The sequence below is a fragment of the Platalea leucorodia genome (assembly GCF_965183815.1).
Source record: "Platalea leucorodia genome assembly, chromosome: 8".
Classification (NCBI taxonomy): Eukaryota; Metazoa; Chordata; class Aves; order Pelecaniformes; family Threskiornithidae; genus Platalea; species Platalea leucorodia.
In genome coordinates, this window is record NC_138830.1 from 45,886,352 (window position 1) to 46,174,709 (window position 288,358).

Sequence of the window (288,358 nt, forward strand, 5' to 3'; positions counted from 1 at the left end):
AAAATGATCAGAGGGCTGGAACACCTCTCCTATGAGGAAAGGCCAAGAGAGTTGGGGTTGTTCAGCCTGGGGAAGAGAAGGCTCCAGGGAGACCTTATTGCAGCCTTTCAGTACTTAAAGGGGGCTTATAAGAAAGATGGGGACAGACTTTTTAGTAGGGCCTGTAGCGATAGGACAAGGAGTAATCGTTCTGAACTAAAAGAGGATAGATTCAGACTAGATATAAGGAAGAAATTTTTTACAATGAAGGTGGTGAAACACTGGAACAGGTTGCCCAGAGAGGTGGTAGATGCCCCATCCCTGGAAACATTCAAGGTCAGGTTGGACAGGGCTCTGAGCAACCTGATCGAGTTGAAGATGTCCCTGCTTATTGCAAGGGGGTTGAACTAGATGACCTTTAAAGGTCCCTTCCAACCCAAACTATTCTATGATTCTATGATTTCAAAATTTTAATGGACAAAGCCCTGAGCAACCTAAGCTAATGTTGAAGTAGAGCCCTGGTTTGAGGAGGTTGGAGTGCAGCCCTCCAGGTGTCCCTTCCAACTGATGATACTATTTTTGTGGATTGTTCTGTTGTCGGGTCTTTTTTTTTTTTTTAAATACCTGTTGATCGGGGAGACCTGGCTGGAGTTAATGATTCCTCAAAAAGAATGGAAGCTGTTATCTCTATAGCATCACCTGCCAATTATTTATTTATAATATGAATGAATTCTGAGTATGCATCACAAGTCCAGACAGTCAAGAGACTTCACTTCAGAGATTTTATGTTTAAGGATCAAAGAACTGAACTTTCTCTCTCAGGTCTTCAAATTGAGCAGAAAAGAGGTCCTGCTGTTAACACACGGGAGTCAAATTTGCAAAGACTCCTGAGTTCAGAGCTAGCATGAGAAAGACTATTTCTCGGCTTTGTTTTGTATATATGCAGCTCTCACACATTCTTGTGGTGGCAACTTAACATCTTGAGAGGCTTTCTGATGAAACCATTGTTTTGGCCCGAAATGTTGTGAAAGCAATGCCTGAGATCCAGCCTCCAAACCCAGCCCCTGCCTCAGTATTTACCTCCCACCATGACCTGTTCGGGTCGGATAGAAGAACACGGCCCATCTCTAGTCCTGGATCGACCCTGGCACAGAGGTATGAAGCAGCCTGTGTACTCGGGTATGCAGGGGACAACCTCCCAGGATGTGACACAATGCTGTGGGGGATCCTATAGACCAGGACAGATAAACAGTGTGTATATGCGCAGTGCAACCCTACGCACACGTGGATTGCTACAGTGCACGTGGCTGAGTTCCATCCAACACACTGTGCTGTGTACTGTGTGCAGCCATTTGCCCAGCAGTCTGCGCTGCCAAAAGTTCAGAAACATAGCTAGCTGCCATGAAAAAAAAAAAAAAAAAAATTGAAGTTGGTTGCTGAATCTCAGCAGAACCGTACGGCAAATGTGGGGCATGGGTCCATGAGACCATGCCTCCAAACAGCACCGGCTGCAACACCAGGTGTGTCAGCACAGCGGGAGGAGCAAAGGACACAGCACTCCCTGAGACAGGCCAGGATGCTTTCACCTGCCAGCCTCTGGAGAGACACAGGTCACTCCTGTGAGTCACAGCCCCAAATGCCCCCCACCCCCAAAGCCCCAGATGACCCAGCCCTTCTGCAAGCTTCTTGTTGTCAGAACAACAACGAATGCTCAGAAAGGGCACCAGATCTGTCCCCTATCTCTGCATCAGTTAAGTTCTGTGACACCAACACAAAACCTGGACCAAGGAGGAAAGAATAAATAAATAAAAGTAAAAACCCAAGCATATTTCAAAGTATGTTCAGAAACAAACAAGAAAAACCTCTTATCCAAACAAATCATAGTTAGATCTTGGGTGAGACCATGTTTATGAAGGTTTAGCCAAGAAGCTTGCTTGGAGATACTTCTCCAGCCTTAACATAACACTACCAGCCTGGACAAGTGCTACTAGAAAATATCTCATTAAAATGGTGTTGTGGTATTTATTTATAGATAGCAATTTATATCACACCCATCATACCCACTGATCTGGCAGCTATGATCGGCAAATTGGACAGCTTCTCCCACAGCACTCCCTGCCCCAAATCGACTCCCCGATGCCCCCCACTCCCTTAGCACCACATCTGCTACCCGCTTGGTACCTGGCATGTATTCAGTGTGACAGCAGTGTCGCTCTGAATAAACCTCTCTTTGTCCCCATTTATCCAGGCCTGCAGCACTCTCCAAACATGCAGGTGGGGTACCAAGGATGCAACAGCCCCATCAAGAGCCAGACAGCATCTGTGGTGCTTTGTAGCTACGTATTCTTGGGTAAAATCATCAGCCACTACAGAGCTCATCCCTGGAGTGGACAGGCAGCTGAAGTCTGCATTTGCTGGAGGGTCCAGGTGGCTTTGGAATGCACCAAGGATAATACCAGAGAAGCTCCTCTGCAGGTCGCAGACACCAGTGCAACAGCCAGCATGATAAAACACCTTGTAAGAAAGCATAGGGTGTGTCTTCAGTGGGGAAAGGAAAAAAAAAAAAAAAGGAAAAGGAAAAAAAGAAAAAAAGACTGGCAAAAAAAAGAGGTTAGATGAGGTAGCTGGGACTGCCGGGGGCAATCTGAAATCAGTTTACATTAGAGCAGGTTGCTCTTGATTTTGCTACAGCAGTTGTCACGCTTGGTAAGAATAACAAGCTATTCATACAGCAGCCACCATTGTGCAGCTCAGCACATGCAGCCTCGTGGAAACAAATCCAAGCAAATGCAGCGGCTGGGATGGGACTTCTTATTTTAAAAAGCACATAAAATGGTTATGTAAATAAGTTTCCACTCCAGGAATCTGTGAGAACAATTGTTTCCCTGTAAGAGGACTTTGTTACTGAAGCACCTGATGTTTTACCCTAAATCTGCACTTTAGATTGAAATGTACATCCCACGGCAGCTCCTAGGTCCTTCCCACTATCTGGCCCCTTCAATCTCCAGCTTTTTTTAATACTTTCAAGCTCATCAGCTATCTCGAGTTCCACCTTTGTGCATGCCCAGAACTGCCCCAGTCCTGACAGGGCCAAGCAGCTCAGCCCAATTCACACCTAAGTCTGATCAGGATCCAGAAACTGGGCGTTGCTTTGCCTAAATCCCCTGAGGGCTTTCATCAGGGATTATATGTTACCTGGTGACTGTTTCATGTAAAATGCATAAACAGTCCTGGGAGCAGAGTCCAGAATCTCAAACTCCCATGCGAATGCTCGAACCAGTAGGTAAGACAGCCATGCTCCCCCACGTGCACTTGCTTTCCAGCCCAATGATTCAACAGCACGTTGCTGTAGAGCAGCAGATCCTCAGCAGAGAGTGGGCTAGGAGTGTCCAGCTCCCTGCCTTGTGGTTTGGGTGCTCTGCTACATGTGGCAGATGGGAACAAACAGCCTGAGGAGAACAGTGACTCTGTCACTTCCTGGCTGCTGGTAATCTGTGCTTCAGATTAGGCATCTTTGCTGTGACAGAAAGGCTGGCTGTACTCACCTGCCAGAGGAGCTGCTGGGCTGGGTCACTGCCGCAGTAGCATTTAAGACTTGAAATTTCCCTACGAGTCTCTCTGGCCACCATGCTGAATGTTTTGGACCTTGTGTGGAACTGCCAGGCTTGCCTCGGGCACGCTGCAGGGACTGCTGGCTCTGAAGTCAGAGGCTGGGCACTAGAAATCAAGAAACACAGAGCTTAATACTGAGACATCAAAGTACTTTTGGGTATAACTTAAAAAATTTGTAATTGCATCTGCAAATGGCTACACCAGATAGTTACTCAGCCTGGGCACTCGGGTCGTGGTGCATAACATGAGGAGTTTCATGAATTAGCATGGGCTAAGGGAGAAAGCCATTGGGAAAATCCGTACTGCTGCTATCGCTGCAGAGAAACAAAGTCTTCCCCTACTCCAGCAGCACACCAAGGCCCTCCCTGCTAAGGCTCTCTCCCTAACATGCGTTGGTGCATTTGTCTCATCCAGGACCATTTGGGGGAGGAGGGAAACAGCTTCGTTTCTCCTAAAAAAGGGGAAAAGTTGTATGTAGATAATCATTAAATAGCAAAATGCTTTCTGTATCTGTTTGCATTGCTCATAGATACTAGAAACATTGTTTTCATGGGCAGAAGAATTATTTTACCATAAAAATGCACAAATGATGATATCTCTCTGAGGAAACATCCAAATGGACAAGCTTCTATCCGGACCGAATTCATGGCGGTTTGCAACTTGGTCCAGTCGTTTTCCATTTTTACTACACAAATTATATTTGCAGTGGTAGCAATTTATAATTCTGCCCTGGACCAAATACACAAAAATGCTTTGGAAAATGCCATATTTTGCTCACAAATGCAAAGCAAAAGTTGTTTCTAAGTTTCACTTACTGCAGCAACAGTTCCACAGTGAATTTCCCCATTTGCTGCAGTGCTCAGAAAGTTCCTTTGGAAACCACTTGGCACACTCAGTACACACAGAGAAAACACCAGGAGAGAGCCACAGGCCAAGTCGCTTCTAATAAACACTCTAAGGTTTCCTTCTGTCTGAGGTGCCAGGATAAAGAGCAAAGCTGTTCACATTGCCCCCATGCCACGATTTGGGGGCAATACCTCCTTCTGATACCTCAGAGGAGTGAAGAAAAGAATGAGAAAGCTGGGAAAATGCTTCTGAATTGTGTCCTTCAGCCAAAATGAGCCCCATCAGGTTTTTACCACTAATGCCACAGCTCATCTTTGGATCTCCATTGCGTTCGCCATCGTGGGCAACATTAGGGACACTCCAGCTAAAACGCAGGGGCAGCTACCAACCCAGCTGTAAGGCATTACAGCTGCTGCTCTGAGGGACTCCTCGCCTCCACAGCTCAGCACAAAGCAGAAACACAGCCACTGGAGGGGCCAGCCCCAAGAGCACCATTAGCTACGCAGGGCTATGGATACCGCAGGGCACTGACAAAAGGCTGACACTCGTTGCCATGAAGGCTGGTCAGTATTTTTATTGTGCTGCACGTGTAAGCATTGGTCAAATTGTAAGGGCCAAAGGGGACAGCAGACAAAGAACAGTCTTAGCACTTGACCCTTAAAATAGCATTGCCTTTGTGTGGTGATCTTGGGCCACTCCTGAAGCATAGCTAGATACCTGAGTATCTCTAAATGTATGCAAATATGGCAGTTTATGAGCAAGACCTCTCTTTATTAGAAGGGCTATGGGCTATACAAACTATACAGAAGGCCAGTGGGTAAACAAGAGAGGCTCACCTCTGCCACAGGCTGCACAGTGTTTATGGGAAAACAGAAGAACTTTCTCCAAGGCTGATGATTGCCAGGTGCATGAAGCTCCGAGGTACAAGCTGAGGAAGCATGTCACCATGCTGTTTCCCATCAGTGAAGCTTGCCTGGTCCAGCACAGCAGTGCAGAGCTCTGATTCACAGCGCTGTTTGCAGGGCATTAGTATGCCACCCCGTGCAAATCAATAATGGCTTCAGAGGAAAATTAACAGATGGTATGGGGGAAATCTCCTGAGGGTTTTTTTCCCCCCCTCCTCTGTGATAATAGGCTACTTATGATTTTCTGAAACCACCTGCATATTTTCCCAGGCATCCTGGCTACCGGTTAGAACAGAGTGTACGTCTCTACAGTGGTGTTTGCAGCACTGGGCTTGCTTTTCATTAAATGCCTCTCATTTGTGTGCAAAAGACTGTACAGTCCAGAAGTTCACTGTCATGATGCCCCAAGGGGTGACATGGCGGTGATGACTAATGCTCAGGACTGGGTTCAGGGAATACTTAACATTTTCTAGCTAATCTCATTGCTTCAGGAGAGTCACCTGACATCCTGGTACCTCACTTTTCTCATTGCTGTAAGGGGAAGAAGTAAATCCTCCCTGGTCTTTAGAGGAAGAGTGCAGTGTATCATCAGTGTTGTTAAAGACTCCTGCAACTCACTAGGCAACTCAGAAACAACAGATGTTACCCAGAACAAAGCGCAAGAAGAGGAAATAGCACAACATCCAGGGACAGGACCAGAAAGCTCCACCACCCTGGGTGTATACTACTGTAGAAAGGCGGGGATGGGCAGTAAATGTGTATCTCATGAGTAACAAACACGTGCATTTTCATGTGGCATCACCATTCTGCAAAGGCTGCCAGCTAGTAACACTTACTGCTCTCCCTGCCACAACGTGTGATGTACGGCATGGCCACGTGCTCCTTCAGAGCAGCGTGGAGGCACGGGATCTAGGACTTTATGCTACCATCTTCTTAACCTTGCTTAAGCTACAAGATTTTTGCCCAGATCCCCAGTTCAGCCAGATTTCATAAAAGTGAGCACCAGTTCCACTGTACTCCCTGCTGCCCACACCAGGTGTTCTGGGATGAACATCCTGCACACACCAGATCAGTTTAAGGATCTCTGTGAACTGTACTGCTTGCCAACCACCCAGCCGCAGCCCGTCACGCAGGTACAGACACACAGCGCAGCACCAGCCATGCCTGCTTCCCCAGGACACCATGTGTCCTCCGCTCCCCTCCTCCCCACCCCTCCTCCTCTTCTCTTGTGTCAGTAACACAGAACAGTAAGGCAAACATGAGGGCTCTGGGACATCCAAAATACCACCTTCCTGGCAGCTAGGAGCCACTGGTGCTGCCTTCTGATGTGTGTGAGTACTCAGTTGCATGAAGCCTCTTTCCATCCCACTACAAAGACCCTACAACGTGTTCTTCCCTGTACGCTCTAGTTTCCTCACATCAGCATCTGCTGCTCAGCCTCACTGTCTTTGGCTTGGTGCCAGAGGGGCAGCTCTGTAGAAAACCATTCCTCCCCTTCCCGGCTCGTGCGGCCCTGCCTTGGATGGAGCGAGGCCCTGGTGCCCTCTAAGAATACAGAGCTCATGATGGCTCTTTATTACGGCTCTGGCACTGGAAAGATGCTCTGAGCTAAAAGCCACACATGACCTACTCTGCAGGTAAAAATCTTTCCTCACCAACCTCTTTCCCTCCCCCTGCGTTAACAGAGGGGACAGGCAGCTGGGACTGCTGGAGCAGGGGTTGTTGATTTGTTAAAGGATCATTGCCTCTCAAAATTGCGTTTCAGGAAGCTAGGAATTGTAGTTTGCAATCCGTATGGTTTCTGTTTCCAAAGGTGACCTCATGCATATGTGTGTGTGCGCCTCTGCTACCTTTCTTCAAGAAATAACTACGGATAAGGCAAAACACTGTCACAAACCAGCCTTGTGGGTGCATGCCAAGAGTGCCATGCTGTCTGCGCTTTGGCTATGCCCGGTCTAGCACCACGTACATTACATTCCCTATTTTGAGGACTAGATGTGTGACATCTAAAGTGTCTCAGGCCAGTGCAGCTGCAGGACATGAACACCAAGGGTTACAAATGAGAAGCTGTGGTTAGCTGGCAGCTGGCACAAGTATTGCTTTTTTGATAAGCACTTTAAGTGGCTCATTAATGGCAAAACCTTTTCTAATGAATCCTACCTGCAGCCAGTTGAGGAACCACAAAGAACAGACTCCAGCCGTTTTCCAGAATGCTGCTCGGTGGCTAAAGACAAGTGTTGCTTGGAAAATTAGCTTTTTTTTTTTTTGGCAAAAGACAATGACAGGGCAGGGGTTGCAATGCATAAAGTGCACATATGCTCAGTCACTTGGAAGAAGGATGTTCTCCAGCACTCATGTTTGAATTTTAACTGTTGACTGTGAGCCAGGTTCAGAGATGATGTAGGTGGTTTTGTAAGTTACATCAGTAACTTAGTGGGGTGGCTGTAAGCGGGCCAGCTACACCACAGCTCTTGACTGGCACACTTCCATAGGGAAGATGCACAGGTCTGAGCCTAAAGGAGAATTTCCCGGGAGATAAATGATGCCCTATCTGATATTTCAACCTTGGTTACCTACAGTGTCCTGAGACAAACACTGGCAAAAATATGGGAAGAGGGGTTTTTTGTTGTTGTTGCTGTTGTTCCCCAGTTACAAATTCTCTCCATAGATTTGGAGACGTTGAAAATAATCTATGATAACATGGATTATTTTTGAATTGGCATTTTAGTCCAGAACTGGATTGGAAATAATGGTGATGGAAGAAAAGCTAAGCCAGCCTGATTTGTTACAGTAAAGCTGTGTTGTACTTTAGATTACTTATTAACAAACAGCAAATGGGCCTCTGCCTTGACCTTTTTTCATTTGAGCAAATATACTCTCCCGGCCCCTTGTAAACAGCAGTTACTGGTAACTGAGTCACGTACCCCCTCACATCACTGGAGTTAGTTTTTTTCATCCGTGGCAAGAATTTTAGTCAAATTGAATTTTGCCAGGCTCACTAAGGTTATTAGCAGTATTATTAGCCTTAATAATACCAGCAGTAATAATAATACTCTGGATCACCATAAACGTGAAAACATCTAAGTATTATTTCACAAATATTAATTAACAAAACTCAATAGGAGGTCTGAGAAACCAGCAAAAATTGTCAGCCTCGCTTCAGAGCTGAAGAGCTGAAAACAGAGCCACAGCAAGCAGAAGTGGCTGTTTGCTTGGTGAGTTTCAATTAATGGCTGTTCCTTTGGTGTCACAAAATGCCAGGTGCCCAGTGCCTCTGGCAACACTGCCAGGTTAAAAGCAGCAGCCCACAGCACATATATGGAGCAGCAGAAGTCAGTAGTAGGTTTGGAAACTGGAGTCAAAAGGATAGGTTCTTCCACTGAAAGCTGGGCTTTCAATAGCTGTGCCGCTTAGAATGGGACTATATCGGATGCAGGCCCCAGGTGTCTCGTGCCATGACCAATGGTCCCTTGGGCACTTTGGAAAATCCCACTCCTGCTGATCTTCAATGAAGCTGAAGACCAAGAACATGCCTAGAACCTGTACATGTTCTTGTCCCAACAAACTACAGATACCCACTCCTTTGTCAGCCTTTATATTAAACCTTTTTGAGTGGAGGAGGCAAACTCTGACAACCACAAGGAATCCCTCTGCAATAGTTGATGACTACTTTTCCTACCTAATTATTTCCCTCACTTCTCTCTACTGGTATTAAAGCTCCAGTGGTGGCCAAATCATGACAATGGCACCAGGGAGTTTGCAGAATTCATCTTGATTGTAAGTTAATTTATCCTGCAGATATCACCTAAATCCATTCTGAATCCCACAACACTGGGCACTCAGTAAACAAGGTGAAAGTTTCATCTAGATTCTTAACCAGTGATGTCTAAGAGTCTTTGCAGCAAGGGGTAATTACTTGTATTAATTACAGACTCCTCCAAGGTACATTATGCCACAGCGTACAGAGAATTGGACATACAAATTGGAGGAGTGACTTTTTTGTTTCTTTGATTTGTTCAAAAACCTTACCATTCGTAGGCATAGAAAGGACACAGGCAAAGTCAATTTGGATGTGTTGTTTGCAGTCAGGAGGACACAGTGCCAAGAGCAACAGCCTCATAACCGAGAGATCCAGGTGCAGTTTCTCACTCTGACACAGGCTGCTCATGTGATCTTGAGCATGTCACGTAACCTGTCTGTCCCCATCTGTAAAATTAGGATAATAGTAGTTAGTTCATGTTAAAGCCTGAAAGATGTCAAAACAGTAAGAAAAAGGGAGTCTGTCTTCACTGAGTCTTCATCCATCAGTGCCTTCTAAGAGTCACAGAAAGCACTGTGATCAGACTGACTCAATTTCCCTGTCTATGATACACTCACTGGTCTTCGCCTGGTGGGCAACTTTTCACTCTGTGACTGTGCTCACTTCCTATGCTCTATGCTTTTTGAAGACACGCTCTGAGAACCTTTTCTCTTCCCTGGAAAGGTGGATGGCAACCAGATGCTCTAACTTCCCAGTCATATTCATCCAGTTTACTCCACTTAACTCCCTCAAGTTCTTTACAGAGTTAGGTTAGATGTTCTACAACTTTGCAATGAATTTGAAGCATCTCATTTGCTGACAGTAAATCCCAATGATGTCTCACATGTTCCTTTACATCTCCTGTGATACCCACTATAATTGCTCCTTATAAAAAAAAAAAGATGCAAGCCCTATGGATGAAATTTTGTGAGGTGTTGCTTTTGAGAGCATGACAAGAGTTCATTTTCCTCCACTTCCCTTTGTCTCAGCAGCCCCAGCACCAGCTATTCCTCTGCAGAAACACACTGGTGTCACAGAAGTTTTTGGTCATGTGATGCCTAGTACATTAATGGGCGTCCCATAGCTGCCATCCCACACAGTGCTTTGAAGATCCGGGCTCTGTGTTTCATCCCAGATAGACAGTCTATAAAAGTCTTACAAACAATTCCGGCACAGTCTCTGGCTTGGCCAGCTCTCACCACTGACACGTTATCCTTCAGCAGAAGCAGCCCCCGGGCTTACATTCGGGCAGGAATGGAAGTGACGCCGCGTCTCTTTGGGAGCCCTCCTAGCCAGCAGATCCTAGAATACACAACACAAGTGAAACAAAGTGGGGGTCCTCTGCACAGCCCTCTGGTGTTGCACTCTCTGGGCATAACATTTGGCAAACATCAAAGAGGGGCAGGAAGAATCCCCCCACACCAGCTCGGCAGGAGCTTTGGGGGTTTCTGTGGGGTGAGGCACGCTCTGTCCAGGCACACACCCTTGGCCTGCAGTCATTCATGGAGCCATGGAATTATACAGTGCTTTCTGAAGAGCTTTTGTGACTGTGATAGAAAAAACAAATCAAGGGCCAGATGAAGGGAAGGCTGCTTGAGTCTGCTGAGAGCCTGAGAGGACACCCTTGCACGGGAGAAGTGCCTGTCCACAGGCTGGGGACAGCTGTGTGTAACCTCCACTTGCCACAGGCACAGCCACTCTGGATTTGCACAGATCCCCCCTTTCTCCTAGCTCTGTCTGACCCAGCTGTGAGCTCTGTGCTCTAGAGATACTGCGGTCTCCGCTGCCTGTCCTATCTCCCTTGCACAACAGAGAAGGACAGACAATCCTACAAACAGGGGACAGGACCACGGTGGGGGACTACAGTAAAGAAATCAGTACCCTGATGCATTGCTGAGGTCCCAGACTCATGGACACATGGATCCAACGAAGGTATCAAAGAGCAGGATCATGTCACCATGGCTTGCTGCATCCGTCTTCCTCACCTCCACGCATCCATCAGCTGCAGAGAGCGGCTGCCCGGTGGGGCAGGCCACTCCACACAACCCAAATGTACAGGAGCTGTTCTGCACCTGCAGCAGTGCAATGGTGTAACAGCTCGTGTCCTCACCTAACCCTTCCTTCCTTACCTTTATCTCAGACACCAGGCTTGTCGGTAGCTGTCTGCTTTACTGAAGAGCACACCCAGGGGTGCTGCCAGGTGAACAGGGACACAGGGAACAGTGTCTCACCATCACCGGGTTCTCTGGCTCTTGCACAGCTGCAGCAGAGGGTGTAGGATGACCATCCCTGGGACTAGCTCGGTGCCCAGCACCTCAGCCCTCTCCTTCTCTGTGGCTCCTCTGTGGAGGTCCCCCTCAGCAGTGCGAAGGGAACAGGAAGGATCTGGAAAGCTCTGTGGCTCTGTGCTGTTTTCATGTCTGTTTGCACACATTACTCTCTGAATGGGCAGAGGTCTGTGAAACTGCTGATTCATGAACATCTTTGCCATCTGTGGCCTCTTCAAATGAGAGTTCACTCTGACCCAAGGATGATTTACTTTTCTTGGCTGTTCATCTCAAACTGATGCTGTCTCCAGTCGCTCAGACTTCGAGGGATTTGGGTAAAAATAAATATTATTGAATCTCTTGTGAAGCTGTTGAGTTAACTCTGAGCAGTGAAGCATTCAAGTCTCTGACAGAGAAGGGAAAGATGGCACGAGTTAGTGCCAGGGATGACTTCTCACCAACTTCATACCCAGCCATCTTCTTCAAACCTACCGGTCTCAGCATATTTGCAAAGTCACAGTTTGGAGACCACTGAAGAATGAGCAAGACCCTCTGACATGCAAGGGCCCTGAGCTGGGTCTGAGTGTGGACTGGAAACAGAGGTTAAGCTGCCAAATATCGCACACGTCCATTTCAGCTTTAGCCCTACTCCCTTTGCCTCCTTTCTTTTCTCACTGTGCTCTAACAATCTGTTGTTGCTGATCTACTTTCCCATGAATGGTCACAGTCTCACCAAGCAGGGCAAAGCTGTGGTCAGTAAGATCTCCTGCCAGGGCATGTTATATGACACTATTGTGGCCAAGCAGCTGCCCCCTTCCTCCCCCCCCAGCTATATCTTCCTACTTGTGAAACCATCCCCTCAGAACCAGAAGAACCCGCTCTCGGGTAAGGTGCCTGAATAGGGCTAGTAGGAATTGGCCCTGAAATCTTGTTATTAGAGCTGACACCAGAGTCCAAAGAGGTGCTGCTTAGCTGCACCTCCCACTAACGTCACCAGCGTGGAAGGTGCTTTGCATGCCTCAGTATTAGCCCCAGCGTTATCAGAGGAAAAATCATAACCATCATAATAAAATTTTGCAACAACCTCAGTTTAATTAATAGTGAGGAGAAAAAAGTCTTGCCAGGCCAGATGGCAAACTCTGAGTTTCTCACGTGATGACTGTCAAATTACTGTCTCCACAAAAGAACGTCACAGAGCACATTTCATAAACCTTGGAAATGTTTATCAAAGTGGCAGTAAAGATCCTCACTCCAGGATCTGTCCACATGAAGGAGCCAAATGCAGAGTTGGGTTTTAAGGAGTTACTGCCAATGGAGGACTTAAGTGCATAAAACTAGACTTTAACTGAACTCAGGCACTGAAGTCCAGAGTCACAGAGGTCACTGTCTCTCAGCCACCTGTACTCCATGGTTTCTCCTTGGTTCATGTTCAAGTTTTCTGCTTCTGCACCTGCCCAGAACAGAATCTCCCAAGGAGATGCACTTTATGCTATCCTCCTCAGGAACCCAGAGACAAGGCACCCCTTCTCTGAACACCCTAACGCGTGGGGTCTTGCAAACCGGCTCTGAGAACACCAAATGCAGACTGAGGCTCGTTACACTATGAAGCTCTGATCACTTCACTCTAAAACAGAAGCTGCCCACCAACAGTGGGACGGGGAGGGCAAACATCCCACTAGTTGAAGGCATGGTTTCACTCTGAAGAGCTTCACCCGGAATAGCTGATCGGCCGGCAGTTAGACAGTCTCATGGGAAGTGAGAGACGAACACTCTCAGATTGAGGAACGCATTGAACCCAGGTCTCCCACTTCCTCAGTGAATGCTCTAAAATAAAAGACAGTGACTTAGAAGACAGATACTAGCCAGAAGGAAGGAGCACTACTCTCTTACTTCCAAGGTATTGCTGGCACTATCCTTAGGGAGAAGACTCTCAGAGTCCTTACAGGACTCAAGCATGAAGTCCTGAGTGAGGTTTCTGTGCTCTGATAGGATGGCAGGGATGTGAGAGTGGAAGGAGATTTCAGAAACACCTGTATTTTCAGTCTGCCCTCTAGACATCAAACATGCTCTCTGGGAGAGAGATGTCTCAAATGTCTAGGTCAGGTCTGGATGTAGCCCTGATGTGAACAGGGAGAATGAGGGGAAGGAAGGGCTATGCCATCGTACAGCATTTCTGCTCTGGTCCCTGGGAACACAAGCTCATCCGGGCTACAATCTCCTCAGCCCGCCCCAGCAGCCTGGCCTGCTGACTCCTCCCCATCCACGGGCTAGGAAGCCCTGGCACAACAGCACTGCTTTTGGCTCCAGGGTCTGGCTCTTGAGGCTAGAGATGGCTGCACCTCCTGTTCGGATACCTGTGCCCTGTACTAAGCCTCGTGCACCCAGACCTGCAGTCAGTTAGCACTTCTCCTGCGGCTCAGGGGACTGGGATGCCTGGGGGGCACTACTAACGCAAGGGTCTTTCGTTTCATCTGCACTTTTTGGATGAAAGGATGTGGTTCACTGAACCTTTAGAGGTCCTTTAGCTAGTGAATGGACATGTTCTACAGGAATTTGTTTTGGCTTTTCTATGTTTTTGTCTTCTGGTTGGACAGAACACTTTGAAAATTGCTTTTCCCCCCTTTGTAGAAAATAGGAGAAAAAATTACTTGGCACTTTCACACTGCAATAAAACACTCTTTAAAATGTACCAATTAAGTTCTGCCTCATCTGGGTGAAAGTGTGTTGTACTTTCATGGCCTTATGTGTTATCTTGCAATAATAATAAGAAGAAAACAAACCTTCCATATAAAACAAAGCAATAAAAGTGCATCAGTTTCATGTGTTGGCTGGTAATTACACATAGAAATTCCATGTAGTCATGAAAAAAGGCAACAACATAACACAATTTTTGTAAGCTGTTTCTCTTGGCAGATGGCATTTCCATTTTCAGTGTAACTCAAAAGGCTGAAGTGACTGACACCACTCTTAACTTTAGTTAAACCCTACCATAGCTGCTGCAGCCACTGCAGAGTTCTGCTTTCATGTCGCTGCTAGCACAGCGAGTTTCAGAAGAATTTTGGATTGGCTTGGATACAAGTCTAGCAGGGTGCTACAAATAGAAATAGCAGAAGAAGGTAGAAGAGTAAAAATATGCAGTGTTAGATCACGGGTAGAGAAGTAGCACAGACAGGAAGTCAACGAAAGGGATAGGCATGCTGCTGTGCTCTGCCACTTGCTACGATTTTGAATGCACTCCATTTCCAAATCCCCAACAAAATTCCCACTTGCATTAACCTCGCCTTCCTTCTTCATGTCGACATTTGTAGCCACTCTGGATAAAAAGGCAGCCACACTAGGAAGGAGAATGGCTGCTTTTAAACCTGCCCTTTCAAAGGTGCCCTGTGCATTGCGTAATAGTTCACACGGTCACCACACTATAAAGTTGCATCTCACAACAGGTACAGTGGGACTGAACAAAGAACCCTGCACTTGAACCTGTCTGACCTTTGGGGATACAGGTTTGTAGTCTGGGCACAATCCATTCATAGGGTGGCCCACATCTGAAAATCTGGGTGCCTGCAGCCGGGCTTTGGTGATGCACCTAATGGCCTGGCTTTTTTTCCAAGGGGCAGACCACGTCCAGTTCCTACTGACTCCTGCGGGATTTGTCAGTCACATTAAGGAATCTGAATATGGATTTAGGAGCCTAACTTTTGGCACTTGGGGTGGAAAACTTTAGCCAATAAGACTGCACAATCCTATTACCATGACAGCTCGGGAATGTGAGAACTCAGCAGTTTGGAATAAGGCGCCACATTAAAAATAGATTAAACTGAAAACAGCCCTTACGGCCTACGGCACCTAGGACAAGCATCTGCCAGCTGAAATGCCTCGTAGGTAACTGTTCGCTAGTGAATCAGGTGCTGGCTGAAGGTGCCCACAGTTGCCTCAAGACACAGACAGATTTTTTTTCCAGAGACACTGTATTATTTTTTTTTTTTTTTAGCACCACATGAAACTCGGCAGCTCCAACCCTAAGGGGATCCATGCAAACCTCCTGCTTGCTCTGGTTCCCATGGCACTCACATCCACTGAGTTTCACTGTGAATTTCAGCTTCACAAATCTCCAAACTCAGCCTAGAGTGATAAACTGTGCCAAGCCTGGGCTCCAGCTATGGAGCAGGACTGTTCCCCTTTCTTTTAACACTACTGTATGAAACAATGGAGGAACCAAGTTGCCCTAGTGTGACACAGGAAAAATATGATCAGCATCCAGTGCAAGGTGTTGGGAGGACTTATTTCCTGGTCCGTTTGCAGCCTGATGGTGAAACTAAGGGTGAGCTGTTTCCCTGGCTGGCGTCTTCCTGCTAGCCAGGGACAAAAGTCACTTGTCCCTTTGGTTCTCTTAGATCTGCCCAGCAATGACCACAGAGATTTGCTGACCTGCACGTGGGCACTTCTGACAGTGGACGGAGTTGCATTTCAGTGGCTCTGTGTTTTCTTCTCCGACAACTCCCAGAGGACAGTGATGCTTTTATGCTTAATATATGCTGTCATTTTGTATTATATCTTTTCTTTGGAAATAACTTCATAAATGACCAAAAGAAAACAAAATCCCAAACCCCAAAATCCAAACACCAAAGAAAGCTGAGGAGTGCTGCAGACATCACAAATGAATTACTGCTCCTTCAGTTGACACGGAGTCAAAAGAAGCCATAGCCCTGCCTGCTTTACAAGAGTGATCTGCCATAGACTGGTGGTTACTGGTCACTAACATTACTTCCCTGGATTTCTGCTTTTTTTCTTCTCCAGTCCCATGATGTGGTGAGGCCCTTTATAGAGGCTTTTGCTGCTGTATCAGCATTTGTGGCATAAAAAAAAATTGTGACAATAGAGCAAACCTTTGGATTCCACAGCTGGGTTGCTTAAAGACATAAATGACCAAGCACAGCCCCAGCGCCTAACTGTCCTCCTCGTCCTCAATCCGTCCTCCCATGCCTGATTCATGCAGCAGTCACAAAGTGACAGCAAGGGTTACAGTCTTGCATAAAGAACTGACAAATGACTTGCTCGAAGCAGACTGGATGTATTCACATGTAATGGCTCAATGTGCTGGAATAATATTACAGCATGCTCCGTCCAACTTCATCTTCAGCTGAGTATAGTAACTCACTGAATATTGCAATACACTTGACAGATTAAGAAACCTTTTTATTTTATTAGATTTAATTCCCTGCATATCTCTCTCTATTTTCCCTGCAGGATTGTTTGGGAATGCCTTACAGTAACAGGATCAAGAAAAGAATAGTACATACCAGGTATGTGAATGACTAACTCTGCCCCATGACAAAAACAATGCCAAAACTTTGGGGGGATTTCAGAGTAATTCTACCTCTGTAGATACTGGTTGTCTGAAAACATCATTGACTAGGTTCTGCTGGAATAAATAAAAAAAGGTAATTGATAGATGGGGATATATCTCCCCCAAGCCCCGGGTTTTTCAATGTCCCCTACTCCCTACATTCCACACACAATCTATATATGTTAAGATCCAGAAGGCACCTTTTTTCATACGTAACTTTAAAAATTTACACTAGGCTTTATAATCCTAAAATACCTCTGTGGCACAAAGCCACATATGCAATACGTGGGTGGAAAAGCTGTCAGCATAGCGGAAAAAATATTCTGCTGAAACTCAAAACTTAGCAGAAACAGCTGAGTCACTCTTTCGCAGTTAAGGTAGTCTGGGCTTGTTACCCTCTTCTGTGCCTCTGGATGGTGTCTGGCACGCACACCCATCCTCTGACTGCCAGTGACTCCAGTACACTTCTAAACAAGAACTGCCTTCGAAGTATTGGGCCGACTTTCCTCACACAGGTGTATCTTGTCATCCACGCACATGAACTGAACGAATGCCGACCGTCCTAGAGACTCAAAGCCCTTGGGTACATACAGCAATGCGCTGGCCAATTCATATAGACATCAGCTCTACTCTGGTATGCAAGACGATACACAGCAACATTGCCCACTTACGATTTGATCACAGTTCTCAAGGCAAACCATGTTTTCCTGACCTCCTGAGAATTAATGTTTTTTTATTAAAAAGCATGAACACAGTGAAAGTTTGAAAACCTAGCTCAAGTGCACTAAGCTAAAGGAGTGAGACAAAAAATTGAAAAAAGATCTCCTTGTTTATTGTTGTCTTTTTTCCTTTTCTTTTCCTCCTTTTTTTTTTTTTTTTCCTTTTCTTTTTAAGTCTCCTGATTCTTCAGTTGGCATTATTGTTCTGGCTGGGAAGAAGGAGCTGCCTATGAGCCATTTATTAGCACATAAAATTACTGAAATTGCAAAGGTCCAGAAGTCATAACTGCCAACAGATTATAGACTCTACTAATGCAGTCACATATGAAACCTATAAAGCTCATTTTAAAAGGAACTCTAGTACAGCCTATACATTTTGATCCCCAGAAAATATAATCTGGCTTGAAAATCTTTTGATCCTTTGACCTGCATTTTAATCAGAATGCAAGATTTTCCTGAAAACTTGTATTTGTGTGTCCAAATCAGAAAAGTCTACATACATGTAAACAACAGCTTAATTTGGATGTGCAACAATGTGCCACATTTTCAGCATGTAAGAATAATTTTCATATGAACTGCAGCAACAATGTATACTAATTAGCTGCACTGCACACACACAGCCATGCAAATGCTATCACTGTGGTTCGCAGTTGCTTATGGGGCAAGCTTGCCACTGTAAAATGGCAATATCAGAAGGTAACTTCTGCATTTTAAGCCCTATGATGACAAGCACACTCTAACTGACAAATCTTCCATAAAAGCTTTTTTCCGGTTTTGTGTTACGTGCTAATATGATAGCTGCTAGCCAATTTAACTTGCATCAGTGTGTTTCCTCCTCCAGTGGGAAGATATATTCCATATTGTACATCACAAAAGGGTGCCCAGGATGTACACATACCCCAAACTTGAATTGTTCCCTTACCCTGCTCTCCCATCACACTGGAATTATGGATGGGACACTTGCAATGGAAGAAATGCAGGGAAGGATTCCCCTATGTTTCAAAATTTTCTGAAACTTTTCTCATTGTTCTCATGTTTCACAAAACCCAGCAGTCCTCCAGCAAGATCACTTTGCTTTTCATGGGAAATGACTCTGACTGGGGCAAAAATATGCTTTTTCTAAATAAACAGATTATGTTATACAGCATGAAAGCTAAAAAAATAAAGTAGCCTCAGCACACCTACACCCTGCCTGCCGTCACCAAGCATGCACACATGCCCAGGCTTTGGCTGGATACCATTTCAAGCGCTAGGCCCTGCAAGAGCAGATGTCGGACAGCTTGTTCTCTCCTGGGCCCTCTCTCTCCTTTTCCTGGATTCCTCTCCTTGAACATTTGCTCCCACTCCAGTTAAACTCAATGCAAATTTTGCCACTGGCAGAATGAAATATCTAAATATCCTCACTTCTACATCCTAACTGCAGCCTTTTTTCTTCTCTCTTCTCTAACTTTCCCTCAGTATCACACTTTCTTCCAAATACATCCCTCCTTGTCTCCAATGGCCGCCTTTATGCTTCTGCTCACTGGTGGCTGCCCGTAGCTGGCCTGCAATGACCTGTGCTGTAGCACCACGCTGATGAAGGGAAACTTGCTCTCTCGTTCACATATGTTTTACACACACGGCAGCACTGGAGACAGCATTGCTAGACTCATCTTAGAGTCTTGCTGTGCTCGTTTGCTCAGCCCTCTTTCCTCAGTCCAGAGCACAGTGCCTGCTGCAGCATGAACAAGCAGAGCTAGGACACCAGCTGAGCTTCTATCACCATCAACTGCACGATTTGCAAAGGGAAGAGCAGCCACATCAATATGTAAACTTTCTCTCTGTTAGCAGCATACTCAAGAAAGAAAAGGTAGACACAGCTCGGTGTCCTTCCAGGAAGCTCCCTCTGCATCAATCAGTAATGCCCAGCGAAACCAATGAAAAGACACCTGTAATCCATACCAGGCATGGAGCAGGCATCTTGCACAGAAGTACGTAAGCCATTGCTCAGTTATAAGCACGAAATACAAATGCTGAAATATATACTGCTCAGCTGAGCTCTAAAATGTTTTCATTACTTGAAATCTTCTCCTATTGGCTATGGAAAGGGGAAGAGCAAATTTCGCTCGATTAAATGAATACATGAAAACTCTCTCTCTCATCCAGTTGCTCATGAGCTCTTGGAGGGATAATCCAGGTCACTGACGTAACACTGAGGAATACATCCAGCTACTGAACAAAAGTCATGATGAACACCAGTCATGTCAAGAAACATCTGTTACTGTTTAAAATTCTAAGGAAATAATCCATATACAAATTACCTAATAAAAGTTACAGTTATGTTACCGATAGCTAAGAAATCAGATTTCCTACACCACTTGGTAATCAAATTACAAAATAAACTACATGAGCTAAATTAAAAATGTGAATGACATTCTTCACATATTATATAATGACCTATATATTGTTACGGGTCTTGTGAAATATCCACTTGGAGTTTGCCTTAGCAAATGCTGCCTTTAAAGTGGTTTTATCAACTCAGAATTCTTGATGTGATATTTGCAAATGTTGCTGCTCACAATGCAAACATCAAGCAGTATACCTAGAGCTTTATTTATTTACATTACCTACATGTTCACTTAAAATCAGAACCTGATGCTTTCATGTGGTAATCATGTATTGACTTTTTCAAATAAATGTTGCCAATAGAGTTATTGTATACATTCCTCACTTAGCAAGCCAAATAATACAGTGCTATTCTTAAAACTGCAGTCTAGGGAATCAAATCCTAGTTTTATTGCAGTCAATAGCAACCCCCCTTGCCTCCAGAAACAACTGGAATAAGCCAATTCTGTAACCAATAATAAGATAGGTCAAGAAATTTTTGGTATGAAAACTCTGGCAATCCCATTCTTTTGATATTTAACATGAGTTCCAGTAAACACAGGAGGGTTGCTGACTGGAATGAAGCAAGCAGCACTGGCACATAGCCTTCCAAATTTTATATTATTTTATGAGAAGTCTAAATGCTAATTTGCACAATTATGAATCAACAACAGACACTCATTTCAGCCTGACTCTGTCATCAGGGTTTTAACTGAACTGGCATGTCAATAAAAATGTGAAAATAACTTTAGAAAAGTTAGTGAACATACATTCCCAGTCCACCAAACTGAAGTTGGTTCCACCAAAGCAAATTAAACCCTAATGTATAAATGACAACAAAACAAAAGTAAAATGTATATGTGACAGAGATGACTGTAAGCTTGTATATAAAAGCTAGAATACGTGACAGTGACCAACAGCAGGTTTGGCATTCAGCCCTGATCTCACAGTTGCTGGTTCGGGTGTACTTACTGGTATTTGTTCGCATCGTCTCCTCTCCCTGAGGGCCTTCACTACAAATCACATGGTGGATCTAATACGTATCAGCAGCCCAAGATTTATTTGGTTCTTGAGGCCACGCTACAGCCAGATGCATTAGAAGCTGTGGAGGGAATACCCAGAGTGAGAAAACTGAGGTACAAAAGTTCCTCAGTATTCAAGAAAGTTCTGAAACATTTTGAGGCATTTATTCAGCCAAGACTTTCCCTGACTCTAATGGGACTTTGCCAGAGAATGGTTTGAATGCCTAAAGTGGGGTTAATTCCTAAATGTGGTTCTTTATTTTAGATGTAAATAATTAGAAATCACAAAACTCTGCTCAGAAAAGGTGCTGTGCTAGTCCCTCTCTACAGTCATTTGCTACTGACTTTCAGTGAAGCTGCACTCAGAAAAGCATCCATTGCTGCCTACTACTGAGCATCCTCATATTTTGAAGGAGAAGTCAAGTCATCAAACTAATAAAGGAAGAAGTAATGCCTAAAACTAGGGGAGGTCTTGAATCTCTCTGTTGACTAGGAACTGTTGTTAAAATATAAGTTGCCCTGCTGCACAGAAAACACAGGTAACCAGAGCCAGCTTCCACCGCATGGGCCCAATCCTGTTCCCACTGAAGTCAGTGGCAGAACTCCAACCTGTTTAATGGGAACGGCAACAAGCTTTCTATCTACTTAATATAAATGAAGATACACATCTCCTCTCTGACATATTTTGGGCTCAAAGCCATTGGCTGACACTTGTTTGGTTCTCTGCATGTATGTGACTCATGGGATAATATAATGCCTGATTTCCATTCTGCCAGACCTGTCTTTCTCCGTGGTTAACTATTAATTTCAGAGGCAAGATGCAATACTGCAGTAAAATAGGATGGTGTTAAACTAAGAAAATTGCACTTAAATATTTAGAGTAAATGAATCAGATTCCCTTTTGTGAGGATTCCCTTCCAGTTGAAGAGGTATACCCACGTAGTCCTTAGGACATCAGCCCATTGCTCCTGCATAGAGAGGGAGTTTGTGGAAGTCTCTAGCAAAGTACTTGGCAGGCAAGGTAGTGTAAACACACTGCCTTTACCCTGCCAGGATGGCCTGAGGAGAAACCTGATAATGGAAATGACAAAAAAAAATCTGTATTCCAAATAGTTGATTCTTGTTTCAGGCTACCTACACAGAACTGGGTTACTCTGGATATACAGGTGCTCGATAAACTATGAGCACATGCTGATTTTCCACCAAAGTTGTAAACTCTTTGGGGTAAGGGCTTACTTTCTCTCTTTGGATCTATAGCCTAAGTTTGAGATACGAAGTAGTACCATAATATATATATATAAATAATATAATATGGGCTGGAAGGAATGATCTGAACAGACTTTCTGATTCTTCTGAAGTTTCTTGTGACATGCTTATTATTACTAAGTGTTGTCTGGGCTTTAAAATGCAGTAACCTCAGATATGATACAGCAAATCACACTGAAACACAGATATTTCTGTGCAAGGTGTGTGTTTGTACACAATTTCACTTGTATAAACATGGATTTCATTACAGGGGAAGAAAGAGACGCCCAGAACCAGAGATGCCAATGTACAAAACACTATTTTTTACTTAATCTGTTATACCAAGAGAGGGCAGTAGGCCTGTTTCTCCACCCTTTACTCAGGTAGACATTTGCCATTCTTTCCACCACTGAATTGTGTCAAACCCAATTCAACCAGTAAATTCAAACCAGTAAGTGCAAAGCACTGAGAAGCACCTGCTTTCTCCTAACAGTAAAGCATCTTCCACTGCCCCCCTTCAGTGTGGAAATTCATGTGGAACACTCCAAAAACTGTTCCTATCCTCCAGCCCCCTGAAGCAGGTGGATGAGGCAAGCTCCTCAGGGGCAATTCACCCGTCACAGCAGAAAAAAAATAAATCACTGAGAAATCTTGACATTCCTCTGCCACCCCCAACCTGCTGCAGGACTTTGCTATGGTCATGAGCAATCTCTCAACTCTGTACACAATGCTAGCAGACAACTACTCCCTTCCTCCCCAACATGTGATTACTTGCTCGGCCTCTCAGTCACTGCCCACCCCCATGTCTCACCCCCTCCATGTCCCCAGCCCAGTGTCTGGGACTGGGGAGGGTGAGGGCTGGAGAAGGAAGGACTGCACAGCCACACTTGTGTGGCAGAATGGGCAGAGGCTGGCAGCATCACAGCAGTGCTGCGTATAAAAGGAGGAGGCTTGGTGGGAAACTTTCTAAAAGCCACCCCACGGCTGTGAAGACAAATGCCACTGAGTATATACACACCCACAGCACCCTACCCAGCACTGGAGCTGCTCAAGCCCTTCCCCAAGCCAGGATAAATAGTCTTGGTGCAAGGTGCGTGTGTGCGGGGAGTTGAGTGCTACATGCGAGGCCAGCCCCTGCCCGCGGTCCTGCCACGCTTACCTGCTGCATCCACAGGGCAGCCACGGCACAGCAGCGCAGCCTGCGCCTACCGTCCTCTTCTGCAGCAGCATGGACTGGCAGCTGTTTTCACATGAGCGTGCTGGACTAGATGATCCCCAGAGGTCCCTTCCAGCTCCAACTGTCCTGTGATATCTGGAGTAGACAGTGCATAAAAATCCTTTCCACCACCCAGCATTTATAATGCATGTCTAAATACAGCTGAAACAGGCAATGCATGGGGTCATACATAAGATCCGAGTGTTTCAGTACTGCTCGCTTTGATCCTGGTCTTAAGGCAAACATCCCTGAACATGCTGCTGTGAGAATTTTCTCATCTGGGCAATGACTTAGGGACTTGCCGAAGGCTCAGCTGTGTGCCGGGGTAAGGGTTCAGGTTGAGAGGAAGAGAGAATGCAGAGCTGCAGCTGGGGAGGGCTGGGAGGGGGCTGCCAAAGTAAAACGCAGGCTGCAAAGAACACAAAGAGGCTGCAAAGAGCACTTGTGCTGTGAGAACTTTTTTGTCTAGGCCACGGCTGGGGGCCTTGTCGAAGGCTCAGCCTACAGTTAGGGTTAGGATTAGGGAACGCTGCTTGCTTTGGCACTATGTTTAAGGCAAGTGTCTCTAAACACTTTTCTGCTATCAATAATTTACCCTTCGTAATATTCCAGGGCATGCTGTGTTTATATAACTATTGAAACACCTATGTGGTAGACAGGTGATCATAATTTTGAATCATAAAATGGTTGATTCTTCAGCCACTGAAGACCTGTTTAATCTACAGTTCATTTAAATTAATGGAAAAATCTGCTTTGTCTGAGGCCATAAATGATTTGGTGTAACTACACACAAACACACATGGTGAGTCACAGTTCAGAACATAACTCAAACGACCAGGACTGTATTCCCATGCTCTAACCACTAGATTACAGTCCCTCCCACATATACCCTGCAATAATCTTTGCTCAAATGATAACAGCATTTCCCCACTTTACACGTTGGACGGCATTACTCAGTAACGCACATCATACCCGACGGGAGTACAGCTCTGCAGGGCTGGGGGAGGAAGGAAGCACAAGTAAAAGTCATTCTTTTCGCCCGACACCACTAGAACTTAACTCTTCCCTTGGAAAATTACCAGCTCTGAATCTCCTGATTTACACCTAACTGAAAAATAAAATCGTTAATCCTGATCTGCACTCATCTTTCACCCATCCCGAGCAGCGAGTGCTTGTGGACTGATGGTCACAGCGGATTTCGGAGGAGCAGCCTTACCTTTCCTGCACCCCGCAGACCGGCATGAGCCCTGCCGGGAGGGGGCAAAGCCCCCGGCACCCTCAGAGCTGGCCCCATCCCGTGTGGCAGGGCCCACGGGGCCGAGCGGGACTCGCACGGCTGCACCTGCCCCGGGCCGAGGTGCGCTGGGAGCCCTTGCGAGGACGCGGCCTGCCTCCTGGCCTGCGCATCGCTGGGTCAGGCACCGGCGGGTCCAAATCTCTCTTTGTGGTGTTTAATTTCTGCTGTTGATGAGCCACGCGTGGCACATGGTGGACACGCCATGGGGGCAGTGAGCGACGGGGAGCTCAGCTCTCCCGAGAGGATCACCCTCCCCGGGAAAAGGCGGACACAAGTGCTGCTGAAGGGGACGGGACCCGGGGCAGCTTTTCCTCACACGCCTGAGGCGCAGCCCCAGCCCTGCCGCGGCCCGGCCGCCGACCCGCCGGGCAGGCGGCGCCCAGGCCCGAAGCCCCGGCGGAGGGGAGGACGGGCGGCGACCGGGGGGCCCCCCGACCTCCCCGCAGGACGCCCGGGCACGGCGCCACGGGCCGGGCCGCGTTACTCCACCTCAGGGCCGGCCGCCGCCGCGGGGCAGCTCCCCGCTGGCGGCCGCCCCTTCCCGCCTCACGGCGCGCGGCCCTATCGCCGCCGGCCTCGCGCCACCTCCCCTCCGCGCGCCGCCGGCCCCGGCCGCGGGCGGGGCGGGGCGGGGCGGGGCGGGACCGGACCCCCGGCGGGGCCGTCGCCCGCGCGCGGCGGGGGCGGCTCCTCGGGCGCCGCGGCCGGAGCCGCCGCTGTCCCCGGCCGGAGCCGCGGCCGGTCCCCCCCGGAGCCCGCGCTGTGCCCCACGTCCCGCCGACACCGGAGAGTCCCGGGGCGGCCGCTCCGGGCCCGACCCGGCCGGGGCGAAACTCCCCCGGGGCGGGGAGGGGCGCGGGCCGCGTCTCGGAGGGACGGGACGGGCAGCGGCAGCGCTGGCGGGCGAGCGGAGCCTGGCCCGGCCCACGGCCCCTTTCGCAACCCCCGGTGGCAGCTTGTCCCCTGCGCCCCGCCGGACACCCGCGGCGTCCCCGGGACGGGGCGGCGGGCAGCCAGGCCGCACCGGGCCCGCGGCTGCGCGCCCCCGCCGCCCGGCCGCCGTCCTCGTCCCCCCCGGCCGCCTCTCGCCGCGTCCTAGAGCCCGCCGGGGAGCGGCGGCAGGCCGGCGGCGGGCGGGACGAGCCCCCGGCCCGGCCGCGGCGCGGGTGGAAGGGTTAAGCGCAGGGTGACTCACAGGCACACGTCTGACACCACAAGTATTTAGGAAATTGCCGTTCTCTTAAAGGCAACCGTGTATTTATTTCTCTGGGGCGAAAACGAGGGAGCTGCGCTCCACGAAGGCGTTTTGGTCAGCAGTCCCGGCAGGGGCAGCGGGTGCCGGCGGGGAGCGGGGTGCGGGGGAAGAGGGGGGCTTTCGTACTCCTGCTGCAGACAAAGAACTGGAAACACACAGAGAGGCGAATGGTTATGGTAGAATATATGCTGTTTATTTATGAACGTAACCAGGACTTCCGACAAACTTTATATGGAGTCCCCCCCCCCGAATTCAAAAAAAATCCCACCAATGTGTGTGCATATACATACACGTATACATACCCATACACACACACGGCACACTCATACACACCGCCCCAGCACTGCGCTCCCACTGTCACGCTTTCAAACAGCTTCACGTCTCCACCTTGTTCTCCTCTCCCATCATGACCATTTCAACTGGACGAATTCTTGTGCAGCTACGACATGAGGAAGAAATGCTCTGCGTGGTGACCAGCGCTCCCTGGAAGGGGGCCTGTTTGTTTGTTTATTTTTCCCTCACCCTGGGAGAAGCTCCAGAGTCCAAAGGTGCTGCAGCACCGGGGACAAGCCTCCTCACCCCACTGCAGGCGTCCTGCAGCCCCGCGGCCTGCGCTGCCTCCCAGGCACCCCTGCCTTGGGGTTGGGAGGCAGCGGCCAGCCCAGGACAACGTGAAGAAGGCAACACGCACTCACGCTCACCCATCCACACAAATAATAAAATAACGTTGCAGCACAAGGGCATAGTCTCTGTCACCAGATAAGAAAGTTGTGTGATGGCAAAGATCTAAGAAACGCAATAAAAATAAAGTGTAGCTAGTATACACAGAAAGGCTTTCACATTACATGAGGCACAGCTTGGACAGACAGAGACGTGAAGAGGAGCTAAATGTCCTGGAATAAAGCAAAATACACTGAAAGTTCGTAGTAAATACCCGCATCGTTAGGTATTTATTCATTTGTGCTTCGCCACGCCGTGACATACAGTACAAGACACTGCTGCTCTTCCTTTTGACGGAGGGAGCTCACCACGCTCCCTCGCCAGCTGCTGCTCCATCAGTCCCAGGCTGTCCATCGGTCCCGCAGCGGCGGTGGCCCCTGCCCTGCTCCCAGTCAAGGCAGGGGACAGGGCTCGGCAGAGGCAGCCCAGCCAGGCTGGGACAGTCCTGGCAGCAGTCCAGCAGCTGCCCCACACCTCAGTGCTCCAAAGGGGCGTCCAGCGCTGCGTGTCTCTCAGCCTCAGCCCTCTCCTTGCCGGCCTCCCTGCAGCTGCCCTCGCCTGCTGCACCACAGGCCAGCTGGGGAGGGCCTGGCCGGCACCCCCAGACACCCTGTCCCTCAAGCCCGCACGTCCATCATCCTTTTTCCTCGCGCCCTGCCAGGCTGGGGGGAACAGAAAGCCCCCGAGCTCCTGCAGCCAGCTTTTAAGGCACATCTGGATTGCTGTGTGTGCTTTATTACTATTATTATTATTATTGTTATTTACCCTGTGTAGACACGTGGGCTTTTGAATTTCTTCCCTCCCCTCACCTTTCTCCTTATAAAACCCACCATGTTTTCAGCTTATTCGTGTGTCATCCCTAAGGCACAAACCTTGTAATACTACAGCTGCCTGGCTTCTTGTATTGGTCGTTAATTGTTAAAAAACAAACAAACAAAACAGAAACAAAACAAGAAAACCAACCCCCTCCCCCCCTCGAAACAATCTGAGATCGCTGCGCTCCGGTATGTATAGTATCTATAGGCGAGCGAGGGCGGCCCGGCAGCGGGCGCGGCCGCCCCGCCAGTCCCGGGGCGGCTCGGCCCTAGGCGCAGCTGCCCATGGCCTTCACCAGCGAGCTCTCGGGCAGCTGCCTGAAGATGCCCCGCAGAGTCTCCAGCTCCCGGGTGAGCTGCTCCACCCGCTTGCGCAGCCGCTCGTTGTCGGTGGTGAGCTCCAGCACCTTCTGCTGCGTCTCCACGTTGCGCTGCTTGGCCTTGTCCCGGCTCTTGCGCACCGCGATGTTGTTGCGCTCCCGGCGCACCCGGTACTCGTTGCTGTTCTTGTCGACTGTCTTTTTCGATTTGCTCCGGTGGTCCGCGGGCATCATCTTGAGGGCGCCGGCGGCGGGCAGGCCGCCGGGGGGGTGCGGGTGGTGCGGGTGGTGCGGGCTGGGCACGGGCGTGGGGGGCGGCGTGGGGTGCCCGGGCTGGAGGTGCATGGTGGTCTGGGCGCAGTGGGCGATCTGGTACTGCAGGTGGGACGGGTGCTGCTGCGGAGCGTGGTGGGGGTAGAGGGCCGACAGGGCCGCCGACTTGACCTCCTCCTCCTCGCGGGGCTCCTGCTTAATCACCAGCGGCCGCAAGCCGGGCGCGGCGATGCGCTCGTAGAGGGGGTCGAGCTTGCCGTCCATGTAGCCGGCCACGCAGCCGAAGAGCGGCTGCTGGTGGTGCTGCTGCTGGTGCCCCGGCGCCGAGGCGGCGGCGCCGGCCCCATGCATGCTGTGGAAGTCGAAATCCCCGGCCAGGATGGCCTTGGCTTTCTCCTGCTGCTTGCTGTGCTGGAACAGGTCGGCCAGGAACTCGTCGTTGAAGGCGGCGGGGTCGATGTAGGCGCTGATGTCGATGGAGTTCTCGTTCTCGCAGATGTCGCCGAGCTCCGCGCCGCCCGGAGCAGGTGCCGCCGCCGAGGGAGCCTCTCTGTAGCTGTAGGCGCTGCCGGGCAGGGGAGTCTGGAGCTGGTGGTGCTGGCCGCTGCTCATCGGGGGCCGGGAATCGACCTCGTAGAAGTTGGCTTGCTCCATGAAGCACCTACAGTCTGCCGGGCATGGTGAAGGGCTCCTGCAATCCAGGTTTCGGACGGGGCGGCGGCAGCGGCGGCAGCGGCAGCGGCGGCTCTACCAAGTCCGCGGCACCCCGGCCCTCGGCGGCGAACGGCACCGCGGCGCGGCACGGCACGGCACGGCACGGCACGGCGCGGCGCGGCACGGCACGGCACGGCACGGCGCGGCGCGGCACGGCGCGCCCGGAGCCCGTCCCCCGCCCCAGCCCGCCCGAGCCCCGCTCGCTGCCTGCCTGCCCTGTTGCTAGTGGGTTGCCTCGGTCCTGCGTGCCGTATATATACACCCCCGCAGCAGGGCCGGGGATCGCCCTCTAGTGTCCAACCTCCTGCTGGGAACCTTTGACCACCGCGCAGCCGGGTCTTAGCGCCCCGGCCGGGCAGAGCCGCCCGCCCGCCCTCCCCCGGGAGCCGTCGCGGCGGGGAGAGTGGCCCGCACGCCCCGGACCCCCGCCGCCGCCGCCGCCCCCAGCTCGGCGGGCGCAGGGCGCTGGGCTACGCCCGCCGAGGAGGCTCCGCGCTGATAAGCGGCCCGGGGAAGCGGCGCGGGGACTTTGCGCCCTCCCTGCCCGGGGCCGCTCGGCGGGGCAGAGCGGCCAAGGGCGGCTGGTACAACTCCACCGCCCGCTCCCACCCCTGCGCCGAGCGCTCCGACCCAGCGGCTCCCCGGCCGCGCTACGGAGAAAGTCTCAAAGTTCACCATCATCCGCGCGTACTTGCAAATATTTGGCCAGTCGGGAATATTCGCCCCGCCGTCTTTGCCTGCGGGACCCGGGCGCTGCTTCACCGGCGGTGGTGACCTGCTGGCAGCGCCCTGTCGCCGGGCGGGCTCGGAGCAGGCGAGCGGGGCTGCCCCGCATCCCGCTGCGGTCCGGCTTCACCGGCGGCACCCGCGGGGCTCGCCCGCTCACAGCGGGGCCCGCGGAGCCCGGCCCCGGGCGGCGCTAGGACCCGTGCGGGGATGGCGCCCGGCGGGCCGGGGCGGAGACCTCGGGGGGCGGCGGGGGCTCCCCCGCTCCGCTCTGCTGGGGGGTGATCGGCCGGGGGCCGCCCTGCCCTCCTTGGCGCCTACCGGCGGTCCGTCAGGCCCGGAGGGGCTGCCCTCCCGGGACGGAACAGCCCGAGCCGGGCCACCTGCGGGCCAGCGGCGCCGGCGGCGGCAGCCCGGTGCGGTGCGCTCCCGGCGCCGGCAGCCCCGCGGCTCTCGCCGTGCCCCGAAGGGTGGGGTAAACGCCCGGGTATCCCCCCGCACGGATCAAGCAGGTAAATTTAATTACGGATTTCCCCAAATGCACACACAGCAATCTCGGCCAGTGTCGGGCGCGGACCGACTCCCGGCGTTTCCCCGCGATAAAGCCGGGCGCAGCCGGGCCCCGCTCCCCGCGGCGCGGCAGCAGCCGGGTAACCCGGGGGTGCGCTCGGCCCCGCGGCGGCAGCCTCCGCGGCATCGCTGTCTGCCTTCCCAGCCTCCGCGGAATCGCTGTCTGCCTTCCCAGCCTCCGCGGAGGCGCCCTTTGCTTTCCCAGCCTCCGTCTCCTGGCGGCTTCGGAGAAGGCGATGCATGCTCCCGCAGCGCGGGTCTGGAGAGAGGAGCTGCATGTCTCGGCCACCGCCGCTCCTCTCCCAGGGCAGCAGGGACGGTTCCTGCAGCAGGGACTGTTCCTGCAGCAGGGACTGTCCCTACAGCAGCTCCTGTGCAAAGCCACAGCCTTCCCAGGAGCCCCCGTTTCCAGCTTCAGCTCTGGAGGGTGACGATGCACACGATTCCGTCCTGCTGCGATCCCTGGCAGCCTGCAGAGCAGATGTATCTGTCCTCTCTTGCACACCTCCACCTCAGGAAGCCCACGGGCCTTTAGCTCTGCTGGTCCAGAACGTCCCTTTGAAACTGGCATAGAGAAAGGACAAGTCAAGGCCGCTGGAGCAGGTGCAGGCTTAAAATTGCTACAGGAAGATTTGCAGAGAAAATGATTCAAACATAGTGATGACTGGAGAAAAAAAAAACCTGCTGCAATTCTTAGTTCTGGATGTTCTAGTAAAACAGAAACTTGTGACAGTAAATTCCTTGCTCAGAAAGGGTTTGACAGATTCCTTGCAATTAAAAATAATCAACAAAGTCTAAAACAGGAAAAAAATTACCGTTTACCAGGAACCCTTGTTTTTGTTTCACATGATGCACCTGTGAACCTCTGTTTCACCAGCAAAAGCAAGGCCAGCGGAGTCAGTTGGCTTTTGCACTCTAGTATGCTCTCAGGAGAATGGATTCGGTAATTACAGCAGGGAAACATATTAATTTCCAGACTACAGAATATACTTTTCACCTTTCACTATCAAAAAAAAAAAAAAAAAAAATCAATCCTAAATTCTTTTTATATACAGTCAGTATTTTCTCTAAGTATTCGTGTTGGCTTCAAGGCAGGAGCCGCCTCTCGGGGTGCTTCAGTGGTCCACAGGGAGCTGTAGCACTGTCTAAACAACCAAAACGCTAGTAAGGAACTCTGAACAAAGTCACAATCCAGAGGAAAAGCCTCAAGTCTGTGGCAGGAGCGAGTTTTGGATACTTCAGAGTGGAGAGTAACATGTCCCTGACTGCACCGGGCTCTCCAAATTCTGCTTGTTCTGTTCAAGTGAACCCGTTCCCAGAAAAGAGACAAACCCAGAGCTGGACTTTTTGCCTGCTGGGAAAAATATTGTCGGGAATAGCAGCTGGTGAGCAGTTTATACTCGGAGTTTTCGAAGGGCCTTATCCGACTCTGAAGTCGGCAGAAACAGGCATAGGCCATGGACATTTAAAATAAAAGGTCAGTGCTGCATGAAACAGCAGAAGCGTATAACTAAGTTTGTCATTTAATAATGATACCTACGCCTCTGTAGTCTTAAAATGCTCTCACATTTTATAATCATTCTGAAATTAAGGCCTAACCACATATTAAAAGAAATTCAAAATAAATCAGAAAGTTTAGGATCAGATTCCATTCCTAATTACTGTAATTAACAAACAAGTCCCCACAATTTAAGGACTGGTTTGCTCAGTATTTTTTTTTTACATAGCCCCCTTTTATCTAAGTTAAGAACTTCTAAATAATCTCTTTTTACACAAAAACATAAATTCCTGTTCAAATTGTTTTAATATGGTATAAATTGAGGTTCCCAGACTTAGACAAATAAGACAATTCTTCATCTTTTTATTGTCCCTCCTTCTTTAAAGGCAAGTAAAATGTTTAGAAATTGATCGGCCCTCAGACAGGCACAAATGCATATTTCCACATTCATATCAACAGTGACTGATACCAAATATTTGAAATCTAATGTCAAGAGAAAACTTTCGTTCTCATTGCTTCAGTTACATGTGTCAGGGAGTTAATTTAACTAAAAGAGGAAGGATGTCTGTTGCATACTACGGATCCCTGAAGCAGCGTGGCTGTCAACTCTTGAGGGTGCTATTCTTCCATCTCAAAGCAGATCTCGCCGTCTAGAAGCTAGGGGAGGACGGGAGAAGTGCTCCACAATTCAAAACAGCACCAAAAGTCATTTATACAAAGTCAGCTGTGTTGGTCTCTGCTAGTAGGGAAGGAAACTGAACAGAAAAGCATAATCATAGAGGAATGTAAATATCTGCCCTATGTAAGCGAATTTTGTGACTGTTAAAGAGTTTTTAATTGCACTGGAACACTGAAGTCTCTTCATTTCACCTGAACTCGGCTCCTGCGCTGTTCTCAGGCCTCTGACTCCCATGGGCTGCAAAATGGGTTACCTGGCTACAGGATCCCGTCTGGCTTTAAAGGCTCTTAAAACGCTCTGCTTCCTGATCCAGCAGCTTGGAAGGACGTACAGAACACGGCATGTGGCAGCCCCATTAAGAATCAGACTGCTATTACACATTTATTTTACTATCTTGTTAAACTAGAATATTTCATTGCTACTGACAATGCTCCAGAATGTCCTGTCTGCATGCAAAACTTCTTGGGGTAAATGCCAGCACGGCCCAACCTCTCCTCTCTCCCACCTGGAGAAGGGGTGGGGGGGACAGGAGACAGATTTGGCTAGGGCAGGGATGGGCACTGTGGAGCAGAAAGGGCAGTACAGCTGGCCTGGAAGTGACAAGGGGACATTATCCTCAGCTGGGCGTAGTGCTGTGCCACAAGTGCACCAAGGGAGTAGGCAGACATGGAGCAGCAATAGTTTCCTATTCGAATAAAGAGCTGGCAATCTACCATCTTACTTCTTCCGGTGCAATGAAACACAAACTTCTCCCCTCTCCTGTGTTTTCTGCCCCAGGGAGGGGAAACATGATACTGCACATAAAAGCTGTCACACATGACAATTTTCAAAGGAAAAGGCTTTATGTGCCAAAGCCTTGGAGGCCGGTAGATCAGTACACAGCATGGTATGACAAGTCAACCAGGACCTTCCCTTCAGCTGGGCAAGGCAGCTGGTGACTGATTACCATTTCTGATGTGCAGTTTGGTCCAATGACAGATGATTTAATTACTTATCATTACAGTTTTTCTCCTTTTGAGAAACACTGTATACAACTGCAAGGTGAACCAACTCAAATCCATGCTATCTTCCTCTTCCCTTTTTGTATCATTCCCTTGCCTTCAGGGTCTCTATGACCGTGTCCTCAACCCTTGCTGTCCTTGTGCTCTACTGAGTTCTGGCTCCTCTCCTGAGAGCTGAATCCTTTGCAATCACCAAGCTAGCTGACTGGGAGCATCTTTTCACTTCCACTTGCCTGATCACTGCTCACCTCCATTCAAATGGCGCTCATAACCCAGTCTGTTCCAACTTGTCACCTGTAATCATGTACAATCAGTCTGTGAAGTTAAGTGGTTTATCTGTCCACAATTTTTGCATGGTTAATGAGCCATTACATACATAGTTCCTCTTTTATAGTTAGGACCATATTTCACTGACCATATTCATGGTGCCCAGAATATTCCAAATGCTTTTCAGACACAGAATTAAGTTCTGTTCCAAAGAACACACAGTTGAAATACCACAAAAAAAAAGGATGTGATAGTATGCTCCTCACCTCTCGCCCTACTGTTTTCTTCTGCAGTATTAGGCCATCACCTTTGCCTCAAGACTTCCCTGAATCATGTTTACAGTTCTCCTGCTGGTATGCATCAATTATCCCTTTTCTCAATATTTGGCCTATCCACAAATCATCCATTCCCTCTCTAGTCTTTTACCTCAGATTAAACAACCACCTCCCTTCTTTCACACCTGAATTTACTTTCCAATCTTCTGTCTACCTTACAAACTTCAGTGGTTTCTCTCATCATGAATAGCTCACAATCTTTAATTCATTCATGCTTACATCTCCCTGGGAGGTGGAGCAGTGTTGTTACTCTCTATTTCACAGCTAGAGAGCTGGGAGACAGAGTGATTTGCGAAGGCCACACAAGAAATAAGTAGCAAAGCTGAGAATTTAATCTCTCCTATGTCCTGAGCTAATATCACAACCAATGAGCATGCACAAGTTTGACTACTGCTTCCCAACAAATAAAAGACTTTATTTTTCATATACTTCCTTGCTATTTTTAATTTTTTTTTAATGGAAAAGTTAAATTAACTTTTATCTTGAAATATATTTATTTCTGATGTGAACTGCCAAGAAAATGTCATTCTTTTATTTTTTATTTTTGCCATTGTATCCTTAAGGGAGCATATAGGAAATACAGCCTTTTTTTTTTTTTTCCTAGACCCTACCCCTAGTCTACTGAATTGAAGACTCTCATTGATCTGAGTAGAAACTGGTGCAGCCCCTTAGCTGGCATACAAGTTATGCAGCAGAATAGTAATAGGGGAGTTAGTTAGTTAGTTACGATATTCCAAACTCAGTTCCCAACTCTGCTTTTAAGGGCAGAGTGTTCTCAAAGTACTCTCTCAAGATTATAACTATTAGAATATGGCTGGCTACTTCTCATGGCATCATCCAAGATGTAATCCAAAAATGGAGATTTAACCTCCTTGTAAATCCAGAAAACTGGAACATACCTTGTACCTGTGTTTGCACAGGTGACACCAACTTCAGGCATTTAATTTAGATGTTCTCAAAGTGCCTACATGAGCTATGCAGGGAACTTAGGCTCACAAATCTCAGTGTCCTGAACTGCACCTAAAACTCCATACCGAAAAAACTCCATAGTCTTGTCATGCGTAAAGTCATCTGGACTGGACACCTGGGTTAGCATCACTATTTAACAAAATCCTGCTACTTAGAGCAATAGCATCTCCTCACTTGTATGAGTAATTCACTCTGATACCCAAACTGTACTATGATTATCAGCTCCTCCTAAAAATACTCACTTGCAATACTAACTAAAGTAGCAGCTAAGGCTAAGCACATCCATTGCTAACTGTTCCAGAGCACACCTATGTGAACACTGCAATGTAACACCGAATCACACAAGAAGAAAATAACCTTGTTTGTCTATTACACATGTATTCTGACTTTGCATTAATTCTTTGAAAATATTCATGTAGTCACCCCGTAACATTATTCACACCTGTTCTTTTAATGCAAAAGGTAGCTTATTGGGGTAAGCATAACTTTGGCAATATGTGTAAGGAGACCATGTATAGTCAATTCCAAATCATCCAGTTTTCAGAAGGTACATTTACAAAGATGGGCTAATACATTTTGAGAAAGCTACTTAAGTAATGAGGAACCTTGCCACTGACTTAGATGTTAACTTTTTGCTGACCTCAAAGACTTTCAAAAAGAAGATGTTACAGCACGGCTCAGGCTTCATCACTCTTTCTAAGTAGTTCTTGTTTGCACTGTGGACATTATTCTGGGAGTATCTGCAAAAATAAAATAAAAAGATTTATATTATGGCAATAACAAAATATGTCAGGCACTTTACAGCAGTATAGAAAAAGACCCTTTGCTACACAAGGAATTTACAATCAGAAGAAGAAGATAAGAAAAGTGAGAGCTATGGGACTGGAAAGGAAGACCAGTGTATAAAAATAGAGTCATATTTAAAATGTCAGGTTTTATAAATATTGACTCTATACTATTAGAAAGCACTTTTACTGCTCAGTGTTGATGCTGTCTTGTATCTGAAAATTTGACCTCCCTGTTGAGCTAAACTCAGCTTTCTTTAATTATCTTGCTGCCAGCCCAGGGATTACTGGCATGAGTAATCTAAGCAGGAGTTGGCCTACTAAATGAAAAATGTCAAAGGCAGCAAGAGGGAAGGGAGTCACAAGGAAGCTCTGCGAAGTTCTAGAGTCACTCGGTGACATCACCAATGAATTCAAACCGTGATCAAAACAACCGCCAGCACTGGGGAACACAGAGGAAGGAAGCAAGTCAGAGGCAATCTCAGCTTGAAAATGATCGTGGTTTGTTATCAGTTTCAAGCTAATAATAGCGATACTTCTGGCATCAGAATTTCCCTAACTCTCCTAAGAATAACCACTGCACAAAGATGAGACTTAAGAGGCAGCCTGCACTTAGGAGCAGGCATATGGTGCTGAAGTTCCCATCTGCGGCACGTTGACCCTGCCACAGAGTGATTTCACCTCAAGACTGACCATGCAGCAGGCTGACGGGGCGGCACCGACTCTCCTGCAACCACTGTCGGGTGACGTGAGAAATGGCCCTTCATTCCCTGCAGGAATTCCAAAGGTCACTGGAAAACATCCTGCGAAAGGACCTGGCACTCCTGCCTGCTGAGGTAACACCTATTCTGCCTTCTAACCCTTCATAGAAAGAGAGGTTGCACACAGTAACGTTCAGCATGCCAGTTCTGTTCATAAAAATAAGGAGGCATTACTCACCGTTGCATGAGTTCCACAAGACCTTCGCACTTACATTTTTCTGTTCAAACTGCAATCTTATGCTTTAGGTAAAACGAGTCTTTATCTTTAGTGCAATAAGAGTTAATCACAAACCAGGTGAGTCTAACGATCAGTAGGTTTCTCCTGAAAGGATCACAGTCCCATAAAAATCTAGAAACTAAAGTTGGGAGGTTACAAGGACATTTCACAGTTTTAGAGCAAACAGGACTGGCTACCTCAAGTTATGATGCTTGGAACAAACCATTGCTTCTGCTTAGTTTTTAAAGGCAGCTGACAGCTGAGCTACAGAGTGCTTTAAATAAATATTATCAGAATTCGTATGAATAAAATCAGAAAACTTCTTTTGAAGGAAGCCATCATCTTTTTAATTCATTTTATGGAAGCATAAAAATGGTATTTTGTTTGCAATAATATTTCAGAAAGTAAAAAGCCAGTGACAGCGCAAGGCTGGCTGAAACCCTCATAAAGCAATGCTGAAAAGGCACTGCCCCTCAGCTAGGAGGGAGCGACAACGTCTTGTGACTTACACGGCTAGATAGTTAATAGCGGAACTAAGTATAATCAAAGCTGATCATTCAGCAAGAGCCCAGGGCTGAGAGGATTCTAATTCCAAACAAAAAGTCCTTGCAAACTACTTCTGTTTCTAAGTAAAAAATGAACCAGCTATGAATTGGGTTCCCATACTGCAAAAATGTCTATTTTTTTCCTTCTACTGCTGTAATTAAAGATAGGAAATGGGAATAAATTTTTGGAGTCTAAGTTATTCACGCTGAATAATTCTTTCAGGCTTAAACAATTAAACTAGATGCTAATTTTATGCAAATTACATGTAATATATTAATATGAGCATAAATCCTACATTCCTTAATAAACCTCAACATTCTATTAATGGGGAATACAAGCAGTACAAACCGTTCCCATTTATGACATAAACGTGGTAAATATAACACAAAGTGAAATTTCACATGGCAAAGTAAAATTTAATTTTAGAACAATAACTCCTATATTCTTTAAAAGCAGGCAAAACCTCCAGATTTTTAATTACGTGAGTTGCATGGTTCTAAAAAGAGTTCATGCAACATGTTTTAGTGTTGGGTGCTACAGTGCTGGATTTTATTTTACTAAAATGTATGATTTTAAAAGGAAGATGATGATTTAAAAACCTGCATGGCACAGAACCCATAGCATGGTGAGGATGAACCCATGCTGGTTGTCTGCAATTCGACACTCAAGCTACCAAAGGAGAAGGACAGAAAAGTGTAACTCAGCACAGAACCCTGTTGCTCCCTGTCCGAGAAACAACTGCTGGCAGTTACCACAGCCAACACAGCTGGTATTTAGGCTGGATAAGACAGTACAGCTGATAGTGGGTCAGTATTTTCCATTTAAAAAGGGGTTATTCCACACCAGCATGAATCTTCTGGAGCCTTTTAGAAAGGCTTAGTAGATGGAAGTATTTATATAACTAAGTGCAGGGCTTATGGATCATTTACATTTAACTTCAGTCAAGAGATCATTTGCATCTATGGTAGGGTCTAGACCACATGGGAATTACGTTTCTCCTTTATTAATAAACTGAAATAAACATCCCTTACCCAGCTCAGCATGTCATTGGTAACAGTTTGAGGCTCCCGTTTCCTTCTTTTTTTATGGAAGGGCAAGACACTGTGGGTCTCCTAACTATAGTTGCCCCTTGTACATAGCTGTGCAAGCTCAGCTGCTGATTCCACTGGATATGCAAAAATTGGTGCCTGTATTTTATGGAAGACAATCCAACCCTAAATATCTGTGTCCCTATTATGAGAAAAGGCTAAATGTTCAAACTGTGGGAAATGCTGCAGGTAGAGCTCAGATCTTCTGACACACCAATTGCAAACTCAGTCTTCGGGAAGCCAGACTTTGCCCCAGTGGCCCTTGCCTGTGTTTCCGTGGGCTCAGAGCTATTCAGTCAAAGCTCCTTTGCAGCACTGAAATACTTCTAAGTCCTTGGATCTACATATTTTCGCCAGGGCTGAAAAAAATCCACCTGATGGTAGAGTATCAGAACATGTGACATGTATCAAATTTTAAGCCTATGGAAAATCTTCCCAGAAATCTATTTAAAAACACTCAGAAAGAAAGTAAAAGCATGTACACTCTTCAGTTTTCCCATAGCTCAGCTACCAATGCTGCTATAGCATGAAGGATCTGAGAGCTGTCTGTGAAGTCTCACTAAACTTGCGGTCACAGGTGGTGTGCCTTCACATGATGAAAGCCAAAGACAGGCTGTTTCAGAACATGCTGCAGTATTCTCTCCTGATGCCATACACTAGTGTTGAATAAACACCCCTACGTTAAGACAGTGTTCACACAAATGAAATATTTTGTTATAAACTTTTTGTGCTTAAGGCATTGGCATTTGTGCCCAAGGCTTTCCAGTTATTTATAGCACCAGAGTAGCACAATATCCCATGTTATATACTAGTATATACATAATATCTTGTTAGCACTAAAGTAGTCTCTCATAGCTGAGGTTCTCTGGGACTGGCTGCCTATGTGCGTATTCCTGCTAGGAGCACACATACACCTGTGTGCACTCATCCTGACTTCATTTCGTTCATAGGAAGGAAAAGACCAGCACGTGTGCTACACTCCTCAGTTTTGTCCCACCTGCTGAGTTCCTTAATGTCAAAGGGCTTTACACAAGAGGAAAAAGAGGATGGATGTGAGGTGAAGGTACACATAAACAACGTACCTCAAAGAATTTCATTTCCTGGTTAGCAAAGTCCTTTTCTCCAACTGCCAAACCACGTTTCCACGGGGACTGTGGGTGACTTCAAAGCAATGCCTGTCCTCCCTGGAGGAGGGCCCCCAAAACCTGGACAAAGATCGTGACTTTTACCACATGCATTGTGCGCTTTGAAGGTTTCTACGATTGTGTACACCTTGGTAAAGTCCTCTTTGGAATGTGTATGTTCAGCAAATATTTGGTATGCAGAGGAACAGTCTTCAAGGAAACCACCTCACTTTGGTAGAGAAAGTCTCGGTCTCTGCCAAGTGGCTGCTGGCATTATATTGATTGACAGTGCACATGCAGCATTGGGAGTCTACAAGAGCAGGTTCAATATGTTTTAAAGTGTTCTGTGTTCCCATCAACTTTTCCTTTGCATGTTACTCTTTTTTGTCCCATATTTTCGCAGACAGGCTGTTCCCTGTAAGTCACCGACATCAACTTTGTTGTAATATTGCTGATCCTGAATTCTTTCCTCAGGCAAAATTCCTGATAATTTCAGCTGGTGTCTTAATTGTGTAAGAACTTCTGACCAAATAAATCATGCCTGATGCAGGAAAACCCCACGCGATGGCTAAACAACTCAGAATGAGGAGGGTTTCCTCTGTACAGAGATTTGCTGAGTTGGTTTTTAAGGCCAGTGAGGTGCAGAAACATGACCTCAAAGGACACGCTAGCGATGGAGGGAGCATAAAGCTTCTCCTGACTATCAGGGGGAAGTCTGATCTAGTTACTGCTGAAAGGAGAGAAAATCAGATGCGCCCTTCTCCACTGACATTGTTGTCCCTGGGACATGCTACCAAAGTGGCTTATTCTACAAATTTGGCTGCAGCGTTTATATTCAATAGAAGCCTAATGCTAGATTGTGTCTGGTAAATTCACTATGACAGAGATATTCAGGTGCCTGCAAGTGTAAGTGTAATTGCTTCGTTCTTCTGGGAGTCTATAGCATGTTAGAAGGTATGCAGAACCAAAGAGCAGAGCACTGGGCCCCACTGTTTCTTTGGAATTTGCTTCCATTTCAGAAGGCAGATAAAGAAAAAACAGTTAACTCGCCAAATGCAGAGAATCAACTTTCTGGAAGAAGGATGGCACCGTTGAGGTAAGTAATTCTTTTCTGTTGGGGACAAGAGATAGACTCTACTTGCCTGATGAAAGTATCACTGTCACAAGTATCTAGCACAAAATTCTCCTAGAGGTTAGTAGCAGGAGGTCAATGACAGACATGCTGTAATTGCCAATACACTTTCTCCAATTGTCCTTCCACATATTTCGTATGATCCACGCATAAATAACTCATTTTCTAATCACTTCTATGTACAGAACTGAGGAAGAGTAAACAAGCAGGTGGACTATCCCCTGCCAGGTGACAACCTCTCAGTTTCTTTTTTCTTTCCAAGTGGCTGTTCATTGAGCTTTTTATGGTATTTCAGAGGTCATATAGGTTGCAGGGAATAATAAAGCCATTGATAAGAAAGAAGTCTGTGTCTTCATTCTCCCAACACCACGAGACTGAAGAAGAAACAGAGCTATGCCTCTCCAATTTCATTGCTTTTCTGGAAGAGTATTTATTTTAGGCTTCTGTTCTGAAGAACCATTTTGAAGTCTGGATAAAATTCTTCCCTAAAACTATTTACTCTTCTTGATATCATATGAATAAGGTAAAGTTCTTCACTAGAGTATACCCCATGACAAATAATGCCCTAGTAATTATGGGTGGGGATTTTCATGTGGTGACTGATGATGCCTTGGAAAAGAGCCATGGCACTGTGCATTCAGAAGCTAAGCTATCTAAATCCTTGCAGGCCTCGTTTATGCTTTTGGGAATATAGGACAGGTGTGGCAGTTACTAAACCTGGATACCTGAGAATTCACCTCTTATTCCCAGGTGTGGGCCATTAATTCTCGCTCAGACTTGTTCAGTTCTAACATGTCTCTTTTGAACCAGATTTTATATGTGCACATATACACACACGATACATAGCATTTTCCTTTCAATCCATTTATCTACTTTGTTTTTACTCATCTTTAGCTATGCAGCCTCACCTTACCTAACATTTTACATACACATAGCAGCAAACCCCAATATTGATCAGTGGCGATCTACAAATCCCTGTCGCGTTCTGTAGATACCAGAAGACTCGCCGTTTGCCTCGTTAGTACAATTACTGAAGAAGTTCAAGCCCCAGTGAAATTCACAACGATGGCTATACCAATTTCAATTGGATCACTAGACATCTGAGCAAAGGCAGAGAACACTCAAACACAAACATAGGTTGATAAAAACTGTAAAAGCCTGTAAAAAACTGTAAAGGAACATGACGCTCCTTCTTTTTGTTAGATGTTCTTCCAGAAATCTGAACACTTTGGGGTAATGTGACACACCTAGAACCTCCTCCCAGATCAGGCATTCTTCAGGGACACAACTGATATTTTCAAACTCAAATACCTACAAGAAAGCTTCTACTTCCGTATTCTGATATTTCTACAGAAGGTCACAGATAGTAACCCCAGCTACTTCGCTCACTTCAAAGGGACTTGTGGCTACTGAACACTAATGAATAATCTCATTTTTTTTTATCATCTTTATTTACTTAAAATACGTTGGTCACCTTCTAAGCAGTCCTCTGGAATACCGTGAAGAGAGGGGAGATACAGTTATATGTTAAATTTTGAAAAAGCACACCTTTTTGTGACAGTATTTTTATGTGCAGAGAATTCTCACAAGATGACAAAGGATTACTTGGGGTAATGAGATGGCCTTCTACCTCCAAATCCCTCAAGAGGCCACTGATGTAGTGGTACACTTCTCAGATCAAAGTACCATCTTGTGAAACGAAACATCTGTATTGGAGAACCTGAGCTGGTTTGGCTTGAAGCACTAATTCCTGACAGCATGAGGGATAGGCATAGGCTGGGTAAGAGTTTCACTAAAAAATAAATTTATCATCAACAAGTATTTTGTAGCTATGAAAGAGAAGCCTCTGATATGTGACTGTTAAAGAACCCAGGCTACTAACCAGAATAACATAAAAAAAAGTGAAACTTGCAAAAATGGACACACCTTTACCTATGCAGCTGGCTCATTCTAAAAGTGCTAGCTAAAAGTTTCTGATTAATGATTCCTGATAATGGCATGAAACGAAAATACAGCAATTAAGGAATTAAATCACAGGGCAAAACTAATGCAGATTCTACCTAGATGAAACCAGTCCATCAGGCATGAAGCACCAATTCCCCACTTAAAACTGTAGAGGAAATGGGAGCAGCTGTAGCTGGAGAGAAGTGTGGCATGTAACACCTATAAAAGTGACAGCTTGGGTTTCTAGTAAAAGTGATCACCAATATATTAGTTTTCTCAGCCAGTCTAAGATTTCTGTGTGAGCCTGATTAATTTTGCTATCACCCAATAGCCTGCTGAAGATGTGGGGGAGGGAACCGCTGTCTGTTTTGGGTTTTTTTTTTTTGTCCTCCTCGATTTGAGAAACATTCTCTTTATTTTGCCCATGTAATTGAGTTAATGTCTTTTCAGAAATCAGTGTGAGTAACTCCAGGTATCTGGATAACTTTAATATTTTGATAACTGCAAATAAGGGAAGTAGTACTGGAAGATGCAGAACTAGAAACTGGAAATACTTAGTTGCAAGACTTATTAGCTGCATAGAGAGAAAGAACAAAGGCATTGGATTTTTCCTGTAAATGAACTCCAGGCAGTGCTACAATAAAATGGATGTTTGCTATTAGAACAGAATGGCTCCTTTCTTTACTTAGTATTTTCTAGAACAAAAGCGCTGTAACTTTCCAAGGCTATAGTGAGTCAGTGCTAGAATTAGAAGTACAATCCTGAAATAGCGCTCACCACTGAGCAATGTTTCCTCTCCTTTCTCTTCACCTATCCAAAAAAGCTACCTCTGACAAATCATCTATTAATAGACAAGTTTCTATCATTTAAATTATTAAATTGGATTGAAAGAACACTCAGAAATTCTGTGTTTAACAAGCGTAAGCTTTTTCAAACAAATAGACAGAGGTCTTCATAATGTTTTTTCTTTCTGAATTTTATTTTTTTGAAATATAGCCGGATTCCTGATAAACGAAACTTGGCAATCCTTCTGCTTTCTGAAGCTTTTGTAACCTCAGCTCTGCAAAATTTACATTCCTAACAACAGGATTTTGGTCTTGGTGCAGGTCAGTCCTGAATGCAGAAAGTCATTTTTGTAATGACAAAATGCAAGGGCTATTAAGAGAAAGGAAGTTTGCAATAATAAGATTAGGGAAAACTTCTATTACAGACTTTGTATTTCTGGGATATTCCTGAATGAATGTCATCTGCTTGGTGATCACAAGGAATGCAATCATATTCAGAGAGTCTTTTCTATCCAGTTTTGAACAAATCTAGGTTGAGAGAACAGGGGCAGCAGTTACCAAGAAAAGCTTTTATTTTGTTATAATTCAGTGCATTTGCCCTCAAATACATTAACACATCATACACCACAGCCTGGAATGGTGTGTTTTTACCTAGGGGGCCTATTTATTTCCACCTGTAAAATATACAAATACATTTATTTTTCTCTCTTCTCTGTCACTGGAAATGAAATGACTGATGTCTCATCTAGAAGAATTCACAGGCATGGATGTTAGACCAGAGGGAAAACACTACACAGTAGCATCATGTGTGAAAAGTAAACCTTTGACAGAAATGTGCAAGTCTGAAGTAAAAAAAAAATCCAGTGAAGGCTTATCCATGAGGGAAATAGAGGCAACAAACTGAATGCTTACAGAAAAACGTATTTTTTGAAGTGTAGGTCGTAGTCCAGGGTGTTTGTATGTTGTTTATTGTAGAACAAAGACATAATTGCCCATGAAGACAGAGGTAACACGCATAAACACTGGAATCAGACACAACAGAAACGATTCAAACAGTGACAAAGTAGTTTTCACACTGCAAGTGGAAGGCCACAGAGAATTTCTGAAATGTTTTTGTAAGTGTTAACAAAACATACTGAGTGGGTAATAAACAGGGACATTTACCCCAACAGGCTCCTCTCCCCTTTACACCTTCTGCCTCCAATTCCCACAGTTTCTATTTCCTCAATAGTCTTTCTGCCTCTAACTGTGATTTGCTGTAGATTACTTGAAGACGCTGAATACCTGTGTAATTTTTTTCAAGGACTAAAGTCTTTCAAGAATCATGAGACTGGATTATGCATGTGAAAATAAGATACTATTACAATATTATCTATAGTCATATAGGTAGATTGTTGCTATAGGAACACATCCAGAATCAGAGTGTGAAGGACTCCAGCCCAGCAGGGACCAGCCTGCTTGCGACACCGGACTCCAGAGCTACTGCACAGCTCACTTAGCTTGTAAATAAGCAGGTAAAGTGTGTATTGCAATGCCACATCTCAAGAGCAGTTGCCCATATATTTCTGTGATTACTTTTTAGATCTCTTCCATCATGTTCTATTTTTACGGTAACACTGTGGGGGGAAAAAAAAAAATATCCTGCAAACACTGAAGTACACTGTGTGATGGTTTTCCTGTAACAGGATACAATGCCAAGCAAGTGCTGCAGTGCCTTACGTGCATGCAATTATGTGTGAGCTTTAATGTTTAAAATAATCAGACTCTACGACAGTAAGTTTGCCTACATTTTATTTTCTTCAGCTTTCTTTGATGAGGATTAATGAATGAATGGTCTAAAATCCTAAGAAAGCACTCTAAGAGCACACACTTAACTATTGTGAGCAAAGGATAATGTTTAATGCTTACCTGGAATTTCACTCTAGCTATAGACGGATGAGTCATTGTTGCAGAAAATGTAACAGTTTCAACTGAGAAACAGAAAAACATTAGAGATATTAAAGCAAACACTTGATGACTGACAAGGAAAAGTATCTTCATGGTAATGAGCTGAGTAAAACTGTTTGCCCAGACTAATCCTCAGAATTCTTCTGCAAATGTGGTTTATTTTCCACAGGGCTTTACAAAAACAACAACAACCCCCCTCCCCCAACATCAGACAGCCATAAAAATGGCAAATACAAATAATTATATCTACATTATTGAGCTCTGCAACTGTGTTTACAAATATGATCCTTCTCACTTCTTTTGCAGACATAAAACGCTTTCCAAGTAGGTGTATATGCTAAACTGGAGTAGCATACAGATTGGCACTTTTCCTCTCTGCATTTAAACAAAAACTACTTTTCCTACTGTCTGCATGCCTAAACTTGTTCAAAACTTTCTTACCTTATAAACCAATGATTTTCAGAACTGCCCATTGCAAATACGCACACCTATATATTGAAGCGTGTATTTCCGATTCAAAGAGCTATAAACACATCCTGCACACATACAACTTAAGAGATGCAAGCATATGTATTTTTATATTGCGCCTGTTACGCAGAACTAAGGTGATGTGAACCAAAGTGGCTGGAAAATATTAAGGGCCAAAAAAAATTCTTCTCTACAAAGTGAAGTATTTTATAATAACAAACATATACCAGTGAATCGGTGCATAATCTTCCTATGACATTTAACTCTATGATCTAGATGTTTCCTAATCTGCCAGCATTTAGGATTTTTTTAGTATGTTTGAAAAGGAAAATTAACTAATAATCTATGAAATTTAGGAATTTGCCATAATTTCTGCTGTGAAGAGAACAGTTAAAATTTTTATTTGGTATGTTTGGTATTCCTCCCACCGTGTATCACAACATCCTACAGAGGCAAACCGCACAGCAGCTAGGTTGAGATGGAAATACACTGCCAGGTGTTAATTAACAGCCCGGGAACAATTAACAGATGCCACTCAGTACAGAAACACGACACGATCTACTTTGATGCCCGTGGGGCACTGGCCAATTTCGTGCTAGCTCCCCCAAGAAACCACCCCGCCTGTCCCCGGCCGGCGTGCAGGCGGCAGCGGCCTCGGCGCGGCCCGAGGCTGCCTCCTCCCTCACGCCTGGCCCGGGGATGAGCTCCCCGCGCTGCCTGTGAGGGGAAGGCAGGGGTGAAACACGGGTTCGGCTGCTTCCCCTCAGGCTGGGGCAGAGGGGAGGCGCGGGGCCCGCCTGGAGGTGCCGCCAGGCTCCTCGGCCCGGAGGGCAGGGGGCGGCCGCCCGGCTCCCCACAGGCCGCGGGGGACACGGCCGCCGCGCTCCCCTTCCCGCCAACCCCCGAGGCGCGAGGGGAGGCCCCTCCACGCCTCCTCCAGCCCTCCGTCCCTCGGAGAGGGGAAGATGGCGCCCGCGGGCTGGGCCGGGGCGCAGCCAGCCGCCCCGCGGACACGCGTGGCCGTGCAGCGGGCTTCCCTCCGCCCCGGCTGCAGCGGCACGGGAGCACACACCCAGGGGGAGGCCGTGACACCCCTCGGGCCCTCTGGGCTCCGGACGCGGCGGGCGGAGCCAGCGCCGCCGCCCCACGGGACACGCGCCGTCCCCACGGAAAAAAAAAACAAAACGAAAACACGACGCAGCGCGGCCTCGCCCTTTAAGAGCGCCGGCGGCCTGATTGGCCGCGCCGGCTGCCAATCCGGGCGGGTATTGCATCATCCCGGCGGCCGGCTGGCTGGCGATTGGCGAGGGGGCGGGCGGAGCGGCAGGGTGTCGCAATCGCCGCTCGCCCGCACGCCACACGTTAAAGAAAGAGGCTCGGGCCCGGCCCGGCCCCTCCCGCCGCCGCCGCCGCCGCCCGCTCGCCCCGCCACAGGTAAGCGCGGCCGCGCGGGGGGCGGCGGGCCGGGGCGGGGGGGGCGCGGGGGCCGCGGCGGGACGGCCCTCGCCGGCCTTCGCCCGCCTCCCTCCCGCCGTGTCGCAGCGGGCGCCGCGGCGGGCGCCGCGCATGGGAGCGCATGATGCAATCGGCGGGCGGCCCTGGCTCCCCTCCCCTCCCCTTCCCTCCCCCGGTGAAGTCACGGCTTGGCAGCGCCGGGCACCCCCGCGCCCCGCACGGGCGGGGGAGGAGGAGCAGGAGCAGGGCGGCCGCGGACGGGCGATCCCCGGGGCCGCGGCCCGCCGGGGAGGGCGGCGGCGTCGCCGCCACAGGCCCGCGGCGGAGGGGCGGGGCGGGGCGGGCCCGGTCCCCGCGGTGGCTCCGGCCCCGCCGGGCCTCCCCGCCCCGCGGCCGGGGGAGCGGGCCCGGGCCCAGGCGCCTCCCGGGGCTTTTGACAGCGGTGGTTAGGGCTCGTCCTCCGGCGCCGCCCGCCGCGGCCCTAACGAGCGTGCCCGGCCTAGGGAGCGGCCTGCGAGCGGGGCCGGTAACCCCGCCGGCGGCGCGCACCGCGCTCCCGGGGGCGCGCAGGGCCGCGGGGATCCCGGGGGCTGCCCTCAGCCACGATAAAATGCCGTGCTTTAACGACTGGTGTTCTTCTTTTCTAGCTTCTCAGTGGAGTTTTGAATGTCTTGACAAATCTTTCTGGTTCCCAACAAAATTTTTATAGCTCCAGATGCAACTTTCAGAACAGATCTATCACAGACAGCTTGACGTTGGTTTTAGCTCTGACATCTGGTGGGAAATAGCAGTCATTAAGACAACTCAATACTCCTCTCAGCAACAGTGCCATGCTTGTTATAACGCCTCTTCAGAAACTGTAAAAATTCATAATTTGAAAAACTTTCAGATTTAAGGAGTTAGTTCATCTTTAGAAAAAGCTGCCTTCTTTGTAACTCAAAAGACAGTTCAATTGAGACCCCCTTGCCTCCTGGCATCTGGGATTGTTTGCGATTCTGTCATCAACACTGCTAGCCTGTAATTAAAATACATACTTTAGATGTTCTGAGCACATTTTTTAAAGGATTTTAGAGTGCATTTTTCTTCTAAGGTGTATGGAAAAAATGGAGATTCTGAGAAAAATATGGGAAAGTGATGTTGTCAGCTATGGCAACAGATGATAGCTTTGAGCTACCTAGTCTCAGAAAAGTTGTTGTCTAGCCTTCAGTATGTGAGAGTTACCGTCAACTCTTAAGTTTGCCTGTGAGAGTGTGCAGAAAACCATGCAGGAGTGGGCCCTCCCAGTAGTCAGCAAACGCATGCCTGGAGTTTTATGGTGTAGTTCTTTGTACAGGGTCATCTGGATTTAGAGACAGATCCTACAGGGGTATTCCTACTGAAGTCAAAGAGAAGGGAGACCACCTATTGCTGTTCAGATTGGGACTGAGTTTGCATTAGACAAGACAGCTGAGTGAATTTGTGCAATAAAGTCATCCTGACTAATGATCAGAATCAACACAGTCACATCTCAGGAAAGGAGCAGAGAGAAGCACTTTCTATTTTTTGCTGCTAAGTAAAAAAAATACTGATTTAATTAACAAATTAAAATACATCTTTTTTTTTGCCAAAACAAACATGTGGAAGTTTAAGTTTAATTTTTTGAAAAAAATTTTTTTTTGTGAAATCAAAGATAATAAAGGCCTTGATTTGCTTGGGAGTCTCTGTGGTCCCTGAGGAGCGCTGTCAGACAGTAAGAAACATCTCTCTGTCTGAGAAGACACCTCTGAGTTACTAGCTATTATGCTGTAGTGGGTGGCCCAAGGAGAGAACAAGGCAGTTCTAACTGGCCACTGGAAACACTACCATGTGCTGGGTGGAACCAGCCTAGGGCTGTCGCTGAGCTCAAGCTAATGAGCAGCTTTATGGGAACAAGATGCTTGGAAACTCGGCTGGCTCTCCAAGGAGCTGCCTCCTGCTGTGCCGGGGCTATCACCCATTCACAGCAAAGCAACCTGTTTGCAGAGAGGAGCGGAGCAGTTGCGTTTGTGTGGCACGGTGTCTGAGAAATGAACTCTGAGACCCATTTGCCTCCCCACTCTCGTGGCCTCTCCCAATTACCATGTCCTTTACGTCATCCTTCTTGAGAGCCCCTTCTGTATGTCTCGTACCTGCTGCCTTTAAACCTCCTTGCAGTATTCCCTGAAGGATGCCCCATAGCACCTGTTGCTATCCCGGATATCCTTCCCTCTTGTTCTGTTGAAGAACTGACAACAGGTAATGGGGATCCAGCCTCCAAATAACCAGGGGGAAAAATTAGTTTCAAGCCTTGACTGTTACTACTCCTGGGTTATCTGTGATGCAGTACAGTTAGTGCTACTTGTTCTGCATAAATATTAGTTGGAGCAGGACAGGAATCCAGGTGTCATCTCTCCCAGGTAGGAGTTCTGATCATCAGGCCAAATAAAAGCATCTCTCACTCAAGAAATAGTTATTTGATACAAAATGGATCAGTTCCAGGGGGAAGGAATTGAGGGAGATCTGTTCTAGCAGGGCTAGAATGCTTGCTTGAGAGGTGTGACACTGGTTCACCGCCTCTGCTCTGTGTACTGCCCAGCTAAAATATCCCATTAAAATTCAGTTTAATGGAACAAATAATTTTTCCTTTGAATTACAGGGGAATTTGATAGAGATCTGAAGGGAAAGTTAAAGCAGTATTAAATAGTTTCGATAGCATAGGGAGACATAGCACATGGAACCTGGTGATGTGAAGAAACTTGTTACACGTCGGGTGGGGTGCCTTCAGGGGCAGGAGCTGCCCCTTCCTCTGTAGTGTCTGACGAAGTACAAAAAGCAGATCGTGAAAATGGTATGGGTTACTTAACTGGGCTGCCCAGGTGAAATTAGCAAGATCTGTAATGTGTTGAAATAGAGGGGACAGTAGAGCATGCTGTCTGACCTTGAAAAGATGCCAAAAATTAGTGGAAAAATTCAGTTGTCAGAGGCAATCTAACAGAGCTATATACTCTTTGGTGGCTACAGAAATCCTGTATTTAAAAATAAAGCTGAGACAAGCCAGTATATGCTCCAAGAGGAGCATACACTTGCATCTTGACTAAAAATGTCTGTGCAATCACACATGCACGGCTACTACAACTGGCTGTGCCAGTCTGGTGTTTGTGCACAGTGACATCTTGTTAGCTCTGTGTTCAGTTTAACTGCTGAACCAAATTGCTTATTCAGTCAGAATCTAAGGCTTCAATGTAGTTTGCAAAAGTTGCTTTAAGAGTGGAAATCAGGAAAATACTAAATACAAAGGTTAGGCATATATATATATATATATTTAGCTATACAGATGTTAAAAAGAGTTGACGGTCTCTTTCTGCCCTGAAATATGGAAATGAAAATATTTCTGTATAGGAGGGGTGTGGGTGTACTCGCACATCGTCTTCACTTGTTTTAAGTGAGAAGACTTCTCGGTGACAGAGAATGTTAATTGTGAATAACATTCAATCCAAACTTAATAGGCTTTTCAGTGAATTTTACTGAACCACACTCTGCAACTGCATCTTGTTCTGGCTCCCTCATTATGGAAGAAAACTTGCAATTGATCTAGACAGTAGAATTTTAACCGTTTTAGTGATACCCTAGCAGAAGGTAAAACAGCAACTCAGACTACTGAGAAAAACAAACAAATAAGAACAGTAAACAGCTGATGAACCCATGAGTAACACACAGCAGCTCGTTTACAAACATCTCACCACATCCATTCATCAGCTAGACACAGGAGTACAGTCATCCCTCTCTTATGCCCTTACTGATGCGAGCCATAATCCCTGGGCTGGACACTGCCGATACCGGGCAGTTAGCATTGCCCACCGCTAACTTCAACTGCTTGCTTTCCCAGTGGGTCCTCCCGAGGATAGGCAAGGAGGATGTTGAACGCTGGTGGTGTGACACCGCACGTATGTGTGTGACAGAGCATACGGCTGCACTGTAGCAATGCAATCTGATCTTGAGTAGGATCATTTTATGCCAGTTAGATACTCTGCTTTAACATGACAAGAAATCAACACCCATTTGACTGATCACTGAGTACTTTTCATTGGAGCCATAGTTAGGCATTTCAGGAACTTAGAACAACCCTGTTGCGCTTCCCCTCTTCTCTCCCAAACTTCCCTCCCAGACATGGTTCAGTGGCGGACTTGGCAGTGCCAGGCTAATGGTTGGACTCGATGATCTTAAATGTCTTTTCTGACCTAAACAATTCTGTGATTCAGGAGGTCCTCCCGTGAGATGGGAAGAGAAGGGAACAGCTGTTAGCCTTGCCAGGGCCATGTCCCTGCAGCAGCTGTGGTGGAGTTCTCCTTGTGCCACCAGTAGGGTCAGGAGCAGGCTGACCTCAGTAGCAGGAGAACATGACTCAGGTGAGAGGGTGTGCTGCTCGTCAGGCCTGTTTTTCTGCTGGAAAGAAGAGCGTACAATGACCAGTGCAGGAGTTGCAGCAGGGGAACATATTTTGTGGATGAGTCAGCTGTGGCTGCTGTCTTCCTATGGGTGGCAACAGTCCCATCTTTGCTGTGTAGTGATTCTCATGTTGCCATCACCCTGTGTTCCTGTCCTACCTGCTCGTTACAGTACTGTTACAGGCTTAGCTTGTCTTACCTTGCTTGTGGTTGAAGGGGTCTTGCAATGTCACTGTCATAGCCTTCGCAGCACACTACCTTTTTCCATGGATTATTTTTTTTCCACTCAGTACTAGTGAGACCTTAAAACAGTCATCAGTTTGGACATCATCTTCAAAAGCAAGTGCTGTAAGATGATTGAGGAAAGGCGGACAGTCTGAGCACCCTCACTCCAGAGAAAAGAGACCAGGGAGGAATTTGTGTGTACACCCAGAGGGATGGTCTGAAGAGGACAAGGATCAAGTACTCCTGTTGGTCAAGAGTCAGGCTGTTAATAGGTTTAAGCTGCAGAAGGAAAACTCCAGTCTGAAAATTAAGAAAATTATATAACTGGAGGAAAAGTTAGACGGTGGAACCTGTTGCCAAGACAGAGGTTGTGAAACTGGAGATATTCGAGGCTAGGCTAGACACCCATCCATCAGGGATGGCTTTGGAATAACTGAGTAAAGCCAGTGAACAATGCAAACAGCTTGACTAGATGACCCAGTAACAGTCCCTTCCAATCCAAATACGTTCGAGAGGCTTCTGAAATGTAGTTGGCAGCTTGTCCACTTCCAGCACAGTTGTGATGTGTTACTGCCAGATATACCATCAGTACCTTATGCTAAAGCCAGTGATGTATAAGATTGTAGCTGAAGCCAGCACGTTTAATGGTGTTTTTTTTCTTACTAGGTTCACTTTGCCCTTAATCCATGTGTAGACCTGTTGGAAACACCTTCTAGAAACGTAAGAGTTTTCAGTCTCCTAATAAATTCTGTTGTGTCCAAGAAGAGCCTGTCCAAATGAGCAAGACATCCCAACAGAACACCGCTACAGATGCAAACGGAGTAAGCGTGATTCACACCCAAGCACACACCAGTGGTTTGCAGCAGGTTCCCCAGCTGGTGCCCGTTAGTCCTAGTGGCGGAGGCAAAGCTGTGCCTCCGAGCAAACAGGGAAAGAAAAATTCCTTTGTGGATAGAAACAGTGATGAGTATCGTCAGCGCAGAGAACGAAACAACATGGCAGTGAAAAAGAGCCGGTTAAAAAGCAAGCAGAAAGCACAAGACACGCTGCAAAGGGTTAACCAGCTCAAAGAAGAAAACGAACGTTTAGAGGCAAAAATTAAGCTCCTGACCAAGGAGCTGAGCGTACTGAAAGACTTGTTCCTCGAGCACGCGCACAATCTTGCAGACAATGTGCAACCTGTTGGCACTGAAACCACCACAACAAATCCGGAAAACAATGGACAGTAGACACTGTTGCAACCTTATGAAATGAACTCGCGAGGTGCAGCTTGTCTGCAGTGCCCATGCAGTAACCAAGCAAAAACTCTGTTCTTTTAACCATCATTTTGTGGAGATTTTCTTCTTTTAACCATCATTTTGTGGAGATTTTCTTCGTTTAACCATCATTTTGTGGAGATTTTCTTCTTTTTAGGTTTAACACTGAAGATTTGATACAATTAAACCAGAAACTGCTTAGGGTATTTGTTTTAAATATTTTTCTCCTCTAAAAGATTTATCTAACAAATGCAAATCTAAATTCACAGTCAACAAGGAGCTTAGTATTAGGGAAATAGCATTTTCACAGAAATGTTCACTTACCTTCTTATAGTTTGCATAATGGGAGGAATCCAGCACTGTAGTATCAGAAACTCATAATTGGATAAATTTTAAATACCTTTTAGTGTATTTAAGCCCTACATATTACAAAACTGCAAAGGCCATGGAGGGCGTTTGCTTTCCGTTCGGTGGACTACTTTAAATCTGTAGAGCAAGTCCAATAAAGCACCACTTAGGTCTTCCCTGTCCAGTTATAGTTAATGGGGAGGGTGTAGTAATAGTGAGCTGGGATGCTTACTGATGTTTTCTAGAAAAATAGCAATGTATTATGACGATACATACAGGCAGTTGGCTTCCAAATGGCAAATGAGTCTGAAGCATCATGTACAAGAGGTAAATCACCACATTGACAAAGCCTTTTAAGCCTGTGTTCACATTGCTCACCTAGTGACTGGGGCCTTATGAAACAAGATTGTGGTTTTCAGAAAATGTCAAGATGCTACCAAAAAACTGTGCTCTGCAAAACTGCGTTCTTGCTGGGGTGCAGGTATTGGGGAGACCAAAATGTGCAGCTTGGCTAAGCAATGAAAGGGGTAAGACAGCAATTGTTCAGCCAGAATATATAGATCACTGCTCGTTGACGGTCATCTCCATTTTCATGGCTGTTCAGATTTGCAACCAAGATCTTACAGAAATTCACAGTGATTTTAAAAATAAATGGCCCTAGTTTGAATAACTGATTCAGTGGAATTTCTGTAGCCATCATACAGTTGTGTGAAGGAGTATCTTGTTTTATTTTCATAAAAGTTTCTATAGCAACTTTTTAAATGCTAGTGCTAAGTCTTCGCCATGATCCATAATGCAGTGGTATGTACTATATTGAGGATTTAAACAATAAAGGTAAAGCAGGAACTTTGATGTAACCTTAATTTATTTTCATTTTTAAATATTTCATTGATGGTATGGTTGTGTTACATTTAACTTGTGTGTCTGACTAGTGGATTACTACACTGTCTTAATTTCCCTCCTACACTACCTTTTTCCATAGATTATTTTGTAGGATGCTTGTTTGCCTTGTATCTGTATTTAGGAAGAGAACTTGGATATTATCTCTATGAAGATGCTGTTAGAAAATGAAACCTTGAAAAGTTCTTTTTGAATTTAAACTTTTAATACATGCGGAAAACTTTTATGGATTGTTTTGGATTATGGTAGTCTTTTTACAAAGATGTTTTTTTGGTTCTAACTGCAGCTTAAGTAGGTAGGGTTGAAATATCAGAAGCTAATAAAAACCTTTTGCTTCTAGTGCTGGCCTCATTTTTCCTGTCCCTTTACTATTTCCATCAAATGCAGAGGTGCCCACCTCAAGAAGCTATCTTTGAGAAATCAGTGCAACAGTCTCCATACCTGTCTTCCACTAGGGTTTTTACTCAATCAAAAGAATCAGAAACTCATTACAGTTTTGGCTGAATTCCTGATTTAACCAAAAGAAAAAAAAAAAGACATTTAAGACTGAAAATATACTGCAATTAAAGGGAGGGGGGAAGAGCAGAACACCAAAAACTACAAGGAAAAAGATGACCTGAAAGCATCTCATTTGTTAACTATGCACCTACTTTGGTGCGAAAGGCAGGAGCCAGTCTCTTCCCTAGCTGTCTGCTCTGCGAATTGGGACTGTGTGGCCCTGTTGTCCTGCAGCTGGTTTGACAGGCTGATGTGGGGCCCTCCCCTAATAACCAGAACAGAGGCTCCTTATCTCTGGTATTTGTTTCTGATTTTGGTGAAAATGATTTCTTAAATCTCTCTCTCTGAGTGGGAGTAATACTCCTTCTGATGCTCTGTAGGGTGACTTCTCCACCTGTTACTCCTGACAGCTCCAATTCCACTTCCTTCTTGTTTAAAACAAAACCACTGAGTTATGAAAAGTCATTTGCACAATGACATTTCTGGCTTAGCAGTCTCCGCACTTGCTTTGTTTGCCTAGGGAAGCATGCAGGCTCTGTGCAGCACATCACTTTAACATGTGAAGCCATGGACCCAAGGTTGTAACAAATTATTATTTTAAATCTAACCTCAGTGAGAGTTTGGTTGCAAGAAAGGCATTAGTCTATTATTCTAACCTCCCTCCTGCCAAAATAGCTGTCTCAGACCCCCAAGGAGCAAAGGGAGAGGCAAGGCTTTCCCTCCCTTTGCCCCAAGGAGGAGCAGCCCAGGCTGTGTGACAGCAAAATGCCTCAATCTTACCTTCCACTGCAGGGCACTGGAGAACACCCATACCTAGGTGACTTGGATGATTCTCTCTTCCTAAAGAAGGCTTGAATAAATACACATCTACAGAAGAAAATTTCAGTGTAGGCCTATACAAGTTAAGGTTTTCCTTTTGACACATTTTTCTTAACTATAGTCTGTGGCAGAATACAGTGCCTGTCACTACAAGAAGGAGCATTACAGCACTATGCATTTCACCAGGAAACCTTAATCCCCTTTTGTCACTGTACCACTAAGAGAACAGGTCTACTCCAGCCTCCAGGAGCACTAGGAGGCTCCACCACTTTAACTATGCCCTGTAGCTGCAGCAGCGTAATTGGTGTGGCAGACAAATCCAGAGTGCATCCAACCCCAGGGAGCTGAAGCAATTTCAATGTATCAGTTCAGAAGTGCCCGGACCTTTCTAAACACAAGCTTGCTCAACACAACACGCTCTCTGTTATTTTGCTGCCACTCTATTCGAGTCTGTTTGCACCAAGGGGAAAAGGCATTTGGGAAAACATGATAGCTAACAGCCTAAAATATCCTAATGTAGTCAAAAAGAAAGTTTGCCTTAACCTGTATTTCACCCCCACTAATACATTTTAAGTGTATTAAATATCACTTTGCCTTTTTTTAAAGGCTTGCTTCCCTGCCCCCCGCCCCATGCTAATTCAGAAAAAAGTTCTAATTCACTTTTTGCTTAAGTGGATGAAAAATTATCATAATTACAGAACAGACTTCTGGAAGGAAGGATGAAATTTATATTCACCAAGTTCATGGGCCTGATTATGAAGGAAAATGGGAGGCAGTGCACCATCCCAGACTGAAATGCATCCACATCTTGGGCAAGCAAAACAACAGCGAAGCCGGTTACGTGAGCGAGTGCTTTCCCCCAGAACTCGTGGTAGGGTTTGTTCGCTGGTACATGTCGAAGCAGAACCAGTTCTGCCTCCTGCAGCATGCCAGATTGCTCGACCTGTTCTGCAGCAGCAGAGCCCAATATTTGCCAAGATTAATCACAGGCAGGGAAAGGCCTATTAACTAAACTGGGGTTATGGCTTGCTTGAAACAATTCCAAAACTCTCTTTTTTTTAAAATCTGTGAAGTGTTACTTTAAAATAGTAACTGCTATTGAACCTAAGCAACAGCAGGTTTCAGAGTGCCCAAAGCAGTGAGCGATCCCATGGGTGTGTTCAGAGCATGCCACAGGAAAGCACTTGGATGCAGAGGGAACAAGGCTGAGGCCACGAGCACCGTCTTGCACTGAAAAAACCTCCCGAGTTTTAGGGGGAGACGAGTACAGAGCAGCGCCAGTGTAGTTTCTGCGTTCTCGTATCTGCAAAGCTACCGAGGCAAAGCCTGATGTTCTCTGCACAAGTACTACGTTTCAGAGGTACGAGACTCGCAGTCACCACAGAGGAAACGCGAGCGCAGTTGCACATACAAGCTGCTGATCTCACACCCTCCCCTCCTCACCCCTTTCCCTTTGCAGTCGAGACCTCCTACACTTGCCTTTTACAAGCCAACACCGAGCAACCTTTAAAAAAATGTAAGTAGTCTCATTTGCTAATAAAGTGACATTAAACATGAGGAGTGAAATTCCCTGGATTATTTCACAATGTGTTTCTTTAGTCTCCAACATGCAGTTTCCTATTTAGCAGTGGGTCACCAAGCTGTTATGAATAAAGAGCAGGTTCTCGTCACACAGATCAACCCAATTAGTTAAAAAAGCTCTCTGTAGAGCAACACATTTGACAATTTTTAAGGAAATTATTTCAGAGCTAAATCCAGTCCCAGGTGGGGGGCACAAAGACAGCAACACCGTAGTTTTTGACACCGTCCAAGCCCATGTTGTGTTGTACGCCCCATGTAGGACAGGTGCTTGCAGGCACCCAGAAGCTCACAGTTGGTCCTACTGCCTTTGTGCCAGCTCCAGGATGCGAGCAACAGAACCGAGATGCTAAGATGATCAAGTCAGCCGATCCCTGCACAGTGGGAAAATCCTCATCTGGCAAGCAGTAAGACGCAGAAAGGCGCTGACATCCTGCTGTGACTTCAGTTCCCCCTGACACGGCAGAGGGATGTTCTGAAGTGGCTCTGCAGTCAAACTGTGCATTGAGGCCTGAAGACCAAACAGGAGTTTTGATGTGTTCATAAAGTGAGCAAGACTATTTTTATGTAGTTACAGCAACTAGTGCTATTTTATGATGCAAGAAATGTATTCTCCTGCAGGTTGATGAACACCTACAGTAAAGAAAGGCTTCTCTGGGTAATTTAAATCTTGCATGAATGGCAAATCTTTTTATGATCATTATTAATATATCTGTGGTGTATCCAAATAAAATTTACATGATTTCATTCTGAACTGGCTAACACTGGACAGTTAAAAAGAACTCTCATTCTGCACAGCATATGCTGCTGAATGACCCTGAGCCCTGCAGCAAAGATCCTCCCTTCTTGCAGTTTCTAAGGCTCGTGAACACCACAGCAATCTACGTTTTTAAGGAACAAATAGATGGACAAATCTAATAAGCATCGGGCTGTGTGTGAAGGATCAGTACACCCACTACGCAGAGCAGAAAAATCTGGTTAATGAAGGGTCAAAGTTTCCAGAGCACAAATTGGTAGAAAGGTCAGATAAAGGAGCAGGAACGGGAGCAGAAGAGCATAATGATCACAAAGTTGTGAGCATAAATGATGCCAAGGATGAATTTTAATAAAAATTTGATACTGCTTACTCCATTGACACTGAAATAAGATCCATAAGAAAAATATAAGTGTCATTATGTCCACCGAGAACAGCTGATCTTTCTTCTATGTTTTTCGCAGTACTTGTGAGGAAGTTTAAAAAAGGACTTAGATTGTTACAGTTGCTGACAGCGTTCAGACAATCCAGAGTCCCAATCATCAAAATTCAGATTTAATTGCAAGACGTGTCTGAGCTGAGATTCAACAGAAGTATAAGCCCCACTGATAATGCAGCAGGGTTATTCAGGTGGCACTTGGTAATGTAAACTGCTGATTGCAAGCAGCAGCATTTGAGTTACCTGGATATCAAGCGCTGAAGCCTTCTACCTTCATTTTTAATGAATGAATCATTCCAGCTAATAGCCTGCCTGCCTCTCTTGCTATTAAGAATTGGATACGTTTTATTTTATATGCTGCAGCATTAAATCAGAATGATGATTGATTAGTGTGAGACAGTAGGTATCATCCTGAAGTTTACTGCTTTTGGCTGGAGAGGCAGTCAAATGACTTGGCACTGCTTTGGCCTTCTGCCATGAAAGCCTCTATTTCTTCAACAGTACGTGGGACGCACGTTAGCAGCTCCATTCCGCTGGCTGTCACTGCAATGTCATCCTCGATCCGGACCTGTTACAGAGAACACGTGGTTACCAAGGTATTCCAGCTGGGGATGAGAAGCACATCAGGCAGTGACAGCAGTGAGAGCACAAGGCGCATTTCAGTCTGCGGCGTTGTTGCAACACCAGGCAGAGCAACATACTGCAAGCAGCAGAATTGCCCATCACCATCAGCACCGCGTAGGGTCCAATCCCCCTTGGGCCACCGACCCCTGCCACCCTGCTGTGATCACACAAGCTCCATGGGGACCCCCAGCAGAGCAGCCCCGCGGGAGGTGGTGGCCCCGCAGGTGACTGAGGTGGTGCCTCTGCTATGTCGGGTGCACCAGGGACAGGCTGAGCGAGATGCTGCATCAGTGAGCTCATGCTGCGTAATTACATGGGGCCAGTAAACCTCAACCCCCTGACATCAGGAGCAGCAAAAGGAACATTCTCCCCTGAATTTGCCTCCAGCCTTGCTAGCGCATGGCTTGCTAGGGACAGGTTCAACAGCAGTGCCTCCTGCCGCCCAAAGTGCCTGTTCTCGAAGCGGTCCTGTTGCTGAGCTGCAGTTAGCTACTCTTTGCACTTCAACATCACATTCTCTTTTCTCTAAACACAATAAACTTTCAAAGGAGGAACTGCAACATGAAATAGCTTGTAGCTGATATTCAAACTGTTTAATTTTGAGCTGATGAGAAAGTCCTAAGCAGGTCAGACATTCCTTTTAAAATACAATCACTACATTTCAAATCATGCAAGGAAGAAGCAGATCCTCTCAGTCTTCCAGCTCTTGTTCTGTTAAAGTGAAAAGTATGCTCCATTTCTGTTTGACTCTAATCTCTTCTTACCAGTAAATATGCCCACACAGTCATTTCCCATTATCTTATCAGAAAAATGTTAGTAAGTCGCTAAGCTGCAATAAAAGCAATTTTAGTAAGGTGTAAATCCAAGAGAACACAAACTCTGGGGACTCCCACCTTACAGTTGCTTTAATTGTTTCTGACCTCTTGACATTTTCAACTAAAAATAAAGCTGGTTAACATTTGTACTTCTGATTGCAAAATAATCCATTTGTTCAAACAAAATGAGTCATCCAGTCCTTATTAAACTGTTTAATGATGTCTTTGCCAGATTATTTCTTTTACTTGGTATCAAGTTAAGTGTATTATAAAGCAGAATTAAATAAACAAACTCCATTGAGTTCACACATTTGATTTGGACAGCTGTAAATTTGAAAGCCGCGAGGCTCTTTACACTCAGTGTGCCTGACAGGCTGGTGCCTTGCTGCAGAAGAGGAAATAAGCAACACACTGAGCGACTCTATGCACCTGAACAGATTTTACCAGGGTGGGTTTTTTGATTCATTGCTTCGAATTTGGCCAGCTGAGCAAAAAAATAACCCAAGGATTCAGCAAGACGGTCGCATTGCATCTAAAGGTGAATTGTGCCCTCTGCCTCACAGCAGCCCCCAGCATCTGTCCTGCTGGGTCCTGGGCCTGGGAACAGCCTGCCTGGGTGGACCAGCCCCTGACAAAACCTGCTGGTACCAGGCGAGCCCTGCAAAAGTGCCAGAATCCAGGGTGACATGGTAAAAGCCAAAGCATCACATTGGCAAGCACACCAGTGTAAATGGAGCTGGGCACAGCGTTGATGTGGAAAGTAAAAATGTTAGTGCAAAAGTAAGTCTGAGAGCAGAGGCGAGGCCAGACAGCTAGAGCTGACTGCCTACAGAGAGAGCCTCTTCCCGAGCACCACTGGCTTCACAAACCTTCACCTGCTTGAGATGAAATTCCCCAGTGTATCTGCTACAGAGAAACATCATCCGCAATTCATCTGCTTAACCAGTAATATTAGCAAAAAAAAAAGAAAAAAAATTGTTGGTGTTTTCCAGTTCAGTGTTTCATGCCTTCACTGATACCTCAGCACTCTTTGAGAGGACGGACTGACTTTAAAGCAGAGCAGATGAAAGCTAGACTAAGAGGGAAGGGGAGGAACAAGAGGGACAAGGTGTCTGCCAATGCTGTGCCCTTCCTAGGCCACAAGAGAAAATCAGGATGGGGAAGGAGCTGGAAAATGGAGCTAGAGTGATGAAAGGAGTCAGGGGAAGGAAGATACAGTGAGGCGAGACAGGAGTGACAAGTAATGGACAAAGAGAGATGGGGCTGGCTAAGGAGTCCAGGAAGGGTGATCCTGGTGGTGGTGAGAAGCAAGACGCCCTGAATGAGGAGAGTACAGGAGGGTGCTGGAGCCACCTAAGCCAGGGAACTGAGAGTTACCAAACAGGGGAGGATGGGGAAACCCATCAGTGTGGAGTGCCGTGCACAGCAACTCATCGTGTAGGAGAAACATTGTTAGGAAATCATATAATCAATCCACAGCTGTGGATTGCTGTGAAAAGCAGGAGAGCCAGCACTGTCGCACGAGCCTGCTCACCATCAGCAGCTCCAAATGGTCTATGGGATGTAGCTGGAGGTGCACAGACCCACCGCACCCATGGGGCCTCACACATCACTCCTAGGAAAGCTCCAGCTCTTTCTCCAGGATCTAACCATTTCTCTGCCTGGACGAATCTCATCTGAAATGGGTGCTTGCTGTAACAGAGAAGACGGAGTTCTCACTCTCAGTGCACATTTTTCCTTTGCCTAAAAGCAATACAAGTGCAGAAGAACACAGGTTCTCAAGGGGGAGGAATTTTTTGCATTTGCTCTTTTCCTTCACACCCTCCACGCTTCACCCTGAGTTTAAACTCAGCAACAGCAAGAAGCAGCTTCGGAGGACCTGCAAAACCTTCCCTACAGGAGAGCCCGGCACTTGGTCTTGTCTTCTGTCCAAATGGACAAAAGATGCTGGATCTGCCTGGCAAGGCTCACTGGCTTGGGACTGCCTTTCCCAGTGGGGGACAGTGGTTATGAAACTTGCTCTCAGAGCTGTCCCTGTTTGCAGGCTCTTTGTTCAACAGTGCTGCTTGTTTCAGGGCTACAGAGTGGTTTGGAATTGGACACGGCTTAAAGGAACAGCAAACTGAGGTTTGAGGTTTGCTGCACCGGCAGCTTTCAGGGCGCTCTGCAAACATCCCAGGGGAGGCTTTGCTTTTTCGGTGTGAAATGGCATGCTTCAAAAAGCACTCCTGCAAAGGTGAAGTGGCCAGGAATGCCAGGACTGTCCCTAAAAAGCCTTTTTCTTATCAAGGGTAGTGGCATGATCTGTCTAGATAGACCTGATTGCACAACTGCCTAATGCCAGCAACAAACCATCATGTGGCTCGACTCAGTGGACCCAGCTCTGTCCCAAAGCAGGGCTGTGCGGGCATAGCCAAGGACAGCACAGGAGTTAAATACCAGGGCTGCTGTCAGCTATATATACAGCCTCGCACTTTGTCCTGACTTACTAATACAGTCATGCTCCCCAGAGCCTCCTGTGTTATCTTCCAAGGGAAGGGGGTTGTAGCACTCATTCATTTCTTTTGGATGATGATATATATAAAAGGCTTATGAGAATCAAGAAACAATTTTGGCCAATTAAATAGTCCAGATTTGCACGATGACAGATCCCAGATGTGATTAAAAAAGACCACTGGTGACATGTCTCCTTTTTTTTTTTTTTTTTTTTAATCTATTGAGCATTTGTTTGACTATGGCTGTGGAAAGCAGCAATACTATCGCTGCAAGATCTTAGAGCGGGAGACTCGCCTGGGAAATGATGACAGGACGTGGGCCACACATGCTACCCCACGAAGTAAATTAGCACATGTGCTTCTGTCCGGCTGAAGGATCCACGTGTCTTTTTATAGCTGGCATCCTACAGAGGCAGATGCATGTAGCCAAGGGGACTTATTTCGACTCGGCCATCGACTCACCAATAATTCTTAACAGAGCAAACTTACCACAACAAGCGTTGGACTTCTGTATTTCAGGGGGACTGGTTAGGAAATAGAGCTGCCCTTACGTCAAACCCAGGGACAGGCGGGTACCTTGCAGGGTTGGGGAAGGCACTTTCCTGTTACCACGTCACACAAAGTGGCAACGCCAGGATGTTTTCTATAGAGGGTAATAGGCTCTGTGCTACACAATGACTCTTTCTCATCCCATGCTGCCAGTCTTTCCTCCTCTTATTCACAAGGAAGTCCTCATGTCAGGCACGCTTTATTTTAAAGGTCTACATATAAACATTTTATAAAAGATGATCAAGATTAGCAGGGTGAGGCCATGTATTTTATTAGATCAACTGATACGGCTGGAAAAAGAAGCTTTAGGCACACAGTCCCTTCATCCAGGCTCGAAAGGAAGCAATAAACTATAAGCTAAATACAGGTTAGAAACAACTGCTCTTACTTTAACCTAATTATATTAATTAGACAACTTAAGAGAAAAGGGTTAAAGAAGGTTTATAAGCAACTAGTCGCTGTTTTTGGGTTGCCTACAACTATCACTTCTCTCACAAGAACTTTAAAGAAAGCTATGTATTTCATTATGACAACTGCTTTTCTATGAAAACTTTTTAAAAATGCTGTGTAGCATTATTACTGCTGCATAATATGAAATGTTAAAAAGCACAGAGGCATAATGTTTATTGCCTAGTAAACTATTTCATTCCACAACACACATTCACCAGAAACAGATCTCAACCTTCTGAAAAATAAAAATCAGGACAGAGACAACGGCATGGCTCTCTGAACCAAAGGCAGAAGCATTTAAATATCCTGCTTTTTATTTGGTTTAACATTTGTTCCTGAGTAAGAGAAGTACTATTGTTTTGAAAAATATTGTAATATTAGTGGATCTTCAAGGTCCTGGGCTTTATAAATCTATTTAACTTTTAAATGAGAAAAATCTGCAAATGAAAGAATGTATTTAACATTTAGCTGTCTTTCAGCATTTTCTCTAAGTTGCATAGAGTTTTCACATATTAAGTCTAGTGCTAGTTCTACAAATCCTAAGGAAAAATAAAGCCTGAATAGAGACTGAATATTTAAGGCCAAAAAAAGATTGAACGGTTTTACTGGGTCTTTGAGAAAACATCATATGAACTGCATGAATCAGTAATCAGCTTATGAAGAATGGAAATGTCAAACCCTAAAGGGCAGCATTCGGAGTTGGTATTTCCCCTTCCCTGAGGAATCGTCTGCTTTTCCTGAGCAATATATACAACCATATACACATACCTCTATTTGCACAACTATGCTTATTTATGAGAGCAGCGCAGGCAGAGTCCAGGCAGAGCAGAGGTGCCCTGGGATGGGCACTGCGCCAGCGCCCGACAGCAGCCTTTGCCCCACAGAATTTATGATCTCGGTAAATTGGACCTTAGTTTTGCAGATGGAGAACTGAAGTACATGTGACTGAGCGACTTCCCGAAATTGGCTGAGGAAGCTTGTGAAGGACTGAACTCAACGGCTGTCAAGTAAGGAGTTTAGGGCTTCAGACAGGGCAACCTGTGCTCTCAGAAGCAGATCCCTAGCAAAACTTTTTGCCTCCGTCCAGAGGGATCTGTATTTGACCCAGAACAGCTCTTGTTTGGTAAAAGCCCAAATTATGAGGTCCCTGAGCAGCAGTTACAGCCACAAAGCCTGGGTGTCTGTGTTGCAGGGACGCGGGAAGGCTGGGCTGCCGACAGACCTGTTCTGAGGGTGCGCAGGAGCTGCGCTGGTGCCGCCAGCACATGCCCCGCACGCCGGCAGCAATGCAGAATGGGCGAAGGAAAACCTCTGAGTGTTGTCTCTCATTCTTTCCTGCTCTTGCAGCTTTTACAATCTCGTTATGGCTAATACCAGGCAGCATGAATTACAATAAACGGCTACAGTCTTGCCCTTTTTGGCATGGCAAAAGAGCGTCTCTTCTCAATGCAGAGACTTGTCACAGTCAAGAAAATTATCCAAAGCCCAAAAAAGACATGAATTCAAGGTGAATTCATTAAAATCCACAAATCCCCTGTGCGGACAGTCTTACTCAGAATTACAGTGGTGTTACTTTGGTTAATATAAGTTCATTTTTGAAGTGAATTAAACTAAACCAAATTAAGAACATTTTAATTAGTGATGAGTTCTGCAGAGGGAAACAGACTACTTATTTCCTTTTGTACAATCTATTTTTCTTTTAAACTTAAAGGAAGATTGGACTGGCTATAGTGAGCTCTTTAGCTAGAACTGACACCTATACTAACCCCTGTACTATTAATATTTGTCAGTAAAAACACTGGACTTCACAAGATTTTTTAATCACGTAGAGAGGACATGCTTTTCAGAGAAATACTTATTCTGGATAAACTAGAATGAACCAGCATGCAGATAACTAAGCACACTACACAGCACAAATTGCATCTTCTATTTATGCAGAATCAAGTCAGAATTGTAAAGACGGAAAAACTCATTTTGATTGCATTATAATTCAGCTTTTGTGTAGAATTCAGAAATATTCAGATGTACTTCAGTCTCAGATTTTATTTCCATTCTTCTCCTGGACAAAATCAAGTGACAACATCTGGCTCAGGGTATGTGTGTATTATTATTTTTTTCTCTCTAAGTAAAATGTATTGTTCACAGGGGGATCGGAGATTTAGATTTTTGCTCAATCGTTTTTGGGCAGCTCCCCCTTTTCGCGAAGTTTGTTGGCTAGCTCTCTCTACAAGTCATCATTACAGGAAGCTAAGCAAAAAAGGGGAGAAAGTTAGACTTTACTTGAAATCTCTGGAATAAAAGTGCCTGATCCAGCAACTTATTACCAAGGAAGAGATCCTGTGCTGTCACTCTTATTCCATGCAAACACAGGCAGCAGGTGAGCCACGTGCATGCCTCAAGCTGCAGAGCTGGAGTGGGCATTCACAGCAAGCCATGGAAAAACGTGGGCTTTGCTGAGCATTTCCAGAGAAAGCTCACCAGGAATCAATTCAACTGCCGAAAAACTCCCACAGAGTGTTTACAAGGAAAGCAAAGATAGTTAAACCTGTTTTTGTTGTGGTGTCAAGCTACATGAGTGCATTACAGCGTTCCTTTAAAATATGCTTGAGCATGCGGTGCCATATATAATGTGCTCACAGTTAGAAAATGCATAGTTAGCTGCCTTTCATTCACCAGTTATCTCAGTTGGCTGGCTGGCAAGTCTTGATAAAGAAACAACACTGACAGATAACATCCCAAACCTCAGCAGTGAATTAAATACCAGCGAGGGCAAAGTCCCGCGTCTCTTGATAAGGCTGCACACACATCGTATGGGGAGCCTCCACAGGTGGCTGCCCAGGAGCCCGGCTGGCTCACACGACTGGTGATGGCACACACAACTTTTCTGTCAGGGTTGGTGGTTCAAAGCTAGCTCAGACCAAAAGCGTTGCAGTAATTACCCTCTCATGGCTGGCGTACAGTGATAAATTAGTCGATGGCAGCAGCAGACAATTCCTAATGAGTGACTTTTCATACCAGAAAATCACCACCGCTGCCAGTGATTGTTAGCTTTGTTGAGACTTAGCAGAAAAGCCACAAGGAGGACGGGGCATTGCAGCTGCCTGCTCTATCTTCTCTGTGCATGAATACGGAAGCTCGGAGAACAATGGGGCACCCTTCAAATGCTTGCCCTGCTAAAATGAAAACCCACTGGAAGCCACTGCAACTGCTAAATGCTCTGTGAGGGCGGTGGCTTTGAATGGGAAATGTGCCCTGGAGAGCATGGAGAAACAAGGCCCCTCTGCTTGCACAGCAGCTGCCTGCATGGGAACGATGGCCCAGATCACAGCTACCTCCCGAGTCAGCCAACCTTCCTGCGCGCACACAGCTGCCCGAGCCTGCAATGCGATACCTCGAGCACGGGTGCTTGCAAAGACCATCAGCCATTCCCTTGGAAAACTGGGAAGGCTTCATGCCGTTCTGGCAATAGTCCAGTAAGAGCAATTATTGCTGTTTTTCTCTGCTGCCTCCCTGACTTAAACAGCATCAGGCTCTTCTGCCCTGGGAGGGAGCACCAGACTGTGCTGCTGTCAAGGAAGGTAACTCTGGAATATGGATCTCGGTCTTGTATTTCATAACATATATGTTTCACACATTAGACAAAACACCTACCTGGCGAGTCACTGTACAGTGCTGACAGAAGGTATATGGAAAAATACGGGCCTATTGTTAACCAGATATCACAAGTATAAAACCGCGTTTAAAAATAACAAAAGCCCCCAGTTTGCCTGCAGGGTCAAATGGCCCAAGGTGCTGCTTCAGTAACAGCCCTATGTGCAATACATTACAACTTCCAAAAGATTTCTTCTCAAGTACATAGTAAAGGCAAACAAACAGAAACCCGATTTTAGAAAATCATCCAGTTAAGAATTACTCACCCCACCAAATCCTCTAAAGCGCTGCAGGACGTCATTGTTGATGAAACAGGACTGCGCAGGATCACGGAGGGCTTGGTCCAAGAGGTGGTCGATGAAGTAGATGCCCGGCTCGATGGTCAGCACCATGCCCTGCTCCAGGCTGCGGGTGGTGCGCAGGCTCCTGAGCCCCGGCAGGTCAATGCGCTCCACTCCCTGCGGAAGAAACACTGGTTCTGACAGACAGAAGGGCGATCCATGGTGACCTTTTCTTAAGACCCTCCTACGCTGACTGCTCCATAAGAGACCCAAAATACAACAAATAACTGGGAAGTAGAGGACTGAAACAAGTAACTGGGAAGAAGAGGACTGAAACCATGCTGTACAGTTACCTCTCTCTCATCAGTCCCTCATTTAGCTTTCATATACAGCGATGACCAGCTTTCAACTCAACACCCGAACTGTTTTTTGCACCACAGAAATCCTGGCTTTGGATATGCTTGGTACTGTCACTCTCTACCCTGGGAGAAGCACTGCACTACAGAGAAAAAATAATTACTTGCACTATTTCTTTCTATACCCTCCCTTGCAAAGTATAGTATTTTAAGTGACATGCAAATCTTGAAATGCCCCTCCACGTCATGGCTGAAATAGCCGAACTATGCAGCAGAGAACAATTTCTCCAAGGATATGCAAATGCTTATTCTCACTGAATGTTATTAAAATTACACATTTATGATCTTGATTCAGGAGCAATGAGTCTACACATGACCTCATAAAAGCAGCCCATTTAAAACTAAACTTTTGTCAGATTCAGACTTTCAGGCAACATGGTGCTGACTGATATTATTAAAAACTAAGTCAAAACAAGTCCTGACTAGCAAAACATTCTCTTCTTCCCAAATGCTGGTAAAGTAAAATGATATATGAGGACGTGCTTAGTCAAGGAATTAGAAACACTGCAAAGACTAGTTCAGGATATTAATTTTCTTCCCCCAAATGTGCCAGGTATTGCAACATCGGAATAAATATATCTAAATCCCATTAGCTTTTTGAAAATTCTTTGCAACTGTAGCAAATTTCATCAACAAAATATTGTGATGACCAGTAAACAGCTCACAGGCCCACTAGATTGCAAACATGCACACACACTTTGCTCAAGAAAACTTTTCTGCTTCAGCCAGTAAGTCAGAACTTAACAGGTCTGCAAGACCAAGGCATTATTTATCTCGTCTCCAGGTAGCATTCCCGAATCTTGCTTCTGGCCAAAGTCACGGTAATTTTCCTTGCCAGCAGAAGGGACGACTCCTTTCAGAATCACTAGCAGTGCGACTGGTATCACGAGGACGAAACATCCCCTTTCTCCAACACAAAGCACGCTGCCCTGCACTACCCTCGGTGCCTGGCAGCCAAGGTAGCACCTCTCGGCACCGCTGTGCTCCCGTGTTTCTGCCACACCAATGCAGGGGAGCAGAGGGAGGCAGGAGCTTACCCTGCACATTAGCCACATTTCCATCTCACTGAATCATTTGCTCTTCAAAGTGTATATAGCCCCACAGTACTGTTTGCTCCTGAGCTCCACTTTCGGTTCAGAGAAAGCGTATTTCACAGAAATCCTGCTTGCAACAGCCACTCAGCAGTGTTTGTTTTATTCTCACTGGTCACCTAAGCAATACTGGGGTTGCTTTTTTCTCTTTGCAGGGCTTCTGTTCCAATGCACGGCATCTTACAGCAGCCAAGATTCTCAGAGCTCACCAGACTGGATATCTGCAGGTAGGTTTGCCCATTCTTCAGAGACACAGAGCGTTTGCTTGCCCTTGCAAACCAGCAAGTGTACTCTGACCATTATTTGATACATTTTATTTCATATGTTTGATCTGAATTTTGCAGAGCATTATATTACACTAAAATAAGAAAGCACGATTTTGTTTTACTGAGGCTAGGAAACAAGAATACTCTGATATTAAGCAAGGCACTTTGCATTTATATTCTTATCAAAACTCAAAGAGAATCAATATATTTCTAAACTTGAAACAATTACTGCACTGAAATGGAGCCATTTTTCTTTCTGCTGCTGCCCCATGGGGTTTGGCATCTCACACATTCATTGTAATGCGTAAAGGAAATGAGGGCATCCAATCTTGTGGATTAATCTCTCCATGAGCTGTAAACAATTAGATTAGTGTCTGGACCTTTTGGTGTCTTGCCAACTATCTATCGGCTGCTTTTCAACAAACAACCCATATTTGGCTTTTAAGTACACTTCTCTTCAATTCTACTTGTAAATGCCTTTTCTGAGGCAGTCAATCCAAGACAGATGCTAGAAAGATGAATGTGCAGCAAGGAAAACAATGGCAAACATCCTCTGAAGGCAGCCCTGGCACGGCGTCCGCATTTTTTGGCCTTTTCCTAAAACAAATGAGGTTTAACACCAGGTGTGACGATCAAGCCTCGATGCCCGCTTCATTTCCCTCTGTACAGCCATCAAAGCAACGTGTAGGCATTTTGTCTGGACTGCTTGCAGTCTGATTCTGCTTCTAGTACTTCCTCCAAGAAGCTAACCGCATGTTTACAATTCAGGAGCAAGACTCGGGGATTCATGTTTGGAAACCTCCTTCAGCAGCACAGCCTCCCTGGGCCATCAGCAATGCAGGGAGGGCCCCTGAGGCACCTGAATAGTACTGCTCATCCAAAAGTAAAATTTTAACTTCTCTAGAAGGAATTCACAAACTCTCTTTGACATTCCCCCCATCCTATCTCAGCTCTAGATTGTGTCAGCTCTTGGTTTCATCTCCAGGTCTTTGGATTTTGCAGGCACTTAAGTCATTGTGTAAATAGCAGCAGCTACACCTCTTCCATGAAAGCATCTCTAACAGGCCTTTGGAGAAAGGGTAACACTGCTCAGCTTTTCAAAGACAGCAAGCAGGACATCAGGGTGGGCTTGTGGTGAGGAAGACCTGTGGTCCCTTTTAACAGAGGCTAGCAAGGCGTTCACCAAGAGAGGCGTGAAATGGATGAAGAGACAGGTAGGTTCTGGCTATCGCATGTACACGGCCATGTATACCTTGAGCAGCGGATAGCCCCAGTCCAACTTGCTGCGAGGCTGAAGGACTACATGAGTTGGGACAAGGAATGAGCTGAGTGGGGAAGGTGACCAAGCTAGGGAGATGACAAAATTCCTTCTTTTGAGAACAGCGCTGGATTAAAACGTACATCAGACTATGGCTCCAGCATCCCAAGTGAAATCTGATCTCTGGGCACTCGTGACCATCTTGGTAGCCACCATGGCCACCGGGTCCAGGGGCTGACAGTTCTCAGCTCTCAGTCTGCTTCGGTTGTTTACGAAGACTAGGACAAAGTGCAGATTTTTTTTAATGACTGAAACACCACCACCCCCAAACAGAAGATGACAGGTCTGAAACAAGGACACCACTATTTTCCATCAAGTCAAACCCTGTTGAGAGCAAAGCCTGATGGGGAAACCTTGCACTGTCACCCGTCAGTATGAATTTTCTGCCATTAATGGATTTTCTTCTTTGTGAGGAGGAAACTTCCCTACATTTTGCAACTAAACAACGAAAGCCTTGTTTTCAACAATAACCACGATGTTTTGTAGTCAGATGAAATGAAGAGTAAAAATGTGAATGCTGGCACAGCAGCTGTGTGGATATCTGTTTCTATTACAGCTATATCCTGGAGGCCTGGCGACAGCGTAGGACCCTGTCACACTCAGTGCTCTACAACTGTAAAGCATAAGCTGGTAATTTCCCTCAAAAAAGTGTAGAGAATAATCTAGAAAATATTAACACCTAGGCATGTAAAGAGAGACTTACAGTGATGTTCTGGAAAAATTACTTTTTGAGGAACGGTTTATTTTCCTGTATATTGCAACAACAGATTATATCCAAAATTGTTTTCTAAGACTGATTTTATTTGGAGGTTCTGCTCACATTTTAAAATTGAGACACTCCCCCCACAGTAAGCACAGATGTATGACACTGTCATTTGCGACTGTACTCCTGCCAAGAACATCAGATTCCAATTAATGGTTCATGTAAGGTAACAAAAACCAGCATGTCTAGGCAATAAGGACTGTCAAGGGAACAAGAGAATTATTATGTAAACTGATTTCATTACTATGTAAGCAAAATAAAAGTTCAAATTAAGTGTGCAGTAATATAAAATATAGATCTATTTTTGGAATAAGCAGGGAATTAGGAAGTATGCAAATATGCCTATCCCCCAGAAAAGTGGCTGTGGAAGACTAGAAGTTGCAATATGCCCAGAATACCTCAGTATAAGGATGAATTACTGCCTGGTCCTAAGCAACTCAATGGTTAATGGGGGGTATATGTTGCTTTTTTCATGGAAGAACTGCAATGTGTATCATGCTGGATCTTGTCCCACAGACACCAGCTACCAAGCAAAGTGATCAGAAGCAGAAATAGCTCCAGGCCCACTCAGGTAAGCCTCATCTTGGGTCCGTCTTTGGATCAGGACAGAAGAAAACCACAGGTGATGTCTCTGTGCTGGCTGGTCATCCCCCACAGGGCTGTGACACTAGGTAGGGATGCACAAACGCAGAGATGCAAGGACACCCTCCCCCCTGAAACCAGGGGCTGCAACGCTTAGTTGGTGTCACCCAGAAGTTCCTCAAGCCAGCAGTGGCAGCAAAACACAGCCACAGCAGAGATCACCAAAGCTACTCATAACCGCAAATACTGACCCACAGTAAGAGACTCACGTAGTGACACAAACTAGTTTCTGGTACTTTTTTCCAGCTAAATCATCCCAGAACTTTTTTGAGCCTGACAAACAGACTGTCCCAGTTGGACCACATCCAATACAGTGAAGTCCTAACCAGTTTATCAAGCTAAGTGCAATCAAGTATTTAAATTAGTCCGAATACTACCATTATATTTAGATTATACGAAATCAATACCAAAGTGAAATCTCAGCTCTTTCACTCTTCCCTATTCTCCCACTGTGTATACCCAACTTCTAATTAGCTCATTTATTATAAAAAGAACGGAATGTAGCTAATAAAATAAAAGACTTGAATTCCATTTCACTTGTCTCCTGGTCCCTTCTCTCTAAGCTCTTGTTTCTCATGCTGAGTGTTACTAATGAAGATTAGTTTATTCCATCTATCCTGCGTTCTCCCAGCAGCCTGAGCTGCCTATAGTCACCTGAAGGAACTGCTGTCAGTCCTGCCTTTGAAATCAGCAGCAGGTTACAGGAGAACATGCCCCAAGCATCACATACCACTTGTGGCATTTGCAAGTTAAAGCTTCCACTTCTGCAGGAGAATCTAATTACTAGCTGGAGCTTTTGGGACACAGCTCAAAGTTAATATTGGGGGAATGGAGGGCACACAGTGTTTAACTGGCTATTTTATTTGAAACATTTTTGTCTCTTCCTAGGTATTAACTGTGGTATCAGGTTTAAGCTGCTGAATAAGTTTCCTGTTATTGCAGGGAATGAGGACAAATCACCTGCCACTTACTCAAGGCACCGCTGCCTGCTGAGTCAGATAAAGCTGAATTTCAAACCATCCCTACAGCGTAGTTCTGAGCATAACTTCCCATGTCATTTTTGCTTCCTGATCCTCAGATGTCACCAAGCTCCACTGCTATCATAATAGAAATAATAAAACATACAGATTATATATTTTTTTTTCTTAAAACCTAAGCATGAGAAAAAACAGACAGAGCAAATAGTAAAAATCACCAAGTTGACAACTAAAACATAAACCTGGAAGATGAGGAGAATATTTAGATAGAGAATTCATAAGAAATGAGATAAAGATTTGCAAAAGCTACCAGCAACACTGTTTTAAAATTAGACCAATTACAAGCACCATTTAACATCTAATGGACAGGTTTTCTTGTGACACACAGAAAGTATACATAGGCAATGGCCTAAATGAAAGGGCTTTTTCTTTTATGATCTTTAGATACTAATATTAGTGGAAACCGCATAGCAAAAAACTAAAGTATACCTATGATACCTTTGATACCTTACTTTTACATGTAATTGAAAGCAGAACTGTACTGTCTTTGTTTTTCTAATGTGGCCAGAATGAATTGTTCAAAAACACGCAAGCTCTGTTAGTCTCTTAGTAAAATTTCAGAAAGATTTGGACAATACTCAGATAAAAACTCTCTTAGCACACAAAGTCTTTTGCAACAAACTTCAACAAGTAAAAGAAACATAAGCAACTATATCCATCAAAAAAAATTAACCAGAACTAATGAAACCCAAACCAAGCAACAAAAAAGCCCAAGTCCACAACACTTTCTTTCTCAGAGGAGGAGGGAAACCCTGTGGTACGACAGGGCATGATGCACACCATGGCACTGCACTGACACAGCACCTGAGCCCTCCCTCCTCTTCTGCCCCTGCTCGAGTCCTAAGCTCTCGTAAACACCCAAACTCCAGCATCTGTCCTCACAGGGAAAAGTTGCTAGGAACTGATCACAACTTTTCTGAGCACATGTAAGATGCCACAGCAGCGTAAGATCTATTAACCTAACTCTGGGAGGGGTTTAAATCCCACAGAAGAATCTTAGGCTGCAGGAAACTCTCCTGGTTGGTGCTTGACCCAACAGCTAACAGTAAGCACTATGGATTTCAGTGCTGCTCTGCATGGAAATGCTGTAGAATTGAAAGTCTTCGCCAATTTGTTTCTTGCCTCTGCTTGCTCAGTGGCCCGCTCAACCATATGGCTTCGCTATGCAGGAATTCAAAGAACCAAAAAGAAAGTGATTCAAGGGGACCCCATGAAGCAGAAGCAGCAGGTTTATTCTCCTAATCTTTTCTCAAAGTGTACGATCACTTACAAAAACAAAACCTAGCGTTAAAACTGGTGAAAGGCCCTTTTACTCTTTGCTCATATAAGCGCCTACCATACAGGTTGTTTCACGTTTGCAGGTCCTGGGTACGCACAGTTAGAGCAAGGCTGTGCAAGGTTATGACCAAGTGAAGCAATTTGCATCACTGAGGCTCTACATAACAGCTTTAGGCTCCTTGGTAAATTCACCTCATCCTCTGCTTCTTAAAGGAAAAAACATTAATGCATCATTTGCAATGCTAACCACAAAAAAAAATGAAATCTTCTGCTTCAGCATAAAGTAGGATACATAAGGAAAATAATTTTTGCCAGAACAAGAAAGGGAACAAGATTATTCCTGTATTCTCTAGTAGGTTTGGTGACCTAAATCCCCAGTCAGTCATCTGGGATTTTGGAGCAAGCTTTCTGTTAGAGCCAGACGCAGCTTGTACACCTCTCTGAGCAGCAGAGATGTTCCCCAAGCATGCACAGTAATGGAAGGACATGGATAACTCCAGGATCAAAACAAACCTCTAACCTTAATTTGCCGATGCAGAATAGCAATGAAAGGATCAGCTTTTCATGAGAACAGAGAACTGAATTAAAACTTTAAACTAAGGTAAATCTTATAATTTTAAAAGACAAAACAAAATGAAACTCTTAATTCACAAGATGTTAAAATCACAGTAGTTATTAACCTAACTTAAATTAACTGGCTTATTATTATAGAAAGTCATCAAATGTACTTAGCATTCTTTAGAGCCTTACAGTCAATTAATATAACATGAAATTGAATCAACTCAAGCATCTAGAGACGCAGAACCTAGATTTAAATGAAAATTTCAGCCCCATCTACCTCAGGGTCTGAAAATTTGGGATCACCTACCACATTTTCTCCATTGCAACAGGCACAAACCCTCATTTATATCCCATATCGAATTTACCCAGAAACAAATGAAAGAGTGTGGGAAAACCATCTCCATGATTAAATTTTACAGCTGAAGCTAAGCCCAGTGGAGTTTTCACCCTTTGAAGCTAGCTCTGTCTGACTAAGGGCCAGATTTTCTGAAGTGATTAGTACCACTGGGGCTGGATTTTCAGAACTGCTCAAGTTGTAGTCAGACCCTTAAAAGAAGCAGACAGATTTTTCAAAGAAGTGTTCAACACTTGGTCCCTATGGTATACTGCAGGAGACCCAATTCCCGAAGGAGCTCTTGACTGCCGGGTACTTCTGAAAATCAGGACATTTACCTATGTGCTTCAATGGGAAATACTGGTGGTTACAGTCTTAAAAGTCTTGCCCTAAACATAGTTGCTAAGCCACATTTATTGCTGGCCAAAACCAATTATTCTTTATCATGGCAAAAAAAAGGAAGGAAAATGTTATATTTTTCTAATATCCCAGAGCATCCTTTGCAGAAAATGTGCAAGCTTTTTACAGTGTTTGTCAAAGAGGAAGAAAGTGCTTGTTCAATGCTGCATGTGAAAGCAGCTTACTGGAAAAGATGAAAATTTATTATTGCCAATTTTGAAAAAAGAAATCTTTGGCTACTAATGAATAACTAATCTAAGCTAACAATGTCTGGAAATAGTTTTTTTGGAACACACAAAACTTTGTGACGGATAAAAATTAGGAAATTAAAGCTTATTGTATTATTCCAAATGTAACTGTTTACACTTGAGGAAAAAATAATGGAATGATATCCACTTGGAAAGTTTTTATTTTGAAAAAATCCTTTGTAATACTCCCAGAAATTCCCTCGGCCAAAAGCAAATAAGTTGCTTCTTAACCAGCTAGAAAAAAGAGCATGATACTACAGGCATGGGCTCAGTGTACAATAAACACACAAATGGCTTTCTGAAATTCCTTGTGAAAATCCCGCTAGCTGGTAAACATTTAAACGCACCAAAAATCACTCCACAGACTACTAGATGTCTTCAAAATGTATTTTCTCATGAAACAATGAGACACAGACAAAAAACCCTCTCCCATTTAATACAGGCACGTATCACACTCAGGTGAGAGGTGCCCAATTGCTCACATGTAGATTTACTTGGGGAAAACCACGTCCCCTGAAGCCTTCCAGTACTGCCCGGGTACCATAGCCCTCCAGCTCCCTCCTGCTGTGGGCAGGGACCTCATTAGGGCTTCAAGCCTAAGGAAATTCACCCCATCGACAGCCTTTGATGTGGGTTTTCCACCATCAGGTGCTCTGACGCTAAAGTACCTCACCTTAGTCAAATGACCCAATATAAGGAACCTCATGTGTTGGGTGAGAGAGAAGTGAGGGGTCTAACAGAGGAGGAACTAATGCTGCAGAGAGAGTTTAAAGGGGCTGCCCTTCTGCAGAACCCCAAATTAATTATTTTTCAAACTAAGCTGATGCCCCATCTTTATCTACATACACATTTATATGGAAATACAGGACTTTAGCTGTTTGTTTGTGAGCTTACATGTGTGCTTCCCCCATATTCAGGAAATTTGTTATTTAGCATTGGATTCTGAAAGTAAACTAGCCATGCAAACATTCTTAATGTAAGAATGCAGTTCACAAACTAATAATTTTAATATTTAGAATCATAGCACAGAATCATAGAACCATTTAGGTTGGAAAAGACCTTTAAGATCATCAAGTCCAACCATTAACCTAACACTGCCAAGTCCACCACTAAACCATGTTCCTAAGCACCACATCTCCCTGTCTTTTAAATACCTCCAGGGATGGGGACTCGACCACTTCCCTGGGCAGCCTCTTCCAGTGCATGACTACCCTTTCGGGGAAGAAATTTTTCCTAATATCCAATCTAGACCTCCCCTGGCGCAGCTTGAGGCTGTTTCCTCTTGTCCTATCACCTGTTACTAGGGAGAAGAGACTGACCCCCACCTCGGTACAACCTCCTTTCAGGTAGTTGTAGAGAGCGATAAGGTCTCCCCTCAGCCTTCTCTTCTCCAGATTAAACAACCCCAGCTCCCTCAGCCCCTCCTCATAAGACTTGTGCTCCCGACCTCACCAGCTTCGTTGCCCTTCTCTGGACACACTCCAGCACCTCCATGTCCTTCTTGTGGTGAGGGGCCCAAAACTGAACACAGTACTCGAGGTGCGGCCTCACCAGTGCCAAGTACAGGGGCACTATCACCTCCCTGGTCCTGCTGGCCACACTATTCCTGATACAAGCCAGGATGCCATTGGCCTTCTCAGCCATTTGCAGATACATAATTCTCTATCTGCATAGAGGTCTGGTATTTTTACAGATGTTAAGTATGAAAGTGGAGAGCCTAACTCATTTGACAATATAATCCCTAAACCCATTTTTATCTATAATAGCTCGCTCTTTCAAAACTGTGGATAGATTGGTCTGCTTTCAGAAAAAGGACCCTTAAATTATATAATACAACAGATAATTAACAGTTATAAATTTGATCATTGGTAAATAAAAATTAGTTTTAAAAACTGATTCTGTAGGTCATATGCCACACTACTGAAACCTACTGAGAGATGGGAGGTGTATAGGGTCCGTTGCTCTACACTCCTCAAAAATCAGTTCTAGAAATCTCCCTTGAAATTAAGGTACTTGCTCTAACCTTCAAAGCATACAGTTTCTAAATGAAAACCAAGCCTGGTACTTTTCATTCTCACAAGTCTTCTCACTTGTTCCTAAAATTTAGTTATCTCTTTATCCTACCAAGTCTTTAATATGTGCTCCAGTTTACGTAAGCGCATCAAATTCAGAAAGGTTGTTCATAACACAAGCGAAAACAATCTAAGCAAAGGCATGCAACATCAGGGTCCTGGATTTTGAAGTCCATGAACTCTCTCTCCGAGTAATCACATCCCTTGTGCTTTGCTGAATGCCTCTATTTGTACACAGAGAGAATGCACATGGGAGAGACGGGGGGAAACATCCATCCTTTCTATATTAGCTAGTGAAGAAACCTTGAAATCAGAATAGGGTTGCTTTTGATTTTTGTTTCATTTTTATTACATACAAGTTTATTAGCTGACACCAATACATTGTTATCACAGTATTGTCTCTCAACAATAATTATATTGTGAACGTAACAAGTACTCTCAAATATTATACAGTTTCCTCCCTGCACACAAAAGTGAACCCAGCAATAGCAGCTGTTATGTAGCCTGTCCATCCAACATGAACAAGCTCCAAAACATGACTAAACCATGCCTAAACCTTACCTAAAACGTTCTTAGTTTCTTTTTCAGGTTCTTGTAAAAGAGCATCTTACGTAAGAGAGAAGGCAAATGATCCATTTTCATACTGTATTATTGAAAACCCTTGAATAGTCAGCCTCAAATAACCAAAACATAACACACAGAAAATGCTTCTGAAGTCTTTCTGAAGCTGCTGTAAACTTTCTTTCTTTATTCAAACCTTAAGTTCAATTCCCCTTAGAGATTTTTTTTTTTTTTAGTATCATTACAAACATCTTACCATTCATTGGTGACAGAATTTTACCAATTCTGCTTTCAGACCACAGTTATGAACCATCATGTTAATTCAAGGAAAAAGGCAGTAATTCTGTGTTTTCTGCAGAAACTCAGAATACAAGAGGTTATGCTTTCACATTTGAAAGATTTGATGGATTTTTTCTTTCTATTCTCATTCCAGGACAACGCATCTACATTGGTGCCCATGTTAACACTGGAGATCAAAGTTCAAGACAGGAATATGAGCCAGCTTGTTTCCATATGACACAGCCATTGGGATTTACTAGCCCAGGTGCAGCAGTGGGCTCCCACAGCTGTCTCACACCCGGAATGGAGCAAGTGCGTCTTCTCACTAGAAGTCTCAGGTAGACCAAGATGCTGTCACAGTATAGGGTATGCTTGAGTAATATATTTTACAGCGGTGACTCATGGAGGGACAACACAATGTATGTAGAAACCGAACAGATTAAGAATGCCCAAAGGACAGCATCAGTTGACTTCTCCCCATAAGCAATTTATGTTTTAATGAACTAATAGATTCTCTTAAAGTAAACCACATAAAATACCACATCCAGAAAAAGACACACTTAAATGCACATCTGCTCCACCTCTGAGACCATGCAACTGGCTAATCAGGCATAAACAAAGAGAAATGCTGATCGAATTGAGAGGGGTTAATCTGCAAGACAGTTGAGAATGGACTAACACTAACCTCTGGGTAGCCTCCAACGTCATGCACATCGATTCCAAGTAGATGTCCAAGTCCGTGTGGCATAAATATTGCACCCAGATGAACCTTCACCATGTCATCTACATTGCCTTTCAGAATGCCAATTTTAGTCAACTCCTCCAGATGGACTCTGTCAGCCAGACGGTGCATATCAGGCCAGGCGACCCCTTAGAGAGCAGAAACAAACAGCTGAGTTAACTATTGCTAAAAGTTTTTAAAGACGACTTTCAAAAAGCAGATGTAACACATGTGCCTTTTGTTTATATAAAAAACAAAGGTGGAAAGAGCAACTACATTAGCACAAAAATACTTTAAACAAGACAAAATTATCTTAACATGCATGCGAAGCACAGAAAACTACAAACAAAAGAGCAGCACCTTATAATCCAGATCCACGTGAAAAAATGTTAAGACACGGTAAGCATATCTATGCAGATACAAATATATCAGTAAGTTTTCTAAAAGAATGTCAATTGTAAAATGCAGTTATTTAAAATGCAGAGCATAAAATATTACTATCCTATTATTTTCAATAATGATCATACCCATTTAGAACATTTGAGATGGACAGTACTTTTCTATGTACGTAGAAGATTTAAAGCCCACATCTTTCTGGCAAAGACATTCTCCAGAAATTAATGATTCCCTTGTGTTAATGGGCTGTGTAAAACACAAGTCCTCTAACACACGTACTAAAACAGCATTACAAAATACCGTTGGTTGACTAGAGACAGGGTGCCAGGATACATTAGATTTCTATTATTTTGGTATAGGATACAATTTTGTTTGACAAACTGCTGGGGGGAGGAGGGAGGAAGAAAGCAGCTCTTTTGTTAGTAACACAGTACTGTCTTAATTAGTTCACCATGGCTTTGAGTCATCATCAACAGAGCGGTTGCAGAGTCAAGACAACTAGGGCTAAGGTACAGTAGAAGAATATTTTCCTTGTTCAATTTTGGCATGATTAAATAAATAAAAAATGAGCAATTTTTAAGGCCAAAACCCCATCAAGATCCATTTGCTTTAATCCAGTTAAACATGCAGCTCTAGGGTCTTATGAACGTGAATGCTGTATCATAATTACATTAGCACTTTTTGCTGAAAGTACTGAGGCTTCAAAGGCTGAAATAAAATCATCTTATGGGAGTCCTTAAATAAAATTCAGCTGTCTTATATGGCTCTGATATAAAGGTCAGAAACAAACTGCAGAGCAAGTGGCTGCTCTGTCTTGCACATTGTCCACACAGAAACTGATGCACCTTTATGCTCCCATTAGCACTGAGTGGGAATCCGCTCAGCATATGTTAACAGTCAGCCTCCTTTTCCCCACCAGACTACTCAGAGATCAAACTTTTTAGCCTGTTGCATGCATGCAGCTGAAGCAGCACCTTCCTTGCCCATGCAAGACCACAAAACAGAGGTGTGCGGCACAATACGCTGGAGAAACGCTTGGTTGCTGTTTCCTCACAAAAGCCAACGGTGTCCAAGTGTGTGATGCTCACCCACAAAACATGTGCAGTCTTCCTGTTCAAAATGTGCTATTTTTGTGTTTTGCCTCCTTTAAAAAGGAATTTAGATTTTTCCTTCAGTAAGAATTAATACTTAATAACCACTAGTTGTCCTTTGACAACTATGTTCAACATAATTATACTTTACAAGAATTTCTTTTAATCTTTTTAAACATTGATTCTATTGCAATTTTCACTTCTCTAGATTTATCTATGTTTCACAGCTATCTCACAATAGGCTCCAATCTGTTGCTTGATAAATTGAAATCACTGCAATCTATTGCGCTGATACTACTGATATCAAACTGGAAGTATTAATAAATCACAGTTGGTTTCCTCTTTCTTTTGTAGCTGTGGGAATACAGAATTTCTGTGTGTAACTCCCAGTTCAGCTCCTGCACTTTGCAGTCAACTCTAACTGCTCTAAAAGTTTTTAATATTCTTTCTGGGGACACTAGATGTTCTTTTGAGATCTCTCCCATGTTTTCTTAGCTGAGTATTACTCCAAGTCTTCTGTTTTCATCCCCATGACTGCAAAGCTACATGCAACGTCTGACCCTGGTCAACTATTTGAAGCCTCATCCTCTTTTGATATAAATGACGGTCAGAACTCTGTTGCTGTGAGACAAAACACTATCATATCCCGGATGCTCTGAATCAACTTAAGATGAGGTGCCTGCAAGAAGAACTGAAGGTGAGGTGCCTGCTGTTTGCAATACAGCCTACCTCTACAGCTGTGCTAGTACTACTCGTCTCAATCCAAACCCACAGACTCCACTCACAGAAATACAGCAACCTTTATCAAACTAAGGAAGAGATACAAGGATTATACTGATCAGAAACGAAAACACCAAAAATAAATATCCATTTGTCTGCAGAAGTTTAATATAGCAAATGAATGACTCTACTGCCCTAACTGAAAAGATTGCTGTGGTTGTAAATCCTGAGTATTTCTGGGCACTGAGCAAATCCATTAGAGCCCCTTCTTCCCACCCCTCTACTTTTTTCTTTTTCTCTCATTGAGAAAAAACATGACTATTTTCCCTCTCCTCCTCCCACCCAGAGCTCTGCATTCTCTATCTGTTTTGGTTTTTATTCATCTTATCTATTTCATTAGAGACTGAGAACAACAAAAAGCTCCACTGCGAAATAAATAATGAGGCTGGACGGAAAATCTGCAGCTTTGGGCTCTGTCTTGGAACAAGGGCAGCGCTTTGGACAGAGCCCAGCAAAACAACTCTGGACCACTCTTTTATCTCCTAGGCGGTGCCATCAGTTCTACTAGAGATGGGAAGTACTTCAGCTCCAGCTCTCTCATGCATGCTGCAGGAGCTGCAGATAGCACTGGGACACCTCTGGCTGGAGGAAAATTAAACTACTGCTGGAGGTGCACTGCTAAATAATAGAAATCTTGTTTTACAAGTAATTAGGTGTTCAAATAGTCTTAATTAAAAAAAGTGTTTATAGATAGATTGCATTTTCTATTCTATTGTCTGGCTTCACATTTTATTCTACTATGACTACAGTGTGGTGGTATTTTGCACCCCCCTCCAAACCACTTAACTTCCAAGCATTGTATAATACAGTCATACATACACAGACTATTACTAGTCTGCTAAGACAAAATATGAGGATATTTTTGAGCTGACTAGAGACAGTGAACTAAGTGGAGTGACCTTACTGGTCTTCACTTAAAAAAATGGCGATATCCTTGTCTTGTTTGATATGAGCCGATTCCCATCATGCTAGGAACAAACTTTAATAATAGGGTACAAATAGGTTTGTCCCCCATTTTAAACAGGCAATTTGACAAATAAAGGGAATCTAAATGCAAATCTTCAAACATTTCCTAGTACCCTTATAATCTCAAAAACATTGACTTTAAGAGAAACTACTTTACAGTAATAAGGCAATTACTTAAAAGTACAGAACACAATCTATTGAAGACGGGAAGCCATCCTAATTCAAGAAAGATCTCTTAGTATATTTTATTCATAAAGTATATTCACATTGTACACATCTAACATACAGCAAATAGAGATATACAACTCCTCAAATTTATTTTAAACCTAAAATTGTACTAAGTTCATCTGGCAATTGGAATCTTTATAATACAATGGCCTATACAAACCTAGCTGTCCCTTGGACTGGCTGGCATGTCTGCACCCAATTGTCATTTAAGTTAACTAGTAAGTATCCTCTAAGAGCAAAAGTCCTCAAACTCTGCTAATCTATTTTTCCTATGTACATACTGAACTTCCAATAATTGTGAGAAGCAGAGAAGGAAGGACAAATTAAATATCACAGCTAACTTGACTAGGAAAGCCATGAACAACATTTTTTGGTACTCTCACATGATGGGCAATTCAACAATCTGGACATGCAGTGAGGATGTGTGAATCCCTGTGTTAAAGCACAGAGATGCCTATACTCTGGTTCAGATGTCTGTATGCACATCTATGTGTGGATAGCTTTAGCATGTTAAAACAAAGAAAATTATAATAAAGAAGCCTCTCTGCACACAGCCAGGGAACAATCTGCCCAACAGGACAGCATTTGCAGATGCGAAGAAAAACAACCAACTAAAAACTGAATGAACAACATTTTGTACAAAGAATCCTTAATTCATGGAGGTTACTTGATGTTCAGGCACTTCAGTGGTTTGGATTGACCGTGGGCCAGTGGAGAGCTCTGTTACCTGCCGCAAGCTGACGCAGCAGAAGTCAAACCCCATATTAGCATTCTTGTAGCGAGACAAAGCAGTTAAAAAACAACTAAAAACCACAACAAAACAACTTCCACACAAGTGGCTCTAACATCAGTTATGTGAGTTACTGCAAGGGCTGACTGTTTTGCAACACCAGCCTGCACTAACCTCCCACCACCAATCACCCACTAGGATGTTTCACTGATACATTATTCAGGACTATTATTTTTATGCTTTGGAGAAGTTTATCATAGTTGCAGACATGCTTTTTGTGTAAAAAGGTTAGTTCCATTATTATCTTTAAGCCAATTTATAAACCAATTGTAGTCCACTGACAGATGAGGTTTAGAAAGCTAGATTGGAGGGTCCTTGGACTTTGACAGCTTGTACCAAAATGAGTCTGCACTCAGGAAAATCTGCTGATGATGTGTCTGCTCCATTCTTAATTCTCTGCCAAACGAGATACTGGGTAATACAGGTCACTGAACCAGCAACTGGTTCCCCAGGAAAGCTCAGTTACCAAGGCTCATTAGGTTGTGATTTGTTACCTGCTATGCAGCATGTGCTTGGGCAAGAGGCCAGGACAAAAAGCACCTTTTACACCAACCAAAGCATTTGAGATCCCTTGAGATAGAGAATGAACTACACTGAAATGACCAGACAGTGGATATGTCCAATAATGGACTGTGACAGATCATGGATTAATTAAACAATATATAACTACAGAGGCTATTAGTTTTGAGATATCATGCTAACAGGATAGCAGAGGTTTGCAGACGTGTGAGCTACTGTGTTTAAAAATGGCAAACTTAAGGCATTAAGTTTACTACAAGGGGTTTTTAAAAATTTATTCCCATCAACCTGAATGTTACCTGATATTCTTAGATACTAGTGTGACAGAAAAGAAAAAGATAAAATAGGTATTGTTTTACTGCCTTGAAAATATTTCCTCTCTAATTATCTGATTGCCAAACCCACCAAATTTCAGATAAAATATCATGTTTTAGGGACTCAGAAACATCATATAAAGATCTCTGCAATAATCTGTGATCTCTTTGATCACACTATTGATAGGGAAGATTTTTATTCAAAAACAAAACCAAATGCTTCTAGTGAAACCAGAAATCAAAACCATCCCTATCTTTTAACGAACATACCATAACTTTTTAAACAGTAGAATTGAAAAGATGAGTTGTTATAACACATCACACTATAAACTGTTCCTCAGTTGCTGTTAACTCACTGGTATTTTCATTCCAGTGATTATTTTCTGACGTTTTATTAGAAGCTATTCGAGAACATAAAGTAGAAACAGCATACAAAAGTAATTTAGAATTACTGCATGGTATTTAGCCACTTTGGTCAGAAAGTGCTCTTAAAAGGCCTAACAGGATTTTTTTGGCCGCTACTTAGGGTACTTTGTGGTTGTAATGTGACAATGATTAAACCACAAATGATTTAGCAGGGTTTTTTTTGTTGTTGTAGGGTGGAGGTTTTTTGCCAGCACAGATGTCACAATCTTACTAAAAAAAATGAGTATGGCAACGTTGTAGTAACTTCTCCCCAAATTGTGCTAAGGTTAACTTACATTTAATTTCTGAGTGTCCACAGACAAGGGCAAAAGGCCTGATGTCCCCTGGCAGTGCCACTGAAATGCAGACATAACACGCAATCCCTGTCCTGCCAGCAAGCCACTGGAACAGATAAAAAACTGCCAACACACAGTGACCATATCAAACATAAAACAATAGGTCCTTAAAAATGCCAATCAAACCCAGTTTAAAAAACAAATCAAAACACCAGTTAAATACTAAAAACTATTATTTCTTTCCTCTTCACTTGGGTGCTAAAGAATAATTTGTTCTATTTCTGATATTTGTGCTTTCCTTGTGGCCCACTAGATGAAATATTCAGTAGTTGCTCAGTTTTTGAGCTTGGTTTCTTGTAGCACCAGGTAAGGCAACTCTGCAACAGAGCAAGGAATCAGAGAGTGAGAAACCAAAATGCTGTACTCAAACACTGACAACGTTTGGGCAACAGTGAAGCTGTTCAAAGCTTCATATACTGTGTAGATACCTGCCTGTAAGCTTCACAGAGTCAGCATTAGATGGCTACATGGATGCTTAATTCAGGGATGCAAATTCAGGCTGCATTTTACAGTGGTGGCATGGCTGCAACTGGCTGCCGTATGATGAGAAGAGCCTGTTAACTTTCCCATCCTAAAAAGCTGATGGGAACTATACTGAATTTACTGCAGTGTCAGATACCTGCAGAACGGACTGCAGGGATTACTAGACTTCAGCCTCCTCTGTGCCATGAGCGCCAGTGCCGCAGCTCCAAACCAGGATGGCCTCCTTCAAAAACCATCCCTCAACCCCCCAGTAAGATGCACCTGTCTGACAGGAGTGAGAGTTACCGAAGAGAAACAGAGATGACTCCTCATCGCCTCCGAAATTTGGACCTCTTCTTCAAAAGGCTGAATAGTGTTGTGCTATTCAGCTATATTGCAGTATTTCTTTTGCATCAGTATCACATTAGTTTTAGTGGGAAACCCATTCTCCCCATTATAAACCCTGCATATGATCATCTGTAACATGTCAGAAGCAACATCAAGATAACAGTCTGCCATGCTGAAACCTTAAGAAAAGCAATTTGAATAGATGCAGATGTGGAGCAAGAGGAGGGATCTTTTCCATGTCTGGAAAGATACAGCATTGGGATTGAGCAGCGCTGGCAGACATTATGAATTTTACTGCACATTCCTTCCAAATACGTGTATGCTGAAAAGAAGAGAAGATTGGGGGAAGGAGGGAAGTGCTTGGAGGGAGTGATTGTGGTGTGGAAACTTATCGCTATTTGAAGCTTAGAAAAGACTGTTTAGATAAGATTCAGGGCAAACAGCATAATCTATGTCTAGCAGGTTTGCACTCTGACAGCTACAGCTGATGCAGTGTCAAGATCGAAGGACTCACGAACTTTGTACTTCAACTCAAATTACAATGTGGAACGAGCGCGCTTCCTGAATACTGAACTGGGAGAAAATCCGTGCACATCAGGCCATGTAAAGGCTGGTTATTTCCCCCAAAGTCACTGTTCAAATCAGAATTGTACAATGTTACAACCTGTTACAATTAGGAAAAAAGGATTTTTTTAAAAAATAGCCTTAAACCAAAACCCATTCACCAGAGAAACGCTAAGAAACTGCAGCCACTTTAGGCTCTAAGTCTGTAAAGACTTCTAAATGTTTTACAAGCAGAACCCTTGAAGAACCACTGCAAGTAGTGGAAAAAACCCATGTGTGCAGCCAGGCTGGAAAGCTGCAGGTTTGCCCCCGAACCATGGCAGCTCCTGCAGACACTGCCCCCAGAAGGGCTGCTGAGAGACCTCCACACGAGAGGGACTTCAGGGCAGAAAGGCCCAACTGTTTTAAAGTGCCTGGTTTTATACACTTGGAAATAATTCAGTGTTATTTTAGTCTTCCTAACGTTGCAGTGGTCACTGTATGCATGGGTCAGCTCCTGTGCGTTAGTCACAGGCGAGGAAGGGCAGCTCCCAGAAGGTTTGCAGTGAGACTTGCAGTCTGAAATCTTGCATTTCAACAGACTGCTGCTTGCACAGAGGGACTGGAGAATCTGCTGAATTTGACAGAAAATATTGCCTTTTTCTTTCACCTCTTGCCGTAGGTTACTGCTATTCTGGCAAGGCTAGGTTATGTGTCCAACAATGAGAGCTCCAGTAATCAATAACACGGTTTTTATTTAATAATATTTTGCAAGAATCAAGGATTGCAACTTGATTGTCAGCATTTTCTGTGCATCCTTTAGTTCCTTCAGCTTATATTTCCTAAGTGGTGGCTGATGTTTTAACCATTTATACTGACAAAAATGGAATTAACTTACCACAGAAAGCTATACTACCTTTTCTGGGTCAATCTCACAGAGCTAGTGTTCAAAGGGAAATTTATTTACGAACGTTAATGCTAGCAAGAAAAATATAGCCAACTCCATTCAATAGAGAGAGAGCAGACTACAAATAGCTTTTCAAAACATATATTGACAAGATTTACTTTCCAGTCTGTCTTTAGCACAATAACACATTCTTAATTGCAAGGGGAGAAAAAATAATACTGCGGTGTCATTCAGCAGATTTGTGAATATCAAGTACTGGTTACAACATGCCCTGAAAGCATTTGTTCTTCAGAGGAATTGGTATAAAATCTTCAACTTCTGTCATTAATGTTTTATTTCTGGGAATAATTGTTTTGCTTCAGATATTACAGCAGATTAATAATGACCAGCAGCACTTTGCCTAAAATATGACAATCTGAACGGGAATAATTCATATGGGCATTTTGAAATTATACAAACTGTAAAATAGATTGTGCTCTCACACCCTTCCCTGTTGTGCTATTGTCAAAAGGTCCAGTTTACAGTCCAATTTCTTGCTAAAAACTCATCAAAATTAGCTACTGTTTTCATACAGCAAAACAGACAAGTGTGCCCGCATGGTGTTCTACTAAGTACAACTCTGGACTACGTAAAATAAAACTCAAATGACTTGCATGCAAAAAATGCCCACTGCATGTGAATGAGAACCTTGTACTTAACTTGGAAGGAACAGATATTGATAACAGTTACAATTATATTCTTTAGGTATAATAAATTTTAATCCTGGTTGAATACAGTGACAATTACTCTAAAGCAGTATTCAAAATAGTAGCAAACAAATAAATCTGAATTCTAAAGAAGCTACAGAACTGTCACGGATAAAAAGAAGTAGTAATCTGTGAAGCTGCAAATTTTGAATTTGCATATATTCCTAAGCACAACTCTGCTCAGCTTAATAACAGAAACAACTGCCAGTAATATGATCTGCTATGTCAAATACCCTAGCTATTAGTTTCTAATTAAGCAGTTCTTTAATTATTTGGGTTATTCTAATCCCTGGTCTTAGCACTATCCTACCTGAGCTAAATTCTCCACTATTCTTTTTTTGTTGGAGACATGTTATTACAACACAGAACAGGGAATCGTACTGCTACTTTGAATTCAAATGACAGCATTTCATGTTGTATAAAATAGGTTATTTATGAAACTAGTACTTGTTCACTGACCCTACCTCCCCTTGACAGTCTCACTGAAAGAACTATGCCTCAATATTGAGATGCCAAAATGTTTTCAGGAGTACACACCATCCAAAGTTTACATTCTGCCACACAAAAAACAGACCATTCACCCTCTAAAGTCCCTGGGCTTATAGCTACCTCCATGAGCTTTACTACATGAATCTGTTAGCAGCAGGCGAACAGGAAGAAGGCAAAACACTGGGAAATAAAGCGGCTGCTTTGGTTTGTCCTTCTAATTGACAACATTTCTTGGAGGGATGTACATGGGGAAACTAGCTAAGGTGGGCCCCTCCATTGCAAAGTGGTTAGGAAGCTACACCAATGAATGAAAACTGAAGAAATCAGGAGAAAGGCACAAAAAGTGGGCATAGGGCTTTGCACAGCAGCTCAACACTTGTGTAGTTACAGCTGCCCAGAAGACAAAGATCAAGAGCAGGTGGGATTAACTTTGTTTACCATTTTGGACCTACAAATATACAAGGCTTTCTTTGGTCCTCTGCCACCAAGGGGAAACCAGAAAGAGGAGTCGCCAACAACTCAAACTCCAGGCACAACTGCAGCAGCAACCTAAATACTAACATGCTGAGCCAGGTTTTAAGGTTGTGTATGGCAGGTGGCAAACCATGGAGTTGTCACATTTCACCCTAGTGAACTCCCAAGGACCTTTTCTCCTGGTCTTTAAAGGAAGGCCTCGGACTCAGACCTACAGAAGGGTCTAATACCTTTCTCTGAATCGTTATGTACCTCCCACAGTTTGGCCCTAAATATACTGAACACAAGAAAGAAATGACAGAGTGGAAGGGTTACTGCTAACTTGAAAGAAACACCTTCATACACCTATTCTCAACTGCAAAATGCAAGACTTGACCTGGTGAGGCAGCTGGAGCAGGGACAGAGGAGAGACCATCAGCTACAGAGAACTTTCTGTAGTCCAAGCCAGACAGCTGCTGGCCTGTGCTCACTGGCTGCTTGCTCCAACACTCTCCCCTTGGCCTCTTTACCTCAAAAGACCTTAGTATTCTGAGAACTGCTTAATTCTTTGCATTTATTCAGCACGTACAGCAAAAGGGGACCCAATCCTGGTAGGCTCTAAGGATCAGCTGATATCTACATGATTAATAAAAGGACATTTTATTTGCTTGACATGTGGGTTTACTTCTTTGCCTGAAATGTTTTTGACTGTACTTGGTTTTGAAGTGTACTTGACCATACTTTCTTGCTCAAAGATTATATGGCAATCCCAGCATCAATGAAATCTGCAATGGCTGATCTTTGATCCTGGAAGAAAGGATTTAAGAGCTTAAAGATCCCATGTCTTTATGTGAAACTTGAGTTCTGAGAAGGCTATAAACAGGCAAGGAATCTTTCAGCCCTAATATGGAGAAACCTCCATCTTCCATTATCAGAGATGTTAGTCCTGGGATGGAGGTTTCTTTCAAGACATTCCTCAACAGCATTTATCAGAAAGCAAAGCCTGAAAGCCAGAGGCAGCACGACACTCACTCTCATGGATAGTAAAATGCAGGACTTGAGGATATGCATATACCCCTGAGCATTAACTCCAACTTGAAAAAATGCAGAGATACAAATCCTATAGTGAGACCCTATAGTAATATCAGCGTCCTGAGGAGGTAAGCTTTCACACTGCACATAAACTGACTTGGTGAACAACAACTTCTGTGCATATTTGGAACTATTTTTTATTTTTCATTTTATTGAAACAAACAAACATCAATCAGCAAATATTCCCAGCTGCACAGCTAATGTCTGAATGCAATTTCGGTTCAATGGGGACTTTGGATATACAAGCTTTTTAAATCATATAAATGTAGAGATAGGGAATTGAGTGGCTGCCAGCCTGGCCTTACTCAACTGTTCCTTGGGAGCAGTTTGCTAGACAAAGAGATTTTTTTTTTTTTTTTTTTTTTTTTAAACTGAAATTTAGGACAATAGACCTTACTGATTGAGGTATTCTAATTCTTTCTCCCTCTCCCCCCAAATACTAACATGTATAACTCGGAGATTGAAAAAAGTTTTTTCTGTTCGTTTTTTTAAACATACACAAGTTTTGCAGTAGTACCAGGAATGCTAAGTACAACCTCCCTCCCTTCCTTCCCCTTCTTCTGTGACTTTCCATTACTCTACAGAGAAGACAGGGAGGAATGTTCAGAGCTCCCAGTGTGCAATTGCAAAGAGATGAAAATGGAAAGTATGTGATTGCTCCAATATTTAGCTTGCTAATATTAAAGACTCTGTTTATGATCTAGTGCATTAATCCAAAATAGCTTTAATTGCAAAGCTTAAAGATAAGCATACTTCCTTTTTATTTCTTCTCAACACAGTAGCAGATTTAATATACTTGAGAAACTTCAATGTTTCTATAAATAGACACTGTATATAGAAACTTTCTCTATATAGAAACCACACAGTCCTCATCAGCTAGGAATTAAATTTATAGAACTATAATTATTAATATGCTCCAAATGCTCAAGATAATCCAAATAGTAAATAGCAGAAATCACTCGAGAGGCTGGACATGGTATAAATACACAGTCATTTGCTAAAGAATAAAAAAGAAGTTACTCCACAGTAGCTTCCCAAACACTATCGGACTCGTATGTATCACTGACAGTGAAGTATCCATATGACAATAGAGTGATACTCAAAGCTGGGTTAAGTATGAATGTGCTTCATACACAGAAACTGAAGCACACATCACTATCTGTTGGCTTGCAAAGTACTACCTCCCCTGTTAAGAACCAGAGTTGAGTACACGGGCATTGATTCTCATGAACATCTCTTTCTTACATCACTGACGCTTCCATCTGCACGTTTCGTGGAGTGATTTAGGTTAGGAGGGACGCCAGGAGGATATCTGGTCCAAACCCTAGCTTCAAAGCTAGATCATGTTTCTTCAACAAGTTGTTTTCTAGAGGTTTCAGAGAGGGACTTTCAGCAAAACCAATTATTTTACACGTTTCTTCAAACAGATTTATATTAATGACAAAGAGCAAACAATACTGGTCTCCCAGGTGTAACAAATGATGCTTAATAATGCTATTACACTGACACTGAATCTAACTTATGTGATTGGGATAAAGAATGAAGTGAGACAGGATTTGGGAACAATGCACATGTGCCCTTTCAAGTTCTTCAGATCTTGCTTGGCTTCAGTTCAGGCTTTCAACTGCTACCATGACGGTTGTCCATTGGAGGCACTACAGACATTAGAGTTGAGACCTCACACCCTGCCATTAACCGTTACGCTACATAGCCTTATGCCTACTGATGTTGTGCTACAGTGCCGTTTTTCCACAACAGTTTGCTTTTTTAAGCCTGGGCAATTGTGGGGGTGGGGGAGAACTACACTAAAAGCAGTATTTTTATGGTTACAGCATCAAGGACTCCAGAGTTAGGCAATATCAATTGATCCTGTCTGTGCAAGCTTTGCTTGGACCCTTGGTGCTGACGTGTTACGGTCCAGTCCTTTAGATACATGACCATCTACTCCTTTAGATGGGATTTCAATAGTAGCAAGGCCTTTTTGATGATGCTGCCTTTTTCAGTCCTACAATAAAACTTTTAAAACCTTTTGGATATTTTCAATAACACTCACCAGAGGAATAGACCCAGTGCTACGTTTTGTAATGTAGGCAGCTGGCTAAAACACAGAAAACCTGACGCAAGCAAGACTGCAACATCCATTCATGCGTTATTACAGCGAGGAGAATTCACACGGAGGAGATGGAATCAAAAGATTCCTACCAACCACAGGATGCAAATCCACAGGAAGCCCCAAGCTCATTTAGTTCTAGGGCTACCTTATTTCCAAAACACTCTAACTCCAAGGCAAGCACAGCTCCTGCTAGACCACTGAAGATACCTGTTCCTCACATAACTTCTCTGCCATCTGTTGCAAAAGCGGAAAGCGTGCAGGAAAAGAAACAAGACTTCACAAAAAAGCAAGCATGGCAAATGCACCTGAATGTTTCCACTGGGAATTAGCAACCATTCTTGCCTCAGACTCAGACTCCCAGAAGGATGCTAGGCAACTTGCTTCAAACACAATTTTTTATTTATTTATTTATTTTACATTTATTCATTAATAATTTTCTTTCATTTTACCAGTGTCTGGCTTGACAACGTGAAGTCTGATTTGCAGAAAGGCTGGGCACTCACAGCTGTAACAGAGGTCAAAACAGCCAGGGTTTGAGCAAGAGCAATGTTCAGCTCCCTTAAAAAAAGATCTCGAGTCTGATGATTTTCAATCTTGGAATCCCAAACGAGTCAATAGCTTTTACAGTAGCTTCTCCAGCCTGTCTACTACTGCCTGCAGAAGGGAAACTGCTGCACACTTCCACATCGCTAAGAGGAAGTGCAAGCAAACTTACTGCCTGCCAAGCACCTGTGTACTGTTATGATGAGCACTCTGAGAAAAACTGGTGAGGACATTAATAATTCTGAATTCAGAGCAGGTTTTGAACAGTAGACAATAAACAGCTCTGGGCCATGCATGGAAAAAAAGGTTAAAATAAATTACTGAATAGCTGCTCATTAGCTCAGCTTTTTCTGTTATATGCATTGCATGAAGATAGCAGAGGGAGAAATACCGGACGTATCTACAAGAAGATTTTCATTCCAATCATCCTTGGAGGTGAAATCTCTTGGTTGTCCTCACTTACTGTGTTTTGGTTTACACAGCGGAGTTTTGAAGCACATGAGCTGAATTCATTTCAGATGAAAGTAAACTGGGAGATGTGCTCCAGGAGTGCACCTAATGTGCCTCAACCAATTTAGTAAATCTAATGAGATGAAAAAACAATGCAGAAGTGAGACAAATTAGGACACTGACTTCTGAAATACTCTGTCTAGGATACTCGGCTTTACAATTTCACTCTTTTTTAACAACTCTTTTTATGTAGAATATCTATGTAAAGACAAATTATTTCTCAAATCACTGTTCTGAGTAAGAAGTAGATGATGCCTCAGCCACCCAAGTGAATTGAAGTGCCAATATTCTGCACATCTGCCCCTGTATTTTAGTTCTGTGGAAGAGTAAATTTAACCCAGATGGACTTGACGCATTAAGAATATCCCCTAAGTAGAAACGCAACATTCCTCTCTGACATTTTGGATCACGAGCCTGACTTTGTAGGAAAGAGACAATTATCCCACTGCCACACAAGCACGCCTTTTTGACTCTTTCGCCTTAGCGACAAGCATCGCTGTCTTCACACAAGATCCGTGTTCAGTGTTTCAAAATTGCTGCTTATGCAAGACTGAATATGTGTTTCTCCCCGTTTATTTTAAACAGATTTGGTTTGTGGCAGGGGTTGTGACGACTGCACTGAACTTGGGTATAATCCCACAGAGAGCGTTTCTTAACTTCCAGAATATATTATTTGGCTCACAGAAGGAATTCTGTTCTTTCAGTTGGAAGGTAGGGAGATCCATATATGTGATTTCAGCTGTTTGCATGTTTGGACCATGCACAGGATGTAGTCAGACGAATGCTTTTCTACAATGAAATACAATGTTTTGGAGTATTTTTAAAATTATGAGAACTGTTTGTATATGTATTACATTTATTATCAAATGTATGAGGAGGTCTATTATCTCTCAGAAAGTAACTTCACTTGAGAGTCAGTTAGGTTCATATGAGAGCCAAATTGGAAAAAGAAATGCAAATCTCTGAACTACACACATCTATATAAAATGTTTAAGGTCACTAGCAAATGTGTGTCCTTCCATAAACATAGTTATGTAACCCAGTATTTGGTTAGTGACTCTCCCTAAAGTACCCGCTCCCTATCTTGCAATGAGAAAGACTCTGGGAATCATTAACCTTCTGAAGACAACAACTAGATGTCCCCTGTGACCCTTTGCCACAAGGCATAATTAAGGCCCCAATTCTGCAGCTGGAGAGAAATACCATTTTCTACAGTTGCTGACTCTGCTGCGTACACTCTTTCTGCGCAGCCTGCCCCATGAATGGTTACTGCCATGTGAGCCAAGTCACTTGACTGCCTTTGATCTTAGGAACCCTGGGAAATTAAGACAAACAAAAATAATAGCAAAATGAACAAGGGCTCCATAATTCAGAAAATCTAACTAAAACATGATGGGGCTGGGTTTTACATTTAGTGCCTCTAAACCCGCAAGCTTTTCTGCCTCCTTTTTCGGAGACCTAAAGTATTAATTTTCCGTCAGACAGAGAGAAGAGACACTTGAGAGCTGAATTCACATCATCCCTTCCTGCTCCCCTCTGTGACAGTACCCGGCTCCCCCAGGAGCGGATCCCGGTGCTTTAGTCAACGAGCTAACAAATGAGGTTTGTTCAATGAGACGAAGGAGGCTGCAGCCTCTCCCACAGAAACGGCTTTCTCTGGGCAGCAGTAACAATACATTCAGTTTGCACCCACCCCTTCGAGGGGCTCTGGGCTTTCTCAGCAGCCTGAGAAGTATGTGACACTAACCATGCTATGAAGGTCAGTGTTTCTGTTTCTTCTTTTCCTACAGCAGAATATTAGCCTTCCAGGAGATCCAATGCCACTTTCAACTAGCAGTCCAATAGTACATGACATGGCAGTTTTTCTGTCTGTCTCAGTGTTCAATGAAAACAGCTAGCCAAAACATTTTAAAGGAATTTGGTGGAAGGTACAAAGCAGATACGTTTCTTTAAAAGGATTTATGAAAGTCTTTTACAGAAATGTCTTATCTCCTATGTCCCCTTTAGTAAGAAAAGGGGTGTGATTGGAAACAAAATAACTAAGTAACTATTTGAATAATATCTGATTTTAAAAATTTTTTAAAGTTGTATATAGAAGAGGATCTCTCTCTAATCCAACTCATAATTTCAGTTTGAACTGTCTTTAGAACATTGTAAATTTATGTCAGACATTGTAAATACTTTTCTGCCAACTACTTATTTTAAGTGTTTCATACCAATTTCAGTAGTGAAGAGCCTTTGGCCTCTGGTGTGTTTTTGAGAGCCCATCAGAGGAAAATACAATACTACTGTCAGATTTTTTGCATCAGTGGACAGATGGGTTAAAAGCTGCAAAAGAACTAGGGTACGAGCCATACAGAGCTAAAAAAGCAGACTCTTCCAGATGGTGAAGACTTTTGCATGTTGCAGGACTCTACCCACACCTGTAATTCAACGGAGTGCAAAAGGTCCAGGTTGCGCTTCGCTACACAGAGGTACCAAACGAATCCAACCAATGAACCAGTCCACAGAACATGTGTTTAACCTGCTTTCTGTAGCCAGAAAATTCATGATTACTAGTCTCATAAAGAGCATAAATGCATTTGCATTGATCTTCTAAACAGGCAAGATACCTAAAGCACAGTGAGAACAGAAAGTTCAGTCCCATCTTCTGCCAGACTTTAAGAATGATTTCTCTGTCTATGAATCTTAAACTCCCAAGGCTAGTAAAGGATCCTTGCAACTAATTTTCAGAAACACTTAACTTAATATGTCTTTATTTTCTGAAACTGTAAATAAAGTGTTAAGTAAGCTGAGGAATTCTCTACATCATCCTGAGTACAGCATCATATTAGCTCTCAAGTTCTGAAGATAGTCTACAACTTATTAGCATGAAATACTGCCAAAAATGTTACGTGAAATTAAAGGCGGCACTGAAATGCAAAGCAAACTATGAAGAGGAACAGGAACAAGATTCTTCAGGGGAGAAACAGCAGATGATGGAGAATGCACATTGTTATTAAAATGGCAAAATATCTAGTCTCATTTTGCAGATAAGCTTCAAGTGTTATTACTCCCTTCCCAGCTGCTCAAATGAACAGTGCTGCTGCCAGCTTGTATAACAGGAACATTACGTATGTCCTGACTGGCAATCCAGAAAGCCCATGCACTCAGGGCCCAATGATTGAAAGCTAATATGGTAAATTTAAAGGATAAGTGTGCTTTGTTCATTAAGTACATTTTTCTCAAAGCTGTTCTATTAGTAATACTGAGAAATGCTCAAGTACCTTCACCAGTGAAATACTCAAAATAGCAGCAGTTAGCTCTAAAAGCATTTATTGGCTGCCCTGAAAGCAGAACTGAAGAAAAATAAGATTTTCATCAAGCCAGGCAGTTGTTTCAACTATGAAAATGTATACTTGATGAATTAGGTTGCCAGCAGTTTAAAGGCATACAGTGAAGTACCCAATAGCCGGTGCTTTCTAAAGCTTTTTAAGGCTAATTGAGTATCCTTCCCAAAGATGCACATTCCATCCCCTTTTTCAACAGAAAATTTCTATTGAGCTTACATGTAAAATACAGAAAATGCTTGAAACAAACCAAAGCACGACATACATGTTCACTCAAACTCTGACTTCAGTCTTTCGTATAAGCTTCCCGAAAAGGTGGCTGCCAGTGTAAACACACACCAGAGTAACAACTGTCACCACTAGATTAAAGGAATTAAAAAAAAAAAAAAGAGTGGAAGATTAAAATACCTTTTCAATCTTATTAATAATTGTTTATGTGTTACTTCTTTAAAAGTGTTGTATGGAAAATGTTGTGTGTCCTACCTCTGTCCTCTATTAGAAGCTGTTTAAACATGGAAATTAATTTCGTCATCCTGTTCCTTTCCAGCACTTTCTAAAATCCAAACATAATTGTCTTGACAGCCTGAATGCTGCCATGAAGCTCATCAATTCCTGCTGATGTGTACCGATCTTTTACCTGGCTTGACTGCTTTCATTACAGCCCGCGATGACTTCAGCACTGCTTCATAGATAGCCCTCTGGTCAGGAGTGAACTTTCCATTTGCAGGGAAGGTGCAGGTGATGTCGGAGCCATAGCAGTAATACTCTCCTCCCATATCAAACAGGCTAAAAAGGAAACAGAAGGCGAAGAAATGAAAATTTAATTCCAAAGAAACAGTAGAACAGAAGACATTTCTCTTGCTCTGCACTTAAAAATCATCTGCATTTTGGTAGCTGGCCACATAATCACCGCTTGAATGCTGTTGAGAACTAAAGTGAGATGACAGTCCCTTGGAATCTCCTAGCAGAAGGGTATGTGCATTACACATGGCTTAAATGGACACCCTTACGGGCTGTGCTGCTCCTGAATGGAAACACCGAGGGAACGCATGAAGGAAGATAAAAAGTACATGAGGAATCCACTTCAAGCTCTTCAGTTCCAGTTTCTAGGACCTCTTTTCAGAAGAAAAAACATGTCCTTTTTTCTTTCCTGAGAAATGCTAGCACCACATAAAGGGTCTAACCTCAAAACTTACAGAGAAATGTTAATTAAATTATGGCCTTTTGTATCCAAGTGTCAAAACACATCTGATGGTTTAAATAAAATGTCCTCAATAAAGGTTGACTGCCACTGCTCACAATATAAACTTTCCTTTAAGACAGACTTGCCTAACAGGGATTAAAGAAACAAGGATTATGGGAAGATCCAACCAGAAAAGAACATTTAGTACGGTTTTCTGCATCAGAGGTAGAAGAAAAAAAAATATTAAGTGCTTTCTTTTATGGGGACAAAAAAACTGGTTTACCCCTTGAGAAGCATATTTATTTTATACATGAATCAATAATTCACCACTGATTGCTCAGCTGCCAGAAATTAATCTACAAGAATAGCAAGTGGGTCTCTACGCCCTTGTGAGAACTAGGTTAGACATTTGCAATGCTATGCTTCTTGATTCTACCTGATAAGGCACCGCACTGGTTTCAGTAGGCTCAAAAAGTCAGCAAATAACCAAATAACCATTTGGACCAAGCAATACTTGAGCAAATAACCCCCCTAGTTCATCATATATTGATTACAAGAAGGCACATTTTAAATCTAAGACTTTGGTCTTCACACACAGTATTTGTGCGACCTCCTCATTTCTTAGGTAATGAATGAGAATTGAAATCTGATAATTTAAGTCTTCTTCCAAACACCTCAAACAACTGTATGAGACTCTTATCATCATAAGAAACATAATTTTCCTTCACTGTGTTTGAAAACTTTGGAGTTTTCTTCCTCTTGCTACTGCTTCACAGCAAGGTCAGTCAGACAACACAAGCAGAAGGAAGGACACTCCACTGGAGCACCCTCTCTGCCACCGAGTCCTAATTACAACTGTCATTAGCAAAACTGTGCAGCATAGCTCTGTCCCCAGCCAGCATACATGACTAGGTAAAGATAAGTATAAGCTACCACAAAAAGCGCTACAGTACACAGCTGTAAACATTCACCATTTCCAACATAACTGCCACTGAAAGCAATGGACAATAAGTAAACGAAGGCAATCACAATAAAGCTAATTAATATTTCATCAGGGTTGGGACTCTTCTTACTGCATTGCATACTCTGACACATACTCATGAAGATTTAGCCCAAGAAATTTTAAAATCCACCCTACAATTTCCTCCATGAACAAATCTTTGCACTGAGTGCAAGCCCTGCTGAAGTCATCGCCACCCTCCCCAAACTGGGCAAGGTTCACCTGCAGAGAGACTTGCAGGACTGGAACTTCAGGAACAAACCTGATGGTTTACAGATGCAGAACTGCACAAGGCTTAAAGCTGCAGGAGCAAACTCCTTAGGAGAATGCTACAGAGAGAACTGCAAAGTTATGTATGTACACACAGAGCTAATACAAACACTATATACATTCACTTAAATATGAAATACGGTATGTTGAAACAGAAAGTTGCTAACTGAAAAAAGATACACAATAGACAGCAAATGTCAGACCCACAGGGTAAAAAAAACCACGATTTGACAGCAACATAGCAACTGTAAACTAGCCTAGCCAAACCTCAAAATCAGAAACACCATCAACACTGCCTAAGTTTTGATTTTATGATTAGATTTGCTTCTAAAAATAACTAATGATACACAGAAAACCTAGGGATACATAAAACTAGTTGCAGCAACTCAGAATCATGTAAGAAGCTGCTACGTTCTCTAATGTGCCAACAAGATACAGATTTCAGATTAGTTATAAATCTTTCAACCCATCCCAGACTGAACCCTTTCAAAATCACAAATCAAGTTTCATGGTGCTTTGTGGGATGTGCAGCAGTTCTGTGGCCTAACTCTGTAGCATTTACAAGTGTAAGTGTCCATTCAGCATGGCGACAGTAAAGCTGTGACCAACAACTTCCAAACTCCCTGTCCATGTCTACTGGAAGTTACTATGCTTTCTGTATTTTACCTGGAGAATAGTTATTCTGAACTTACCACAGGCAAAATTTTAGCTATGTCTTTAACCTTACAATTATCAGCATTTTCTCAAACCCATTCAACACTCGGTGGTTGTTAAGTAGTTTTTCACATTACTGGAGCACTGAGTAATGGAAAAAAAATATCACAAAGCTGATGGTACACCAAAACAAGGCTCGCAAGCTAGGAAGCACCATTTGTTCAGGTTTCTTGGCTTCCAGACATGAGGAGACATGAGGGAAGACGATCTTTCAAATTCCACCTCAGAGCACAACACATCATCCAGCCTGCATGCTCCAGTGAAAAAGCATCCAAACCAAACTGTACATTTGGGAGATATTTTGGCTCTTATTGGGAATTCTCTTCCATTTAACTTCAGTTGGGAACATATCCATTAGTTAAAATGTTGCCCAAGACATGGAAATAGCCCAAATATTGTAGTTATCCTGAGGAAATAATGGGAGCCTGAGAAGATCCCGGTTTCATATCTTTGCTTGCCAGGCAAAATAAGTGGTGAAGCACATTTAAGTCAAATAAAATGCATGTGAGCTACTATCTTCTCCTGTTGACTAACTGGAAAAAGTTTCTAAAAGCAGGTTGCTTAAATCCTGGTTCCTTAGAAAAAAAATACATTTATTTTACTCTGAAATTAGATGGTAACTGCTAGTAAACTGCTAGTAAAAGAGATATTATTAATGTATTTTAGTATGTTCTTGCACATACAAAATTACCTGGCTGATAACGCAGTCTACGTACAGCGGGGTCATGTACAGAAACAACTACTTAATGTTATTTGGACTGTATCAAATGTAGCAGCAATCTAAACAAATTAAATGCACAAATGAGAATAGGCCTTACAGGCATATTGATCTATGGCTTACCTTTCAAGAACTGTTTAATGTAGAATAACATATGCAATAATATAACAAAGTACCTCCAAACTCAATTTATCTAAAAGGGAAATGTAAGTGCTACATGTCTAGCAGACTGTATATGTTGCCTATTACTAAACCTAACTGTGAATTCAGTTTTCTGTTGAATGAAGAAAAATTTCATTCCAGAACAACCCTTTCCCCACTCCTTTTTCAGCAAGGATGCAGTTGTTAATTGCTGATTTCAATGAATGCAGAGATGGTATGTCTGAGACTGTCACGATTCCGAGGTGTCTCGAGTGGCAAGGCGGCCAGAGAAGGAGTGTGTCACTGATCAGAGAGAAGCGCACGGTTTTATGTCAAAGTGCTCACTGATTTAGCTTGAAGCTGATGAAGTCTTTTATTGCACAGCTCAATCTCTTTCAAAACCTTCCGAGAGAGAAGCTAATCTTGCTTTGCATCACTTTGTTGGGAGCAAGAGCAACGAAAACCTACCTGGCTTAATTTCAGGGTGAGAAGTGCATGGTGTATAAAGCAGATTTAACAGTCAGAAGACCTGAGCACTCTCTAAAAATTCCATGTTACTGTTTCAATTTGTTTTCTAGAATTAATGAGAAGCTATACCACAAGTAAAAGACGCATAGCAAAAATAGTCCAAACTCCTTCTTGGAAGTACAGGCATAGCTCTCCTAAGGGAGGCTTCAGTTCTGCGTATGTGTATGATCTTTCCTCTCAAACTTATTGCAAAATTCTTTAAACATTATTAACTAAAACTGAACAATGCAAAGTATGAGAAAAATCAGATAACCTGTCAGTTGCTCTACTGACAGAATGACTTGCTTACATATCATTAATACAATGTTAGCCAACAGCATCCAAAAAAAAAAAAAAGTTGCCTTCTGCATCTGTTTTAGAAGTCACCTTCAAAAATGACTAAGCATTTCATTCCTTTCACAGGGAAAAGGTGACAACCACAACTTAAAATTATTTTGTACGTAAAACGGTATCAAGTCTAAAAGAATCAGAAACACGTGTCACATGCCACAGCCTTGCAGAAAGATCGGCTGGACGTGCCCCTCCTTACAGGAGCTTCTCAGCCCTTCCCGGGCAGGTCTCCAGTGCCGCCGGCAGCGGCCCTTCCGCATCCAACCAAACTGGTGTCCTGCTCCCCATGCAGGAACCCAGGACGGGAGTCTGGAGAAAATATTTGAAGTCCCGTTGATTTTAAAGTAAACACAGGCTTGTAAGTCAGTACTGTAACTGAAACGCTACACAACATGATGCGCAGAAGCTCTTTTCCCCTTCCGTCCCTCTGTAACAATACAGACGCATAAGACGTGGCCGTGTAACTTTCACAGAATATTGGCACCACAAAATGCAAATGTATAGTTACATTTTTGGCTTTCAAGTCCAGAAAAACAATATGCATTTTGATATCAATTTTAGCTTTCTTAACCTCTGACTATGAAGCATCACAAAACACTTTGCCTAACCCTTTAGATTTGAAAATTGTGGACTATAAACGGTCATGGTTCTTTTCTTCATAAAGTCACTGTATACCATTTTTTTTAAAAATAAAGCATCATCTTCCTCTAAGCATGTGTTTTACTTTTATAGGCTTGCTGACACTTTTATTGCCAAATAATTTGAAACTGCCAGGCAATGAAGCAAATTATGGCCAATATCACAACGGGAAGCAATACTTTATTTGGGATATCTGAGCCATGTGTATGAATTGTTATGATCCAACCACCAACCCAACCCAAAGACAAGCTCTCGCAGGCATTTCTCGGGAAGCCTACAGCTACTCCCACGAGCTAACACGTAAAGCTGTCACCTTCCTGCTCTACAGATCTGCTTGGTGTGTACATTCAGAACTGGATCTCCTCACAATAGTTATAAAAACAAATTATTCTTCTGCAGTTGTTAGCACCGTAGAATGACGACTGTGGTGAAACGCAGCTGGATTTCCTCCTGGTGCAATGCACTCCGGCACGGGGTTGTACTGAGTGTCACTCGCCTGCAACCCATGTCCTCCCCAGCTTCTGCTCTCAGGACAAAACCTTCCCTTCCCCCGAGTGGGTTTGCAAGACTAGCAATTAGAAAACTGATATCGCCATATCTTCCTGTGCCCTCCTCGTACCTCAGGTTAAAGGTAAACAGGTATGAATACTGATGCACTTTACTCAGCGACGTTTACTGAGGTTTTAGGGTTTTGAGCCATAATTAACCAACATACCTATGAGCAGCCACATAGATGAACTGGTGCCAGCCCAGTCCTAGGACAACAGGAATAAAGGTACACACAACCTTTTCCTCCTGTTATTGCAATAAGAGCAAGTCATCCCCAGCTGGAGATTTTATTCTGTGTGATCTTGCCGTACTCTGCTCCGAGTTCACAGAGAGCGCTCTGTGCTTTAGACTTCATGCAGCAATTAAATCTTGAAGTATTCATGCTCTAACAAAATCCAACCATTTGTTTGGTTAAACACTTCTAAGGCAATTTCAAGCTTAAGGGAACTAGGTATCAGCACTTCTGTGAGATACATCTTTGGAAACGTGCCAAGTGATTTGGAAATACAGGGTGGTTTAATAGCAGACCACAAGAATGAATTATAGTAAATTATATCAGAAGTAAGAAAATGGGGAGTTAAGTGACACACACTTTTTCATCCACTTGTATCCTGACTAGCCAAGAGTTATCAATTTCTAAAGCAACACTGAGTAAGACAACATCACAAACCCCAACACAGAACTGGAACAGTATAGGGTGAAGTCCTACCATGCTCAGGAAGGTTTTTCGGAAGAGGTGCCCTGCTGTGACCAGCTTCCATCTGACATGGTACAGAGAGAGCTTGTACTGGCTCTGTCCCTAAGCCAGGCTCGGCTCACTGATTTCAGGCCAGCTTTTTGTTGTGAGCACCCCTGGAGTCTAGAGTAACCTTAGAAAAATGTCAGAGAATATTTTTTGCATAGGAAATGGGGTTCTGGGTATTCACAAGAAAACATCAGGCTTTTTGTTTAAGATTTGTGTTCAAAAGAAGATCCTGTAGCCCACACAGGTAATGCAATTACAGAGATACAAAACAGCTACATCACTATTCTTTATCTAGCTGTGATTTACATAACTATGTAGCCCTATATTTTTTGTTTGTCCTCAATCATGTCTTTTCATCTTGTCTACCTTCTCCATGACTTTCCCATCTTTGCTCCTCTTGTAGCACTGTCTCACTAAAGGCTTTCCCAGACTATTACAGATAATGGGAGGCTCGTCTCAACCTTCTCTCACAGAAGATGATGAGATATGCCACTAAGTTTTGCTCAGATAGGAACAGGGTAGAAAAAAAAAAAACATCCATCTACATTAAATTTTGAAGGAAAGAGGACTGTGTGCCTGTACCTCTACAATGCGAACTACAGAGTCCTTCAGTGGCTACAGCAGGAATGTACAGAAGCTTGGGCTGGCTGTATTACAAAAAAAAAAAAAAAAAAAGAAAGAAAAGAAAGAAAGAAAAAAAACAAAGAAAAAAAGGGAGCAACCAACCAAAAAAAAAAAAAGCCAACTTGTCCAGGTGGTCGTGCCCTGCACTGCCCAGGGTTTCCTCTCACTGCAACAGACGCAGGGACACTGGCTCCCAGAAGCCGGGCAGCAGCACGATGCAGAGATGAGCAGCAGTAGGCGGGTGTGCCCCGCTCTGCCCTGCAGTCCCAGGGAAGGTGTGCCTCTGCTCTGCTGCTCCATCCCTACTGCCCAGAAAAAATGGTTTCATCAACCAACAGTGTCTGGGAGTGTCCTCTCTCAAAACAATCTGAGCCAAGCAGAACTTCAGATCCATTTATCTCACAGGAGATGAAATCTCAATTTCACTGAATTCACTAAATGAGCTGGTCGTAGGAGTTGGTTCAGTAAACACCCACATATTCTAGTGAGATTTTATGTGCTATTTTCACAGACAGGTTAAGGAGTCCCTTGCTTACAGTATTTATCTCTTGGAGAAATCTAAGACAACAACCTTAAGCTTCTGCAATAAACAAACCAATTTCCATGATCAAGTATCACCCCTCTTCCACCCCCACACAGTTCGCATTAATGCCTTATTAAAAATGTTAAGTTTGCCAGAGCAAAGAGCCAAAAAACTTTTGATTAGCTTGTTCACAGCTAAATTTGCCCCGATTGCCATCTCTCAGTGTTTCTGCTAAGCAGACGGACATCTCTAATACAGAAATGCTGCATACAAATAAAGAACTGGGAACACCGAGCTAGTATTGCTGCGTTAGGAGAAGGAGACGGCAGCAATGGAAGCTTCACAAGATGCAGAAGGTAAAGTGTCAGTACTGCCTACTTAACACCTCTGCTAGACCCACGCAGGCAATATGCCAGAGATCAGGGAAAGTCTCAGGTGAAGTTCTGACAAAAGGATTACCTGTTTGACTTGTCTTTTTGCTGAATGGGTGATTTTTTCTGGCCTTATTATTCTAATTATTATCCATTTTTAATTGGCATATTTAATAAGCAACAGTACTCTCTTTAGCAGAGACAATTCTGTGCTGAAAAGTCAACCTAACAGAGATGGCAGCAAACCCAAAGTCTTGGCCAGTTTCCATCCGTTAGGAGCCTTCCCACTGGAAAGGCGGTATCTGGGGCATTCACTGCTCCGGCTGACTTGCTCAAACAAGGAGCAAGGATGTCAGAGCTGCAGGGAAGAGAAGGAAGCATGCAAGGAGAAACCTGTATTGGCAGCTGAGTACTTCCCAATCAAAGCGAGGAGAGCAAACCTCATTAGCTTCTCACCAGAATGTGAGATACCAGCACAGGGTAACAACAACACAGCTACATTTTCAAGTTACTAAAATTCTGCAATTATCTAAAACAGTTCATTTCTAGATGTCTACTGAGAAGTGGAAGGTACCTACTAAAGGTGAATTGGAGAAGTTTGATACTTCTAATGTGGGCCACCATTGTTAGGTGCTAACATTTGGACTTAAGAGCCTTAGTTTTCAGCAGCTGTTTTTGGAGACTCTGGCCTGTGTTCCCCAGCCTGGACAACCAATCACCAGAGATCACAGGAGCTGGTGAAGTGTCAGACCTTTACTTAGTCATTTTTACTGCAAATACTGTCAAGTTTTCTTAGGTGCGTATGTGCGCGCTCACACACACGTGTCCATGTAAGCAAAAGGTGAACGCTTCCAAGATTTTCCATGATGAAAACTGGGCCAGTGTCCAATGGTATGGGTTCGTTTAGTTTTTTAGACATCCTATAGTTGTTCTTGGGGTTGTTCAAGCAACCTCCAAATTATCAGTTCTCAAACGGAATCCACCAGACAGGGTTTCAGAGTACTCTACAGAAGATGACAACTGAATGCAAAAAAAACCAAGATGGTTGCTAGCCTTTCCATGGACAGGTCCAAACGTTCAAGCCAAGTGTGCAGTAATGAAGGCAGCAGCTAGTATTTCAGAAAAGGAGGCTGCCCATGCCCTAGCCAAGAATGCTATTTTGCCAGTAAGAACATTTTTTTCCTATCTGGAAAAAATACCTACTCTTCATGGCAGCACCTTGAGCTGAAAGTACAGTAGTGCAATGTACAACTGAAATCAGAAATATTCTTGCCTTAAAGACCTAAATTGGTTCACCCTAGGTGTGGAGCAGTATTACACTAGGAGGACCCTCCCTGAGGCCCCAGCTCTGCAAGACTGTGCCTCCACCATGGGGTAACAAGTGGTTCTCTGAAGAGACACAAGAGAAGACCCAACGCTGCGCCGAACACAGGGACTGGGAATTTCATCTGGTTCAGGGGGGATACACAAAGGGTGCATTGGAGGCTTAACTGTACCTTCCCTCTGAGCCATACAGTGGTTTAAAATTGTATTTTGACCTATACAGTTGAATTCCCAACACCAAGAGCAAGGAGACTTTGCTACTGAAATCCATCCAAGATAAGCAACATCCGTCAAGAGGAGTGCTAACATACTTTATGTGTATTTGCATTAACAAAGACCACCACAAAAAGTGGATTACACTAAACGACATTTAAAAATGATCAATATTAAATCAACAGCTATTAAAAAAAATACTAGGTTTTACCCTGCTTGTTTTAGTTATACAGATGAACACCCTAGTTGAATCAGTCCAACAGCAGCCAAAGCAACTTCATGCTCTCAGTTTCTTTCAGACTACACTGGGAATGCTAATCTAAAACTATGACAGATAAAACTCATTTACAGGTGACAATTAAAAAGACATTTCATTTCAACTATAATGTATGGAGAGCATAAAATTAAAAGGCAGACCATAACACAGCACTAAAAGGAAAGCTAAAATTTGTTACAGCAAACACACTATTAATACTTAGCGACCTCTGCTTTGGCTAAAAGGCTTATACATTTCTAACAGCAGGCAATCTTATAGCCTGAATTAACCAGTACTAACATAACACATATTCAATTAGAGCAAAATTATTGTTAATTCTAGCAAATATATTTTTCTATTTTTAATCAAATTCAATTTTTCTAGATTAGCATAAAATTAATATAGTCTATATGTACAACAAAAGGAAAAAATAGCTACACTTGATGGAAATAGTAAATATTAATCAAACCAGAGGAATCAAGCCAAAGGAATTATTTCAGAAATGGATAGCCAGTTGATTTTGCAATCAACCAGTAAGTAGTAGCAATGTACTTCATATTATTATTAGAAACAAAACCATAACTAACAACAAGTTGTTTCAAAACTGCAGACTGAAAGGTTAAAGCTAACCATAATTTTTGCATATTATTACAGCACCAAACTTCAAAATGCATAAAAAATGCATGAGGCCAAATGAAAATACTAGTCTCACCCACATAAAATAGTTGAGCATTTACATCTGACACATTAATATCCTGGGATCCTAAAAGCAGTGCTTTCAAGAAGTAATAAATACAATATTTTGTTCCGTAGGATAAATTGTTTTAATAGCAGACAATGAAGTACTTGGGGTGGAAAAGGGAGGACTTCTATTATCTGATGCAAAAAGATTGGTCAACTCCTGCTTTTTAATGCAACATTGCCCCCACCTGGACAAATGAATTTTGGTTTATAGGTTGGCATTAGTATAAAACTTGATAAAACACAGTGTAAATTCCAAAAAAAGAGTTTGGAAAAGAGTCATGGCAAACTTCTATCATCTTTCGTAGCATACTTTTTTCCAAGCTCACCTAAGTCTTTTAGTTTACTTATTGAAAGTCTTCTCAATATGTTCCTGAAATAAATTGATAGCTGCTCAGTATAAAAAGTCCTTCTATATTATACACTTACTCAGTCCTGCAAAAAAGGGAATAGTGCATTTTCTACAAATAATACTGTATAATATTAAGATAAATACGCTGATATAGTTTCAATGCAATATGTATACTGCATAGGCATACTGTGTGTATATACAAAAGATAAATGCACATAGCTTATACAGAAAATGACAAATCTTTTGATTGCAGAAAACCATATATTATGGTTTTAGATCAAAGAACTAAAATTAGCGAAGTAACTTCTATTTTACCTAACAGAAGGTTTAGCCTTCATGAATAACCATGAACAACTGAATCTGACCAGTTCTTGCAAAAGCAACTTTCTTTTGCAATATTCTTCACGCACCTTGGAGTGACCAACAACTCTGGGAAGTCTGAAAACTGTCCTATGTCTCTTTTGAGTAATTAAAAAATAAAAAGCCCTGAAAACTTAGCATCTTCCCTCTCTGCTTCATCTGGAACAACCTTTCACAACTACCTGTACTTGCAGTAAAGAAAAATTCCCTATGATGAGCAAAGCTTCTGAAAGGACAAGAGGAGGATCACTAGAAGTTAAACAGGATCTTTTGACAGCACCAGAAGTTATAACAATACAAAATTTATTAAAAGGTACATACAAGTGCCAAATGGAAGGAAACAAACCCAAGTTTAACACAACTTGAGTGGCATGCACATTATACACATGATGGCAGTGGTCCTGGAAGGACCTGGAAGTGCTGTGCCTTTGCTCTGGCAAGTACAACACATTACCAGTATCAAAACACGTGAAAATCATCATCTCCTTCCAGAGAGCACTTATTTTAGTGCCCCCTGGTGTCAATATTATTCTGATGCCTTAAATTTGTATTAGGATATTAAGGAAAGAAATAGGAACAAAAATATTCCTCAGAGTTAAATTATTCTGTCTTTTTGCAACACTAGATTGCTTTCCATATCCCCAACTCTACTATTTGGCTAAGCAAATAACAATACCTGTTAATATAGCCAAGACATATTTAAAACATTTAACATTATGCTAAGATTGTACTTTTATGACAGGACTAACAAAATTTCCCTAGTGCTTAAATTCTGGTACCTGAATGCAATAAAAGTATTTGCAGGTAAAACTCATTTTAATCCCATCACCAGCAGGTCATGGAAACAGCAGTGAGCTTTTGCAGCAGGTAGCATCCTGCTTCACTAAGGGTACTGTCTCTGTACTCTTCCCAATGCTTTCACTGAAATCAGTAAGCTTAAATCTGAGAGCGTTAGAAGAACAGTCAAATAAAACGAAAGACACCATGTGATGATCCAACCTGCTTCCATTTGAACTTCTAAAGTTAGTTTTCTTTTATAAATAATAGATAGGCCCACTGTGAATACAAGGTTAATGGTCTCTGAGGTCTACTGCACTTCACAAGCAGTTGATGCTGTACTCTCCTTATTCAGGCTTTCACCCAAGCCCTCTTAATAAATTACACTCTGTCCCTCACTCCAGGGAGGACTAGTACTTGCCCGTGTTGCACCGGGCCCCAGACCTGCAGGTGGACATACCAAAGCACCCGTCTTCCTCGGGGTGTGCGGAGCAGACACAGCACAGCCTCGGGCTCCACTGGCGGAGGCACTCAGAGCGGGGATCTGCCCACGTGTGGGGAAAGGAGACCGTGCCACGCATCCAGCAGACCTTCGTTAACATTGTGACTTAGGACGATATTTCAAAATGTTAAAAATGATGAGGGCTTCAGCAGAATAGACAATTATTTTTAGTATTTTGCAAAGCCAGAATGAACCAACTAACCCCCGAAAGTGTCATCAAGTGCTTGAAGGTCAGTAAGCCTACCAATAAAAGTTGCTCACTAAATGCTGAACTTTCACTGAGACACATTTGTCAGATGCCATAAACGACCAAGATCTACAACTTGTGACACCTGCAGAAAGCTATCTCAGGTAATAGCTGTATCTATTTCAGTGACATCTGGGGTCAGGCTTATTTTATCACATTTCTATTATTTAAACGTGAGCCTCATCATGAAGAATCAATCTTTATTTTAAGATCATAGTAGCATTTTCTATTTGTCAAACGTTGCAGGAGCCCTGCTGATCAATTGCAATAAAACAATCAACTCCCGACGTGCCTTTGGCACGCGGCAATGCCAGGAATCCACAAAGGCAGGCTGCACAAACTGCTAGGCAGCAAACTGAATGCAATAAACTATCATTTCCCTGAATACCTTCTCAAAATCAAAACGTAAAGTACCTGTTTCAGGTTCAGCACCTGCCATGGTTCGCGTAACAAACCACCGAACCACAAAGGTGAGAAGAGATGTCTGCCTTGCCACAGGCTTCCTCTGCTGCACCCTGTCTATTTTGATGGCCAGTTTTCCCCCTCCCTGACAGCCATGGTGTGGCTCCATGCTGCAGTATTGGTAGGGCAGGGGCAGAGGACAGAAGCAAGGAGCCAAGGCAATTTGCTTTCTTCATTTTTAAGAAAGCAGATGCTTTCATTTTTCAGAAGGCAGATGCTGATTTGTTGAGACCAGCTCTTTTCACAGAAACACACTGGCTTTGACTCAACTTTTCATGGATGCTGTTTCCCAGGGTCAAGTCATAACTTCCAGCCAAAGTCAGAGATGAGTTTGAGGAGAGGTGAAACCAGAGGTTGCCGTCTCCTACAAAGGCTCTCTAACCACTTAACTGATCTCTTTCCCCAGTGCGAACAAAAGCAAAATAGCTGCAAAAGGAGAGATCATGAGACGTTTGCCTAGGAAGAACGAGTAATGCAGGGGATGCCATTTGATGGACAGGAGCCCCAGGTGCTCATTTGCTCCTGATTTATGCATAGCAGGGAGCTGGATCTCTGCTCTTTAAATTTGTTTGTTTTTTGTTTTTTTTTCTTCTTGAGTAGCAACTCCTAATTTCGTTCTACTCCCCACCAAACTTTGAAAGACTTTTGTTTATCCAAACTGGACTGGGAGGGGGCTGGGAGGGTGGCTCAATACCCCCTGGCAAATTTGGTTTGGTTACTTTCTGGCTCTGGCCTTGATGGAGGCCTCCCGTGTACAGGGCAGGAGATTGCAAACTACAACAAGCACTTTTGCTTATGACTCGACTTTCCACATTACAGAACGTAGTTACAGCCTCATTACAGAAACAGCAGGCGTCTTGGTACACAATGAGTAATGCAATACCTTGAGATGATGCAGTAAACCTCAGTCTAGGGCTCAGTTTCAATCCAAGCTGTCACAGGTTTAAGATGACAGAAGAAAATCAGTATTTGTATGTTAGCCTGGCCGTACGTCATCACTGCAGACTGTGATTTGCAACATTCTGAGCAGAAGATTTTATTTAAAGGTAATAACCAAATGAAAAGGTCGAGTGACTAGAATTGTGATTCACAAGGGTGGTCAGCCTACCCATTTATCTGCGGGACCTCTTTGACCATGGAGACAAGAGACACTTGCTTAGGAAAAGTGTTTAGTTTAGACCATATTGATCATACAATTTAAATGTTCACCACATAGATGTTATAGTACATGAATTATTTATATAAAACACTGACTTGCTGTAACTGCAATATTTACTTTTAATATCAATATTAGTTAAGTGCATGTATCAATTTAATACCTATACCTCCCTAAAAATATTGATTTCTTTTTATGTCAATCATAATGCTTTGTGTTAGTTCACTATTTTGTTTTTAATATTTAATAAACTGAAAATGACAGCTCTGCTTAGCAGACAGTCCATATTAACAAGAAGTGTCAGAAATTCTCTTTATAGTCCTTGTCTTGCACTGAGATCTTTTAGCACAGAAGCTGTACCTGTAAAAATGTGGATTATGATGCAATATCAGAGATGTAATTCCATACCAGTTTCTTACAGAGGCAATAAACCCATTTGATGTAGGTTAAGTTTCAAAAATTAACATCATAAACCCAGGCTGTTCTAAACCTGCCACAGGTTTTGAAGGAGAACTCAGAATAAGTCGTAAAAAAAATTAAAAACGCAATGCAACAAGTACTTTTGCCTATGATCTCCTGTTGATACCACCAAATCCTTGTAGCTTATATTTTTAAAAGAGCAAACAATGTATGCACTTGAGTGTTTCAAAAAAGCAAAGCAGTATTCTTTCAAATGTATTTTTTCTAATATTCAGGTGCTTTGTTGACTTATTTACTGACACTTATTGCACTGCACTGCTTTGTACATAAAAAACCTGAGCAGCACATTTCTGCAAAACTCGTGAATGTTATTGATATCCACTAAATAATGTTAAGAAAAAGACATGAAATTCTACTGAATAATTTAATAAAAATCATACCAAGTACCCAGTCTTCTGATTCTATTACATACAAGTATAGGAATCGTTAAATTAGATTTATACCAAAATACTGGCAGATGCAGAAATAACCCTTAAAATACTCCTACCACTTTTTCACCAACATTAAAGCCATTTTTTCTTCTATGTTCAGGGCTTCCTAAGATTATCCAACAGAGGGCTCCCAGTAGCTATTAAAAAGCTTAATTGAAAGCCAAATATACGAACTCTAACACATACAGAGAAATCAGCATACTGTCATTTTAATAACCTGTTCTGTATGCACATACACACGCACCTACACCCACTTTAGAAATTTGTAAAAGCACACAGTAAAACCACCCAGGTAGTGCCTTGTCATAATTTGTATGCTGCTGAAGTATGCTAGCTCAAGATTTTTTCCAAAACACTATTTCTAACTGTGGAAAATGAGTGTATTTTAAAATCATCTTTACACAAATGAAATTACATTTTCTTATAATTTCTTTACCCTCACTTGAGAAAAATACTAAGAAAATCATGTGGAGCAAAGTTTGACTGCTATGTGAGTATCAGCCAGCGGGAGAGGCAAGGGCAGAGACTGAAGCCTGAGCGGGTACTCATGCACATGAAGGACTTATTTGCTAAAGCCAATCTATACCTGACAAACTTAATCTCATCAAGACAAAGATGCAACTGGACCGTTTCACTAAGAGGATATTTCAAACTAGGTTAAACCTTGTTCTCTTTGTTGAGATGGTTACAAAGTGGGGTGGCAGTACAGTAGTTTTGAAATGCTTAAGCGATCAATGTACTTGGTAGATTATGCTTTTCTGACATTCAGATATCTGAGGCTAATAAAACCCAAACATTTTTTAAAGATTTTACCAATACAGCAGGAAATCTGAGTTTGTGAAGAGTCTTGGCTCTCAGGGTTTAGGAAGGACTTCAGCCATCCACTAAACTGACCTCAGAGACTGTAAGTAAAAGGGTCCTATATATACACCCTTCACTCTGAGGTCTCCCAGTAATACTATTCCCCTCACCATTCAAAGGCCTTAATTTTAAATAACAGGATATCATAATGCATTGTGGCATATCTTCTCTCAGTAACACATGCTGAGATTTCCTGTAGGCTGCACATTTTTTTTGAAAATTTAATCAAATGCCACAGCCAATACAGTATTATGTTGGTGTGTCCTCCCTGACCAAAAAAACCTCACAGCATATTATCTACTCAAATACAACGTGATCATAAGTCAAAGCTATTGTCCTGCAATAAATTAACATTAGTATTTGATGGGTTTAGTAAGCTATTCACCACAGATGAAGATAATACATAAACTATTGTACAAGAAGCTTTTAAAAAAGTTTTTACAATATTAAAAAATTACCTATCTGTAATTCACTAAGTTCATTCTGCAACACCTGCAGATGTGCCCAGAACATTAGCCAACAAGGCATATTTTTTTACTTCTGAGATTGAATTTGTTTTCCATAATAGCTTTTGAACTTATCTATGATAATACTAATTTGCTTTCTTCTGCACCTTTACATTCAACTGTGAAAATACATACCTGCACCCTTTTTGCATGTGCTACAAAAGTAATCTAATACATATCCTCCACTGAATGTCAGTGATTAACTCCTCCAAAACTAGTTCTACACTTTTATAAATGCAGGCTTTTTGACCAAAGTCTTAGGAGGTGAAGTAAAAAAGCTGTATTCTGCTATGTTACACACCATGCAATTAGGTTTGTCTTTCAATTTATAGCAATGTATTTGGTGCTTTCATTCACCCTGCTTTTACGTGCAGTGGTACTGCAAAGCATGTGGACATGCAATGCAATTAGAGAAAAATTTATGATATTTGCAACTGTATTATGGCAATGCTAAACTCTAAACAAAATCTTTTTAGAAATTTTTGGCACAATACAGAACTAGAAGCACCCTGGCCTAACCTGAACTGAGTTTGATCTCCTCACACGTTCAAAAGTCTACTTTCAGGCCAGGGTGTCTGGGTGCACATAAGCATTTGGAAGATCTAATCCATACTGTAATTTGATGCAATTCTTTAAAAGTAGCCAACACACTCTCGACCCTCCACCCCACCATCAGAGTTGAGGTTTGGATCTGAGGTTCAAGAGCAAACTCAGATGCCAATTTTTACAACTTAGAATACAGCCATTTCTTCAACTAAATTCTAAGCGCCTTTGGCACACAAGTGTTTGAAAACAATCTCTCTTTTCCCTTTCAACTGGAGATGCAGGTACACAGGACCTTTGGAAGAAACCAGACTAGTCTGCCATGCAAAATCACATGCTATTTTATGCTTTCATCATTATGTAGCCAGCATTTTACTAATTAAGTCCAAGAGTACATACAATGCATGTATGGAAACAGCAGTAGTGCAACAAAAATATCAAACAAACTCTAACCCTTTACTTACCACAAGTCTCCGTCTTCAATAGTCTTATCATTTGGGGCTCCAGCATGGCCATAGTGCAAAACAGATGAGTTCTCCCCACTGATAGGCAAAAAGAAAATTCAGCACAATTAACGGAAGAAGAGACATTAACACACACAACATGAAAAGGAACATTGTAAACACGTGACATTGTAAACATCAGTGTATTCAGCATGAAATTTTGCAGTCTGTGAGAACTGCCACAGGCCCTGCCCCAGCGTGGGCTGTAAGAGCATACCCTGCAGCTTGCTCAGCAGAAATGGGTATGGAACAGGCATTTTGCTATTCTGGCTGCAAGATACGACCTTTCTGCAGAAAGAGCGTGGCACAGTTCATATAAATAATTCCCACGTCCATGACAGTGTTAAGGAAGGAATTATGCAAGAGTGATTTTTCAACCTATACCCATTTATGACCTTCTGGATTTTTTCTTAATTACTAAGCGATATATTTCCCTATTTGAGGTTAAACATTCTGAGGCATAAAAACCTAACTTCCACTAGAGTAAAATCCGACATGTTTGAAACACTCTAGGAGTCACTGGGACTGGAAAAATTCAGCTGTCCAAGTAAACAGCTCCAGTTCACCCCTGGCATGGCTACGTGTGATCTCTGCTGGAGTGGATACACTCCACGCTGCTCGGGGAGCATTTGCAGCATACAATGGCAGCAGCAACAACAAGCACGAGAACTGTCACTCTATTCTTACCTCTTATTAAAAATCATATTACAGAGAAAAGATTTTTATTCCTGGAAACCTTTCAGACTAAACTGCAGTTTCACAAGAATAATTCACACTTCTCCAGAGAAGGATGGACCCTTGTTCTGTGCTTCTGAAGCTCCATGATCCATTCCGTGACCTGTATTTGGACCTGGCATCCTCTCTTGTCTACTGATATTCCCCCAGGTCTATCAAACATGAGTTAAAAGACTCGTAAAGATCTTGAGCTCTACCTATTTTTCTTTTACTGTTCTCCTCAGATAGATGCTCTCTCTCTTTTTCTCTTCAAAAAGCTAGAAGAATCGTATCATATCCAAAAACACAAGTGTTGGGACAGGGTTACTGAGGCATCTCTCTGACCCCTCCAGCTGACTTGCCAGTCTGTATCTCACCTTTCATTGAAACTGTATTGGTCATCCTGCTCAAATTTGATTCTTTCAAGTTGTGATGGTGGAACAGCCTCATATCTCAGGTGAAAGGAATCTGAGGCTCAATTTCAATTAATCTGTTGTTGTATCTGGAGTAAATGTGCCATCTGACATCCTTTTCATATTAGACTTCTGATATATGCAATTACAAAAACAGTAAACATACACTGTATCCAAAAAGAGATTACCTTCAAGATATATTAAGCACTTGTGATCAATTAGATATTTAATAGATCATTGGTCATTCAGATATAACAACTCCATAAGCAATGATAACGGAGGAGAAAGATGCTGCCTTAAGTTTCTGAAGGCTCTCAATCTAAAGGGCTGGATCATGTTAATATTTTGAAAGCAGTAAGTTTTTATTGTTAAGCATTTTTTAGCATATAAGAATCACTATGTAATAAGACAGTGAAGAACCATGTTTCAGAATCATGGGAATGATTTTCTGATACAAAGTGTATTTCTTAAAATTATACACACTCCAAAGGGAAAAATTAAAGTTGTTAAATCAAGAGTTTAAAAACCCCACAGAATTAAGGCTGCAACAGATTTGTTTTGTGATGCTGGTCTGATGGCTTAAGCACAGTTTTACAACCAACTACTAGCTGGCTGCTTTTTACTTCCTGGACGCCTGACTTGGGAACCTACGCTGTTGAGCAGATAACTAAAAACAGCCCTATAAAGCCTGCACACAAGATCAAGACAGACGTGAGCTTCCTTTTGAGATGTCCTGTCTCCTGGGCACTGGCAGAATAGTTCCTTCTGGCCACAATTCCCATTTTCCACACCAGGACACTTTCATACTTAGTTTGCTCTGTCTGAAAAATAGATCTGTAATAGGGCAATGGACTGCAATCAAAAGAAAAGGGCCTCCTCTGCCAGGCGACATGTATGGCAGGAGTCGTGTTTCCAGCCTCAGCTGTCTCCTTCCATGCGCAGGTGACAGCAGCAGAGACAGCTCCTACCTCTGTGTTGGACTATCAGCCTGACGAGAGGAGGCAGCATCATTTCCAGCCTGAAGAACTGTTTCCCAGGTGGAGGGCTACGATTTGGGAGGGGGGTGGGAACAGCACTTGGAAGCAACTGCAACGACCTTGGTGCTATGCACGACACTGTTTCTGAACTCACATGCTTGCTATTTAAGGAAAAACACAAAAATAATAAAAAATCCCCAACACCTGGCATGCGTACACAGGCTCTCACACACACACACGCTCCACAGCAGTTTGTCAGGATTTTAGCTGCAGATACTATTCCTTATCTCCCTCTAAAAATAGGGATAAAGCAGGAGAAGCAAATAGCACATGCATATATTTATGATCAACTTTTAAAAAATTATCATGAAGCCTAAGGGCATGACTCCATGCTAATGTATTTGCAGATAGCTTGTTTACTTATCATATGCTGGCAGCCTCGGTGTCATATACCATACCAGCTGCATAAACAAGTCATATATTCAAATACGAGCACTGCGCAAATGCTTTCAACAATAGACATTGCAAATACAAAGATGGGGGATTTCTTTTGCACATTTTAATGTAAAGGTTTTAGTTTACAAAATATTTCTGTAAGGTTCGGCACCAACTGTTACGGAAGATGCATGAAAAATCTGTTTTTCAGCACCGTTAGTGAAGCGTTAAGCAGCACACAATCTTTCTTGGCATTTGAGACTCCTTATCTGTCACGCACATCTTGGCTCTGTCGCATAAATGGGATCGTACCACAGAGAGCACAGTTGGTGCTGAAGACCAGATATGCACACCATATGCATTTCAGGTTTTTTTGTCTGTTTGAAGTGATTGGGGCAAGGAGGTCTGCTCACTTGGGACTGGCTCTGGGCAGGTCCCCCGGGGCTGAACACCCATGAGCAACCTAGGCACAGCAGACCTGCTCCTGAAAGCTCTCCCAGCTGTTTTTCACCCAAAAGAAATACAGCACATGCACTCCAGGACTGGTCCCTGGCTCTGAACAAAGCGCTGCAGCTGGGGACGAGTGGGAGATCTTGCTTCAGAAATGCACTACTGACCCAAATTAAAACACTGATGTGGAGACACCTCCAGCCCATTCCTGCCAAGAGGTGCAACTCCAATCTTCCTCACAGGAAGCATCTTTACCACCGTCTCAAGATGAAGTCAGGAAAGATACTTTAGGAGCAACGCTACAGAAGGGATGTGTACCCACAAGGTAAATCATAGAATCATAGAATCGTTAAGGTTGGAAAAGACCCTTAAGATTATCGAGTCCAACCGTTAACCTAGCACTGCCAAGTCCACCACTAAACCATGTCCCTAAGTGACAAATCTACATGTCTTTTAAATACCTCCAGGGATGGAGACTCAACCACTTCCCTGGGCAGCCTGTTCCAGTGACTGACTACCCTTTCGGGGAAGAAATTTTTCCTAATATCCAACCTAAACTTTCCCTGGTGCAGCTTGAGGCTGTTTCCTCTCATCCTATCACTTGTTACTTGGGAGAAGAGACCGACCCCCACCTCGCTACAAGCCCCTTTCAGGTAGTTGTAGAGAGCAATAAGGTCTCCCCTCAGCCTCCTCTTCTCCAGACTAAACAACCCCAGCTCCCTCAGCTGCTCCTCCTAAGACTTGTGCTCCAGACCCTTCACCAGCTTCGTTGCCCTTCTCTGGACACGCTCCAGCACCTCCATGTCCTTCTTGTAGTGAGGGGCCCAAAACTGAACACAGTACTTGAGGTGCGGCCTCACCAGTGAGGTCACCAATGCTACACAGCTAGCCAGAAATTGTTCATAATCAGTTAGACTTTCAAGGTGGTTTCAAAACAATTTAAACAAAACCCCCAGCCACTGGCAAAGCAAATGAGCCTTCCTGTAGAAGCTATTTCTTTTCTTCCCAAGGAGCAACAGTTGAAAGGTCTGGCATTAGAGCGCCAAAGTCGGGGTTTAAAATGAAGCGCTGTGGGGAGATGCGGATCACTGGCAGCTCCGCTCCCTTCCTGGAGGTCAGCACCTCTGAAAACCACCACATGTGGGGATGTCGATGTCTGCCTTCAGGCAGTCAACCTGAAAAATTCTCCAAGAGATTTCTGTGTATCTATTTTTATTCCTTTAATAATTTGCCTCTAACTGGTGCCAAAGACATGTTTGTTACAGAAACAATTGCATGAAGTGGTGGAAAAGCTGCAAATTAACACCACTGAGAATGTAAGCAGTAGGAAGAGATTCAGATTACTAGGAAAGGAAAAATGTCCCCAAAATACATTTTAGATCAGAAAACACCCTGCAAACAAATGATTAGAAGAAAGAGAAGGAATGTCAGCAATGTGTTAAGAACAGGACTAAGCTGAGCATCAAGCATTACAAAAAGTGCAGCTATTAGCTCTACATTAAGAACATCTAAAGAAAAACGAACAGACCATTAACTAAAACAGCAAACTATTTTCATCATGATTTAAATAAAAAAATCAATCCAGAAGGAAGCACTAACATCCTTCTCTCCACTTTTTCATCTAAGAAATGAAATCTTAAAAAGTTGTATTGAAAAGAAAGAAAACAGATTCAATAAATATCCTAATCTTATCCAAAAAGCTTTACTTATGGTGAACCTCAGATAGAGGAAGGCATTGTACTGCACTATGTTATTCTTAATCACTGGTATCATCTGTTGAGAGTTGTCATCTGCCTAGAGACAAGAAGATCTGAACCTAAGTCTAAGATGTCACAGTATCAAGTGGCAGCTGACCATGGCTTCCACGGTGGTGGCAGAGATACTGATGCCTCCACCTCTACCTACCTCCAGTTGGAAACTCTGCGCCTGGTTACCAGTGGATGCCATCCATTGTAGGGTCACCAGGACACACTGTGCACGTAACTTAACCTTTGTTTTCCCCTTTGTAAAAATGGTTACTTGGTACACTAAGATGCTTCAATGAATAATTCATTAGCATTTGAACACTACTCGGAAGTCAACACTTTGTAGATTAGTGCTAAATATATCCAAGTACATTTATCAAATACTACCATTCTCATTTAATTGCACCTACGTGACATCTGTTTGCGCTTCAAACCACTTACAAGCTGACAGTGTTTGAAAGCATCGCTAACTACAGGGCTAACCTCTCTATGTGATGACCTGTAATACTAATATACGTGTGTTGTTATTCTCAACTGATTGGACAGTGAATACCTAAAGCATATTTGGTCACACAAAATACTAATTTACCATCTCCTGAAGAGTGTAACACTGGACAGGGACACCAACAAATGCATGCACTCAATGTGTGCCAAGTGACTTATTTCTGTACTGAAATATAGTATTGATTACTCTTGATTTCCAGCTTAGGGAGCATCTTTTCTAAAATCTGAATAATAAACTTGGTTTTTATTTAAAAGCATGATTCCCTTCTACGGAAATTACTATCAGGCCTGTAATCTGAAAAGGAAAGATCCTGTCAAAATATCACAGTTTTAAGTGTCAGGAAAACAACACCACTCAGCATGAATAGAATAAAACAAAACTATCCAAAAATCCTAACTGCAAAAGCTATTTTTCATCATAAATGTAGTTAAGTGTAATATTTACAATGCATGACATTTTCATGGTAATAAAAAATGCCTATTATTTTTGCCATTATTATGTTAATTGAATTCATCAAATAGATCTACTTACATTCATTTTACTAGGACCTAGCTTAAAATGTTAATATTATTCACTCTTACTTCATCACTCAGTCAGAATACAGAAATCTATGGACAAAGGCCTTTGTATTCTCTTATGTAATTTTTTTTTTTTAAATCAAGTTTGTCTGCACTTTTAATTGTAGTGGTAGGATACAATGCCAGCTCCCAACTACAACAGTGAGTCACAATATTGGTAGGACCTTGCATTTCAAGGGCAGCCCTTCTCCATGTATTAAATCCTCCAGCGGTTCAGAGGCAGCTCAAACACCATTCCCATGCCCTGCTAAGACCCTCCAGTGTGATGAGACAGGACACCCAGGAAGCTCCTGTCATCACCCACTTCTGAACTACTGTTGGGGCCTTCCTCCTCCTGGGTTCCCTGAGTCACAGAACGCCAAGTCCTGGGTTTTTCAGTCCTGTGGAGAGTTTAGTCTGTCCCCACGGCGTCACAAGGACCCACTACACAAGCATACTGTAGAGGTTTCTATAGGTTTAGCAAAGCCATTGATGTTCTCTAGTACTCAAACCAGATCCTGCAACATGGGTTCTGATTCACTCTAAGTGAATGTGAAGTCTGTATGGCTGTGAAAAACCATACACAGGGACAACTCGATTTTACCATCACAGCCTGTGACAATACCATAGAGAGGGAGTCTCATTTCAATGGGATGTTAATTCTCAAGTTATACGATGGTACTTAAAACAGGAAACTTAAGACAATTTAGATGCACAATTTGCCATAAAACTGCTCATGCTCCTACTGCAATTTTGCATATAAATTGGAAAATTGCATTTACAAATAAGCGATTGAGTAAACAGCAGAAAGAAGCAAAGATGCTAATTGTCCTTATTACCTCCAAAGCAATATAATATTATTGTCATTAACGTAAAAATTATTTTTTTATAAGTGTGTGTGACTTCAGTGTAGGGCAAATGTTCGTGAGTAGCAGCAGATCTACCAGTAGAACATATATACCAACATATATGCCTTATCTGTCATATATCTGTGATTAGATTAATTCCACTGACTAAATAAGATTAATCTCTGCACAAAGCCCACAGCTGTCCTTCAACATGTGTCCTACACTACTCTCTTGAAATTCTGTAAATTAAAAATGTCCATTTCTACAACTATAGGGATAACTTTTATAATACTTCCCCAAATATAATACCTTCAACACTAGCTGTTCAGCAAGAAAAAGAGAGAGCAAAAAATTTCCAAATTCCAAAAAGATTAGTTTAATTGCATCCTAACCTTTGAGGCAAAGAATTTTGAGAATGATATGAAATATTTAAGCTGTATTTCAAAGATAGTATTTTTGAGCAACAGAGAATATCTCTAAAGCCCTTCTCCATAACACTATTTAATAAAAAAAGCCAATTGCAGCACAGATGTGAGCATAAACATGATCTTGGCAGTAGCAGCAGTCGTTGGGGAATCTCTTGAGTGCAGCAGAATCTGTAACCAAGTTATTGCTTTAAGACACAGTGCTAGCCACCTTCCTTTGGCTTTTCCAGAAGAAACAGTTCAAAACTTACTCTGGTGGCACTTGCAAACACATCATTTGCCTAAGAGGAACAATTCTACAAATATCCAGTGGGAAACTGATCATAAAGACAGCAACAGTTCAGTATAAACCACTGACTTACCTGCCACAGATGCAAGTGTAGGAAGTGTGGCGCATGCCACCTCGAGTATAGCAGTAGTGCTGGAACAGGCTGCAAAAAAAGAAAGGTGGTAATTAATAATATATTCAAAACCACCACAAGACAGGGAGGAAAGCAAGCCTTGCTTGAGTACAGTGGTGCTTGGTGCAAATCCCTGGCTCCCCTACGAGGCTCTCTGCCCATTTCTGCTCAGCTGAGCACTCAAATTCACCCACATCCACAGCTCAGCAGCCCTGTGGAGCGTCACGCGATTTCCACAAAGCCCATTAAGCAACTCTGCAGCGGAGAAGAGGGGCTCGAGTACAGCTCAGTAACTTCAAGTAGCAAATTGCTTTCCTTAACAACTCAACATAGAAGGGCAAATTATTGTTGGCAGAAGGTAGCTCATCTGACCATAGAATGAACGGGATGGTAATAGTTAAATGCTGGCCAAACTCTCTGAAGTGGAGTTGAGAAAACCACTTCTTGCTGCATTTCAAGTACACAATCACATCCATGATCCTTATTTTCAACCCTGCTGCCTTAGGTCTATGGCATGTAGATTCAGCAAGTCCAACCAACCCTTCACAGGGAAGGAGCCCACCAGACAAGGCAAAGCTGCTCTTCAAAATAATTTCAGCAGAAGCTCTCATTTTTACCACCTCACTGATACTCTGCTGAATGCGAACTAAATATCCCTATGTATGCGTGAAGCCTGAATCACATCTGACCACGTTGTACACCCTCCTCCCCGGACAAGCCAGCAGAGCTTTCCAATTATGTCAAGCCAGGCACTATCTGCTAGCGTCATGGTGCGTGCTGGAATGGACGGTCTCATGTTTTCTTGTCTGTAGTACGACAGACATAGAGAAAACAGAAGACTATTCAATTTCAGACTGTGGTACCTAAACACCTCTATGATCTTCCCCTGCCCAAACATGGGAAAAAATTAACACGGACTCAATCCCAACAGCAAGAAAATAACATGATAACATTAGGCTCAACAACCTATAAAGAACATTACAACACAACGTTGTTTGCTTTTGTGCGTGTGAGGGACAGGGAAGGGAAGGGAAGTGATAGCAGCCTTCTGCTCTCCAACAGTACTCCTCTTACAATGCCGTCCTGCTGGAGGAGCTGTTTGGCCTTAAAAGTATTAAAACATTTTCATCTTCACTGTCAAAGTCCTCTTCACATGAGGGCAGATGTGCCCAAAGCACAATTAATATAGGATTAGGTGCTTTAAGAGCTAAGCACATATCGTGGATCCTTTTATTCTTTTTGAAATATGCTCTAATTACAATCCAATTCCCTTTAATACTGAATGAATTTCAAAAACTCATTTGTTGTAATACTGAAATCATTTCATTAACACAGAGTGATAATGGTGCTATTCAAAGAATAGAGATGATGCGATTTTGTCCTTGTGCAGCAGCAACCCACAGAACACAATTAAAGTTCTTTGAAGGCTATTAAAGACATTACACACTTGTAAATCCAAAACAGATTTTAAAATTACACAAAATGACAGTATTTAAAGAGAAACAAAACAAAACATATAAATTAATCACACAAGGAAAAAGAAAAGCCTACATTTAGACTTAGTAGGAAGACCCAGTTTACAAGATCTCTTTTCTGCTCAAAATGCTGGAGTTTTACAAGGTAGAAATACTAATTTTTGTATTGCCCCAGAAACCAGTAATGGCAAAGAGTAGGCCAAATGACAGAGAAGCTAAGGAGAAACTCTGACATGGTGAGAGCACAGCAGAGGTATCAGTAAATTGAGCTAATAAAATTTATCACCTAATCTGTCATTTGCTCTGATGCACACATTTTTTTCACCAAATGGACATTTCATATGGAAACAAAGTTACAGATCTGCTCTTCCCTAGCATGCTTGCAATCAAGGTTTACTCTCTAAGACACAACACTATGCACAAACATTGTGCACAATAACATATTATACTGTTATATATGTATAGTTACATTTTAGGAAGCAACTTTTAGTGTATTTTATAGACCCTTCATCTTAAATGATTGAATAAACTATCTCCTCTAGACAGCAACTTTCAGTAACATTCTAAAGAGCTTTAAAAATGAAATAATGAAGGTTGTAAACATCTTTCCATCATCAGTGATGCAGGAATAGCAGGGTTTATTTTTCCATATGACAACTGATCACATATTCATGGTTGCAATTTATATGAAACTGTGCAGCCGAGTAATAGTATTCACCTTTTGCTGTACTCCCCGATTAGCAGTAAAAGGTGGTAAATAAATTAAGACATGCTTCGTATAATCCAGCTGTTGCCTGAACTTTGTTTCTGTTTTCTAAAAAAGGAACCTGATAGTTTCATCAAACATTATGGACTTTCTTTTAAGAGTAAGTAAGAAGTGGTTGCTTATGTGACTGAGCTGAAGATAGCACAACTTTGCCAGGTAATAAATTTTCCGCTAGTAAAACTACCCACATCACTTTTTTTGAATTTACTTTTTCAGGCTATGACTCATTAGAAATATGTTCATGCAGTTGGAAAAAAAAAATCCAGCATTTCTATCAGAGACAGCCAACATCCTTGTATAACGTGTCTTAGATAAGTGAAGGATTGCATATCCCTTTAATGGCAAACGCTGGCTTTTCAAAGCTGAAAAATGTATATATAGAATTAGAGAAGCTGCCAGTACTTTGTAGTTAAAATCCTGGTTCCACTGAAGTTAATGCAGATTCTGCCATTAGACTTCTTCACACCAGGATTTCACTGTCTACACACTGCAAGAATCTTTATCCAAAATTGCAATACAAAAGTATAAAGTCTGAAATAGTTGGATGGAATATAATTTAATCTGGCACTCCACATATATTGCACATATCACATCTTGAACTTTGCCTGGTCTTTTTGATTGGAGGGTATGTGTGTTCAGGCAGTTTTATGTTGGTGCTCGATGCTTTGCCGTGAGCTTTTAATGCAATGAACACAGATAGAAAAGTTAAGCACCTCTTTCTCTTCTCCTTCTTTCATGGGTTTCGAAATTTCCTGTCATGTTTTACGCAGTATTTCCCTGGAGGGTGTATGTATTACTTATCATGCACGTACTACCTTGGCGGTGTATACAGAACAGCCATTGGTGTATTTGCATGTTAGATGTTACCTTTTAAATGCATACAGCTTTATTTGAGCTGGCATGGGTTTTGCATTGCTTTTGAAACAACTTTTTTTTTTTTTTTTTAATAAATATAGAGGTACATCCTGGGTGTGGTGCTTTTTCTTTTTGCCAAAAACATCAGTTTCTTTAACAGGTTGACAATATGTGGAGACTGAAGGTAGTTTTAAAAACCTCACTGTTTTTTCCATTAACTTAAAAAAGAGCAAGTATTAGCTGCCATCAACTCAAGTAAATCTGACATGACTGCAGTTGCCCCCACCCTTCCAAGTTTGCTGAGACACAAGGTAGCGTTATCCCCACTGCTCTGCTGATTCTTCACTACCCTATTGACTATACTGATTTGAGAGAGAAGAAAACACCGCTTTCAGAAATAATGGGTTCTTCATCATTAGAAATAACAGAAAAAGTATATAGTTGCTATTTTTGAGATCTTATGGAGTATTGCATACATTCAAACAAAACTGCAGAATCCTTAAAAAGTCTCAACTTCAAAACAGCCTAAAAAGCCATTCAAGTAAAACCTACTATGGTTAGTCTTTCTGACAAATTATAAGAACCACTGTGACAACGATGCTTGTGTCTTACGATCATCTTTGGTCCAGTTTCTACTGCTATCTAATGCACACTGACAATTACAATCAGATCTGTGCTATGAATGTAAATTGAATCAAATAAAGTAGTTTAATGTCAACAGTTTTCCTAACTTAAGTGGATCTACGGAATAAAGGCACTTAAAGCAGGAGGGATAGAAACTATCTGTAACGACTTCCCTCACACTTCTTACTTATTTTCAGATCTTCCTCATCACTAGAATACAACATATCCATATACACTCAGCAGAGTGTGATTTTTATTTCCCAAAAGAAGTAAACAAATAATCTCTAATTTTAATTCTTGTCATCAGCTCTTCTTGACTTATAACAAATATTTATAAGAAAACCACATTTTCTATTTCTCAGCTATTCACTCCCGAAACCAAGACACTTCTAGATCAAAAAGGTTAAATTTCTAAATAAAAATGCAATTGAGTATTTTGGCCTATATCTTACAAAACAGGTAAAAACTGTAATTACAGAAAATGCAGTCAGTATGCAGAAAAGAAAGCTAGAGAGGGAACGAAAAGTGGCAAGAATATATGACAAAAAAACCTATTAAAAACTTAAGCCAAGTTTCTGTAACATTGCCTAATAAATTCCTCAGTGGCATCTTCTGATGGTCCCTCTACCCCAGCCCCACATCCTTAGTAACTACAGTGAAGCGCTGCAGAATGGGACATGCACATCACTTTGGGATGGAGGAATAATTACTCATTCCAAGGCTTCCGACGAAGGACAACCAAAACCACCAAATAACCCTGTTCATTATTCCCAGATACTGGAGCCACGTCAAGAACACCTGCTGGATAGTGGTAGTTCAGGAACCAGATTTTTAGATTGCGTATCAGAGAGATCTGCTGTCAAAAACGCAACTTGCCTTGTGAAGCATACAATGTACAGAAGAGTCAAGGACACTCATGGGTCAGTATCTCATTAAGGTGTTTATATTGAAAATATATTTATATAAAAAATTTTTCACACTGGCTCACTCACTGGTTTGAGGATGTTTCAGATCCACAATAATTTCCTAGTGCACCTTTGAGAAAGTTGCCTCCTAATAAAAAGAAACCTTTACGCACTTCAAAAATAGTATTCTTTGAACACAGCCCTTGAGACTTGCCTTGAAATGCAAGCAGGTGGTTTTGAACTATAAATTGGAAGCCATGGCAGCTTAAGGGAGTTCTGTACAGAACTTGGAGGATTTTCTGTAGTTTCTTTTTTTTTTTTTATGAGTACAGTTGGAAGATGTAGGTGAATATCTATTAGTTATCTGTGCACTGAATTTCTCTTGAATTATAACTAGAACATGCCCTTATGCTTTTGTACTGTGTAAATATCAAGCATAGCCATGAGACAGGCTAAAACCCAAAGCTTTTTTAAAGAATACACAAAAGACAAAATTTTCCAAAGCTGATCTCTCTATTTATACCAGGACTGAAAGCCACTGTTTTGATCATGTAGACACATAAATATCTCCACATGAGAAAGCTATAAAGCCCAAATAACACAAAACTGTTAAGCCACAGTAAATATAATTTGTCCATGATGTCTGAAGTATTTATACTAAGCATCAAACTAAGCTGGAAGAACCGCGCAAACAGGACAGAAGAGGCGGCATCAGTAACAATCCATCAGTGGATATACGAGCAAGGTGAGCAGCGCTTCCTTTAATCCCACGCTAGACACTGTGAGGTTCTTAAATACAGAGCATTTTTCTTTGTTAACCAATTTACTTTGGTAATGTCATTTATTTTCCATGGCCAACTAGATGCTTTAAGGTTTAGTTTATCCAATCCTATTTTCATTTAGTTCACCACACAACATGGCAGTATCGCAAAACATGTCTGAGGTTGTTTTAATACAAAAAAAGTCAGTACTTCATTGCAAAAGGGTAAAGAAGGGGAATGGAGAAGAGCAGGAGAAATAATCCAGTTTACTATTAATGAACAAATGGTGGATTACAAACTTGCACCAGAACAAGAAAATTAGCACTATGAGCAGATGACCAACGGTTTCTTCTACACCTCAGAGACAATATCATTAAAGATTTACTAAAGCAATGTTATTATTTAAGTGGTCTACATGACTGGAAATTGTTTAGAACAGAACTTACTGCTCCATGAACAACAGGAAACGAAACTACTTTTATGCATTGACTTCTTAAATCTGTCTACGCTACTCCTAATGAAAATTTTACAGATTCAAACCATTGGCTGGGTTATTTTGCATGCTCGTGGAGCAGAGCTGCTGAGCTTCCTATCAACCAGAAATACTGAAAGTAGCTATGCTTTGAATCATCTATTTAAAATTGTCCTAATTTGTATCATGAAGAAGCAGAAATAGTGTGGGGCTTTTTTTTAAATTTTAATCTTCTGAATTCCAACTTTTAGATTCTGTTCTCATTTTTGGTGTGCTTTCTTTACCTAAGTTATTTTTATTTATATGCAGCGAACTCCAGATAACAACAGATCCTTATAAGAGAAAACTGTTATTTGAGTTCAGTAGGGATAGAAGAACTGTAAATTTAGCAAGCAGGTATGACACATGAAGCTGGCAGCATATTAATGTAGCTACACTGCAGAACATCTATTATGAAATAAGGAAAAGCTGTGTAGAAGTAGCATAGAAGTGAGTGGTCTCACCTTTGTAATCAAAAATTCATGTTGGTATTTCTAAACGCGCTGCTTCTCTGTACTAAAATGGAAGACGAGCCAGAGCTCAGGGCAGGAACAGAGGGTAAGATTACCCCAAAATGCAAATATATTTTAAGAATACAAAATGACACAGATCAGAATGAATGCCATTCTTTCAGGAAACAAAGCCCACCAAAGCAAAACCCTTTCACCAGCCATTAAAGCTACCTGGAAACCAGACACGTTAAACAGAAAGTCCATAAATAATACAAAACTCGGCACTGTCACATACGTCATATATGATTTGCAATGACTGAAGGTAATTGATAATCTCAGTTCAAGAACAGAGAGTTTAGGTGAGGGGTAATTAGCATTTTAATTGCATAATTGGGAATTACAAATTACCTGTCTCGTGTAAAGAATAACTGAAGAGATTACATGACATTAGCTGGTATTTCATCTTTGGCTAAACTGCATGGGCTAGTGAATTTAGAGAATCTGGAATTGCATTTTCCTCACACACACACATTGTATTTTCTTTTTGTTTTGTAATTTCAGGGCTGTACTTTTATTACCACAGTTAACTATTCCACATGAAGCAAGTTTTCCCCTATCATTTGGAAACCTAAAATTTTTGGGACAGAGAACAAAGAAACAACATGACTCCACAATCCCACAGTAGTTTAAGAATGCCTGTGGAATTATCTCGCCTTCTCCCTCCCAGACAGATTGACATAAGTTTCTTCTAACAGCTCTGTTTCAGTTTAAAACCATTTTTTTTCCAGTATGAGGAAAGGGCAAGAGTTTTAACAGATACAGTTTTAAAGAAGTGCATATGCCCACTCACACTTGATTTGTCTTTCATCTAATTCTACATTGGTGCAACATTCCTCTACCTCACTCTGAAAATTCATCAAATTATGCATTTTCACAGAAGTTCAGCTAACCTATTTCATTACCAATGTTCAAACGCAAACAATGATTATATAAGTCTATAACCTCATACTCAGCTGCTGCTTTTCCAGAAGCTTGGCAAGACAACTGAACAAGTACCCTAGAGATAGGACAGTTGTCAGAGTGCTCTGTAAATACACCTTCTCAATAAGTCAATCTTTAAATTAACACTCGAGAAGCTTTTTAAGAAGGTCTTCAGATATGGTTGTCAAATTATTATTTTCCTGAAACTCTTTTAACTCTACTCGAAAAATTCACCTATCATTTGTCAGAATTGTTTGATTCATCTGCATGAAAACCGGCTGACTTATGGATTCAAATATTATGACTATTGAAGTCCTTACAGTTACTGTTTCATAGCAATTAAGCTGATTAAGATATTCATAGTACAAACCTGCACAAATTTTAATGTTAATTCTGACAAACTTGCAAGTCAAGGTCTACCTCACTTTCTGCTTTTTTGGTATGCAGAAGCTCAGCCTGCAGTAAGCGTGTGCTGTCAGCAGAGGAACATGCCTCTTCCAGAGCTGCTAAGTCTGCCAAGGGGCTGTTACAGAGAAAACAAATAAGGTTTACCCAAAGGATTGCATCAGAGCTCCAGTGAGTCAAAGAACCACCATTAAGTAACTGACAGAAAAAGTATAAATAGCACAAGAGATTGCCATCACTAAGACTCCAGCTATGATTAGACCACTGCAAGTAATGAAACTGAATTGATGTGAATAACCACCCCTGCAGCTGAGCGAGGTAACAGACCCTGTGTGCAGTTCTGGAGTCTACTGCAACAGCAAGTAGAACAGCCTTCAGCTGCCCTCCAGCTGCGTGGCTCAATACCGGCATCAGCAAGAACACAGCCGTAGAGCATGCGTTTTAAGGTGGGAACTTCTCCTCCTCCTACACTGCAATAACATCACCTTCTGTACGTTGCTTCATGCTCCTGCCTGCCTGTAAGTCTGGAACTCCCCATCTGTTGTATTTAGGCAGCTAACACAGCAGCAGGATCTCCTCATGCACTGCTCCTGTGCAGCAATGTGGAAGCTATAAAACCTTGAATCCAGGATTTACTTTCATCCATTTTCTACAGCAGAAGGACTTTTAAATGAGTTTTCAATCTTCACCAAATACATATATGGAAAACTGATCCCACTGCCACACTACAAAGCAACAATCATTAAGAATGGTCTCCGTTTTATTTCTTCACCAATTCTAAAGTCCATTTGGAGTCACGTCTGTTAGTAACAAGGCAGAACTAAGTTCTGCACTGGTCTAAATTTCATACTTAATCTAATATTATGGAAAGAGGTGGCATGAATTTTTCTTAGACTCATTGCTCTATTTCCAGCTCTAATAATTCTAGATCTCAACTGGCATATTTTAAATTAAATTTTTTGTAGTTTAAACCTATTTATCAACAGCTAATTAATGAGGTCTAAATCCTTTGATGACAGAATGATTAAACTGCATTTTAACTAATCCATCTTTAATTAAAATGCTGCCAGCAAACCATTTCTGGATGTGTAAAAAGGACACATTTATAGATGCTCCCTCTTTAACTATGCATTATGTAAAGCCAATAATTAGAAGAACTCATGATTTCAATTATATTTTAATTACTGTTACATATAAAACATGCTTTAATAGATGTAATGCAATACATTTTCTTTCTTTACAACTCACTAATCATTCCTATTGGGGTGACAACCAAATAAAAGGAAGTTTAATATATGCGCTAGTACAGGAATCTTGTTTTAGCTTTGAGCCAATTCTCTCTCCATTTCTTCTTTGCAGCAGAAAGGTACTTAATTATCTCCAAACCTGAAACACAAATGAATCCCTATAAATCCCTGTTAAAACTCTAAAATGAGATTAGTGGTAACTGACCATAATAAAGAGAAATGCTTTATCCTTATTATTACACTTGTATGTCTTCCAACTTCTTCAACTCAAAACACAAGGCTACTACAAATCTGCTAGTTAAGGAAAAAATATAAGACAACAATCTGTAGAGATTTTCCTGTTTCTTTCCTTTAATAGTTTTAAGAAACAACACAAGTCAAGAGATGCTTTAATTATTGCAGGAGCCATCAATTTTCATTTATTTAGGGTACCCCTTGGCCTCCATCTGGGAGGGGAGGGTGGTAGATGAACATAATGTGATGACTGCAGCCAACTCCCCATTATCTGCATTAATGGGAGGCTGAGACTTATAAATATGAAAGTGATAGAAATTTTAACTGTCCTTTACTATGGTTAAGTCAATTTTTAATGCAAATATGGAACACATTATTTCTTTCTGAATCACAGAGAGTATAGATAGCTGGTTGGGAACACTCAATATCCTGTAGGAATTCAACCTTTATAATAGCATGTTATTACAATAGATATTTTTTGCTGAGACAACCTAAAATGTGATAAATTACAGTTATTAAGCATGTTTCTAAACTCCCCATGTTCCAAGTAGTTGTATAAGACAGAAAATTCAGTCTTAGGGTTTTGCTGCTTTCAGTGATCTGAATCTGGCATGAGGAAACTAGTAAGCTTATGGCAGAAGCCTACTTAATTTACCCATTAAATTGTACTTTACAAATATTCAAAAAGGTGTATTATGTTATTTCTACTGATTCAGATATGTTAAATTTAATTTTCATAAGCTGATTTCTACTGTTTGGATAGATTAATGAAATTGCTGATATTTTGGTTTATTTCAAGTTTTCTCTAAAAAATATTTAGCATTTAACGAACTCTGATAGTAAGATGCTTTCACATCACAGGCACCTATGATGAAGTTGCTGAACATACGGATATTGGAATATCCGCACAACAAGACTTAAGCTGCTGCATAGTTTGATTTATATAAATCCTCTCCTCTCATTTCCCTTCTGTCTATTCCTGCTTATAGACCAAACTCTTGGGGGCAGGGAATATATTTTACTACCTTATAAAGTGCACTACCCATTTATATTCTGATTAAATAACAAGAACAACAGCTTCTTATGAAGAGTATATGAACTGTATCTCCTCAAGAGAGAGCATATCTGGAAAGGTCATTTTGAATATTCAAGTATTCATACTTAACAGATGTCAAGAATAAATGCTGATGTGGCAACGTGCTTTATCAAGGTTTATCGAGAACACTCCTTACTTTTTAAAAGACTACAGTAGATCTACCTTGGGGAGAAAAAAAAAACCAACAACCAACTCTTAAATTTATTATCTGTGGCATCCACTTGCTGTTCCACCACGTCAGGAGTCTTGTAGTGCCAACACAAGTGACAAGCAGACAAGTGAGATTGTACCTTCCTCACATCACCTGTCCTCCCAACTCAGTTACTGTTTTTATTCTTATGGTGCCTCCCAGTATGAGGCCGAGGACAAATATGCTTAAGGACTGCATGTACAGTAATATTAAATGAGAAGAAATATTCAAGAAGAAGAAATATTTTAGCTGTTAGGAGCACCGTGGAAGGACAGTAATAAGGCCAACACCAGAAATAACATTATGATAGAAGCTAATCAGATATGAAATCAGGATGAAAGCAACAGCTTGTCTTACTTTCAATTTCATTTCCTGATGCATTTAAATGCTAACTATAGTAACTGCTTTTGTTTTAAGATGGCACTTTGGCCAATAAGTGCTATGATTTCCTTCTCTGTCTACAGGGACTTTCTACTGAAGCAAGGACACAGCATGCAAATGCCAGCTGCCTACTTGCTTTCATGCTGAGCAAGTCTAGTATACCGGAGCCATGCAGGAAGGGAGAGGTAACTAACATTTTCTCAGGGGGATACTTTTTTGGAGGAGCTCATGCCAGACAATTTTACTTCACAGAAGGCACAACTCTGCAACCCCACCTGGATCTCCCAAGTGTTTTCTGGAGTAACACAGTGCATGGCTGCTTCCCTAGCAGAGAACATGCAACTCAATATAAAAAACCTGCTTAAGTATTTCAGAATCATCTAGTTAACCCCAGAACATTATCTAAACTTTTCTTAAAATTGCATTTTCCCTACCCCCAGAAGCCTAGAGTAAGAAGGTGTGTTTGGCTGGGTCTGCTCCCAGATACTGTATTGTCAAAACAAAAGTTTTTCTGGCTTGTGCAGATAAATGACAGATCAGAGATGTCCTTCTCTAATCTTTCTGACCATGTTTCAAGGGTCCTGGTCATATAAAATGAGTGAATAGCTGCCCAGAGGACTACACCATTTACCACAAATTACTTCTTTATGGAAGAATCAATTTTATAGTCTCCTGAATTTCAAACACTTGCCTCTTCAATCCAGTGGAATTACTCTTTTGAGAGCCAAGCCTGAGATAGATGACTCCAAGGATCTACTCTTGGGGCTATGAACTATCTGTTATAAAAATCTAGAGAGGACTTATAAGTCTTTGAAAAAGACTCTGAGTAAAGAAAACATGTATCAACACTTTAACATTATATGGCTAAAAGTGTCCAGATTAATCTGTTGAGTCTCCAACAATCTTCTGTCCCAACAGACCAGAAAGCTGAAGTCAAGTCAATCTAATACAACAGAACCAGAAAGTGTTTTCAAGAGACAGAAAAGGCTACACTCCCCTGCATGCTGTCCTGGAAACTCCAACATGCATGGGTTTCTGCTCATGGGGGTAGAATTTTGCAAAGCCGAACTCATGAGAATGAAGCTTTAGAAATTTATTAATTAATTTCAACTCCTAAGACGACAATATGCAACTTTCAAAACAAATAGCATTACAAGACATGGGGAACAAAATGAAATGTGTTCAGCAGAGATGATTCCAACAGCTCTCAAGCTCTTGCAGTCCCAAGAAGAAATCCGTAACACTGATCGTGGTTCCCTTAGTCCACACTGCAGAGTACAAATCATCATTCAGGTGAAAGCAAAGGGCAAGTACACCCTCAACAGAACTTTCAACAATTCAAGCTGTCACGCAAGGCTTGACAAATCCACTTGCCTGCTCATAAGTGACACACAGAAAACTGCCCAGCTCAGTGCTCATCAGTTTCTGCAGATCTACTGCTTTTATTAGAAAGAATTAAAACTGTAAGGATTAGAAAGATGACATCAACCGACTACAAACGAGCCTAACATTTCACTGCATGCCTAAGACTCTGAGGATGTTTCGGTTACTCCACTCCTGGCATTGCAGGGCCTCCACTAGCAGCAAATAAAACAAGAATTACAGTAGTTGGCCAACAGTATAATTTTTAGATCTGTCAAAAAAAATGAAAGAAAATGTTTTGTCCTGATGCTGCATGTATACTTAGGGCTTGAAACTGCTCATGTCAGGATGTGAAACTGCATAGCAAAGCCATATCTGTCGGGAGGCAGAGTCATGCTCTTGCACCAAAATGGCATCATCTGTTCTCTCTATATAGAAGATTTGTTACCCACCAACCACAGCTCCTTCTCCCTACAGGAAGATGAAGGCACACAGGAAAACCGGGCAACATGCAGAGGCAGTGCTTGCAGGACAACAGCTCCCAGACTAACCCCACTAACCCCTTCTGCGCTTCCTGCTGATGTAGGTGAACAAACAATCACATCCCCAAAGACAGCGGAAAAAGATCTACATAGTCACACTGCCTGAAAGCATGTCCCAGAGTCTAATGCCATGTCCAAGCAGCAGTAGATTGATCTATACAAATTCTCAACACTTATTTCTTGCCTTGCAAATCTCTGCAACAGGGATGTGAGTGGCTCCAACAGACAGTCCAGGAGGCCTACAAGCCATAGGCACTAGTTCTGCCTGGAATACAAAAAGTGTTTTAAATACCTTTTGATTCAGCTGGCAATTATCTTTTCACCTACCCATAGAAGAGGTAAACCTCTTTCACTAGATTCAGTAAACTTACGAGATATAAACAGAAATATGGGCTTTATTTGCCATTCCTCACTGACAAAGTGAGTATCAGATGAGATCAGTGCTGAAACTCCGTAAGTAGGGTATAGGAGCAGCCACTCCTACCATCAGGTTTGACAGGTCTCCACAAACACAAGGCAAAAAGATCTGGCTCATGCCCCAAGTGCCAGACAGAGGACCAAGACCAGGGGAATGTCAGAAGACCAGGACATGTTGTTGAAGACCATGGCAAATCAGGAAGCAGTGAGGGCTGCTGAATTCTCTGAATTCAGGGTAAAGTTTAGGAAACACTGACCACTCGTTTGCTCAGACACATGCGTTTTTACACGTAACTTACCTAAGTCCTTACTTAGAAAAGTCTTTGCCAAAATAAGCTGGTTTTCCATTTAAAAAGTGCTGATTTTGTAAATAGGTAGAATTCACCATTTCCCTTGTTTATGGATTATATCTTCCCTATGTACCTCAGTTTCTATTTGAGTTTGTCTGGCTTCACCATACAGCTACTAAACATGTGGGGGCTTTTTGTTTAAGAAGTGCCCCAGTAACCCCCAACAGTACCTGTAAACTCTTTTAAAGGATTGCCTGTATTTACCAAAATGCCTGTTCTTGGATAATTCAGTGTGTAGGCACTCAAGGAAAAAGCGTTCCTTGCCATGGAGCTGACATCAGAAGACATTAGCTGTGACCTTCTACACAGACATCAGACATGGAAGTACTATAGAGAGAGATGTAAAAAAACATTACCTTGGACTAGATTCATTCCCCCTGAGGTAATTAAGCCTTTGTTCTGATGTATATATAAAAATCTCATTAGCTGTTTCTGAGAGAGTTTCACTACACAGAGGACATGTTCAGTTGTTTGCAAACTCTCATGTCTAAATTATTTCCAGATCACAAGTCCAGCATTCTCTAGCTTTCATTTAAATTCTTTCTTCTAAAACTTATGACCTCTCTCTTGTCTATATTAAAAAAATTTATATTAATAAGCTCAGCTGATCAAATGATCCAGATCTTACTGCTCAACCTTCCCATCATTTTGATGACTTACTAACTCTCAAAGGTCTACATCTATATGATTTATTTTGATCTAGAAATTACTTCTGAGAAGTCAAATACCATCAGATTTAATATCAACTCCTTTGTAACCCCACTTGTGAAAAAAGAACAAGCGTTAGAAGATGACTTGTTCCTGACAACTACTTCTGTCAGTTAGCCAGGTTTCAATCCATTTAATGTGTACCTTATTAATATTGTATACAACTAATCAGAATGTTGTGTGATAATAAGTCAAACGTATTACTGAAGGCTAAGCATATTACAGCCATAGAGTTAACTTTATTAACTAAATGTAATCTAATTTAAAAAATTAAATCCAGGTTTCTTTAATAAGATGTCCTTCATAACACCACATTAACTCAAATTAATCAAATACTTGTCCTCCACTACTGGAACCTTGTATCAGCACTATCATAGCTGCCAAATAAGCTTCCCTCATCAGGAATTCAACCTGGCATCTCCCATAACCCCAGTCTGCACCTACTGGTTGTTTCCTTTCCTCCTGCCCCAAATGTAAATCAGAATCAGATGATCTGCTAAAATTTAAACAACTTTTTAGATCTCCTATATTGCATACATATATCGATATTAAAATAGTTAGGAAGCAGTAACAGCAAACAAAAATGTGCATAGTTTTTCACTTTTAATACTACATCCACTGGAGAAGAAATGGAAGTGTTAAATGAGATCTGTCTACATCATGGATTCATTTAATAAAGTTAATAATGAAATGATTTTTATATTCAAGAACATAAATGTGATATATTAAAGCAATTGATAGCTAAAAAGCGAATTTTAATTCTTCACTTTTCAAGTATATTTTAAACTGTATTTTTTAAAGGACTACTTATTTAACTATAGATGTCAGCTGGCTGGTAATTCCACCAAACGAATGACTTTTTGCCTTCATTTTTGAGTTCAGTTACTTTTATTTGTCCCCAAGTATTCAGCAGAAACCAGTTACATCAATAAAAAATGTCAATTTTGATCTGCCTCATGAGATGCAACAGCTCCAGATAGATTTTCAGTCAGAAGACAGGGTGACTAGAACAGCTATTATTAACAGCCATTAGACAGAGTGGCAGGACCAGAAGACAGCTCCCTAGATTTAGGCCGGATTAAGTGGATACTGTACGCAGACAGACCTTCAAGCACTGTAAATAACTTTAAAACTCTACATTGTGGTTGAACTCTCTCTGCCGTCAGAATTGGTTAGGTCACATCACATGAGATGGTTTACAGCAAAGTGACAAGCACTTTGCTAAACGGCAAACTGTATATGGCTTATCATAATAAATTAAAATTACTTAATACAGGTACTTGAGCAAAGGTCTACAAGAACAAGTGAGGTAAAGGCGATTGTTTGACATAGAACTGATCAGAAAATCACTATAGGAAAGGAGAAAATACAGCAGCTTTGCTAGAGATATCACTGGCTTTTAAATAACATTTTCTGTTTCTCTCCTGTGCTATCAAATCATTCTTTGGTTTTATGTCATCTGCACTTAAAATGGACTAGTCAAATAGAAATAGTTTTTAATTGAGTAGGTGCCTAAGTTTCATGATAAAGCATCATGGGTAAATACCCAGTTTTCATGAGCCAAAGATAGGACATCAGTATTATTCATATTAAGAAAGGAATCAAAGCAAACCTTTGCAACTAAGATGTTACGCAGCAGTTCCTGATTTTCTTTAACAAAATGCATAGTGATCATGATAGCATTTAATTTTCCTTTTCCTTTCATACTTGTTTCATTTTGTTTCCGACACATTTACCACCATCCATCTCAAAAAAACCCAAAACCAAACAAAACCCCATAAAATATAGAGCAATATAAAACTGAAAAGGACTCCAAACCCAAACAAACTTAACCCAAAGCAGCTACTGGAGAAGGGCTCAAGTGATCACAGAAACGCTGCCATTTCTTCTTTATTATTAATATGTTCGAAGTCCCTCTTACTGCTCTCTGAAGCTCCAGGTTTGTATTCTGTAGCACTGCAGCATTTGTAATAGAACAAACAATGGGAAAATTACTTTTACTCAAGCATTTCATGCTTTTATGCTAATTACCTCTATGAACTTCAAGAGAGACCACTTTATGCAGCATTCTCCTAGTGCCAGAATCCTGCTCGGGACAAGAGGCAGGAGCAGTTCTTCCTGGGGACCTGCCTTTGCCTCTGAGCTACCCCATGCTCACTCCACCAAATCGGTGACCCGCGTGGTGAACCTACGCTGCTGCTCACTGGTTTCTTTAACTTGGTACTAGAAGACGGCAAGCAGATTGCACAAACGTCTGCCACTCCTTTTTGACAGCAGCACCTCTTTATGCCCCTCCTGGATTATTAGCAAGGCTTTTAAATCAAGACTAGCTGAGAAGATACAAGGTCATTTCAGAAAGCATCTAAATATCTTGGAAGTTCAAGCCCACATCCCCAAAATACTAAAGCACTGATTCATACTCTGTCCAAAAAGATAGAGTTGCCTTTAAAAATCCAGCCTTTAAAAGCTTAAATTCTACTCAAAAGGCACTATGGAAGTGGGACTACAGCACTTTTCAAAATTGAAACCAAGGTCTTTCCTTACATTAGCAGCAGCTCCTTTGATAATCTAAGCTGAAAGGAATCCAATATATTTTTCGCTCTCTAGCCTTACTTTTAATTCCCTGTTAGCTTGATAACGAAAACAGATGAATCCATTTCACTTGCAGCTTCTCGTGCACCGGGTGAGCTCGCCAGCCCCTAACACAGCCCAAGCCTGCCTTTGGGAAAGCACAGCTCCTCCAGGCTTCTGCAGGCAAGTGAATTATTTCTACCAGTCTTCATTAGAAAAAATGGGAAAGGAGCAGCTTATGGATCACATTTAACAACTGCAGTGACTCTGTGGTAAGAACACAGATTTTTAATTTCTCTTTCTGAATTACTAATAATTGCAACCGAAAATGGACACCTTTGTTAAAATGCACACAATATGGAAATAAACTGCAGTTCTCCAAACTATTTTGTTTATTTTCCTACAAAATAATCAATGCTATAAAAGCTCTTTAAATTGCTACAAGTTATCTTTTCCATGTGTACAATCATTCAGATTTTCATCTTCTTGATCACAGCTAGTCAAAACAAGACCAAGATATACAAAGCTCACCAACAGCTAAACAAAAAAAAGGTATTTTTTCTTTGTACCACTATTTTTATAATACATTTTATCATGTTTCCCTTGAGTGAGTTTTCTACATAGTCTTGCAAAACTCCTTTACAAATACTCCAAGCTTTTGGAGGAGAATAAAAAAGTTTCACCTATTTATTCCAGCTGTTTTCAGTACTTGCAGCAATTACTGCACTAGGGTGAACTGCAATTTAGAGACTACCCAGACTCATGTTCCCACTCCATCATTTACCAGCAGTTTAATTTTGTTCTCCTTATATTCACTGTGTTAAGAATCTTTAAAAACATGTCTACCGCTTCTTTAATTAGTAATTTCCTGAGTTGTATTCTGCTTTTATTTCACCTCTTAATGACTAACAACAACAAAAAAACCTTGTAATAAAAGCAAATCTGATTAGCTTAACACAAAACTGGAATATCACCTTAATACAGCACACAAGCATAACTGTGGAAGCTGTATATTGCATTTGAAAGGGAAGAGGGCTTTACGGGTGGCTTTTGAAGCACATTTGAGTATTATCACAGGGGAGCAAGAGATCCAGCTGAGGTAGGCCATTTGCTGTTACAGGTACTGTACAGAGAATTGGAGCTTCTGCTCTGTCTCCACAGAGAAGAGAAATAACTAAAGGAAAAAAATAAGGTGGTCAAAGAGACTTGTTTAGCATCTCCTGGCAGAGCTCAGTACGGAAACACATTTTTAACTTCTGGTCCAAGCCTTAGCCCCTGGATACGCTGATACTCGTCCCAGCTGGTCGAGCTGGCGGTGTCTCAGCTGGCAGCTTTCTTGTCTTCTGTTATTAGATGAGCATTTCTTATAATTCTAATTTTCTGTTCTTATATGACACCTGGTGTGCAGGGCAAGTTCATCTTACCTCCATTAGTGAATTACTTGTATTAATAGTATTAAAAAAACCAAATATTTTCATGCCACAGGATGTATACAGGGAAAAGTCTTCACAAGGCTATGCATTGTCACACTGACACTTAGTGATCCTTTGATGTACTCGCACCCAAAAAACAGCAATCTTTAGCCTCACAGAAAATCATACATTCAGGCCAGTAACTCATTTACTAAGGATTCTCAAGTGCAATAAATCCTTAAATAAGGAATACCACTAGACTTCACAGAAAATTAATCTGATATAGTTTCCTAGTTAGAAAAAGATAAAGCATACCATATTCTATGAACTACCTATTTTTATTCAGAATAAAGAGAATTATATAAGCCATATACAGCTTTTGAGTTTGCCATCTACAACTACCAAACTATTGCCTCTCCTTGAGTCTTCTTTGAATAAAAAGGAGGAATAAACAAATGAAAAAGCAAACAAATAACATCTTACCAACCTGATGAAATCCTAGTGGCTTCTCACACTCTCAAATGTAAAATGCTATCCTTTTGCTTCCCATTTCCTACTCTCCTTTCCTAAAAACCCCGTGAACATGAGGAACCTGGTTTTGTTTTTACAACTTCTTGATTTACTCTACATTGAACTTCTCCAATAACAGCGAGTTCATGTAAAATTTGTCTCTGTAGATTCTTTGTGGGCTAAAGATCATGTCTTTATCTTCTTGTACTTGCTATTACGTTTAGTAGCCTTATAAGCATTCCTCTTCCCTAATCCCTTTGGACTTCTGTATCTTTCAACAAAATCTCTTCGTAAGCCTGCACTCCAACTTAGAGCAGCATTTGCTTTCTCTAATCATTCTGAATATCAAGACCTTTGAATGCGGTTATAGATACTGTTTTTTATATTGCTTAGACTTCTATGACAAGAGATCAGAACTACACACCAAGTCCCCACTAAATCTTTGTGTGCTGCTGAGGCATTTTCCTGCAATACACCCTTCCACTTGTATCTACTTATACTGAAATCTGGGGTGTGCTGCTTGGTTCTGCTCATTTCAGTAGTCCTCACCACTGTGCTGCAAAAAACACCACAGTGTTCACAGGCTGTATATGGCACACAAACGTTTTTTGCAGACTACAGACATGTATAACAAACCCTTGGGTAGGAGTGAAGTATCGTGGCAAAGGCCAGACCCTCTGGCATTTTCCTTCTCACCTCTGCAGATATGGATGTTTAAGAGTTTGTTCTACAGTCCTCTGCCAGCCTCTTGCATGTAGATCAGGAAGGATAAATGGGGAATAACGGGTCTTGCCAAGAAGAATTTGGCAAAGCTCACGTCTTCTCTCCCTGAAACTGTGACTGTAGGACTGGGACAGCAAGAATCTCCAGAAGCTGCTAATAATCCCACAGGGCACTGCCGCTCCAACGGCCTTTTGAGAGACACACGTTTCATACCTGTAATGACAACTCCTGAAGCTGCTAAAGCCTCTAAGACAATGTGCTCCATCAGGGCTTATTTAAAGCAATTTTAAACATTAGAGAGAGGGGGGCGGGGGTGTGCGTGTGCGCGCGCGCGCGCATGCGCATACACCCCCCATAAACTGAAATACATACAAATAATATTTTAAACATACATAGAACCCAGCTAGAGTACTTGAACTCCATTTTTCTTTCACCCACGCAGCCTGTTTCCTTATACCACACCTTTCAGACTTTCCATGATCACTATTTCTAATAACTTCACCAGCAATGAAAACACATTCTAGAAACTAACTAGTGCTATTTAAAAAATAACAGTATTCCTTTTGGTATCTTTGCACCCAACTGGTATAAACCCTCAGTAACAAAGGTTTTGACAGCCCATGTATCTGCAGAAAGCCCTCCTCAATCTTTCTGCACTTTGCAATATTGAACAGAGCAAGCTCCATGCCAAGTACCCAGATCTTGAAAACACTCCTGATAACTTAATTTCTTTCCGAATTTAACCATTCAAAAATCACTGTTTTTCAGCTCTGCAGAGGTCTTAAATTCTCCCTGGAATAACAGATTGTCATTACTTTACGATTTAGAAAGACAAAATGCTGAATGGGACCAAACAAAAGATCAGGCTGATAACAAGCAAAATTCTGAGCTCAAGTATTTTTAATTTCTACACTAATCTCATTTTTTTTCAGCTTCTCTACTTCATAAATAATTTTTTTACCAAACTCCTTTCACCATGATTTTCTGACCTATCCTCTCGCAAGTTCATTACTGCCTGTTATAATCTGTTCACAACATTTCTAGGAAACATATATCCCATACATCCCAAATAGTAGGACAGATACTGTGAGACACCTTTCTTTGTTTCAGTACATTGCATGTGGCTGAAAAGTGACTAAAAAGACTGAAAAGATACAAGTGAAGAGGGAGGGAAGGAGAAGGAAATAAGGATGCTTGTAGACTTGCTCTCTGGCGCAATTTAAATAGCAAAAAGGGAAAGAAGAATTAAAAAGAATAAATACCAGTTATTAGGCTGGTTCTTCTGAAACAGCATGTCGCCATAGACATTTCAGAAATGGCTGCCAGCCGAGTATTTTTAAGCGATTTCAAAGAAATAAGATATGAAAACAGAGATGTTAAAAATGAAGCTGGGAATTTGAACTTATGTCTAATGCCATTATAAGTCTGGAAAGCAAGAGAAGCTATAGTTTCAGCCACGCTTCTTCACTGATACATGTGTACGAGAGCCTCACCAGAGCTCTGCTCTCTACTTCAAACTCCATGTCAGCAGCTAGAAACACAATCGCAGTTGGTACAGAATTTCCATGTTACCTTTTCTATACATCCTGTTCAGAAAAAAAGCAGCATGTAGTGTGCACGTAAAAAGCCGTATTTTCAATGTTGAGCAACATATATTCACTCCAGTGTGCAATATGATTTAACCTGTATTTTTAGAGGAATATCTTGCAAGACAACAGTTTAAAGTACTTGTTTAAGGAAATGTCATTCCTATCAACAGACCTATTCTTTGGACAGCCACATCAGATCAGTCTTTCACAGCAACAGGTAGCACGAGAGTTTCAAGGTCAACATTTTTTGCTGAGTCTATTGCATAAGATGAGGTCTGTATTGGGAAAAACACAGCTTGCTTTTTTTTTTTTTCTCTCCCAATTCTTAACAGCTTTCTTTTTTTTTATTATCCCTTAAAAATGTTCCTCAGCACAGATTGAAAGCTTATGTTGTTCACACTCAGGCCAGCATTACCATGCAGGGTTTATAAGTATATCTCAGAGAGGCACACTTCTAGGGAGTTTAACAGATACTTTGTTATAACAATACAAATCAGCAAGACTAGTGGCTTTAAAAAAGTATTCTTGTTAGCAGTATGCTGTATGAACATTACTTTTATCAAAACCATGTGCCAACTCGCCCTACAAATAAATTGCAACCTCATAAAATTGTCAAAATTGTATCCCTTAGGAACAACAAAAGTTTGATTCACATGCACTTTCTGCATTGTAAAATATTTCATATTTTGTTTCTCCTATGTAAAGCATAATAGGCTACATAATTTGATTTATACTTTGGGGATCTGGTACATCTATTAACTATGTAAAAGACAGTGCACCAAATATTTCACAGTTTATGCTCCAAGTTTCAAATATTCCTGATACTGAAATAATGAATGGGTGCAGCCAAGAAAGCACTGGAGGAAAAAAAACCAAAAACCCAACAACAGAAAAGAATTGTCTGCTGACTATTGCCAGCCTAAATCATTACAGAGTAAAGCAGGAGCCAGACTGGGGAAACTTTAAGAGCTGAGAGACCAAAAAAAATTAGCTTCCTAATGAAGTAGTAGCTTTCTAGTATTGGGGTGGGGAAACATTTTCATTCATGCCTATACCATAATTTACATTGAAATTAATATTCCTATGTGAACTGAGAAAAATTATTTTATTATGAATAAAACATAATTGATTAATTTGAAATATGAAGAGGAAATAACGCTAGCTAGATTGTTACCATGAATGAAAACCTTACCTCAGTTTGCCAATTACTAATTTTGGAAATGAAGATCATATATGCAATTTAGTAGCCACTTTTCAAAAAAATCCCCCTCAAATCCTCATTAAAAGTCACATCAGAAGAGTCTGTCACATGCACTAAAAACTCCTGACATTATGTGCACATTAATATAGGAACAGTGACATCGACAGCACTCTGTGCACATGACGAGTTAAATCTGTACTTTTGAACAATTCTTTCCATTTTTCAGATGATGAAAACACAAGTTTTCTGGATTTTAATAGTAAGTAAATTGTTCTGAATAGTGTAAACAACTGCTATAATACACATATTAAAACTTTAAGATCAGAAAGATCAGCTCTTCATCATGTCCAAGTTTTACTAATGTACCAAAAAAAAAGCCTGTGTATGTGAACAGTAAATCCCCAGGTCCCCCAACAACAGTATTGCCCCCCAGCTACAAAAATTACAAACTACATCCACAGTAGCAGGACACCCAAACTCTGTAACAGATTAGAATTAAAATTGAGCAATGCACCAAGGCAGCTATTAGTCTTTCAACTCAAGTGTCAACTTCAAACAAATTAACAAACAAGCAAACGGTGTCTTGACAATTACAAACTGCATTTCTAAATCCCAATTCCAGTGCAATACTCCTGAGTAAGTTTTCTGAACTATAGTGATTTACTTGAGTAAAAAAAATACTGCCACATGTGGTTCTGAAATATTCTGCAAGCTATCACATCCACTTCACCATCCAATTCTTTAATGAAAGACACATACTGGAGATGAAAGAAAAGGAGATCAGAGCAAAAATTTGATATATAAGAGCTGCAAGTTACATCACACATGCAACCCTTGTCAAATTCCTCCAACTACACCCGTCTACACATAATCTATAGCTAAGATGAAACTGAATATTCTCCAAGAACCGCATGATGTGAACCATATCTCAGCTTGAATCCACAAAGGAAATGGACAATAGTTGAGATTTTTGCACAGTATCATCCATTTTCAGCACACGCTCTTGAAATTACAGAAGACAAGTAAGCACAGTAACAACTAATTGTACGGCCCTTCCCTTTCCCTTAGAGGTTTATTTTTTTCTCTTCAAAGCTTTATAGATTGATTGTAAAGCCATCCTGTAAATCAAAAGAAAGCCACTACTCATTACCTAGTTAAAATTTTCTGGGGTCTTACTGTGAAGCTATTTCTCTGCTGTTTGATCTCGAGGCCACTGGCAATGTCTACAAGCACACTACCTATCGTGGCAGCTGATACACACTTTTTCCCAGATCCCTTTTCAGCGGCTTGATGAATTTCCACCTGCTTCTAGTTCTAAAGAGAGTCACCAAGATAAACGCTTCATGGATTCAAAATACTTGTTCAGGTTGAAACAAGGAAAAATATATGTAAAACCAGCTAGGAGTGACTCAGAGTTAAAGAAAATGGAGTGCATTGTCTACTGGTGTAGGCCAACATGCCCAGCTGTGATTGCCTACGCTTCATCTGAAAAATAAAGGAAGTAATGTTTGTTTTTTTTTTCCCCAGAAAATGAAGATTTAAAACTACTGTTGCCACTGTAAAAGTTATCTCCCAGCAAGGAAAAATGCATAAAAAGACATGCTTTCTGTTCATCCCTATCAGGTTCTAAGTTTCTCCCTGATATATGAAAGATGGCATGGAAATTTTCATTTTCTGGAGTTTTTTATCTCTGAAATACCAGGAAAGATCAAGCCTCTTCTTTCCAGTGTTGCTGGAGGGCACTGCTCAAACAATCCACTTCTCTTTTGGCAGGCAACAGCACTCAGTCCTTCACTCAGGTTCTTTCTAGATAAAAGCAAATACTTTAAGCCACATTTTCATCACTGCCAGCTTTGAGAAGCCCTGTGCCTCGTGTTTTAGTACAAACAGTGCACATAGCTACGAACGGCAGATCCCCACCAGCACCCACGGCTGCCACTGCACAAGGCCTAGCAGCTGTGGCTAGGGCTGAGCAGCAGCTGCCCTGGTTGGATGCAAGAGAAGGTACCTGTAGGAGGAGTTTGAGCATACCTCTGGGGCCTGGGGATTTGCATGGCAAGGGGCACTGGATGCTAGCAGAGGGCTAATCAGCAGGTGTGGAAGCAGTAAAGGAAGATGAACGGCACTTGGTAATGATCCGGCATTTATTTGGAGTGACGATGGTGACAGATGTGATTTGCCATGATTTGTAGCTGTAAGTTGGAAGCCTGGAGCCCCACACCCTGTTCAGGTGTTGAGGATCAATAAGAGGCCACCAGCAGACCCTCAAGATTAATTTGGTGCAGAGCGCTGGCTGGCATGGAGAAGCAGGATCCCATACTTGAACTGGTCCCACTAGCACCCTACATGCTCCCCACCTACCACAGTCCAGCAACCTGGCCCAGTACAAACCCACAATATGCAACCTTTGTCTCACACATTCAAAAGTAAAACACTTGAACAATTTCCATCTACACATGCTTACACCCATTGATTTTTCCAACCTGTCTTTAAAGAATCAAAGCAGCAGCAAAGGGCACACCCCTACCCTTTCCCTCTGCGTCACCTCAGCAAACAGGAGGGGAAGAGACAGGGAGCAAGATAAAATGTATAGACTGAACATTGAAGGAATGGTTACACCTGGCAAACAGCAAAGTAATTTAGCTAAAAATAACACGCAGGGATCACTCCTGCAGATGTAGGTACAGCCAGGGTGCCTGTACAGAAGAAGTACATTTTGTGTAGAGCAAGCAGGATAACCTACAGGAGGTTATGGAGCTCCATGTAAGAACTGGTCATCTCACCTGAACTCCATAACATGGTACACAATCTCAGGGCAGTGCATTTCCCCGTAATGTTTTGGAATAAACTTTTAGATGTTTGTCAAAATATTTTGGAATACACTTTTGAACTGCTGAAAGGCCTCTTTTAAAATTACTTCTTCATACAATTACACATGCTAAGCATAACTGAACCAAAACCTAACATACCTTTCCTCAAAAAAACAATTTGACAAATATCACTGGAAGTTCTACGCAATAGCTAAAAGATATCACTTGTGTCTGCACACACAAATGAATCTGCATCCTTTAGCATGAGCCCAACAGAAAAAAACTTATCCATTTTTTACTTGTAAAGTCCTCTCTTCATTTCTCAAAAACACAAGCTCTTCACTTAACGTTGCCTGAGACTATTTTGAGTATCATCAATATTTTAAATTTAGAAAAGTACCAAACAATGTAATAAATACAAATCACCAACTGGAAAAAAAAAGCACAAATGAACCTGACCCTTCCTGTCCTAGGGTTGGTATACTTAGGACCAATTTGTCTTTATGCCTCAGTGCAGTATTATGGTGAGTGAAAGGTGCTTCTGGCCATCTCGGACTTGAACTTCAGAGACAGGTAGCCTAACATCCCTCTTCACATCTCATGACTACTTTCACTTTGCAAAAGCCTTTGAACACATGATGCAAATTCTATACATTTCATCACAGTTATATCACAGTTAATGACCAAACCGTGCTCAGCACTAAAGAAGATAGATGAGAAAACAGGGAGGTGGGGGCAGGAAATCTGCTGGGTTTTGATCTGCTATTTTAAGTAATAGACAAATATTATTTTAATTTCTGCTAGGAATAATGCACATGCTTTGATTGATAAGACATAAACAAACAAATGCCAGAATTAAGGAAGGGAAAATCCACACGTTGCATCTCTTCAAAAGGAAGCAGATTCCCCTGAAGGCAAGCATCGGCTCCTGGGATTTTACCCCAGATTCTACCCACTGCCTTCCGCAGACCGATGGCTGGAAGATGAACATATTCTTCTTGTTCACCAAAACATTTCACTCATGCATACTGAATATCAGATGGCAACCCGTGTTCCTAAGCAACCCCACGCTCACTCCACATTCTCCCCCCTCTGCCACCGCTAGACAAGAGGTTTTAATCATCAGTTCACACTGCACCCAACATGCAAGAATCCCATCACGAGAGGCTTGGGCGCAGCACTGCATTAAGCAGCATCACGCAGCTCCAGCCCCTGTTTTGTCTTCACCAAGGCATGTGGAGTATAACTAAAAGACAGCATTGTTACTTTTGAGTTGTTTATAAAGACACATTTTGAAAAAAAAATCCTGGATTAAACATAAAATGCTTGCAAATACAAGCTAAAAATTTATATTCTTGCCAGCAGGTATGGAAACATTCTTTTAGAGGTACTGAGGGTTAAACTTTTTTCTGACACTTGTAATATTCAGTGCTGGAAAAAAACCTCTGCAAAGAATAATTGCTCCCACAGGGACCAATCCACGGGTCACAGTTTTTTGCACTTGACGGCAATAGAGCCTTGAATGAGATTTTCTATAAAACCTAGACTTAAGCTTGCAGCATAATCACAATGTTTTCCCTAGCTCTAGAAGCTGAACTAAAGCACCACTTCTACAGCATAATTATTCCACATATGTTCCAAAAACCCATGGGGAAATTTTATTATTCAGAAGAATAAATAGGGTAAAAATAAATGGTTTTTAATTTTAGCCAATTTTTACACTCCTTATGAATTTTCATTTTTCTTATGCAAGTTTAAGTCCATGGGAGAGAGGATTTGCCTTGAAGAAATAATTAAACTTTCATCTTCAGTTATGCTTCTTAGCAAATACACAGCCACCCACATAGCATAGTTTCAAATTGAATATTTGAAGTTTGAACTTCTGTTCAACAATACAGAGTAAGCAGAAGCACAGTAAGGGCTTAGGTTAGGAGGAGGTTGGGGTCCCAACATAGAGCTTAATTTGCCCTCAATACTTTTTTGAATATATGAACTGTTCTTAGAGAATAATGCAGTAATTTGTCATACGGGATATGTAAACCTATTGCCTTAAGGATAATAAAAGATTATAACACTCAATTTGTGATGACAATGTCTGAACCAGGTTTAGGCAGCTGCAGAAGTCAGAATTTTCTGGGAAGGGAAGCTGATGAAGCAGGACTCTAGCCTGTTCAGGAAGATGCAGGCACATTTTGTGCTTAAGTCTACCCATGATGCCTTCTCCAATTCCTGGGAACATTTCAACACTCCTTTCTTAATGCCAGGGCCGAACAAATGACTACACAGGTGCTCTGTAGACAGGTCACAAAATCTGCACATCCTCAAGCTCATTCGCAAACAAGCTACACCCTGTTCCACAGGGGCCCGCTGATCCGTTGACTGGCCTCATACCATCTCTGCAAGTGCTGCTCCTTTTTCCCCGAGCTCAGGCTGTTTTCCAGCACCTGAGCTGGCTGAAGAGAAAGGCAGAAAGATCAAACACCAACAGTGGAAATCAGAGGTTAATGCAGACTGATGGGCTGAAATGTAAGAACAGATTAATTTTCAATGCTCATTCTAAACTGCAGTAGGGGCCCAGAGAGCAGCAGTTCAGCAATCTTCCTAAGATTCCTAAGATGCCAAATATAACTCCAAGGGCCTATCGTAGGTGGTAAAATCACTACACTGATCACAAGTGTTAGAACCAATATGTAAATGAAGCACAAAGTGATACAGAAAACTACCAGAAAGAAGTTACAACACCCATTCAGGAACTCTTTCAAGTAACAGAAACCTCCTTGCCCCACCGGCCCCAAATAACCAACAAGCTCACCTGAACCAAACAAATTCTAGACCCCCTAGGAAGCTCTTACGGACACAAGCCTCTCTGATCTGCAACAGCAACAGAAACAGTGTTGGCCAAGACATTCCTCAGTTAAATGGTTTCTTGTCATGTGATACTGACTTCCTTCTCACAAAGACAGAATTTCTGATCAAAACCAGATGACTCCTCCCTCAAGACAAACATCTCTGAAATCTCCCCAAATCTTGCACGATTGGGAAGCCAACTCCTGAATGCTGTTGCCATTTCCAACCCAAACAACACATTAGTCACAGATACGTTGTTCTCCTCCTTCAAACACACAATAAAGAAAAAAAAATTATCCTGGAGAGTTGATCCTATCTAACATATTACTCCAAGTGTCAAACCTTCCATTAAAGAGCAAATCTAGAGATTAGACAGGCAAAAGACTATTAATAAATCACATCTAACATCCTAAACTTCACACAATCTTACAACTTATAGGTACACCTTGCACCCAAACAACTTCACACAATTTTTACAAATAATCTGCTAATGAGTTAAGAATGCCTGCCCACCTCGGCCATCCAGTGCTGACCAAGAGGGCATAGCAGATTCATTCTGAAATAAGAAAGCAGCAGAAATCCAGTCCAATACTCTTGAAAGATATGACATTTTACAAGAGGATTTTACCAAGTGAGAAGTGATGGCAACTGCACCTTACACTAACGGATTAACTTGTGGAGCCTTCAAATATCACATATCTCATTGATTCTTTTAAATATACAGGTTTCAGTAGATGAATTGGAAGACACAGAATCAGTTGTCAGCAAAGCTCTTTGTATTCCTCACTTCCCAAGACTGCCTCAAGGCTCAATTTCATCTACTCAGGAAGAGCTGTTGAAAGCAAAATCCACGTAACCCAGAAATAATGTTGGGTTTTGAGGAGTTCTCAACAGAGGCAAATTCGTTTTAGCAGAAACATCACCACTACTGTCTAATATGATTCAGATTCCTCCCCAATCCTAAGTTTAACTTAAGAGTTCATTTTCCATCACTTCTGCCTGGCAATCCAACTCTATTCTGCCCTGCTATACAACTCAACCTCAGTTACACAAGCCACCTTTAGCGCTGCTCAGACAGCAGGAATGCAGCATAGTTAGGCATAGAGACTTCAGTGCTAAGCAGACTCCAGTACTCTTGCATCTCTCACTACAGGCAACCACCTGCAGCTTTGTCCTTTGTTGCCTTCATTGACTTCGCATACATATATTTTTCAATTATTGTTTGTAATCTCAGACTTAAAAAGCATCAAGTGACCTAAGCCTACCATCTCCGAACAACACTTAAAACCCCATGACCAAGATCTAGGTCAGAAAAATTACAACGCTTAAGAGCAAGACAACATTCTGCAAATGAAACCAAGCTCATCTGCATGGCGAACAAAACTAAAAAAGACTATCACATACCATTCTGTAATTATAATCCTGACCTTGTGTTTTTCAATACTGCTGATAATGTGTACACTAAAAAAACTACCACCTGCCAAAACAGTACAGAGTTCTCCACAATTCTTCCCCTAGAGAGATGACGCAACAACGGAAAAACAAACAAAAATCAAACAAACAAAAAAGGAACCATCAGGATAGATGTTAGAAACACCGCTTAATAAGCTAGAAGGCACAGAATCTGCTAATTTTCTTTTCATCTGTATAAAATGGTTTTGATTTTCAGAAGGTCAGTGTGTGACGTCATGTTATTAATGGACAGTCTTGGTATTCTACCCATTTCCTTCAAGTTGGGCTTCTAGTCTCTGAGCATGATCACGCAGCAATTCTAGTTATCAAAAGATAAGGGCCAACAAACACAAAATACTGATCTCTCTGCTTTGACAGTAATTAGCAAAAATTATTGAACTAAAGCTCACAATGCAGATAAAGCCTCACATATGGTAGAATCTTTACTTTTGACTTGTCTGAACAAGCATGAACAAAATCCACAGCAAACAATAATCAGTTCAGCCTGCTGTCTTTTACGAGTTCCATTTCACATATCTCCAGTCTAAGCTTGTCATTAGTAATGCTAATTAGTTCACTATCTCAATGCCATGCTAGATTCAGTAAAAGCTGAGATCATTGCTAATTTGAGAAGAAAGTTTGTTCTTTCCTTAACATAAATAAGAGTAATAATCACTCCACAAAACACCCACAGAAATTAATATTGCTTGTAATTTTCAATCAGATCCAAAATTTAAATAAAAATTGTGACTACCTTTCGGTTTCCAAAAATATAATAAAAGGATAATTACAAATTATCACAGCACTAACTAGATTAACAACCCTGTAAGGACATACAATGACACAGCATTTAATTGGGTTATATCTTGCTATGCAAGCAAGCCCAGTTCTGTACGCACGCACGTTGCACACATCCTTCCACAGTTCTTTTTCTGAAGGGAACCATTTTCTAATACCAGCATGGTAATTGTTCTTTGGTATCTGTGGGCTGATAGAGGGTTTTATTTTGAAGTTCTCACATGGTCCGATTCCACAATTTTTTTGTAGAAGATAAAACCCAATTATGTGGAACTTCAATCACAAGTAACAAGAGACCTGTACAATTAAACAGCACTCTTCTACACAAAGAGCTAATTAAAGCGACATCCAGGAGGTGAACCAAGCTGTCCTCCACTGAAAGAGAGAATATACAAGCTTGCCATGGGACCTCCTGCAAAGGGAAAACGATGAGACATTACTGGGAAGATACTGGAACTGCTCTGCTCCCTCCCAGCAGTTAAGGGAGTCCACCACCAACCACTTTGACAACACAGACCAGCAGTTCAGGCAAATCAGGTCTCAGAGGTTCCAGTGCCCCCATGTTCCCCTCCCCAGGAGGCTTCTGCCCCCCACATTTCTCCTCTCAGCTGGGGAGAGGACGAGAGCAGGGCGACTGGAAATGGGTACGTGTTTGCCAGGGCTGGGGCAGCAGGAACCTCTCAAAGTGGATTTACCACAGAGAAGCACTTCTCCTAAAGCAGATGAGGTACCGAGACAGGAGGTCTCCATGTTCAGGAGGTAATCCGCACCCCCGCTTCTGCTGAGTCGAGTGCATGTACATATGCATTTGTGCCTCTGTGTGTCACAGAAGAGGAACAATGCTCAGGGGCCTTCTAAACCAATTTTTAAATTCAGATTTATTTTAAGACTATTTACCACCTTAATTCAGCTGGATTAGGAAATCAGCAGAGACAGCCTAATTTAAAAAATCAAAGGACCAGCTGTACCTGAGGGAAGGTAGGCAGGAGGGAAAGGCTGCATGAAGTGTCTCGCTGAATCCAGTTGCTCTTCCCAGCAAAGATATTATATCTGACTTCCCTCTGGGCACTGGACATCTGAGATTCAGTGGCTCACTCAACCTAAGCAATTAGCAGCTACCCAACATGTGCTGTCAAAGCTGCACTAAGCTGCCTACCTGGCCGTGGACCACTGTAGGTCATTTTGTACCACCATTTTTAGGAAGTTCTGGGTGACCCCGAGCTGCTGTCTCCCACCAGGCGCTCCTCCAGCGCGGGTGTGAAACCCCCGCTCAGCTAGTCGCTTCCCTGCCAGCCCCAGTACAATCTCGAACAGCTCCTGAGCTGCTGTGCAGTGCGGACATTTTGCCAAAACCAGAAATTGCTTATGATTCATTTCTTCCTTCGACCCTTCTACTAGACTAGATATAATGGCAAATAAATAATATTGGGTACAGGATTGTCTTAGTACCAAAACACCGCCTGTACAGCAGGCAGACACATACACCAGTCCTATCACACAGGCGTGCGGAAACAAAGGAAAAACAAGGGGATTTTTTTTTTTTTTTTAAACGTGGGGAAAGGCCACCTTCTTCCTCTCTTTCAGATGCTTTTCATGTATTTTCAAGTTTTAAATCCAGCCTTTTGATAGCAGTAACCTACATTTAAAAACTCATCACCTCTAACTGTGAGGAGGCTTAGGGAAACAAGGCAGTTGAGCCATTTTCAGGCTACAGAATGCTACCAACTATTTAAAAAAAAAAAAATTAAAGGAAAAGAAAAATCACATTTCAGTAACTGAGTAGACTGACATGCTGCTTGAGATTAATGGACTGGTGGCCTCTTGTTTAATAAAAATAAATCCTATACACAAATACCAGCAAGGGTCACGGCACAATTCAACACCATTCCCATGTCAAAAAGCAACTGTGAAGAATTCACCCATGTACTTTTGTCAGCTGCAGTGGGCATTCTTATTTACTGTCCACACACACTTACGCAAAGGACTTACAAAGGCTATGCTTGAGCTGAAATTCTAAATACAAAAACTGGATCATGAAAAAAACAAATATTTTTGAAGATTATTTGCTGCAGAAGTCAGTGACTTTCTCAAGAACATTCAAAGAGCAAAGTCTATCAAGAGATGGTAAGTGGCAAATCCTGATTAGCCCAAATAATCAGCATTTCACTAAAAGGAAATACCCAAAGGAAAATAAAATTATTCTGGCTATTTTCTCTTTTCTAGTGAAATAACATACATGTTTTATTTTCAGTTTGTTCCACTGGAGCAGAGGAGAGATAAATGAAAGATGAGAGCCATAATCCATGAGAGCACTCTCAGACTGCCACAGATAGTGAAACTTAACATTGACAGATATGACAGCAACTCATCTCAGAATCTAAGCTCTGCTTTGGAATCAGGGACAGCACTGAAAAGAACAAGGATAAAGAACTCCTATCAGCCTCAGCTGGTTAAGAGAGGCAAGGTGTAAAAATAGTCTGTAAGCATTGTAAACCACGAAAAACCCTCTGTAGCCGCCTTCTTGCCATTTTATTCTTTAAATTGTTGCTGTTACAGCAGAGCTGAGTTTGTTTAGTATTAACTCCTACAAAATCACCACAATTATTTGTACGGTTGTACAGACCTAGAAGATCCACTGCATTATATAGAGAGGGCATCTGTACAGTTGGGCCACAACCTCTTGACCGGGCTGGCACATGCTCTCAATAAACTCCAACTCCCCCCTCTACAACCCCATCTGGAGAACCAGTGCCACGCCCAGGAACCTCTCCACCTGACTGGTGGTAACTGGCTGCTGTGAGATCGCATGGAACATATATTGCTCTCCATCACTTGTACCAACCTTAGCACCGAAGCATGTAAAGTCCTAAGAAGGAAACGCAGGCAAGCCTTACAGAGAGGAAAGCAGACGTGCGGAGATGAAGTGGCTTCCCCTAGCAAGCTGATAACAAAACCAACAGTGCCTGAGCAGTGCCCAGGAGCTACAGGATCACGCATCCTCTGAAAAGGTATGGTCAGATTCTTCTTACTTTGCTGCTTTTACTGATGGAAACAAGATGCAAAGTACTGTTACCCACCTCTGACACCGCACATCACACTACCTGCCCTTTACACTAGCTAATTGCTCCTTCGTTTTAAAAGAGCCCACTCTACAGGATCAGGACCCAAGTTTTTGGATCCTAGGTACGGGACTCACTTTGCATGGTAACACTACAGTGCTCCTGTGTTCAGCAGTTGCAGAGGGTCCAGAGATAGTCAAATAATCTAGGGAGATCTTGGACAAGGGAGTGAGCATTTATGCCTGGCTTAGTGCTGCCCAGCATCATCAAGGCAATGATGACTACATTATCATTTAACAAATTCAGGACTGTGCACACACTCCTATCACAGGGCCTTCAATGATATTAAGAACAGGATAAAACCCCACAAAAACGGGCAATGTGTACAATAGCTACGCGTTCAATACTGTGTATGTAGCAAGTTGCTCTTCTGTTGCTACAGCATACACTTTCATCTCATTCCCTGATCAAATCAACAATTCCAAGTACCCATCCCAATCTTAAAATTGTTCTCTTCAATAAAAAAGGGAACATATGTGAAAATGCACAGAAGATTCAAAACTTCATTTGGTAAATACGAAGCAGATGAATAGGCAACACTTTAGAAACCGATAAACACTGATCTAGAGAAGGTATCTCCAGCGCTTTAGAGCCTCCTGAAACAGATGATTGTAGGTCCTAATTAGTACTTTCAGTATGTATGTGTATATATAGATATATACACAAAATATTTTTGTTTATATATACACACTTAGAACAACTTAGCTGAATTTTTTTCACATACTTCTTGAGCTGAAGAGATTTCTTTTATCATTTTGCTGTATTTTAACAATATATTCACTACAGAGCAGTTTCATAATTAAAAGCCTTTAATTAAAGAAGATTAATTAAACATGAGATAAGCACAAATACTAAACAAACTACTTCAGAGAAAATCCAGAATCTGACCTACCAAAATGACTTTATATGCAATTACACATGCTGTGAACTACTGTTTGTAGATAATTGCCTTGGCTGTCTCCTTAAAGTCAACCGACCACACATTGAAGTTAAATAACATCAACCCAAAAGAGAAGCCAGGGCTGATTGGGCTTGCAGTTAAATGCGTTCATTTTTTTATATATCTCAGCATTAACGCATTACTGGTTCAAAATCATTTACCAATGGACCTTAATCATAAAGAATACTTCCAGCATATTTCTGAAGCCAGCGTTCAACCCTCAAAATAAAAGATACAGTCTTATCTAGAGATTTCTCCATAATTTACTTAATTTCCTTCAAATTACTTCTCAGATAATAATCCCAATCCTACAAATATAACTAGCTTTATATATTGTTGACTCTTAGATGTATTTCCTCGAGCATTTTAACATGTTCTTACTGTATGATACAGTAGAAGTAAAATGACGCATTTTTTGTAGGAAGGCTGCTTACCAAATGAACAAAGAAAAGGCAACGCTTAGGTCCCACATGTAGTAATGGAAAATTTTAATTGCTTTTGAGATCTCTGGCATTATTCTTCCTAGCAGACAGAGTCAGACCAGCTTTGTATCCCCAAACACACATGCTATACTCCACAATGTCAAAGAATGAAGTAAAGCAATATGAAGGGGGATTTATTGGCCACGTTTCAAGAGATATCTATATTCATTTCAAAAATTCACAATTTCACAGCCATCAGTGGGAACTGAAATCCACCTGAAGAAGAGGGCCACACAATTCAGAAAGCTTCCACAAAGGGAGTAGAAGCCCTAGAAACATCAGAAGATTAAAATCTTCATTAACTTTTAATTGATCTCTTAAATACAAGTGTCAATACTTTTGATAAACCTATAAGACTAAGAATTTCGGTCCTCTGCAGCCTTAGATTTCAGATGTACCAAAGCTGCCGAATGCAAGCTATCTAGCCTGTTGACACCCCCCCCCCCCCCCGCCCCCAAATTAAAAAACACTATTATTTCACTGAAAATTGTCTGGTTTTGGATGTTACCTATTTTTAGGTCTTTGAAAGTTCCCTTCTTAGACTACATTAATGGATTTATCTGCCTACAGAGTAGAGATTTCCTAGACTGTTTTCTAACTTCATTTATAAACATTTCAACTACACATTTCTTGCCAGAAAGGTGTGGAAATGACAGGTTTACGTTTTTAGGACCCTTTTCCCCTAAGCAATAAGGGAACAGAAACCGGAGCAGGGATGAATTCCACCAGCAACAGAAACTGAAGTTCTAATTATAGTCTCCAAGGCAGACGCTACAGAGGTAGTCTGCCAAGACCTCCTTCATTAGTGAAATAACTTCAAACTCTTTCAAGAAGTGTAATCTATCAAGACATATGGAAGAACAGAAGGCAATTTTAAATAGGTTTAATAGACAGTTGCCTAATTTATTTATTTTTTTTAATTGAAAGACACAAATAATCTTTTCAAAAGGTTGATGTGTATGGAAGAAGCTACCCAGAGAAGAATGGAAGTCCTGGAGTGAAAATGTAATATACCTCATAGACTTATGGAAGAGTGTATATATATGCATTTGTTGCATGACATTTAAACCGAACTGCCAGGATTGTGACATTTAAAAGCCCTTGAGAACAAACGCTGCTCTATGGAAATTTTTGATTACTACTGACTTCCAGAGCCAAAATTTCACTATCAGCATGTATAACATGGGCAGTGAGTAAAATGAACACAAACACAAGGTTCATTAATAAAGTTAATGGGGGAATGTGTACAACATATTTTTTTTTTCCCTTGTTACCTTGGTGGTGTATGTAACTGCAATTTGAAGCACAGTCAAATTCTAGGCATGAGCCTATAGAGTCTGTAGAAATTTAAACTACTTAAATACAACATTAGTTTTTCCATATTGCATATGTTCTAAGGGCATTATTTGTTTTTTGAGCTACCTTGAAATCCTGATGACAAACACTGAGGTCACTTTATTTTCCCCTCACTGGGCGCCAAATTAGCCTGCTTACTAACGTTTGAATAATTACTATCAAGAAACAACAGTAACTGAGATATGATTGCTATTTTCTATTTCTTCATTATGCAAATACTTTGAAAATTGAAAATACTGCATGCGAGCTAAAAATAAAGGGACTTGGTGATGAAAACCATGCTTTATAAGATAGGCTGATGATGATCTAATGTAAATATTGATTTAAAAGAGGAGGCAATGTTTTCATTGTATCTAGACACATCACTACTGTATCAGTTAGGAGCAGCCAATCCTTCCTCTACATGCCTGTACAGCATGTTTTCTTCAACATAATATATGCTGTATTCTTATTGACTTCTTAACAGCTGTACTAACATCCATTACATTTGTGAGATGAGCTCCTTGTACAGGCTAAGTACAGGTAATGCTGACTCATAATTGCAGGCAAAATGTAATTGAACACAGCCTTTTATAAGGTTCTTAAACACTCATACATGCAGTCCTGTAAGCGTAACAAGCATAAGGGCAATGTTTATCCATAAGCACCATTTTATTGGATGGCTTCAAACAATAACAACAGCTATTTTGTAAAGCTTCTGTAAATTACTAGAACTCCAGGATGAGAATTATGCTACACTAAACCATCACCAAAAAATAATCAACCATCATCAAATACATGTTTGAAACTGATTAAGTACCACCTCAAAATAATAAAATAATGCTTACAACAGTCTTCAAACAGCAATGAGCTCTCAGTCTCAACTGAATCAATGCAACTGCTTTGCCTCAGCTATTGCTTCTACCCCTACTACAGAGAGACTTTCTCCTTTTCATTACAATTATTGAAAAAACTCTTACCTCTCCATCTCGTATTCTTTCATACCTGCTTTTACTGCCTTCATTACCTGTAAGATACATATTAACATGGGACATTCATAGCAGGAAGAAATCTCATATTTATAAATTTATGACTTATGACTGAGTATCTCCAGAGGAACCTTTATTACAAAAATATCATCTGTACTTCATTTAAATTTACATCAGTAGATGCATTTTAAAACTACATTAGAAATCAAACTCATTTTAATCTTTATAAATGCCTGCAGTCTCCAGCAATAAAGCAAGTTTAATTGCCAAACTACTATATCCTAATGAAGTGCAGCTCATCAAAATACCAATGCTTAATTCTGAAAGCTCTTGTGAACTTGGCAGCAAGTCCTTTTGTTTTACTTTTATGAACCACCAGCAAAACAAAACTGTGAACTGGAATATACTACAAAGGGAGATTGTCTTTTATACTTTGCAATTTGAATCAACAGAAAACTACTAGAGTTAACACTGTTTTACAACCCACAAGTCTGATTTTTGTTCTCAGATTTGCTGAGAATGTGCACCAGTTTTATTCCTTTGCCTGTTTCTGTATTATAAAAGTTCTAGGCAGCTGCTCTACAGAAGAAATTCTCTCAGATGTAATAAGATTATTCAAGGATGATGAAGGACCAAGGAGAACGAATGCAAATTACTATCTCTAGACTTTGCAATTTTACAATATTCCCTTTAAAATATTTTCACACTTCACAGTTCAGAAATCTGAGGAGCAGCAACAAAGACAATAGTTGAGTCAGTAACCTCATCAGCTACTTTTACCAAAGCTCCCTCTGGTCATCGCTCAGAAATCATAGCATTTCTGCATCACTATATGGAGTACAGGATTGACACACAAGTTAATTTTGTCATCAATACCAGTAGAGCAATGTGACTCCACTGGCACAGTGCTAGGTCCAACCTGAGTAGCCTTGCTGAGATCCTGAATTTGTCTTTGCCACGCTGCTACGTCAACAGAATAGCATCGTGAAGCACTGTACTGGGGGACATACCCATCTCTGAGGAGTAACCTAAGGAATCCTTGCACTATCCTCCACTGTGCAGGGAAACACTCCTTCAGTTTGTAAGCATCTGGAGAGAGTAACTTGCTAGTTAAACTTTTCAGAGCTGCACATGCTGACATGGGCCAGAAGAATAATCTTCTTGATCTCTTCTTTCTCCATCACTATACAGGTATTTGTGCATACAGGACAGATAGATTGCAAGCAGGTCACCTTCTGTTGAGGCTCCAGCTCTTGTCTAAAACCACAATTGGTTTCTCACACATCACAAATGCACCAGTGAGTTCAAGGACAATGCAAGGTGTATTACTGGGCTGTAATAGAAGGGATATTATCCTCTTATTTCTATCCAGACTTTCCATTATTTTATTACTAAGCAATTCAGCGTTGCTGGGAACATTTTCTGAGTACTACTGCTACACTAAGAGCAAAAATTATTAACAGTAAAGGATCCATTACCTCTTTATGGGCTTCACTGGAGATTTTATTGGTGTAGCGCAGAACTTCCAACTCCATGTCTGTCTTAATCACACGACTTAAAGAAAAGTAGAACAAATATCAGGTTAGGTTGCAACTTCACAGCTTAAGAATATGAAATAAAAACAAAACAAAACAAAAATAATTTGCATCACCTATGGTAAAATTAGATCAAGTACACCTCAAGAGAGAAGAGCTATTACAGTATTCATGACAGCAAAATTTAGTTGGCATTGATTCACCATGAGCAAAACAATCTTAAAAAGGGAAGCCACAAGCATTTCAAACATCAGCCTGAATTATTTTAATACTAATAAACAAGTGGTCCAACCAACATTTTTTCAACTCATTCTACAATACATTAGGAACAAAAGCAATGTATTTCTGCATTTGTCATGGCTCAAATGCTACTTCAAACAGAACATTTCTACAAGCATACTTGATTTACTTTTTAAACACCATTTGAAACTAGTTTACATAATGAAATTCCCAGAGCTCCAGAATTTCTATTCAGCACAATCCCAACTCCCACCTATTTGCAATACCTTAAAAGGCAGGGGGGAGGGGGGTGCGAAGAAAGGCTGTTTCTGTTTGGTATTAAAAAACCCAAACCATGAAATTCAGAAACCACAGCAGCAGTAATTACAGCCACGATATCCATTCTCTTTCACATGCTTCTGGAGGAAAAACCCCAAAACAAACAAACCCCCCCAAAACCCCCACCCTGTTCTTTATGCCTTATGAGATACTGAATTTGTGTCTATTTATGAGCCTTGATACTCTGTTCTGAACTCATCTCAAAAATTTACCATTAAATTCTTATCTACTTACGCTGCTTTCTACCATGTATTTCAAATAAAAGCAGCTATTTAGTGTGACATGAACAGGGAAGCAGAGATAGTTCCATACCTTCTATTAAAAATCACCTATTCTCTCCACTGCTACACATACTGATTTCCTAATATTTCTCATGCCCATCTCAAAGGCAGCTGTGAAGTACATACTTACTGTTTACAAAGAACAAAACTACATCTATTGAAGTGCATGAAAATATTTAAATTGTATTTTCCAGCTCCACTCCAGTGCTTGCAGCAGTTACAAAGTACCATAACTGTTATATTTTGAAACTGCCACCAAGACACCCCTTTTTTATTATAACACGCTCCTACTCACACTGCTGTAGAAAACTATTTACTGTATTTCTGCTCCTGTAGTTTGTTTTAATGAGTCCAGAAACAGGTTTCTCAGCCATCAGTGCCTCTGATGTGTGATAAGAGCATTTCCAACAGACAGTGATTGCACTGCAACGCGGCACAGCCACTCCCCTTCAAACACAACTTTTCTGGCAAGAGTAAAGGTACCTCTGTAAAAATTCTGGTTATCAATCAAAATGCTCTTACAAACAGGAACACAGTAGAGGGGAATGGACCGACATTCTTAGTCAATTGGAATATGACACAAAATAATCATTACGCACATTGAGAATGAGAAGTACAAGGCTTTAAAATGCACACCGAGGTGAAAAAAAATTACACTGGGATGGTATAATCTGCTCACCACGGGTGAGGAAACAAACTTCTGCTACTGCCTTTCAGCCAAGATGTAAAGAACAGTAGCTCAAATATATTCATGTTAGAATGAGGTAGCAAAGGCTTATAGATTTTTTTTTTTTTTTTTAAATCCTGTTCTTTGGAAGACTGCATGTGCTAGCAGGATAATTTAATACTTGTTCGATGTGCCTTTATATTACTTTCAATATACAGTACATATCTCTGATCTGCAAGTACCTGAAAAATAGGTTGTTTCATAATTCAGTTGTCTAATCTCTTTATTGGAATCTGCTAGTAACACAAGTTAGTAACTGCTCAACAGCAAGCGCAAACAGTATTAGAGCCTATTTTACTTGACTAGGTCATAAGGCTTCAGGGTCAAGGTATTTATTTTAGCTCATAACTTCTCAGATATCTTTATGCATCTATCAATTCATGCTCAGCCTCAGACATACTTTTTATGCAATGCATGACCTTTATTTACACAAGGTCAAGCACTGAAACGTTTTACAGAACATGTTTTAGTCATTCTGAGACCAACAAAAACCACTACCCAACTGTTAGCAGGGAAGAGAGGGAGGATGTACAATTGTGTAGGGAACACAATCAACTTCACCCTCCACTAGATACCGAAAAGAAAAAGCCACTGGGCTCCTATGCTGCCTACAGTGGTACTGTTGATGGAGTTCCCACCAGCATATTTGGGCAGCAGAAGGGCATGTATTTCACCACCTTCTCACTGCTTTGATGGCATAAAAAGCAACACTCTTGCAAGCCAGGTTTAAAGCATTGCTAGCCAAGCACTGTGGTTAGCACTCTAGGGCAATCTTGCGGGTGATGAGCGGTCCACAGTTCTCATGATGTTTTCCCCCCACTTCCAAGATAAGGCTAGGAAGAAAATCGCACCTTTGTTCACGAATGTGAACTTCGACGTCCTATTAAAAACAGCTCTTGGACCAGTTACACACTCTGCATACATTCATTAATATTTTAATGGGAACAAATCACTTCCAGGCTCCAGCTAATGCAATTGCAAAAATGTACAGATTCAGCATGCAATGCAGTTCTCAGATTATCAGGCAAGCCACTCAATCCAATCAAGTTAAAACAGAAGCACAAGTCTCCTACCGTCAGGATTGACCTGTAACTTTTAACTCTTTCCTCCCCGCCCCTTTTACATACACTTTGTGCTTTTATTTGCACTTGCCATATGAGCAGGTGGTCTTTTCATGCATGCCAGTCATCCAAAAGAAGACAGAAGCTTTAACACAAATAAGTAGCATTTCAGTCCTGAAATTAAGTTTGGGCATTTTGAGTGGCTGGATATCAAATGCACAACCTATTTTCCATTAATCAAGTGGCCAAGAGAGCACAGAATTTGAGGCAATTATGAGGCTGACACTTGCGTAACTCAACTAAATTTTCCTAAACCAGTGCTTTCCTCAAAGATACACAAGTGCATTCGCCATTCCTGACCATGCTGCCAAGAAGTCTTTGTTCCCAGTTATCACCTCAGTGTTTATCACCTGTCTTGTTTTGTTGTTTTTAGTACATGCATGCAACCTTAATGGCTGCTTTCTGTGACACACATCAAAAACATCTGGGTACATCCACTCCTTCTCATCCTTTGGAAACATTACATTTACAGACCACCTAATAAGTATAGATGCTGCCCACGTAGACAGACTCTGCAGTCCTGCCTTGTCTTCACCCTTTTTCACCTCTGCTGTTACCTTTCCACATTTTATTTATAGAAATTTCTCCACCATAGTTGATATATTTATGCTCTTCTGCAAGCTTTTGCATAGAAACTTGCTAACTGAATTAGCATCAAAGCCAGTAAACATAGTAATGCACGTATGCAAAGAAGCATTACAGTACAATTCTGAAAGACAGTTGCATCAACACCGAACATGGAAGTTCATCTTGAAACAGTTCAAAAAGATGTTAGGAGGTTTACAACATAAATAAAAAAACCTCTGGAAACACAAAAAGCTTTAAGACATTAACACACAAATCACTTCCTCCGAAAAAACAGTTATAGCTTTCCATAAAAGTAATGCAAAATACAGACTATATGAAATCTTCCACACACAAATATCAAATCCCATTTTCATTGAGGTTACAGGAAAATACAGTATAACAGGCACAAAACGAGCCATACATTGCTAAATGTTTATCTTCCAGCACCACCACGATTACAGTAGACAGACATTGGTATACTAAAGTAACAAAAGGCCGTTTTGCTAAGTGCCAGTGTAGAAAAATTTCCCTCTGATTACTCGGGAGATAATTTGGGCAAGTTTAGAGTTTGTCTTCTGTTAGATGACATTTTCTTTTCAAAACAATGAAATCAATACTTAGCGTACACATTCAGTATCAAATTTGAAATGAGAGCCCTGAAATTTAAAATGAAAGTCTTTAAATGTGTTTGCAACCATATTCACTCAATTTAAAAAAAGTGAAAACACCAACCCGCAAACTGCTGAAATCCAGTATAAAGTCAAATTCTTTTATGTTTTATCCTTAAGTTTCATAGCAAGGCAGAAAATCTTGAGATCTTGAAAAAGGACGAGTAAGCAAGGGAGGCAACAGATCCTTAATCACAAACGCTTTGCCCCTTGTCAGTATTGAGACATTTTCTCTGCATTTTATTAGAAGACTGTATCATACTAGGGTTGCCTTTTGTAGCTCACAGTTCTCCCCGGCTGGATCAGAAAGCTCAGCCATTTCACCTCTTGCTGGCAGTTTTGACAGCATGGTATAGATCGGAGTTTTTCTGATAAGTATCACGTAAAACAATAGTTCAGAGCTTGTTGAATTTGAAATTATATGCATCCATGTAAGCATCCTACTCAAATTAAGCAATTTCCTACCCTAGAATATAATAGAAAAAAAATTCATCTTCCTAAAAGAAAAATGTTCTTAATTCTAAAAATATTATTGCTTTCCAAAGAAAGTTTCTTGGGCAATAACTTGACATTCCAAGGAAATTTCTACTTTAGGAAGTTTTAATACACGTAGCCTGTCATTCACGTATTGATTTCACTAGACTCTTAAATCCTAACAATGGTCTTTAACGTACTTCTGATCTGACACCACCAAACACGATAAAACCTTTTAAAACACTTTTGAATGCAAATCTGAACTTTGGCTTCACTTAGAATTCCCTTTCCTTGAAAGACAGGTGGAGGGAAGGTGCATACCAAGCATCTCTCCCTCACGAGATCGCGAGGAGACAAAATCAGAATTCTGGGCTGGCACTCACAATTCACAGAAGAGGTTGTCTCTACACCGAAGGGAACAGCTCCAAGTGCTGCCTTTCTACTGCCTCAGTGCTCCATCTGTCTCAGTACAACCTCAGGGCACAGACCTCATGTTTGTCCATCCCTGAGCTTCCTGAAGAAGATTTAACCCCCCATTAACTCAAACCACAGAGGAGAAAAGCTTATCAGGTGACACCTTGGCAAGGTGGATGGAACCAGAATGAAAGCTAACTTGGTAACAAGCTTGTAGCCCTAATCCAAAGCCTTCTGCAGCTAAAATTGTCATCTCTCTCCCTGTAGTGCTGCTGTATCTACAGATCAAAGCTTGGAAGTTAGAGCAGGCCCCTCTTCAGGTCCTCTTTCTTGCCCCTTGTCTTTCTCTGCTAACAAGAGTACAAAAAGGTGGGCAAACCAGAGGAGCACAAAAACGGCACTGTCAGGTTAAAGATGTACCTCCTTCCTGCGCTCTTTAAACGGTTTGTCAGGTCACTTAGAAAATCCTCCTCTGGCTGCTGGGCACATGATAATGAAGTGTCAGAGGCTGAAACTTCCCAATGTCTTAAACAACAAAAAAATCCCATGCCCAACACCAAACTAATCAACTAGAACTCAGCAGCAGCCACCTCTGCAAGAAAATAAGACTTTATAAAGAACATCTAACTTAAATTACCCTTTCTATTATTTTTGTAAGCAATGTAACATGGCATCAGGGGTCTCAGTGCCATGTGTGAACATTTCTAGATCTTCCCTATCAATATCTGTAATGACAGGAGCTTGACTAATAAAACACTAATGATATTTCTAAAAGACAGGCTTTGCTAAGCTGCTTCTTTACCAAGTTTTCCTAATTGTGTTTAATTTGTACATCCCTACACATCAATTTCTGAACTTGTGTTCTGTCTACATTAATCAGGACTCTGCACCTCAAAGGCTGACCAACTCTTAAATTCAGAAACCAATTCTATAGGATAACTTCTTTGTTTTGGAAAAAGAAGAGTCCGAATTCTAGAAGGATAGAATAGGCAAGATTTAAAAATTGGTACCCTGAGCAATTTTCTGTGTTACAAAGCACTCGCATTCCCCCTTGCACTCATCAGCAGGATTTGCAAGCCGTGAGTCCCACTACTGTACATCTCCAGGTCCACCCGTGACTCAATGATGCAAAAACATCTAAGCAAAGTTTCCCCACTTCCCACTTTCCTTTTACAACCTTTTTATGTCCTGACAAGCATTGAAAAAGGGCTATAACAACAGAAATGTGACCTATTAAAATTCTACACATTCTGGAATCGCATTGATGTTCAAAAAACATCTCTCTAGCTTCCAAGCTGGCAACTAGATGTAGATGAAGACAGCAGAAGATTGTTCTCAGTATATGTGCTAATAATAAACATTTAAAATAACAATATGTAGTAGTACGTAATACAATCAGCTACATCAGTGGTAGTCAGAGTGTACGCTCTCCTGTTTGTATTTTAAGATTCTGAGCTTATATGTCTTAATTAAGGATTTGCTTCCTCATTTCTAGATTAATACACTCAAAAAGCTTAGATAAAAACTTAATTCATTAACAAAAATCCACTATGTTGTTTCTTCAGTTAATTTCCTAAATGGAAAACTAGAAAGCCCTAGTCATGGAGCAATTCTGAGGACAAAGTCTGCAATGCTGACCAAAAGAGGAAAACTGGTAAAATGCAGTAGCTTTGCAAGCTGCTAATATACTTAGTCACACTCTCTAATTTTGTCTATTCTAGATAGGCTAAGGCAGAATTCCCCTAGAATTACAAAGTATAGTTACATGAATAATAATTCAACAAAATTAATGCTGTTAAAATAAATCCTAGAGAAGTAATAATGCCTTATTAAATATTACCTGTTCAGACACAGTTTTCATCTACCTTTGATTTTCGTTGCTACAATATGAATTACCCTCAGTACTTTTCCTATTCATACAAATTCACGTTTACACAAACGTGACATAACTCCAAACATGTTCTACAAAAATGCATATCCAGACACAAGGCTCAAGAAATGTTACATCGATTCTTAACTTTTCGATGCTGTTACCTAGCCCTTTGTACATTATTTCCACCCCACAACATGAAATCAGCTTAAAATTAAAACTCATACGGTAAAGTAGGAGGCTTCTGCTGAGCGAATCTCTCTGAAGCAAGGCTACAGAATATAAGCATGTTCAACAACACTCAAAGAGAAAGATTTTAAGCTACTCACCATTCTGCAATTTCAGGATGAAGGATTTTGTTGTTCACATTAAATCTACAAAAAAACACCCAAAATATAAATGTTAAAAAACAGCCAAACACACAACAGCAGAGACTGCATATTTACTTTTTTTTTTTTTTAATGTGGCTTCTCTGAGGATGTGAAAACCTGCAAAGGCAAATATTGTATTGGAATTTTAGTATAGATCCCAGTGAGGAGAATGCACATGCTCATCCTCACTGTGCAGGTATTTCATTTTGAAATACATGAGACTAAATCAGATACGTAATTTTAAGAATGTGCAGAAACCAGAGTAACAGTATGTTCAACACATATTTAAAAATCTTCTTTTGACAAAGATAAAATGTTAAGTTATCAATTCACAGCTGTAAGTGTGGGCTGGACCAGGTCGACCTCCAGAGGTCCCTTCCAACCAAAATTGTTCTGTGATTTTAACTTTGTTCCTCAAATACCCTTCAATGAAATTAAACACAGTGAATTGCTAATTTCATCCTTTGTTTTATACCTTCCGATTTTTGTGTGCGCAGAACATGGCATGTGATAAACAAGCTTGCTCTTCTTGTCTTTTCCAATCTAGACAAGAGGCAAAGCAAAAGCCTCCACCTCACCTTGGCCTCAAACACTTAACTATTTTTCTGTTTACTTTCTACATTAGCAATTCATGTATTTTTGGAACTATTTTGAGGCTCTCTAAACAATAACATTACAGTGGCCAATAGAGTAAGAAGCTGAGTAATTAAGTGTAACATAAATGGATTTTCAAGCATTGTTCAAGGGGTTTTTTGCTTACAATTTAAATGCCTAAGGACTGTTCTGCATCAAAGATATTTTTGTCTGACTCAGTACTGTTGGCTCTTCAGTTAGGACATTTAAGAGAATTAAAATGCTCCAAGGCTCCCAACAGATCTTCAGAAGAATGTTGTAAGGCAACAATTCATTTTCCCACATTTTTGAAGGAAAAATTAAATCCATTCCAGGTTACTAACCATTCTTTATACCTCAGAAGGGACAAACTAAAGCTCAAATCCAATTAAACAAAATTATGTGGAAGTCACTTCTGATTGTACCAGGATCTTCCTGCATCCTCAGATAGCAGGGAAAAAAACCCTTAGGCTTCTCTTTTACAAGAACATATGCTCATAAACTTATAAAATCCTAACAAGGTAGAAGGTTAATAGCTTTGCGTTCCTACTCCAAGACAGAAAACAACAACTTATTACAACATTCAACAAGGACAAGCTGCATGGTATTCAGTATTATGGGTATTAATTAGAAACCCACTGGAAAAGCAACAATACAAAAACCCACAACTCACAGAATATTGCATCATTATAGAATAAAGTTGATACTTGGAAACAAGAAAGCCTTGTAAAATCAGAGAAAAAGGGCACTCTTTCAATTTAATCATCACCATCCCAACAACTATTACCTATGTAGGCCAATGCAGACATAATTCTGGAATGGAAGAGCCAGCTAAACTGAATGATATAGTAAAATCAATCTATAAAAATTCTAAAAAACCAAAAGCCTGAGCTCCCTGTTTGGCTGGGAAGCATACCAACTGACACCACCACAGAAGAATTAAGCTGCAGCTGTAACAACAGATAGGAGGACCTTCAATAATTGTCATCAGTATGCCAGACAGAAAACAGATCAATGAAGGCAAGTGTAAGGAGACACTGCAGCACTGCAGAATGCTCCAACACCAGCTCTATGCAAATAAGACAAGTATAAACTACAGTTATCATGAAGTAACAAAAGAAAATAAAGGGCAAGGAGGGGCACGTACAGAAGGCAGCTGACTTAGACTGAAAATTCACAGCTCTTCTGTCAAGAACCTGACACACACACTTTAACCACAAGCACAGATGAAACCAAAAGCAGATCAAATGAGCCAAACAGTAAAACAATGAACCTCACAACATAAGACTGCATCTCATCTCAGCATTTATCTATTGAAAAAAAAGGGGGGGGAGGGGCAGGAACTGTGCACTGGCATAGGCTTATAATAGTTCAAATAATGCTCTTTTAGAAAAGAAATTTCAGCTGAGAGATGTACCATCTCCGTGGCAGTCCCTGGTTTTTACCTATTCTGGCCCAAAAGGCTCTGCTTGAGCTGTCTTTGTGCTGCCAGAAATGCAAGTTTTACTTACTGGGACCACCTACTATGTGGCAGCTCCTTAAAATTCTAGTTGCTGTCAATTGGGGAAGCTAATTAAACACACAGAAAGGCGGTAGGATTAAAACAAGGGGGTGCTGGGGGGTGGGGAAGAGGCAGGCGGTCAACAGCAGAAAGGCAGTTTTATCTCTCACCTGAAAGACAGACTTTCTGATATAATGTCAAGTATAAAACAAGATCTTAGACCTCCAGGACACAGCATCAATTCAGATTTGGAAGAGAACCCAATCTATTGTACGTAGTTATTTCAAGGAAGCCAACGATTAAGGATTGAACTGTCTCAACTCTGCTTAGCTCATGACAGCTGTGGGTCCTGTGCAAGCAGCCACAAGGCCACCTATTTACGATTGGTAGACTTCTAAAGCTAATGACTCAAATTATGCTTTGCTTTAGTTACCAATAAGGCAGCTAAACAAATCATGTCCTAAAAGTTACTGGTTAAATAATAAGCTCAAGGGGAAGAGCTTGTTATCACTAACAGGAGAACATAAACAGTGTTCAAAACAAATAATTCACATAATTTGTGCACAAAGTCCTACATAACATAACCCTACCTTGTCCATCCAGCAAAGTTTTTATCCTGCTAAACAATAAACAACTTACTCTTAAAAACCATGTACTGCCCTAACGTTAAGAGGATCACACAGCAATCCAATTCTACATTTTCCTGCAATTTGCAAATTGACAATACTTAGATGACGAGATATGTGGTCTTGAGGAAGAAAACAAATTGATATTTTGCTACAGTTGCAATCTGTAACATGTTAATGCTCCCATTTAATCAACACAGAACTAAGAAATACTACACTGAAAGGCATGTCCAACTTGATTTCATACTCAGTTCTCCTTTAACATGCAAGACAATTTCATTAGTTAAAAAAAAAAAAAGCTGGAAATCTACACCTCCTATATAATTACACTGTATAATGAGACTCTCTGTTGTCCGTTTAACAGATACACTTTGTGTGAATATGGTGATAAAAATCTAAAACATATTTATACGCCATGTTAGAATTTTCTACTCTTCTTCAACATGGAGAGTCTTTCCCCTAATGATTGACTTCGCTGTGCAATAGGGAAGAGGCCATTTAGATGGTCTTCACTGCCCTACCCAACAAGTGCAGTTCTGAGTCAAAGGAATTCACTGAAAAACTTTAAAAATTAGGTACAATTGCTTAAACTGTCTATTGTTTAGATAGACAACAGTCAATTCTGAAGATGAAAAAGAGCCCCCACCACAGCCAGCAAAGATTTATTCACCAGTGTTTTAAAGTATGTGGCACATTAGTGTTTATCCATACAGGTTCAACAATTTTCTATATGGTGAATTATATAATCTCAAAGCACTTTTACAAGTGCTACTTAACGGCTACACGATTAGATTTTTAAAAATTGCTGCACATTTTCCAGTCAGAAGAGTGGGTCCATGAATGCGGGGGGGGGGGGGGGGGGGGGGGGGGGGGGGGGCAGGGGGAAGGAAGTAACCTTTATTGGCAAACAGAAATACATGCTTTTACAAAACAATGCATTAGAACTACTTTAGAAATCTGCCTTCCACGCTTAAGCCATCCGAAGCAAGTGAGAGCAAGTAATTTCTGTAGGATTTGTAACAGTTGCAAACAAAGCTGACTTGAGGGGAGTTACCAGGAACAACATTAGTAAATGGTCCAAGTCTCCTAAGTCCCTGTCCCAGACTGCTCCCTCCACTGAACCACGGTACTGCCCACCGCTGAGCAGGGAGACTGCCCAAGTACAGCAGTTCTCCATTTTTACAGATTGCAGCAATATACAAGCTTTTTTTAGTACAACATACTTTTCTATATGAGAACGCTATATGGAAACTATGATATGATACACTATTATGGGCTCTATTATCAGCATAAAATCAAGTTTGATCATTGCTAGCAGGACAAAAATAACTTAGGGGTGATCTTCAGGGTGAACATAGAAATAACCCATAACCACAGTAGTCATTTTGTCTCAAATGACTATTTATTACAGTGGAAAAATTAATCAAATAGTTCAGGTAATTATGTTCCAGAAGAAGTTCAAAAGGTTCAAAAAGTAAGGCAGGGAAGCAACATCATTAGGGCAAGAAAAAGGCAGCTTCTGACAGGAGCAGATGAACAGCCTGCAAAGAGAGCAAGATTCAGCTTTTTCAGGAAATGATACATTATTTCTATTATTATCCATCGCAAAAAAAAAAAAAAAAAAAAAAAAAAAAAACACCAACCAGAACTGCACCAGGGCACAGTCAGGCTAGGAAAAAAGAGACAAATGGGAGCAGAAGGAACACAAAAGGGCCCTAGCAAGCAAATACATCTTGGCCAGGTAGCCAGAAAATGGAAACAAACAAGAACCCAGGAATAAAATACAGCATCATAGCTAGGGCAGTGCCCAGGCAAGCGGAGGACAGAGGAGACAGCCGACAGGCGCAGTCACGGGCAGATGGGAGGGAGGGCAGTTTGAAGGAACACATTGCTTGGTACAAACTCCATGGTTTTAGGCCTTTTGGAAGAAATCAATACATCTGAAATATATGCGTTTCTATAAAGGAAACATTTGATACAGGAGAAGTGGAAAAGCAGGAAAGCAGGAATGCTGAAATCGGTTTGGGTCTGTGTCGAAACCTAGTATAAAATGGGCTGATTTATGCGCAGTTACAAAAATGGAAGGAGAGCAGAGTTTAAGAGGAAGCTCCCCGCCTCCTCCGCACCCTCAACTAGCAGCGTTCACTCCCCGCATGCCTGCCGTCGGCACGCAGACCGAGCACGCTCTCACGGCAGACGTGACAGCCCCGGAGAAGACAGAAGCAGGAGGTCGGGAGATCAAGGCAAGGCTGGAGTGACAAGCGGTTTGAGGGCACGGTATCTGTCAGAAGAGGGGAGTTGATCTTCAGCACATCCAACAACAAAATCAATGCGCGCTCTTTCGTACCGCAAGCACGGGAGGGGAGGACACCAACCAGATCTGTCAAAGGCAGCAAAATGAAAAACTTGGTGCCTAGGGGTGGACAGGGATGAGCATATCCCGGGTCTCAAAAGAGAAGTATCTGCTAAACAGCTGGAAATCTCCCCTAAAAGATGGAGAAGCACTCCTCCTGGAGCACACTGACAGCAGGTTTATCGCAAACTGGGAAGCCAGCGATAAAATATCATTAATCCCTTTAAGTGTTGCAGGAGACATGCTATTAAAATCCTAAATCAAGTGCTAAATGGAGTGGCTTCCTACCTTAATGTTGACTAGTAATAGAATGTGTTACTAATTAAACTCTAATGTTTAGTGAAATTCAGGGGGAAAAAAGGGCTTTTTTGGTACTTCAAACAGACCTTTGTACATCATTCCCGTAACGAATTACTGCTGGAGTTAATAACTGTTTATATTTCACGTGGAGGTGTCTCAGATAAAACTGGAGGTATCGCTCCACACAGATTTTGGAGTCCACCCGTACCTGGAGAGCATAAGATAACTAAGTATCTACTTGGTCAAAGCAACAGAACATCATAGTGCTGTAACAGCAGAGAGGACACCAAATATTCATTAAAAATGGCTTGCTTATATTCTGGACTAGTTTATATTTAACTCACTGGGCAGCAAAAGATGTCTAAATGCCGGCCACCTGAGTCCCCAGTATCCCTGACAGAATCATTAAATTTCTATTTTAGTTGTAGAGGGGAGAACAAAGTAATTTTGGAATCAGATTCCAGATTTCAGTTCACGTGACACAGATAAAAGATGATCCCAGTAGAAAGCATGCTCTCGGACTACACAAATGAGTGCCCAGACTTGCAGCAAATTCTGTGCATTACGATCATCACTGCAAAATTAATTTGCTGTCGACAGAGGTGGATGGAGAAAAATACAGTGGGGTGACTGGGAGTCAAGGATCATTAAAAAAAGGCCATCTACTCAACATCTCAGCATGAGTGCTTATTTTAGCAGGCTTTTTAATGGGAGGCTTTGTTTCTTTTTTGCCATACACTTGAGCTAAAATGGAAAATGATCTCATTTTAGGATATCATAACAGAATAGACAGTTGTATTTCATTCAAAATTGAGGCCATCATCCTCACATCCCAGAGCGGGCTGTGAAGTATTTTTATTTACTGCCTTTTCAAAATACTGCACGTAGGAGGACATTTTCACCCCACTAGCAGCCAAACTTCATAAAAAGACAACATCAAGCGACACTAAAAGATCACATCTAGGCAGAAAGGTGATCTTTTATTTTACACCTGTAATGCAACATCTTTTCAGAAGATAGTGCATACCGGAATCCCTAACATCTACCTTAATGCTGTACAAGGAAGTCACTAAAAGAAAGAAGCTACGCTTAAAGATTTGGTTTTCTGAAATCTGAAAACCAAATATTCCAGTCCCAAAAGTGGAAATGGAGGTAAGGGGATGGGTCTGTTTTGTTTTAGATACTTAAAGCAAACACAGAGAAAGAGAAACATTGGATGACCTTAGATGCAAAACAGATTTCAAAAAAATCACCATTTTATTTCAAGTCATTAGAAACATGTCAAACATTTTATTTCCAAAGAAATACCGATACATTTGATCTGCCATTCAACATCCTGTCATTAGGACAAAATATCATTTAATGTGAAATATAAAATTAATTCAACATAACCATGCAACAATTAATGTATAAAAAAAGCCTTGTCACTTACTGGCTGATTCCCTCAAACGAAGCTTCTTTGGAGACATTTCCGCTATCAGTATTAACACCACGCTGGGAGGGAAAAGATTAAAAGGACCATGATTCTGAGCCAAACACAAATATTTAAAATTTAAATCATGATGAGAACCTTGCAGTAAGTCTTTAGGAAAACTTATACGTAAGTTTACTTGAATCACTATAAATAAAAAAAACCAGACTGTTCAAATGCAGACCAATATAAGAAATTATTTGTTTTGTAAGAGACCAGTGTAGAACTCGGGTTAGGATATGCTGCTTAGGAAAATGGCAAGCTTTGATTTCTAATTCCCTTATGTCTTGAGAGAGAGCTAGGAGACCTGTATAATACTAAAGGGCAAGGGAATAACAAAAGGGCGAGGTTTCTTCTAAAGTAATTTCATTTAAAAATAAATTATTACGTGCTGCCTTGGCAATGCTTACTATTTAAATTTGCATACTGCTCCCCTACAGCTTTCCATTCAAGCAAGTAGCATAAGCAAGAGTATTTTGGCTGCTACACAGCAGATGAACACTTCTGGCATGTGCCTGGGAAACCCTGTGGAGCAGTGTTAGAGTTCTGTATCTGGAATGAGACCACAAGAGAAGAGGACCAAGTTTCCATTCAGCCAGCAGAAAGAGAAGTGCTCTTCCCTTCTCTGTATACGTCTTCATGGCAGCGGGAGGAATGTGAAAGCATCACAGCTCCGTCCTCTCAGCCAGGAATTAGGTGAAAATTCACAATTACAACAGGATGCTCACAGAGTGACAACTAATCAACAACTTGATGTGCAGAAATGAACGGTAAGAAGCACGAGATGGTCAAATATTCCCTTCCCCACTCATTTCTCTTAAAGAACATGAAAAAAGCTACAGGGTCATCTTATATGTGTATGTGTATATAAATATAAGTGGAAGAAAGACTGAAAACTATTTAGGGCCTCTGTTCTTACTGGGTAAAGAAATCAGATCTCATGCTATGTGACTACTTAAGGAGGGATTTTTTGCAAGACTTCTGTCTGGCAACTGTCATGGGAAAACAAGAAATCCAGAAGTTGCCACTGCATTTGCTGTAAGGGAAAGCTCAGAGTCAGCAAATAATTTCTTATATAGATTGGAGTCAAGAAATCAGATACTCTTAATAGTGAGAGGTTTACAAAATATCTGTCAAGGAAAGAAGCTGGGGGAGAGGTGATGGGCAAGAAGAAACTTGCAGGCTTTACATCCATTCATTCATCTTTCTTCCAGAGAAATAAGCAAGCACCATTCAAAATACTTGCCAGGTTTGTGATGTCACTCCCTTCTCCCAGAAGCTGTTGTTACCAACCCACTCAATGCAGAAAAAGTACTCCCTGAATCCTTGTGGGATTCCCACAGAAAGGCCATGTTCATGACATGACCAGAGCAGCAGAAGAGAAAAATGGAGTTTGGAGTCACTGTGCATAGGCTGGGGGATAGCACGGTCGACATTAGATAGGCTTGTCATGTTTTACCAGAAAACAGATAAAGCTTTCGGCAGAGAGAATATAGACTGGAAGGCCAGAGGTTACAAATCTTGAGATCATGGATGAGCCCAAGACTAGATGACTATACACAGGTAGCTTCAAATTTGGCAAAGATGGGGAAGAAAAGATAGGGAATGACAGTGCAAAGAAATACTGAATACACTGATCTCCTTATTGAAGAAAATGGGTAGTTATTCTTCAGAACAATATGACTCACCAAAGTCAGGAGCACAGCAGGTTTCTTCGAAGCCAAGACACTGGATATCTAAAAAGAAGTTTTAGATTGCTATTATTTTTCTTTTTTTCTTCTTTATAACCACATTGATACCAACTTCATCAACATTTTCTGCACACAAATTAAACGAGCTGCAAAGACAAAAAATGCTGCTCTGATATCTTTCAGATATTGTAGTATTACCTGACACTTGCAACAAGAGTCAGTAGATCACAAAATATTTAGACAGAAACACAGTGCTTAAGTTGGTGGTGTCCTTTAAAGACATAAATACCAACTATAACTTAAGATTAAGTCTGTTGACAAGACAGAGGAAATAAGAGCCAAAAAGCTGTAATGTCACACAGAAATAAGGAATAACAGGGTACTCTGTATCCTCAACCCACTACTGCATATAAAACACACATATGCATTAATATTATTATGTTACAATGCACTAAATACTTAGTAATGAATGTTTACTGTTATTCTCACTGGGTCATCTTGTACTGACTAATACTTCTGTTAGGCTCCTTCAGTATCTTTCAAACATTTACAAACTGAGAACAAAATCATTGGGCTTGTAGAGAACTGGGCTTTCAGAGCAGCTGCAGAAAGGTGGACACTGAATTACACATTCCTTGAGGCAACGAACAGATGACGTAATTCCATGGAGCGCAGTTCTACCAACTTTAAACCAGCTTAATAGCACGCTAATAATATTAACAAAAGAAAGCATATGGCAGTGAGATATAAAAATACCAATTCCGCATTTTATTTTTTTTTCTCCCCATGAAACATCAGGATTACACACTCACACAGGTTGGTCATTTGTTGACATAAAGCTGTCCTGTAAATAAGGCCCCCAGTGTCCTGATGGTAGAAAACCAATTCCTTGGCAAACCATGCAAAAGTTATAGACAGAACCTTTGAAAGCTGAACAGTTTCATTGCAAGCTTCAACAGCTTCTACTTCAATCCATATAGTCCAGGTGGAAAACAGCCTTTATGTTGGGACAATTTACTGGTCCACATAAAGAGCTCTTTTTCCCATCAATGAGTTTTTTAAGCAGTAAGGAAGCAGAGAATAGGACTGCAATAAAGGCATTTGTTGATGGAAAGTGACCCAAAACAACTAAGGTGACCTAAAATAATGTGATTTTTAAAAATAAAACATATATTTTCCCCTAGCAATTTTCACTGTCTGACAGATGAGCATTGGAGCGCCTGCACTCTAAACGACTCCAACTCACACACGTCAAAAAGCACCCCCAGCTACTGAAATACAGGATCAAACTTCACTTCATAGCTGGACTCATTATGAAAATGAAATGAAACATCCTCACAGCTGATGAAAGCAAAATTTTTGGTCTAGTGAGTCACAGTTAGCGCTCTGCAGAGACAGAAGTATGTGAGTCTTCCTTTTCAAGCTGCTCTCCATGAAAATCACCCACAGAGCTTGGCAGGAATACTGCCCTCGCCCTGCTGAGCCTTCCTACCAAAGAAAAGGTAACTGGCCAGGTGCACAAGTATACAAACATCTGCTCAGAAATGAAATGAGAACACTAACTAAGCAAGTCACACTTGCATTTAAAAATATGAATGCATTTGCTTATTCAAATATTAGAATGATTCAACATAAACTAAGAGTAAGACAGGCAGCCTTTCCTCACAGCTCTTTGGAGGCATAAAATAAATGAAGGCTCCTAAGTCAGAGGTAGGACATGCAACCTCTCTGACAGCAATCTCCTCAAATCTCCAAGACATTGCAAAAAATGTATTTAGCAACATGCTTCTGTTGGATAAAGACACAGACTGACAGGTCTCATGATGGACAGAACATGCTTATGAGACTGTCTTTGGATTAAGACCTTACTGTTCAGCTCAAAATGGCAGCCTTTAAAAAAAAAAAAAAAAAAAAATTACAAGTGCTTTATAAGCATGAAGGACACTTTCCAGTAACTGGGGGAAGAGAAAAGGTCCCACCAAGTCAGGAGACATCCAGTAAGCAAAGGACTAAAATTAAGCAAAATCATTGCCACATATTGATTTTGTATTCACAGAAAAATATTCAGAGACACAGACAACTCACCTCATTCACATAGTGGACTTCATCCACAGCATATTTTTTCTTGAAGAATTCAGGAGGATGAATCCTTTGGAAAATAACAAAAGAAACATTTGGTTTTAGCTTTACTGTTATATTTAATAAGGCCACAGACAAAGAAATAATGTCCTCCTTATCATAACAATAGAAGCAGATATGAGGAATGTTTTAATAATATTATCCTTGACTCCATTTCTCAAAATAGGAGATTACATTGAAAGTTGCCACAGATACAAAAATCACTGTGCTTTAATCCAGCCCATGCTCAATACTTAGATTTCATGGTGTCCTCCTGAATTAAAGCGTTTTTTTTTTCCCCATTCACTCTACACAAGACAGCTTTGTTAAAGATTTTTGCCATGCCGTTTGTATACAACTTTCCAACTCATCAGACGTTGGAAGGATGTGGAAATAGCAAAAGACTGGTTTGCCCTGTGTTATATTCAAAGAATGAACAAAAAAATCATTTTCCACCCTGGCAACCCCTCTGATGTGAGCATGAAGTGGACTGAGAGCTATGACGACATGGGCTCTGCCGCCTGTATTCCTCGGGACACCAGAGATCTACTCCTCTGCCCCAACAGGATGTGCAACTTTACATGTCCACGTCCAAAATTAAATCACTTCTGCTGTCTTCTCCCCTGATACCCAAATGGAGACTTTTTTCTAAATGCAAGAAGAACGGGGGAGTCCTGTGAAAGATCTACTTGCAGTCAGCTGGGGCAGACGCCAGTGTGGATCAGTGCTCCAGGGCTCCCCCACCAGCCCCGGTACCAGTAGCTGGCTGTACCATTGCTCACTCCTTCACTTTATGGTAGCAGCTAGTTATTCATGAGACTTCAGTCTCTGATTACAATCTCTGTTCTGCCCCCCCTGGCCCCCCCAAATAAATATAATCAGTGTAATTCTAAAAATGTAATCTCAAAAGAAAAAAAGAAAAAAAAAAAGCCATCTAGCTTACATGCTTCCACAGAGTGAAAAAAATAGGAGAAAAAAAACATGGTTGGAGGAGCCGGAGTTTGGAGGATCCTGTGCATTTTGCTTCCTGAGAGACAGCAGGAGAGCAAGAGGTGTGCACAGGACTGTTTAAATGTTAGACTACAAGAGCACAAGACCAACCGGGGAAAGAATAAATTAGGCTGGAGACCAAAGAACATTTCTAACCCTTGCAGTGACGAACAGCAGAAGTGGTGGGGCAAATAGCCCAGCATCTTTAGGAGGTGCTCCATAACAAAGGCATGTGCCACAGCTGCCCACAGTACAAGGTGGCTAGAGCTCCGATTTACGTCATTCTTTCAACCTTGTGCACTCGTTTTTCATTTTACATTCCTTTATGGTCCAAATAATACTGGGCTGAGACATGAACAACAACATGAAAACGTTTATGGTGTTCTCAAGCAGTAAATCACAGGTTTTTAAAAATTTATTTATCTGTGAAAGTACTACTCCAAAAGTAACACAAAAATATCTCATTATATGTTCTCTTTTGCAATGCTCCTTTTGTGGACTCTTCCCATCACTGTTGGAGATTTCAAAGCAATTATCATTTATCTTCTCTCCCTGGCTAATTTCACATATAATTTAAAAAAAATCACTATATCCTCTTATCTTTCTATACCCTGTATTTTATAGTTCCCTTACCTCCAACTTTTGCATGCTCTGTTTCTCCTACAGGCATCTCCTTTTCCCCTCCTTCATTCCTCACACATTCAAGTACTTTAATATTCCAGAAACATCACAAACAGATTTAGCACTTTCCATTTTTGTTCTCTTTTACAGTTTCAACCAATTCATCTGGTATCTGAAGAATCTCAACTGTGAAACCAGCTAATTTATGGCCAACAGTAATTTATGGTAATATATGCTCTTTAGAGCAATACCTTGAAAGCACTATTTACAATTAGCTGCATTGTTTGAATTCAAGAACTCTTTCTTGTAAAGTAAATATTTCTTAAAAGTATGCCCACAAATGTGCTGGATTTTATTCACTTCATTTAATGCAGTTTAAGTAAGAGTAGGTCTCATTTTCCACCATGCCAATAAGAAACTTCTCTCTTTTCACAAACTGTTTTTCAATTTTTTTTTGTTGTTGTTGTTAGTTGCCTCCTATAGTTGTGTGGTCTACAGCACACTGCTGCTAATTTAATTCTTTGGTTATGGTTAATATTAATCCATTATTGATTCCATTCCAGCTGTAATCCCTCCAACATCTCTTGTTATGTACACTATCACTCTTTTGAGGAAGTGATCCTCAAAAGGAAGTGATCCTCAAAAGGATGATCATCATCCTTTCAAGGTTGAGGATTTCTTCTCTACTTTGAGAGAAAGAAAACAGCAGCTTCCCACAATCCTCAATCCTCTCTCTCCGCTATTAAACTAGGTCATCTTCCAGATACTTTCAGATCTATCACACCTAATGACAAGCTGCCACATTTCCCAGATGTGTACCTCCTTGCTGGTCTTGCTCTTGCTACCTTGCTCAGAAGACAGCAAGACTTTTAGTATGAAGCAGAGAGCCAGACCTCTCAGCTCCTCTCTGAAGCACTCAAAGTTCTGCCCCATTTCTTTTCTTCAGCCGTTTAGCACCTCTGACTAGATGGTAAAATAAATTCACACACACTTCCCACAAACTACCATTCCCTACCCATCCCACGGGAGCCACGATGCTTCAGTGACGAAGCCACCTCTCCCACTGGGAAGATTTCTGCAAAGACCTACCCTATTGCAGAACCATACAGGTGGAAGGAAAAAGTGCACATGGAAGTCTACATTAAAGTGGAAAAATTCTGTGCTGTCACATATAGAAAAGCAGTATAGAAGGCAAAACAAAAGCTCAGGGAGAAAGAGGAGCAAAGATGATCCTCACTGAGACCTGTCCATATTCTCTCCAGTCTCTTCATTTTTTTCCCCAGTTTAGCCGGAATCTATCAAAGATTATTATGCACCAACATTGTAGTTACTGTAAAAAAAGTACCAGTGTGGACTTCCTTAGCAGAGACAGGGCTCAGTGTTCATTTTTATCCAATTTAAATGCAAAACAGGATAAAGTCTAGCACTGACCATCACTGTCACAGGGAATGGTACCTTCCACAGAATGCTCACTGGCGTCATGAAAATCAGGAGTTATATTCAGTTATGGTAATTTCAAGTACATCTGATACTTCACAAAGATGAGTACTTCTCTCTACAAATGACTCTCAGGCAGGTAGAATAAGTTAACTGGTTACAATTTTTAGGTTTGGCTTTGTCTTTTGTAATGCTGCTATGGGCTGCCAGTTCCAAAATTCTGATTAATCACTGCAGAGACTACATGCAAAAAAACCCACAGCAAGTCATAAATTAATTAGAAGGATTACCCAAGTGGAAGATATGATCCCAGATACTATTGAATCATGTCTATCCTTACCTATCAAAAAAAAAAAAAACAAAAAAAACCCAAACCTTTTGTAAACAGATGTGAACAGAAGCAATGGCCTATTTTTTACAGGCTTCTGGGAGGTGGGGGGAAATATGGAAAAATTTTTAGATTTCCTAGCAACATAAATTAGCAAAAACCTACAGAGAATAATGCACTTCAGCCCTAAAAAGGCTCAATATCCTTTCCCTACAGTTTTATAACTCCAGCCAAGCAAATACCAGTGTTTGTTAGAAATGTCAGTAGTTAGGAATTGTTAGAATAGCAGGAGTCATCATTTTATCTTATAATGGAAATAAGCAACTCCAAACTCCTGGAACTGCATCATGCCCAAGTATGCAAGCAGCTAGGCAAAAATCCAGCATCTCATAGTTTATGACCATTATAAACAAAACGTAAGAGTCCAGCACTTCTATGTATTTACAACAATACAGTCCTCATTTTTTGCCACCAAATGATCCCTTAAACAAGAGACTGTCTCTAGTTCACCACGTAGAATTCATCACAATTTCCAGCCCAGTGAAAAAGCTTGAATTATTTTGGGTTAAACATCAAAGCTGTTTACATTCTGCTGATGCTTCCTACATAATTCTTCCCTCTTCCATGTTCTTCTACCCAATCTAGTTCACCTACTTGGTTTCTTACTCTCAAGATTGTCATAGCAATTGGGAAATGCTGAAGATGGCGTAAAGATGTGAAGCTACATTTTTAAGAGAAGATTCAAATTCTGATGCACTGTCTCATTTTAACAGCTAAGGTTTTATTAAAGCAGCAAATGTTGAAGATTCACCTTTCAATCATAAAAAGTGACAACTTTATTATAAACAAAATTCTACTGAGGTAGCAATAGGAAAAAGAAGAGGATGAGGAGCAGCAATACTTTCATTATAAAAATACAGTGTGAAATGTTAAGTCAGACAGTAAAGTAATACCCCATGTTAGCTATACCTCATTTCTCTTACACATTGGTCAAACACAAAAACCACCAGCAAAAGAGCAAGGGAGAATAATATTAAAAACTAGTATCCAGGAATCCCAGTCAGTCAATCAGCTTAGTGAAAACCTCCAAGTTTATTCTAAACTTTTCCATTTGGTTTAACTAAATTCACAGCAGTACGTGATGGCGTGTTTAAAAACCAAGATGCTTCACCAAATCACAACCTAATCACGCCAGCGCAGATTCTGCCACCAACGTGGACAGACCACAGTATTACGACTGGCTTCACTTCAACGCGATCCTTCGAACAGGAATGGAATACTGACTCCTTTGTCTATCCATCAATAAGATGAACAGCTCTGACAGCCTATCTATAAATACAACAAAAAATATTTTGAAGCTTTTATATAGTTGGACAAAATTAAAACCTCATTTTTTTGCAATATTTTATTTACCATGTTGTGTTTCCACTTTAAACCCAATAAAAACTTGGTCTCATTGTCTAAAACCATTTTAAAGCTGCTGTTCATTACATTGCACAAGAATTCATAACAGCTAATCTTAAGAGATTTGTACAAATTTGACATTACCGTAAGAATTCCATTAAGCAACATTTCTTTGTATTCTAAAGGACTCTGGAGCAAGAGCCTCATAATATCAACACGATAAAAGAGTGTTCTAGTTTTCAGAACTGCATTCAGAAGAGAGGTACAAATGAGACGGATCTAAATCACAAATGCCACGGATCTAAATCACAAATGCCAAAGAAAAACTGTGAACAGAATTTATAACAGCTGATAGCTATTCCTGAAAGAAACACATCTAAGCCAACTGCTAATATATTTGCAACCGAATTGCTGATATACATTCATATGTATATGTTTTCATTTGCATCTAATCGTTCTTCCAGACAATCTTCAATATACATAACAACTTTTTCCTACTGGTCACTTTGTATTTGAATTTTTAATGCTTCTAGGACAGATTTTCAGTTTTTAGTTTTTACAAGGGATCAGCTCTAAAATGAAATTCATCTTTTCCTGAAGTAGTCCAATTTAGCTTTTCTTCAGCATTTCAGTTGGAGTTCCTAATTCAAGATTATTTATCTTACTGCATAGCCTAGAAAGTAGAACTATTCCTGTTGGAAAAAAATATCCTTAATGATATGTTCATTACAGAAATTTGAGAAATTCTAGTTGGGACTAATTTCAAAACATTATCTAAACGTTCTACCTTTTGTTACTAAACGATTACAGATGCACACTCAAATAGATATGTACGTATACACCTCAGAAATGACTTGAGCACCTTTAGCAGAGCAAGTCAACAGGAGGAGGTCCCAAGCTTCCTGAAGTGTGGCAAGTTGACTGCATCGTCTCCTCTAAAAGTTGCATAGGATTTCTCCCTCCCCACAACACAGATTAATCAAAAAGCCTTAGATTTCTGCACCCTGTTAATACCAAGAAGCCACACCATTCACTGCATCAGCCAGTTCTGCAAGAGTCTGCTAACAGACATTTGGTCTAAGAAAAAGTCCACTGAATTGCAAGGTCCCTCCATAGGGCTGCCCTAATTTCAGCGCTACTTTTACATACCTTACATTTCCTAACATATCTGCAAGCGATTCACAGATTATAAAAGTCAGGAGAGATCAGAATAAGCACATGTATTTCATTTTTAGTTTGACTTCTAGATGCTTTGATTTTCAGACATCTGATATTGTTATATGTCCTGCTGTTAGATTTTGCGAACAGCATGCTCTCTCTCTTCCCTACTCAAATTCTTACAGCAGCCTGCAGAAACCCTTGGTCAGCTCTTTTAAAATATTTGGATAAAAACATGACCTTTAGGAGCTTCTTAACTTTCTCTAGGTTTACTGCTGGAACAGAAACTAGTTTATCGCCATATTTTTTGTATCTCTCAAATACAGAATGAAAATATTTTATTGAATATTTACCTTGATAGCAATGTAGAAATGGCAGTTGCACCATTTCCATCTAACTAGCAGAAGCTGTTTGAATTGTAACTGCTAGTTTTGCTTTCTCTTTCGTGTTGTACTAGTTCTTTGCCTTAAGCTTGTCCTATCATCCACCTGGGATCGTCCAGAGCTCCCCATTAGCTAAGTTCTCTTGTGATCAGCTTGTCAGAATAGGCAGACACGTGAGAACCATCAGCACGCTTATAAGTATTATAGGTTTTATGTCCACTTACTCATTACAAAAAACAGTTCTTCATTTCTGTTGCTTTATACCTACACAATTTATAACAAACCTTTAACATTAAGATTTGAATGGTTTTACAGAATTCCTTAAGTCTTCACGTCTGGCCCTGTTTGTGTTTTGAAGCTATTCTGAAAGAAGCGTGCCTTACTGCACTGTTACATATAAAAGAAAGCAATAGGTGTATCCTAACATAAGCTCCAATGTAAAGTAACCGTTCTCTGGTGAAAAGAAATAGTAAGTTAATACCACATGGCACAGAAAAAGCAATATTCCAGGCTGTCTGACCACACATGCCATCAGTGAGCATGTATTAGGACGAAATGAGAATCACCTGCAATTTCTAAGCACTGAATCTGACTTTAGAAAAAAAAAAAAACCAAACAACAACAAAAACATCAGCATTCAGTTAATGTGTTTTTAGAAAGGATCAGTAGGAATCTCTCAATGAAAGTCAAGAACCATTTTGAGGATCTCTTAGTATGTCAGGGAGGAAGACAGCAAGTACTGACGCAAAGCAAGACATGCCATACTAAAGACTATCTCCTGCAATTAAAATACAGAGCCGCAAGTCTTGTCCACTACAAGATCTGCTTTTCAGATCCACAGTTACCAGAAAGTGATGTTCTTAAAAGCAGTAATTAAAAGTAAGAATTAACATAGTCGGAACAGTAACACAACAGGCAAATATCAAAGACACTATTCATTACAAAGTCTAAAGCAAAAGGGTTTCTACACTATAATGTTCAGGGTACAGTGCTCTCTTAAAAGGTCCTACAAGTATTATTGCCTAAAATGCGTGAAAAATTGTCCAAGCTCATATCACAGAATCAGAAGAGGAAGATTCTTGATGCAGTGAGACAGAAAAGCTAAAACTAGCAAACTTCACAGTAAAGCTTTCTGTTTTACGGGTACAGAACAGTATTGCTTCCTCCATTCCACCCTAACTTTCACATTGAGAATAACAGATATAAACCACCACTTTATGGCAAATTCACTTTGTCTAGAGCAAATAGTCTCTACTAAGCAAAGTAAATGCCTACATCAGCCTGCACATAGAGCCTGTACGTGGCACTGGAGCATGCACACATTTACTGCCAGCAAGGCATTGCACGAGTTACATTGCATTTTTCCTCACTTACGTGAAAGGAAACACACATGCAAGGAGTAAATTGGACAAGCGTAGTCTTCAGCAACTGAAGTTCCACAGAGTCAACAACTCATTTCTCAGGCCTTGCTAAAATGAGCTTAAAGCAGAGTAAAAGTTTCAGTGAGGCTGCATACAAAGAATAAGAACCTTGGCAAAAATTAAACCAGATGAATAGAAATACAACAGCAAAGCATGTAGAGCTGAAGGAGGGAAAGGGATACAAAAGCAGTGTTTTAACGCTGTGAGAGATGCACCAATAAACTCCCTCCTCATTACAATATCATCAAGTTAACAGATGGCAAAGCATTAACCAAACAAGAGGGTATGGAGAACTGCTGGAAAGAACAACACAGGAGGCTCTACAAGATACCAGCAGATGTTCCTGACTTTGTCCAAAAATTGCCATCACCTATATAACCAAAAGGAATTTCACTATCCCAAACAAGAAGATTAAAAGGCATCAAGCTAGATTTAAAACAAAACAGCACTAACAAGCTTACTGGTATCACAGGCAGCCTCCAGCAATGTTTTTAATGTCACTCCCTTTCCACATTTCTCTAGATTTCTGTTGTATCCTTTGAAAGACAGAAATACCTGCATACACATAAACTCAGACTCCTTGCTCCTTTTGGTACAGTCCAGAGCAAGATGGATTTTGAGAAAATCACAGAATTTAGAAGAAACTGAACTAAAGATGAAGACTCAAACTGATTTGAGTGGAAAAGGTAACCAGGGCTGTAACTGAAGCCACGTCTAGCAGAGGGACAGAATAGTAGAATCCATATGCATGACGCTGGGCACCGGATGGTGGGTATATGGCACTGGACTTCCCAGTGCTACACACAGATTATGCACAAGCAGAATAACTGTGAGCAACATACAGACTGTTGGACTTAAGAAATCAGAAATAAAGTATTGAGGAGATGATTGTCACAGTTCTTCCTAATAAAAGCCAAGCTATGAACTACCTATTTCATCTACTTCAAATATACAGGCTGACTTCTCCAGCTCAGCTATTGCCACCACAAGCATTCCCAAAAGATGAAAAGTTCTTTAGGTTTTCTACAATTCTACCTCAAGAGGCAGTGCCTCAATTAGACATTTAAGAGATACTATCAAGAACTACCCAAAAAACCAAAAACACAGAAAACTTGCAATTGGTAATCTTTGCTTTATTTCTTTCTGCAAATGAAATTCTTCCTTGGAGAGAAGGGCTCTATACTAGTAGAGAAAAAACTGTAACAAAGGAAATGTTTATACACTGAAATCCCTGAAAGATTTTTTGTAGCATAACACTGCTGACAAACACTCATTAGAAAGTTCTCCTCCCCCAAAAAGGCACAAAAAGAATTGCAGTGGTTAAGAGGGTAAGTGTAATTTCTGGGTCACCATATAGTAACAGTGTTCCACTCAAACACTGGTCTCAATTCATGCTTCTTAACTGAGAAAGTTACATAGTGAATCTGTCAGTAGCAGATGTTCTGCTTTTACTTTGGAAAAACGCCTATATTGGGGGAAAACAAGCAATATTTTATGTCCCACACATAAAAGCACTACAAGCAGCTCTGGAACGTGTGCAGCGTGTCCCGCAACTCCCATATTATTCAGTAATAGCATGAAAGGAAGCAGTACTGATGTTTACTGCAGCATTAAGATGACCTGAACAGTTTTAAGAAGGGGACGATAGTATTCCCATCTTGTAACTTGTAAAGAAAACTAAACCACAAAGAAATTAAAGGAACTTGCCACAACTCATCGGGCACAAAGAAAAGGCAGAATGTACCCATGCAAACAGTGCCCGATCCACTATGCCACGTTGCCCCTGTAAGACAAAAAAATTAACTGGCATCCCCCAGGAGCAGGGTCAAGGTCAAGCGTTCTGACACCCAGAGCTCCAGCAAGGACACAGGCAAAGGGGTACACAGCAAGTAAAACACAATTCTGTCTGTTTTTCACTCACATTTAGCTCTTAAGAAGCATTAATGTTGATTACACTTTTCCCTATCCTGTTTTAACAAAACAGTTGGGTTTGTTTTTTCTGCTTTGTACGTTTCTCAACACAGACAATGCTCTTTCACAGAGTCCTTCATAAGTGTACAGACAGACACAGCATGGGTTGCAAGGAATAAAAAAAACTAAAGACGACAGTTAATATCAAGAGCTGAGACCGTGGAATTTTAGAAGTGCAAGAACAGAGGCACCACTGTAGGTATTTGACTTGAGAGTTTTTTCACTGAAGCGCCTTCTCAAATCCAGGCCGACAAGAAGCAGAGCGCTCTGCACTCGAACTGGGCAGCTGCACGGCAGAAGGCAGCGTGGATGTGCAGAGCCTTGTTGGAGCACTGCTGGAAAATCCTCACGGGCATTTCTTTTGCTGCAGCTTACCTTCCTACCAGCAGCAGCCGAGTCCTTGGAGGAAAAACACATGGCACGCCTGATCAAAAGAAAACTTGGGTTCTTTGATATTTCAAAATGTTATCAGGAGTTTATATCACTGAGCTTGATACTTCTGCTAGTGCATTAAATAAAGTATAAAATAAGAAATGCCTGGTGGGGGTTATCAACATTCCCTGTCGTACCACAGGAATGAAACATGCGTAGGCAAGACTTAACTTTCTCATGCTGTGGTTTGAAGCCACATCAGGATATTAAAAAATACTGGTGCAGCATTGTCAAGCAGATTTACTTAGTGCAGGTTCTATTTCTCAATACACCCGAGTCAAAAAGAGGAGAGGAAAAAGAAGCACTTTAACACTTACTAAATCACCAACTTGTGCATCCAGTTAAAGGTGTACGCTGGTAGAGACTGCAAATCAATGGACTGATATAAATTACTATTATTGTTTAAAACATTCTCAACAAGAAATATAAGGAAACTTAAGCAGCTAGAAAGCAAAGATTTATAAAAATAATTACTGAAGTAAAAGTCATAGAAACAACACACATTCATTCTGGACCAGCAAGGCTTGCGGACAATTAGAATACCGGGACAATGACTGAACTGATCATCTGAGAAGTGAGAGCATCCGAGCAGCACTGTTTAGAGAAAAACAATCATCAGTAAAGTGGCAAGAGCAATCCAGACACTAATTATTCTGTAAAAGTAATTTTTATCCAGAGAGAAATACCATAATAAATGAATGGGAGACAACAAATGGAAATCGCTGCACTATGAAGAGAACTGGAACCATGGAAAACAAGCAGCATGGGGAATTGCACAAGTAAGTCTCGTCAAGCAAGAGCAACCAGCTTTATTGAACAGTTTTGAAAGGATCGGATGAAGGGTAAAGCAACAGATGTACTATCTGAATAACAGTAAAATATTTGATAAAAATCTCTCTCAAGAATGTTACTCTCCAAAATCAACTCAAATTGGCTTAGACAGGAACACTATAATGTGACCTGAAACCCAATGACTAGTCATAATAAAAAAGCGAAAAGCCTAAAGCAGAAAATAAAAATAAATAAATAAATACATAGAAAGATGAGCTTTTCAAGGGCTGGGAAACCCTCCAACTACCACACTGAAAAGTGCTATATCAATTTAGACTGATGTTCTCAGAAGTTAAAGTGATAAACAGCAATGGACTGCAAGTCTTGATTAGGGGGACACTGCAAAGACTGACATTAGTTCTGATGCTACTTAGAAACAGAAGCAGGACTGAATACGTTCATGAGATCCACAGATGGCATTTGCAGGTGGTAACAAACTTTGCAGATAAATTGCCATTGCCAGTTGGTACAAAAGAGCAATAAAATGACCTAAAGTGATTAAAAATGGAATTTTTTTTTAAAAAACAGCAAAATAAAGGTTCAGTGGGTAGGGGGAAGCGATGAATGGCAGGAAGAGATCAAACTGACAGACTTGGAAAAAGAAAACACTAAACATATTTCATTTTAGAGAAAAAATATCTTTAAAAAAATACCAGGGGATGATACAGCAGAAGGTAAAACCAAAGACCCTTCTAGAGTATGCTATCTGAATACACAGCTCCAGAGCACGCTATGGAGAAGAGGACCTGTATGCACCACATCAATAAAACTCATCTAGAAAATGTCCTTCATTCCTGCAAAAGCTACATCAAGAAGAGCAATTAAGGTGATTTAGAGTTTGTTCCCTACAGCACCCACATGCACTCCACTACCATGCTACTACATGCATAGAATGGGCTTACTACAGACCTTGCCTTTTTGTAGCCAAGCCTAGGGCTAATTAATGCACCAGTCTCAGCCACCATGGCACAGTCAAATAAATAGACCATGCTGTACAATTTAATACCCACAATTATTCAAAATACAAATGCCACAAAATTTCACCAATCCCCATTAAGAAAAAGAGATCAAGAAAGCAATTTCTTAGCTTCTAATTTTCATGGTCACATACAGCCTATATGGAAAAAAAAAAGGTAGAAGCCTAAGTAGCCTAAAAAGCTCTTTTTTTTTTTTACAAAAGTGTTTGGGGGAAAAAAAAGCAAACAAACAAAAAAACCCAACCACGTACTTCTGCACTTTTTTCCAAAGGCAGTAAAACTTCTCAACTTTGCTGAAGTCAGTCAAGTTTAATCACCAAAACCAAAGGTTGATTTTGGTTGTAGCCTACTTAGAAAATGCCGACAATGTTTAAAAAGCTTCCTCATTAAGTCACTGAGAAATTATTAACATTTGCAAAGCATTTCATTGTGCTTTATTACAGCTCCAAAGTGCCACACCAAGGCTCAACTTTGCAAATACAGATAGCTTCCAATCAAATTCACAGAAAAACGTTACTTACAGTGTATGCAACACTAAGTTAATGTTGTTATACTTACCAATCAGCCAGCAAGGCTTCAAAGAAACACAGGCAATTGCACATAAATATTGCTCTGTCCCACTGAATATGTATTTCTAAAGTTAGAGCATGAAAGCGTTAAATATTTTTGTTTTCCATTAAAAACACTCTTTACGTGGCAAGGCAATTAAGTTATTTTGGCATCCACTCCACATAAAGCAGCTGCTGTACAGTATGTTTTACTTTATAAAATATCTTTAATCAGCACACTGACTAGTTCTGTCATTTATAATTAAGGAGGTAAATGGCAGGTGCAGCATTAATTAGTGAAACTGAAGTCTCTGTGCAAGACATGCAGCCATACCAACTTAATGCTTCCTAGGAACAGAAATGATTGCTAACAGCTTTGCACCACAAACTTGACTAGGAAGACCACGCTGAGAAAGAGAGGCGTTTACAACACAGTTACGCTTCTGAAGCCTTTACAGTCTTATATTACCAGATTCATTTCTTAACCTCTTCCTCCAAAAGTAAGAACAGAAAAATACTTCAGGAGAGCAAAAGCCTAACTGTGAGAATCTTTGTTTCTGCCTTACAAACAACAGGAGGGGCAGGGGGCACAGGTACAGATCAAGAGATAGGCAAAGTGGTTCTCTTAGTTGAAAAGATTTTCCTAGCCAACAAGAAATGGGCTAGCCCAAGATTTGGAGAAATGCCCATGCTCATAATTTAAAGAGCAACTGTTGTTGCAGTCCCTTCCCAACATGAAAGTAGGGCCACCAGCCCTACAACTACCCTCCTAAGAATTTTGCGATTGCCACCTTAGGAGGTTGTGGGTTTTTTTGAGAATGTCCATAGTCTGTGAGTTAAATTAAATCTCTCCTCCCTTTTAAAACTGGAGCAGTTATTTTGGCTTGAAGGACTTCTGAAAGGTAGCCTTACAGCTATTTACAAATCTTTAGAGCATACACATTCAGCAAGAAGTTGTACAAGATGAGTAACGCTTCCAAAGAAGTGGTAGTCACCCTCAACACTGGTACTACGTAGTGCTGGGTCCTTGGCAGACCACAGCCCAGGGTGGTGCATTCATCATCTCCATGTTCACCTGTCCTGCAGAGTCCCCAGGCACCATCTCAGCATGCAAAACTCTTCATAAAAACAAGTGCAGTTGGTGAGACTAAAATAATTACAATGTTCGTGGTCTCATTTGTAAACTAATAGTCTGCTCATTTCCAAGCAAATGCTCTCAGACACTTACTGGTTTTGGCCAAACTAAGACTGCAATATGAAAGAAGCCAAGAAGCCCCACTTTTGCATTACTTCAAGGCAAAAACATTAACCCTTCTGACTGCCACATCACCTAAGCTACATTTCAAAAACAACTCAAATATGTGTCCTTCAGAAGTAAAAGCACAACAGTACATCAAACAATACATTTGGTAATACAGTAGTAGTAAAGAGCCTTCTGCACTAATTTTCAGAGAATCTATGCATTTCTGCCTAAACTCTTAAATAGCAAGCAATATAAACACCAGGCAAAGCAACTGCACCCTGTGCTATGAACTAGATGACCAGCTGTAGACCTCTGTAAAATACCAACCTTGCAAATATCGTACAAGGCATTGAATTGATTTGTGCTTCACTGATGTTAAATGAATGGTTCTTCAGTGGGTAGATAGTGCCTTCCACATGCACAGAAACAAGCACTTCCAAGGCAAACTATAGTAGATAAAAACAGCAGCGGATAGAAGGCAAACTTATTTGTGTTTTTCTTTCAGTGCTAATTTTTACTTAAAATTGAGTCTTCTGGGAAGGAACACAATCCCTAGCTGTGTGCAGTACCCCCTGCCAACCAACTTATGAAGCAGAACTGCTACTGACTCACAAGTGAGTTATTCATCCATCCTCCTTCTGACAAGCAGAAGAAGTACATGACCACGGCTGACAGAAGAGAAAACAAAGATTCAAACAGAGGGATTCAGGAAAGGTAAGGAGGAGAATTTAGAAAACAAGGATGCTGTGATAAAGACAATTTGTTATACTCTACGAGAAGACACAACGACAATAAACCACTTTTAACCAGACTTGTAATTCTGTAAATGAACCAACAATGAGTGCTGCACAAACAAATCAAAAGGGCCACCATTTATAAACACCACAATATTTCGTTTGAAAATGCGAAATGAGACTGTGCAATTTCAATAATATTTTTACACCTTTTCAGATTAGGCACTATCAGCGTGGGTATGAAATAGCTGACTTGAACTAACAGAAGAGAACTTAGGGGGAGGAAAAAGGTTTGTCTATAAATGGGAACAAGCACCACTAGGGAACAGACTTTAGAGAGTACACGTGGGGGTTAAACAGAACCTACCCTCCCAGACAGGTGCAACTCTCACAGCTGAAATATTTCAGACAGCAGTATCCACATTTTTATGCTATCACAAACAATTTCAGTTCCCAGGCAGGTCTAGGACAGTGATATTCATATAAACTCTCTGAGAAGACAGCAGCCATGCCCTACCATATGGTCTGGCACAGTTCAGCATATGGGATTGGATGTGATTGTCTTCCTTTTCCCAAAATTAGCATTAAACTATAAGTGATAGCTTCAATTAGAAGCAAAGCAACCTGAGCTCAAAATATTAAATTAGAAGTAATCCAATGTTCTGAGACAACGTAGACAACAAAAAAACTTACAGTTTGTTAGAGGGTATAAATACAATTAAGACTGAGAAAAGAAATGAACACATAAATAAATCAATTCCTACACTACTATGGCACTGAGCAATATTTACTACCCATGTGGATAGAGAGAGAGATGTTTATGGCATACTCACAGGACAGAATTAAAATCGCATTCTCCAGTCTGTCAGTTCATATCAAAAGATGTATCAAAGAGGCTAAACTATCTTCTGCCATTCAAAAAGCTTCATTAGCTAAGGCAGCTGCAAACTGGTAAAGCAACTTGAAAAAGCCTGCTTTACTCTTTAACTTGTTTGGTCTTAACCCAAGACTTCTACTTTTCGTTGCGGTTCAGCGTCCTTTCATGGATACCATGAGATCCATGGGTTCCAATTCTAAAGGTATTCTCTACCAAACAGTGGTGGATCATTTGATATCCTATTATCAATACCAATTGATCACGTCTTGTATCATTGTATGTACATATCACTACAATTCAGACTTAATGATTTGGTGGAATCTGATTAAAATGAGATAGCACTCCAGCTCTACAGACAGTTACATTATATGAAGTACTCAGATACATCGGAACACAGTTAAAAGATACATCTTACTTTCCCATCCAAACCGCATAGCTTTCAGGGAGTTGTGGAACAAAAAGCATGGATCTTCCAGTATCAACATCTACTGCTCCAAAGCAGCCTGCTTCAGTTACTCCAAAAGTCCAGTGAAAGTAAGATTCCTAGGTTAAGACAAAATATATTCTTAAAAGAAAACCCTCACTTTACCAGCTCTAAACACACACTACAGCACATGCTAATTCATACTTCCACGTGTCTGAAAAAGATCTCTCTTGCTTTTAGAGGGGGGAAAGTGGTTTAGGTCTAAAGCTTTTCAGACTTAGTTTTAGGTTACAATAATACAAATCCCTCTGTTGGCAACTGGAAAGGATCAGAGATTAATAAGCTACCATAATAAATAAACAGGTCAACTCAGCACAATAAACATACACCACACAATAAAATACATTCTTCCAATCTAGAATTAGGGAATGTAGTATCAGGAAGAAACAATCATGTCACAGGAGACAAAGCAAAAGCAGAGCGCAGATTCATTGGATTGCGACGGCCAAGTGCTGACATGAAGACCCAACCTCCCCCAGAGAAGAGGAAGCTGCACTAGGAACAGTCTTTAGCCAAGAGTTATTGTAAGAACAAGCAAGCGAACAGCAAAACACCTTAAAATACAGAGATTAATTTTGGTAAGGACAGACATATGCCCTGATACCCTGAAAGGTGCATCTCCTCTAAAAACTGACCAATAACTACATTAAGATATGCGCTATCTAGATTAGAATTTATTGGTTTTGTTTCTTCATAACATACAACAGCTCAATTAGATTTACAAAACAAAGTACTGTAGCAGCCATGCAAAGTATGGGGTATGCGTACTCAGAGTTCTGTTATGCCATCTTCCCCAAAGACTCAGAATGCGTTTGGCATAACATTAACAACTTATTAAGTCCTATTTGTGACAGAAGAACACGTGGGTACTTAAGGAAGAGTCTAATTTGAGAAGACATGTTGTAAATTCTAAGATATATCCTGCTTTGTGGTATATACTATTTATGAAAGCTTGAAATACACTTTCCTATGAATTGTTTCAGTTTAGGTCCACCGTAACATGTTTCCCTACAGAAAAAAAGGTTATTTTTTGGGTCACAGACAAGACCGAAAAAACTAAGAAATATTCCATTGCTGTCTTTAATATTACATTAAACACTGATAGCCAACAGGCCCTTGAACAGGTTTAGGCCCTTTAAACCAGATAATGAGCCTGCATACTAAAGTACTGAGAGAGAGAGTAACTCGAAGCTCAAGAGGCAATGTTATAAAGAAGCCAATTTATTTAAGTGAAGCAATGTGCACACAAGAGGTAAAGGGAAAGTAATTAAAAATCGTTTAAAAATTCATGCAGTTGAAGAGAGTTTCTTAATTTGATTTGAAGTTTTGGTTCAGCTCTTACCTGGCGAAACACAATACCAGTATCAGTACAGTATCTCTGGGTTTCTTCTCCACCCTGCAGCAGAACAACCGAATTCTTCTGGACATCCTTATTCTGTCTCAGGCGATCACACAGTCGTCTTCTATTCAAGGCAAAGAGCGCTACAGGCACTTTCAAGGTCTCATTCCCCAGCCAAAAGGAGGGTCTGGAAAAGATTTTTTTAATTGACAATTAATGGAAGACAAAGACAGTGGTTAGCACGATTCAGATGCACACTGTTTGTTACTTTAGTCTAGAACAGAAAAGGAAGTTTAGTTTAGTTCAGCTCTACAAACAAGATGCTAATCGCTCAAGGGGAAGAGATGCTGTATACAAGCATCGCTCTCGAGTGACGATCAAACATTGCTCATACGAGTACCAAAAGAAAAAGATGGCAACAGGAGACAGGGCTGGCTGCAGCTGTGGCCTTGTCACATGTCACTTGTTACATTCCTTTAGGTAAAGCAACACGAAAAGTAGATGCAGAAAGCGACAACAGCCTAGGTCAGCTAAGTAAAGGCAAAACAGGACAGAAGGAAAGGAGTTCTGAGTTACTGAAAACAGAAGTGGAAGGTTACACTAAGTCTGGCAAACTTCAGCAAGTCCTTCTGGGAAATGTTCAGTAGCTGAAACAGGGACTGGAGAGAAAAGATGACAGCAGATGCAGGACAACAGCATTTCCCATACTCACACAGTATCTGCAAATTTCTTTTCTGTGTATGTATGTTTATTGTTGCATGCATACAAGCGGCATCAGCACGTGACTGAACTCATACATGTGGCCGCGGGAGCATGCTCCGGGTACCACTGACCTCCTGCTATACATCACCACCTGCCCCTAAGGCAGCACAAATGTGCTGAGACAGCCTGGAAAGTTTCTGAAAGACTGTACTCAACACAGGCGCAACTGGGAGAATACAGTTTAAAAGTAGAGAACTCCTTCTTAAAATAAACTGGTTATTAAGTAATTTAAAGTACTACAACAATATACGGCTGATTCATTCACATTTGCTATAGGTCCATACCTGCACTTTTTGGAGCTTTACCAGTAAGAGCACAGTAGCTTGTTGTAGGATTTTTTTTTTTAAATTAGATGAGGAGGGAAGAATCTAAGAGCATTCCCTTTTTTTTTTTTTTATGTTTAATATAGCAAAGGTGTACTTTGGAGCTTCAGTATCACAGATGAATACTGTTTTATCAAAAAAATCCTATGATTTAAGTTCAGTTTGTCCCTCTACCTCAGCTTCTCTCAGCTTACTGAAGACTGACTGGCTAGATGGTCATTTTCTATCAGATATGCTTCTAGAGGAGATGACAGAAAGGTGCAGTTAAATTGTTACTATGTTAAAGTGACAAGAAATTAACCACGAACGGACTTAACCTTAGAGAAGCAGAGCTCCACATCTTAATTATTATATAGTTTTCATAGGCAATCTGAAACGTAACCTTTGATTTATAGCTGCATAAAGTAACCTCCTGAAAGACTTTATCAGCATCAGAAATGTAAACCCTATAATTTCTTACTGCAGACACAGCATAAAAGAGCTAATAAAATATTTTATTTTACTTGTTTATAACTACTTGATATAACAGTGTAATTAATTTTAGAAGGTGAAAGACTGCTCTTGCTAATCGAATTTTCAAACTATCTGCCTAGGAGTTCAGCTGATGGTGCACAAAACCCAAATGTGTTTCTTTTTATTACTTCCCCCACCCACCCGATAACCCAGCACCATGGCAGGTGACCATTACAAGGGCTGCCGACCACCTAATGCAGCCCATCAGCACAGCGTGGAAGCATAGCATAAGCTTTAATTTTGGGGTACCCATGCCTGTAGGAAGAATGAAGCAAGTTCATACAATCCTAGCCAAAGCTCCTGAAAGTTTTACATCAGGTGACAAACCTTAAACTAAATATGGGCAAGGCTTTTTGGATGCAAAGCTGTGGCTCGGCAACTCAGCAATGCACAAGAGGTTGAAAACACTGTTCATAGAATCATGGAATCGTTAAGGTTGGAAAAGACCCTTAAGATCATCGAGTCCAACCGTTAACCTATCACTGCCAAGTCCACCACTAAACCATGTCCACTGTTATCCAAGCAATATCACCCCCTGGAGTAACTCCATGCAGGGGCCCAGAATCATATGCTCACCTTATTACAAGTATAAAAGGGAAGAGAGAACATCATCAGATACCCTGATGCCATAGGTTGCTCTCAGATCTTTGTATCTGCTGATAAAAAAACACAAAACCAAAAAAAAGGCAGAGGTGGTAGCACAACCTGTCTTATGCTTTGCTTCAAAGGAAGGAAAAAAAGTCACCTTCGTTGTAATTTTACCCTCTTCACAAGTTTTTTTTTTACTGTGATTTAAAAAAAAAAAAAAAGAAAAAAAAAGAAAAACAAGGACTCTGACCTCCCTCCTTCTCCAGGCCTGTTCCTACACCCTGGAGTTCATAGGAAGCTGCTACAAAGGCACATTTTCATCTCCATTAAGTTTACTATTAACGCTTTTATTGCACTTAAAATCTTAGACAACCAAAATGAGACTCAAGGAGAAATAATGATGTCAGGCAGCAATTTTGACTGGTAGTCTTAGTAAGCCACTTTAAGAATGTCTTTTACTGGCATCTTAACACTGAAGCTGAAATGCATTCTGATGCAAAATTATGGTTCTTCTGCACATTTTATCTAAGCCCGTGGCCAAACTGTGTTCTTCCTTAGATATAATAGAGCCCGCTTTCCCTGCTTGGATTTGATGCCACAATATTCATCAACAGCAGAATTTGGCCCTGTACAGTTGTTTTAGACTTGCACGGTTTTCTCACAGGCATGGCCTTGGTCTCTATTTTAAGGCTGCTGTAACAGTCCCAGCAGCTGAGCATGCTGGACCCTGCAGCAAGGGCTGCAGATGCAGGAGGGCTGGGCTGAGTGGTGTTGCAAATATTGCTCTGTTCCTCAGGTTCTCTGCTGAGCACTCACATATTAATTCATGCCTCAGACTGTATGAGCTTGCCAGGCAACAGACCTCCCTTCACAACTAAAATTCTGCAGAGAAAACCAGCTAGCTTTCAGAGAGGACTCAACTTCTCTAAGTTTGCTTCCTCCACACCCTTTGTTCTCTCTTCCCTCCTGCAAGCACTCAGATACCGAACTGACAGCACCCTCACAGATGGACTAAGGACTTGGCAAGACACCCACAGGTGCTGCTTTTCCTGCAGAAGCTGGGTCACTCCACACGTGTGAGCCCAGCACGAGCTTTCCACAACTTATGCGGAGAGCTCTTTTCAGAGACCAGCACTGACAGAGGAATTTAAGTCTTACAAAAGAAGAGTACGGCTGTACACCTGGCTTTCTATTGCAAATAATGATTTGGGAAGAGAACTCTCACAGTACTCAAGATCACAAGAAAAGTCTTCACACACAGGACTTGCTGTGTGACCATCGCTCTGTTGTGACTGTTGCTTTGTTAGTAAGAAATACATGGCAGCTAAGTAGGTTATGACTGGCTTGTTTTTTTTTTTCCTTCCAGCCCAACTGTTACAAATCCCTGTGACTACGCAGTACTGCCTATGCCACGACTATGATTTAGCACTTTTTCAGTTTCAAATATAAGAAACCATCGCTATGTCACTTGTAGTAAGTTGAGTGGGTACACATATATAACTGCCTCACATGCGTATCAACCCCATAAATACAGACGCAATTACAGCGTAACCAGCATAAAAACTGTCTGTTATTTGCCCCCTAACAATACTACCATAAAGTTCTTTTTAGAGAGGGAATTACAATTTTGGTCCATGAGCTCTAATCACTCAGTTTATATCACACAAGACACACAAATATCAATATTTAATTAGTACAATACATTAGCTGGTCCTTCAAGGTGTGTTTCTTCTGTTAGTGCACAGACTCTGGCATCTCCAGCCACAGACTCAACTCAAAACTCTCATGTAGAGTTACATGTTTAATAATGAAGCATATCTAATGCAAGCACTGCTTTGTGGTACACGCCTCTTTGAAGCTATGCAAGCTTTTGCAAATAAGCATTAGTCAGTGTCAGAAGCGACTACTTGCAAGACCAGGACAGGACAAGTGAAGCTGAGCTTCCTCATTTTCTCTAGTCTGGTACCAGAATTCAGCTATTGCTTGGTCTGGTAAAGGCCTCCCACAGTAGCTGACAGTTTCTCTGCTGGCTGTCACACACAATTTTTATGATCACTTAGGCCCAAGCCCACACAAGAGTTCTTTTATTTTATTATACTGGAAGTTAAATGTAGCTAGGAACATTAAACTACATCTGTTTCTTTAAAGGATATTTTTCTTTTGCCTGGAACTGTTGATTTTCAATGCTTGTTTCAGAAGTTTTATATTTTTTGAAAGCTTATATTTTGTTACTGTATGATCCATCTAACATTTTGGATTTGCTTTGATGTAACCACCAGAACACACTGGTAACCAAAAATCCCATTTTATTTCTGGTTTTCCCACCATTTTTCCGTTAACCTTTTGTGCGTCTGTTTTTTCAGAAGACAATTCACAGACTGCCATTTCTGTTCTACTGAGGTCACACAGACAGGATCCAGATTTCAATGAAGATGAGAAACCACCGAAACTACTTTTCTAGAAGTTATCATTTGTTTGTTGACCAGGCCTTATTTATTTGTTTGTTTTGACCAACAGAGTCATCAACACCAGCTTGAAGCCTAGCCAATTTTTAACGCTGTTTCCACACCAAATATGTGAAGCGCAAGAGGCCTATGCTAACAGCAGCACGAGCAAATCAGTGACGCAAGGGAAACACTAGAAGCGACTACTGCTGTTTAAGGCGCAAACTGGACGTTTTCTTCACGGCCAACTCAGTGCTCCTGATAGCACAACCTTGCTATCAGCGGGGCCGGCAGCAGCGTCCAGCACAGGGAACGCCGGGTCAGCGCTGGGGGAACGAGGGGCAGGAGAGGACCTCACAGGGGAGCAATCCCCACCCAAAGACGAAGGAGTCAGAGCCAAGCCCCAGCATGACCTCTTTTTGGCGACTATGAAAAGTTCCCCCCTCATTTTGATACATTTTTAACAGCATCTTCCTAAAGCACTGGAAGAAATAGCTGAATTTAGCTATAAAATGCGGGAGAGACCTTGCGCTAAGTAATCCACAGCTGCCTTTAAGGCTGATTTCCCAAATCTAATGCAACTTAAAGGATAACCCATGGCTCGGGGGAGGCACTGCTGAGCCGACCCGACCCGGCGGTAACCTGAGAGGCCGCCGGGGTGCCCGTGGGACCCCCCACAGCTCTCTCGCCGTCCCACCCAAAACCTGCTTCCATTTCAGGGAGCCCCCTCCCCAGCGCAGGCAGCCCGGCCTCCCCTGCAGGCTGCACGGCGACAGCCTACAGCCTGCCACCAGGCCCGGCCCGGCCCGGCCCTCCCCAGCCTGACGGGGCCACCGCCGCCCTCCCGCACCCCGACCCACCCGGGCCCCTCAGCGAGACCCCCGCCAGCCTCGCAGAGCCGGGCCGCCGCGCAGCACCCCGCGGGGGGAGCGGGGCGGGGGAGCCGGGAGGACGCGCAGCCTCGCCGCAGGCCGGGGCGCAGGGCCCGGCGGGCCCGTGAGGCGCGGGGAGCGGCGGCGGTAGCGCGGCCGCGGAGCGATGCTTACCCCGCCGCCGCGGCCATGTTGCCTCGCCGGACTTCGCCTGTCATGTGACGGCGGGGCCGGGCCGCTGCGGAGGGGCGCGGCGGCGCCGCCTCAGCGCGGGGAGCCGGCGGCGGGAACCTCCTCCCGGCCGCCGCTGTGAGGGGAGCGGGGCTCCCCTCGGGCCCCGCGGGCACTGACAGGCCGCTGCTGCCCCCGCAGGCTGCTCCCCTGCTCAGGCACCGATCTGGCAGGGGAAGGGCCCCGGCGCGGGCCGGGAGCTGGGCCCCGTGGCACCTGAGGGGTGGTGCTCACTGGGAACGCTCTGCAGCCGCGTCCGAAACTGGGGAGGGGGTTCGTAACCATCGCCTCAGGGGGCGGCTTCTTGTATAAGAAACCATCAGAGCCCTCGAAGCTGAAAGCTGTATAATGGAAATAAACCCTTTCACAGGGATTGCTGTCTTTTACAACAGAGCTCCCCTAAATAAATAGTTGCTCAAAAAACCCATTTAACGTGCCGTGCTGCTATAATCCCTGCAAGAGACGCTTTCCACTTGCATTTTGAAATGGAGGTGGTGTTTAACAACAGCCTTCAGGCATGGCCTGCTGTAGCCAACGCCAGTCCTTGGACTTGCCCCACTCTGCTGAATGTTGCTCCTATTCACACAGATTTCTTCAGAACTTGAGCTGCCTTTTTCTTGCCTCAAAATTATAAGCTACCCGAAGAAACCAACAATTCATAGGCCAGTTCACGCGGCCAGTAACTGCTATACAGCAGCAAAAGAAAACACCCAGAAGCTTGAAATACCAGCTAAAGAAAGAGAGAGGGGAGCTCTGCTCTGTGACCTGAATGCGTTGTTTCCCTGCTCTGTGCCTCAATAAAACAGCGATAAGTACGGCTCTGAGCTGGCAGCTCGTTGCAGGTGCCTCTGCCCTCCCTTCCTGGAAGGCAGGCATGAGTCCTCGCTCTGCTGCTGCTGAGCAATGCCGCTTCTCTGTTGTTCTGGCACTGTTCTCAAAAGAAAGTACTGTGATACCAAGAAATATTTGGCTAATGCACCTGCAGGGTCTGCTTCCACCACAAGCGCTTGGGAAAGGGAGAGGAATGCAGGGCAGTGAGAAGAGGGGGCATAAAATACGTGGAGCTTGAAATTCATGTTTGTTATAACAAATCAGTGCACTGTTATTCAGAAACATGCATGATTAAAACCTTTTTTTGGTTGGCCAAATTGTCCAGTAGAAGTTGGAAGAAAACTGCAGCTACTCATGCACAGCTGGCTCTGAAGTGGTGTGTGAAAGCTGCAGGGCAATCACAGGGAAAGATTGATTTCAGAAAGTCTGGCGAGGAGTGTGTAAATTAAGAAAATGAGAAAAGTCAAGTAGTCATCATCTAGCTCTTTATGTTTTTATGCCCAAGAGTCACAGACCTTTACTACAAAATATATAATGAAAGAAACAGAAACTTCTTTCACGGACTCCCCACTTGACAAGGAACAATACTTATTTTTGGCTCCAGATTAATGGATAAAGCCCCATTTTAGACATTAGCATCAATAAGCTGCTGAATTTCAAGGAACTTGGTTCAGTTTATGCAGACTGAAAAAGTTTTTTAATGTAAACTGGAGCAAAATATTTTACTGCTTTCAATCCCCTGGTGGTGCTCCCTTCTGCTTAGACTCCAGCAGAATTAGTGGGAGGAGGCAGGGAAGCTCACTCTGCCTCTCCTTCTCCTGTCAGGAGTAGAGAGAAAAGACCAAAGCCTTCAAGGCACTCTTCCAAATACTGTCATTAGTGGCTTCAGGCATTCATCCTTCCCAGCTCCTCTTTGCCTACCCATACATTTGCCTTCCTTAGAGAAAAGGTCTCCTGCATTGTAGTATCTGCTCTCTAAAATGGGTTTTCTGGGTCTCTCTGTCCCGTTTATTTTAATTTCCTCATCTCTTCCCCTTGATCATCTTACCCTCCTTCCAAAAACAATTGCTGATATTTAGAAGAGTTACCTGCATTGTATTAAATCTCAGCAGAAAATAAGACTCTATTCCTGAGGAAAACAAACGAAAACAAACATGTTGTATTTTATGTTGTTTGTTACCTAAAATATCCTGTTCTCCTGTCTCAGGGTTTGAAAGAATGAAACTTCTGCACTATGCACAAATTAAATTCATTTGCAAGGTGGCTACACTGGCAGCCAGTTGAAAGGCCAGCCACAGGAGTGATACTGGCAGCCCGACGGGGAGCAAGACCAGCTTTACTGCGCACACGGATAATTCTGATTCTCTCTGCACTGCATTTGACTCTGCAACTGAGATAATGCAGAGGTAGACCTTGATATCTGAGAGACTAGTTTAGAGCATTTCCCTCTAAAACAAGGTTCGACTGACCATTACTGTCACTTATCTCCCAGTAGGACTTCTCTCCACGGTCAAGAACATCCTCTCTCATGTTGAAGGACTGATTTTGCACTTTTGGTAATCCCCACTGTAGCAGTCTGGGTGTACAAGAGATGCAACACTGCAACATGTGATGGGATCTGCACTGGCCAGATTCTTGGTCAAAAATCTGGTTTAAATCTGCTGTGTGAGCCCACCAGAGGCATGGTAAAGGCTCTCAATCTTTAACTGTTATTCAAACACAGAGTAGAACAATGTGCTGCTTAAATAGGGAAAATTCAAATCTGCAGAATAAGACAAAGCAAAACAAAAAAGCACTTGAACACAAGCATCCCCTGGCCTGTTGTGTCCTTGCATTGGGGAGGGGGGAGTAACTGCAGTCTCACTCTGAATCCAGCCACTGTCTTTCTGCATTACATCCAGCTGTAGACAGTCGCCCAGGGTCCCTAGGAAAATTTCCTTTCCCTCACCCCTGAGACTCAGCTGTGTATCTCCTCCCAGCTCCTACACTCCTGCTCCTCGTAGGACCTTCTGTCTCTCCTCAGGCTATGTACTAGTTAGCCAAAAGTAACTTAATTGCATAAGCAGCTCTTTTTAGTCTTATTATAAAGATTTAAAACTACTCAAACTTTCTGACACAGACATTCACCTGGCAGAAAAGACTTTGGAAATACTAACAGAAAAGTTATTTTAACAATTGGTCACTTGACACTTAAACAAGAAACCAGCATTGATAAATTGGTGCCAGTATTTTTCTATTGCTGTTTGCCCCTCTATTTTAAGTTTTCATACTGCTGTTCAGGCAGGATCTTAGAGTTCAGCACCATCAGTGAGTGCATTTACAGCTTCTGTTATCCTAGCTGAAAAGAAATAATGTTAGGTTAATAAACCTTCCTTTTATTACATGAAAATTGCATAACTGTTGTGAATACAGGTCAAGATATTTTCCCCTGGGTTTACAGTACCATAGATGAAAATCCCAAGTTAGCAGGAGCAAATGCAGTCCGAATATGGGGGAAAAGGAAGGACGCTGCAGCTGTGGTAACAGCACGTGCTAGGGGAGCATCACCCCTCCCTTCTGCCCTCCAGCCTAGGCTGGGTGTCAAAAGAAGAGCTAAATACTCTGACTGCTGCGCAGCGCTTGAGCTTCTCTCCTGCTCTGGGAAACGCAGTTGGCGAGAGACCGGGGCTGCCACGAGGGATCAGAGAGCCACACTGAGAACATGGTACCACAGTAACAAGTCTTGACCTGCCAATGTCATGACACGAAGTGGGGAACAGGGCCTAATGCTGAGTGACTAAGGTCACCATAGGCTCTGCTTAGTAAATCCTTACCTGGATATATGATTACACTACCAGTTTCAGCTGATTTCCTAAATATCTAGAAAGCTTCCATATTATATATGCCATTACAAAAATAGAAATAACAGGAAATGCTGATTTATCAGTGCACAAATTTTTCTAAGTTCAGCTTGATCTGTTTTTCTGCTGAGCATTCCCCCAAATTTTTGGAAGCTAGAGCTTTGTTGGCCAAGATGCTCTGTGACCTTCTTCACTTGGATGGGAGGGCACTGGCTAGGCAAAGAACAACAGGTAGAGTTTGTAGGTATATGGGCAAGAGTATTTTATACATTGTAGAATCAGCTGTTAGTCCAAAGTATTTGTACAATTTCCTATGTGAAAATGTGTTAATACTTGGGTTTTTTAATTTATTTACTATACATAGATCCCTAGCATTTCATCACTGAAAGAGATACATGTGCTGCCTTTGTTTGATACAATGGCCACAAGTCTTTAACTTGGAATTAAGATTACAAGGTCCCTTTAAAGTAACAGATTGAACAAAAGCATCTGCCTTTGGCATTTTCATCATGAAACAATTTTGACTAAATTTTCCCTCAAGCACTAAATGTATACTGCTGTATTGATCTTTTGGATCTTAAAATAAAAGTGTGATTTTCCCAACGCCTGCTTGAACTAAATTATTATAAAAGACAAGAAAGGTAAAGCATTACATTGCCTCATTACTCTCCCCATTGACTTTCACTTCAGAGTAAGAAAATCTAGTACAGTCAAAATGCACCTATCAAGGATCAGACAGTCTAAAGGTAGCTTCTCTGGCTATTGATTGATCTTTACAAAATTTTATAATTTTATTTTTTGGGGTCTTTTTTCTGCAGTTCCTTAGTATAGACTGTCATTGTTTCATTTAAATCAATCTGCCCACCTGTATTTATAAGTTGCTGCCACAGAAACTATTATCTCATAAAAATGTATTAAACCAGCACTATAAAAACTGCTTGGAAGACTTCTTTTTAGTGAGGGTTTTGGTTTGTTAGGTTTTTTTAAGAATTAGTGGCCAATGTGATGATCTCTGTAATGTTTCTCTAATATCTCTAGCAGCTTGAAAGATTCAATTTTTTTATATTGCAACATATTGTTTTGCTTCAATAAAAGGAGACTTCTCAATGATTTTCAGTCCGTTTGCTCATATATTGGGTTTTTTGCTAACCCACAGCCACGAAGGCATGGTTTACACCTGGCTGTGTGTCCTTTGCATAGTGCCCAGCACCGTGACTCCTTTTTTGTTTTTCTAAGAGTTGTGTGCCCTTGTACTACGTAAAAAAAAGTTCTGTGTGATGTGAGTGTGGTTCGGTCATGGCTAATTGCCAGGTATAAGAGATAAGCCACTATCCTGTATTTTCTGTTACTGTTTAGTATCATAGATGGACATTTTTGTTTATTCTAAGTAAGTTTTACAGAAAGTGTAGTAGTGAAATTTTACAACACTGGGTTTAGGACACAAATGTAGTATCACTGCAGCCATTACCCCAACAGCATTACCAATGTTACTGTGGACACATTTGAGAACAAAATTCCTTTGCATTACTCATGATTTATTTCCTCAGCATTTGTCATTTTCAAATGCACAGCCTTTTTCTACAAAGAGGAGTGGCACGCTGACTATATTTTAAAGGGCAAAACCAAAGGTGCTTTGCACCATCTTCTAGAGGAGGAGCATGGGAAGAAGCTGATGAAGTTCCTGTACTGTTTGACAGAAAAGTTTGTCTAGCCCACATGTATGAACATACAACCAACAGTACAACGGGAAAGCATCACTTCTCATGCAAGTTCCCTGTGGTGCCACAAATTTACCTGAACCCTTGCAATATATTGTACAGTTGTAATACAGAACATGTTTACAAATCTTAATTTTTCTTTCATTACTGTCTGCTTAATATACTCTCCACCCAGTGCATAATGAATCCCCAAACAAGCTTATAATATGCATATGTAAATATTTTCTCAAAAGATTAATGCCTTCAGGTTTTTGCAGATTATGATTCATATCTTCACACCCATTTAAAGTCAGATTTCCCACTTTTTTGGTAAGAAAATCCTCTTTAATTATTTACTGTTTATATGGAAAGTATTTTCCACTCTGAGATATTGCATTAAAAGTTTAAGCCACTGCTTTATCACGATCTGCATTTTGTTGATGATGAAGAAATTGCTTTCTCTTACACAGACATATTAGAGTTATCTGAAATGAGTTCTTTCAGGCTTTGCATGGGCAACATTTCCTTTTTCTGCTTGAAACAGTCCTACCCTTCTTGCCAGGAAAGAAAGACCTGCTTCTTCTGATGCTGGCCTCTAATGATAGAAACCATGGATTCCTCAGCTTTTCCTTTCTTACGCTGTTCCGTTGTGTGGCAACGGTCGGTCAAAGAGGGACGAGTGACAGCGAGGTTGCCATGGAGCCATGTCTGCCACTGCCGTGAACTCGGTGGTGCGGCCGTTCCTGGCCAAAAGTCATCAGTGTTCCTGCCCCAAAGTGACTCCCAGGGTTAGCCCTCAGTGCCAACAGCAGAAGATGAGATACATGGCTTCCTATTCATGCAAACCACTCATCTAATCTCCTTTGCCTCTGACTGGAAATTTAACGCAGCTGGCTCCTGGCTTCAATTTAAAACCAAAGTGATAAGCAACTGGCCATCAGATTATCTAATCACAGCTGACGTCCTGTGACTGCCGCACTGTTTTGGTTTGGTCAGACCATTAGGCTACCCAGTGTCCAAAGCCCACTCCCATGAGCAGGCTCTAACCTGGGAGCTTAGGAAGGAACGGAGGGGATTGTGCAATAACGTGCTAGAGGACAGAGACGATAAAAACCAAGAGCTTGAGAATCAGGGAATTCAATTATCTTCTGAACTGTAAAAAATGGCTATTTTACACAACTGCTCTCTCCCCAAAAGACAAAATACAGCCTTTCTCCCAGGCAGTGGAAACTGTGCCAAAAGTACAAAGTGCACTAAGGATGTTATACGCCTCTTTGCCTTCTAATGAATCAACTGACTAACATTTATTTTAAAAATAGGTCATATTTACAGGCGTTTTTCAAAAACTACCAGTTTGATAAGAGTGAGACGGTTCACTGCAGAGACACTCAGCCCTCATTCCAGAGCGTGTACCTGTCCGCTCCGTGCCCAGCTGCCCCGTGCTGGCAGCCTCCCTGCAGAAGTTATGCTGGTCACAGGTATTTACAAAGTGGCTTGGATGCCTGCATGAAAATTAGGCTGAATCAGATTCAACTTGGGCAACAAAAATAATACCCACCATCACCATCCTCTGCTGCCTCGCCTCTAAATTCAAATATCATTGTCTGTTTTTAACTTCATAGTCATGAATGTAGACGTGATTTCTAAGAAATGGTTACTTGCCGTCTCAAAAACTCTGTTTTGCTGAACTACCCTTTAGTTCTTTACAAGTTTAAACTATTCTGAGAACAGCTTCACTTGGTTTCCATCAGCATTAGCAGTGCTAATGTAATTTGTGCTAAGGAGATTCAGAAAGGAAGCTCAAAGAACGTGTGTCGTTTAAGAGCGAGTGAGTGAGAGAGTGTGTCTGTGTGTGTGTGCGCGCGTGCGTGCGTGTGGTATTTCCAAGCATCCTGTCTTTCGGGTGGCATCTGTCTGCAACCTTGAAAATAAAAAGGCTCATACAATTTCACTAATGTGGTGCTACAGCTGTGCCATTTTTTCCCCCTTAAGCCCTGACAGGCATTTGTCTTTGTTTGTATGCAGGGGCTCTGTTTGAACTGTTGCCTGGTGTCCTTGCTTTTTATGCTGGCAGGAGAGGTGATTTTTTTGTTTTGTTTTGTTTTCATTTTCAGAAGATGTGGTAACTTTTTTGCTGCTATTACTGTTGACAGCAACAACTCTTCTAATCCAGGCTGGCATCATATGATGGCCAGAGATAAAGAACTCAGCTTCAGAAAATAACGTAGGTTTCTACTGAGCTCCAGAACTGGGGAGATGCCAAACAGCAGCAAAGTGCAGGCTTCACCCTGGGATGCTGTCACGGTGTAGCAGGCAGCCTGCTCTCCTCCAGCCCCAGCTCCCTTCTCAATGGAAATATTTAGGGATTTATACTGAATATCGGGAGGTATAAAGCAGGTATAAACCAGAACAATTCCAGAGTTAAACATGGCACAGCAGTGCTAATTTAGGACCTGACTTTGTGTGTTGTTTTACTTTAATTTCATGTTTTAACTGTGCAGCATCCCTTTCATGATACCACCCTTCCCCTTTTGCATTCTATGGACTAGGGGCAGAAAAACAATAACATTTGCTGCTTTCTAAAGACTGAAAAGGGGTAATTTTCACATGTTTCCAAAGATATAAACAAAAGAGAAGCAGAAACCTCCCCAGGGTCAGGTTTCTTTCTGAAATCACATCTTAGGGCATTTCGGTACCATCCACTAGCTCATCAGCGGCTCGGGGCTGCGCGCAGCTCCCTCGCTGTGTGAGGTTTTCCCAGTTTCACTTTTCTGCAGAAAGCATGGGAAAGCAAATCTCTGAGTCACACCGCAAAGCGGGCCCGATGACAGGCTGACTAATGGCGCTTTGACAACACCCAATAGATTTTACAGAGATTAAGGTCTCGTCAGAAATTTGTCAGCAGTAGTTTAGGAAATACTTACTGAAGATTTGCAGAGTTAACAACTCTGTGGGTGTTTGCTGTTTGGCTATCTACATAAACAAACAGCTGGCACAGCTGGAATAAAGTCAGCAAAGTTGTTACTAATCTAGACTCTTTGGGCACGTCTCTGCTCCAGGCACAGAAATGACTGCGCTGGAGCGTACTGGCACCCCAGCTAATTTTAAACCACCTAGCTTGGTACCGGAGGAAGCCCGTTACAGCAGCACAGAGCTCATCATGGATTCATTTACCCGGCTTTTTGGCTCGAATATTTGTGCCAACAGGATTAACTAAACCCTTTTAAAATCAGAAAAAGGAGATACAAAGGACTTGATTCAGCAACAGTCTGATTCAAAGAGAAAATTCACAGTTGCTCACACTAGGAGCTGTGACAGGCTACACAGATGAAGACAAGAAGCTTAAATTTGCTGTGGTGGACAGCGAGGAGGCAGAGAGCCAGTAAACGCAGTGGCTGCTGTGGGGAAGGGTCTGGCCTTCACTGTGAATTCCTTTATGTCATTGCAAATGGAAAATGTCACATGGAAAAGAAGGAAACTCCTATTAATAAACAGTCACTGGGGTAATGTGCAGTAGAAGAGGAGGAGGGATTGTGTCTGGACTTGTTTATCTGCAAAGAGCTTTATGTGCTGCGAGAGCTCTGACTTACTGCTTCTGGAAGACTTCTCGAACTTCGGTGTCAAAGTTCAGGGACCTTTCCCACATCCCCAGTGCTAGCTGGCAGAACTACCCCTTTGTTTGCAATAATTTCTTATCAACAGTGACTTGTTTTATGCATGTCACTCTTGCTCATTAGGGGCTGGTCAGACAAGCAGGACAGGCAATTGCCCAAGGCAGTCAAATGCTGACCGCGTGGTAACTTCTGGCTAAGAGGAAGGACACAGGCCCACTAACCTAACCTATTGACCTAACCCTGACCTTGGGGTTTTTCTTCGCACAAGCTTGACAGTCAGCAAGATTTAAAAGTGCAATAAACAAAAATGTAAAATATGAAATTAAAACATCCAGTAAACTTCAAACCCCCACCATGAGCCGCACTGCTTGCTGAGATCGCAATCTGTCAGAACAGGACTTGCTGAGAAAAGCAGTTTCTTGCAAAAGACTGCCTTCTTGTTCAGAGTATTTAGGGCCATGGCTAAGGCATGGATCAGGGTTAGGTCCTCAAATAACTAAAGTGAAGACTAAAGAGCTGTACATTAAGAAGAATCCTAAAGCTATGCCAGCTGAGCCCAAAGGGGACGACAGTAGAAAATGTATCCAACTATTAACTGGAGAGAAGCACAGTCCCTACAGTGCACTGAAGAAAGAGTGAAGAATGCCATTGCTACAGCACAGTGCAAGCTTGCCAGACTCTAATGAGACAGGCTGACTAACGGGAGAAGGATATGGGAGATGTTCAGCAGGAGCAGGCCTCGACCTTGGAACTGAGCCCAAATTCTGTAGCGGAGAGTAATAATGAGAAAGGCAAGATCAAAGGAGACAGCTCTAACAAAGAGGCGAAAGAGATAGGTAAAGACACACGAGCACTTACCAAGTACTTGGCTTCTCAGTCCTTTGCTTTGGGCTTGACCTCGTGTTCTCCCGACTCTCTCCCGTCCTCTTTGTAAGCCTGAGCCTGGTGAGCAGGGACATCCTGTAGCTGAGCTGGTGCGGCACGCTGTATACAGTACGCCTGCTTGATACATTCATAGCCATTATGCATGGGTAATTTTTATTACCCAGGGGCATTTCTCTTTTACATATCCCTAGCTACAATTTTACTGAAATAATTTTCTTTTTTATTGGCCTCTTACATTGTTAGAGTGCCCGTGATTTCCCCAAGGTTAGATGATGAATGACAACACATCATACAAAGACAAAATACAGGCATTTGCCAACTATAAAACGGATTTTTTTCATTTGATATGTTTCCTTTTCTTGTGCAACAATGATAAGCAACCTTGATGGGATGAACAGTACAAATAGAAGTTTAACAAGCTCTCTTTTGAACCCAGGATCACACAAAAAATAGATTCCGTAAAGACACTAGATTCCTACTAACGTGATGGACCTTCGGAAAATGGATTAACCATTTTAAAGACAATTTCAAATATAATCAGCTGGGTTCAATCCTGCAATTACTTGTGCCTGGGCAGCCAGCTGGGTCCTTGAGAGGTTCCAGTGACTTCAGCAAAATCAGTGGGAATGTAGAGAGACATAACCTTTGATCTCTACACTATCAAACGCAGGCTCAACTCCTCAGCAGCTCAGGGGTCTCCTTCCCCCTTCATTTTCCCCAGACCTCTCCCTCAGACCAGGCAGCACAGACACCCTGCCGGTCACCCACGAGCAGGCAGCGTGCCTCTTTCCCTCCCACCCTCCCTTCTCCTTGCGAGCATTTGATAGCAGCAATAGCTCCCGGCCAACCACACGCAGGAGGCAGCTTTTGTACAGACAGTATTTTCTGTTCAAACAGGCATTCCCAGGCACTGCCGGGGAACAGAACATGAATATCATCGCTTTTCTGGCTGAAGCTATGTGATCTTAGCCAAGCTTCAATCTGACCAATAGGTCTTTCCTTAAAAAGCCAGGGAAGAAGTAGCAAGCAATGTGTGGGTGTCCACAGGCAGGTACCTGGTGTGAGAGTGCTGCCGTACCTGTGGATGAAAGGGGCTCAGGGACGCTCCACGGAAAGACAGTATTGATCCAAATGTGTGAACAGATGTTTCCTCTCAAACACATGCAGACTGTATTGGCAGCAGCGATTTGGCCTTAAAAAAAGAAACAAATTCAGATTAGAAAAATAAAATAAAAGAGAGATGATCGACGCTATTTTAATATGTTAAATACTTCCAAAAAATCCAATTATCAAAATCTCTAACTGAACATTGTTAGGCTCACTGGCCTGAAGGTATTTTGGTGGCAGAATGGTAGAATATAGGAATACCAAGTGCCCCAAATACTACAGAAACACTTCAAACAAAATACTATACATCTACCTACCCCCACAACACTGGAGGGAGAGCAGGTAGCCAATTCTATCTTGCTTTCTTCAGTCCTGGCTTGTTGCCCAAACAGGCATGCCGAGGGTGATGAGCTGCCACCTCAGTTACTTCTATCCCCCTTTTTCAAGACCTGATCCAAAACTCAGTGAAGTTCACTGAAAGACTCCAGCTAACTCAGGGCTTTGGTTGACCCTTGTACCATAATTTCTTCTATTACCAGGATGGAAAAAAACAGATTCTATTGTTAAAAAAAAAAATTACCAGAAGAGAAATAACAGCAGAATAAAATTTCAAAGCATCAAATGTAATTAACAGCTTTTTAAAGAGAAGGACTAAGCAGAAAGCATAAATAACATTTAACTGAAAAAAGAGCTTAGAAACAAGTTACATGCCTGAACTTTTGAACTCAGTCTTTCCCCTGTGCTATCATATACAGAAATGACATGAGTGATGAACTTGAAAGCCGCATTTCAAATTTTGCAAATGAGGTTAAATTAGAGAAAATATCCAAACAATTTCTAATACAACGGAGGTGTTAGATTGATTATACTCTTGGATTAGCAGATGGTAATTGCAGATACACAAAGACTTCTAAGTCTTCAAGCAAAGAACCTGCAGAAGAAACAGCTATTATTTGGAAAGGCACTGGAGCAATCTACCTCATAAAAGAGATAAAACTTACAGTGTAATATTGTTAAGGTTTTCAGCCAATGTACATATGAAATGAAAAATAGAGAATCAGATTGCTTAAGGAATAATGGAGAGATAAAAGGACCGACAGTTTTATTGTGTGAGGCACTGGTTAGATGTCACAGAGACTTCAATCACTGAAATGAAAAAATATTTTCACTATACCAGTAGCAAGCAGAGAAAGAGTAATGTAATTAAAGGTGTACTCAGACATGCAGTGTCAAACCCCTGCTATCACTTGGAAGACCCAACACTAAATCAAGCTGTTCCACACAGGGAGTCGCAGCTAAGGCGTACGACTCCCCACGTACAGCCAGCTGGAAGAGCAGGCACAACCAGCCAGCACGATTCACTCACTCACCCCCTCAGGAGTGGTAGCTCAGGCGTTCACGCCCATCTTGCAAATGCAGGATTCACGGCTGTGCTTCTTGCAGTGTTTGTGCTCTTCATGAAGACCATATGTAGTATCAGGTTAGCACAAAATGTATAGCCAAGTATACAAATACCACGTAACTCTTTTGCTAAGGTTTTTTAGGCAAGTTGCAACTGGGAATCCCCAGTGTTTCAGCATTAGGTGGCAAGTGAAAAGAATCCAAATGTAGTAGCTATAAAATCTCATGATTGATCTAATGTTTCTGTGCTTGAAGTAGGCTTTATATCCAAAGTTCTGCCAATCATATTTAAATTGCTGAAAAAACTAGGAAAATGAAAACTAAGGGATTAAAAATACCGAGTTTTTCTTGAATGATCATAATATTGATAAACAGATGGGCTGGGTGACATGAACGCACAAGCCTCCCCATACCAGGTGCAAGATTTCTGTTCTCGCCTACACATACATAACCATGGCTTACTCTCTCACCCGTGTTCCTTTGATTAAAACTATTTATTTGGGGTTTTCTAAAGTCTTCATAAAAGCAGTGTATATGCTGTGGTGAAGTGAAATGATCAAAGTATTTGCAACAGCTACTACCTTGTGTAGTTCTGGAACAATCAATATTGATCATAGTATGATCTGGCATTACTGTGACAGACCTCTGCTGTGAAAGCTTAAAGAAGGGCAATGCTGAATTGGTTCTTAAAGCCAACAAGAAACAGATGACACTCATCAGATTTTTTTTAATCTGCAAAATAGTGTCCTTTTGTTCACATACAGCAATGATTAAGATGTATTTGATCTTAATCTGTTTGTCACAAAAATGCTATGTGATTTCCAAAACCCTCCCTACCCCTGGCATTTGCAAAAAAGGAAAGTTTCCTGCTATTCAACAGCTTCCACTTAAACTGGGAAACCTCCTGACAAACTGGTGGCAGAGCGGTGCAGGAGCCCATACCAAGGGCTTATGTAGAAATAAGAGCAGCTTCTCTCCCACAGGCAAGCTTTGGGAGTTTGAATTTGAGCATGGCACTTATTTGTTAACACGTGGACAAATGTGGAACCTGCTGAGAGAAAGCTAACTGGAAAATACCAGCTTAAAATAAGACCCCAATCTTATGTGTCTCAATGAATCTCTTGAACATGGGAGATATGAGCTCAAACCCTTTTTGGAGTGAAGAAATTCCTTGCCTTTTGGCCAACACCACATCAGAAGAAGAAAATTCAAGTGGATGACATTTTCCTGGGGATAACCTGTGGTAGCAGAGGAGACCCACACAGACCTTGCCTCCTGCTCTGTGCCTTTCCTATCCCTGCAGCAAGAAACCATGACCTATGTTGAGACAAATTGCCTGAAAATCCTGCCTAAATACTCATCGCTCTTGAAATCACTCCCATCTGCTAAAAATACTTCAGCAGTATCTCAGTTGGAAGTGTTTTCTTGTGTAGTTTTCTAAGCACCAAGATGCTACACCTGTGTTAAGGACTCGGGCTGTAGACATTTATCAGGAAAACCTCCTGCTCATGTAAGCATGTCAAGACTGACAGATCACACTCTAACACCATGGATTTCTTTACGCTAGCTAATGGAGGGGTACGCACACATGTACATATGGCATTGCTTTATTTATTTCCAAGGTCCAGTAGCTGTAGCTTGGTGGGGCACTCACCAGAAGAGAGCTCCAGATCATCCCTGCAAGGGTCAGAGTTGTCGGCCACTGGGTACACACAGCCAAAACCACAGCAGCCTTCTGGAGAACTCCTAATCCGCCCAGTGCTGAGCCCACTTGTCACGACAGTTGTCACAACATACTGCTCAGAACTATGAAAAGAGCAATCAAAAGATCTCCTGCATCAAACGAACCATCTCAATTCACTCCAGGGCCTGAAAACACTTTGGGGATAGAGTTGAAAAAGATAGACCTTGTTTTTACGAAACCTGCAAATTTTTAGTCCTAGCAGATTTGCCACCAAGTCTTACAATAAAAAACAGAAAATGCCCAAATCTTAGTTGATTGAAAATGATTCTTATTTTCAGTGCTATCTTCTTGCTGAGTTTCCATTTAAATGTAGGCTTAATGCAATTTTTCCCCGTAAAACAAACTCACAGTCTGGAAAATAGGGAACCTCCTCATCCTGCTTTATTGCTTAAACCAGACCTTCTGGAGACAGTTCTTACTTTGTTAGAAAAACCATGTTAACGGTGACAAATAAGACCAAGATCAATGTTTTATTAAGGACAGACTCCTGTTACAACCAGCACAGATTACTTTAAATCATAGCCTTTGTGTCTAAATTACAATTTTCATTTGAACAGTATTTTTGGATAGCAAAAGGGATTTGTTCTCAGTGTTTGGAATCCCTGTCAGGGTACCAAAAATATAGCAGGAGCTCTTGAGAAAGTATGCATTCTTATATTAAAGCTATTATTCTGACCAGAGCTCACATATGCAGCACAATACATATACTTGTAGCTATCTTTATTTCCATTTAGATATGCTCTGTAGCAAAAGCAGCTTTGTCCTTGTAGGCACTGCAGTAGCATTGAAGAACTTGTAAAACAGGAGCAGACAGAAAGGACATAATTATTCTTACCTAGGCTGCGTGTTCGCATGTTTCTCTCTTGAGAAAACAAAAATTCTGCACATACAGTTGTTTGCAAACTAATGCTTTAGATACATTTCTGAGTAGAAGTTAATTTGCTTGCACATTTACAGCAAATTTATAGCCAAACCTAAGTTTGGATGTCTCTGAACAAAGCAGCCCTTTTGAGATATCTGTATCTGAAACGACAGCAAATATTGGATTACGTGCACTTATGCCATATCAGAGGGCAAGTTATTATGGCAGAGTGCTCACTAGGAAGCCATTTAAGATAACATTGTACTGAAAAGCAGCATAGATTTCAGAGTGTAAAACCAATAGATATTTACATTTGGACTTATTTATAAAATGCATCTAGATCACATCCAAAATATTAGGCGTAGTTCACTGCTCATACAATTGCCAACATCAAGCCTCTGGTCTCCTGATGCAACTACATGACTTGCCTGAATGGGACAGCTGAAGGAGACCTGCCCACAGATCAGCTCACGGTTTATTTTGGGAGACGGACAAAAAACTGGGCTCTGCAAAAAAATACATTGTCCTCAGGGACAGAACGCTTCATTTTGTGTGTTGTACTGCTGCACAGGTACCAAAACAGTGGAAAAGGCACAAATAAGGGAGACAAAAGGACCTGTGGGGTTTGGGGATGACTGCTTTGAAGTGAAACTGGGGCGGTTGCGTTACAGTGCATACGGCCATGAATCCTTCCCTGGCTGTGGCAGGACAGTGTTGGAGCTGACGACCAAGCTGGAGCATCTCCTGGGCTGAACTCCTCCTTTCATCAGCGATACAAGACAACTTCTGTTCAAAACACGTGCAAAATGCTGGGGAGCAAGGCTGTGGGAGGCCATTTGCTCTGTGTGCAGATGTCACGGGCACACCGTCCTGCTAAATAGCTTAGTGCATGCACAAAGCTTGATTTGAACTTGGAAGTGCCAAAACATCACTTCAGATTTTAGGACGATAATTTTAAAAGTGTTTGAGAATTCTATCAGAATATGGAAATTACATGCATAAGCTTAGTTTCTCTGCAGAAGTGACACATGCTCCAAAAGCCTCCTATTGACTTGTTTTCTGTGCCGAATTCTCTCTTGAAGTTGGAAAAATTAGAGCTCCCAACTACAAGTTTCTGACTTCCATTCTGCTATACATACTATATTTGTGCAGATTATCATGAAAGAAAATTAACATTTTCATAAACCAGAAAGATTGTATTAAGGTCATGCAATGAGTATTTATAGTCTTATTACTCCTTAGTCCCTGGTAAATAACTACAGTATAACAACCACCAAAAATAATCGCATAATGTGACATTATCACACTCCTACTAGTTATAGTGTGGAAAGTGAATAATAACATGGTTAAAATTTTCTCCATGGAAGCTCTGAAGAGAGGCCAGAAGAAGGACAATGAAACACAGATCTGAAGGCACAGCACATCCCGCTGTCTCCCTGCGTGAAGATTAGTGGCCCACCATGCCCCAGTGGAATTGCTTCACAGTTTTCCACTGCACTAGGAGGAAGAGAGCAAAGAAAATTAGGAAAGAAAGTGCCATTTGGATTTGTATAGTAGCAAATAATATACCTCAAAAAGTTCATGAATTCAGGCTATAATTCCGCCTTAGATTATGATCGTGTGAATAAATAGTTCCTTCTGGTCTCTCATGGATTCAAGACACCTCCAGCCAGACTCTCAGAGGAATGAGATGCTCGCTGTGGGCAGTGAGGGGGTGTTTCCAGCTCTGCTAGTTATATTCTTCGTGAGCTGCTTCTCCTTCCACAGCACCCCCACCCCCATTTTCTCTCCTTCTTTGCACATACGCATACAAGATGACAAACGTCCTTCATTCTCCCTCCATGATACCACATCGTTTTGCTACTTATGTGGAAAGATGGAGCCAAGAGGCCAAACGTTTAGCTTCATTCCACAGCACAGAGATGGGAGAAAACGATAAATTTATGGCAAATCACAAAGCGTTATCCTGCAAACTGAAGAAGGTGCAAAGCGGAGCCATCTGGCAGTCTCTCCTTCCTCCTTCTGAATCGCTGTCACATTTCAAGATCTGCCTGTGTTTTCCATCAAAAATTGGGAACCCATAGGCCACAGGCTGGGAAATATCTATAGAGTAGGTGGAACAGGGGGGCAGGAAGCTTGAATCCTTACTTGATACTTTATTTTGTGTCGATTTACTTCCAATCTGCTGCTTCCACTTCTCCTAGGAGAGGGAGAGGAGCTGGCAGCCGGTGGGTAGGCAGTCAGTCAGTCCTTTGGCCACAACCACCCATGCTGGAGTAGTCAGGAGGCAGGACCAAGCACCGAAATTTCCTGGAGGTCCTTCATTTCTGCAAGGTCACGAGACCAACACAGTCAGTCTACTGCAGGAGATCTCTCCTCTGGGGAAAAAGCATCCTTCCCTCCCTCCCTCGAAAGCTCCAGCTATGCTGACATTTGGCTCCGTATTACTGCATTTGAGTAAACAAGCTTCTGCAGAGAGACCGAGAGGAGCATGAGCACAAATTCAGCTCTTTTGATGAAAAGAGAGTTTTTCTCTGTGTAGATATGTGATTGTTTAGGATCCATCTGAACAGAGTTCATGGATAAGCATAGGTACCCATGACAACACGGTGCACGCAGGCCTGGGTGTTCTGCATGGGGATAGATGGGTTAGGACATCCACAATGAGGAGGATCTTCCAAATGAGGGATGGCAGCAAATCACTTCCATCTGTGATGTAAAAGAAAACCTTGCCATTTCATTCTACATACTTGATCTCCTCCAAGTACCTTCCCATTTGTCCTATAAATAAATAACAGTTTTACTTTGAGTACGCTGTTCTCGCAAGTAAGTGGAAAAGGCTTATTCCCTTACCAAGCAGGAAAAGCGTATTGGCTATAGGAATGTCAACAAGGCAACATTTGTACAGCCCAGCAAACTCTGGGAAAGAAAAGAAAATAGAAAAATGTTACCGATACTGAGAGTGACTCCAAGTTTACTTTGTTTGCTGTTCTTATTCCGTCTGCTCATTGCTGTTACCAATCCAAAATTCTTGAATCTTTAGGGGTAAAATACTAGCTTAACTAGCAAAGCAAAACTAGACTGTATCACAGTCCTGACCCAATTATTTCATTCTGCTGGGCAATCATTCCCTTCTGTAGGCGAGGACTGCAATGTAGAGCAGTAGTTTGGAGTGAAAAAACTGCATGGGAACAGGATTATGCCCTTTTTTCTTTTTTTCCCTTTTCCTATACATACAACCACCAGAAGAACTGTTGTGATACATCCTTTGGTTAGGTTCTTGTGAGGATACAGTACACGGAGGCATGTACTTCCATGCATTTGCTTATGAGTCACGGAGGACTTCATTTTTATCTTAGTTCCACATCTCTTCCATAGAAGGACCACATGGTTTTTTTGGTGATTTTTTTTTTTTTAACACAAGCCATAAATTCTTGATCCAAGTACTATGCTTAAGTGGGACTTGCTCTCATGTCAGAGACTGCATCACAACATAAAAAGACAGAATGTGGCCTTTAAATGCTATGGAAATATTGACCCTTACAAAGATACAAAAAATGCCACAGAATGCAGAATACACTTATGTCTCTTTTACTCATACTGAGATTTTGAATAGTTCTACTGAGTATTATCATTTATTTGATTGGGGCAGTATTGACTGCAACATATTCATACTAATTTTCAGGCAACTGCCTCAGTCCTATTTATGATGCAAGTTCTTTCTTTTTTTTAAGCCATTCATGCAGGCTTTTCATTAAAGTAGAAGAGAATCTATAATGGATTCAATATGTAATGCAAAGATTAGCTTTGAAAACAGACTTATTTCTGCCTAAGTCATCAAATATTACATGTACATGAGTCTAAGTTCTGAGAAAGCCAAGTGAAATAAGAAGCTGCCTCTGAAGATGATACTGTTGGTGCTGGGTATTAGAGAGATTTTCCATTTGTTCAAAGTCTCCTTTCTACTTCTGTACTCAGATCTTCCTTCCGAAATCCATATATCTTCCCTTTCCATATCCTGCAGCCTTTTTGCCAACTCTGCTCCCTGACTTCTCCTCCTTTTGGCGATGTTGTGTCCTCCATCATGCTTGTCTAAGGCATGGGAGATACAGGATATGGCCTTCCAATATTTTTGCAGCATCAAAACTGGTAAATAGCCAAAACCTTCCATCCTCATTTGGCAAAGCTTCCACTGAAGTTAACAGTTAAAGAGTCAATGAATGATCTTGCCTGATCAGCCTTAAATGCTGTGTATATTAAAATGGAAAGGAAAGCAAGGAGATGCTGTCAGTTAGCATCCCCGTATTTGGGTACAAAATTAAGAATCAAAGTCTTTTCTGAAATTAGAGCAGACATGAACTCTTAAAGATAGGGCAGAACCTACCAGCAAAACACACAAATGAGTTCTGAAAAGCTACTTCTATTAATAATGAGCCATCAATCCACCTGGACAAGATTTTTTTAAGTTCTCAGGGACATTTACAGGCTAATAACTAAATCAAATTGGGTAACAAGCAGATGAAGGAACAGAAATCTTCAAGGCATCAGCTACAGTAAATGGAAGCAAATCAGGAGATATTCACAGAAATTATTTTTCAGCAAACAGTTTGCTATGAAGGACCTGCCAAGGGCATAAGGTAAAATTAAACACTTCAGGAGTAAAATGAACAATGACATACATCTATTTGCTTATCTAGCAATACGTAGCCAAAATGAGCAAACAGATTCATGAAGAATCTGAGCAGCTTAATAATTTGGCCTACAGAATTTCAAGGCCAAGACAACATGCACTGGTGAGCCAAGGTAATGCTAATAGCATGTTCTTTGACATGCTACTACAGAGGACCAAGAAATTGCTTGATCCATATTTGACAAATATCTGACAACTTTTTTGATTTATTTGGAATAAGGCATATAATGACTCACCTTCCTCCTTCCCATCTTTATTTTCAGCTTATAGACCTGCATAAGTGACTAGTGAATATATTCATTGGACATTTTATTGGATCGATTTTTCAAAAATGCTTATAGACATCCAGTGGTTTTTTGTTTTCATTCTCTTGCTCATGTCATGCTACACTGAAAGCTACAGATGGCCCAGGGCACAGGAATCAGAGCCTCAGGGAGCCCTTCTTGGTTACAAACAACAGGAGCAAGCACCTCTTTGCTAGCAGCCAGGAGAGGACTTACAACACACCAGTGGCAACCCTGACTCCATCCATCAGGACCATTCCCCTTTTACCCTAGGAGTACCCAAACCACAGCAATAGTCTTGCAAACAAGAGAAAGTATATTTACATACTGCCAGGACCTGAAGTATTCCAGTGACTGAAATTTTAGGATACTTAACACTTTGCATTTATTTTTAATGTTACTCTGTGTAAAATCAGAACCATTCAAATTCTTTCTGGAAAGATATTTCAGTAAAAGCTTTGCTGCTAAGATGAGGAGATGCCTGTTGTTTAACCCCCTGCATTTTTCTGCCGTTTATTGCTGTATTTTTCCTGCTGTTCTTGTTGTGTTTAGTTCCTTTGCTACTGGCTCAGTAAAGCAGAGCATGCTGCTATTAGTTGCTTACATATATTTGGGGGAAAAAAGCAAACCCCCTACAAAACCCTAACTAACAGGATTGCTGTAAGCCCCGAGGAGCTGCAGCATTGCCTCTGTGTGTAGGTGGCCTGAGCACACAGCAGACACAGCAAAGCACCAGAAACCTAACTACTACCGCAGAGTCGAGGATCAAACTCGGTTCAAGTGTAAGCAATTGTAACTACATCCAAATCAGGAGCTGTGCCTACTTTTCCCAGTATGGTTTTCTGCCAAATGCATGTACCAGCAGCACATCCCCACAGCCAAGGCTGGCCAGCCTTCCAGAAGGCCCTGCTGGCCAACAAGGAGGGACTGCGCTGGGAAGCTTGGTTAGCCAAAAACTGCCCCTTTACAAACGTTGTTTAGCAGTACTGTTATTGCTTCTGTTCATTTTGGGCTTGGAGCTCTGTACTGCTTGGGAAAGGCTCAAAATGATTAATTCCTATGCAAGTGATATGTTTGCATGTCACCTTTCCTCTGCAGGGAGCGAGGTGAGGACGAGATCAGAAGCTGGAACTTCAGTAACGGGCAAGGTCCCCCGAGATTCCCCTCTGAAGCCGTGGCACAGCAGGTACTACAAGTGGAAGCTTGCAGGATGTGGAAAAAATCAAACAGCGGTACAAACCTTATCAAAGCCCAGTGCAAAATTGGTGAAGATTGTGCCATGCTCTTTTTTAAAGCCTTCTGTTCTGCATGGCAGAGATTACAGTGATGATGGGTCAAATCCTGAAGCGGATCAAAGCTCAGAGCGACTGTTCTCATGCATACGCCTTACTTCAAATAGAGAAATCAGAGAAGGGGAACAAGTGATAAAATATACTCCAAATGCCAAAATTCATCCCCCAGCTACTCCTGAGCCAGAGGCGCAGATTAACTTGCCATGACACGCAGGGAGCAACAGCATCACTACAACAAGCAATCCAACTTTAGTGTTTGATATTGCTTAATCATAATGAAAGATGTTCGGCCTGTCTACCATGTGTCCCCCAATCAGAGATTCTTCACACTTTTACAGCAGGCCTACTCATCTTTCTTCCTAAAACAAATAATCTCTCAGTCTCATTGTAAACCACCAGTGACACTTAGTATTCTGATCACTCCATGCAAGTCCACCTGGTATATAGTGTTTTAAATCCAAGTGCTGTTATGGCTATGCATTTTCACTAGCTCTATGGTACAACACAATAGCTCTATTCAGTAAGAAGTAAATCTAAATTCCAATCCTCAACCAATGAGGTTTATATAGTTTTGTTGTTTTTCGGGGTTGTTTTTTTTTTTTTTTTTTTTTTAGACTTTTATGCATCTTGAAACCACATCTGTCAAAACGTGTTAACTAAACAATGGGATACTTAAACACTCGCTGCAATATCAAGCAGCTTTTTCTTCCTCCTATTTCACTGGTTACAAACCTTTTTGATCTTAAATGGTGACAAAGGATCATTGAAAAAGTCCCCACTGTCTGATAATGTCTGGAAAACACTATTTATCCTAGACAGTTTATCAATGTGTCATTTAGCTCAAGAAGATTATAAAAAGGGATGAAACACAGCAGCTCCAGAGGGACTTTCAGAAATCCTGACGACACCCCCACCTGGCTCCTGGCTTGCCTGCCCCCACATCCCTGCAAAAAAGGATCCTACCAAGATTTTTACTCTGCAGCCGTATGGATGGAGCTGTGCAATGCACCCTTTTGCTTGGCAGTAGATGAAATCCCTGACCCTGCTTTCCATGAGCACATTAGGCATGATCCCAGACCAAGAGGGATCAAGAAGCACACAGCACTTAGACAGCAAAGGGAAGTGAAATACAGGGTCTGCTCCAAGGACCACTAACATCACCTGGAGTTTCTGCAGGGACCCCAAGTCCTTTGTGAACATTTTTGCTGTTCTTTAAGCTGAAGTCATTGATAAAAGCAGAAGGACAGACATGAGCCCAGGTCTACCTAAGCTGCCAGGTCTGAATGGCATAGTGATAAAACAATAATAATTTCCTGTAATCCTGGAAGCTCCCCTTACAGTTAACTTCTCTCATTTACCATTGTCATGCTCTCCTGGTTGTAGGTTCTGCCCATATTTCCCCATTAGCCTCTCTAGCAAAGAGCAAACTTTTGTGCCACTTAACTCCTTGGTGTGATTTATAAAGCTATCTAACTTGTTTTCTTCCTAGCGTATCTCATGTAACCTATTTGTCTTTTTATCGCAGCATCTTATCTGCCCCTTATTTGCTGTAGCTATTTATCAAAGAGTTACAATAATATCTATTCCTCTAACATTGTTGACGTGGATGCCTCCACAGTCAAAACCTTGGCTACATCACAGGCTGGCCATACTGCTGAGATTCTGACAGAGCACGGGCTGCGGAGGAGCAGCACCCCTGACCAACAATCCCGCGGGGTAACTTCACGCACCTCCCACCTCCGCCTCATCAGCTGGTATGCACACACCTCGGGTGAAACGTCTCCAGTTTGCTCTGTGTAACACCAAGCACAGGGAGATGCCCCACCATGCCTGTGCACCCGGAGATCAGCAAGGCAACAAGCATACACCCACCACCAGCCGTTTTCCGCAGCTGATGAGAGTTTGCTTTGACTTTTGGAGACTGACTCACACTCCCTACCTTAGCTTTTCTATTGTAAATGAGTTATACTGGTATTTTTCTGCATGACAGAAGATTTACAAGGCTTAGATCATTCAGTACGTAGAGCCCTCTAGAGATGTGCTTAGTTTTATTACTCTATTGCCAATGCTATTGCTGCGATAGTTGCGGTTATTTCCAATCAAATACCATGCTGTTCTGCATCAGTCAGTGACAGCTTTTTGTGGTTGGCTTTGGGTCTAATTTGCTAGTTGACATCATCTTTAAAGAGGTAATGAAAAGCAAAATAGTGACAAATTTTTTATGTTTACTATTCAGACAAGGTAACAGTAGAAAACGCTTCTCAGGCTACACGTATATTTGTATATGTGTGCACACATATGGAAGCGGAGAGATGTTTCAAGGTCTGTGGTCAGTAAAGCATCTTCCAGGTATTAGCTCTCCCAGATGGAAGGGCTTTGTGGTGTGTGCTGGGAACACAAAGCACAAACTCCTTCAGAGCCTTATTCTGTGTATTTAATACTGAAAGCTGTACAAAACTAAAATCCATCTAGCTGCATGTTCTCATTAAGAGATCTCTTGAAGCTTCTCTGAAATAGAGATATGCCAGATTTACCATCCTGGAAAAAGCTAACAGGCACACGCAACCAGGCTGCCTAAAACGCCCTATGCTTTCACCAGCCAGGAGATGCTCCACTGGGTGCCTCTGGTGCTGGGAACTGCTGCAGCAGAGCAGCGGTCCCTCAGGCAGTGCCTGCTACCACACGCTGCCCAGCTATGTATTTTATACCTAAATTCTCTCCTGTCAGTGGCTGCTTCATGGTCTGAAGCCGGGGGGGTATTTCTAAATGCGCACGCACATTTATAAATATACCTTAAGCATACACCTTACAAATGTCTTCTATTTATTAAATCTTCTCTAGTGGTGTAAATTCTCATTAGCCATATAAGTCAATGCCTCACTCCTTTTCCCATGATCATCACTATATGTTGACACCCAAAAGCAGTGACTTCAATGCACTCATGATGTATTGTGTTAAAAAAAATTACTAGTTTTTACATTGCTGTCTTTCAATACAATTTCATGTTTCCATGTCCTTTTATTTTTTTAAAACAGCAAATAGGAAGAAATTTGACTTCAAATTCTGATTTATACATTAACTCCTACTAGTTTTCTTCAGAACTAGCTAGTCTTGACCTTGTAACCCTGTCTTCACACAGAAATGTATCTAATTATTAGCAATCCAATTCTCATTTACCAGATCTATCAGGTACAGAAAAATCTTAAAATGGGCAAGTGACAAGCATAAGAGGAGTAATAAGAAAGAAAATGAAGTGGAGGGGTTATAAGTAAAGAAAGATACAACAGAGGCATAGGGAGAAAAGCACAGGGTGAGAGTAGCAGGACTTTATTAGTTGTAAAGAGTTTATTAGTTTTTTCCAGCTTGGGCACTGAGTAGCAGGAAAGAGACAGTGAAAGTAAAATAAAAATCAAGATTTGGAAATAGATCCTGGTCAAAAGAGCTGGGAAGTCCAGAGGAGGAAGAAAACAATGTTTCCTAAAGAGAGGAGATTATATTGTACCCCAGGGGAGAATCCCGTCCAGCTGCAAGGCAGGCTAAGGTCCTACCAAGGATATAGCCGCTCCAGGCAAGAGCTTCCCGGGGATGCTGCCCTTGACAAGGGCAACATTCAAACCACCTCCTCTCTCTTCAGCTCATACATCAAGAGTCACTTTTGGCCTAACGTTGAGCCCTGGGTTATCCCACAAAGAGAAGGGCTCCTATAGGATGAATATCACTGGACTTCTATGGTGAATGCATATTGACTAAATGGCCTAGTGCAGGCAGCAAATGCAGGCAGAGCGATTCCAGAGCATCTGCCAAGGCCCAGGGACTTTTTGATATGTGTAAGAAAAGCAGTACAAATAAAAATCTGGAAATCCCCCCATTACTTCCCACTCCATGCCTATAACCCCTCAAGGACGAAAGGATCATTGCAATCTTGGGATATAAAAGGACCGACTCCTGTGGGAGTTTGCTGCAATGCTGAGGATGGCTCAAATATCCTCCAAGCTGAACTTCCCTGAGCATCATCAGCCAGCCAGGGAGGCTGAGGACTGGGCAGTCATTAGCACACGTGCCCTCTGGGGAATGCAGTTTCCCCACGCAGAGGGTGAGAGGGCTCTCACGGCAGATTTGCTGGAAGGAAGATGAATCAGACTGAATTGGGACACTGGAGGAAGGACCCTGCTGCAGTTGTGAGAGGCCAAGGGCTGAAACTAGAAGGGGGATGTCAAGACCTGGGAGACTGTCTCCTTTAAATCCTCCACAAAGGCTTCCTCATGCACTGGCTGAGCCCACAAAAAATGAGACGTCAGAGAGACGCGGCTGGCAGGGTAAGAGGAGAGGTCAGGCTGGAACAAGGGGAAACAAAAGGCACTATTTTATCTGCAGCAGAAAAGCAGTGGGATGCTTCAGGTACTGAATGACCCGACCAGAGAATACAATATGCGTTATGAAGTCTGCAGTAAGGAGGGGGAATAATTTCTTCTTTTCAAAATCAAATTCAAGTAGAAGCAGCCTTAGCAAAAGCCACTTTATAAAAATTAACACGATTCTTCCATATATCACAATGAACGGTTAGGCCAGAGGACTTTCATTGTCTGCAATTTCCTCCCAGCTGCGGTCCTTTGGCTCCGCCGTACACAGCCGCGTGCAACAGAAACGCAATAGAGCAGCTCGGCACGAAGACAAGGGTTGTCTGTGATATTTACCAGTTGCCTTCTGCCTCCTAAATGGTAAAATGAGGGCCAGATCATCTAATTAGTCTGCACTGACTTAGCATAGACCTAGAACAAGGGATAGAAGTGACTTTAAGGCACGCTTATTTCTGCGTGATTGCTGAACAACTCCAGACCAGCAGGAGGGAGGTCAGTAGCAAACCCCTGGTGTGCCCCACCACAGGGTCTTCCCTCCACGCTCCCTGCCGGTCTGCGTGACGTGGCTTTACAAAGTGCCTGACCCTACCAGCGATTCTGGTCTGCATTGTGGAAACAACAGCATGCAGCCCTACACCCACATATGCTCAGTGTGGGTCTGCGCCACCCTGCTCTATGTATGAAAGGCCATTTGAAAACAAACTGAGACATCTTGGCATCTGCATTAACAAATTGCAAAGTGGGCTGGAACAAGGTCAGTGAAATCACAAAACATGGTACAACTAAAAAATTCGGTAAGTAACTGAATAATCGGAGGAAAACCAGGAGCATCATACTGCTGCTTAGTAGAGGTGAAGGCTGATGATTTTGAGGCTTTCTTCTGAGCAATAATCTCCATCAAAAGGTCAACACCATGTAGATGGTTAACAGTTAAGCCCTATGATGGAAGTAACTATCACCATCTACATTAAGGGAAAGAAAAAAGAACCAACCCAGACTCAAGGGTACTTCAGTAAGTTAGATCTTTCTGTTTGCCTCAGCCAATTAGTTCCTGAGGTAAATAGCCTGTAGGTCGTTATGCAGAACTAGTCAGGGACATCATTAGGAGTTCACCTTCGAGAAGTCACAGAGGAGGCACAGGACAACTGGAAAATGACAGTGCTCATGCTGAACACGGAGGAAGATGGCTGAGTGAGGAATGAAAGGGCAGTCAAGAATGCTGGAACAAATAAACAAGTGATTTGTAAGGCCATGGAGGACATGAAGGAGATGAACAGCACCGCACATGAATCTGTCACGTAAAAATAATGTCAAAACAATACCATTTAATTTTGCAACAAGGTAGCAAGACCTTGTAGCAAAGGGAGAAGGGTAAACGTCATACTTCACCTAGTAAGCCTCTGACACTGTTTCCCATGATATTTTTATATAAACTATGGATACACAATGTAGATGAAACTACTGTAGATGGATGCAAGAAAGACAGGGTGACTTAAGCCGGGGAGGAGTTATTGATTGTTTACTGTCAGAATGGAAGGATGCACAAAACAAAGATATTCCTTGGGGATTTGTCCTGAGCCAGCTCTGTTCAATGCCATATTATAGTGACCTGGAAGGTAGGATATAGAGTATTCTCAGTACATTTGCAAATGACCTGCAGCCAGAAGGGACTGCAAATGTGTGGGAGGATAGGATCAGAATTGCAAATGGTCCCGACAAGCTGGGGAACTAGCACAAACAATAGGGTGCATTTCAATTAGAACATGCAAAAATACTCCACTGCAGAAATAAAGGATGGAGGAAAATTGATTAGTTGGAAGTTCTTTAGAAAAGGATCTAGCAATTATAGTAAATTACACTGAGTGGGAATCAAGAACACCACAATTTTGAAAGACACAAACATGCATGCATAAATAAGGGGATAGTCTGCAAGTTGTGCAGAGCAACAAGGCTTTTGCTGGGAAAGTTTAGCCAGTGTGGGGCATTGCCCCTCAGGAGAGACCTGGACCACTTGGTAAGAGCCTGAAGGAGAGCAGTGGGAAAGGTCAAAGTCCAGGAATCGGGCCTACATGGAAACCATGAATGAGTATTTTTGTTTAGCCTAATGTTCTGCTGCAAAGACACAAGGAATCAAACACTTTCTTTGTCCCCAGCTGACAGACTAGGAAGCAGTGGGAACTCAGTATCCCCGGCCCCGCACAGAGAGAGAGGCAGCAGAGCTGGTTAATACAGACAGTGCAGAGCAGGTCTTGTCTTAGAAGAAAAAAAAAAAAAAAAAAAAAAAACAAACAAAACAAAACCACTCAGATAATCTGAAACCAGTTTAGCAGGTGCTCACACAACTACTTCAGACTTCAAATAATCAATCCTATGATGAGAAAGGCACAGCCAAGATCAGCATACAACGATCAGGGAGCGTTAACCACCGAGTAGTTGAGTTCAAGGTGTGCCAGTGAATCAAGGGGAAAAATAATGAAAAACATATCCTACTTCAAGGATAAAATAAGCCATGGTTTGTATGTTCAGGTGATTGCAATATTATCAGAGAGGTCATCACACTGAATATTCATAGATTGCCCTAGGCAAGGACTTAAAGTGGTCAGAGAAGTCTCTGACTGCACAGCAATATAATTTTATTTGTTCTTAATCAAATTTTAGGATCAGACAAGCTTGTGTAATTGCACTTAAAATGCTCCCTTGCTGGACATCTGTCCCGTTCAATCTCACCTCTTATTGTCTAGCCTTGTTTCTTGGGGATTGCTTTTGCGTTAGCTGCACAGAGCCTACTCCAAAGCCTAGAGAAGACAGCTTCTTAAAACGCAGGCAGTAGCAAGGAGCCCTTCGTTGCCATCCCAAACCCCTGCAAACCATCAAAAAGGTCAAACACTTTGAGAGCCATGGCTCTTCAGCTGAAGCACACCAGCACACTATCGCAGCCGCACGGCCCCACCTCCAGACCCAGCAAAGTGCAGCGCCCTGGGCCACAGCAGCCTGCTCGGACCCTGCACAGGCATCGCCGGTCTGGAGCTGCATTGAACCATCTAGACACAACCATAATGAGTCAAACTTGTTTCTAGCAACAACCCTGCAAAGCCTGATTCACAACCACCTTGCTTTTTGCTGCTTATAGCCATAATGATAATATTCACCCTGAGAAACTCCCACATCTTATTCTGACAGTAACACACAGTACTGTAACATTAATGAATTAGCAGTAGGAGAAAGCTACTCATTTGGAAGAAGGCTTCTGGAGCAATACAAAGCTGCAGGAAACCTGCCTGATTTGTCTTTTGGCAGGTTCTGCTACTAGCTTTAAATTAACACTTCAAGTGTTATCAACTGATTCTCTATAGGAACTAGTTGAGTAAACCTGAGCACACCTGTAATTGCACATTGAAGTTACGTGGACCACAGTTTTCTGTCTTAGAACAAATTTGTTTTATTTTTAGGTTTTTGTCACCACCTGAATCCAAAGCTCCAGTCACAGCACTGTAACGTTAAACCCACAAAGGTCAAAATCAGAAAAAAAAAATATTGCAGCAGCCATTATGAAGTGAAACATGCATTTTACAGAGCTCTGTTAGTAACATTTTGTTCTGCTTCTTTCACAACTCTCTGTGCAAAGAGACTATTTTGACATTGGCGTTGTATTCTGTGAGCACTGGCTAGGAACAACTCCAACTTACACAAGCTCTTTAAAACTAAGATTTTTTCAGTACGATCTTCATCCCTCCCATGTCAACTCAGCAGTGATTGGGAAAGGCTAATTGGGTTCTTTGGGTTTTCCTTACATCCTGAGTATAATAATGGGGAACTATTTGTTTTGCCAGATTAGAATGGTTTAAGAAATATCATAAAAGCTAAGGAAATTTTAAACTTATTACAGCTTCTATATTCTTAGTTATATATGATGAACAGGAGGAAACTTTAAAATGTGTTAAAAGCTTGTGGAAATCTGAAAGCTTTTAAAACTAAAATTAATAACTCATCCAACATGCTCGTTACCGTTGCCAAGAGCAATCTGGAAGCCAGAGTTAACAAAAACTCTCACCCCAAGTTATCCATGTCTCAGTCACTGTCAAAACCTCTAAAGTATATCAGATCTTCCAGTCAGCTTTAATTAAGAGTATTTTGGAGACACAGACAGAATTTAATTCTTCCTAATCTTGGTAGCACAGAACCTGAATTTTCTCTCAGCTTTTCTTTATGCATCAAACTTTGCTGCTTCACCTACCAGCTTCGCGGTCGCCATTCCCAGGCCCTGATAGCCTTTGTGGTATTCTTCTGGAGGCTGGCATTCACTAGAGACGTTTGGAGCGGCCTTCAGACTGCTTTTACTCCCACCAAGAGACCTACCCAGTCCTAAAGAAGCAGAAAATCAGGCAGCCATGTAGATGGTTTCAACAGTGTCTCCATTAGCAAGTAACTTGTTTCAGCTGGAGTGGGTTCAGGAGAACAAAGCAGCAGGTGCTGAGACCCTTCACATCTCCAGCATGCGTGGATTGTGGGTTTGATTTGAATTAGATTTAGCTTGATAACCTAGAACAAATCTTCCCCTTGCTCAGGGAATCAAAACTTTCTGAAGAGAAAAAGCATTACGTACGCGCTGAAATAATCTTCTGGTCCACGGCGCAGTTCAGATCTCAATGTCCCATTAAACGCTAGAGACCATCAGATGGCTCACCTCAAAGCCCCTACCTAAACCACTGTGTTAAACTCCTATCTTCCTCACTGTGTTAAAGTCCTATCTTCCTCACTTCTCCTCTGTCCCAAATTGTTGGAAAGTTTCTTAAGGTAATTGGGTTCATTTTGGGAGGAATGTTGCAGGTGCCTTGAAAAGGGGGGGATCATGCAAATCTAACAACCACAGTTATGAAGTGCCTTAATTATGCACCACTGCTCTGCATTACATAGGTCTAATTCACATTTGAAATGCATTCAGCTTCCAGCACAAACATTAGATTCAATTACCATATGATTTTTAAGAAACGGTAACATTGCCAACTAGCAGAAGTCTACCTGAGCTATTTCAGCTGGTTTTGATTAAAGCAATAGTGTACGCTTCACTTCTCTATGCATTATGAACTTCGTCTGCTTCCTCTTAGTTAGAAAGTTGAGATCAAAAAAGGCAAAACCCCCAAAGTTTACAAAAGTTTACATAGAAAGCCACCTTGCCTTATAATCTCAATATATGAAGAAGTAAATTTCCAGTGCAGCAAGTCACCCACCCAGCTACAGTTATTATGTGTTAAGACTCCCTGTGTACCAAGCAGAAAATTTGCCCCTAAGCGTTTTTTAAAATTTTTTTCCCCCCATCCTGCAAACTGCCAGAATACTAAACAGATCTTTAGGAAATTGCTCTCAGTGGTAAAAATTCACCATCTGGTCTCCAAACAGAATTATAAGCCTGAAACACAGAGGCCAGTTACAGCCCTCTAATTAGGAGTGGGCAGGGATTTTCTGGCAAAACATGTCTTGTCAGAAAATGTCGATTAGTCAACTTCCCCCCACCTACCCCCAAAAAAGGAGAATTTATCTATTTCATTGAAATGTTCCCTGAGAAGAGCCTGGGTGCCAGCATGGACGAAGCAGGCTCCTTTCCCCACACCCAGACCCCAGCAGGAATTGGAATGGGAGGTGCCTGGGCTGGGGCTCTCCTGACCAGGAGCCCTCGCAGTCTCTCATTTTCCCATGTGTGCTATTTACTGAATAACTAAGCGTTTAGTGGCCCCCAGAGCCCATGGGGGCAGCCCAGCAGTTCTGCCACTTTTGGAGGAGCAGCAAATTAGAAGGTTGTCTCCTCTCCTGCCCTAATTATAAACCATAGGGACTGGGTGCTTAATACTGGTGTACTGGTACGTGGCTCAGTCCCAGTGTTCTCGCTCTAAATGGCTAACTCAGTGAAATTATTGTGAGCTTTGGCTGAGTACAGAGGGTAGCTTTGGACTATGGCAAGTTATGTAAGGATAGTAAATAATACAGATTTGTCATTTCTTCTGCAAAATGTGAGAAAGGCTATCTGCCAATCTCTCCCCTGCTTGCAGCGCTATCAATATCCCACTCTCTTGACTAGACTTTGGCCAATACATCACAAACTGATGCTCGTGGTTGAAATTCATTAAAAGAGATATGTCTGGGTTGCTTCTTCTGCGGGAATGAGATTTTCTTCTGCAAACTGAGAGCTGATAAAAATTCTCTTTGTAAATACCAAGGTTGCTTGAAATTTTTCCTTCTAATTTTCTTTTATTAATGCGTTGGGGAATTTGGGGGGGGGGGATGTCTGAGGGAAGGGTTACAGAATGGGAAATGCCAGAAATTCTTTTTTTCTCCTGAAGAAGTCTGCTTTTTATTGGAAGGCTGAAAACATTTTAATTTTCTCCAGTTCTGAACAAAAAACATTTATTTTTGCACCTTCTTAAGGCTTCTACATGAAATCAAAATTTTTCTTCCAAAAAATAATCATTTTACCAAAGCAGGACAGTGTCTCCCAAAGGAATGAATAACAGCCTGTTACTCACAGCTGCGCCTCTCAGCCCTGCTCAGCACATTCTGCACATCAGAAAGAGAGAAAGATGTGAAGAACTATTGATCACCACTGCTTAAATGCACTGAAATTCTGAATTTAATAAAAGCACAGACCCGACACTGGGAACTTCTGTATGTTCCCAAGACAAGCGCATTATAAGCACAGCTTGTGGAGACTTGCTCGCAGTGTCCCAAGTTTAGTTCTTTTCCCCAGAAACAAACCTGCCTTAGTCCTGTTGCAGGTTATAATCAGGGCTGTCTAAACAGGCTGTCAATTAATATTCAGCTTGGAAGATTTTTATCATGTCTATAAAGAATTAGTTTGTGGCCACCGCACTCGCACGCTGAATCAAATGGGAATTATATGCAGTCAGAGCAAGCCTGAAATAATGCCTTGCTAGTAACCTACCCATACTCTTTAAATTCTCTCTAAATCTCTGTGCTCATGGAAATTCCACAAGAGAAAATCTAAATAAATGAATCATAATTATAAATGTTGTTTATGTAATTGGTAAATGATGCAGAGATAAGTGAGCACTGCTTATTCCTACACAAACACAAATTAAATATGGACACTGCAGCAAAGATGTGCCCTCTAATACTCCCAAATTTAACAAGGTTCAAAGATTAAAATTGCAGCCTGCTCCTATGATTTGCATCTCTTTCTGTCATGTCAACCCTTCCCATCTAAGCACGCCCATATACCAAGGGTCCCAAACTGGAACTGTGGATCAGTTATTTTCAAGAAAACATAAGAAGCTCATTTTTCACATTCCAAGTAAAAAAGGAAAGGGCAAGATAATCCGTCAGCAAACTGACCCCTTATCGGGATCACAGGCAGTCCCATTACTGCTATGACAACTAGCTCAGCTGCGAGCCAAATGTCCGGAAAAGGCCAGCCAAAAATCCATCAGTAAAACCTCATTTATCACTGCTGAAGGAAAAACCAGTGCTGCCATCCGAGGCCAGCATCCGCGGAGCCGGCCAGCCCTTCTCCGCAAAGGCCAGGCTCCAAAGCACGGGTCCGCGCCGCAGAGCGAGCCTTCGGGACTCGTCAAGGAGCTGCTCCTGACTGGAAACAGCCATGTTTCTATTCAAAACAAAATCTATTAAAGCAGAAATAATTAGCGCAGGGCACAGTAATTTGCAAAGCTCAGAGGTTAGCGTGCTGTTGCTGAGTCACTCTGAGCCTGCTACGCAGCAAGGACCCGCAACGCATTGATTTTAATATTTTACCAAACAAACTTCAGAAATTCAGAAGATGGATTATTTGGTGGAGCGAGGAAGCCTATAAATAGTAGCAGGCAGGTTTTTTGAGCACATCCTAGCTTTTTTTCCAACTCTGCACTCCAAGGAAGCACAATGCATCCACACCTTTCTTTAAAAACATCTTTTTTAGGGACTTCGGTGCTGGTGGAGGCACTGGATTGACAGCTCCGGAGATTCATTCTGCTGTTTACCCACTGAACAGGCACAACGCAGGCAGCACAAACTTCACTGAGCCTGCCCTACCAATGTGCCTTTGGCACTTACTAAAAAATTTAACACCGTCAAATACATTGTATGCATTGCAAAGGGAAGCAGGCTAGAGCACCGAGTGCCTCAGCTGGCAGCAGCGACCCACTTTATGGCAGTGCTAACCACACGCAGATTGACATCGTATGGGCCTTCAGTGCCTCACTGTTTTGATGTGACCTCATGGGCAGTGGGAGAGATGCAGAGATACTATTACTCAGTATTACTGGTGTGTTAGTGTTCGTGCACCACCGAGCCCCCAGGAGGGTTTGGGAGCGGTTCTTTGTTTGCATCAGACTAAAAGCACTGCAAGTCCCTCTCCACAGACAAGGCTGGGGCAATATTCCTGTCCTGAGGAGCACCAATAGCATTTCTTCCCCTCTTGCCCAGACACGGAGCGCCAAGGATGCCGAGGGGAAGTGGTGGGATGTGGCCTCCCAGGGCTGGGGGAGCGGGTGCGTGGCCACGTCCCTGCCCCTCGTCCCCTTCAGAAACACACCGAGGCCCAGACCGCTGCCCTCCTCCCACGTCGCTCTGCTCAGGCCGCTTCCAGCACATATCCCAGGGCTGGGTGGTACACAAGGGCACAAAAGCCACACACATTCAGAAGTCTTCATTTTCAGCAAGAAACCGACATCTAGCCTCCTAAAACTGGTGCCAGGCAACTTGCCTGAGGGACTTTGTACATAGCAAATTCTCAAATTCACCGTTTCTTATTTCAGCAGAAGACTGGCAGTCATTACAAAAGCAAGACAGTGATGTAGGAGTCGGCAGACAAGAGCAGGAGATTGAAGTCTGCTATTTAAATATCTTCTGTACACTGTGTAAGCAGATACAGGCTCAGCTTCCTCAAATTGCTTTACTAACCACATTAACCTCTGGGACTCCCCTTCGTTTCCTGGGGTGAGTAAGTAATAACTCAGGGATACAACAGTAATGGCTGAGCTCACTTTCCAGTGAGTATCGTATGAGACGACTGGTACAGCATGCCCTACATCTGAAGCTGTGTTTTTCAGAAATGATGTATTATTAGCGCTGCATCTGAAATAACCCAGTAATTGCTTAATGTTTTATATTTACATGGGCTGTACATTATGTTTGCTCTGAGAGAGGGAAGGAGAACTAAGCAGGAAAGGAGTTTGCAATAAACCTACAGTAAGCAATAAAGAGCTATAAATGGTAATCTGTCAATAGCATCAGCTCCGCTAAGGGCTTGATTCAGAAAAAGAGAAGCATCCTCAGCTCCCAACAGATCTAAACCAGCCCAAATTGGATGTAGTACCTAGCAGGATTGAGCCCTTCCTGAAGGATGAGCTATTAAATTTAAACATACATAAAATCTTATTTGAAAGATCATATTCATTATTAATAAGAGAAAAGATGATCTTTCAGATAAGGCACTGCTGCACTGGGACTCTGCAGTGAGCTCCAGCTCTGCCACAGATTCCTTGCTTCATCTTGAGCGACTTCCTCAAGGTCCCTGTTCCTCACGTCTTTATCCTCGCAATGGAGATAATTCCTCTCCTTCCCTCCCCGGACTGGGCTGTGGTGTCTTTCTGTGGCTGTGTACAGTTCCCAAGTAAAAGTAGGCCCTTCAGTTCAGCTCTGAGGTAAATAACGGTTGGTAGTAATAATTTGTGAGTATTTCTTCTTTCTTTCCATCTCAGTAATTGCTTCCTACAATACCATACATCACAGTAATATTCTGTCACAGTGGATTGGATTTATGCGGTGGGAGAAAGGGGCAAGGACCTGTTTTATTTCATTTGTGTAGTAAATGAATAATTCTGCAGAGTTCACCATATTCCCTAAGAAACTGAGACTCAACCAGCTACTTGCTGGGTCTTCATTTTGATCACAAAGATGTTTGGTCTCTTCTGAGTTTGCTGGCTACATCTAAACTTCTGTCACTGGGAAATGGAGAAGAACAAAGTCATGTACATCAACTTGCGGGTGTTCATCTGTTTTTAAAAACAAAAACTCCTGCAGATTTTAATAGCAAAACAGTCTGCACTGAGAAACAACTTAATCCTAGTGAGTAAGCAAGCAAGTACGTGTACATGTGCGTGCAGCGTAGTGTGAATACAAACTCACAGTGGCAGTGGATAACTAAAGTTTGCAATCTACTTGTTTTCCAGGTCTTCAGTCTTCAATTCATGTCACATTGAATGCAAAATGAAATGGCTCTTAGCTGTATAGACTGAAGAAGGCCTCTGAAGTCAGCTATAGTAGGTAAAAGCTATTAGGTTGGGAAATTTTAATGCATGTGCAATGTGGGAAAAACCCACCAGAGAGAGTACGCTGCCTGAACCAGCAGCTGTGTTGGAGGGTGGAAACGCAGGTAAGACGAGGAGCACTACCCAGCCTCCCACCAACTACACGCTGCCATATGGTGTATGTGGTGTATGGTACTGCATAGAGAAACTGGCAGGTATAAGGATATAGGAAAACTGGGACCTATAAAAACTGTGAGGATATTATACAAGCATTACCATGTTATACATATTGCAGTCTACTGTGGGCAAAAAGAAGAAAAGGAAAAAAAAAAAAAAAGAGAAAGAAAGAAAAAAACCAACCAAAGCTAATTCCCTCAATTTATATACAGTTGTGTCTTGCAGGTAAAATATGAGATTCAGCCATTCCCGGCTTCTTGTGATTCCAAGAGAAAAGCTGCTCGAGTGGTAAAAAGGTTGTGCAGGGGTGAGCAGCAACCAGAGCAGAAGGAGAAGCCATGATAAAAAGAGTCTGGGGTAGGAGGGAGCGAAGGGCACAGATCCAAGATTATAAAACCCAGGCAGGTCTTGCATTAACATGACAATTGCCTCCTCAAGGGCCTGCTGCCTGTACAAACTGTGGCTGGGCTCAGTCCCCAATGCCACTCAGTGCTGGGACAAGAGGGGTCTGTGGCTCACGGCTTCCCCGCACCCGCCGGGCGGTGTGGGCAGCACCCAAAATACACAAGCGATGAGCATGGTGCCAGGGCGCAGCCAAGTAGCCCAAGACTGATTCCTCAGCACTGGCTCGCCTGCTCAGGGATTATCTCAAGGTACAAACATCCATGCGAAATACGTTTTAAAACAAAATCACTTTGGTCCTGGTCTTTGCAGGGAATCTCCCACTGATGTGCTCTCCCCTCCTCTGCACCCCGCATCCGCTGGGGCTGGCCAGCAGGACGGGTGGCAGCAATCTCACACCGCCTCGGTGGTGCCCAAAGCTCCCCATGGGGATGAGCCACCAGCGACACCAGACCGCCAGGCCATGGCCAGCCTGTCCTTTCTGCACTCAGGCAGTCTCTAGGCTGAAATCCAGCATGAGATATGCAGGACTTTGGTAGTACAACACAGGAGTCACAGCACTGACTTCCCTGACATCAGTGATCAGGATAGGGGTGATAGCCTAACTGTGAAGCAGAGCTCTCCCTTCCCAGTGCCATCTCTTCTCTACACCTTTTTAATAATTCACACATATGATGATGTCTGCAGAATAGCCAGGGGAGGTGACAGGACCCCCTCCTATGTGATCATGAGAAAGACTTCCACGGTGACAGCACTGTACACCGCAAAAGGTAAGAAACCCTGTAGGAGATGCCACCATACCTGGTTACTGAGAGAGCTTTATCAAAATTATGGGAAGAAAGAACTAATTAGCAGTGAGTGGTAGGAGCAGATGAACTCTTTAAAAGGAAAGACCTTACTTTTATGCCTATGGCACCTCAGTAACAAGCAGAAGGGAAAAGAAATATAGAAAGTATGGGAGACTGATGAGAAATTATTTGAAAATTCATAGAGCAGGACTGGCCGTTTAGTTACAACCACTGAACAAGAAATGTGTTAGCTGCTCCATCCTAGGAGTAACTGCACAGAGAGAAGCCTCTCGGGCTCCAGCATGCCTTTGCTGGGGCAAGGATTTTCTGCAGGTTTGTAGCGCAGACAAGAGGAGGGCCCTTTCAAGGTGCAGCACCCCAGAGAAGGGTGCCCATATCTCTCCTTGCCAAGCTGACAGTAGCTGCAAATACCATCCCATGCTCAGGGAACGGAAGAGAAATCATACTTACCTGACAAATCAACCAAAATCAATCTGAGCCCTAATAAAATGTATCCCGTTACAAACTAACCCAACCGGCAGCGAACACAAAGCAAAGACCTCACTGGCGTGAGTGGGAAACAGCAGAGTCCCAAGGGCCATTTGCCAGAGGCAAATGAAGGAATATTTGCTCAAAACACCTCTTAGCAGGACAGTCAACAGGAGCCTGCACAGACAACTGAAGGGGAAGCAAGTTGGGGCCTTCGTGGTGAGACAGAAATGGCGATACTGAAGAGCTGCCTTCCCGGGGGACTTTGGACCCCTTCACAAGGCTGCCTGACAGGGGTTTGTCCATCGACAGCACTGCAAAGACTGAAAAATCTGGCTCAACATAAGAGAAAAATCTTTTTTTTTTCAGTGAAAAAAAAAAAAACCAAGCCTACCCCACATGTAAAAGCTGTGCAACAAGATACTATTAAAATAGCTTGCAGGAAAATCTTCCAGTTGGTCAGCCCAACCCATGGATCTGAATAGCCTGAAAAGTCTGAATATATTTAATTTATTATTTTCACCATGGAAACGCTCAACAAAACTGACCTTTTCCGTTTCAATAAAACTGGATTTTCCTGTAGGTCCCCTGTCAGCCGCTGCAATAATAAGTGGAAGTGCTAAAACCCGGAGTTATTAAAAACTGAAAAAGAGTAAAATGGCGCCCCAGCCCTGCCACTCCTGGGCTGGATCCAACCCCACTGGGTCTGCCGGGAGATGTGTACTCTCCTTCAAACATTTCAGAAAACCCAGTTCCATCTGTGATTTTGCTGATGCAAACATGGAGCATCTGCTAACTTCCATGAAGTTAATCCTGGCTTGCTGGGTCCCACTTGGAGCAGGATGTGGCCATCGCATCTGTACTGACATGCTGCTGCTGCTACTTTTATCTAAGGCATGCCATTTATGGGGTATCTTTGGTACTGCTGACTATTCTGGTGTATTTATCCTTCCCCATCAGACTCTGCATTTACCTGTTGCTATGCAGAGCACTAATGCACAGCCTGCAGGCACCAAGGAAGATGAGTCTGTCTTCACTCTCCGAGATGTCGTTTCCCTCCGGCTGGCCAGGGCAATGACGGATAAGGGTGCAGGTGGGGGAATGGAGCAGGATGGGTGGCAAGGGGGAGATGGAGAGGGGCATGGACAGAGATTCATAGAATTATTTCAAACCCCAAAGTTTCTTATGGTTTTACCAAGAAATTTCGGCATGCCTGTCCTGCAGACTATGACCAGTCTCGAGAGCGATAGCTATAAAATATGGCTAGAAAAATACTGAAGATACTTGTTTAGACGCATGCTTTGTTAAGTGTCTGTTGTTTGTCAGCAGTTGAACAAAGAAATTATTTCTCCCTTGTGTTTAACTTGCTCCCGTGGCTGGGCAGCCTGTCTTTGTTCAGGAAGGTATCCTCAAGCCTGATGAAATTCAGGCATTCACATCTAAGCCAATGCTCCCGGAACCAGGTGGTTTTGATGTATCCTAATCTACATTTCACATGTCACGTTTTTAGTAAAATATAGATACGGGTAGATAAAATGTAAAACACAGCAGCTTTTAGTAACCCTCAGATTCCAGGCAAACCGCATTGTTAGCAACAGCTACAACCATCTTCCAGCGCATCCCTCTCCTTCCCACACTGCGTGCTGTATTAGCTCAAAAGCCTATATTTTCTCTTGAGACTCAAAATGAGTTGTTAACATGCCAGGTGTACTTGATTCAGTTATTTCACGTCAGACAGACAACAACATCTGACTCCAGACAGGAGCCACCGCACACGAGCCTGCGAGTGGGGCGAGGATTTGCTGCGCGGCCGTGGGTTGCATGGGGAGCCCCGGGGACACGGCCCCGCTCTGGCTGGCTCACGCAGCACCGCCCCGCCGGTCTCCGTGCCTCCCTTCCCCAGCCGTAACACACGTGAGGATGCATTAAATCAGGACTGCATTTTGCTATGCTTTCAGTAAAATACTGCCCAGCTATGAATGCAATATATTACAGGGACAAGATACGGTAATTGCCGAGTATTAGTGATGACATTTCCATTTGACATGTGCTTTGAAGCAGGCTTCTACACACACTGCCTGCTTGCCTAGAAGAAAGATGCAGAACTGGACTGAACCTTTTGTCTCAGCAGCTTTACGGTCCCTTTGGACTTTCCAAAATACAAAATTATGAAGTATCTGATCTCACATCACTTCCTTTCCTTTTGCTTTTATGACAGAAGTTTTGGCTCTCCCCATTCCAGCAGTGGAGTTGATCCCCAGTGGCTCGGCCTCAGCTGAACCTTATTCAGTATTTGTTGGCTGGGGCAGCAACAACAGAACATGCTGCTCATTAGCAAGGCCACAGCTTTCAATGGTGCCACCCTGCTCTCCCTTGTACAGAGGCATGAAAGGAGAAATACCCATCTTCTGCCCCCAGGTACCATGGACTAGACGGTGATGGAGCACTGCTTTCTCCAGATTCCTCTTGTCTCTTCCCGCTGCCTCCTGATGTCCAGGTGTCCCAGCCCTCTTCTAGTCGGGCACCCCCAGCTCCTGAACAAAACCTGCTGGAGCAGAGAGCCAGTAGAGGCAAGAGCCCCAGCAGGTGCTTGCATGTGGGGGAACCACTCTTTCAGCTCCTGCTCCACCTGAGTTGTCTTAAGCTTGGCCTCTGCCTCAACGCGATATCTTTTCCATGACAGCTTGAGTAAAAATAACTTTTGTTGTTCTGAAGACTATTGAAAGTAAAAAACAACAAAAATAAAACCCCTTTTCCTATTTCCTAATTGTCATTTCTGGAAGAGCTTTACAGCAAAATGGCTGAGGTGGTTGGCATGGGAATAGCTTTTGGCGATACTACTGCCTGAATGTTGTTATCATGTCACTTATTGCGGTTACGTAGCGCACTTGCTGCAACAGCTCCTAGAGCTGGACCAGAGATTGGGGCCATTGGGTAGGACACGTCACAGCTCCGTGGGATGAGACGGTCCGTGCCCTGGAGAACTTACAGCACAATGGTGTAATGGCACCATTGGGGCTGCTGGGACGTCTTCAGGGAGGTCTAGGTTCAGAGAGGCCTGAAAAAAAGCAACTTTTAGCAGAGTTAATTCAAAGTTTTACGTTCACCAGAATGAGTAGCTTTATGCTCCCAGCCGAGAGCCCTGTCTCTGCCAGCCATGTCTGCGCTGGAGAGCTGGTGGAGCCTTCAGCAGGGAAGCTATCAGGCTTTGTCAATACATGGAAAATTAAAGAGGTAAGGATTTTAATTATTTATTTCATAGCCCCTAAACATAAAGAATGTTACTGAAAACCCATAGCAAAGCCAGCTGAAGAAAGAAGGAAATAAAGGGAGCAAGTGAAAAGCTAATCCTGAAGTAGGGACGAGGATGAGCCCATCCACGAGCTCTGAGTTAGAACGTTTTATTTTAGACCTTTTATCTGTTGTTTTGTTCTATTTACTGGAGCTTTAGACCTTTGATCTTACCATTGCATTTGCTGAAGGCAGTACGGATGATCGCACCTGACAAGTTTCCTCTACTGGTGACATTCAGACGCCTCTCAGCTGTATGACCAGCGCAGCTGCAGAGCAGGATGCTGGATGGGCAGTGCATTAGGAGATCGCTCGTCCTCTCAGAAAGTCTACCTGGGACAGCCATGTGTCGCTAAACCCCGCGTCAGATGGAGAGACCAGGGCTTTTTGCACAAATCAGGAATTTGGTTTAATTGTCACAGTCCACAGCTTTGCGCAGGCAACCCAAGGCATGAGGCTGGTGGTTCACACTCTGACAAGAAACATAAGAAAACAACCCAGAGGTTTTTAAAATAGGCATGATACCTCAGGAAAAGTTTGTGGCAGAGAGAGGGAAGATCCCAGAGCATTTACTTCCCAGCCCTGTGCCAGCCTGCGTGCACTCAGAGAAAGGTTTTTTGAGCAGCGCCAGCCTCTCTCCCCAGCAGAGATGTTAGCTCCGAACTACCTACCAGCAATCTGGCAAGTGAGTCAGAGCTAATTTTAAGCCAAATACTTGTGAGATGAGGGTGGGGGAGAGGGGAAACCTCTTCACAGTTTATTCTGCAGAAATGAAGGGTATGACACGGTTCTTCATTTCAGCCCTGCTTGGTGAACAAAGCATCTTCAGAAACAGGGTTCTTCACATACAGGGCCCAACGCAGTGCTGGTGCCACCCCACTGTCCCTGTGGTACGCTGAAATGGACTTGGTCCCTCTCCCCCTTCGGAAACGCGATGACTATTGCCTTCCCAAGGCAACTTTATACAAAGCTGGGCTCAAAGGAACTGCGCAAAATCAAAGACTGCCTGGGGGAAAATAAGCAAACCCCTTTCTGCACGTCATTAAAGCCCAAATTTTAAGGAAATAACCTTGTGCACTTCAGACAGTTTGTTTCACACTGCTAGTTCTTCAAATGACTTTAAATTACACATACTCAAATAAAAAAGGATGGCAGTAAATAGGATGCTGTAAATAAACATCGCTCCTTAACAGGTAGTAGATGAGATGCCAGCCATACCATGCAATGGCATAAAATCTAAACGGATTTTCCTAATATTTCTCCTTCACTTCCATTCAAGAAAAAGAGGGCTCCTATTTGCAGCCTGTCATGGAGAGCTCTGAACACTGCTGGGTTTTTCCTTTGGGTTCCTTATTATTTATCTAATTTTCTAAGCACATTTCTCAAGGATCACCCATGGACTTATTCTAAGCTTTTATATTTTTCTCCATTTTTTCTCAGTCCCAGTATTTCCATAGGAATTAAAGCAACAGAACACACAGTCCTCACCCTCGTTGATCTGTTTTGTTTTCAGAGAGACACAGTTCTCTGTCTGGACAAAGAAGATGACTCCAGACATTTGCTCTACACCACAACCCATCCTTCTCGCTCCTCTGTGTAGTCAGTCATTAGCTCTGCTCGTTCGTTACCTATTCCCCAGGTAAGTTTACCAGCTGCATAGCAGCACAGATACAAAGAGAGGAGGTGAGGGTTTATGCGATAACACACATCGTTAGCGTAGATAGGGCAGCCTGATTGACCTGGGCTAAGAGGCACCCTAGGTGAGGAAGTCTGAGTCCTCGATAAATCGAATTACAGCCACTAACACTTGCTGGTGAAAAGGCCCACGCAAGGAGGCCCATCGTTAGTATTACACCGTATTACGTGTTAGTATAACGCCGCCTTGCCCGTGCAGGGGCTGCAGGGAGAGTCTTCCCAAAACCCACCGCCACTGGGAGAAGTGCTAGCAGGGTTTCAGTGTCTCGGTGACAGCCACCATTGGGAGCCCGAGCAGCTCCTGCTTCTGCAGGCACGCACCTTGAAACAGAGGTTTCAAAAGTGCCCCAAAATAAAAGATAACAGCTGCTAGATCTAACTATTTGCTGGCCCAGTGGCCACTGGTATCCCGTACTGGACACATGGGGCTGGCTCGCTTAGGCCTCACTTGAAGCTGCCTTCTGCTGCCTTCTCTGCTTTAGCTCGACTGCTTCATTAAGCATGCTGAGGAAAGGATGCTTTCCTTTATAAATTAACCTATTAGCTCAGATTCACTTTCTCTCTTCACTTAATGAAAAGCAAGTTTCTACAGCATGTCAAATAAATAGCCCATAAGTACAATATAGTCAAGTTCTTTTAATGTATTTCTTAGAAAACAGGGAGTTCTCATGGTAGGTCCAGCCTCACATTTGTATCCGTCACAATCTTCAGCAAAGGGACGACCACCATCTTTGCACCCCGGTAGAAAGCAGCACCACCTTCCTCTTGTTACCAGCTGCACCTACTTTCAAAAGCACTCTCCCTTTTCCCCTTCAATTTACTTCCAGGCTTCCCTTCTCACTCCTGCTGTTGCTCAGCCCATGAGGCAATGCTCTAGCATCATGTCTTGTTCTGGTTCCCTCCTGAGAGTCTCATTTTTTGGATGGATGAGATTTCCCGGCATCCTCAAGCCACTTCATGTTTTCGCTTCTATTTTCTAACATACACCATATCCCTTCAATTCTTGCTCACCACTCTTATCCCCTTTACTATTTTTTTCCCATTTTTCTATTGATCCGTTTTTCTCTTTTCCCTCTTCCCTTCAACTCTTTGCTTCTCTTTTCTCCCTGCCCCATCCCACCGAAGCTTTCCAGCTAGATGTATTACCTACCGTGGTGAGGGGAAGGAGTGCATCTGAATTCAAGTTGCACTACACAACAAAAGCAACACTATATATACCTACAGAAACAGCAATAACTAATCTTAGTGTTCTCCCCTCCCCGTGCTAAATTCCCAAATCCAGAAGCCTCCCATTATCAAAACAATTTTAAATAAAGCTAAGGAGAGAATTGAATGGAAAATAAATTGGGCATTTAATGCCTGATTCCAGAGCATTCAGCTCCTCTCACTTCAATAGCTGCACCGCACACCTTTCATCAGGCTCCAGCTCCGCAGAGGTGTCTCTATTCACCTGCGTGTTCCCCATTCTTCCAAAGATGATACGGACACCCTGTATTGCCAGATAAGCAATATATGTCACTCTTCCTTGCCTAAGATTAAAATGAATATGTTAATTTATTTTCTATTACAGGCTGCAGCACAATGAGAGAGGGAGAGGGAGCGTGTTCTGCTCTCGGCTTTCTGCTGAGAACCACGCGTCGCCCCATGGACAGACTCTGCCTTCCTGCACACGCTTGGCTGACCAGTCCCTTGCTTTCATGATAAACCCTTAGATACTTCTGCATAAAGTGGGTGTCAGTAAATAACTACTACTCCCAGATTACATGATTTTGTGCTTTTTATACCTAAAGCAAGTGAATCCTAACCTACCTTTTACCCACATCCTTTTAGGACAGACCCTCCCCAGCTGGAGGGGGGGCAGAGCACATCAGGGTGACATGCATTCCCATCATAATCCATACAATATCATCTGTGAAATAAAAGTGCTTTAATTGAAAGCCATGTAAGAAAAATCAGAGTGATGCCAAGAGATCATTTTTTCAGCCCTAAAGATGATCAGAATAAAAATTTAGAAGGTAGTTGTTTGGACCGTGGAGGAGAACTAGGTAGAAGGAGATAATACTACAAGTTTATACATTCTGTGTATTTTCTTTCCGTTTTATAGAGAATCATTTCTAAACTGGCTGTCACCCATGCGTGAATTATTACATCAGGCTCGGGAGGTTATAGATACAGACAGAGACTAAACACACACACACTGCACCCATACATGCTGACACATAACTCTTTCTTGCACTGCTAAATGGATGCAGAGGAAGTAACAAAGAAACGTGTCTCTCGCATTTAAATTAAAAGTCAGAAAAGTAAAGTCTTCTCACCAATGAAAAAACACAGAATATTTATACATGTGTTCACACACATAGATACACATATACCTGTACACACACTGCGGGAGGGAAGCAGGGAGAATGAGACAGGAAAAACCGTTAAGATCTTCCTCCTGCCACCAAAACGCAGCAGTCCTGTTAGTATGAAAAGATCCAATCCTTCAATACGAGTAAATCTCCCAAGATGTGGTCTAACATGTATCTCTTGCTTTCTATTTAGATGTACTCTTGGACTACTGAATTACAGGTTTAAAATATGCAGAATCAGTGTAGGAAACTGTGGGGAAAAGCAGAAATAGGTTCCTCCTGAAGACTCAATTGAATTACTCTGAAAAGATTAATTAAAATTGAATTCTCTTTTGACACAAAATCTCCTGTTTGCTAGTTCTTGGTATGTCTATTACCTACTTTCCATTACGAGGTATTATACTCCATAATGAAATAAACTTCAAGGACCCTGTGGGATCAAACAAAAAGTTTACTGTATTCTGACAGCAGCAGCAGCGAGGTTACAATGCAAGCCGGCATGCTTAATGAAAAAGGGTTGACACATTATCACTGAGTTCCTACCAGTGATCTGTATCATTGCTTTTTAAGGTACAGAAGGGCAAATAATTGAGTGTTGTGTTGATTAGAAAACAGCTGGATTTGCAAAGTGACAACCTAGAGTCAGGTCTTCATTCGGTCTCTCCGAAAGTCTGGCGAGAGGGGAGGGGGAGGAGGAGAGTTCCTTCAACCGTAAGAACAGCTTTGTAACTAGAATGGGAATTATTAAAAAAGAAAGGCCATCGGCATCTCCAGCATACGGCTATGCTTTTGTCGTTAGTATTTGGGGAAGCCATCCAGGGGATCACCTGTATTAGAGCCCAGTGTGAATGAACTAGATACAAGACCGAGAGCATTTACATTGCAATTGGTGTTTCAGGTCTGCCATGCTATAAAATATTGCTTTGTGCTTTACCATATCATTCTTGGAGCCTAACGAGACATTTGACTTACTAAGAAACCATCCAAAATGAATGTGAGGGCAGAGTCTGGCCCTAGATGATATAAAGGAGAATTTCAATGCAGTGCTGAATTAACAGTAGCACAAAGAGTTCCCAACCACTTTCACTGTACAAGGAAAATCAGTTTGAGAGAGCCAGAGCAAACATTATTTGTGTCTCTTATTTCTGCATATTCTCCTCTTCTGGCACTTACAAAGACAAAAGGAAATCCCCAGTGCCATAAGCCTTTGCCCCAGAAGCTGGCACTCGCATCAAAAGGATAAGTGTTTGCATGTTGGCTGTTTGGGGCACCGTAACAGGGCCCACAAAACAGGTACTCACCACATCCCAAATCTGTGCTTCCAGCTACGCAGCCAGCAGCCTCGTAATGGAAAGTTAAAATGTAAACACAAGCTGCTATTTTAGTGCAATCACACAAATGCAGCAGCTTGTGTTCTCTCTTCCTTTATTTCCAGAATGGACAGAATGCTTGAATCAAGCTCCAGATATTCCTTTTTCTTTTTCCTCCTTTTTTATCCTCCCTAAGTGCCCGGTCAATTAAATCTTGCTCACACAAGTAATCCTTACGTGCCTTATTCCTACAATGACAGTTGACAGTGTTCAGACTAAAGGATGCCAAAATCTGTTTTTCCCTAGGTAGTACAAATACAAACAGAAATCAAAACCAAGCAGACTAATAAAGGATTATAAGAGCTGACAATGCTTTGTGAATTTGAAAGGTTACATTGCTCAGTTCAAAATAAAACTGAAATCCTGATTCCGTCCTGAGCTTTTGCCTCCCGTTTTCACAACGTTTAAAGGCATTCTTCCCTTTGTCATATGGGTAGTTGTTCACAAAGGAGTTCAGTGGTATCACCTTGCTGATCTAGTCCAGATGGCCAAAAGTGATGCAAATCCAAAGGTACTCCAGGAAGTGACCTTGGAGATGCTTTTGTGATTCAAAATTCAGGGAAGAGTGGAAGCCTGATTCTGGAAGCATCACTGCTTTAGCTCTAAAGAAAACCAGTGCACCTAGGCAGCAGCTGATTTTTAAAGGACAACAGCAGACTTTCCCCAGTTGACAAGACATCTGCTACAGTATTCCACAATCCCTGATTTACAAAGGAAATAAGAGCTAGTTTGCATCACATATGTCAATAGCCAGGATTTTTGCCTTCTTACCCTTCAGATTCTATTACCTTTAATGAGACGAGATGACGATGCCTGTTGAGAAATGAAAACCGAGAAGAAAGAATCAGGGAAAAATCTGCAAGCCAAAGATAGTTTACTTATTTTTTTTCTAAATTGATCTGCTAGCTTTCCTCGGAGAAGTTGGCCAAACTAAAAATCACAGGTCTGTGCTGCCCTCACCCTCTGTGTGTTAAAATATACAGTACCTCTGCCCAAACCACGCCCAGCTCTGCGAAATAAAAATTAAATCAACAGGGTTTTGCAACACAAAAGCCACCCTCTCGCTTTTGCTGAGTACTATTTGAAATAAAGATGGATCATAATGTGAGTCATTTATCTCTCCTCTCTGATGCATTCACACACACGCCCACCACTGCAGGGGGATTGAGAGAAGTGACCTGAATCTCAAGCACCCTTGGGTTTGCAAACAAAACCCAACCAATGAGGTTATGCAACGCCAGAACTAAATCCACAGCTTCCCCTTTACCCCCTGTTTTTCTCCTGGCAGTATGTCGGCCAGTGAAAGTATAAGAGAAGCAAGGAATGGGATCATATAATGAAACCGTGTATCATGCAATGAAACCGTGTATCACATAGTGGTTCCAGAGTAAGACATTGCCATTTCACAGGAGGGATATTCAAGCAAGCAGACTAGGTGAAATCCCAGTTGACTGCAATACTTGTACTTATTTTAATTGTTTATTGAAAACAGCACGACAGATGCAAAAGAATGGTAGAAGGAAGAACAAGAAATATTGGCTTCGTTCACAGATTCAGCCCCCCTCCGCATGAACCACGCGCAAAATCAATTCTTCACGTTATATATTTAAAAAAAAAAAAAAAGTAGAACTGGTAATAGTAACATGAGAGGGAAAAGACAGCAGCAGCAAAGGGAAAGAGAAGCAGAAGGGAGATCTGGGCAAAGGCGGTTTTGTTTCCGCAGTCGGTGCGTGGGATGGATGGCGCAGAGGCACGCTCCCCGGGGTAGGGGAGCAGAAGGCAAGAGAGGCTGAAGAGAGAGAAGGTCCAGGATAAGGGAGCAGGAGCCAGGCCTAACCTGAGGCTAGGAAAAGCATTGTTTATTACACTTTGTAGTCATTTTGCTTTGGTTGGTCCTCGGAATGGTTCTTCAGGAGCAGGCTTACTATGCCTGCACTGTGCTCCCTCTCTGCTGAGTCATACCACCAACTTACACAGCACATAAAATCAAGAAGAATGAATGCAAGTGTCAGGAGATCTGCCCCTGTTCCTGGCAGCCTAAAAAGAAACTTGTTTATGTCACCTATGAAAGAGCTGTGACACATTTCTTCAGTGATGGAGTGATCCCACTAGGATCACTGTTGCTGGCCAGCATTAAGCATATTTTTTCTCCAATTCGTCTTTCCAGTACGATTAATTCCACTCACCCACTTCGAAAAAACACGCTCAGGGCCATCCTAACCACTGCACAGCAAAGTCTGTCACTATACTGGTAGATCAGGGTTCCATTTCTTGCCCAAACATGGACAATGAGAAGCTGCATACAAGGTGCATACTAATTCTGTCCCCGAGTTTTACTCTCTCTGGAAATGACAAAGCAAATCCATCCAGGACAGCCAAGTCATTCCTAAGGAGTCCCAAGCCCAAATGCCAGAACTGGATGGGATTTGAATAAACTTAGTGGATACCCAAAGTTAGAACAGCACAGCACTTCAGTCACAACAAATTATGCCTCAGAGAGCGACACTGCCCGACAGAACCAAGCCCTTCAGGTTCAGTCCTTCAAAGGGCCATGAGAAAGCATCCATCTCAACCACCATTCTTCAAGGACGGACAAAACAGGAGCAGTAAAATACTTCAAACCCCTGTGCCTTTATATGTTTTTGTGGGGAGTATCTCAACATACATCTTTGTACGTCCTGCTGAAACAAACCCTTTCAGCACCTACCCAGTGTAATGAGGACAAACACTACAGCTCCTGGTTACTCCAGGTTGTCGATAGAGTTTCCAAAGATTAGTTTTGAGGGCGATTTTTGGATTCTGAGTCTGGCAGGTCTGGCTGTTCTCACTTGGACTAAATCAAATGCTTCTCAGGCTTCTCTGTCTAAACCATATTGTTCCTTCTGGGCCTTTTGGCTATATTTTATGAAATAACTGATGTCCTCTGTCTCTGGGGGACAATTTGCTGCTGCTACCAAAGGATGAATCGTATGATCTAATACATCTCTTCCAACTCTGTCTTTTGAGGTTTCTATAATTCTTCCAGAGATTTTTATTTTGTTCCCAAATAATGGTTTGTGCACTCAACAGTTTCTCCCATTGATATTCCTTGGTCCGATAAAGATATTGCCTCTCCATACAAACCTTGCCACTCCTATCTTCCAGATACTACACATGCAGAAGCATTGCTCCAGGAGGATAGTGCATGGAATTATTTCGTATTTTCTTGGTTTTGGTTAACTCCCAGAAAATTCACTTTCTTCTATCCCTAGCATTACCTACCATTGTGCTTTTCCCTCTTCCGTGACCCTAGCCGATGCTGTCCCATGCCCCAGCCTGCCAAGCTCACCCTCGCTGGCTGTCTGCAGTGTCAGCAATTTTTAGAAAATCATCTTGAGAGGAAAGCTCTGTTTCCACAGTCAGGCATGGCTACTCTAAAGCAGCATTAATAAAATAATATCAGATCCTGGGACTGGTCATAGAAGAAATTTCACTCTAGTCCAAGCATCTACCTAGTTGCAGGTAGTCGTCTGAACCATAGTTTTACCAACCTGAACGCACCTATTTCAGCTGGGCATCAAAATGAAAGGACCTTGCAAATGAGCTTGCTTCCCCGTGTAGTTTACGTATGGGGCTCAGTTCCAGGTGCATTAGCATCCTGTGGTGAGCTGCTTTTTGAGGGAAGGATCCAAAGGGAATGAAGGATTAGAGATCTGGGAGACAATCTGGCCTAGATTTGCTTTAGCTTTTCCTGTAAGGCTCTTAATTTTCTGCTTTGTTGCACTACTCTGGATGTACCACTCAGGGAGCTTTATTCACAGGGTCTACCTTTGGGTCTCTGTGGTATTTCAACAATGCTGGGGGGAGGTGGAGGAAGATGGAAGGAAAAAATGAGCACTTACATTTTTCTAGCCTGAGGATTTGCCTGATCTCAGGAAACCTATCAGGTTGCAGATAAATAAATATATATATATATACACACACACACACGCACACACATATATACACGCACATATATACTTTTTTTTTTTTCCATAAAACTCAACTGCTTTTGCTGCTTCTAGAGGAGGTTGATTTTGAAATATCCTTTCCAAAACTGGGATGGATGTTTCCAGTGTTGGGGTTTATTAAGTTCCTATGGCAGCTATTTCCAAGGCTGCTTTGTCATATATTTCTTTGCAAGAGACTAAGAATGGCAGAGAGGCTTTGCAGATAAGGATTTGAATTGCAACCTTTACACTAGAAGTGTAATAGGAACATCAGGGAATTAAATAAAATTATATTTTTCCTAGATGTCTGCTTAAAAAGGAAATTCAGGATTTTATGGATGCCCCAGAGACAAACTATTACATTACATTCCTCGCAGTTCTTATTTGAGTACTGTCTGTTTGAGCACCTCAAATAGCACAGAATCATTCATAAAGAATGGGCAAGAGAGACTGTGTCCCATCAATATTTCAAGCTTGGTTATCAAATCAAGAGAAATTCATGAGTTCTGCTCCAGCTCAGCATTTGCAGGTTTGATACTATTGTTTGACAGTTTAGGGGTTTTTCCCTCTGCATTCTCATTGTCTTTAATATTTTATATAATCTTCCAGTTGATGCTATTGTAATATTTATTAATTTTTTTTTACTTGGCTGCACTAACCAGTTTTCTCTTTTCTCTTTCAGCAGGGAGAAATTCACACTCATTTGCTATTTGTGGGGTGATGACATAGTGTGAAGAAGCAGTAATGATGACTGACTGATAGAAGACACCATATGTTCTCTTCATTTTTCCTCTGTGCTATTTTCTGAGATGAATAAAGACTCAATATAAGATGAACTTTCCTATAATACATAATAAAAAATGTTTTACTTTTTTTTTTTTCCCAAATAATTGGCAGGATGGTGAAAATAATCTTTTTTCTAAAGCATTCAGATAATATTGCTATAAATATCAGGCTCCAAATCACTGAGATAAATAGTTTCCAGTCTTTTCCACCAGAAAGATTTTACATGTGTCTAAACACTAAAAACAACTTTACAATTAATTTCACCCTCCCCCAAATGTCTTCCAGGCTTCTATAGCAAACATTCTGAAAATATAAGTTGCATTTGCTTATGACTAAACAAAGGTAAACAATTCCTTTCAATTTTAAAAGAAGTGGGATTATATATTGGATTCTAAGCGACAATTTGTGATGTACGATAACCAGCAATCCTCATTATAAGCACAGTACTAGTCTCCCTAGATCACAACAACAATGCTAGATTATACGCTGGGATGTTTCTTTACACCCTGAGTGTCTGAGTCTGTACAACTAATAATACAAAAGATTCCCTTCAGTAAATACTGAATTTGCTTTAACATGTTTTAATCTCAAAATAATTAGAAATCTTATTTCATATAAATACCTGAATGAAATTCTTTTATTGTTATAGCGTACATATTTACCAAGTATATTCTTTTCTTATATAAATATTTTAAATTTTTATTCCATTCTGTCCTCTTATTTCATTCTACCCTCTCAAAACCAAGGCTTTTTGACCCTTGCTCTTCCTCCTAACTTTGTAATAGCCACTAACCAGCACCAGACTACAGCCAGAGCCATACACATACCTGCTCATGTTATTAAGCAGTCAGGAGCAGAACCAAAGATGTAAACAAAAGGGATTCACGTTGCCTTCTGTTCCACTGGAGACAGATAAGAAAAATAAAAATTAATCCTCCCAAATACAAAAATAAACCCCAGAAATCATTGTTTTGAGATACCTTATTTTTCAAATTTCCAAGAATGTTTTGCAAGTAATGGAGACAAAATTGAAGAAAAACGTAATTGTGAGTCCTGCAGGGAGTGGAGCAGAAAACTCGCGGTAACTGGACCTAGGGCCCGGAGTCTTGTTTGGGCTTTGTTTTCAAGGTCATTCATTTAAAGCGTTTTTCATAACCCAACCTGAATAAAGAACACAGAGCCATGTTCTGCTCACCCTGCTCACGGAAGCGGCCACCACGGATGCAGCAGGAAAGTTTCCTCCTGCCACGCGAACAGGAGTTGGCCCTCCGAGTACAGCATTCTCCCCGGTCACCTGCCATAGCAACAGACATCGAGGAACATTTTACGTTTACAGTATGTAACTCAATGCACTTTCCCCAGTTAGACTTATTTATTTTTGCTGTTAAAGCCTATGCGCCCTGTGTCACAAAGAATATGACAGAAGGTGCTCAGGTAAAGCAACGCTTGCAGTTTTCATGTAAGGACTGTGTGTTATTCTTCCTTTGAACTCCAAGTGGCATGAATGCATCTCCCCCTGGAAAGCTGTACCACGTGCACTTTATTTTTCTGTGACAATAGAATTACATAAAGTCTGATCTCAAAACTCTCAATCAAATATTCCATTCATCAGCAAAGAACTGCCTTGCTTAAAGACTACAGGATTGGGTCCCTAATCAATACTTTAATAAATAACACCTACTTAGTCAGAACAATTGATTGCTAGGGAGCAGACTAAGTATAATGCATTTCTGTTAATCTAGACAAAGGATAAATGTCATAGTTTATTTATAAGACACACCTGGAACTATTCAGAGGGCTGTGGATAGGATCCATCTTGACACACGTTTAACACTGTATGCGCACAACGTCTTATTAAGGGTGGATGGCAGCCACGTCAACCTAACGCGGCTGGCTTTGTCTGTCGGCAAGCCCTGCTGCCGCTCCCCGCGGGCTGCCAAAGCCCAGCTCCACGATTCCCTGGCAGAAAGGGCAGCTCCCGGGGCCCGCCGCTCCCAAAGCCGGGGAGTGGGTCCAGGCTCAGCATACCTCCGTGATGCACGGGCTCTGCGGGCACTATTTCATCTAACTCTGGTGCTTCTTGATTTCATCCAGTGGCCACTTCATTACACCTAGCAGTAGCCCGGCATGCCACAGAGGCCGTTCTTGGGGATTATAGCCACACCCTGGTTTTGCTGTTATTAGACCATTTATTCTGCTGCACAGTTGTGCAGGAGAAGCCTCTGGGTATTTTAGGGTGGAAAATAGCCAGGAGAGAGTGCAAGAGGCACCTTCGGTCCAGTTACTCCACAGTTCACATTCCAGGCTCTAGACAAGGCACCTGGGTCCCCACCACACCCTGGCTACAGCACATCTGCTCCAATTTATTGTTTAAGAGCATCATGGCTTCAATTCTCTTGCATTACTTCTACTGTTTCTCCCCTTGGGGTTTGTGTTCAAAACCACCTTCTTTAGGGAGTAAGTGTGGGCCATCGATCTTCCCAACTGGTCTTACAATACATGTATTTTCAACAACGCTAAATTGCAGACCGGAGGAGGAGATGCCCGGCAGGATGCCTGTACCCACACCGAAGGCACGCAAGGAGCCTCCCTGCCCCGCTCCCCCAAGGCCGGCCGGCAGCGGGGCGGCAGCCGCGTCCCCCGCCGCCCTGCCCGGGACCTTTCCGCCCTCCCCGCAACTTCCCACTCGGGGCTGCGATATTTCGGTCAGGGGCGCCCAGGCACAGGCTCACGATGCGGCTTCCCAGCAGGAGCTGTGTGCGCGCCTGGGCGTGCACACACACAGGCACACGGACGCTTCTTTCGGCAGCCCCCCGTTCCGCACGGCGGTAATCTGCCCTTCAGACAATGCATAATTCAGCAGCCTTGAAGGCGGCCGGGGGGGCGGACGGCGCCGCGAAAACGTGTCAAACTTGAGAAGCGAACGGCACCCCTGGAGCGGCGGCGGCGGCGGCGGCGGCACCGCCCGCGCTCTCCCCGGGCCGCGGCGAGGGACGATGCGCCGAGGGCGCCGCAGGGCCGGGCCGCGCTCCCCGCCGCCGGCGGCCGCACCGGCTCCCGGAGGTGCGCAGCGGGGCGCGGGGCGGGGGCCGGGCTGCCGCCGGGCCGAGCCGAGCCGAGCCGAGCCGAGCGGGGCCGGGGCGCGGCGGCGGCGGCGGCGGCGGAGGGGGGCGGGAGGCGGGGAGGGGGGCGGCGGCCTCCCGTCTCCGGGCGGGCTGTCCCGCTCCGCTCTCTCCTCCCCGCCGAGGATCGCCGGCGCGGAGCCGCGGCTGCGGCGCGCAGAGCGGCGGCAGCGGCGCGGAGGATGCGCTGAGCGCGGGGAGGCGGCGCGGGCGCGGCGCAGGTCAGTGGCGAGTCGCCCCCGCGGGACCGGGCAGGGCTGCGCCCCCCCGTACCCCTCCCGTACCCCCCTCCCGCTCCCCAACTTTTCCCCGCGCCACTTCGGGAAAGTGCCCAAACTTGCGGCGGGGCCGCGCTGGGGCCCCTCGTCCCGCGTCCCCCGGCCCCGGCGGCGCGACCCCCTCCCCTCGGCGCTGCCCTCCCGGCCCGCGGCGGCGGGGCGAGCGGCCGGCGCCGTAATTAACCGTGCCGGTAATGGGGGGGGGGGGGGGGGTGTCGCAGGTGCCGCGCTCGGGGCCGGGCGCGGTGCGGTGGCCCCGGGGCTGCGGCGCGTCCCCCGCCCCGCTCCGCTCCGGTCCCACCGCGGGCGGGCGGCGCCGGGCCAGCGCCGCTCGGGCACGGGGCTTCGGGGGCGCCGGCAGCGGGACCCCAACTTCAGGGGAGGGATGGAGCCGGCGCCTCCGCCCGGCTGACTGCTCGCGGGCGCGGGTCTGGCTTGGGTTTCTGTAAGGAAAATAACGCGATCCAAAGCAAACTAGTTGATAAATGCCGGCAGCTCCCGAGACTGGAAATCCAGTGCAGCCGGAGTTCAGTCTATGCGCAAGCAGGAGGGGGTATTAAGGCACTTTCTCATTTCTGGAGTTGCTCTGTAGGGGAACAGGGGTTTGCTTTAGGCGCTGCTCTCCCGTAGGTGCGCTCCTCGGCGAGTCCCAGGTTGCCCTGCCCGGTCACACCGGCAACTCGGACCTCGCAATGCCACCTCGCATCTCACTCAGCCCTTAAGAGCGTACACATTCAAAACCCGGCAAATATACAGCAAAGAATAATTTTGTACAAGTGTGTTAGCACCAGCGTGCTAGTGATGGGCGACCGGACAGCCCAGGCACCTCGCTGACATCTGGGATTCCCTGGTGTTGGCTGTGAAAGTAGCCAGGAACGATGCGATACCCAGTGGTAGCTGCGTGGTTATTTTTTTAAGCTTTTTGAGGGGTTAGGAAAGCCCCTTATTATAATGGTATTATAATGTTGCTTTCTGTCTGTAGCTGACTTGTAGTGTGTGCAGATTAACATGCCTAAAAAAACCCAGAGATGCTCATTTTTTTTATGTTAGACGCTACCCTGAAACGCTCGTATTTTATTGCAAGATTTAAAAGTTGCAGCTCTTCAGAGAATAGGCTGTATATACAGAACCAGTGAGGGAGGATGAATGGTAAACGTGAACGGTCTCAGAAGTGAAAATCGGAAATGCAGTCGCTAAATCCATTTTGTTTATTAATGATGCTCACCATTTGATGAGAAAGCTATCCCCAGTTTATCCCAAGAAGATTTCATTTTGTCAGATGCCTGGCGTCTCATCAATTCCTTTCATGTCCCCAGGATTTTCTCTTTTCCAGGAGCAGGCCACAGCAGCTCTCTGTGCTGGGGATAACCGTTAAGCTCTTCTTTTGAATTCATGAGCTTCCAAATTAAACTTTTGCTGACACCTGCTACCTAGCCTGGTTGAGCAGAATGACAGCGTCACCCGGGCTACTGGAGCTCTGCCACCGAGCAAAGTAAATCGCAAACAAAAATAGGTGTGAAGTGCCCGGGCTAGGTCACACAGCCATTTGGGGGAGCTCTGGGAAACTGTGGCTACTGGAAATCTAATCAAAGTGTGCTTCTAACGGAGCAAACTTTCCAACAGCAATCACAGGCAGGAATTAAATCCATAGAGTAGACGGCAACGGAGATTAATAATCATCATCATCAATTAGCTGGCGGAATCAAACAGAACAAAATGAGGGTAAACAAAAACCTGACTCCCCCTCCCTCTCAAATCTAGTCCTACCTTTATTTATCCGGTGTCAAGGATCTCTCCTGAGCGCTGGTTTCAAGTGCCAAAAAATTTAGCAGGTGTCATGACATAAGGTCAAGACTTAATTATTTATATGGAGACATCAATCATCATGTGGAGATGATTTATTTATAAATCACCAGAGCTGTGAAACGAGACAGTGAAGTCTGATTTTCTCCTGCCCGTGCCCGAAGGGGACCAGGAAGGTCCGAGCTGCGGCCGAGTGACCTTTGGAGCCTGCGGAAGTTTCTGCCCAGCCCCGCGTGGAACAGGGTTTTGCTACGCCTTTTAAATCGTGTAACCAAAATGTCACAGGGGAAATCTCATGCATATTTGCTACATCTCAGTAATGAACATTTACTGATTATGGAATTATCTGGAGAATTTAGCTTTTTAAACATTATTCAAATTTTTATGTTTATGTAAGCTAATAAGACTGAGGAGATTCAGTAACTACTCTTTGCCTTATGGTATTTGAAAAGTATGTCCGTTGGGCTTAGCTCAGCATCTTCCAGAATCACTTTTAAAATACTAAAATAGAATTTTTCTGCCTGAAAAAAAAAAAACAACCAACCTATCTGTACTCAGTAAATGCTCTTTGCTCACAATTAATGCCAAAAATCAATTTGCTAACATGCTTTTTATGTTTCTGCTGATCACAAACAGGATGGCACAGTAAAAGCTTTTATTGCCATCTGATTAGTCCACAGTGGTGGTAAGTAAATAGCTTGGGCTAGCACGGCTGCAAGACTCCCGTGCTGAATGCAGCAGATACAGAGAAGAGCACGGCGTGCTGAGCACCAGGCTTAATCCTGCTCTCAGAGTCATTCAAAGAAATTTTATCAACCATAGGAGCGGAAGCAGGATCAGGCCCATAGGTTTTCCGATAGCTGGACAAAGTAAGGAATGTGCACATGGGATGTTCCTGAACCTCCTCCTCCAGGTTTCTGATCAAGGGTTAATTACAGCCAGGGATTCTATGAGATTTGTCCATTTATTTATTTGTTAATAGAGATGGTGCTGCTGATCTTATTTACATGATTGTGTTTCAGACAGGGCAGTGATTAACTTTGAGTGAAACTGGTAAAAAAAGGCAGAATACAGGGAGTGATGGAAAGGAAAGTTATGGTGAAAACAAGTAGAGCTAGGAGGGAAGGTTTCTTTTGCCCTCCTATCATTATCTCATAAAACTCTGTGTAGCACAAACCCATAAGCTTTACCATTAAAAAGGACTATTCGAAGCATTAGGAGAATCCAGGGCAGCTCGTGATCCCTCTGAACTTCATGGCAGGACTCCATTTTGGCAAGAGCAAGTCAATAAGCTCTCCTGCACATCCATTATACTGTTCCCACTGATCTTAAAAGAAGACCATCTATCATTGTATTTCAGTGACAGAAATACTAAAATAATATTTCACTGAGTTTGTAAGAGGGTGTAAATTATGGGTAAAAGGATGGACAAGCTGGCAACGTCTTCAAAGAACAATTAAGACATTAAAAGTGTGGGAAAATATTTTTAGACATTAACCAATCAGTGAGAAAATCGGAATTTAGGACCTGATTCAGTTATGAGATGTTCTTTAAGCACCCTCTGGATCTTGCCCAGAGCATGTGAAAAATGAAAGATTAATAGTATTTCTTGTAGGCAAGACCAGTCAGCTGCTTGTGTATTTTTATGGTATACTGGGTACATTTATAGCATTTAGTAATGCCAGCAATGTTCAATATAAAGAGTAACAGATGAATGTATCGTGAAACAAGGCACTGGCAAGGCAGGTGGGAAATAATTTTCAAAATATTGCAGCAACCAGGCTGGGAGAAATGTAGTAAGATGGTAAACATTATATAATAGACCTAAGCGGCTTTAACCAAAGCCAGGGTTAAAGCCTCAGGTTGAGTCCCACTGATGCAGGGTTGAGCCCTACCCACACGTTATGTAAAGGAGGAAAGCCGGGACTCACTGTGTGCAAACCCCGGCAAAGATGGCTTCCACACCGCTCCGTCCCCATCGCATCAAAAGGCAAAAGTGACGACGAAATCACAGTTGAGTGCAAAGGGAATGAAATTGTATTGGCTCAACTGCAAGAAACAAATCACAGATTTCCCTAATCAGACAGATGATGCCTAACTAGGGCACAAAGCGAACCACGAAGGAAGGTGGCAGATTTCACAGATTAGTCATGGCAAAAATGGTGAATTTCACAGCTTGAAGTGAATTCATGTTATATGATCAAACAGCACAAAGTGATTAAGAGCTCTAACTGATAGAAGTAATAAGCGTGTGAGCCTTAGTCATCACACAGCAGCCGACATTTCTCCCTGGCTTCAGCGGAGCCACAGGAGTAACACCTTCAGCCTCCTCCCGTTTCTGATGCTGAGTGGGAGCTGGTGGGGACAACTACAAACAAACGAGATCCCATGGACGTTTCCGGGAATTTTCCATCTCCGGGAGGCACAACCATGGCAGTCCAACGGGCGCTGGAGCAGCCAGTCTGCAGGGAGATGTTCTGCAGGTGCAGTCTCTGCTCCCAGTGCCACCGCTGAAACCTGGAGCCGTGGCTTCAGTGGTGGAGCACAGGCCGTGAGAAGAGCAAGTCAGGGGACGGCAGGGCCCCGTCTTCACAGTGTGACCCCACTGGTGAAGAGCAGAGCGGGAGGACAGCTGAGAAAGGTTGGAACAAGGGGGGACACGGTTGCAGCACACTCCCTGCCACGCTCAGGACAACCTTCCAGGTCTGGCAGTGCCACTTTTGGAGCCATTAGGTGCTGGCATGTGCCACCTCATGGTAGCCACACCGCAGTATGCATCCCTAATAGTAAGCAACCATTAAACAGCCCATTCAATGGCTTTCTTCCAAAAGCCACCCATTTTCCATTCTTTCAGGGGATAAAAACCAATGTCACGAGCCTCTCTCACAGGTGCTGTTACGTGACTTTTGCTGGCAAAACGTTTCAATAGCTGTTATAGTGCGTTTTCAAGGAAAGCTCTGTGACTAGACACTGGAACCTTATCCTACCATTTGTATCCCTGCTTGGACGAAGATAACAGAGAAAAATGTCACCATTATATCTTAATTCTTTTGTTTCAATGTATGCTCTTCTATCATAGTTATTGAAAATCCATAGAGCAAAATGCAAGCAAAGTGAGCTAATACCAACCAGGACGAGCCTCCTCCAGCAGCGTAAGCCTCCTTCAAACTCTTCGCCCTCATGGCAGACTGTCGCCCAGCCTCCGCCAGTCCCCCAGCAGCACGCCCCAGAGCAGAGTGGCTTTGCAGGCTGCCAGGACGGTTAACAAACCCCGGGGCTGGCAGACAGAGCTGAAACTGCAGCAGAGTCGTGAACCCTTCGGAGAGCAGAGCGTGCCAGCTTTCCTGTTTATTGAGGGTGTTCCAGCATAGTCGGGTCCACTGAGCGCAGCTGTATTAATACCACGCAGGGAGAGGGGAAGCTGCTGAGGCTGCCAGGACCGAAGCCATAGAGGAATGTAATGGGGCAGTGCCAGTTCCTTCAAATCCCACCTGGAAGTTATTAGCCATCCGCTGGAGGCAGCGGAGCACCTGCATCCCAGAATATCAAACGCTCATCGCCTGCACGGAGCCCAGCTGAACCTCGGCTGGGCACCGCGCGGTCACAGCTCCGCTCCTCCTGACCCAGAGCGAGCGGGAGAGGATTTTAAATTGTACGCCGAAGAAACACCCTAAGAGGAATTGATCACTCTTGAATGAGGATGGGAAAACAAAGTTTGAAAAGAATTAACATTTCTAAAGGATTTCTGAACTAATGCCCTTGGACTTCTGGTAGGGAATTAGAAAGGACTTAAAAAAAGGTGGGCTGGGGGGAAAAGCCCTGTTCTCCCAAATTGATTTCAAAACTTGGCAGATTTAAGAAACCTTTCAGTAATATTTTGTGGATCGATACTAATTTGATGCATCGGAGCTGAGCAGTGTGCCAATTCACTGTCAAACTGATATTAACTAGGCACTTTTTGAGCATGTTTATAGCCCAAGGTCCATTAAATATGCAGACCTGACAATTATTGCACCCCCCTTAAAATGCTTAATTTGAAATGCGTAACACAGCATCCATAAATGGTCTTTCACTCTTCATCAGGAATAAGCCTCACTCACTCGGAGGTGCAAGTCCTTGCCCTGGGAGAAGGGGCTGGAGGTTGCGCCTGTGATGAGGACAGAAGGCAGGTAGGAGGGCTGCCAAAGAGCAGCACAACCACGATAAAATCTCCTAGGGCCTGATCTTCCAACCCCCATTCGTACAGTAACCAATCTCATGAAAGTCAGTTAAGGTATGTAAACGACACTTGTTGACAGAGCAGTAATTACTCAAGTTGGGAAAGGTGGCAGGATCAGTTACATAAACTTTCTGAGTGGTTTTTGAACTTGAATGCCTGCAATCTGACATCCACTTATTGCTAGGAGCCAAATAAAAGTTCCTTTATTTTTTAACAGTTGCTAATTTGAGCGAAAGCCACAGGAGAGCCTGGGTTTTAAATCTGGGTCCCTCTAATACCTGCACAGAAATAGTTTGAGAAATGTTGGTTTCTCGTTCTATTGAGTGTGACCCTCAAATGCAAAAATGATCCCCTTCTGAGTTGGGAGAATCAAAGCAGTAGCTAGCTAGTGACATGTATATTTAGATGACTAACTTTAGGCACCTATGTTTGAATATTTGATTTAGTAGGCCTTCATTTTTATATCCTGAAATGGGGATACTACTTAGCTCAAAGAAGATCAATTAATTTTTCTGTTGCTTTTAAGTTCTTTAATGGAAGATGTTACAGAAGTAATTATTTAATATACTTTAACAGGGTTTTTTGCATGAGCTGCTTCATCTGCTTAAAGCATATAAATCAGTATGAGCTGAATTAGTAAAATAAATTCAGAAATCAGAAGGGTGCATCAGAAGTTAGACTAGTGCATAAGAAGGGATAAAAACTACATTGCTCGTTCATTTGGCAAAAAAACACAAAGATTGTTGTTTTCTGAACCTTTGGACATCTCATTTCTTAGGGATCACAAAATCCATTTGTGAAAAGATCTATGAAATAAAGGAAGAAATTGTAAAAGTAGCATCCTGGTCAATAAAACATACGAATCTGCAGGCACATACACGGGAGGATGCTGTGAATCTCTTCTTTGTGTTGCAGTTCAGAAGAGCAGTTATTTTCTTCATTTTAGCAAATGCCAAAGACTCAGAGAAAGGAATATTTACAGAACGCAGCCCCTCCTTTCTTGCAGCAGAAATGTATTTGCCTGGTTTCTCAAGTAAGAGAAGAGATAATCCTATCGTAATCCGCAGTGACCGAAACCTGTTCATCTGGAGGTTATCACAGCATCATGGTATAAGATGGAGCACGACCAACTCTTTTTTCATCCTCGTGTCTCCCACTCCAGAACTTAGTCCTTCAACACAGATTTCCACATCCACCAGTTCTAGGGAAAGTTCATTCCCTGCCATCTCTATGATTTTTTACAAATACTTGGATGCTTTTTTCCAGCTTTCCCCCAAAGTACACTTTATCACACTCGCATTCAAAAAAACCAACTCTCCAACTACAGAAGCTAGTTTATTACTTTTCTGGCCTTTCTTCACAGCAGCTACTCAGATGACATTGTTAGTGTTTCTTGCTAATAGTGCCTTCCCTGGTCACAAAGCCCTGTGACAGTGTTTTAAAGAATCAGTTGTAACTTACTAGCAAAATGGTTCACATCTACTTATTAGTTACCCCTGTATGATCCATCTGAGGAAGCTGCTGTCCAATAAATTACTGCTCTTGCCTGCCTTTACGCAGCCCTCCCCAAACTCTCCAGCATCTCTTCACTGCTTTCCATCACCTTAGTGCCAAGATGGAAGGATGGCAGCTGTCTCAGCACGTAATGCCAGTATTCTTCCTTTGCAGACAAGGGGGAAGGGATTTGCTTTCAAGCTGCCCCTTTTCCCACAGAGACCGACAATAATATTATCTCACATCTTTAAATATGGGCCTCAGAGTTAATGGTGCAACAGCGAGATGCAGAGGCAGAGGTTTTACGTTTGTGATACAGAAAATTTACATGGATCATTTCTTTTTTGTATTTTTTCAACATTTAAAATCGGAAGTAACTTTTGCATCCTTTTGCATCCTTAAAATAATTAATTCATCCTTTTCTCATAAAAACTATATTTTTTTAATGCTTTGAAATAGCACTGCCCGTATTGTTTTGTGTATGCTGGAACTTTTGGAGGACTCGGCGTATCCCCACAGCATTAGATATTGCACATGTGTGTAACACATGGGAGCCACTGCCCAAGGAGCCTATAGCTCACGTAAAGTTCTTCTGATTCTGCGCCTTACACAGGAGGTCTACAGCACCAATGGCAGTGTGTAAATAGTATCTACAAGTAATAAATCATCACACTTACCTGCACTGTATTGTTCTAATGACATTGCTATTAACCTCTATTGCGGCATTTTTACTTCAAAATACTAAATCAGCTTGTTGTTCAACCTTTGGTTTACACTGGGAGAAATCTGAGCTTAGGTTAATGTCAGGAGTTTATTTGAGGTCTCTGTTACGATATCAGCATGTTGCTAACACAGAAATTCATCTGGTTTTCATAAATATTTGATAGGGCTCTATCCTCCTCCTCCTCCTCATTTTGGGCTGGTTGGAAGAGGATCCCCCCGCAATTGCAACCTGTTTCTGAGTTGTCATGGAAAGTCAGTTGGTGATATTTCAATCAGAGTGTTCTTATAACAAACTCCATTCAAATTCTGTCTGAAAGGGAGTTAAGGTTTCATCCTGCTGCTTAGAGAATGATATGCTAAATGTAGCTTCCCATGGGCTTGGCTGCAGTCCAGTGCTTTGTAATTTATAGTTCTCCTTCTCGATTCTGGCTGTGACCTTGGGACCTAACTCTGAAGTTCCCCCGGCCGCCTGCGCTCTTTGTAAAAATGTCGTCCCGGGGTCCTTGCCGCCTTCCCACCCAGCACAGCCCCGCAGCACGGCAGCTCGCAGTAAATCAAGGGCAGCACATCACCAGCGCCCGGGCAGGTGGGGAGCAGGGAGCCGAGGGGAGCGCTCAGTTTCTTGCTTTTACTAATAGGAACAAATCACAGAACATTGTTCTTAAATGACAGAAATTATTAGCTAACTTCAAAGCATGAAATGCATTTACAGAAGAGGTTTAAATTGTATTAGCCAAAGGCATTTTCTGTAGCGATAGCCACAAAACAGCTCTAATTGGAGATCTCCAAACAGCTGTTGTGCCCTATGTATTTATATTGGAAAAATAACTTGAAAGATAACGTTAACATGTGATTAAAAAAAACAAACAAACAAAAAACATTTTAACATTATTACTGATCTTATTGATAGCATACTGGGGGTGCCTAAGATGCTTTACTGAGAAATGTGTGTGTCCATGGCCAGAGGAGCTGACAACCCAGACTGTAACATATGCCATTTTTAACAGAAAAATTGTGTAATTGAGAGAAGTTACTGCCCCTTGAAGATTACATTCATTATAGATTGTAACAGAGATATGTCTTTAGAATGACTGTAGTTCCCTTCAGTTAAATAGCTATTCAGAAATACGATCATTTGAGGTTATGTGCGTAACTGTGGATTGTTTTAACAAAGTTATTGAATGAAAGCAACTTTGGGGAAGCTGCAGCAGACCCATGCAGCTTTTTTGTTCCTTTATTCTTTCCAGATTTTTCAAGGACATATCTTCTGGAAATAGTGGTTTGCACATACCTATCTGGATTCCTTAGGATGGGGAATAATTTTCAAATAAAAAAAGATTCTTTCTTTCTCTTTTTTAGATTTGTTATTTCACCAGTAATTGTCAGGGATTTTCAGCACAGCAAATGATACAGATTTAGCTTTAAAACCAAAGAAGAGCAAAACTTGTCACTGGTTTTGGTCTTCAAAGTATTGCATCTGATATTTTTAGTGATTAGCATTTACCATGAACAAACTTTCTCTGTAACCCAGTCATACCCCTGACTTCATATAGGTCTCTTTTGAAATGCTTCTTCTATTAGCTGTTGTGAAGACATCAGAGAATCATTACATTAAGTGGTTCTTTGCAAACAAGAAACCAATGAAATGAAGAAACTCCCTCTGCAAGATGCTCGCCACTAAGATACCACTGGCAAAACATTCATCAGCTATCTGCATTGGTCTAAAAAGTGGTGACCCTCAACTGAAGAACTTCAGCATAGATTCATTAGGCTTTTCTGTTTCACTAAAAACTAAAATTAAACTATTAAAGTGGTACAAAATTGTTTCAGATACAGTGTTGCTACTCCAATGCTTCTTCTGGACTAGCATTAAAGCCGCAGCAGGCTCACATTTAGTGTCTCCTCTTTGCTTTTGCACAATGTGCTGCAGCTTTTGTTTTCGCCCCAGTCCTGCAAGCGCTGGTGGCAGCTGCCAAGCAGCCATGCAGTGATGCTTGGGTAGTCCGTTGTAAAGAAAGCACAGAGACGGGTGTCACGCAAAACAACGTCTCTTCTCTGGAAAGTTAGGGGCAATGCCCACAAGGGAGCTTTGTGGAAAGGCCCTTAGACGGCAGCAGTGCTGGGTGTGCAGACACCTTTGCTGTGGTTCCCTGAAGGGAAAGGGCAGCAAGCAGTATTTATGGAAGGTTTCTGTATAAGAGGTTTCTGTGCTGTACACTGAGTATTTATTTTGGCAGTAGCTCTGTAATTGTGCTGTAAACCACCCTGGGTACTGGTTGCTGTGTACCCAGGAGTTTGACTAGATGCCAGCCAACGGCGAGCTCTGTGATAATCGTGTCTCGCTTTGCAGCGGGAGCCCCGTGCCCGTGGGTAGCAACAGCCTTCCTGCCTCCTCCCACGCTCCTCCGAGCAACCGAACCCCACCTCCAGGGGATCTTCTGGACTGTGAACTCACTGTCGTTTGTTATTAGCACACCTTATGAAGTGTGCTGGGCATGCGTTAGAAACACCTTTCTCTGACATGTTAGAGAATTAATATCAGCCTGTCTCAGACCTGGTTGACCCCATTCCCTTGCATTTCTAGGGCAAAGAGAAGTAGCGGGGAGAGCTTGCGCGGCAGGGACCCACCGCCAGAGCTCATAGGGTCCTACTCACTTGTTTCCTCCATGAAAAGCTTTCTCTTCAAAAAGTCCCGCTCAGCCTTAGAAATCTCATTCTTTCAATGGAGACCAACTAGAGTTGGCTTTTGAGGTGCTCTGAGCAGAGGCAGCAGTTTATTCCAGCTTTTCAGTGTCGCAGAGAGTTTTCTATATGATTATTGGTGGTATTCATGCAAACCTCCAGCTCCTCATCCTTAAGTGACTTTGAGATTTTCTTCTATAATCCGTCATATCAGCAGCCCTCTTGGCTGGACTTTCCTTAGTAGCAACTGCTCCTTCTTCCTGCAGTTCTCCTGACACCTCTGTCAGTGGGACAGAAAGCCAAACTTGGTAAGAGGGGATGACATAGAATTCATCCATGTTTGGATGGGAAGAGGGGGGTGAATGATGGATAAAGGAAATATGTAAGAGAGAGCAACAGAGGAAGCAGCTGGGCTAGTTCAAAGGAACAGCTCTGCCTTGTAGTTCCATGTAGCGCTATATGACATTACCCGGAGCGCAGCCTGTGAGACCAAGAAGTACTCTTTCAATCTGATCTGGCTCTTGTGTGTCTGATTAAAGCCTCTCTCTCTCTCTTTTTTCCAGCAATATGCCATCTCACTGGTTGCATAAACCTGGCAGTTATGCTACACTGGGCACTTTCCCTGTTCAGCTATTAAACTGCCCTGACGCTTTCTTTTGTCAGGGCTTCTTTTTCCCCTCTAATATCTCACCTAAACTTTTTCTTTCTTAGCTTCAGGCCATTGCTCCCTGGCCTACAATTTTCTGAGACTGTGAATAATTCCCTCCCTTCATTTCTATTGTTACCTTGAAGGTATTTATAGACTATGATCATGTTCCCCCTGAGCCGTCTCTTTCACTGGACTCTATGAATTTAGCTTTCTCAGCCTCTTCACATGTTATGTTCTCTAATCCACGTATCATTGCCCTCTTTTGTTTTCATCTTCTTCTTTTGAAGGTTGGTTACTAGAAATACACAGCATCATGGTTTTACATAGCCATTATTTATACGGATTTGCATGCACTTCCCCCAGTTAGCTCTATTTTCTTACCCAGTGGGGCTATTTTTGTTTATATTGGCTTACTTTATGAAATATCTCTCTCCTCTCCAAATTTAATTTTGCAAACGAAAATAGACCAAATAACTCTCCATTTTGCTGCCAAGGTATCAAGAGAAGGAAGTAAGGCTAAAGAAGGCAACTGACTGTAAAGACGGCTAAGGTCAATTTTTTTTTGCTGCAAAAACCTTGCCTGAGTTAGGTGCAGCCTTCTGCACAGGGCAGCCGCTCGCATGGGAGGAAGGCCTGTTCTCAGGATTATGCCTGTGCCCCATGTAAGGACCTCTTTGTCTGCCATTTTGCAAAGTAAAATCAGCTACCCGCCCCCAGCCATTCAGTTTCTCCATTTAGCATGGTTTCCTCCACTTTATCACTGAAATATGAATTTCTGTCCTATGGAAAATTCTAATTTTGGTTTCTTTGAAGATTAAAAATCTCAGTTTTAAAACTTGTCATGAAATACAAAATTCTTGGGAAGGAAATTCAGTTTTGGGGAAGCAGAAATGCTCCATCTGGATGGTTTTTACCTAACCTAGGTACTAAGATTTGGCCGTACTGACATATCTCCCCTTGTAACCTCTCAGCTCAGCTCATCAGCTCAGTGCCCCACAGGAGCTGCAGGTCCCAGTCCACCCTGCCCCAGGCTGCCCCAGCAAACCCTGCGGCTCAGCCGAGTGCTGGGCTCCACCATGCAGCACTGCCTCTTTTCAGCTTGCTGTTTTTTCTAAAGTTTATAACAAATCTACAAATGACAAATGTAAAAAGCAAAAAGCCTCAGGAAAAGGTTGTATCATATCATAGAAAAGGAGACCGTGCCTGAGAGTGAGATCTTTGTATGGGGAAAGAATTACAGCTCCCCCAGAGCAACAGGAAGGTTGAGATGAAGGGAGAAGTTTGAATCTAAATTTGTAAAATTAGGCCATGTTAAGATATCTAACAAAGTCAAAACTACTGGAAGATGGAAAAAGCTTTCTACACTGTAGCATGTGTGGCTCTGTGGATGTGCCCAGGATTAGATTTCTGCACATCTCCCATTCACTCCGATGCCTGTGTAGAACCTGACACTAATCATGTCCCTTGTAAGACAGAATAATCTATCAAACTAACCAGTACTTCTCCAGCTTCTTCCTTGGACTTCCTCATCACTCTGCACCAGTAAAACCAGTCCTTTGGTTTTACTTAGTTCTTCATTGTTTGAAACAACTGTCTCTTTTGGTCCTGGGCTTGTACTGGATTTGCAACTGGGTCTCAGTTCTGAAGGATCATAAGAAAAAAAATACCCGTAATAATAATACTGTGTTTAAAATAACTAATTCTTAGTTCTACATTGGTTTACTGAAAAAGCTCCTCCAATAAGTAATAATAGCAATGTGTATGAGGACTGCTGTCATCCAGGACATGACAAACTTTCTAAAAGATCTCCTATCTTCATACTGTACAAATATTTATTCTTAGCAATACTGCTGATTTTACCCACGCTTCACCTCACTGTTTCAGCAGAGCCATGACAGGCTTCATACGACAATGCAAAGTGGACTACTAACATCTGCAGGGCTCATTCCCGGGAGAAGAATTGAACTCTCTGAATAATTAATTTTTCTGTTCAGTGGTTGAACCAAAATTAGGGCAGAATTGCTTCAGGTATGCCCAAAAGACAAGTGAGTGTTTCGTTTTTATCACTGAAAGAGAACTCTTCAAAATTAAAAACAATTTTCAATCCAAAGATCTTTTTTTGATTACAAGTATCAAAATAAAACATTTAGGTGTTTGTTTTTTTTTTTAAGTTTAGAGTAACTTGTAAGATGTTTAGTCAGTTGCTACCCTCATTTTAAAAAAAACCCCATACAGTTCAATTTACAAACATTTTGTAAATTAAAGGTCCCAGCAAGCTTTAGCAGGAATTACAAGAAGTTATAATCTCCTGCCTTTCAGAGAATCAGTGTTTTCAATGGACACCAAACTGCACTCTGGAAATAGGCTGCTGCTTCTGTCTTTTAGTTAATTACTAAATTCAAAATGTTTGAAATATGCATTGTAAGATGACTTTATTTTAATTTTCCCAGCAGAGACATTGACAGCTCCTGGATGATACTGCACCGAACTGTCCTCTTTAATGACATCTTCTTTTTAATAATCATTGATCCACGCAAATTTGTCAGTTCCTAAATAGGAGCTCATCGCTCACATTGCTTGTGAGAACTCTGTCAAGGGCTGAGCGTGGCACAGAGGATCTCGGCTATGCAAGTTTGCCATGTAATGACATGATGGGCTGGATATGATTTGGATCCTAATTTTTTGTGGCTGTTCTAAATACAACAGTGTACCAAAATACCACGTCTTTTGTCCCTGAGCATTCAGAAAGGAAAGGTAAAATCCTGTGATGAAATATAAGCAAAATAAACTAATTTGGAAAGCAGTAGTTCCTATCTGTCCCCAAGAACAAGAATCTCTTATCTCTATCTCCACCCTGTTTGGGCCAAAATATCACCATTTTCTCCATTTATGGTTTAAATGGTTGCCCAGCCCAGCCCAGTTCTTCATGCAATAGAAATGCAGAGGTCTTTGTCATCCTTCAGAGGATGACAGGGATGGCTTAGCCTGGGCGAGCTGGAGCAGAAGCACAGACTGGGGCCCCAGTGCGAGCCCTGGTCTGAAAGCCGGGGAGCAGGCTGTGCTCTTCGCTTACTGAGCAGAAGGGGCCGCCTCGTGAAAGGCGGGGGGTGAAAGAGGGCAGGGAGAGCCCGAGGAGTGCGCAGTCCATGGTAAGACACCGATCCATTAATTGGTTTTGCTTTTCCTGACCTCCTGTCACTGGACATTGCTCTCAGCTTTGTCAGTCCTGTATCCCCTCCCAGACACTACACTGACTGCAAAATATAGGAAAGAAAATCAGACAAAGACACCACAATGTGCAACCATTAAAGGCAAGAAAAGAGGGATCTGGGCTGTCCAGAGGCTCTGGTGAAGCAACCAATGTGAGGCAAAGGGGGGGAAAGCATGCAAGGGGAAGGTGTAAATTTGAGAGCAAAAGCTGAGACTTGAACGCAGGAGTGAGAAGGAGCCAGATGAGCTGAAAAGAGACCTGCCATCCATGCCCCAAGGGATTCATGAAGTGGAGAACAGGAGGCTGCCCGGCCATGAAAGTCTCCTTTCAAGGAGGACAGGGGAACAGTTTGCAGCAATTCCTGGTAGCAGGGACAGGGTGTTTGATGAGTCTCCCACAGCCTAGACCTTGGATCAGTCAAAGCATGGCAAAGCCTTGCTTTTCCCTCTCACTACCCTAGGTCTTGTCCTAGAGCCACCTTGAAAGTTATGAAAGCAAACACCTGCTGGAAATTAAATCATAACCTGTTGTATAAGAGCACACATGAAGCCCTGAAAAACCATTGCTGACATTACACAATCATGTCTTAAGAGGGTGTGATGCTAAGTAGCAACTATACCTTCCAGCTGCTGTGCAGAGCCTTGCGGGGCATAAACTTCCTCCTTTTTTTCTCTTCCTCTCTGGCCTTTACAACTATGGGAAGAAAACGGATGAACACTGTAATGTGACTTCTTTCCTGAGTCCTACAGGGAAAAGAGATGGGGAAGAAAAAGACTCCCAGTCCTTTCTCAGAGAATCCCTGTTATTAGGGGAGAAGATTCCTTTAGGATACCCTAGAGACCACTACTGTATTTATTCCTTTTCCAGTGATTCCCAACAATCTTCACAGATTACCGCTCCCTTAGGACGGTACTGTTCGCAGACACATAATGCTCTGGTTTCTCCTGTTCCTTCCCTCGGCACCTCCCCTGAGCTGGTATCCCTGGGCAGGAGGAAGGTTTACAGTTCTTCCCTCCCTTTTCATCTTGTAAGCTGTACCCTGATCTCATTCTGCGCTGCTACGCAAACAATAAACCAGGCCCCCAAGCATGGTTTATCTTAGTAATATTCCATTTCTCTGTCAGGTGGTAATTTTGGGTGAGGTATCATCTGCAAAGACAACAAATGCAAGAAACAATCTTTCTCCCAGCAAAGGATAAACTAGGTGACCCAAGTGATTTTCTCTGTCACTACTATATATGTTTCTATTATGGAATAAACCGCGGGACAAGGAGAAGGATTTAACGCTTTGACTGTAGTGATGGATACTACCAAAAAGCTGAACTTAGTTCATCTCCTCACTGCCTTGTAAGGGGCAGTATGTGTCCAGCAAAACAGCAGTATTCCTCTTCTGTGCAGAGATGATCTGCAGAGCATAGCATATTCCCCTTGAAGGATATCATGGATTGCAAAGATGCTTGGCTTGGATGGCTCAGGTGTTGAATATCTGTATGAACTTAAGAGGCAAATTTTGGCTTTCTTTCCATATCTTTAGTCCTTGTGAGACATTATTTCAGTCTGGAATGAATTTTTAGCACCTGTGTACTGTCCATACAGCTCTGGAAACGCTAAAGTAAGGAGAGAAGAGTTCAGGGGAACCGCATGGGTTACAGCATTTCCCCTCCCTGGAAGGCTGAGGACCACCTCGAGCCTGAAGCACGTTCACAGGCTGTCCATTACCCATCTCAGGACAGGAAGAAAGTTGAACTCCTGATGCCAGCAGAAAACTGGAAGCCAGTTGTTAAGATCCCATTCATTATATGGTAAAGGTCTTACAGGTCAGTCTGTTGTTTTACTTTTCGAACAAGAATACCATTGTCCAGCTCTTACCAACAGCAGGCTACCAGCCCTCATCCTCACATATTTGCTTTTCTAGGCAACTGAAGAAAAAACATTTCTGAGTGGGGTTAACAAAGGGAGCTGAAGATAATTATGTTTATAGTTTATAAATGTGAAGGTGACTCCTGGATGTTTATACTGTTTAGACTGAGAAATGATGTTGAAGGGAACAAGACATCTCGATCCTACAGCACCCTATTTTTTTGTGAAGTAAAACTCCATAGTACCGCAGAGTGAATAGTTTTCTTCTGCTGTTAGCCTCTCAATTCTATTAAGAAATTCTTGAATATTTTTTCCCTGCCTCTTTCCTCTTTTTCTTTCTTTTTGTTTTTTGTTTGTTTACTAGATAGAGCAATGTTTCGCTTAAACTCCATTGTAGTCAGCAAGTATCTCTAGCTGACACTGGATCACACTGTCATTATGATTTAGGGTTTTACTGATTGTGCTTTATTATTTTTGTATTTTCCAGCAGGTTTTAACTCTCGTTTTATGTGTTCATCGAATTGTTTAAAGTGAAGGGGCTCTCAGTCTCCATTGCCATACTAAAAAGAAATAGAGGAGAGCTTGCTGTTATTACCATGTAAGCTAGACAGTCTGAACAGTGTCTTTTAGCCAGATGTAAATGCACAATTATAAATCACTATAGGAAGGGGAATGGCAATCACTGCATTTTGATTTACTGCCACAATACTTTTCATATATATATATACAGACCAGAATAGGGAATTTAGGTGTATTTTCTATGTCTTGATGCAGTAAACATATCTCTTCAAAGCACCATTTGTGCTGGAAGTCAAAGTGCCAGGCTTATACACAGCAGAGGAATAAAAAAAAAAAAATCTGCTGTGTGGCATAACTGTGTAGGGCTGTATAATTTCTACAGATTGGGATGTAGTTGTGTTCACGTAATGGATAAATAGTTCCCCCTGCTTCAAAGAGAAGGGCTGTCCTGGGGGCTACAGGGCACTCGGAGTTTTAGTTCCTACTTTCCCATAGACCTCTGTGGTATTTTCTGCAAGTCATTTCATTTCACTGCACCTAAGTTTCTTCATCTATAAAATAAATCCTTCAAATACAATTGAATCAGCTTCATACAGCAAATTACATCTGATGCTGAATCATGTATTTTATCTCTCTATCTGTCTGCTTATTTTTATTGTGAGCTCCTCAGGGCAAAGACTATTGCTTGAAGTCTCATATATAATAAAAGTGTCTTTAGCACTGCAGATCCCATTCTCAGGGACTGGAAGCTTACTATAATAAAAATAAACAAATGTGATCAGCCACTGGAATTAAAATAAAGCATCTAACCCAGCGAAAATCTACACTTATGACCCTCTCTCATGAACATACTGGCCTCCAAAACAGCTATACTGTTCAGGTGCATCCCTGGACAGATGTAAAACACTGGCTACACTTCAGCCTTTGGCCAATTGGAAGTGTTAAGAAAAGCTTTCTTGCCACAGCCAGAGCCATTTAGGAAAAAATTAGCAAAGACTGCGGGCTGGGAAACGGGGTACTCAATAGTTCAGTGACCTTAACAAGAGACTGGAAAGGAATATTAATACTCCCAAACCCCCTGTTTTCAATTGTACGAACAGGTTGGCTAGTCTAAACATACTCAAGCTGGAGAAAAATCTAAAAAGGGATTTTTCTGGTGATACAGACACATGGTGGGTTATCTGGAAAAGAGCACTGAGAAGACAAACAGGGCTGCCTGTTCCTAGAAGAGCCCAGGCCAGGGCTACCAGCCCAGGTTTTGTGGCATGCCCACATAGCATGGAAAGACTCGTTAAAAGAGTGCTTTCTTAGAGGACAGAAGCTAAAATCTTGTTCTTACTGAAAAAGTCATCTCCTGATACAGACACAGAATACAGATACAACCTGAATATGACAGGCATTTGTCTGCTGAGCAGTTTCAGAGCATGTTTACCATACTTCACCTGGTCAAAAAAATGAAGAATGGCAAAGATGGAAACATTTTCTTTTTTAATATCTAGATTTGATAGCTCTGAGCATTACTTACAAATAAATACAGAGGAGATGAAAGGCTCATTAGAATCACTCTTAAAGGGGAAGAAGGTGCTGGATCGCGAGGCCAGTCCCTTCAGTTTAAGCGTGAGCTTTTTGCTCAGACAAAACTTAGTGTCTCTCACTGGAGTTTGGTTGCACATCCTGAGCCCAGGGTTGTGCCCTAATGATAGGTTCATGATACATTGCTCGTTATTTTTCATACATATTAAACTCATTTTGTTCACAGAAGAGGTCTCTGGGGTCAGCAAACGCCTCATGATGCTCATTCCCTTGAATGGCATTAACACCTTATGTGGCAGTCATTTCTGCATTTTTCCTTGCTGTGCCTACATTTTAAAGAACATTATTTTCTTCCAGAAAAACATTTCAGTTCTTGCAATCAGTGCTCGTTTTTGTAAATTAAGGAATGAATTGTGCCAAATTGTTCTCCTATTTTTCTCTCTTCCAGGGTTATTTGCGATGTAGCTTATGCTACTGTCTGTATATGTACTGCGTGCTTTACAGGAAAATGAAATCATTACACACAACACAAATTACTAGACCTCTTTTATAATCACACACTCTTAATTGGCATGTAAGCACTAAGATCACTGTAATACATGCAGTAAAATGTCTCTGACTCATTTTTTTCTCCCAAGTTTAAAGGTCAACGAGAATATTTTTCTTTAATTTGACAGGCACACAAGAAATAATGCAAGACTCATTTATGGTCAGGTAATGCACAAAGAAATCTATAAATCAAGCTAAGGGGAATATTAGATCATGCTCATATCTGAACCCATCTGGCTTAGTTCATGAAAGAATCAATATGAGGCAGAGCGCTCAGTATTACTCGTGATTTATGCTCTTGCATCTAAGGGGAGAAACAATTGCAATTTTTAAGTCGCTTCATCTGAAACAAAAGGATATGAAAAAGAAACTACAGTTGGCTATTACAACATATGCATTAGGTAAGTAATTTGATGACAGATTATAGCTGCTGGAGGAAAGGATGGTTCTAGGGGTTCATTCTACTTAATGACTCAGCACATTGTTTCAGTATTTTGATCTTCCTCTCCTCAAAGTATATTAGTACGGAGCTGTTAAGAAATAAAATTAGCCAGATTTCCATGTATTTGATTTTTGTAGATGAGTTGTAATTGATACGTCTCAGGCACAGTACTGTTAGAAAATTTAGCATATTGTAATATACATAACATATAGCTTTTCCTCATTGTCTTCTTTCAAATACTACTTTCACCAATAAACTCCACACCTAAAAATGTATCGTGGCCAAATATTAATCTTACCCCATACCATATTAGATACATAAGTTTTTGATCCTTCTGTGAACATCCAGGATTTATGTGAAAGCTTTCTACCTATATCGTACATTTCTCAACTAAATAAAATCTCCAATTGGCCTTAAATTCAGCCTCCCCAAGAGGCAGGATGAAAAGTGTCAGACTGCGTTGCAGTACACTGTGCGAATGCACAGGGGTGGGAGGCAGAGGAATGAGAGATTTCACAAAGCAATTAGAATATGAAAAACAGATATTGCAGTGATGGGTGCCATAAAAGTATCAGGGGAACTGGGGCAAGTAAAACATCCATTTCAGCTACAGTGATTTGTTTTACATACAGTGCTAATATCCTTCATACAAATACCGAATGCAGCTTAATTTAAATCTAGAAAGGCATTTAAACTAAAGGGAGAGCCTGACATATTTTTCTCCCAGCTAATGTGTACAAGTAGAATCAATACTTTTCCCAGTATATGTTGATAAATTATTACATCAGACATTATTGATCCAGCCAAAGAAGAAGGAGGTCAAAATAATGGAAATCAGATGGTTGTGATTAGAAATGCTTGGGATATTCATTTGGAAAAGGTTGATAACTAAAATGGTCTACGGGCTTTACACTTATTGATTTAATAAATAGAATAAGCCTTGCTGATCCAAAACAAGGTTACTTGTATAGGTATTTCAGGGGGTTATGCTAGTGAAAGCCAGTCTATATGTCTTCTGTATGTGTTTGAATTATATTTTAGTTCAGTGCACTGAAAGCATTCATTTTAAACATCTGTTCCTTTCAATCACAATTCTCTACTGCATTTTGCTACTGAGAACCCTTAGATTTCATTCTGGTAGTAGGCATAGTACTCTTTCAAGTGTTTATTTAAAAGGTTTTCCATATGTTTGTGTCATTATTAATAATGAATATGTTCATTAATTTACACATGCTTTACAAACACTGGGCAGGATCCAAGAGCCTCCTGTGTGAGGAGTGATGTGTTGGGGCTGTGCTATTGATTCTTTCTCGGGTATATCTCGGGTATATCCTTTTAGCAGAGAATAATACATCAGCGTTGCACCTTTCAACCCAAAAGATTCCAAAATGTTTTCTGAACCAAAGAGGGCAGTCTGCCTGCTAGCAGAGATCACATCGTCTATCCCAGGAAGGCCCCACCTTTGAGGCACTGTGTGGCAATAGCCTGGCAATGCAGAGCCCTCAGGAGCTGTGCAGGCAAGGAGGAGAGACTGCCATACACATGATGGAGAGAAAAAAAGAGGTAGAATGTGATTTACTTGAGTGGGACACAGTCAGGATACAAAATCCACGGCTTTCTCTCCCTTTGTCTTCATACCATTGGAGTCTCTTCTATATTAAGAGCCCCACTTGTCTCTTTGTTTCTTCCCTCACGAGCTTTACTATCCAGGCACTATTCCCGCACCTGGAGCTCAGTTTCCCTTTTGCAATCTCAGCCTTCTGCTTCCACACTTTTGCTGTTAACGTGGCCTCCAGCTGCCTCTTCTCTGTAACACTCCTGCATCATACATCCTCCAGCCAGCAGCCCCCACCTGCCCTTCCCGTCCCCTCTGGGATGAGCTGGCCCTTTTGCAGTGCCACCCACCAGCGCCAGGCATGCCCCCTTCCTCCTCTCCGTGCTGCTGTCTCTGCCTTACGGCCTCAGCAAGTAAATAAGAGGGACTAGCCACAGAGGGGCTGCAGCAAAGGCAAGGAAGCAGCTTCACCCTGCTCCTTGCAAGGACTTTGAATGCTCTTGATAAGAGCGGTACCTACTAGCTGGGGCTTTTAAGGACAGAGCGGACCAGAATCTGTTTCACCTGTTCTCTCACAGGCAGCATTTTTCCTGGTACCCACAAGAGCAGGCTGGAGCACTGCCTCTGGGAAGGGTAATTTAACTGAGTGTATAATGCAAGTAGTATTACCATAGTCCTGAATTACAGAAGAGAAGCAGAGCTCCACTACATCTCTGGGAAAGGGTGGGGGTTGGTCATGTCTCATCAGTTTCAAAAGTCCTTCTAAAATACGGTAACACAGGAAATGTGTATGTGCAGATATGGCTCACCGAAAGTCAAAAGTTCCCATTTTCCTTCCATGCTTGGGATTTTTCCAAAGTTTTTCTCAAGCATGAGAAGCCAAATATGCTTTCCTCAAAGTCTTTAGAAATTCCTTGCTCTAGTTCTGGTGTAATGAATACCAACTGACTGTTGAGTTGACAGTAGTTACAAAGCCTGGGCCACACGGGACAGCAGTATAGTCTGAAAAATGAAAACATCCATATGTACTTCTCATTTGCTGTGAGTAGAAGGTGATCCTGAAAATGAATTCTATATTTCTTCCCAATCATCCTTCACCATGGCCAATGCCTAAAAAGCTGTGTCTTTTCCCCTGGCAGCAGCACATCTAGCAGTCATAGCAGCTGCTATGTTATATTGCAAGGGTGACAAAAGTCATCTTCCAGACAGGTAGAAAATGATACAAGCTCCATAGCACATGACTGGATCTATCATACCTGCTCTGCATTATTTAAAGGTACGATAGCATAGCATAACAAGTTACATTGGCTAACTCAGTATAGCAGCGTCATAACCTCTATGCCGGGTTATAGTTATGAATCTCCTTTGGACAGTACAATGCAACCGTTTCTTCCGGATAAGACCTATTATATTTGTTACCTGCTCTATAATAAGATGCCTGGACCATCATTATCCCACACCAACTTTATAGGTTCTTTTGCCTGACCAGATTCTTTCATCCTAACATTCACCAAAATGAGCAGCATTAGAATGAGAAGGGCTGGGCTGGGGTGAAACGGGAGCGAAAACACTAGTTCCCTGTTCCTGTACCTGCTGCAAGATGAAGCGGACTCTTCTGAGTTATAGCAGTGGGATCTGACAAAGCTTTCTGGTCCTTTCTAAACAGCCCGGACTTCACTGATGTGAGGCAGGGCTGTAAAGTGTAAGAAGACAGAGGGCGCTCAAAGGGCCATTGCTAAACATTTCCTTCGCTTTCCAGGCACTAATTTCAGCTTTGGACATTTACATGCAATAGTAGTTTAGGATTAGATTAAGAAGTACTTCATGCCTGGGATTACACCCAAATTTGGGGAAGGCGTTTCAGATCTCTGAGGGGCAGTTGTAGCCTAAAGCAGAAATGCAGTTGTCCTGTGCATGGTGAGGTACTGAGCACTTACAAGGCAACAGAGAGTAATTTGGTGTCCCTCACCTGAAATGAGATATGATTTCCCCAGAAGGGAGTCTGGAATTTGTATTATATTCAGGTGATAATGTTTATGTATCTCTGTTAAAATGGCATATTATTCCCAATGCTGATATCTTTCTGGCCACAGAGGCTAAACTATTATTTCTTATTCATACTTCTTTTTTTTCCTGCACAGCTTCACTTCTTTAATGCTTGTTATTTAGAGACTTTGTGTTATGTAAATAAAAGCGGTGACCTTTGCCTTTCCAGGAGCTGGAGCTAAGTTAATGTAGAACAGTGCCAAGAGAGAGTAAGAGCAAACAGGGTTAGAGCACATTTTAAAATGCCATTTTCTTGCTTGTAATTTATTCTTCCTACCTCTAGCATTCCTCTGCAGAGATATTTATAAAAATAGGTGTTCCATGCACTGTATATCACAGGTTTATTTAGGACTGTTGTTGAAGATTTACACTGCTTAAAAGAGCAGTCATAGCAGATAATTCCATTTGCAAGCTTCAACAAAATGTTCTAGGGAAAGTGCTGTTACCAACCGTGGAGAATTTTAATGATGGCAGAGTTTACAGACAACTTATTTGGCAAACAAGGCTGCAGCAACAGACACCTCAGCAAGTTCATTTGCCAGTGGTGGTTTTGATTGTTGCCGCTGCCTGTTAAACACACTTTACATCTACCTCCCAGCCCGCTCCAGAGCCTTCAGAGCTGTGTTTATCCTGCCATGCTAACCTTGCTCCTCATAAAACCTATCAGGAACTCATCTAAAAAAGTTGCTGAGCACCTCACAGACTTGACTGGGGTACTTGGTCACTGCTTGTTCTGTTATAAAACTTCCTGTTATGTAAATAAAAGTTTTGGCTTTGCCATTACAATAAGGAAAATTAATAATAACTTTACGGATAATGTAATATGATGCAAGGTGACCATGGGAGAAGTTGGGTTAAGGTACCTCCTGCTTTCTGGGAGATGCCTCATTAATTCACATCTCGCTAAGCACAGGGTTCACTATTGCAATAAATTAATATGGTGCTTTAGTAATCTGTTACCAACCGTTGGAAGGAGTGAGGAAAAGAGGAGCTTGCAAGCCGGTAACTCCCTTCATCTTACAGTCCTCACTGAACAGAGACCCTCTCTGTGCACATTTAGACCTGCAGGGACACACCAGAGGGATAGCAGTGATATCCTTGCTACATATTGCACATACTATATAATTATCATGTGCTATATATTGCACATATGTAATAATAATATATTGCACTTACCCAGCTTAGATTCCCTTCCCTACAGGCAAACTGCTTTTCTGTGCCACAGCCTTGGCAACACCTCAGAACCTGCTCACTGGCCCACCTCTCGGTCACCAGCTGCCCATGCAGCAGGCTGGACCACTGCTGAAAGAGAAAGACAGACTAAATGTATGTGGCTTTCCCTTCACAACTGGTCACTGGTGTCTGGAAAAGGAAATTTGAGCTACTCCCTCTCGTATTGTTCCTTTTCAGCAAATACATCAGGTTTTGGTGCTGCCAGTCTGACACCCCTTCATTAGCACTCGAAAAGCTCATCAATGTAATCCTGTGTATATTGCACTGGAAACCTTGCAAGATGCCACACTACTCCCCAGTGATTTTTTTTCCTTTCTCTCACTGCTTTTGTGTTGTCAGCTAGAACAAAAGGAGTTTCAGTTAATTATCTGTGTATTTGCTGAAACCACTAACCTACATCCTAGCTAGCACGAAACAGTTGCTTAACTGAAGTTCTTGGCAGATTTACACACCTTCTGGTTTTAAGTTTAAAAAAATCTATTCCTGTTTTCAGATTTGCATATTCAATTTCCTCTTATATAAAAATAAACATTTTACCTTTTTCATTATTCTCCAGTAACTAAGGAGAAAGGAGGAGGATTCAGTAGCTGGAATATTAACCTGAACTGTGGAAGGTCCAAACTTAGCCTCTTCTTGTCCACAGATTTCTCACTTCTCTAGGCAAGGTCTTCAGGTTTCTCTGCCTCAGCTTCTCATTTGTAAAATGGGAGCAACAACATTCTTTTCACAACTACAGATTGTGAAACTCTCAGCTATTACAGTGACAGGGATGGTGCAGGTGACTGAATAGATAAACTGTACTGCAAGAACATAACATGGAAGAGTTTAATCTAATTTAATGCTTTGAAAATATATTTATCTCCACCCATATGGCTTTCTTCTGGTGCTGCTCTTTTTTGATGGACTGTTTGTCAGCTGAATCAGTTTCGTCAGTTCACTTCACTACCCAGCTCAAAGACATAGGCCAATGTAATGCAGCAGGCGGGACAAGACGGCTCGAAGTATTAACTGCTTGAGTTGTATTGCCACCAAACAGCAAATCATGGCCCTAGAGTTTCATGAATCATTTTTTGCACAGTAGCACATGACATAGCTGGAACTCAATTAATGTTTCCACTGATTTTGCATAGAGCTGTGACCTTGCATACAACATTCAAACAGATCACATGCAAAGTCACAGCCACCTCACTGACAGATACAAACTGAATGTCACCATCTATGCACCCACCATGTTGTCCTCACCCTTGATGGTAATTAAATGTGAGTTTTCTCCTCCTGGGCAAAAATTAAATATCTGCAAGATGTGGAGATTTTATCCTGGGTGCAGAGGGAGAGGGTTCAGATGTCTCTCTTCTTGCAGATAATTGCTTAGTTTAATGAGGAAGTTTTGCAGAATTTTTAACCATTGCTTCTGTGCCTTGTTTAATTATTTGCATATGGCATCATCAAGTTAAAAAGAGTGTGCATATACAGCATTTCTTCTCATTCCTGTATTTGACATTAATGAAAGGAAGCATGAGGATAAGTTTCTTGCTAATGATGATAGAAAATTAGTTTCAAAACCCCAGAGATGCCTTGAAAGATACACCAATGATATATAAAGGTCCAAGGAGAGAGATTCAGCACAAAACACTGCTTAGACCCTTCTGGGCTGTTTCTCGAAGAGATCCTGTTCCCATTTAGTTTTGTAGTTATGGGGGAGGGTGGCAAAGAGTAAATACAGAAGGATTTAAAAGACTGCAATACACACAGCAAGTAAGTGAGGCTGATAAACACAGTGCAGACTAGACAACGAATGCCAGCATGGCATATACAGTAAAGGTTACATGCCTGGAGACCTACAGCCAAAGACAGATTCATGGCTTTTTTTTTTTAAGTCTCAAGCTAGTGAAAAGTTGAGTGTCTGGAGAGGAGCACCGCTTTATGCATTAGTCATAACATTTTGAAGGGCAGCAAATCCACAGTCAGGAGCACAAGGTACGAGAAAAACAGTTGCTAATTCTTTTCCTCTCTCATTCTGCAAGATGCAGTCTCCAGTTACTCTCAGCATCTCAACCAAGCAACAAGAAGCCAGTTCAGAGAGGATCACGCTCTCTTACACTCTGTGCTACCGTATGCTTGAGCATCTCATTTGCAATCTTGTGTATTTCTTCTCTGATAAGACAGAGTTTTATAGTGGTTTTCAGTGTGAAGGGAAGAGATGGTGTTGATCATTAGGACTTACTGTCTTAGTGGTAAGCAGTTGGTCAAGTGTATAATACAAGCCCCATATAACAGTAAGGGATCCGTTTGCCCAACTTCACCCTTTCCTGCCGCTGAACTGGGAAGAGCTGCGGGAGTGAGGATCAGGTGATGCCGCTGACAGGGCTCAACCATTTCACCACCTCAGACAGCTCTTCAGTTTAGGGGTTTCTTTATTTTCCTGATTGATAGGCTTCTAATTTTTTCTTAAGAGTGCCTGAATCCCTCTGCAGTCAAACAAGTCTATGACAATAAGGCTGCTTTTCTTAGGTCCTTTTCAGAACAGTTTAGAAATAGCCCCCCTACACTCAGCTTGAAAATTCCTCCACCACGCAGTCGCTGCTCTCTGCCTACAGTTACTGTTTGTCTGCGTTGCCTCCCACGGTCCCTGCGTTATCGCTTTAATGTCTTTGACATTAAAACACTTTAACAGGAAGTTGCTCATTATACACGGGCAGAATAGGAAACAAAGGGTGAGGCAAGAAGGAGAAAAAGATAAACAGAGGTGGCAAAGAAGCTACCGCTAATGGTTCAAGCCAAAATAGTTTTTTTAATGTTTCAGTAGGTCTCTCAAACACATCACAACCATTAGCCATCAGATGCACAGTTTACTTATGTTAGTCTTGATGCTCTCAATTTGTTCTGTTTTAGTGATCTCTAATAATATTTTGCACACAATTATGATATTGCAGTTACAGTATGTGGGAAAGAAGCTCTTTACTGCTTTCTTCACATAGTGTGTGCTGGAAGCGTGTTTAAACCAGAGCTAATGGTTTGAAGAGGTCTCAGATCCTGTGTTGCAATGCAACATTTAATAATACAGTCATGATGCTACTGAAAAGGGATGCAAAATTCATCTGTAAAAACAAATAATAAAAAATATTAACAGTTGTTTTAAAAAAGTAATGGAGTGAGCTGGCTGTAAGCTGGAAAAGTCCATAATGAAGTCTCAAATGGTGCACTTAACCCCTCTGTTATACCTGGCTATTTTGGGGATCTAACACTGTGGTCCAGCCACTCTTAGGCACACACACCAAGTTAGTATATGGGCAAAGCTGTAATTTTCACCACGATGAATGTACATAAACTCCAGTCATTGTTAGCCCTGAAGAGGGCTGCAGAGCTGAAACACTGCTATCTGGAACCACAGGAGTTCCTCTAATGGCTTCTCTAGTTTGTTAGATTAAACTTTTACAGCAACACGTGGTACCCAGACTGGCACAGCTAAGTTTCAGTTCTAACCACAGTTTATTGCTAGTGATCAGCCCACACACTGCTAATTGCAATTGGGATAGAAATAATGTGCAGCCTGATTTGACTTAAAAAAATATATTTTCCTCAAATCCTACGCTGTTTTTCCTCTATTGGAGTCACACAACCATGAGCTGTCATCTGATGAGGCAGCAGAACATACAGTAATTACTAAAAGGTAGATTTCGGGCTCTGGATACTTCCCTCTTGCTAGGATGAGTAGAGGCATTGGTCTGGAAAGAATGGTGCTAAGGAGCCAGAATTTGCTTTCAGCGAACGTGAGCAAGAATTTTTATACCAGCTTAGGGTGTCAGGAAACATCCCCTGGGAGACACCAAGAATGCTAAAATTCATTACCTAAAACCAGGATGATGAAAGGAATTCCTTGAGAAATACAACACGTTAAAGGTAGGATATATCGTTATTAGCAGTACATCCTTCTAGTTCAACAGAGCCCCACCGCCTGACAGCTGACGTGCTCGCTCCTGTTGAAACAAACACCCGCTGGGGAATCACCAGTAGCCGTTACCTTGCGCCTCTTCTCAGGCAATGCAGACTTAGCTCTGTCGGCCACAGTTGTTGAGATTGGAAGGCACAAAATCTGTTGTGTATCCAAAATTAATGTAGCTAAAGAGTATGTAGTGACTGGGCAGGATCTGGATCAACCAAAGGAAAAATTAACAGGAAGAATGTCTTTCTTTCTTAAAAACCAGACTCCTCTCTGCTGAAAAGTATTATGGCTTGCATTTACTGCATCAAACTGATACACCTCCAGGTTTTTTCCTGAAGGCTGGAGTCCTTAAGAGTATTTTGTATTGATATATTATATATCATGCAACATGTATGTATTATAAAATTATAGTAATATTCACAGTATTAGTTTTGGCAATATAGGACACAAAACTTAACTTTGTCAAGGAAAGCACCTCTTACATCACAAAATTATGGTCAAAGAATACATTTTCTGAAAGGTACCGTTTTGTTAAAAAGCCATTTTGGCAAGGAAAATTGACTTGCTCTAATCAAAACCACAATGCTATTATAATGTGAAATAACAGAGAGGTGACTATACTTTTATGGGCATCTGAGCATAAAACGGTGAAACAAGATTACCTGTGAAATGAAGGAACAGAAGGGCACTTGCTGTTACCTATCTACTACTGTACCCACAGAAGGGAGAAATCACACTAGAGAGCATCTGTGTCAGGTAAAGAAAAATCATGCGTCATTTCATTTTTCTGTTTTACTTATTTCAAGTGTTCAAAATTCTTGAATGACACTCTCCAAAATAATGAGGTTTAAAAATAGTAAATGTCATAAATGCTTTCTGGATTTTATTTCATAATCAAAATAATTACAACACTATTCAAGGTTAAGTGCCTTAATATTATTAATCATTCATTACATATGATTGAATTAAGGGCCAGCAGCACTCACACCACTCCTGCAGACACTTGCTAGCTGGCTACTATCCCTTTCTTAATATAAGTAGCACAACTTGGCCATCTCCAGGGACTCTAGCAAAACATTAGCTTTTGTAACATGACTGGAAAGTCACCAAGTTTGGGTTATTTTCAGTTTATGTGGGAGTAAGTTCCAGTAAAAGAGCTGGTTGGGGAATTCTCCAGCAGAAGGATTTTCAGTAAGAAAATGCCCTTTTTGCAGAACCGAAGTTTTCACCATAGAAAAAGAAAGTTTGGAAAAATACATTTTTCCCTGGGAGAATCAAAATGAAGGCTCACCCGGCTGCTGCCTGCTACACTCTCTTCAATTCCACTTTCAGCAAAAAGTGAATTTAACAGCCGCTTTCCAGGCAGGCTGCTGGAGGTTAGCAGTCCCCAGCTCTCCGCCCTCCTGGCACGCGGACGGCTGCGAAGGGAGAGGAAGAGGATGAAATGGGGAATCAGAGCCCTCCACATGCCTAGAAAACCCTTGCCAGTTCACAAGTTTTCTGCATAGCTGTCCAAGCGGTTAGCAGCCAAGCACAATGAAAACGCCACTTAAGGGCCCAACAAATTAAATTTTTCTGAAAATCCATTTCTACAAAAATCTCACTTTGACATTTTGTCCTGATTCAATACACCTCTTTTCCCTAGGGGAGAGGGTTTCTGTTTTCCAGACAAGTCTGTCCACGTATCGCAGGGCTCTCGGGAGACCCCCTTGCCACCCACTCCTCTGTGTTGTAATGAGGGCACTCTGCTGGAGTGACCTTGCTGGCCACGGCCACTGCCGCATCGCACGGGGAAGGGCTGTCCCCAAGATGAGGCCTCTAGGGAGATGCTGGGGTATCCGAGTAAGCAATTAGCAAACGGACCTTAAGATTATAGTTGAGATCAGAAGAAAAGCTCAAAAACCTCTACCAACAGAGCTATGAAATGTTTGTTCCAGCTATAGCATAGAAACATGGTTTTAATGTCACTTAAATAAATTGGCGTCTTACAGCATTCTAGGACATGAATATATTCGTCTCTTTGCTTAGTTGCAGGAAATCGCAGTGATGGATTGACATCATTTTATAATTGCATGCGACACACACCCAAAACAGAGGGCTCAGGCAGTGAGCTGCATTCTAACTAAATTCTCAATATTTGTTAATAACAAAAGTTCAGCTAGCATGATATAAGAACTGCACGTATAGGATGAAATATTAATTTAGTATGCTTCAGTTGAGATTTTTAAGGTAGTCTTATTTTCCTTGAATGCATGGGTTTATCATTATCAGCCTGAACACAACTAGCACTCTTCAAGGTTTCTTGCTGAAAAGAAATTGAGTGTGCAAATACTCCTTCATCATAATCACACTGGCTGTGCAGGGTAATTCATAAAAGAGCCAGAAATATATTGAAATTCAATATTGTTTTAGTCCAAATCAATATTAATAATTGTTTGCATTTTTAAAGTGCAATTTACAATTGAAAAATGTACAGAGATCAACCCATAGTTGCTAACACATCAAATTTTCCTATTAAACTTAAAGGCACAGTAATTTTACTTAAAAATGTTTCTTATAAAGCAGGAGAAGGCATTGATCTGTGAAAACAGCTATCTATTATTTATATGCACAACATTAGACAGGGTTTTAATTATAAATGAGCTAAAAGGTCAGTAACTATTTTATTTTTAAGGTCTTGATTTGAAATTTGGATAGCTTAATACAAATATTTATGCACTGTGGGCTTAGCAATTTCTTTCACTGGTGGGATGGCTCACAGTGGAAAGTGCACAGGCGGATTAGGCAAGGTTAATTCTCAGGAACTGGAGCAAAGGAGAGCCTCTGAGCTGCAAATGTAAATGTTCCCATCTACTTCACTGGAGAATACTGTATCTGTGAAATGCTTCTTGAAAGGGTATGAAGTGAAACCATGAAGCACTAGTGAATAGCACAGGAAATGCAAATAATCAGAATTAAGCCTCAGAAGATTTTGCCAGCGCCAGAGTTGGGGCTCAGGGGGCATCATCATTTTGTAAATGGACAGACCTGTGGTTTTGTAGGAAATTTTTGTGAAAGAGAAAGATTTAAGAAGCTGTCAAGCACCAGACTGGGTCTAAGGTGGTTTTCTGGACCTGCGGACATTGATATAAAAACTGAATTTGATAGAACCAGGAGTTAAAATTTTGTCTCTATCGTCCTGGTTTGAATGAAACTATTGCCATCAGTGCGCTGACGGCTCTGCATACTCTTCAGGAGTCCTGGCTCAGGCACACACGGTTTCTTTATTGTGGAAATAATTACAGAGTGATAAAAGCAGAAAGTATTACAAAACCGATCATTTCTTTATAAAGCCCTAGGAGGCTGTGGAATCTCTGTGCCTGGCTACTTCTGTGGGCAGGTTAGCAAAGCATCTTTTAGCACTGGTTTAAGTACAGTTGATACAGTTTATCCTGGGGATAACTTACACTGTGGGCAAATCAGAAAAGCTCAGCCCCTCTGTCCCTGTTTTCCATGATCTGTTTGTGACCGTTAGCTGCTGCCACCTAAGTTTAATGAAAGCTTAAGGAAACCCTAGATCTGAAAGTGCAAATATTTAATTTTTTCCTATCAAACTGTGCATGTAGGATAATAAACTCACCCAGCACCGGAGCTGCAGGACTGTACCTTGTATGGTTTCTCTAGGCAACCCCAGTGAAGTCATGGAGTACAAACCGGTACGACTGAGCAAGAAAACCATTTAGCAATGTGCTATCATTGGAAAATTAAAGTCCAAAAGGGATATTACAGTGATGTAGCCAACAAAATCCAAAGCTAAGCAGACTAACTTGAACCATATCTCTGGCAAACACTGCACAGAAAGGAGAAGAATTAGATGTCCCTTAATTGCTACGAGAGCTGCAGTGCTCAGCAGGTTGCAGGTGTGGAACAAGACCTACAGCATATGGCAGCACCCCTGGTCCTTGACTCGAGCCTTGACTTTGCCGGTCACCTTTTGCATTACAACAGTATTTGCTTTTTTTAACCAAGGTTCTTCAAGCTTTGTGGAATTAAGAGTATATCAATAGTGACGCTACCCTAGTAATGTTACAGACTAGTAGGAAATACTCCC

General features: G+C 42.2%; 3 protein-coding genes across 3 annotated transcripts; 1 reads left to right on the top strand and 2 right to left on the bottom strand.

Annotated features, from left to right (window-relative positions):
- Nucleotides 1-26,121: 26,121 nt before the first annotated feature.
- CEBPA (CCAAT enhancer binding protein alpha) lies at nucleotides 26,122-28,798 on the bottom strand. Its single transcript, XM_082319582.1, has one exon. The coding sequence runs from the start codon at nucleotides 28,650-28,652 to the stop codon at nucleotides 27,675-27,677; it is 978 nt and encodes a 325-aa protein (XP_082175708.1). The 5' UTR covers nucleotides 28,653-28,798; the 3' UTR covers nucleotides 26,122-27,674.
- An 18,059-nt stretch (nucleotides 28,799-46,857) lies between these two features.
- Nucleotides 46,858-54,519, top strand: CEBPG (CCAAT enhancer binding protein gamma). Its single transcript, XM_082320798.1, has 2 exons — nucleotides 46,858-46,988; nucleotides 52,343-54,519. The coding sequence occupies exon 2, from the start codon at nucleotides 52,453-52,455 to the stop codon at nucleotides 52,903-52,905; it is 453 nt and encodes a 150-aa protein (XP_082176924.1). The 5' UTR covers nucleotides 46,858-46,988; nucleotides 52,343-52,452; the 3' UTR covers nucleotides 52,906-54,519.
- A 3,752-nt stretch (nucleotides 54,520-58,271) lies between these two features.
- PEPD (peptidase D) lies at nucleotides 58,272-201,213 on the bottom strand (the record flags this gene model as incomplete). The annotated part of the gene is made up of 15 exons (XM_082319613.1): nucleotides 58,272-58,836; nucleotides 67,119-67,310; nucleotides 79,084-79,268; nucleotides 97,137-97,285; nucleotides 114,509-114,586; nucleotides 121,979-122,047; nucleotides 159,049-159,095; nucleotides 160,536-160,611; nucleotides 167,602-167,646; nucleotides 174,468-174,529; nucleotides 176,195-176,242; nucleotides 178,283-178,346; nucleotides 194,086-194,213; nucleotides 195,497-195,680; nucleotides 201,170-201,213. The coding sequence occupies 15 exons, from the start codon at nucleotides 201,211-201,213 to the stop codon at nucleotides 58,687-58,689; spliced, it is 1,521 nt and encodes a 506-aa protein (XP_082175739.1). The 3' UTR covers nucleotides 58,272-58,686.
- Between the last annotated feature and the right edge of the window lie 87,145 nt (nucleotides 201,214-288,358).

Excerpts from the sequence above, each read along its gene's own strand:
- CEBPA (XM_082319582.1), bottom strand. The coding sequence starts at position 28,652 with ATGGAGCAAGCCAACTTCTACGAGGTCGATTCCCGGCCCCCGATGAGC.
- CEBPG (XM_082320798.1), top strand. The coding sequence starts at position 52,453 with ATGAGCAAGACATCCCAACAGAACACCGCTACAGATGCAAACGGAGTA.